Below are 283,394 nucleotides of genomic sequence, written 5' to 3'. Positions count from 1 at the left end.
GATAACATCAGGTATATATAGGCTGGCGACGCAGGCGGTAAAATTAAAAATGCAGTCATGGGTAGAAAGTAATAGAATACTCGGAGAACTTCAGAACGGGTTCAGAAGTGGTAGGCGCTTAGATGATAGCCTGTTCGTGCTTACTCAGTGCATAGAAGTAGCTAAGGCGGAAAATATACCTCTGTATTTAGCCTTCCTGGACATAAGCGGTGCATACGACAATGTGAACAGGGAACTCCTGTGGAATTTATTAAAAGATCAAGGTATCGGACATGAGGTAATTGATTTTCTACAGGAAATATATCGAGAAAATAATGTTGAAATAGCATGGGAAGGAATTAAGAGTACGACAACTGTCGAGGTACACAAAGGAGTAAGGCAAGGTTGTCCTCTATCACCGCTGCTCAGGGGCGTAGCCAGGGCGGGGGGGGGGGTCTTATGGGGCTTCAGCCCCCCCAGAAATTTTTTCGTGCTGTCATGCGCCGCCGACCAAAACAACCCCCGGCGCCGGAAATCATGCTCGATTTTATCGAGAATGTCATTTTCACGCTGGAAAAGACATTGCGAACTCGCGCTGGATTTCGCGGCAACGCCCATGCACCGGGAGTCGCATATCGTAACGCAAGGAGCGTCATCCGAGTCTCAAAGGCGTTTGGATGGCGAGTGGGCTGGTCGCGGCATCTCGCGGAGGCCGTGGTATCTAGGGAGCGCTTGGATTTCAATTCTGAAGCTTTATGGGCATAAAGTTCTCGCAAACTTTTGATGCGAAAGGTGCATTGACCGTTCCAAAGTCGTGCTTTAGATTTTTAATTCCGGAATCTTGTGGGTTTAATGCTGTTATAAACATTTCACGCCAAAGGTGCATTGACTTTTCTAAAGTCGTACATCGGACCATACAAAGAGACAAGCCAAATCAACACACTATCAGACAAGTTGACAAAGAACACAGTGAGGTCCGACGAGACGAAGCGTTGTGGTGGTTGATTTGTGCTGTCTTCTTTTTTTTTTTCAGCTGCACCAAATAAACCATGTCAAGGCACTGATGCCAGAAAAGGCAACTACGTTCTTTTTTATTTTTTTGCTTTGGATTTTAATGGCGAGTGCACATTGAGCTTCTTCAGTTTTCTTGTTCTCCTACCCGCGGGCTGCCAGAGCCAGCCAGAGCGCATGTGTTTTTCTCGTGTTGCCCCGAGCTGCCCCGAGCAACGCACGGCGCACTTCGGCGTGCTTCCGTTTTTCTCTGGTGGAGTGGATTTTGGCCTGGCTAAGTTTTGGACTCCTTCTGGCTAGCAGACGAGAAAAAGAAACAATGGTCGCTCGCCCCCATCACTGTGGGGACTCGACGTGTTGCAACGCGTTCGCTTGAGCGCAACCTCTGCAGAAAGCCTTGTCTCGCCGGTGTAGGATACCGAGCAGTATGAGTACGGTTCTCTGTGGACCAATCGTCTCACGTTTTCTTCTATATTCCTTCGGTAGCCCCTCTAGGTGCCCAAAGTAGGCATTCGATTGTAGCCAACATGCTTTCCTTTCCGTTGTTTCATTTCGGTGCCCCCCCAGCACAAAAGAAAAAAAAAACATTGTTGCGGCGCAGCGAATTGTCGCATGGGGAAAGTTCGATTTTGTCACTTCTTTTGCGGAAAGTAATGGGCCACGGGACGTTTCAGTTGCCGGATATTCTTATTACATTATTGCGACAACAATTATACGGACACTCCAGGCGCATTGCTGTCGTCGCCGTCGCGTTCATGTTCCGTATAAAAGTCCAAGGGCGGTAACATCGTGACCGCGCGCCGCATGCTGTTTGTGCGAGGGAAAGGGGGTTGGGGGGGGGGTGGAATGGGTGAGCCGTTTAGTGAGCCGTCGATGGTGGCTCAGTCTTGTGTGCGCAAGGAAGAAAAACAGGGAGTAAGCGCGCCGCCTCCCGTCACACGCGATACATCAGATGGAGTGGAGGGAGGGGGGCTGTGATCTGTTAATCTGTGGTTGCGCAAGATGTTTATTTGCCTTGTTTGACGCATCATATATAGTGACTTTTTCTTAGATACGCAGATTTATCGGAGACTTAGACGTATATTTAAATATCTTGTTGCGAGGTTTTGTGTATATGTGCAGGAAACTTTGTTTCCAGTGACACTTTTTTGCCCTTTATCAAGCTGTATCTTCGCATTTGTATATTCCATTGTATCTTCGCACTTCTAATGTACGAATGCGAGTCAAATGAAAGTGAGCCAACCCACCCTGCGCAATAATGGTTCGGGTCATTATCTGTGAGTCATGCGCGTGGCACAGAGGCATCTCACATTTACAAAGTGACACGCAGGTGTGAGGATCAAGGTTTTTTTAATGCCTTGATGCACTGGGCTGGACATGGTTGCGTGACATAATGGACACTCCAAAAATTGAACAGCGTCATGTCGTGAGGTTTTTGACAGATGAAGATGTTTTCGAAAAAAGAAATTAGTCGCCGTAGGCTGCCGTGTACGTTGAACATTGCATTTCATTGGTCACTGTGAAACATTGGAGCAAACGGTCCAAAGAAGGACGCGAAAGTTGCAAAGACGATCCAAGACCGGGTCAAAGCCACCGTGCAATCACCCCCGACACAATTGCAAAGGCTGATTAGAAAATAACGGAGGATAAGCATCAATGAATTGGCAGGTTGTGTGAACATCAGTCACGGTTCGGCTCACGCCATAATTCATGAACATCTTGGTTATCGGCTCTTGTGTGCGCAATGAATGCCCAAGATTTTGAACCACCGCCAGAAGATGGAGAGGTTCGGCGCTGCCTTGACTCATCTAGTCCGGTATCAGGATGAGGGTGACGACTTTATGTCTGCATTTGTGACCGGGGACGAATCATGATGCCACTACTATGATCCTGAAGCACGATGACAAGGCTTACAGTGAAAACATTTAAATTAAACACGGCCAAGAAAAGTAAAGGCCGTCATTTCTGCCGGAAAGGTGTTGTTGACTTTCTTTTTCGATTGTCAGGGGCTATAATTGACTGAATTCGCCAAGCCTGGAGAAACTATCAATCGTTTCCGATATTGTGAAACGTCAGATCGGCTGCATGTCGCAATCAAGAACAAACAACGTGGAAAATTGAGGAATGGTGTCATCTTTCTCCACGATAATGGCCGTCCCCACGTCGCTGATATGGTCAATAAAAAACTGGCAACGTCCAAGTGGGAAACACTGCAACAACCTCAATACAGCCCAGACCTGTCGCCTTGCGACTTCCACTTTTAGGAGAACTTAAAAAAAAAGCTCAAGTGAACCAGATTCTTGTCGCACAATGACGGGAAAAAGTCAGTTGCAGACTTTTTGAGACAGCAACCGAAGGAGTTTTATGGGACGGGAATCACACGAGTCGTTAGTCAGTGGGACAAACGCCTAAATGCTCATGGAGACTACTTTTAAATAAAGTACCCCGTTCGTCATATATTCACATTGGCTCACTTTCATTTGACTCACCCTCGTATACTTTGCAGAATTCCTTCTTTTTATATGTTGCTCTCTGTAGCGACTTTTTTGGAATTTCGGAGCAATTACTCAAAATACACCACCAGTAACGGCTGCTCCTACGCAATACATTCTAACAAAGGACAGCGTCATTGAGGTTTTTCCCTGGTCGTTGCATGTGTACAAAAATGCAAGCAATGCTCTTGAATGACAGAGAGATGCAAATGAGAGAAAGGCAGGGAGGCTTACAAAGTTTTATTAAAATATTTCTCCTCAACTTGCTCATTTCGTGACCAGCGGCATGCACTGCTTTGCTGGTTTCAAACTGATATAATTCCAAAGTTCGTGTGATATTTGCTTTACTCATTAAATATACAGAAAACATGGAGGCACTGATGTCAGTTATTTCGGGCACAATTTTTTAGACATACGAGTATATTGTTTTATGAAACTTAGATATTTTATTTGTCTTGACAGTGCGTAGCGTTCAAGAATTCGTTTGCAGCATGTTTGTCAATGGCAACGCAGTTATTATTAATGTTTAATGTATTTGATCCCTTGACAATTTCTGTAAGGAGGAGGTCGAGCTGCAAAGTGCCCCCCCCCCCCGAACGAAATTTCTGGCTACGCCAGTGCTGCTGCTGTTCATGTTTTATGCGATAAGTATGGAAAGAAGGCTACAGGGAAGCAATCTAGAGAGAGTATAATCTGTCGTAAAGATTATGGAATCGGCGATGGGTAGAGTGAAAACTAAATACACTATGCTAATGGGCGACTTTAATGCCAAGGTAGGCAAGAAGCAGGCTGGAGACAAGGCAGTGGGGGAATATGGCATAGGCACTAGGAATATCAGGGGAGAGTTATTAGTAGAGTTTGCGGAACAGAATAATATGAGGATAATGAATACGTTCTTCCGCAAGCGGGATAGCCGAAAGTGGACGTGGAGGAGCCCGAGCGGTGGGACTAGAAATGAAATAGACTTCATACTCTGCGCTAACCCTGGCATCATACAAGATGTGGACGTGCTCGGCAAGGTGCGCTGCAGTGACCACAGGATGGTAAGAACTCGAATTAGCCTAGACTTGAGAAGGGAACGGAAGAAATTGGTACATAAGAAGCCGATCAATGAGTTAGCGGTAAGAGGAAAAATATAGGAATTCCAGATCAAGCTACAGAACAGGTATTGGGCTTTAACTCAGGAAGAGGACCTTAGTGTTGAAGCAATGAACGACAATCTTGTGGGCATCATTAAGGAGTGTGCAAAGGAAGTCGGTGGTAACTCCGTTAGGCAGGATACCAGTAAACTATCGCAGGAGACGAAAGATCTGATCAAGAAACGCCAATGTATGAAAGCCTCTAACCCTACAGCTAGAATAGAACTGGCAGAACTTTCAAAGTTAATCAACAAGCGTAAGACAGCTGACATAAGGAAGTATAATATGGATAAAATTGAACATGCTCTCAGGAACGGAGGAAGCCTAAAAACAGTGAAGAAGAAACTAGGAATAGGCAAGAATCAGATGTGTGCGTTAAGAGACAAAGCCGGCAATATCATTACTAATATGGATGAGATAGTTCAATTGGCTGAGGAGTTCTATAGAGATTTATACAGTACCAGTGGCACCCACGACGACAGTGGAAGAGAAAATAGTCTAGAGGAATTCCAAATCCCACAGGTAACGCCGGAAGAAGTAAAGAAAGCCTCGGGAGCTATGCAAAGGGGGAAGGCAGCGGGAGAGGATCAGGTAACAGCAGATTTGTTGAAGGATGGTGGGCAAATTGTTCTAGAGAAACTGGCCACCCTGTATACGCAATGCCTCATAACATCGAGCGTACCGGAATCTTGGAAAAACGCTAACATAATCCTAATCCATATGAAGGGGGACGCCAAAGACCTGAAAAATTATAGACCGATCAGCTTACTGTCCGTTGCCTACAAACTATTTACTAAGGTAATCGCAAATACAATCAGGAACACCTTAGACTTCTGTCAAGCAAAGGACCAGACAGGATTCCGTAAAGGCTACTCAACAATAGGTCATATTCACACTATCAATCAGGTGATAGAGAAATGTGCGGAATATAACCAACCCTTATATGTAGCTTTCATTGATTACGAGAAAGCATTTGATTCTGTCGAAACCTCAGCAGTCATGGAGGCATTACGGAATCAGGGTGTAGACGAGCCGTATGTAAAAATACTGAAAGATATCTATAGCGGCTCCACAGCCACCGTAGTCCTCCATAAAGAAAGCAACAAAATCCCAATAAAGAAAGGCGTCAGGCAGGGAGATACGATCTCTCCAATGCTATTCACAGCGTGTTTACAGGAGGTATTCAGAGACCTGGATAGGGAAGAAATGGGGATAAATTTAATGGAGAATACCTTAGTAACTTGCGATTCGCTGATGATATTGCCTTGCTTAGTAACTCAGGGGACCAACTGCAATGCATGCTCACTGACCTGGAGAGGCAAAGCAGAAGAGTGGGTCTGAACGTTAATCTACAGAAAACTAAAGTAATGTTTAACAGTCTTGGAAGAGAACAGCAATTTACAATAGGCAGCGAGGCACTGGAAGTCGTATTGGAATACATATACTTAGGGCAGGTAGTCACTGCGGATCCGGATCATGAGACGGAAATAATCAGAAGAATAAGAATGGGCTGGGGTGCGTTTGGCCGGCGTTCTCAGATCATGAACAGCAGGTTGCCATTATCCCTCAAGAGAAAAGTGTATAATAGCTGTGTCTTACCAGTACTCACCTACGGGGCAGAAACCTGGAGGCTTACGAAAAGGGTTCTACTCAAATTGAGGACGACGCAACGAGCTATGGAAAGAAGAATGATAGGTGTAACGTTAAGGGATAAGAAAAGAGCAGATTGGGCGAGGGAACAAACGCGAGTTAATGACATCTTAGTTGAAATCAAGAAAAAGAAATGGGCATGGGCAGGACATGTAATGAGGAGGGAAGATAACCGATGGTCATTAAGGGTTACGGACTGGATTCCAAGGGAAGGGAAGCGTAGCAGGGGGCGCCAGAAAGTTAGGTGGGCGGATGAGATTAAGAAGTTTGCAGGGACGGCATGGCCACAATTAGTACATGACTGGGGTTGTTGGAGAAATATGGGAGAGGCCTTTGCCCTGCAATAGGCAGAGCTTTCCCTTCCCCCATCATAAGTTCAACAGATCACAAGCTTAGAATGACAGAAAGCTGAGCTAGTTGGTAAGGATTCATTATGCAAAAAAGGTGAGGCGTGCAGACAGGACACAAGAGTAGAGAAGTGGACAACACGGACGCCGACTATCAACTGAAGGGAGCAATGAGGCGAAAAAAGAAAGAAGACACAAAACTCATCTTAAGCGATGGCCGTGAGAATGTCGCACTTACGGATTTCGGAAATGAATTCCAACACATTGCACAAGGAACAGCTATTGCCTCTTCCCATGAGTTCTGTGTAGCGACCGAATTATGCAGCCTAACGACTACGTGAACTGCCCTGCCAGGAACCTGCAGTGCCGACAGATCAATTACCGTCAACCCGAGACTCCCGGAAGCCCAAAAGAAACAGATATATGCCCTGATAAAAGATTTTTCTGACTGCTTCTCCACTTCCTCGAAGGTACGGCGCACGTCTGTTGCAAAGCACAGAATCATAACAGAGGACGCCACAAGACCGGTATGCCAGCACCCGTATCGAGTTTCATCAAAAGAAAGGGAGATCATCAAGAAGCAAGTAGAGGAGACACTTTATTCAGCCTTGCAGCAGTCTGTGGGCGTCTCCAGTAGTGCTCGTTAAGAAAAAAAAATAAACTTCGATTCTGCGTCGACTACCGTAAATTGAACAGCGTAACTAAGCGGGATGTATACCCCCTTCCGAGTATCGAAGATACGTTAGATCGGCTCCGATGTGCAAAGTTTTTCTCCTCCCAGAATCTCAAGAGTCGATATTGGCAAATAGAGGTGGATGAGCGGGACCGTAAAAAGACAGCATTCGCAACCCCTAATGGCATCTACGAATTTAAAGCGCTTCCATTCGGCCTCTGTCCCGCGCCTGCAACGTTCCAGCGAATGATGGACACTGTGCTCGCACGATTGAAATGGCAGTCGTGCTTAGTGTATTTGGATGATGTGGTCATATTTTCCACCACATTTGATCATTATTTAGAGCGCCTGAGACTAGTACTAGGAGCTATTCGCGCAGCAGACTTGACAATTAGGCCGGCAAAATGTCGATTCGGCTTCGATGAACTTCGGTTTCTCGGACATATCATCAGTGCTGAAGGCGTTAGGCCAGATCCAGAAAAGACAGCAGCTGTTGCGAGGTTCCCGACATCCACAGACAAAAAGTCAGTGCGACGTTTTCTGGGTTTCTGCGCATACTACGGAAGATTTGTTGAAAAGTTTTCATAGACTGCTGAGCCTCTTACAATACTAACAAGAGAAGATCAACCTTTCATGTGGGAAAACGAACAATAAAACGCATTTGATGAGTTAAGGAAACGCCTGCAAGCTTCTCCAATCCTTTCCCATTTTGATGAGACAGCCGACACTGAAGCTCATACCGATGCGAGTAACGTCGGCCTTGGTGCCATACTAGTACAGTGGAAGAACGGCCAGGAGAAAGTAATAGCTTATGCCAGCTGTAAGCTCTCGAAAGCAGAGGCAAACTACTCAGCAACTGAGAAAGACTGTACTGCCGTCATTTCGGCACTATGTAAATTTCGGCCCTACCTCTATGGTCATTCAGAGCAGTCAGTGGTCACCATTCGCTTTGCTGGCTGGCGAATCTCAAGGTTCCATCCGGACGACTAGCAAGACGGAACCTTAGTCTTCGGTAGTATGATATTGCTGTCGTATACCGATCCGGGAGAAAACACAGCGATGCCGACTGCTTGAGCTGGAGGTATTGAAAGGAACCGGGCCATAGCCATGGCCATGGCCGGTCTGTGTATGGTAGGAAAGCTGGAAAAGGGGTTCCTTTGAAACTTCGTGTAACAGAACTATGTTTTCTCTTATAGTGAAATTATAATCCCAGAGCTATGATGTCTGTAGGTCGTGTGTAAGTCGTAGTTGACGTTTTTTCCATGTGTTTTTCCTTGAGAAGTTCAATTAGTTGAGTAAATTCCTTGCCTCATATGGAGGGCCTGGGTATAGGTGGTTCGAAAATATTTTTTGGTGAAACGACGTTCCACGCCGGACGCCGACGCCGGATTTTCGGTAATACGGGTTGCTCAACGCTAGCGCGTTAAAAGCCGATGCGCTTGACCCGCTGATCAGACTTTCCACGATCGCCGACTGTGTTCGCTGCTATCCTTGTGCTTTGAGTGTAGTCTGTTTTTCTTGGTACTGATTCTTCCAATAAACGGTTAGTTTCGCCATTTACAGTTTTGCTACTGTATTACTGACCATCAGTACCACGTGATATCGGCGGAGGTGCTTTGCGTTCATATGCCGGACGCCCCCAACAAGCCGTGATCGAAGACCGAACTCCGAAGACAACACCAACGTCGCCAAGGACCAGCGGGATAGCCTCAGGCAGCAAGGACTGGCCCGGGAGGACGGATTTTTGCCTGAAAAGACCAGGAAGATCTTGGCCAAGTCAACAACCATGATGGCAGCCCATGGAGGGTTCCTTAAGTTTGCAAGCCAACACAAGGAGTGGTGATCGCTTACGACTTTAAGGGGCCTACCATAAAGCTCAGGGCAAAATTTCATGGTATCCCAAATGATGGCAAGGCATTCCTTTTCCGTCGTAGAATATTTGGCTTCCGCTTTCGGCTGAACAAGGCCCTCGGCGACATACTTGCAATGTATGTCGACGCAGAGCACAAGACGTGGAATGCCATCCTGCCGTGCGTAAGCTTCGTTTACAACAGGCGCTGCAAGAAACAACGCAGATCGCGCCGCTCACGCCATGCTGCCGCATGTCACCGACGAAGAGAATCTCGACGTCGTCGAATATCTCCAGGGCACCGAAGAAGCCAGACAGCTCACCCGCCTGCGCATGAAGAACCAGCAGAGGATCGACGCCGCTACGTGGATTACTATACTGGCGACGGTGTTTAGCTCTGGACTGCGAAACTCCGACGAGGACTGAGCGAGAAAATGTTACGACACTATTTCGGACCCTGCAAGATCAGCCGACGTATTGGGACACTGCACTATGAAGTCGTTCCAGACGCCATTTTGCAATCACACTGGCTGCGCGCACGACCTGCAGAAGTCGTCCGCGTGGTACGTCTTAGCCTGTCTACGTTCGCTGACGAACTTGGAGTCATTCTTCGTTGTTGTTTTGTTTTCGTTATTATGCATGGTTTTGTTTTCACTTTCGTGTTTGTAGCATCGGGACGATGCTTTTTAGGGGGAGGTATTGACACGTGTACTTGTTTATCTTTCTCGGCTGACCGCTTTTCACCGACTAACAAATGTTATCGCTCAGCGCAGGATGCGGCCGCGTGTATCGGAAATTTCTCGAATGTTATCGATGGCGTTATCCGTTGCCTGTTGTCATCGAACCTTCTGTAATATGATTGTAATATGACATGCGGGCACCAGCGATTGCTCTGGAACATTCGATGACTCATGTATGAAAGCTGACGCGCTTGATCCGCTGATCAGATTTTCGACCATCGACGATTATGTTTGCCTCTATCATTGTGCTTTGAGTGTAGCCTGTTTCTCTGGGCACAGGTTCGTCAAGTAAGGAGTTAGTTTCGCCATTTAGTTTTGCTGCTGTGTTACTGGCCGTCACTACTACGTGACACTAAAGTAATTTAAAATTTGAGACATACACAAATATCTTTATATATTGACCTCCGTACTCCCTCCGAAATAAGACTGCCATAACTTGCATGATACAATGTAATTTAGAACACAGAAACGCAAATAACACCGATATAAATCTTATTTTCCGTGCGATCGTCATGCACATGCCATCTAGCCCGCAAGAACATCAACGAGCTGTGTTAGCATCGTAAACTTCATACTAAGCCAGGTGCACGCCCCAATCTCACGATAGTCGCCAATCAGACTAAAACTGGAGCTTATGTCTGTGACCGCGCAACTGGAGACCCGAAGCCACTCTGCTTCTCCACCACTCGCGCTGCACGGCTGCACCACTCGTTTCAAGAAGCACAGTACACAAAGCAAAGATTTCGCGTTGAACAGCGCGTGGTCGACGCAATCAGCGCTACATGGCCTAAAGGATGCAGCACCTCCCTCGAACTTCGTCAAACAATTGCACATAGTTACGTAAAGGACGGACACGGTGACGCCCAAGCTCTGGTTCGCTAACTCCATTGCCGAGGCGCTACGTCACTTGAATATTTCGATCATCAGCACCACTAAATTCTTCAGAAATACGGGTCTCACATCGCAAGAGTTCACCGAGACCAACAGCCACCTTGCCACACCACCACTACTGCACGAAATTTTGCCAAGAACAACTGAACCCACTGCTGAGACAACACACAACCGGATGCAACCAGCGCTGCACAACGCTCGGCGAGCGTACGCCACACATCCCACGCGCCTTCTCAAGTGTCCCTAAACAATACTGTCCCGAGGACTTCCGCTCGGCAAGATCGCTGCCTCGCGGCGTCTCCACGATTGCCATGACTACAAGTGTTACTTTCAGCAGTGCGCATCGTGCGCAGTGTTTTCTTGCTTTATGAAATCTTCCTTAACGTAACATACACCACAGTACACTTAGCTTCTCTCTGATTTTTTCAAAGCAGCGGAAGTCATGGGACTCGTCATTGCGAGCCGTGCCACGCGCCGCTGTACTCACTAGCAATTACAAAGTCGCGTCCTGGAAGTGGTCTGCACATCCGGCCCGGGTACGCACATCCTGCTCAAACGGCCGCAACAGGAACGATGAGAGAATTTCTTACCGAGCCGCGCACTCGTCCGGCGGGCCCCGTGCCTCCGCTGCTCGAATTCTTATACGCAAGTTCTCCAAATACTCTTTCTTTCTTATTTTCCAATCGAGCTCCCGAGTAATAGTAGTCTTAGTAGTAAGCTTTATTGAGAGAAAAAAAATAATATTGTGTGATGAACTTGCCCCCCCCCCGTCCAGAGGCCCACTGGTCACCTGCACCAATGCGAAGTTGATGTAGGCAGCCAGGATAGCTTCGTCGTAATGTGTGGTGGCTGCAGTCAGCCACTCAGCTGCAGGGGCTAGGGTGAAGATGGATACATTGGGATTTGTTGGGAATCGGTGCCCGGAGTGCCACAGTAAGTGCAGAGTGTTTAGCTGACCGCCACAGATCCCAAAATGCGGTGGAGGCTCTGTTACTTGCCCACACTCTAAGAAAAAAAAGGACTAAAAGGGGTAGGGAGGTTAGTCCTTTTGCGGACTACCTGATTTGCCACAACCATTAGCCCTTTTGGGGATTAACTGACATGGGAGGAACTGTTACTCCCCATGCGTTTGCTCCTTCGCGGACCAACAGTTGCCCTTTTCCGATGCTCCTCAAGGGAGTAACGGTGATTTTTTTCCGATGCTCCGCAAATGTGGAACTAATGAAATTAGGCATTTATACCCTGATAAAAAATTACTGAGCTTAAAAAAAGAAAAAAAAGTGCCTTAAAGCAAGATTCGATCTCTGGTCCTCTGGCTCAGAAGTCAGGTAATTCTACTTCGCCACGGTGCACTCTAAGAACAGTTTACACCCTTTGGCTTGCCCCTTCTGCCACACAAAAATAATCGTCATCTGCCTTGATGCGTTTCCTTTCTTTATCGCTGCGAGCCCGGAACTTTCCAGTAACGAACGGCACGCGCGTTATCAGCATAGAACAGTTCACACCCTTTGGAGTGCCTCTTCTGATAACGCGCGTGCCGTTCGTCACTGGAAAGTTCCGGGCTTGCAGCGATAAAGAAAGGAAACGCATCAAGGCAGATGACGATTATTTTTGTGTGGCAGAAGGGGCAAGCCAAAGGGTGTAAACTGTTCTTAGAGTGTGCGGCGTCCACGTAAAAGGTGTTAGGTTGCTCGTCCCATTTCTTCTGCAGGGCTTCCCCTCTTGCTTTTCTCCTTTCGATGTTATATGCGGGATGCATGTTCCGCGGAATGAGGTACACGTTGGTGCGTCTCCTCACATCACGTGGTACCTCTTCCCTTTGGTCTATCGTATAGGGCAGATTAATATTGATCTTTTCGAGCAGATCTCTGCCTGCTTTTGTGAGTGCCAGCCTATTGAGTTGTGACAGGCATTGTGCTTCGCAAATCTTTTATAGGGTATTATGTACTCCTAGAGCCATGAGCTTTGCCGTTGGCGTGGAGTTTGGTAGCCCCAGTGCCGTCTTGTAGGCTTTACTGATCAGTGTCTCCAACTTATCAATTTTCGACCTGGAGAGGTTAAAAAATGCCGTCCCGTAGATTATCCGAGAGTTCACGAAAGCTTGCACTAAGCGGATGGTGTCCCTTTCTTTCATGCCATGGTGCTTATTTCTGATACAATGTATGATCCGTAGGATTTTCTCGGTGGATGTTGTAAGCGTCTTCACAGTGATGGTGTTCTGTCGCCCCTGCGGGATACACAGCCCTAGGATCTTGATCTCCGTGGGTTTCGGTACTGAGTGGTTGTCTATATACACCGTGCTGTTCTGCGCCAGGGGTGTTCTCGGGTTCTTCAGGATGAGCAACTCGGACTTTTCCGGCGCACACTGGAGGCCTCTCTCCCTGGCGTAATGGTCCACCGTTCCGCTGCTGCTGGAAGACGCTCCTCGATCGCGGCGTCACTTCCCGAGTTGCACCAGACAGTGATACCCACATACAATGTGCGCTTGATACCCGGGATTTTGGAGAGAAGGCCTGGAAGATCTTTCATAGCCAAATTGAACAAAAGGGGTGACAGTACCGCCCCTTGCGGAGTTTCTCTCGGGCCTACAGTGATAGGATCTCATTTAATTCCACCGAAGTTTATAGTGTCTTGCCTTGCTGATAAGAAGTTTTTGATGTAATTGTAGGTTCTTGGGCCACAGTTGGTGTCAGCGAGGCTTTGCAGAATATTTTATGCAGAACGTTATCAAACGCTCCTTTCAAATCAAGTGCCAGGATGGCCCTTGTCTGTGACTTGGGAGGTATCTCAAGAAGGTCTTTGTACAGGTACAAGAGGGCGTCCTGCGTCGATAGGTGAGCGCGAAAACCGAATTGAGTGTTAGGTAGGAGGTTGTTTTCTTCTGAGTATCTACTGAGTCTCGTGTTGATGACCCGCTCTATGAGCTTCCCCAAACACGAGGTCAGCGATATCGGTCTTAGATTATCCAGTTTAAGGGGTTTGTTCGGCTTCGGAATGAACCGAACCTCGGCCGTCTTCCAGGATATTGGTAGCGTTCCTGTAGCCCAATGCTGCTCGTTGAAGCATTCCACCAGCGAGGTGATGGTGTCATCGCTGAGGTTAAATAAGAGCTTTGCTCTTATTTGATCTGGACCTGGAGCTGCATTTTTTCTCATGGCCGCGATTTCTGCTTTGATTTCTTATTTTGTGAGTGGGATGCCCAGCTTGGCATTCGGCAGCCCAGAATACTCATGTTGTTCCGCGACTTGGGCCATGCACATATACCTGGTCTTTAGCTTTTCTATCAGCTCTGTGTCCGTACCCGGGATGGTGTGTACAATCTTCGTGAGCCTTTCTTCAGTGGCCGAATTGCTGCTGCATGGGTCGATTAGGACATGCAGAAGCTTCCAAGTCTTTGACACACCTAGCTTCCCCTGAATACCATCGCAGAGCGTATTCCAGTTTTGTCTGGCCAAGGATATGGGGCAGGATTCCGCATTTTTGTTTATCTCCTCTATTCTTTTCTTGAGTTTGTGGTTAAGCCGGAGGAAACCACCAGGAGGAAACGAAGCCGGTCACAGGCATGCCCGAGCTCTTCTATACCGGGCATCTCCCCTTGATGACCTTGAAGGGTGCTGCGACCTAACTGCTTTAGCAGTGTATGCTGACAATCTTGCACCATACAGGACAGCCAGGAAGGAGTAGCTAACACCGCATAAATCCCTCAATAAGTTAGAACACCCTTAGGCGACTACAAACCAATACATACCCAACGCCAGCTAAGTTACACCAGTGGTACCCTACACTATACTCTCCGCAATGCCCACACTGTGGAGAGGTAGCTAACCTCTACCACATGGTGTGGGCATGCCAATTTAATCCCATAGGTGACCCCATTCCAAATCCCTCAGAAAAGCAGTGGTAGGCTATTCTGCTCAGCGATCATCCTGACCGTCGGCATTGGCTGGTGGGGAGGGCCAGTACAGCAGCAATCACCAGTGGACTACCGGACTAGCGGCCCACCCACGAGCTATACGATTATTCAGCAAATAAAGATGTTTTCAATCAATCAATAAATCAATCAATCAATCTTTGTTTCCAGCTCCGCTACAAGCCTCAAAAGAGTTTGTGATCATAGATCCCACTCGTTTTATATGTGTTAAAGTATCAAGCATTGACACCACAGCTTCATCACAGTCATTCGTCTTGTACATGTCACGAACCTTCAAAACCATTTCCACAAAATATTTATACACAGAAACATGTGTTTGGCGCATTATAGTCTGCACGGCTGCTGCGCCATAAAAATCCCAAATCATCATCATTATTTATACACAGATCGGCCTTTCACATCACAATGTCTATATGCCAACAGACTACGCCAGGCTGCGCGCTGCCCAAGTAAAAAAATAATATCCAGCTGTTCAAAAACGCGTTCAGGTGGTAAAAAAACGAATGCCACATGAACTCAGGGGTATGCCTATATTTAAGGTTCTCTGTCATCATCATCATCATCATCATCATCATCATCCTGGTTACGCCCGCTGCAGGCCAAAGGCCTCTCCCATACTTCTCCAATTACCCCGGTCATGTACTAAATGTACTAATTGCGGCCATGTTGTCCCTGCAAACTTCTTAATCTCATCCGCCCACCTAACTTTCTGCCGTCCCCTGCTACGCCTCCCTTCCCTTGGAATACAGTCCGTAACCCTTAATGACCATCGGTTATCTTCCCTCCTCATTACATGTCCTGCCCATGCCCATTTCTTTTTCTTGATTTCAGCTAAGATGTCATTAACCCGCGTTTGTTCCCTCACGCAATCTGCTCTTTTCTTATCCCTTAACGTTGCCCCTATCATTCTTCTTTCCATAGCTCGTTGCGTTGTCCTCAATTTAAGTAGAACCCTTTTCGTAAGCCTCCACGTTTCTGCCCCGTGCGTGAGCTCTATTATAACCGCTCTCCAAAGCTGAAGAAAGGTCATTGATCGGCTTCTTATGTGCCAGTTCCTTCCGTTCCCTTCTCAAGTCTAGGCCGATTCTAGTTCTTACCATCCTATGGTTACTGCAGCGCACTTTGCCGAGCACGCCCACATCCTGTATGATGCCAGGGTTAGCGCAGAATATAAGGTCTATTTCATTTCTATTCTCGCCATTCGAGCTCCTCCACGTCCATTTTCTGCTATTCTGCTTGCAGAAGAAGGTATTCATTATCCGCATATTATCTTGTTCGGCAAATCCTACTAATAACTCTCCCTGCTATTCCTATAGCCTTTGCCATATTCCCCAACTGACGTGTCTCCAGCCTGCTTCTTGCCTACCCTGGCATTGAGGTCGTCCATCAATATAGTGTATGCTGTTTTGTCTTTAGCAATCGCCGATTCCACGTCTTCAGAAAAGCTTTCCACTTCCTGGTCATCATGACTGGGTGTAGGGGCGTAGACCTGTACAACCTTAAATTTGTACCTCCTATTAGGTTTCACAAAAATACGTGCCTCTATCTCGTTAATGCTATAGAATTCCTGTATGTTACCAGCTATATCCTTATTAATCAGGAATCCGACTACTAGTTCTCGTCTCTCCGCTAAGCCCCGGTAGCACAGGACGTGCGGGCTTTTTAGCATTGTATATGCTGCTTTTGTCCTCCTAACTTCACTGAGCCCTATTATATCACATTTACTGCCCTCTAATTCCTCCATTAGCACTGCTGGACTCGCCTCACTAGATAACGTTCTAGCGTTCAACGTTGCCAGGTTCAGATTCCAATGGCGGCCTGTCCGGAACCAGGGATTCTGAGCACCCTCTGCTGCGTCGCAGGTCTGACCGCCGCCGTGGTCAGTTGCTTCGCAGCTGCTGGGGACTGAGGGCCGGGGTTTGATTGCTGTGTTCACATAGGAGGTTGTGGTCAAGTACTGCATCAGGGTGGCCAATCCTGCTCTGGTGAGGGGGTGCGTTACCGGTGCTGGTCACAGGGATCAGGCCACACATCAGGCATGTTTGTGCAATTTTATCAACACGCGGATTTTTTAAAATCCGGTGGCAAATTACGCGGCACCGGAATTCGAGCCACGGTCCTCTTGCACGTGAGGCGGATGCTCTACCTCTATGCCACCGCTGCACAGCTGTAATACATTCCAAAAGATTATGACATTCTTACAATCAATGAAAACGTGCTCGAATATTTCAGCTTTGTTGCACAGAAAGCATCTGCTTCCCCAGGCACATATATCCCTCCTTCCTCCAACCACGTTTTAACAGGCAAGGTTCCCGTGTGAAGCTTGAAGAAAAATGTTTTAACGTTTGCCAGTATCCACATATTTTTAACCCTTTTAAGTAAATTTTTCCCAGGCCCTTCTTGAAATATTAACCGATACAATCGAACACCGAACACACTCTCAGGGAGATCCTTCATAAGACATTTTATTTTTACATTGGAGAGGTACTCAAGGGAAAATCTTGGCCTATAAGGAAACAACAGGACGTTACAACTTCACGCATGAAACTTGATATTGTGTAATGAAGGCCAATGGCCGAAGAAACAAAAAAAAAAATCAGGCATAGAAACTGTTAACATGGTCTGGACTGCGCTGAATCATCCACATGGGGTGAATCTTCGACTGCGCGGCCACTTCGTGGTCTGCTGCTCGTATTGGCAAATTCACCGCTGGAGGTCGCTGCTATCGCGGCGCACCCTATAAGTAGGCCGACAGCGACGCCTGCTCTTCAATGGCAGCAGCGGCATTGCATGACCCACCTCTAAGCCTGGATCTTCTGCTTGCGCAGGTATTCCCAAGTTTTCCTTCTATACCTGTTTTTTCCTGCCATTGCTGCTGCTGCTGCTGCTGTCATCAGCCATTTGTTTTCTTCCTTTTTTTCTATATGAGTCTCTGTTTAATACCCATACCATGCCGACGAATGCTGAACTATCGAAAAAAAGTGAGGAGCTGGAAGTTAAGATTAACAACATGGCTAAAAGCACGCATGAACTCGTCTTTGGGAAGATCTTGCTAAGAATGAAGGAGTGTGGGATTGATGTTGTCGACCTAAAAAAAGAATTTGATTCCTTGAATACAAGTGCCGAGCACTTGAACGGACTTGTAGAACTACGTAGCCAAAATGCTACCTTAATTGTCGAGAACGAACAATTGAAATCTCAGAACCAGTCATTGACTCGGAAGATGGAGGAGCTTGAACAGTACTCTCGTCTTGGTAATGTCGAGATCAAGGGCGTCCCTGTTCTCAAGGAGAGGAATGCGTTGCAGTTATGAAAACGGTAGGGGAGAGAATTGGCTGCGCGTATCACCTAGCGATCTGGACATTGTTCATCGCGTTCCCACCAGATCTAATGACAAGAAAAATATCATTGCTCGTTTCTGCGCTAGAACAAAGAAAGCGGACTTTGTTAGTAAAGCGCGTAAGGCGAAACGTTGCCTTAGCGACATTGGATTCTCCGGCTTTTCTAGCGCTTCCGTCTTTGTAAAAAGACTAAAGCGCTAGCACTAAAAAAAATTAATCGACGAATTATTTCTCGCCGCCTCAGTTTTTATCGATCTAACGCAAGCATTTGATAGCATAAATCATGACATACTTTTCTCTAAGCTCGAAGCAATTGGCATTTGTGGGCCTGCCCTCTCACTTCTAAAAAGGTGCTATAAAAAGCTGCTTAGGGCTCTATCCTGGGGCTACTTCTGTTTTCGGTTCATATTAATGATTTACGTAACTGTCTTTCTTCCACAAAATGCATTCTGTACGCAGGTGACACCACTATATTCAGGTTTCATAAAGATATCTCATTTCTCGTTAATAAGTTAAATGCTGGCTTAGAAAATATCCTAAGGTGGTGTAATGTTAACATGTTATCTATTAATGCAACTAAGACTAAAATCATTGTATTCTCTTCCCATCAGCGAGACATACCATCAATTCCACCTATCACTTTTGGTCCTCACCGCCTTGCTCCAAGTTCATGTTCATCTTTCCTTGGTATTCTACTTGATTGTAACTTGAAATATCACAATTATATTGCTCACATAAAAAAAGGAAAATAGCCAATGGTATACGCATCTTAATCAAAACACACGCTTACTTCATGTGTACCACATATTACTCTCACTTTACCACTCATTTGTCCACTCTCACATTACTTACGGATGTTGGGGAAACACCTATAACACTCATATTGCGTCTCTCCAGACAGTTCAGGACCGAGCCAAAATAATACTTGTCGTCTACGCTTTTCTAATGCCACTTCCCTACTACACGAGAATAACATCCTTACCAATTCTGGACTCACTAAATACAACCTAGGTATTTTCTTCTACAGATTTGTGAATAATGATCTACCATTGATCCCATTTTCACCATCTAACCTGATGATTCATACTACTACCAGATTTGCGTTGAATAACAATTTTCTTTTACCAAGAATCCGCACTAACTATGGTAAACAGACTAGAATTCACATCCATATCAATATGGAACAGTCCTACTTTCACAATGAAAAACGCAAGATCTCTATGGCAATTTAAAAGAGAAATAAAAATGCATTTATTATTGACAGATTAACGACAAGGATTGCTGTATTCGGTCTTTGATCGCTTTTTTTCTTTCTCTTTTGTTGTAAATAACCTGTTGGTATTTTGTTCCCGCACAATTTTTTCCTGCTACCATGAGATATAAATAAATAAATAAATAAATAAATAAATAAATAAATAAATAAATTTGCTAAACCTTGTTATTACTTGTAATCAATTCTGTATTTTGTTCAGTAACCGTTCTTTTTTGTTGCTTGTATAATTCCTTATTATATGCTATAGCTACTGTTGCTTTGAGATGTTAACTATAATAACTGTTCTTCTACAGGAGGTCTCGATAGTCTTTGACCATGGGACGTCCTTCTGCATAATAAATATTTGTAATGTGACCCTAGTTGTAACAATAAATTCTGATTCTGATTCTGAGAAAAAAAAAGCAATACAGAAAGGGGTCTCTTTTGTCCCTTATCAATAGGAAACGCGATACAACTTGCTGAAGAAACAAGTGGCACACCGACAGACCGCCCTTCTTCAATCGACGAAACAAATTTGTCGATAATGTTCGCTCCCACGTAGGAAGCCTGATGAACGATGCAAAGATTCTGTGAAATTTTTGAATGTGCTGCAGAAGATACATAATTTTCGCAGCGAGAAAAACGTTACAAATAGTGGCACGTGCAAAAATCGACAATTCACGGCCACCCCATGCTTCGGCCATCGCACGCATTTCATCCGCTTTTTCGAGCCAGAGTGACTCGTTCTCACGATACCCATCCAAAGGGAACCCCAGGTACGTGCTAGGTGTCGTGAGCCACCGGATATTTTAGAAAACACCGGGCGTGGCATTCCAATGGGCATGTCAGAGACCAATTTTCTTTTGCTTATTGATTTCACTGCCGCTTTTCTCACAAAACCTTTCAGTAATTCTTAATAATGAGCTAACACTCTCCCTATCTGCAGCAAATAGGGGAACGTCATCGGCATAAGCTAGAACACGTACTTAACAGGATTGTATCTTAAACCCCCTGATTTCTGTACGATTACCTATTTTTCCACGGAGCGGCTCCGAAAATAAAGCAAAAAGTAAAAGACTTAACGGACAACATTGTCGAACGGAAGAGAGTAGTTGTATGCGTTGTGAAAGTTCACCATTAACAATTAAATTTGTACGTGAGCTTTGATATGCCATTATGATACCTTTAAACATTACGCGACCAAGTCCTACATAATTAATAAAAAGAGAACACTATGTGGTGCCATGTCAAAAGCCTTAGCTATATCTATTTGCAGCATAAAATTGTGCGATGAACTTGGCCCCTCGGTCTAGAGGCCCACTGGTCACCTGCACCAATGCGAAGTTGATGTAGGCAGCCACGATAGCTTCGTCGTGATGTGTGGTGGCTGCAGTCAGCCCCTCAGCTGTAGGGGCTAGGGTGAGGATGGATCCATTGGGAATTGTTCGGAATGGGTGCCCGCAGTGCCACCGTAAGTGCGGAGTGTTTAGCTGACCGCCACAGATCCCAAAATGCGGCGTACGCTCTGTTACTTGACCCATATAAGGTGTTGTCTATAGCTTCTGTATCCAGAATATTTGTACTTGGCGAATGAGTGCACCCTGTCTTCTGGTGAGGTGTGGGCTTAGAGTTAAAATTGTCTTCTGTCTTCCCTGTATGGTGCTAGGGTGGGCATTACGGGAGCCTTGTGAGAGGATCGACCTGGGCAGGGGATGGAGCGTGCCCGGCGCAGTGCTTCTCGGGCGAGCAGGTTCATTACGCTCCATTCCCGCTTGCGCCAGTATCCAGATCACCCCAGTGGACAGGTGTCTGCAGGTAGCCTCACAATAATACTTGGGAAGTTGTTTGCCCTGAAGTATCCGACAGGCTTTCGTCGAATCTGTAAATATTATCGTAAGTGTTAACAGAACACACAGACAGGATAAAGTGAGGAACAACTGGACAAAGCGCTAATTTATACAATATTACACATTTATTCGCGGTGGTTGGGGCAAGTTCAATTATCTTAGTTATGGCAGCTCCGACTTTTCCGGGAAGCACTCCAAGCAAATTCTTGCAGCTGCCACTTGTGCTGCACCTAGTGCGCGTTGCAAGGTGACCTGTATTTTTCCCGGAGAGCCTTTGTTAATCTATGTGGTTATGTCATCGGCGTGCAGTGTGTAAAATATGTCTGGTATCGGGAGTGGAGCTCTGTGTATGGGATACATTAGTAAGTTGAACAGTATTGGGGAGAGCACTGCTCCTTGCGGTATGCCCCTTTGTGGGTGTGAGTAGGGATTCGATGTCATATCACCAGTTTCGAGGGTGCGCTCCCAAACCTCCTGCCCCCAGCTCGTCTTCTTCGCTTCGGTATCCAATTTCTTCAATCTTCCAAATCCACTCAGTCCATAAATCGTGGCTAGAAGCAAAAAGAAAAAAGTATTATAAAAAGGACTATTGTGTACTTTCACCAAAACCGTGTATCCTCCTCAAGCCAGTAACATTGCCCATCTATTTTCATTCCTCGTTCGGACATCAAAGGACGGGGATGACCTTCCCGCGGCTGCTGTACTTCATTCGAACTCTGTTCATTTCAAATACATCGTTGCTGAAATCATTTACAACCGTACGCACCCACCCCTCATGTAAAACACCTTCGAGTGCCTTTGACGTTTCAGAAATAAGGATAAATAAATGTGACTCCCGACATGCGGGATTCGCGCGCGGATCAATACAGTATGTAAAATTAACACAGGGCGTCAGGTGAATTCTGCAGTGTCGCGTACTGCAGGAATAAACGAAAGATGAATCGGTACATAGTGGGGAATGAAAAGTAACAGCAAAAGAAAAACACAATACCTTCTGAACTTAGCAAGGAGAAAGAGTTTCCTAAAGCTCATTTATTCTAAACGAAAGGCATCTTTCGCAGTCTATAATTCAATGAAGGCAAAGGCGACTTAGAAAAAGCAGTTTCACACGCGCTAAGTGCTTTCGATTGAAGTTTAAGTTGAAATTTAAGGCGTGGTAAGTGATGGCGCGCAAGAGGGTGACTGTCACTGGCCTTAAATTTTAAAAATCAGTGTGGTCTGAGGCTTCTCGTAAACGGATCCAGGCGCAGTAGCACTGACGTTCTGCTCAGCAAACACATCCGCAGGCCCAGTGAGTGCCGTTAGAGCTGTAATGTCGTAATCTTCGGTGTCCAGGGAAAGGATCGACGTGGGAGCATCTGTGGTGCGACTCTTCCTGCTGGCTGGATGCAGGTACAGCGGCCAGTCGTGGGCCGAGGGGACGAGGATGAGCAGCAGCAGTGACATCACCAGTGTGAACACCATAAACGTGCAGCACAAGCAAGGCGTGATACTTGGAAGTTCGTGTTGCGCCTCCTCCTGCAGCCGCTCCAGCTGAGCCCTGCGCCAACACCGCATTGGAAGAGGCCGAAGGGTCGTCATAATGTCCACCGACTGTCTGTAGTCGTTAGTATGGTGCACCTAATCCTAACAGCGGTGACAAATAATCAAACAAATTATTAAAAAACATATCAGTCACAATACATATTTTCAAGCATTGAAAGGTTGTGCAACGCTTGTGTCCATGTTTACTTGCTATGCAATAATTATATTTGACCGAGGGCATGACCCAAGAACTGAAAGTCCCGCTAATTAATGTTGAATAATTAAAACCTCCAACACGACAGGAAGACAACGGACAGGAACGAAGTGAGCACACGAAGTGCCGATGTTTGAACAAACGAAAAAAGAGAAGAAAAAAAGACGCATGAGTAAACTTGCACGTTTAGGAATACCGTCCCTGCGCTCAAGCGGCACCCTTAATGCAAAAATTCCTGTTGTCATCGCCTTCCCCTTTCGTGCTCTTTCGTAACGCTGTCTTCCCCGGACAACAGCGAGCAAGCGTTGTCTTTGGATTCATTATAGAATATAAAGACGCCAAAAAAGGGACACACACAAGCGAAGAGAAGGGGACTGGGCGCCACTCACAAATGATTTATTCACCGAATGCAGGCACACATATACCGTCGGTCAACACATGCGCACAGAGCAAACTTTCATTCATGCATCTAATCAAACATTCATGATACACAACACTCAAGAAACCTCTTCTCGGCTTACTAGATTACTAACGAAGTTTGGCAAACGCACAAGCTGCCTTTCTTGCCTATGTGATAGGCTTCAACCAGTTCCTTTGCTCTAATATCAGATCTTCGGGCAAGAATCCGGGAATCTGAAAAACGTGGTTCACAACAGCATGAGGGACAGGTCCCGATGTAGTTAGGCAACTTTGGACCCTCTTTCATTTGCTCAACATTTCCTTCATGCTCCCTGACACGCTCATTAACACAGTCTGACCTATATAGGAACGACCGCACGAGAGGTGAATGTCGTACACAACCCCTTGTTTGATTAGATGCATGAGTGAAAGTTTTGTCTGTGCGCATGTGTTGACCGACATTATATATGTGCCTGCGTTCTGTGAATAAAGGAGTTGTGAGTGGCGCCCTGTCCCGTTCTTTTCTCTTGTGTGTTTCCGTTTTTTTGGCGTCTTTAAATTTTATAGTGAACAGCTACCAACTAGTCCAACAGGAAGTGCTTTAAGTCTTTGGATTCATTTACACTACTGCCCTGGAAACCATCTCCATTGGCCAAATCCCGGAGGAAGGAGGTCCTCCATAAGATTCATTACGACCGAATGCTGCTGGGGCTCAACATCGCTGTCGACATGTGCTCACCTATCATTTTTGCACAGGTACATTACGCAACCCTGGTGTTTTCGAGCCCCAGCGACAGCTTCCGCAGTTCCGACTGGAGCTTAATATCAACTTGAACGAATTCGTGCTTGACCGTAGCGGGTGACACCGAAGGAACGTTGTTTTGCCCAGACCACAGGGAGAGAGCGCTCTCTTCGAATTCAAACTACTGGCCTGCCAACCACCTGCGTTGGCTGAATCCGGGACGGTGCAGTCCATACATAAGTTCATTACCACCAAATGCTGCTGGGGCGTGAGATGGCAGTCAACATACGCTCACCTCGCATTTTTGCACAGGGTCTCTTTAGAACCCTGCTGTTTTCGTGTCCAGTCGATGGCTTCAGCAGTTTGGACTGGGTCTCAATTACAACTTCAACGAATTCGTGCCTGACTGTCGCGGGTGGCAACGAACGAACGTGGTTTTCCCCGGACAACAGCGAGCAAGCGCTGTCTTTCGATTCATTCAAAATACTGGCCTGGCAACCACCTACGTTGGTTGAATCCCGGAGGGCAGAGGCCCTCCATTAGCTTTATTACGACTGAATGCTGCTGGGGCTCGACATCGCTGTCGACGTGTGCTCGCCTTGCATTCTTCCACAGGTACTCCTTGGAACCCTGCCGTTGTCGTGTCCAATCGACGATGTCCGCAGTTCGGACAGGGGCTCCAGATAAACTTCAACGAATTCGTGATTTACAGTCCCGGATGACACTGAAAGTACGTTGCTTCCCCCGGACAACAGTGAGCAAGCGCTGTTTTCGGATTCATTAAAACTACTTGCCTGCCAAACACCTGCGTTGGCTGAATCCAGGAAGGCGGAGTCCGTACACATAAGCTTCAGTACGATCGAAGGCTGCTGGGGCGCGACGTCGCTGTCTATGTTTGCTCACGTCGCATTTTTTCACACGTACTCAAGGGAACCGTGCTGTTTTCGTGTCAAATCGACGGCTCCAGCAGTTCGAGCTAGGCCTCAATATCAATTTCAACGAATTCGTGCCTGGCGGTCACGGGTGACACTGAATAAAGGCTGTTTTCCCCGGACAACAGCGAGCAAGCGTTGTCTTTTGATTGAATGGAATTTGAATTGAATTTTTATTCTCCTTGAAACAATAAACAAGGAAGGAGTAGCCACAAAAAGCTAGTGAGATTAGTAGCTTGACTACGTGGCTGCCCCTTTACACCAGCAGCAGCAGCAGCAGTTATTAAATAATTTTCATACAAATGACTGCTTTCATACATATGGAAGGACAATGATTGCACTAGGGAACATAAGCATTTTGCAAAATACAAAGGAATGCTTCACATTAATGAGCAAAATATAAGAAAAATAGATAAATAAATCCATCATAGTTCACAGGAACTGATCTCTAATTGTTTTTTGGACAACTGTGACACATCTACAGATTTGTTGGCAAGATTATTGAGCAGAGCTGGAAGAGTAAAAGCGATTGATTGTTTCGCATAGTTGTTTTGAGGAGTAGGTATGTGCCAAATATTGTGGTGACGCGTAGTGTATACGGCAATATTTTCTCTTAATTCTGAAATCTCGCTGTAAAAAGAGTTGTTCTTTTTTGTGGCCGAGCAGTATGTCTGGAGTAAACGATAATTATAAAAATCAAGGACATTTATGACCTTAAATTGTTTAAAAGGTTGCTGCGTGTGAAAATCATATGGGACGTTACCAATTATTCGCATAAACTTCTTTTGAATTACGAACAGTCGGTTTAGATTTGTTTTTGTTGTGCCCCATACTAGGTGGGCGTAGGATAACTCAAAAATGGCTAACGAGTTATATAGTAGTAGTTTTATACGTTGAGGAATGATATGTCTACATTTGTTTAGCATACCCGCAGTTTTGCACAATTTTTTTTAGTTTCACGGATATGGTCATCCCAAGTTAAAGTACTTGAAAAATATACGCCCAGTACTTTCATGCATTCTACTATTTCAATCACATTGTGACCAAGTGTAATCAACGGCAAGTTTACAACCTCATTTTTTGGTCTGAAGAGTATTGGTTTTGTTTTTGCGGTATTAATAAGTAAGGAATTACACTTTGTCCATTCCATTAACAGCGGCATTGTATCATCAGAGATCTTTTGTATATCGTCAGTTATTTTACCGGTGATTAATAATGTAGTGTCATCAGCATAGCAAATTGATGTTACATGTGGATTAAAGGTAAAGGAGTGTAGGTCGTTAACGTAAACACAAAATAAATGTGGCCCCAATATGCTACCCTGAGGTACTCCCATCTTTACGCATTTAATATCTGAAGGAGATGTTCCTATTGATACTTATTGCTTACGATGCCTTAAGTAAGAAGCTAGGAGGATGCCGTCCTGCCATACGTAACCTTCGATTACAACACGGCATTGCAAGAAACAGCACAGCTCACACCGTTTAAGCTGGTTTATGGCAGGAACCCGACGACGACGCTCGACGCCATGCTGCCGCACGTCACTGATGAGGAGAATCTTGACGTCGCTACCTATCTCCATCGCGCCGAAAAAGCCCGACAGCTAGCCCGCCTATGGATCAAGAACCAGCAGCGTACCGACAGCCGACACTACAACCTCCGACGACGCTTCGTCGAGTACCAGCCCGGATACCGTGTTTGTGTTCGGATAACAATACGTCGACGAGGACTCAGTGAGAAACTATTGCGACGCTATTTCGGACACTACAAGATCATCCGACGTGTTGGCGAACTGGACTATGAGGTCGTGCCAGACGGCATTTCGCAGCCAGAGCGGCACCGGGCACGATCTGAAGTGGTCCACGCAGTGCGTCTGAAGCCCTTTTACGCACGCTGACGAACTTCCTTATTTTGTTTTCTTTGCTACGAGTGCATTTTTTATTACATTCGTTTGTTTGCAGCATTGGGTCGATGCTTTTTAAGAGGGGGGTATTCACACGTGTACTTGTCTTTATCGGGCGACACGTTTCACCGCCTAACAAATGTTATCGCACAGCGCAGGACGCACCTGCATGTATCGGAAGTTTCTGGAATGTTATCGATGCTTCCATCCGCTGTCTGTGACCGAACCTTGTGAAAACTAATTGCACGTGTGCGTGACGCGAATAATGTAGAACTTTGTAGAAGACACGCGAGTCCCATCGATTACTCTGGAACATTCGACGATTGATGTATAAAGCCGACGCGTTTGACCCGTTGATCAGATTTTCGACGATCGCCGACCGTGTTCGCCGCTATCGTTGTGCTATAAGTGGAGCGTGCTTTTGTGGGCACAGGTTCGCCCAATAAAGGCTAGTTTTGTCTTTCACAGTATTGCTACTGCGTTCTTCATTCGTCACTCCACGTGACAATATGGTGAATTGATTCTTCTATTCCGATAACAGCTTTTCTTAGCGATAATAGTTCCTCTAGCTTTTCTCCTATCATCGCTTGCTGTAAGGAAACATCGATTGCTTCTGATGTTGAACTGGAACTTTTTGCCAATACGCTAGCGAATTTCGCTCCCCAAGAATATTCGCACTTCCATGTTTTCCGGTAAGTATCCCTTTCGAGCGGAGTACCTTTCGTGTTACCTCGCAACAGCTTCCAGCATGAAAAATGTTGTTGCACCCAATACAAGCAAGAATCAATTCATCGCGTGTGGTAGGCTTTTCACAGCCAGAGCACTCTGCACTAGACATAACCGCACAAGTTCAATGGCAGCTGCGGCAGGCGAGAGATTACGGGCACGAATAGTACAAAGCTATGGTTAACTGACCTGCGTAAAGCAGCAAGCAGATTTACGATGCACTTTGGTCACCGCCGCTGCTGCCAGTGGAAGGCCAGGCAGACATCGCTGGGTTTATATCGGGGGAAGCAGTGTCCAGATGTCGCTGAAGTGCCGTGACGCTGCGCCGAAGTACGATGCAGTTAAAGCCCCTGCATCTAGGCGCCACCGCCGGCCAGCGGCGGTGGCGCGTAGATGCAGGGGCTTTAGATGCAGTGGTTCAGCTTGTAGATATGGTCCTAGTGGTCGGCGTTCCGGGGTGAGATAACAGCAACTTTTCTTCTTTTTTCCCTTCGTAAAGCAGCAAGCAGATTTACGATGCGCTCTGGTCACCGCCGCTGCTGCCAGTCACTCAGACTACTGGCCTGCCAACCACCTGCGTTTTCTACATCAAGGAGGGCGGAGGCCCTCCGTAAGCTTTATAACAACTGAATGCTGCTGCGGTTCGGCATCGCTGTCGACATGTAGTTGCCTCGCATTTCTGCATGGCTACTTTTTGTACCATTTTCCTGTCTAAGCGACAGCCTCCGGAGTTCCGACTAGGGCTCAAAATCAAATTGAACGAATTCGTGCCTGACGTTCGCGGGAAACAACGAAGTAGCATTGTTTTCCCCGGACAACAGCGAGCAAGCGCTGTGTTTGAATTCATTCACACTACTGGCGTGGCAACCACCTACGTTGGCTAAATCCAGGAAGGCGGATGTTCTACATAATCTTCATTATCGCCGAATGCTGCTGGGGCACGACATCGCTGTCAACATGTGCCCACCTCACATTTTTCCAGAGGCACTCTTTGGGACCCTGCTGCTTTCGTGTCCAATCGACGGCTTCTGCAGTTTGGACTGGGGCTAAATATCAACTTCAACGAATTCGTGCCTGACGGTATCGGGTGGCAACGAACGAACGTGGTTTTCCCCGGACAACATTAAGCAAGCGCTGTCTTTGGATTCATTCACACTACTGGCCTGGCAACCACCTACGTTGGCTGAATCCCGGAAGGCGAAAGCCCTCCAAAAGCTTCATTACGACCGAATGCTGCTGGGGCTCGACATCCCTGTCGGTATGTTCTCAACTCTCATATTTGCACAGGTACTCCTTGTAACCCTGCTGTTTTCTTGTCCAAGCGATGGCTTCCGCAGTTCGGACTGGGGTTCAATATCAACTAATTCGTGCCTGACCGTCGCAGGTGACATGGAAGGAACGCTGTTGTCCCCGGACAACAGCGAGCAAGCGCTGTCTTTGGATTTCTTCGCACTACTGTCCTGGCAACCACCTGCGTTGCCTGTATCCAGGAGAGTGAAGACCCATATAAGCTCAATTACGACCGAAAGCTGCTGGGGCTCAACATCGCTGTTGACATGTGCTCACCTCGCAGTTTTGTACAGGTGCTCTTTGGAAACCTGCTGTTTTCGCGTCCACTCAACGGCTTCCGCAGCTCGAAGAGGGGATCAATATCAACTTCAACGAATTCATGCTTGATGGTCGCGGGTGACACCGAAGAAACGTTGTTTTCGCCGGAAAACAGCAAGCAAGCGCTGTATTTGGATTCATTCAAACTGCTGGCCAGGCAACCGCTTACGTTACCCGCCATGGTTGCTCAGTGGCTATGGTGTTGGGCTGCTGAGCACGAGGTCGCGGGATCGAATCCCGGCCACGGCGGCCGCATTTCGATGGGGGCGAAATGCGAAAACACCAGTGTGCTTAGATTTAGGTGCACGTTAAAGAACCCCAGGTGGTCGAAATTTCCGGAGTCCTCCACTACGGCGTGCCTCACAATCAGAAAGTGGTTTTGGCACGTTAAACCCCATAATTTAATTTTTTAATTAACCACCTACGTTGGCTCAATTCCGGAGGGCGAAGGCCCTCCATTAGCCCCATTGCGACTGAATGCTGTCGGGCACGACATCGCTGTCGACGTGCGCTCATGTCGCACAGGTACTCGTTGGAACCCTGTTGTTGTGTGCAATTGACAGCTGCTGCAGTTCGGACCGGGGTTCAATATCAAATTCATCGAATTCGTGCCTGACTGTCGCGGGTAACACCGAAGGCACATTGGTTTCCCCGGACAACAGCAAGCAAGCATTGTCTTCAAATTCAGTCACGCTACTGGCCTGGCAATTACCTACGTTCGCTTAATCCCTGATGGCGGAGGCCCTACATAAGCTTTATTACGACCGAATGCTGCTGGGGCGCGACAACGCTGTCAACATGTGCTCACATCGCATTTTTGCGCAGGTACTCTTTCGAACCCTGCTGTTTTCGTGTCTCAACAACGGCTTCCGCAGTTGAGACTGGGGTTCATTATCAAGTTCAACGAAATCGTACCTTACCGTCACGGGTGAGACCGAAAGAACGCTGTTTTCGCCGGACAACAGCGAACAAGCACTGTCTTTGGATTCATTTTCTCTACTGGCCTGGCAACCGCCTGCGTTGGCTGAATCCAGGAGGGCGGAGTTCCTACATAAGCTTCATTACGACGGAATGCTGCTGGGGCGCGACATCGCTGTCGACATGTGCTCGCCTCGCATTTTTGCACAGGCACACTTTGGAACCCTGCTGTTTTCGTGTCACATCGACGGCTTCCGCAGGTCGGACCAGTGTTCATTATCAACTTCAACGAATTCGCGCCTTACCGTCGCGGGCTACACTAAAGGAACGTCGTTTTCGCCGGACAACAGCAAGCAAGCGCTGTATTTGGATTCATTCATACTACTGGCCTTCCAACCCCCTGGGTAGGCTGAATCCAGGAGGGCCGAGTCTCTACAAAAGCTTCATTACGACCGAATGCTGCTGGGGCGCAACACCGGTGTGAATGTGTGTTCACCTCGCGTTCTTGAACAGGGGCTCTTTAGAACCCTGCTGTTTTCGTGTCACATCGACGGCTTCCGCAGGTCATGACTGGAGCTAAATCTCAACTTCAACTAATTCGTGCCTGACGGTTTCGGGTGGCAACAAACGAACGTGGTTTTCCCCGCACAACATCGAGCAAGCGCTGTCTTTGGATTCATTGACACTACTGGCCTGGCAATTGGCAATATATGCGAACCTTATTATGCTCAAATGCAGGACGTCCACCAACCTTGCACCAGTGCCCCCATCGAGTGAGGAGGGAAGCACTGTGGACATCTTAACGTAGATGCGCCAGTTTTCTGATCTGGCAACGCTTGAAGTGCCGTCGCTGTGAGGTGAAGAGTCACCAGCGCCAGCATCGACTTTGTCTTCAGCGTCGCACGATTCTGTGGGGTTTCGAGACATTTTTGAATCTCTTGAATCACCGATGCTTCAAGAAGTGCTGGTGCCTGAGGCTTCCGAGGCACACCACAGCAGGCCAATGCCACAGCACGCTGGACACGTTGGGAAGCATTGCTTCTGAAGCGACAACGTCAAGAAGGATTAAAAGGAAAAAGAGAGATGAGACTCAGTTAATATTGGAGGAATCAGGCAACGTTTCAAGTGCAATAAAAAGATGCAAACCACAGGACGACTTCGAACTTATGCGGTCTCTCTCCTCAAACACGAGAGGGAGGTAAGTTAGGATAAGCATCTCGGTATGAAAATTAAATTGATGCAAGTAGTAAAGTAATTTAAAGATTAATGTTTTAATGTATACCTTTTTCATAAAAAACCAAGAGACAATGAAACAAAGGAAATCATTGAGGAATTTAATTACCTTATATTGAAATGGAGAAATAAGGAGGAAAATGAAATTTGATGGAAAGATAACTTCCCATTGATGGTAGACGAACCCAGAACCTTTGAATTATGCTTGCATTACTTTACCAATAGAGCTGCAGCAATGGCTATCCCTCTGCAAACTTTCTTGAGCATATACGTGCATGTACTAGATCTCGTTCTGGTAGTGTTAGCCTTGTGCAACCTTGTTTGTTACCTGTGCAACAACACTACAACACTCCCTGAGCCTAATCTAGTACACGTAAACATTTTAGGAAATTGATGGTGAAATGACCTCCACTGTAGGTCAACTTGCTTTGGGTTTAGCTCCCACCAGTGGTAAGTTATATTTTGTACACTTTAATTTCCCTTCTTTTTGTGACCTCGACATTAGAAATAAAACGACAGTTATTTTCCTCTATGCTTTACGACGTTCCCTTGTCTGTTGGTGTCATATCATAGCCCCTCAGTTCATCTTTTTTGTTCATTTTGCATTGTGTTGTATTTGTATTGTTGTGCGTAATTATTTAAGAATTTCATAATGTTGATATCTGTGGGACTGGTTGGTTGGCCATTGCTGCTGTAGAGATGTGTGAACATGTTTTAGCAACACACCTATCAGAGAGAAACAAGCACTGACTTGCAACTAAATGTTTGTTGTTACAAGACAGGTGTACATCGCTTTCATCTGTCCTTACTCATTGAACCTGTCTTGCAGCAATGAAGCTTTTGAGTTCACCACCTGTGCATCTAGAATTTGTGCATGCATTTACGGGTGTCTGTACATGCCCGTAAAAAAAAGAAATGTAATGGACCTTCAAACAATCCCCATCAGAAATTTTGGTTATATGCTACAAGTTGTAAAGCATTGTCTCGGGGAGTTCTAGCACCGCAAGCATCTTTTAAATTGTTTTATTAAATGAAGAGATAGCAGAAAGTAAAAAGTCTTACCACCACCTCGCCAGGAGGTGAGATTCCCTGCCAACAACAGACAACCACAAGCCACACTTCTTGTTCTTTATTATTATTATTATGTTTTTTTTTGCTGTAGCATGGCTCACTTCTAAAGTTGGTTTAGCATGTTCTTCATTGGATGTTTGGCCAAAGTATTTGTACGTGATCAGTAACATTGAATGCAATGCGTAAATGAGGCATTTCTACGTATGACCTTGCTTCACTGGCAGGAAGCAGGGCTACCTAACAGGAGCCGTGAAGAGCATGTGAGCTTTAAAAAAATTCTTAAGCTTAAAAAAATGTAAGAAATTTCTGCTGCTGTCATGCTGTGCATCAGTTTAATACTTTGCAGACACAATCGTCACAATACGACTTGCACACCACTGCAGAGTCTAGCCGTCTCAATTCCCACACGGTAAGCAAAGGCAACGTCTTTTATGTCTTGCCTTGATGCCAAGTAGCTGTAACGCAAGTTGAAAAAAAATTAGTACCCGTGTCTCAATTGTTGCTTGCACATTAATTATGATGACATGACTTTTCCTGACAATGATTTCCATGGCTGCGGGGGCATTTCTTGGGTGACATACGATGAAAATTATTTTACGTAGGTTAGCTACCACCTTTATTTAATGCGACAAGTGCAAAGATTCCTGAATGCCTGTTTTACAAGTTGCGCAAGGTCAAAAGCGCTGAGGTAGCTTTTGTGCGATGCCAGTCGATGGCAAAGTTTTTCGATTAATTTAGCGAGAACAGCTACACTGGCGATGCACTAAGCGCAAACTTTCAGTCTCTCTTATCATGTGATAATTTTTTTCAGGTATTTCTTTCACGCGCATTGTCAGTAGCTTCATTACTATTTTTCTTGTTTTGTATCAGTGTTTTGTGTCCCATCCATTATGTTTTTATGAGTCAATAAATATTTAGTTGTGTATAATGAACTAGATTATGTATTAGTATTTTATGCATGCTCATTGTCAGTTGCTCCGTTCTTTCTTTTGTTTTGCTTCAATATTTTGTGACCCCTCCCTTCTTTGGCTGCCAAAAGGAGGCGGGCAGTATTATGTAAATAAATAAAATAAAATAAATGGTACATTAAACGACAAAAAACGGTGTTCTTGTATTCCTCCAATCGCACATCATTACTTTAGGGGCAACTATCCCTTACAAATCTCAATGTTATAGCAATGAGCAAAACGAGAACAAGGTGAAAGCAGGAGCCAACGTTTCGACAAGTGGACTTGTCTCCTTAGTTCTCCCTCGCAACTATTTCGAATTCGTTCTATTCACTACCTGCAAACTTTCGGCACTAGCGTAGGTACGCCATTCGCTCTCACGTATGCGAACATTTTCATGGGACAGCTTGAAGCGGACCTGTTGAAATCCTACCCTTTAAAACCCCACACCTATCTTCGTCACATTGAGGACATACTTATAATATGGGAACATGGCACAAGCGCCTTAACCGAATTAATTAGCTATTTCAATCGCTTTCACCAGAGTATTAAGTTTACTGCTGATCACTCTCCTAGTCCGATCAGCTTCCTGGACACGACGGCCTACATAAAAAACGGAAAACTGAGAACGACACTTTATCGGAAGCCTACGGATAGCCAGCATTATTTAGACTACAACAGTCATCACCCGCGACATTGCAAGCAAGAAATTTTTGTCGGAGAAGCGAAACGAATAAGAAGAATCAGCAGCGAAGACCAGGATTATATCCACCACCTAAATGACCTTAAAACAACGCTAGCAGAAAGGAACGATCCCCAAGTTGCTCTCGACAGAGCTTATGAAGCCGAGTCAAGATTAGAGAGACAGTCGAAATTGGCGAAGAAACAGCCCACGCTAGAACCTGACAGACCGCCGGCCTATATAAACAAAATATTCTAGTGCACTCCCAAACATAAACAACATCCTACGAAAATGCCACCCAATATTATCAAGTAACGAGCGTCTGAGAAAAGCGTTCCCGGATGTACCTAGGTTTACCTATCACCGAAACAGGAACTTTAAAGACATGTTAGTGCACGCAACAGTCAGCCAACAGCATTCCCTCGTAAAGAAAGCATGTTGTCGCCCCAGGAGCAACACCTGCAGGCACCTTGAAAGTGACATTAAAATTAAAAGCACCGCAAATAGTTATACACATGAAGTCAAATCTAGCTTCACTTGCACAAGTTCGGATGTGATTTATATGCTTGAATGTTCCTTCTGTAAGAAACATTATATCGGTGAGACAGGACAGTCAATGAACGTCAGATTAAACGGATATCGTGCAGACACAGCTAAAAAGCTTCCCAAAGCCGTCGCCGAGCATTTCAACCAACCAGGTCATAACTTTGATGAACTTGAACTCTAAATCTTACAGTCAAATTTCCGTTCTGAACGAGAAAGAAAATACAGAGAATCATACCTTATCCATAAGTTCAAGACATTGCAACCAATAGGCATAGACGTTTCAAAGAGAGCTTTAGAATCTCTTCGCTATGCTAAATTTCAAGCTATAGGCAACAACACGTAGTTTGGTTTCTTGGCGTACCTCCCCCCTTTCTTTTCCTTTTTTTCCCTTTCTTTTTCTTTTTTTTCAGCCTACGTGTCAGACGCCGTTCACACGGCAGCTAACACGCGTGTATTGACATGTGGTTGACAGACGGGGGTGGGTGGCCCTGGCTTTGGCCTTGAGCACCAGCATTCCTTTATTCTCGATTCGACACGCTAAACACACTTTCCCTCGTTGCCGTACCCACCCGCATTACGTCCTCTCCCCTTTAGAAGAACCCCGCCTATATATACTGTGGCGAGGAAAGCATACGTCGCCTTGAAGAAGACAAGTCCACTTGTCGAAACGTTGGCTCCTGCTTTCACCTTGTTCTCGTTTTGCTCATCGTCTTGAATTTCCATCTCCCTCATTCCCCGTGTTTTCCCTGAATGTTATAGCATGTCGTTCTCCAGGCTCCAGGGGTTTCTCGGATGTGGTGCTGCTTGTGAGTCCCTATGCGACAAAGCTCAATAGCTTGCCAAAGAGCTGCGGCGTCATGCGAAAGAACTTGTAGAAAAATCTGTGGTCATCCTGGCGCATCCGTTGCATCTGTAAAAAATGGTGCATTATTACTTGACACAAGGCCCGGGCCCAACCCACAAACACGCGCAGGTATCAGGAGCCGTACACTTTTCACTGACGCACACGCATAGCCACTTGCCATGATTAACTTTACCCCTGCTTTGTTTATATGCTTGAATACAAACACTGTGTCGGCAGAACAGGAAAGGCAGTCAACGTTATATTAAACAAAAACCGTGCAGCCACTGCCAAGAAACTTCCGAAAGCAGTCACACAGCATTTTAACCTGCCAGGTCACAATTTAATTACATCACACTTCCGAGTGCAAGAAAATATAGGAAGTCGTATCTCGTCCACAAGCTTCATATATGACAACCAACACGTATAAAAAGGTGTTCTTGAATCCATGTGTTATACTAATGGCACAAACATAACTAGCAGTCCTTAACTTTTTCGTAGGGGTGTGCTAATACCGAGTAGTAGATTTATAATCGAATATCGAATCAAATGAAGAAAAAATAAGCTGGATATCGAATAAAATATTGAATACAGCAGAATATTTATTACAAAACATAATTCTTACAAATTTTGTGCAAGAGAGTGCTACACAAGCTCTGTATAAACAGTATGGTCTACTGTTAATAATGAAGCGAGCTCCAAATTAGTATTCCAGCAGTGCTTACACCTCTGTTCTAGTATATGAAGGCCTGGAAAATACTTCTTTTATTAACAGATTATCTGTCGAATGGAATGAAGTGCTTCTTCCCCTCTGAAACTGAAGAATTAGTCGCGGTATGCTGTACTGCCTACGCGGGCTAGACAGACGGCTGTTGAAACGGCGTGAAGTATCGTCACCGCGTATCCAATATACGATCTGCGTACCTCCAGCGGCTAATCAGCCCGATCTTCGCATATGCTTTCGCGCTTTCCGAAGTACACCTCGCTCTCATCGTTCCCTCTGTTGGCGTACGTCACGTGATCGTTTCGATCGATGCTGTCAACTTGGACTAATCTTGTACCGACGACGCGGTGCCGTTCTGCTAATTGTGGCGTTCGCGCGCTGAGAGTACTATCCCACATTACTATTTTAACCCTTTCACTTATGTGTCGTATACGTCCGCACTTAAAAACGCTGATAAGTAATTGCTGTCCCGACGAAGATAAGTCCCCATGTCCAAACACTGGCTCCTAGTTCTACCGCTGTAGATCACCAAAAGAAGCTACTCACAGCCGTAAAGTCCTCTACGCCGTTGAAAGACGGGCCGGATCCACCACCGTCACCGCAGACGCTTTCTTCACTCCCACCGTCTTCGCAAGAGCAGCAGCAGCAAAAGCTTCTTTCTCGCGTGGTCCATTGCGGGCAGAGAACGCTGAAGCCGGCGAAGCAAACGGCTAAGCGAAAGCTCGACCGCAGTGTCGTGCGAGGTCGCGCGCAGTTGTCAACTGCAGTCGTGGGCAAGCAGACGCTATCGCGCGTGATGTTGATCATTGATGTATCTCTGCTTGCCATAAGGATGTGTAGATACAAACGGCGCACATTTCTCAACTTAAAAAACAATATACTAGCTTCAACATTGCTAAATAAATAGAAAAGGCTAGCCATAATGAAATTAAGGATAAACTTTTCTCAAAGCCAAAGACGAACGTTTCCTCCATCACTCGGCCGCTGGTCTGTCAGCCCTGTGCTACGCGCAGCGAAGCGCGCACGTGTGCGTGTATCGTGCGGCTCACCGCCCTTCCCTTTGTCACCCACGTATGCGCTCTCAGACGCGTACGCTTACGTGTACGCGTAGCGAGACACGTATCCCGTGCTACGTGTGGTTGGGCTCCGAGGAGGCACATGACATTACACCACGTTCCTCGTCATTGCGTTCGCCTCCGCTCGCTTCGCCAGCTGCGTCGCATGCCTGATAACTAGGGGTGTGCGAATATTGAAATTTTCGAAAACGAATCGAATACGAATAAGACAAAAAACCGACTTCGAATATCGAATACATGTGTAGTATTACAAAGTTGCAAAACGAGGTAACAATAGCTTTATTACCCTTTTAGAATTAATATTGCATTTTACAAGGCTAATTCCGGTTAAAGAAGCACTCATTATAAGTAATGCACTCAAGTAATGTCAGGTAATGCTCTCAGTAAAGTAAGGCTCTTGTTACAGATTATCGCGAAGGAAAATTAACTGCTCGACATGTTCAGAAAGTAAGTGCTCTTTACGCACTGTGATAACGCTTCTACCGCTAGAAAAGACTCTTTCACTAAGAACTGAGGTGGCAGGGATGGGCAAGTACTTATGGGCGAGTGCACTTAAAAGCAAGTACTTGAAGCGGCCACTGCACTGCCACCAATAACAAGGATCCTTGCCCCTTTCCAGGAACGGCTTTTCCGCATAGTGTGTAACTTCCCTCTCAGGGCCAGATGCCAAATGTGTCTTCCCTTTGTTCATCACTAGATCGTCAAAAGCATCCCATACACTGGATGCCATCAGTGGACACGAAGTCGACGCTGGGATGGCAGTGTTTTCACTGGCTTTCACGTCAGCTGCCTGGGGCTCCCTTGTCACTAGGTCTTCCAGCCAGATCACCTCACCAGAGCCTGATAAATTGTGGCCTGTCAGAATTGTCGGACGATCCCACCGCTGCCAACCAGATGTAGGAGTCGTAAGACGATCTCGCCGCTGCCACCATTTGAAGGAGTTGAAGGTCGTAGAGAGGAACTCGGTGAACAGGATTTATTTAGATTATTTACATCTTGGACAAGACATACATCGACAGTCTAGTGTGACTACCATATGGAGCCCGCAAGACTAACATACAGCAAACAGCTTACGAGCTCACAGCTCACTAGTACATCTCTAGCACGGCAACGAGCACACACTAGCAGCCGACAATCGCTGCTTATATCCTCTCCGCTCGACGTCATAGTTCGACGTCATTGAAGATGACCCGCCCTTTTGGAGGAGGCGGGCTCACATACACGTGTTGCACAGGTATCAGTGCCGCACACACCCACTGGTGTAAAGGTCCGGAGCCGACGTCAGAGGGGCTTCGTAGAACTCTGCTCCGTCCCGGGTGGCACGCCGGGTAGCACATTCCTGAGCTGACCCCGCGCCACGTGGCTGCCGGTTATTCGCAGTTCTCTGAAGTGCGCCCCGTCTGGTTGGATTGGAACATGTGCAGCGGGCTGAAATAGCTGGCACGTTGTCACCCCGTACGGCCATTCCTAACAGGCCTTAAAGCGCGGATCAAGAAACATGGCCAGGCTTGCCACTTCGTCAAATTCGCACTCCACAAAACGAGTCTTGATAAATTTTGAAAGATTGTTAGCAAACTCTGAGTTGCCTTTGCAACCCTCGAGGCAATGCAGTATCACAAAAATAGTTGGAATTTGACATGACAAGGAGGGGTACTTCTCAGCACTTAAGATCATAGTTGCGGCAAACAAAGGCTTCAGTGCCTCCACAAACGCCACTGCATCTCTCCATTCTGCAGAGTTGAGGGTATCTATGCTCGTGTTCGAAATGGTGAGCTCAAGTGTGATGGACATTTTGAGTTCAAGGAGCCTCGAGAGCATGAGGTAGTGACTCTTCCATCTTGTGTCAACATCCTGCACAACATGGAGCACGTCTTTGTTCAACTGTCTCTGCAGATCGTTCAGTTTTTTTTGCGCACTAGGGCTTTGTTTGCAGAGTCCAATCGCTTTCGCCTTCTTGCAGAGTCTGTTGAATACTGGAGTACACGACATCGCATCGCTGATCGCCAGCTGCAGAGTGCGCGCAAATCAGGCTCATTGGAGCCATGGCAGTCTCCTGGCAGCCGCTCGGATATTGCGGCCATTGTCCGTCACGATGTACTTTACGCTGTCGATTAGTATCCGCCAGTCGGTGCATAGGGGCTCCAATGAGGCAGCTACGTTCACAACCGTGTGACTCCCCGGCCTATGTCGCGTGTTCAAAGTAAAGTTTTTCATTTCGAACTTCACGTAAGAAAATGACACGGGAGGCTTAAAAAGCTCTCGTTGGCACGTGACGTCCATATATCGTTCGTAAAACCGAGAGTGCTTGTTCCTTGTTCAAGTGCTTTTCGCACCTCCTGTCGTACCTTTGCTCTTGTTTCGTCGTATAGGCGCGGGACGAGCACACACGACAGTTTTGTACGAGATGGCAGACTGTATCACGGTGCAGCTGCTTTCATCAGTGCTTTGAACCCCCGCTTTTCTACAAAGCTGTAAGGGAGAAGATCTAAGGCGACCATTTCGGACACTTTCTGGTTAAGTGCGTTTTCCTTCTTCTTAGACAATGGCTGCTGTTTCTATTGTAGTATATCGTCCAGTGTCGGTTGATTCTTCAACGGCGCGTTTGCATTGGCGTCTTTTTTGTACTCTTTCATCAACAAATGGTGCTGTTTCACGTAATTTCGAAGAATAGTAGTCGTTCCCGTTGGCGTCTGAAGAACACGTTCATACAACTTGCACCGAGCTGTCGACGGCGAGAGTCTTGTGTAGTACAGCCAAAGACTTCTTCCGGTTTTCTTTTCTTGCTTGCTCGGTGGCTCGTCTTTCGCAGTTGATGCCATTCTTGGAGAATACGCATGAGCGAGGGCTCTATAAGCAATGAGATAGTTGCCAATAACGCAGTGGCAAATTTAGCGTGGACTGCGTTTGCCTCACAGAGCAGCAGCGCAGCATGTAGCGAAGAGCCGGCGATCACCTTATAAAAGCGGGAACACAAGGCGGGAGTCGTCGATGCCGATGCAATGTTCTCCTCGAACGTGTATATATATATATATATACACACACATATATATATATGTATATATATATATATATATATATATATATATATATATATATATATATATATATATATATATATATATATATATATGTATATATATATATATATATATATATATATATATATATATATACATATATATATATATACATATATATATATGTATATATATATATATATATATATATATTGTTTTTAATTTCCAAACATCTAAAAATTGTCCAGGTAACACTTTCGAAATACATATTTTATTGCGCATACTTTCAGAGCCCGAAAGTACATCATATATCGTTATGAAAGAGCCCCGGAATAAAGCTTGGTAAAAAAACCAAACTAATCATGTCTCACGGGCCAGATGCAGATAGACTGAAACAGAGGATACAGATAATGAGCGGATCATGCCAAGTTCTCAGTGAATAAACATGTACTTAGGAGAACGCGGAGCAAGCACATAATTCGTTAATTGCTCAATTATTCGCAGTCTGTCCAAATATTCGCGGTTTCTACTGTTGTTCGGCCGTCTTCGAATATTCGAGAATTTCCGAATATGCAATTCTCGAATCGAATACGCTTCGAATAAGGAAAATATTCGATTCGTATTCGACATTCCCAATATTCGCACACCCCTACTGATAACATGTCGCAGGATTGAAAAGCAGAGCTCGCGTGCGCCGCAACCACAGTTGAGGTGGCAGTATGGATGGCGACAATTCTGATAAACAGGAGGAGGCCTGGAATCGACATCGGAACGAGATGGAGAGGAAACGAATCGCCCAGGAAACAGACGAACAGCGCGCCGAACGAGTGGCTAAACGCCTCAGCATAGCTAGACAACCAGACTAACCTGGACTTGGAATCAAGATTAACCAAGGCTAACCATGCTATCCTGTAGCTTTCGCTACCTATATCCTGGCATAACCGAGCTAAGCCACTGCTAATTTGTCTCTCTCTCGCTCCCTAGTCACTACTGCGTATGTGCCACTAGTAGCACCGAGTCACAGGCAGCGCTGGATTAAGGCGGGCGCTAAGGGGGCTGCAGCCCAGGGCCTCACCTCGGGCAGTAGGAGAAGGGGGCCCATTTATCCTAACCTGCTTAGTATATGGAATAGTGTAAAGCACTGATTTGGGCTTGTTGGTAAGACATCGGGAGGCTTATAGCGCCTTAAAAAAACAAGGACGAAAGTGAGACGTGACGCACACAGGCGCTAACTTGCAACACTCTTTATTTCGAGCAAGGGACCCATACATATATACAACTTTTTCGCGTACATCATACATGCGCTGTTTGCAAAAAAGCCCTTACACATTATTGCGAAGGTACGATAACGTTTTGCGGGAAAGGGCAATTGATGGTTTAGACACACAGTTATCCCCAAGCCTATCAATAATTTCAGCTTCTATAATTTCGCGAGTTATCCTACCTCGGGCTTTTCCCACAATAGAGCAGTCTCTGCTGGAGCACACGTCGAGTGGTCACCATCATCCACCCTGGCAACAGTGCGGCTGCAATGCCTGCAGTGAGCGTCAAGAAATACCACCCCACAGTATATGGAACCATGGGCAACGGAACTTCGAGCGACATGTATGAAGCGAGAAAACCAGAACGAGCAGACGCCCGGGGCCTCCACCTAATGTAACAGCATGCGTTTAGCCTGATCATTTGGGGAGAGCTTGTCGAACTGCAAAAACAGGAATCCACCGCCACCCCTGTGGGGCCCCCTTTCTTGCGAAGCGAGGAGCGTTTGCTTGGAAGAGTTTTCGCGGTTTCCTGTCAGTCCGTCTGTCCAGTACTGTCTGGAGAGGAAGGGCAAGGGGGAAACACCTAAAACATGTAATGTGGGATGAGGACCTAAATCTCCCTTGCCCCTCGTCACCAACAAGCCACCCTCCACCTCTCAAATAATTCCGCCGCTGTCCTTCTCATAGAAAGGATGTGCTGCAGTACCCAACAGTGCCTACCATTCGACGTTTCTTTACCGTGATGGTAATTTGGGCGGTGGAGGATGAGTCCGATAGCAGATGATGATGATGAGTCTGATGGCAGAGTCTAGGCAGGGAAGGAAAGAAGACGTCACACGTGCTTTTGTCCTTGTGCCGTGGGGCATGGAATGTTCACTATTCGGGCTTGGATTTTGGAAGAGTGAAGGGGGAAGTTGAAGAGCTGAACACAAAGGGCCCATTCCTGCCCAGTGGCTGCGCACCCTCGCGCGCTCGACGGAGAAAGTAGGTCAGACTGCCCGCCGAACCATCCAGAAAGTAGTAGAAAAAGATGACTCAGAGGGCGACGGAGGGCGCGTAACTTCGCCCACGCTAGGAGTCGCCCTCTCCCCTTCGTTCTTGCACTCGGCGTCGACGGGGCGAAAGAATAATTAAGAGCCTTCCAGAACGGACAATTCGTCCTAGCCAACAGGAAGACGAGACCGGAAGGGGAGAAGGAGTGAGTTTGTACGGAGAAGGAGAGAATTTGTACAAGGAACACTAAGCGTATGTGAACGCCTGCTTTGGCGCTAGTAACTGACCGACGCGGCGCGCGTCTATAAAAGGAAATTGATCGCGGGCTGCGATTCAGCCCCGAGCTGCCGGTTAAGCTTGCGTAAACCCGCCCGCTGAGGAGCTCCCGGGGGACGCACCACTCTAGGCCAGCCACATACCAACCAGGCAGCGAGCGCCAGTCATCGGGACGGCCACCGTTGGACACCTGCGGTCGCATCGGACTGACGAAGTGCACGGTGAACAATTAGCATCCATTCATGCGAAAATGCTCGTACGGAAGCATCAAAGTGGTGCGTCTAAACGAAAGGCGAAGTTAGAAAGAGAAGAGCGTGAAAAGAAGCTACCAAAGATGACAAAGTACTTACTGAATGCAGCTTCTGCGGAGCAGTATGATCGCTCTACCCAGAGTCCGTGTCAAACTCCCCATAGTACCTACTGTGCTTCTGTGGAGGACTTGCCAACTCCATCTCCACGATTCCCTGGCAAGAAGCAAAGTTTGACTCATCTTGGTTGTCTGGATCCTGCGAAAATGGTGCCGACCTCGGTCGTCTATATTTCTGAGCAACCGATGCTAACCGAGCCCTGTCCTGTTCCTGAGTCAGCAACGTCTATGCTACTCGGCCGGACTCCTGCCACAGAGCTCCATGTGTCCGGTCCGCCAGGCCCGATTTCTACTAGTGCTGATCAACAGGTGCCAAACCTCCCGGATGAGCCTCATTCTACTGACCAGCGCCAAGAAACAACACTCCAAGAAGTGACTCACTTGTTTCCTGTTAGTTTGTCTTCAAATAGTCAAGTTCCCACCCACAAAGTATGCCTCGAGAGGGCGAATGCGACGGCTTCTCGCTGCGGCAACAGAGAAGTACAGACACCCCCGCAGCAAGAGGTACCTTGCGAGATTCTCCGAAGTGACCCTGATAAGTGGCCGGACGTTATTACTGACATCTTTCGAAGTGTATGCCCTGAGAAAGGGCCGTTGTATTTTCAAAATCGGGCAGAAAATTTTCTGTCTTCTGAAAGGCAATACAAAACTCAGAATCGCTATATGTCACCTCATCTTGTTGTGCGAAAAGCTGTAAATGGGGAGGAGTACGAGCGACACTGGTTAGTATACTCGGAGTCCAAAGGTTCCGTTTACTGTTTCGTGTGCAAACTATTTTCGATTTCAAGCAACCCTAGTGCTTTCACCACGCACGGCTTTTCTGATGGGAAAAGAGAGAAAAAAATAATGGCTGTGGCTTAGCTAAGGTTAAGCCCAGGATGCGAAGCATACTAGCGTTTATTTTAACGCGACAGCGTTAAGGAGCTCGTGTCGCAGAAAAGCCGGTGTCGTCGGCGTCGGCTAAGGCGTGCGTCGCTTGCTCAGGCACACATTTCGTTGTCGCGCCGAACGCTGCGTTGCTGGACGCTCACCGCGTCGGATGCGGGGCGCGTAGTCGCTGCGCCGTAGCCCATTGTCTTACACCCCTTGGCGGGTCGACGGGAATGCCGTCGCGTTCCACTCTTAATTGCGAAGCTTAAGCGTCCGCTTTGCAGCTGTTATGACGTCATTTGGTAGCTACGCGGCCGCGCGCGGCGCAGCAAGGAAGAGCGTGGTTGTGCGGCTGGTATGCTTCGCATAAAAACAAAACAGCCTTGAAGGCGACGCCGCGAGCAACGGCGCGAGTTGGAGCCCCGTTTCTCCTCTGTCGTGACGTCACGGTGTCACGTGGTATTGAAGGCGACACCGCCGCGCCTGAGGAGCTGGGTTGAGCTCTAGTAATATGCTTCGCATAAAAAACTTGGAGGATGCTTAAGCTTCGCTTTCAAGAGTGGAAGGCGATAGCGTTATTGCAACCCCGTTCGCACCGCCCACTCATTCGCTCGGCATGCTCTTGAGTCACACAAAGACGAAACGTGCGCCTGAGCAAGCGGAACGAACCAAAGGACTCGGTGTCTCGGAGGAAGAAACAATCTACGCGAGCCAAACGTCATGATCGGCACGGGCAGCCGGGCCGCGACGCGCCATGATGGCGGACGCGATCATGGGGCTGACGCCTCGATGGCATCGTCCTCTATCTCGCTTGGGAGCACCACGCAGACGCATGACTCCTCGCCAGCAGCACGGCACACATCGCAGGGGACGCTTTCCCACCAGACGCGCTACGGCGCAGTGATGACGTCAGAGGCGTCCCGCATCAGACGCTGCACCTAGGAATCGCGGTGTGAGCGCAACAGGAGCCGCGTCGCCTAAACACGAGGGGTTCGAGTTAAGCACGCTGGAAGTTAAAGGGGAGAGAGCGAGAAAACTTATTAAACGCAAGGTTATTGGGTCATGCTTGCACCGGTCCCCGCACGGCCCCAGTGCGTTCAAACAAGAGAAAGCGGAGAAGCGGGCGAGTGGCGCGCCACCTGTCGGGGCAGCGCCGTACATTGCGAGGACGGGGTCTTCTGTGTTGTCCGCAGGATGGCTCTGCGTGTGCGCCAAGCGCAGAAGAAATGTAGCGGAAACGTACTTTGCTACTCGTTTAACTGCGAATTCTGTAATTTACATGCTCATAATTACCGATATACATCGCAGTATAACTTTCTACAGCACGTTTCTGAGGCGACACCGCATTCACTAGAGGCGCGCCCCGCTTTGAACTATCGAACTCGTGGCTGAGTAGATTCTGCTTCTGGACGCCGTGCAGTACGGACGCAGAATGGAGGGCTCCTCGAGAGCTGCGAAAGCGACCGACTTTGGCCGTGGTTCCCCGTGTTCTGCGTTGCCCAAGGATTACCGTGTCATCTTGCCTCCGTTACCAACAGGTGAAGGACAAAGGCGCGCAGTTGCATTGCAATGCGACGTCACTGGATGGCCTTATAGACTTGACGACTTCCGGAAGCCCTTGAAGGATGCTGGAGGAATTCAGCAAGTAGGTGGAATTGGTGCATACCAAATGTCGCACATGTGGCTGCTGAACATGAAGACAGATGAGGCAAAGCAGACGCTGCTAGACGCCGGACCGCTACCGGTGAAGAACCGGCCATGCCTCTTTCTGATCCAGCGCGGCAAGAACTCAGGATTAAGTTACATTGGGTCGCGTTCGACGTCACCTCTGAGACCATTCGACGAGCCTTCCGAGAGTATGGCGAGATAAAGGAAGTCATCAGTGATCGGTGAAAGGCCGAGCGCTTTGAGGGCGCCGAGTCAACGACTCATCTTGTGCGCCTTTTGCTGCGCGATGGTGTCACACCAGATCGCATCCCACATCAGATGCGCCTTGGTAGAGGCACTGCGCTAGTGGTTGTGCCTGGACGTGCCCCGTTATGCCTTCCTTGTCACAACACTGGACTCATCCGACGTGAATGCCGAGTGCCCAGGCGCGCTGCTTGTTGAGCGTTCGGGCACGAGCAGGCTAATTCGTACGCCAGAGTTGCAAGCGTAGGCGGTGAAGCAGACCGGAGCGAGATGCTCATGGACGAAGCGGAAGCGGAGAGCGTGGCTGGGACGGTGGCGTCTATCTGCGACGCTGCCGCAGTCCACCAGCTCTGCAGGTATACGCAAGAAGGCTGCAGACGCTCCGGCAGGAGACGCCACTGCGGAAGACGCTTCGACAGGAAAGCACGAAGAAGGTTCGGCAGAGCGCCCTTCTGAAACCCACTTTTTAGGAAAGCAGCTGCCACTAAGTGCGTGCGGGAGTGGTGAGAAAACAGCTGAACTCAAGACCGCAGTAAGCGGGGCCGTTGCGACGCTCGAAGACAGTGATTCGATGGACGAGGCTACAATCGACGCCGAGGCAACACCTACGAAGCGCCGACTCAACAAAGCAAGCACGGCTTCTCAAGACACCCGGCTACGAGCAACGGAGAGGCGTGGGACCGAGCCTGGAACCAAAAAGCCTCGGGTGGCCACCAGCGATCAGCGGTCGGCGTCGCTTACACGCGGCGGCGGCAAGTCGACGCCCTGAGCGTCGACTGGACTGTGGGTTGACACAAGGCAAGGTCTGTGAGGGGAGCGCCGTAGGCTCGGTCTGGTGTCACTCGCCAATATGGAGTTCTTAGAGAGGTCGATAAATATTGCAACACTTAACGTCCGAGGGCTTAGCGCCAAGAGGCGGCAAAACCAACTTTACCGCCTCGTAACGGAGCACGATTTTGATATTGTAGCCATTCAGGAGACCAAAGTAAAGAGAGAGGATCAGACAAATTGTATGGTGTGTCGTTTCGCGAGACGCTATAACGTGTGTGCTGCCCATGCGGAGGGAAGGTCTTCGGGGTGCATTTTGTTAATTCGGCAGAGTCTTGGTGCAGTCGGTGACTACCTGTGAATCAGGCCGTTTCATTGTATCTCACTTTTCCCTGTTAACAGAACATTGGCGAGTAATTTGTCTTTACGCACCAACTCAGGCTCAAGAGCGAAAGCTTTTTTTTTTTGAAGAAATTGAGACGTACTTGAAATGCGAGCGTAGACTTATCCTGGCAGAAGATTTCAATTGTGTCTGTACGGAACGTGACAAAACCAGTGGGAAACACAATGATGAGAGTACTACTGTTTTGAAAGACTTGATTGCAGAATTTCATCTAGAAGACGTGGGTGGATGTCTTTGCGGCGGAAAAGTGGTCACCTTTACCCACTTTCAGGGTGCGAGCCATGCTAGACTTGACAGAGTGTACGTGTCGGCTGAACTAATTCAGTCGTGTCGAGATTATCGAGCCACACCTGTTGCATTTAGTGATCATTGTTTGGTTTCTTTCCGTGCTAGAAAGGAAAAAAACAAATAACAAAGAAATTTCCTGGGATCTCTGAAAATTTAATGCAAACTTGCTGAAAGACAACGAGTTTTGTGAGCAGTTTCTCAAGGCTATAGATAAAACAACAACTCAAAACTTAGATAGTTGGCAACATAAATGGAAAGTTTGTAAGCAAACAATTAAATTGAAAGCACTTGAAAGGGCCAGTGTTTTAAGTCACGCGAAAAAGGAACTCGAGTCCCGTCTTAGACGGAATCTGAAGCAATTATTGGAAGCGGAAAGTACACAACCCGGTTACTTCTTAGAAGACATAAAAAGCATAAAGCAAAAACGTGAGCTGATAGACCAAGAGGGATGTAATGGAGCATTGATTCGAGCCAGAGCTGAAAAACGGTGCACAGGAGAAATGCCAACAAAACGTGCCTTGGGAGTTGAAAAGAAATATGCTTCCCAAAATGCAATAACAGAAATAGAACATAATGGGTCACTGTCTACCAACAAAGAAACAGTAGCAAGTTCTTTTTTTGGAATATTACAAAGTATTGTTGTCTCGTAGCCAAGTTGACACTGATAGATTTGAAAAAGACTTCATGTCATTGATGCCAACATTAGATGATGAAACTAAGGAAATATTAGAAGTGCCCATAATAGTGGAGGAAGTTAAAAATGCGATTGACCATTTAATTAATGGCAAATCACCGGGACCGGATGGCTTAAGCGCTATATTGTACAAGGCGTTTAAGGGTGTTATCGCGCCTGTTTTGACTGAAGTATACAACGAGGCTTACGCGAACAAACATCTACCGCCATCCTTTTTGTCAGCACACATGGTCCTAATATGAAAAACTCTAGACCCAATCAAATTACGTAACGTCACATCGTATAAGCCGATTAGCCTTACAAATATAGACTATAATATAATAATGAAAGTATTGGCTAAGAAGTTGCAGACAGTAATGGAAGGTTAAGCTGGTCCACATAAAACGTGCGGAATAAAAGGAAGGACAATTGAGACAAATATACACATAGCACGATCAATCCTTGAATGCTTGACGCAATGCAACTCAGTGTCGCTATGCTGCAAGTTGACCTTGAGAGGGCAATCGACCACGTGCCGCACGATCTGCTTCTATCTATACTTGAATATGTTAATGCAGGCAATGCGATCAGCGAAGATGTGCGCATGGCTTACGCCGGATGTACGACGAGATTGATAATAAACAAATCAGTAGGTGAATACATACCAGTAAAGCACTCAGTCAGACAAGGGTGCCCATTATCACCGCTTCTTTTTTGCATATATATATTGAGCCCTTTTGTCTAAGCGTAATTAAAAACAACGCGATACGAGGATTTCAATTACATCAAGCCGAGGTAAGCCTTCTTGCTTACGCTGATGACATTGCAGTTTTCTGTGTTCATCATGAAAGTATAATGCATACTGTCAATGCTGTTAAAAGTCTGTCAGGCAAGTGGTAGCGCAGTAAACTGGGACAAGTGCGTTGGGTTCTGGCATGGGGAATGGTACGTCGCACCAAGGATGTTTTTGCACATTAAATGGCAAGAAACACCGACAAAATACTTAGGAGTACCTATGCAGTACTACTCTGATAACGAGCCTTATTGGAAAAGACAAACAGAGGTGTGACGTGAAAATGCACAAAAGTGGAAAGGATAGGATAAGTCGATTTTCGCACGGGCCACGACGTGCAACCTATTTTTTTAAGCAAGCTATGGTATTGTTACGTCCAAGGGCGTAAAAGGGACGCGGGGATCAAGAAGGGAAGAGGAGAACGAAGACTGTGCAGCGGCCATTCCTGTTGTTCGTAGCCTGCCGTTCCTGCTCTCGCACGCCTAAATAAACTCCTTTTCCCCGTGCTTGTAACAAATTGGTGGCTGTTTTCTCCTTGTCTGCCGGGTGTATTGGAATTTGCCAATATCCTGAGCGCAGGTCCACTGAAGAAAAATAAGAGGCCGAATGAAGGCAATCAATTGCATCATCAATCGGGGCAGCGGGTAGACATCCTTCTTAGTCAGGGCGTTTAATCTTCGATAATCGACGCAATGTCTCCAGTTACCGTCTTTATTTCTGACGAGTATGACCGGAGCTGCCCAAGGACTCGAGGACTCTTGTATTATCCCGTTTTTCATCATGTCACTCACTTGTTCCCCGATTATCTTGCGCTCGTTAGGCGACAAGCGATAAGGCTTTTGCCTGATCGGGCTCGCAGATCTCGTATCGATAGTATGGCGCGTTCGTGACTCGGGAATCGAGAACGCTTTGTCCGGCTGCGCAAAGTCAAACACTCACAGATGCTTAGAAAGCATATCCACCAAGGTATGGCGCTCCCTTGTGCTGAGCGACTTGCTTATCTTCGACAGAAGCTTTTTGTCTGAGACGTGGCGAAGGTCAGCAGGTTCACACGACGGGTAAGCTGTTAGTACGGCTACGGACGAAGACGTGTATTCTGTAAAGTAGGCGAGTTTCAAGCCGTCTGGAAGCAGGACGGGTTCTGCCGAGCAGTTGGCCGTCCACAAGCCAGCACGCCCGTTGCCGATGGATATCACACAATGAGGAGGAGGAGGAGGAAAGAACTTTATTGTGTGCCCTGCGAGTTGGTGGGGAGGGCCAAAGGGCCCGCCTAGGTGACGGCCAGGAGTTCTTGGGTCCTGGCGGCATCCTCGGCCCGCTGGACGGCCCATAATTGATCTTCGAGGGCGGGGCTGAGCAGCGCGGCTTCCCAGCGCGTGCGAAGGCTGCTGCTAGAGACCGCGTTTTCTTTATTGCTATTTAGCCCTCGGCATTCCCATAATATATGCTCCAGAGTGGCTCTGGATTCACATGTTCTGCATTTGTCCGTAGGATATACATCCGGATATATCATGTGCGAGAGCGCAGGATTCGGGTACGTCCTAGTTTGTAACTGCCGCCATGCGACAGACTGCTTTTTTGTCAATTTTGCGTGAGGTCGCGGGAATATGCACCTCTGTAACCTATAATGTTTCGTAATGTCATTATATGTTGTCATTCTGTCCTCCCACTCCCACTCATTTACCGCACCGTCACGTCCGGAGGGTGTCGGGGCGTCACTTGCGACTGCGGCTCGGTCCGTAAGCCCTCGAGCCGCGTCGTGTGCCGCCTCGTTGTTGCCGTCCTCCGCGAGGGTGTGAGCGGGTGTCCAGGTGATATATATCTTTCTTTTGTAATTTCGCCCTCCTGCAAGAAGAATTCGTAGTGCCTCCGGGGAGATTCGGCCGTTGGCAAAGTTTCTTATTGCCGTCTGAGAGTCGCTGACTATCACGGTTGCGTTAGTCTGAGCTGCTGCGAGCGCTATGGCTACTTCTTCAGCTATCTCGTTACTTGCGGTGCGTATCGTCGCGCATGTCTTGCACCGTTTATCCCTATCGATTACGGCTGCCGTAAATCCCCGTCTGCGACTGTATCGAGCCGCGTCTACGAACACTGCGTCCTTGTCGCTGCCGAATTTCTTCTGTATTTGCATCGCTCTGTTCTTTCTTTTGTCATTGTGTTCTGGGTGCATGTTCTTTGGTAAGGGAGGTATTACCAATCTTTCCTTTGTATCTCTCGGGATGTTCACCTTGACTCCATGCTGTGTGTGGTAACCTATGTCTAATCTCTCTAGGATGTGTCTGCCTGCTCTAGTCTTAGAGAGGCGTTCATATTGTGCCGTACATTGCGCTTCAATGAGCTCGTCTATAGTGTTGTGTAGGCCTAATTGCAGCAACTTGTCCGTGCTGGTGCTGATCGGTAGTCCTATGGCTAGTCTGTATATTTTCCGAATGAGGCATTCTAGTTTGATCTTTTCCGCGACCTGCCATTTTAAGTACGGCGCTACGTACACTATTCTACTTATTACGAAGGCCTGTATTAACCTGATCGTGTTTTCCTCTTTCATCCCGCTATGTTTATTTGTTATCCTTCTGATTAGCCTCATGATTTGCGCTACAGTTCCCTCCAGTCTTCTGAGGGTTTCTCCGTTGTTGCCCTTGGCTTCAATGAGGAGCCCCAATGCCCTGATCCTATCGACCTTGGGTATGGGTTTCCCATCGGCCGTCTTTAACTGTATCTCCTCTCTATGAGTGAGCTCTTCCCTGTAGTTGCCTGGTTTGCGACCTCTGCGAGTCGGTCTGTACAGTAACAGCTCCGATTTCTCTGCCGAGCATGTTAGCCCTGTCCCCTCTAGATATTTTTCGATTGTTTCGACCGCTGTTTGAAGCGTTTGTTCTATCTGCCCGTCACTTCCGTTTCTCACCCATAGGGTAATATCGTTTGCGTATAAGGTATGATTTAGACCCTCGATTTCTTGTAGCTTGGCTGGCAGCCCGATAAGCGCCAGATTGAATAGCATCGGTGATAAGACCGAGCCCTGTGGCGTACCTGCGCTGCCTATCTCGATATCCTCCGAAACTAGGTCCGCTATCGTGATCTTTGCCTTTCTGCCCGTTAGAAAATTGCGTACAGTCGACCAAAAAAGTTTACGGACCACTGGATCTCAGAAAATTCAAAATATACGAGCAGCCTTTAAAAGCAGCCAGTAAAATTGTGCATCACAATGTTGTTCGTATATGCCACAAAAGGCTGGAAATGGGAATAACAGTCTGTGTTTTGAGACTGAGGAGATATTCAGCTTTTTGTCAGATCTCTTGGTCCGTAAACTTTTTTGGTCGACTGTACATAATCGTACGTGCGTTTTCCCAGTCCTAGTTCGCCTACTCTATCCAGTATCGTTGCATGTGTTACGTTATCGAAGGCCTTTTTTAGGTCCAACCCGAGAATTGCCTTTGTCGATCTGCCCGAATCGTCTATGATCTGATGTTTTAGTTGTAACAGAGCGTCCTGCGCTGAGAGGTTTCTCCTGAATCCTATCATCGTGGGCGGGAGCGCGTCGCAGTCTTCGAGGTAGGTGGTCATCCTAGCTAGGACCACGTGCTCCATGAGTTTCCCCACGCAAGAAGTGAGAGATATGGGTCTCAAGTTCTCAATTTGCAGTCGCTTGCCCGGTTTAGGTATTAACACGATTTGTGCCGTCTTCCATTGCTGCGGAATCTGCCCTGCCTCCCAGCATTCGTTAATATATTCGGTTAACTTAGCTATAGACTCATCGTCCAAGTTCCTTAGCGTTTTATTCGTTACACCGTCTAGTCCGGGTGCCGACTTGGTATTGAGTTTCTGCAGGGCTGCCCTGACCTCTGACTCGCCGATTTTGCTGTCTAATTCGTCATTTACCTGCCCTGTGTAGTCAGGGTGTACGACGGGCAGCACTTGCGAGATGTATCTTTTCTCGATTTCCTTGAGGAAGTCCTGCTCTGTCCCTCGGTACGTTTGTATTAGCCGATTTATATTTTGCCTATGTGCCGACTTTGTCCCGTCCGGGTCTAACAAATATCGAAGGATGTTCCACGTTTTTGCCATTCCTATCTGACTGTCCAAGTTGTTGCATTTTTCCTCCCACTGTTGTTTGCATAGCTGCTGGGCGTACTTTTCTATGTCCCTGTTCAATTTGGCTATCTTTCTACGAAGCGTCCGGTTGTGTTTTTGTTTTTTTCCATCTCCGTTGCAACCCTGCCTTAGCTTCCCACATGTGTAGAATCTTACTGTCTACGTTCTCTAGATGCGCCTCCGGCGGGACCATTTTCGTAGCTGCCGCCACATCTCCCTTTAGTTTTTCGGTCCATTCCTCAATACCTCGTGTCGTGTCGTCGGCCTCCTCCCTTATTTTCCTGAATTTGTCCCAGTCGACAATCTGAAGTGGTCTACCCTTTGTCTTGCGCGGTCCTGCCCTTACCGTTATTTCTAGTATATTGTGATCGCTCCCAAAGTCGTGTTGCGTATTTGTCCACTGCGCGTCCCGTATGTTCTTGGTGATCTGGCGTAGTATCCACGCAAACGCTGGTACCTATTCTCGTGGGAACAGATGGGTCGGTCACGAGGGTCAGACCTTCCTGCTGCGCGTCTAGCCATAGGTTCCTGCCTTTTTGAGTTTCGATTTTGTAACCCCACGCCGCGTGTTGGGCGTTAAAATCGCCTCCGATCACTACCGCTCGGTTGTCCGCTATGGCTAGGGTTTTTTTAAAGAGCGATCGAAATTTATGGTGTCTGCACTTTGGACTGCTATAAATATTTAATACAAAGAGGCTGTCCTTCGTTCTCCGCATGGGTATGAGTTCTAATAAAATGTGATCGATTGACTTAACTTCCGTATCGTGTTGAACGACCGAGTAATTTCGCTTTACCAACGTCGTTAGCACCTTCGTCTCCCCTTCGGCTCTACCAAAGGACTTGTAACCCGACAATTTTGCCAGCCCATTTGTTTCCTGCATCATTATAATATCCGGGTTTTCTTTGTCTTTAAGGTGTCGTTGCAAAATGTATCGTTTTCGATCGTATCCTCTACAATTCCATTGCCAAATGGTGTATCTAGTTCGTCTGTCCATGGCGGCGTTACAGGTTCTCCAATCCTTCGGCGGGTACGGGCGGCCTAGTGTACGGCTTAATGGCCGTCTTAACCGGTCCCCCCCTACTTGTTTGCGGTCCCCATATTGCTAGTTTGGCTTCGAAGTCAGCCATCATTTGTTGCACTTGCTGTAGTATCGCCTTTCCTAGCGCCTCCATCTTTGCCTCTATCTTCGCCTCAAGCCTCACTTCCAGTTGTTCTAGTTTAGTTTCAAATTTTGTTTCGTTCTGTTTGATGCTGGTTTCGATTTTCTGTTCAAATTCCTCCTGTCTTCCTTGGAGCGTCGTGGCTGGCTTGGGTTTCTTTACTCCGGTTTCAATCGGAGCGTTCTCGGTCTTACGTTTAATGGCGGTGAGGGCTACGTCCTCCTCCATTGCTGTCTCTTTTTCCTGCCTTATAACTCGCGAGCTTTCCTCGTTGCGTGGCACTTTCCCGCTCCTCAAACGGTCGTTCTCTTGCCTGAGTTTTTTAATTTCATCCATGAACGCAACATTGCTCTGCCTGATTTGCGCCAATTCTTTCTCTAGCGTCTTAACTCTATTTTGAAAAGCAGCCTGTGCCTCCGCACGCGCCCCGGAAGCCGCGTCCGCCCAGCTCACCTGTAAGGGTCCTGCGGCGTCGTTGACGTTGCTCTTTCCTTTTGGGCTCTGCGATCTTCCTCCCCCCTGTGCTCTGGTAGATTCGGTATTACTGGTCTCGGGTCTGGATCTCGATCTGGACCGCGATCTCGATCTGGTTCTATTCGACGTCGAGCGGCCCCTTTCCCTTGCCTGGAGCTTGGGGAAATCTTCTAGTCCAGATCCGTCCTTTGTCCGATATTCCGACCGCTGTCTCCAGTCTTCCCGTCCTGGCCTGTACAGTCTTTCAGCTTCCCTTTCGTGGTACATCGTTTCTTCTTCCTCTCGTCTGACTCGCTCCCAGCGGCGCCTCTTTACCAAATACGGTAACTTGTATCTGGCATTACATCGGCGATCCGCCGTAGGATGGTCTTTGCCGCAGAGCTGGCACTTCGCTTCGCACTCGTGGTCCTGTGGCGGGTTCTCCAAGCCGCAGCCTCTGCATATCCTGCTGTTCGGGTTCGGGGAGACATCGGCTCTGTGACCAAGGCGTCCGCACTGGTAGCATATGTCTATTTGCTTCCGGTATAGTGAACACTTGACCAGTGCTCTTCCGTATCTCACGTAGTTTGGGACGTGATGCCCGTCGAAAAGGATGATGAAATTCGTGGTGTTTCCCATCCTTTTGGCCATGAGGACCGTCGGATTCTTTGGTGTTACAAGCATCTCCACTATTTCTCTAGGAGACACCTCGTGCGTTACTCCTCTTATCACTCCCTTAGATGTATCCTCCGGAGCCGACTCGTACGCGTTGGCTTCGAACTCCTTGTCTCCCATCCTCAGTCGAGTGATAGTCCTGTATTTTTCGGCGCGCTCCTCCGATGGCGTGCTGATCACTAGAATGTTCTGTTTGTAGTTGGCACACACCGTGTCATCTTCCGATTCCTTTCTGGGGATTCCCGCGGCGTTGGCGACGCAGCATTCTAGGCGATTGACCCCATAGTCGGTGACGTTGAAGCTGTCACGTGGGCGCACTATTATCTTGTACTCCGCCTTCGGCAAACTGGGCATCCTGCTTGCCGCCATGATTTGTCTTGCTTTTTGTCCCTTGTTCCACCTATTATCTTGTACTCCGCCTTCGGCAAACTGGGCATCCTGCTTGCCGCCATGATTTGTCTTGCTTTTTGTCCCTTGTTCCACCTATTACTGAATGCGTTCTCGCTGGAGAAGCGCGCTGCCTGATCCTGGGTTCCGTGAGATTTTGTCCGCTCACTGGCACATCCTCCTCTCTTCACAACACGCCAACCTGCTTCGTCCTCATACTCTTCTCTCGGTATATCATCCCCTTCGACGCTCACCGTTGCCATCTTGCAGCTCTAACCCGAAAAGAGGCGGGGCTCCAGCCACCGGGGCTCCAGCCACCAGCTTCGTTGGGTCAGGCTTAGCGGCCGTGTCGGCGTGGCGCTATATAAAGTGGTCGTTGTGCCGAAAATAAACGGTCCACCTACTTGAGAATGATATCAGGGTGGTCCGTGGAACTTGCACTTCCTTCTCGATAATAAGGCGTCGGTGAATTCTTCGAATGTACGCCGAGAATCATTCAAAATCTGCGGAGCCGACGCGACACAGATCCGCACTTTGCGTCTTCTTCTTCTTCCTCCCACACAATGAGGGACAAAAACATTCTTCTTCACACAATTTAGATGCATTGGCTCTACGGAGGCATCGAAACTGTCTGGAACTTCACCGCGACATACAACCGGCACGCACACAGAAGTGGACGCAAGCACAATAGGATCTGCAGACACACAAAGTTCTCCTTGACTGCAAGTCTCCTCTAAGAGCCCGGACGAAACATGGCCATCGACGTAAACTTCCCCCGTGCAACAATCAACGGTCGCACCACACTGCCTCAAAACGTCGATGCCCAAAATCACTTCGTGCGTAGATCGGGGAACAACTACAAACTCCGTCGCTAAAACTCCACCAGCCAAGGATATTTCAGCAGTGCACACACAAACAGGACGCAACGACTCGCCGCTCACTCCACAAAACATTGCAGCCTGGTCCCACGGAAATACAACTTTGCGCCCCCACCGACCTTTAAAACCGAGACTCATTACGGATACAGTTGCTCCGGTATCCACTAAAGCCATTGTAGAAACACCATCAACAAGCACATGCACTTTGTTCTTAATCATAGCAACTGCAGGGGGCATTTTTGTCGATAGCACGTGTCAAGCGACCTCAGCCCCATCGGCCGCGCTAGCTAGTTTTCCAGTTGTGAAGGCGAGGTGAAGCGGCGCACTGGCGATGGAGATTGACGTAAACGCGGTGCACGAGAAGTTGGCGGTGGCGTCAAACCCCTGTCAGATGCCGGCGAGCGGCTCCGGAAGCTTCTCTGCCAGTAATTGTTGTCAGGAGGGGCGCCAGCTGACCAAGAGGTGGTGTATGGCTGTTGAGTTGTCCTCGTAGGTGCTGTGGTCCTTGTTAAAGACCCCGATCGACCATTCCACGTTGTTGGGCGACGATTGCAAAACCTCGCTATGTGGCCTGCGACACCGCATTTGAAACACACCGGCAGATGCCGCAAATTTCGATGCTCTTCCACGTAGTCATGCATGTTGCTGTCGACTGCATAGCCAGCAGGTGGGTCACATTCATGTCTAGGCACCAGCCGCCGGGAGGCGTGCGTTGTAGGAGTTGTCGGACGATCCCACTGCTGTCAACCAGATGTAGGAGTCGTCGGACGATCTCGCCACTGCCACCATTTGAAGGAGTTGAAGGTCGTAGAGAGGAACTCGGTGAACAGGATTTATTTACATTATTTACATCTTAGACAACACATATATCGACAGTCTAGCGTGACTCCCACATGGAGCCCGCAAGACTAACCTACAGCAAACAGCTTACGAGCACACAGCTCACGAGTACATTTCGAGCATGACAACGAGCACTTAGCTCACTAGTACATCTCGAGAACGACAAGGAGCACTCAGCTCACTAGTACATCTCGAGCACGACAACGAGCACCATCTAGCAGCCGACAATCGCTGCTTATAAGCTCTCTGCTCGACGTCATAGTTCGACGCCATTCAAGATGACCCGCCCTTTTGGAGGAGGATGAGGGCTGTCGACTTGGAGGAGGATGAGGACTCGCATACACGTGCCGCACACACACACACATGTGTAATGGTCTGGAGCCGACGTCAGAGGGGCTTCGTAGAACTCTGAGCCGTTCCGGGTAGCACATTGTTTTGCGTCTTGGTCGGAACGCGGGAAGGAGCCGCTGTCGGCGTTCCCGCGGCAACTCCCCCACTCATAGCAGAACAGGGCGGTGTTGTCGTGTTGCGCACAAAGCCTGCTTCGTCGAACACGGAGCCGTCCCAGGTGGCGCTTCCGGTTAAAACATTGTCTGGTGTCTCGCAAAGCTCATGGGGAGGTTCCACCAATTACCTCCCCTCGAGAACTCCCCTGAGCTGACCCCGCGCCACGTGGCTGCCGGTTATCCGCAGTTCTCTCAAGTGCGCCCCTTCCCGGTTGATTTGGAACACATGCAGCTGGCTGAAATAGCTGCAGGCCGATCCTAACAGCGTGCGGCGACAACAGGGCGTTGGTCGTAGTCATGATCTTGATAGCTTATGGTCCCTCTCGTTTGTTGGGTAGACCTATACTCGACGGTCGTTGAGTGAACCGTGGGTTGCCATGCGCTCGAAACGGCCATGTTCCTCATCTCGTGTGGCAAGTACGCACCAGTAATGCCGGGTGTGCAACGGTACATCTCTTCCCGATGGAGCAACTCTTCGCGAACAATCTGCCGTATTGTAGATGGAAGGTCAGCACACGAGCTCGGGTCTACACTTGCCACCGTTGTGACATCAGCCAGGCGACCAAACTTCGGTATTATCCGTCGCATCTTCACCATCTCAAAGGTCCTGCAGTGGCGAATGACGTCAGACACGGAATCCAAGCTTTCCTTGCCGATCAAAAAATTGTAAACATCTTCGGCTATTCCTTTCAACAAATGTCCAACTTTGTCATCTTTACACATTTGAGAGTTGACTATTTTACACAGTTTCAGCACTTCTTCGATATAAGTCGTACAGGTCTCACCGGGAATCTGAGCTATTTGCGAAAGCGTCTGTTCAGCGAGTTTCTTTTTTGCGCTGGAGTCTCCAAAATACGTTCTGAGCTCCTGGACGAAAAGCTCCCATGAAGTGAGCGTGTCTTCGTGATTCTCATACCAGACGAGCGCTGTGTCGGTAAGGGAAAACACAACATGGGACAACTGTGCGGTCGAGTTCCAACCGTTAGACCGTCTCACCCTTCGGTAGTTCGTGAGTCACTCGTCGACATCTTCTCCGGCTTTTCCTCCGAATGTGAGTGGTAGTATGTAATGCAAGTTTTGCATTGCAGCAGGTTAAATGTACAAAAAATGCACAGAGTCGTCGCGGTCTTCATCTGGAACTCTCTGTGGAAAAAAAAACGAGCCGCACAAATTTGTCTAAAAGAGGGAGTGATGGTGGGCTTGGCTCAGTGCATCTGTATGTGAGACAACTCGTCAGTCGATTTATTTTTCTCAGAGATGTAGATGATACCTTTCTCAGAACTATGATTCAACTGAGGCTGGGTAAAGTGCAACCAGAGTTTGTTGTGTCTTCGGTGTGTCAGCAAGGACCAGTACGGGGACATGTAAAAGAAGTGGTGTCATCTTTCCGCTTATCAGTGCGTTTTTCTTTGCAATACTTGACTGATGTGTCAGGTAAAAAACTGTACAGGGACCTTGGGGATGTTATTTCCTGTGCCATTGTACCGTGAATTATACTGTGCAGGCAAAGGAAAAGTTGTTTTGAAACGCGTTAAAAAATGGTAGTTGCGCCAGGGGTTAAAACCTTTTTCTTCTTTAAGCTGGACACAGGAACCTTACCTGTTAAAACATGGTTAGAAGAAAAGGGTTTATTTGTTCCGTTGGGTACTCATTGTTTGTTATGCAAAAAACCAGAGACAATTGAGCATGTGTTTTTAGATTGCTGGGGTGGACTGTTCTTCTGGGACATCTTGCAGAGAAGCTTGAAAAAAGGAGTTGCCATTAAGTCCGCATAGAATCCGTTATCTCACGGTCGAAAACGACGATGGTGTGCCTTTCGATCTGGTTATGCTCCTGGGCCTGCGCAGTATATGGCGAACTCGGACTGCTGTACACAATGCGGATATTGACGCTAGACCAGTTCGCGAATATTTTTGCGAATCGGTGTCCCATTTTGTCGAAGGGAGGAAGGAGCAGTGGTATGTACCAGAGTGGGTTCCAAGATTAGAAATGTTGTTGCAGATGCCGAAATACTGATGACTTGTAGTCAGAAAACAGCTGACGGTTCTCGATACTATGATCTTGTTCATCTGTTCTTCTGATTTCGTAAACACTGTGAAAAGCGAGGCAATAAAGCAAAAAAACTCATGGCTGAGTGGTAGCATCTCCGTCTCACACTCCAGAGACCATAGTTCGATTCCCACCTTGCCCATCTTGCAAGTTTTTATTTATGAATTGCCTTCCGTCATTTTTCGCTCACGGCCAACGCCGCACACGTCGACAACACCGGCTTTTCGGCGACATGAGCTCCTTAACGCTGTCGCGTTAAAAGGTTTGCACACATGAAAATAGCGTCGAGCACCGGAACTATACGTGGCAGCACGGTTCGCCCGCTCTAACTCGAGCCCCACAATTGACAAGGAGCTGGTTAAGCATCTTGTCACTGAGACCGCTTACTGGACAGAGGTGTTCAAGCACGTAGTCGTTGTAGTTAAGCTTCTAGCTGAGCGCAACCTAGCGTTTAGGGGCAGTGAGAAAATTATTGGTTCACCGAGAAATGGCAATTATATGGGAGTGCTTGAGGCCATTACCAAGTTTGATCCCTTTCTAGAGGAGCACATCAAACGCTATGGGAACAAACGAAAAGGTCACCTATTGTATCTCCCAAAAACCATTTGTGATGAATTTGTAGAGCATATGGCAAAGGCTGTCAAGGAACGTCTCGTTGACGAAGTGAAACGCGCAAGATACTTCTCTTCAATTGTTCATTCGACTGAGTAATACTTGTGGGAGGGCTTCCAGAAGAGCGCTACAACCCTCTCTTCTGGAAGTTGATTCGACCCCAGACCTTACTCACGTTGATCAGCTGTCAATTGCTTTACGATACTATTTAAATGGGAAGGTGTACGAACGCTTTCTTGGATTTGTTCCAATTGAATCGCATACCGGCTATCTTTTCGATACCGTGACGTCCCTCTTGACGACCTATGGCATCTCAATTGATGATTGTAGGGGCCAAGCTTATGATAATGCGAGTAATATGTCAGGAAAATACAAAGGACTGCAAGCTCAAATCAAACACCTGAACGAATTGGCAGACTGCGTCCCGTGTGCTGGTCATTCACTGAACCTAGTTGGCGTGTGTAGCGTTGACAGTAGCCTTAAGGCACTCAAATTTTTCACTGTAATTCAGAGACTGTATGTGTTCTTTGCTGCCTCACCTCAGCGATGGAGGTATCTTTTGGACAGCATGGGCGGAACTGGCCAGCAGCTTGTTTTGAAACGTCTCTATGAGACCAGGTGGTCAAGAAACGCTGAATCATGTAAGGCCATTCTGAAAAAATTTGAATGCTGTCTTGTGTTGCCTTGAAGCTATATCAAAGAACGAGGAAGAAAACGGTGACACTAGGAACGAAGCGCACTCTCTCTTCAAGAAAATCGCAAAACTATAGACTTCATTCATGGCGATTTTCTGGGGTGAAATCTTGGAGCGCTTTGATGAAACCAGCGCAGCACTTCAGAAACCAGAGCTAAACATTTCAACTGGTGCAGACCTGCTGAGCACTCTAGAAGGCTTTGTTAATTCTTTGCGACCTCTCTTCGAAGAGAGAACACGCACGCCAAGTACCAATCAATGATATCAGGATGAGGGCAAACGCATCGTTTCGAGTAAGCACCCGGACGGAAAAAGCGATAGTGCGCTACAAGGTAGGAAAAAGTTTATCGTAGAGATCTACAATGTTGTACTTGACAGCCTAGGCTCTGCTTTGCGAGTGCGAAAGGCTGCCTACACTGAACTCTGCGAAAGGTTCAGATTCTTAAAATTGCTGACAGAAGTTGGGAGCGAGGCCTCTCTGCCACAGCAGGCTGAGAAGTTGGTGAAAACCTACACAAATGATTAGGAGCCAGCATTTCCCGCTGAAATCGTTCAGTTTGCGAACTTTCTGCACAACTCTGTGTGCCAGGACACGAGTCCCCTGGGAATAATGAAGTTGCTGCACGAAAGAAAGCTTATTGATGTGCTTCCGAACCTTCTTATTGCTTTTCGAATGTACTTAAGCATACCCGTGGCAAACTGTGAGAACGAACGATCGTTTTCCAAGTTGTCGCTGATAAAAAATCGCCATCGTTCGAGCCTCCTTGATGACAAAGTTGAACTCACTTGCTATCATGTCCGTTGGAAGTGATCTCCGCGTACTATCCTTCGAACAGACTATATCTGATTTCGCCAAAGCGGAGAAGCGAAAGATGCCATTGTAAAATACGACTGTTTGCGCTATACATGAATAGTTCCAATAAGTTCTTTGTGTCGCCTCCCAGCCTCCACGTTGCCAATGAAACGCTGAGCAGTGTAATTCAGGATATGCAAATCTTCGTTGTTCGTCTCTTGTTTGTTCATGTGACATTTAGCGTGCTTATAAAGAACTGCAGTTTTGTTGTTTTTGATAGTGCCACGTTTATTTGGTGTCGCCCTTGCTTGTCTTACCTTTAACGAAAATATTTTGGAATGATGTTTGTAAAAACAGTTGGTAATTTTCATCTGTATTCTAGTGCATTTTTATGGTGCTTGTGTTGCCTTAAGTATTGTATATATCTTTTGCATATTTATAGAACAACGTGTATAACGATTACTCCAGTCTGATGCTTGAATTTTAATAAAGAATGTTTTGGATACAACCATGCGTCTCCTTACGGGATTAAACTTAGTGATGCAAACAAAGCCTAGCTTCACAAGGATCGACATCTGAGCTGTGCTGTCTTTTCTACGTTCTTGTTCGCCTTGAGCGCACTAAACTTTTCGTTAAAGCCTAGCTTTTGCTGAAAATAGAATGCAGATTAATCCCTCAGTGAGAGAGAGAGAGAAACTTTTATTTATAAACGATTGACGCGCAGTGGTCGGATTGACGCGCAGTGGCCGCTTTACCTGTGGTATGAAGGACTGTTGTCCCGCCAGGTCTGAGCTGGTTAGCTGTGCCTCCCATTGCTCCATTGTGTGGTGTGTTTTATCAAACGGGTGTGAATCACAATCCCAAGTAATGTGTTGTAGTGTTGGTATGCCTCCGCACCACGGGCAGTCGGGCCTGTAGCGAGTGGGGAACATGGCATTCTGTAATTTAAGGTGGGGGAATAACCCAGTCTGAATTTTGCGCCAGCTGGCGGCTTCCTCTCCACTGAGTTGTGGATGAGGGGGAGGGTACTTTTTTCTGGTTGCACGCTGATGAGCGAGAATCTCCCGGGCATTCGTTGGATTGGGGTCATTATACAGTGGCTACCTGGGACCGTCCCAGTCGAGTCGGCCCGGTTAATAATACCTCGGGCTAGCGAATCGGCCAGTTCGTTCCCCTCAAGGCCTGTATGACCTGGACACCATAGGATCCGGTGATGATGGGCGAATTTCGTCGGTATTATTGAGTGACATGTTTTGGTCACGTGGCCCTTGAGAAAAAGGCGACATGCTTCTTGTGAATCTGTTATTATGGTGACGCTCTTTTGCGTGCGTTCCGCGTGAGCGAGGGCCATTGCCACGGCGAAAGTTTCGGCAGCCGCAGGAGTACCTGCCCTAACGGAAGCCGTAAATTGTTGCCGTGCTTTCGTGTCGATGATTGCCACTGCGTACCTCCTGATGTTCATTTGGGCATCACTGGCGTTCGAGTGCACGTTCGAATACGCGGCTGCGTCTGTGTATATTGTGTTGTACGTGGTATTATTTTCATACATTGTTCTAATATGTTGTACACGTGCTTTTCGCCTTGCTTTATTGTATTCAGGGTGCATGTTTTTGGGTATGGGTGCCACTGTTATTCGAGCTCGTGTTGAGGGTGGTAGTGGTAATAACTGTTCGCTGATAAATTGTGGGTGTGGGGAAATACGTACCCTTGTCAGTGAACATATGTGTTGCTGTTTACAACAGCACGCGTTTCAAGCAAGTTTTGTTGTTTTCCTCAAAATATTAACAATAATAATAATACTGTTGATCGCACTTCGTTCTTTTCAATTTGGTGGAATTAATATGAAACATGGCATATTTCCAGTAGCGTAGCAGGCGGCCGGGGGGGGGGGGGGTGTCAGTATAGGGAAAGGGGGCCTGCATGCGCATTAGCCCAGGGCCCCCATTTTTCTTAATCCGGCCCTGACTACAGGTGTTCCGCCCCTACACAGAGCCGCGCCTTTCCGCCGTCACAGTTTGGTATGACGTCACACGCGTTCCTCGTCGTTGCGCTCGCCTCCGCTCGTTTCACCAGCTGCGTTGGATGCCTGATAACATGGAGGATTGAAAAGCAGAGCTAGCGTGCACCCGAACCACAGTTGAGGCGGCAGTATGGACGGTGACAATTCTGATAAGCAGGAGGCGGACTGGAATCAACATCGGAACGAGATGGAGAGGAAACGAATCGCCCAGGAAACAGACGAACAGCGCGCCGAACGAGTGGCTAAACGCCGCAACATAGCTAGACAACCAGACTAACCTGGACTTGGAATCAAGATTAACCTAAGCTAACCATGCTATGCCTTAGCTTTCGCTACGTATATTCCGGCATAGCCGAGCTACGCCACTGCCAATTTTTTTCTACTTTCAAGTTTGCCGGTATTCCCCTAGCATAACCATATGCCAACTAGCCCAACAAGCCGCTCTCATGAACTTTAGGCGAAGGCAAAGCACGAACCGAACTCGGAGGCAAGTGTTTTCCAATAATTAGCCAGTTAAATATCACACCACCTTATTGGTTGTGACGTCATTAGCGACTTTATTATTTCCGCTGTCTACTTCCGGGTTTCCATGCAGGAATATTGCCGAAGTCGTGCTCACATGGCGGGTCTTTAAAATCTATAATTATGTGCTTTGGTGCCCGGTAATCAGTGATTTCTAATTATTTCTATTTCAGACAGTTCATCAACTCAACTTGAAACTAAACTTGTGCTCTTATATGCATAAAGAATCCCACGAATTTTGTACTGTACTATTTTTCTACTTTTCCTGATTTCTTTTCAATTTCGTTCCCAGTCGTCGCAGTGATTTCTAATTCTAATTATTCCAGACAATTGAGTAACTCAACTTGTGACTAAACCTGTGCTCTGATGTCATATCTATAGTGAAACCCATGAATATTGTACTTTACTATTTTATTGCGATAACAGTTATATGGACACTCAAGGCGCGTTTCTGCCGTCAGTGTCGCCGTTGCCGCCGTCGTCGCAGTGAGGTTCGGTATGAGTGAAAGCGTATGAGTGCAAGTCTGCGAACGCCGTTCAATCTCGCGTGCTCGAACGAGGAACGCGGCCGAGATACGTGCCTTCTCTTGTCAGGCCCGAGGCAAGGGGGTCAGGCGAGAGAAGTGGGGCGTTCTTCGGCGGCTGCTAGGGTGCCTCAATGTCCTCCTCGCCTGCCGCTCCGTACAGATTGGAGACAACCGCGGCGTCTACTATGGCGTTGGCCGCGCGAATTGCGGACGCCGTAGCAAACGCCTTTGGAGGACGCCGTAGGGACGCGTTGCCGGCGCTCGTGTGTCTTGCCAATGTGCGCGACCGCGCGGGTCCCAACTTCAAAGCTTTCAACATGTTTTCAGAGTCCGCGTAGTGTCGGTAGCTTCGTATGCGTTGTGCTTTCAACGTTTCGCTCGTGTTGAAGCAAAATATGCGTAAAGGTCAATTCGCTTGCTGCTGCCGCGATTCCTCACGCCAGAATTTTTACAGCGAGTTTCAGCGCTCATCGAGCGACATGTGTTCATATTTACCTGAACCGCCGTGGTTGCTCAGTGGCTATGGTGTTGGGCTGCTGAGCACGAGGTTGCGGGATCGAATCCCGGCCACGGCGGCCGCATTTCGATGGGGCCGAAATGCGAAAACACCCGTGTACTTAGATTTAGGTGCACGTTAAAGAACCCCAGGTGGTCGAAATTTCCGGAGTCCTCCACTACGGCATGCCTCATAATCAGCAAGTGGTTTTCGCACGTTAAACCCCATAATTTAATTTTTTTTTAAATATTTACCTATGCGCGCGTGACACCGTGCTGGTTAAGTTAGTTAAAACACGTTGGCGGGCTAGTTGCTTTGATTAAATGATAGAATGTGTAAGCGTGACTGAGCAAGGACGTAGAAAGAAGGAGACGCAAAGAGAGCGCTGTCTCTGTGTATCTGGTTCTTTCTGCGTCCTCGTTCACTTACACATTATATTGTCATGTGGTAGTGACCGTTAAGAAGGCAGCAAAACTGTGATTAACGAAACGAGCGTTTTATTGGGCGAACTTGTGCCCTGAAAAACAGGCTACACACAAAGAACAACGGTAGCGGCGAACACGATCAGCGGTCGTCAAAATCTGATCAGCGGGTGAAGCGTGTCGGCTTTTATAGATCAGTCGTCGAATGTTCCAGAGTAATCGCTGGGATCCACGTGTCTTCCACAAAGTTCTACGCCATTCGCATTGCGCATGCATGCAATCAGATTACACAAGGTTCGGCGGCAACAGACAGCGGATAGAAGCATTCATTTCCACAAAGTTCTACGCCATTCGCATTGCGCATGCATGCAATCAGATTACACAAGGTTCGGCGGCAACAGACAGTGGATAGAAGAATTCATAACATTCCAGAAACTTCCAACATATGCAAGCGCGTCCTGCGCTGTGCGATAACATTTGTTAGACGGTGAAACGTGTCGCACGATAAAGACAAGTATACGTGTCAATACCCCCCTCTTAAAAAGCATCGACGCGATGCTGCAAACAAACGAAAGTCAAAAAGAAACGCGCTCCTAGCAAAGAAAACAACAAAATAAGGAAGTTCGTCAGCGTCCGTAAAAGGGTTTAAGACGCACCACGTGAACCACTTCAGATCGTGCGCGGCGCCGCAGTGAACGCGAAATGCCGTCTGGCCCGACCTCATAGTACATTGCGCCAATACGTCGGATGACCTTGTAGGGTCCGAAATAGCGTCGCAGTAGTTTGAATGAATGTGTGTTGTTTAGTGGCGCAAGGGCCAGGTGTGGCCAAAGAGCGCCATGACTTATAATGTTGGGTTAAGCGCTGATTTGTGAGTGGCGATGGTGGGATGTAGCATGGCTCTAAAGTGGCCTAAAATCAATCCGTATCATAGAAGCGTAAAATGATATATGGAATAAAATTATTATAGTGATACATGTAGTTGTCTATGGAGATAGTATGCATGATAAATGAACATGGTGCTAAAATGCAAGAACATGGAAATAGCACCAGTGCCTCCGGGAGGCCTTTGAGCCCAAAGGCTGGGAGGCAGGTGCTTTCTCTTAATGCAGTTACCGCAGCCGAGACCTCAGGTAAGAGGCCGTGGTACGGACTTCCTGGTGATATAACATGAAAATTTTGCACATCTTTTAAAAATTTTAACAAGGATTGATATTTAAAGAGCGGTTCTATGCCTATGATCATAAGAGGATGAAGTGGAATTTGTTGCCGGTGTGGTAATGGAAAATGCTTTTTCCAATTGCGTCTAATTCAGTACATTGCAGCAGGATGTGAAGCACGGTAAGTGGCTCACCACATTTATCACACATGGGTGGATCGCCACCGTACAAGAGGTATGTGTGTGTGCTGTATGTGTGTCCTATCCTGAGTCTGCAAAGTGTCACTTCTGTATGGCGATTCTTTGATACCGGCGGCCAGTTACCAAGATACGGCTTGATAACATGTAGTTTATTTTCTGTTTGTTTGTCCCGCAAGCGCTGCCAGAAAGCCCTTAACTTTTTTCTTATTGAGGGCTTGAGGTCCATTACAGGGACAGTCGTGGAAGTGTTGGAAGCGTTCGCGTGGATGGATGTGGCTAGCTGATCAGCCAACACGTTTCCCTCTATCTCTCGGTGCCCCGGCACCCAGCATACCACGACTTGCTGCTTGGACGTATAGGTGGTTAGTAATGCTGAGTAAAGAGATACAATGATAGGGTTTTGATATTTTTTGACAGTTTTCAAAGCGTTTACGACGCTCAGTGAATCTGTGTATATAACTGCCTTTGGGATATTATTTTCTTTAATGTGTTTAACGGCGCCCAATATCGCGTAGGCCTCTGCTGTGAAAATACTTGTGCTAGGATGCAGAACACCGTAATCCGAAAAGGATGGGCCGACGGCTGCGTAAGACACGCTAGAATAACACTTCGATGCGTCAGTAAAAAATTCAGGAGAGGAATATTTGTGCTGTAATTCGAGGAAGTGCATTCGGATATGCGCGACAGGCGCGCGCTTTGTAACAGCTACGAAAGATGTATCACAGTGTATAGGCTGCCACTGCCAGGGCGGCGGCCGTATAACAGGGGGCATAAGGTGGTATTCAAGCAGTGGAACCCTTGTTTCTTCAGCCATGTCTCTAACACGCAGTGAGAAAGGCTTTGCCACTGTGGGCCGGTTGCGGAAAAGTTGAGAACTGAACAAATCATTAATAGTGGAATACGCTGGGTGGTCACTGTTTGCATTCACTCTCAGAAAATACATGAACGACGAATATGTTCTCTGCAGATGAAGTGACCACTCATCCGATTCAACGTAAAGGCTTTCCACTGGGCTTGTTCTAAAAGCCCCTGTTGATAGGCGAATTCCTAAGTGGTGTACAGGGTCTAGCATCTTCAGAGCAGTTGGAGTAGCCGACTGGTAAACTATGGCTCCATAGTCTAGCCGTGTGCGTATGAGGCTTTTATATAGGTTCATGAGACATTTTCTATCACTGCCCCAGGTTGTGCGTGACAGCACCTTTAAGATATTCATTGTTTTCATACATTTGTTTTTGAGCTACTTTATGTGCTGTATAAAGGTTAATTTCGCGTCTAAGATTACGCCGAAGAATTTATGTTCCCTGTTTACGGGCAGACGCTCACCATGCAACACAATTTCAGGATCAGTGCGCAGGCCTCTTTTTCTAGAGAAAACGACACATGTGCTTTTTTGTGGGTTAAGTCTGAACCCATTCTCATCAGCCCATTTGGAGACATTGTTAAGACCAAGCTGGACCTGTCGCTCACAGATTGCGAGGGAACTTGATTGAAAACCTATCTGCACATCATCAACATATGTTGAATAGAAGATGTTACCTGGTATGTGTAGACGAAGAGAATTCATTTTTACTATAAAGAGCGTGCAGCTGAGCACCCCGCCCTGCGGCACTCCAGTTTCCTGTACAAATTTCCGTGACAGAACGTTGCCCACTCGAACACGGAATGTGCGATTAGACAGATAACTTTCGATAATATTGAACATATTACCGTGTATACCTAACTGTGAGATGTCTCTCAGTATCCCAAACCGCCACGTAGTGTCACATGCTTTCTCCATATCTAGGAATACTGATACGAAAAACTGCTTATGAACAAAAGCTTCACGGATACGTGCCTCGATACGTATGAGATGGTCATTGGTGGATCGACCCTCCCGAAACCCACACTGGTATGGGTCGAGTAATTTGTTTGATTCGAGGAAGTGTAGTAGGCGACAGTTAATCATTTTTTTCGAAAACTTTGCAGAGGCAACTTGTTAATGCTATTGGTCTGTAACTTGATACAGAGGAAGGATCCTTTCCGTGTTTTAGAATTGGAATTACAGTAGCCTCCTTCCAAACAGAGGGGATCTCGCCCGAAAACCATATAACATTGTAAAGGTAAAGGAGGGTTTTTTGTGTTTCGGAGGGTAGTTGTTTCAACACCTCATATATTACGCGGTCTGAGCCTGGGGTGGATGTATTACAATCATTCAGTGCTGCCTGCAGTTCTGCTATGGAGAATGGTTTGTTATACGCCACACTTTTATCACATTTTCTTTGTAACTTTCGCTGTTCTATACGCGTTTTGTACTTTAGGAAGGTTTCGGAGTAGTGCGAGGAGCTTGATATGTATTCAAAATGTGCACCAAGAGAGTTGGCTTGATCTTGCAGGCTTTCTTCGTGGCTATTTACTAAAGGCAGGGAATACGTTTGTTGTCCATTAACTTTTTTCACTCTATACCATACTTTTCTCTCATCTGTGTACGAGTTGATGCTTGATATATACTTCGCCCAACTCTCTTGTCTTGCTTGTCGACGCGTTCTCCTTGCCTGGGATTTGACATGTTTAAAGTTTTGCAGGTTTTCTGCTGTTGGAGAATCGCAAAGCATCGCCCACGCTTTGTTCTGGTCCCTCCGTGCTTGCCTACATGCATCGTTCCACCAGGGAACACGCCGTTTGCAACCCATGCCGCTCGCTTGAGTAATACATTTACATGCGGCATCAAGTATAAAAGCTGTAAAATATGCAACAGCGTCACCTAAGGTTATACCGGACATCTCAGACCAGGTCATATGTGTAAGAGTGCGGTACTGCTCCCAATCGGCTGAGTCAACCTTCCACCGCGGTACCTGCGGGGGAAGTTGAGCTTGTTTCGGCGTAGTTAGGATTATTGGGAAGTGGTCACTCCCATACGGGTTGTTAAGCACATGCCATTTAAAATAGGGCAAAAGTGTCGGCGATAAAATGCTAAGATCTATGGCAGAAAATGACTTGTTAGCCAGGTTAAAATACGTAGGCTCCTTTGTATTCAAGAGGCATGCTCCAGAAGAGAAAAGCATCTGTTCAATGACGCGACCTCGCGCATCACAGCGTGGATCGCCCCACAAACTACTGTGTGCATTAAAATCACCGAGAATCATATAGGATTCTGGGAGCTCATCTATGAATGATTCTAAATCGCGTCTGTGAAGCTGATAATGTGGTGGTATGTACAAAGAGCAGATGGTAATGAGTTTATTTAAAAGTATGGCTCGAACGGCCACGGCCTCAAGGGCCATTTGGAGCTTTAAAAGCTGACACGCTACACTTCTTCAGCAATAACGGCTACAGCGCCAGATGATGCGACAGCATCCTCGCGGTCTTTGCGAAATGTAACATACTTTCGGAGAAAGTGTGTGTGTATAGATTTTAAATGTTTCCTGTAAACACAGCACTTTTGGATTGTGTTTGTGGATGAGTTCTTGTACATCATCAAGGTTTCGAAGGAGACCTCTGACGTTCCATTGAATTATCTGTGTATCCATGTTGATAGTAAATAGGTGCTGTGTGTACAGAAACAGAAGTAGTGATTGTGGAAATTACTGAGATTAAATTGCAGAGCCCTTTCGAGGCCCTGTAATCGGGGTTTTGCCCTTTCTGGAGCGTTCGAGGGAGCCTCGCCGCTCCTTAGGTGTTTGGTGTGCCTTCAGGACAGGTGTAGTGTCCATTGCCTCTAGTGAGGCTCCGGACACGTGCTCTTGCGAGCGAGAGGTTGTCAGGGAGGGTCCCGCCTTGGAGGGCAAGACCCCTGCGCCCACCAGCCCGGAGGTCGATGGGGCTCCCTGAGGAATTTGGCTGCGCCGGCTGTTGCCAGCGCTGGAAGGGGCCGGGGATGCCGGGCAGCCTCGGCTGCGCCAACCTTCGGGGTCGATGATCCCTCATTCTGGGTTGACGGAGCAGCGCTAGCTGCAACCGCCGCGGGAGCAAATGGCATAGCTGCCGACTCACTGCTTGTGGGTCGGACAGCCACCGGAGACCGTTGTGGCACTGCCCCCTGACGCGCCACATCGGCAAAGGTGTGCTTTGGCAAGAAAGATACCCGCCTGCGTGCCTCTTTAAAACTTACGTTTTCCTTGACTTTGTAACAATTTCCTTTTCTTTTTTTCCAGGATGGGCACGACCGTGAGTACGCGGCGTGCTCGCCTTCACAGTTTACGCAGTGGAGAGAGTCTTCACAAGATTCAGAAGTGGGCTCATGAGCCCTGCATTTCGCGCAGGTTTGGCGGCCTCGGCAGCTCTGTGAACTGTGACCGAAACGCTGGCATTTGAAGCAACGCAGGGGATTAGAGATGTATGGCCGAACACGGAGCTTGATATACCCGGCCTCGATTGACTCGGGCAGGACACTTGTGCCAAAAGTAAGTATCAGATGTTTCGTCTGTATTTCCTTGTTGTCACGCCTCATCGTAATTCGCTTAACGTTGATGACGTTCTGCTCACTAAAGCCCTCCAAGAGCTCAGCCTCATTCAGCTCCAAGAGATCATCATCGGAGACTACGCCACGGGTGGTATTCATAGTACGATGCGGAGTTACTGTCACTTTGGCGTCACCAAATGAAACTAGATTGGGTAGGTTTTCATATTGCTTCAGGTTGCGGAGCTCCAAAAGGAGATCACCGCTTGTCATTCTGGATGCTTTGTAACCTGTACCAAGAACTTGGGTGAGAGACTTGGACACGAGGAATGGTGATATTGTTCGTACGGGTTTGTTTGGTGTTTCGGAGTGGACAACGTGGAAGCGAGGAAAAGTTTCTTTTTGACGAGCGAAAAATTCTAAAACATCATCGGCGCGTCCCCTCTTCAGGGAGCGATCAGGTAGTGGAGGAAAGGAAGTAGCCATAGGAGATTGTAATTTCGGCAGTAACGCCAGCCACCCACCGTGGAGTCCTACAAGGGGACGCTGCAGTACACGCGAAACACGGCCTGCAAACGCCAGCTGTACGTTACCACTATAACCAAATATGAAGTAACCTAGGTTGGCTATTCACACAAGGTTAATCCTTGCTGCCTGGAAAATTTGGAAGTAAGCGGAAGGAAGGAGAAGACAGGAAAGATGAAAAGTGAGAGAAAGACGAAGGCTGGAGGAAGAGAGAGACAGGAAAAGGCAACTACCGACTTCCCTCGAGTGGGTCAGTCCGGGGGTGCCGTCTACGTGAAGCAGAGGCCAAAGAGGTGTGTTGCCTCCGCCGGGGGGCCTTGAAGGTCCGAGCACCCGGCATCGGCTCAACCTCCAGGATCCCCCTTTCCCCGGACACGGCTAAGCCGCACACGGCTACACGCGGGAGGGTCCAACCCTCATGTGCTCGGGTCCGTGGTGTCGCAACGCACCAAACGCCTGCTGAAGCAGACGCCCCTGCGGGGCGTCGCAGTAGCTTCTCACTCAGTCCTCGTCGGCGTATCGGGGTCCATACCCAAACACGGTCGCCGGGCTGGTACTCGGCGAAGCGTCGTCGGAGGTTGTGGTGTCGGCTGTCGGTATGCTGCTGATTCTTGATCCGTAGGCTGGCGAGCTGTCGGGCTTCTTCGGCGCGCTGGAGATAGGTAGCGACGTCAAAATTCTCCTCGTCAGTGACATGCGGCAGCATGGCGTCAAGCGTCGTCGTCTGGTTCCTGCCATAAACCAGCTTAAACGGCGTGATCTGCGTTGTTTCTTGCACCGCCGTGTTGTGGGCGAAGGTTACGTACGGCAGGACGGCACCCCAGGTCTTGTGTTCGACGTCGACGTACATTGCTAGCATGTCAGCGAGGGTCTTATTCAGGCACTCCGTAAGACCATTCGTCTGTGGGTGGTAGGTAGTTGTCCTGTGCCTTGTCTGACTGTACTGCAGAATGGCTTGGGTGAGCTCTGCTATAAAGGCCGTTCCTCTGTCGGTGTTGAGGACTTCTGGGGCGCCATGTCGCAGCAGGATGTTTTCAACAAAGAATTTCGTCACTTCGGTGGCGCTACCTTTCGGCAGTGCTTTAGTTTCAGTGAAGCGGGTGAGGTAGTCCGTCGCCACGACGATCCACTTATTTCCGATTGTTGACGTCGGTAAGGGTCCCAACAAATCCATCCCGATCTGCTGAAATGGTCGGCAAGGAGGCTCGATTGGCTGTAGTAATCCCGCTGGCCTTGTCGGTGGTGTCTTGCGTCGCTGACAGTCTCGGCATGTTCTGACGTAACGGGCGACGTCGGTAGTCAGGCATGACCAATACCTTTCCTGTATCCTCAATAGTGTCCGGGAAAATTCGAGGTGTCCAGCGGTTGGATCGTCATGTAGGGCGTGCAATCTCACTCCTGACGGTACTACAAGAAGGTAGTTGGCGGGCACTAGTGAGAAGTTCTTTACCAGTAGGTTGTTTTGAAGCGAGAACGAAGACAATCCTCGCTTAAATGCCCTAGGGACAACTTCGGTGTGCCCTTCCAAATACTTGACGAGTTTTTTTAACTCCGCGTCTGCTCGCTGCTGTTCAGCGAAGTCTCTCGCGCTTAAAATGCCAAGGAAGGCATCGTCATCTTCGTCATCTTGCGACAGCAAGTCGATGGGGGCGCGTGATAGGCAATCGGCATCACAGTGTTTTCGTCCGAACTTATAGGTTACAGTGATATGATATTCTTGCAGTGTTAGGCTCCACCGCGCCAGCCGTCCTGAAGGATCCTTTAAGTTCGCTAGCCAACATAAGGCGCGATGGTCGCTGACGACTTTAAATGGCCTGTCATATAGGTAAGGGCGAAATTTCGCTGTAGCCCAAACGATGGCGAGGCATTCCTTTTCGGTTGTAGAATAATTGCCTTCCGCTTTTGACAACGACCGGCTAGCGTGAGCTATCTCGCGTTCATGTCCATCTTTTCTTTGGACTAGAACGGCACCGAGGCCTAGTCTACTGGCGTCAGTGTGGATTTCGGTATCGGCGTCCTCGTCGAAGTGCGCAAGTACGGGCGTCGACTGCATGCGTCGTTTGAGTTCTTGAAATGCGTCGGCCTGCGACATTTCCCGCTTGAACTCGACGTCACATTTAGTTAGCTGTGTCAGTGGCTCAGCGATGCGTGAAAAATCCTTGAGAAAGCGCCTGTAGTAGGTCCACATCCCATGCAAGGAATCGACGCACTGCCTTCTTGTCGACGGGCTGTGGGAACTTTGCGATGGCAGCAGCCTTCTGCGGGTAGGGGCGGTATCCAAACTTGCTGATGACATGGCCTAGGAACAGAAGCTCATCGTAAGCGAAGCGGCACTTTTCTGGCTTCAGAGTGAGCCCTGATGACTTGATGGCCTCTAGTACTGTCGCAAGCCACCTAAGGTAATCGTCGAAATTTCCGGCGAAGACGACGACGTCATCCAAGTACACAAGACAGGTCTGCCACTCCAATACTCCTATCACCGTGTCCATGATACGCTGGAACGTTGCAGGAGCCGAGCACACTCCGAATTGCCAATACTTGAGGTCCTTGAGCGATACTTGAGCGATACTTGAGGTCCATCGACGAGAAGTATTTAGCGTTGGAGAGCCGATCCAACGTGTCGTCTATCCGTGGGAGGTATATCCGTGGTGGTATACGTCCTTCTTTGTGATCTTGTTCAGACGATGATAATCGACGGAGGAACGTAGGCTTCCATCCTTTTTCTTCACCAAGACTACAGGAGATGCCCACGGGCTTTTTGACGGCTGGATGGTGCCATCGCGCAGCATTTCGTAGCATTTCGTCGACTTGGTGCCTTATAGCTTCACGTTCTCACGTAGAAACTCTATAAGGGCTCTGGCGGAGTGGTCGAGCACACTCTTCGGTTATTATGCGATGCTTTGCGATTGGTGTTTGTGGAATCCTTCATGACGTCGAAAAGCACTCTTTGGATCGTCGAAGTAGACTTCTGAGCTGTTGTTGCTTAATCGTGGGGAGACATTGATTTATGTTGAAGTCTGGTTCGAGAACTACGGTCGTCGGGGTAGATGCGGCAGAATCCGAGAGGACAAATGCATTCCTGTTCTCCAGAATTTCCTCGATGTATGCGATCGTCATGCCCTTGTTAATGTGCTTGAACTCCTGGCTGAAGTTTGTCAGCAACACTTCAGTTTTTCCTCCGTGCAGTTGAGCGATCCCTCTTGCGACGCAAATTCCATGGTCTAGCAGTAGACGTCGGTAACCCTCAATGGCGCCTTCTACGTCGGCAGGTCTCTTGGTGCCATCGGAAATGACAATGCTTGAGCGAGGCGGAATGCTGACTTGACTTGCGAGCATGCTTAAGGCATGGTGACGAGAGCTCTCCGGTGGTATCGCTCGATATTCCGACAGCGTTATCGACTTCCATTTCAGGTAGAGGATTGCGCCATGTTGGTTCAGGAAGTCCATGCCGAGAATGACGTTTCGTGAACACTGTCGGAGGATATTGAAGGTGGCAGGGTAAGGCCGGTCATGAACGGTAATTCTTGCCGTGCAGATTCCAGTTGGCGTGATGAGGTGTCCTCCAGCGGTCCGTATTTGAGGCCCTTCCAATGCAGTCTTAACTTTCTTCCACTAGGTGGCAATGGGTCCACTCACGACGGAGTAATCGGCTCCTGTGCCTAATAAGGCGGTGACTGCGTGGCTATCGAGAAGCACGTCGATGTTGGTGGTTCTTTGTCTTGCGTTACAGTTAGCTCTTGGCGTCGGATCACGGCTGCGTCGCGTTGGCCTGTGGCATATACGTGGCGTCGTCAGGTCGTCTTTCGTCGGCGTATTCTTTGCTTCCAGACTTCGTCGGGACGGCGGCGTGTCGTTATGTTGTCGAAGTATTTTCTTTGGCGTCTTCGTCGGCGGCGGAGGATCTTTGTCAGTTCGACGAACAGCAACCGCGCCTCCATCGGTTGCTGCTTTTAGTTTTCCGAATATGGGCTCGCAGACCGGCCCCGGGCTGGGCCAGTGTATGGTCGGCGCTGCGGCGACGGGTAGCGGCCTGGTGACGGCGAACGGGACGGTCATCGAGGGCGCCCATCTTCCCTCGGGCACGCTGCGTTCACGGCGAAGCCTCGCAATCCCAGGTAACGGTATGTGCCTCGGTGGTACACATGGCCGGCTTCGCCGCAATAGTAGCAGAGCAAGCTGTGGTCACGGCACGTTCACAGCAAACCCTCGCAGTCCCATCTGCCGGTATGGGCATCGGCGATAGACGTGACCCGCTTCTCCGCAGTGGTAACAGAGCGGGCGGTGGTCAGGAGCGCGCCAAACGTCTGTCTTCCTCGGGTAGCTGTGCTGGGCGACGGGTGGGCGTGCTGGCGGCGGCGGCGGTGGTCGACGGAATTGCGGCGTTAAACAGGGCCGTGGCGTGGTCGTGGTGGGGGACCTTGACGGCGGGCGACGGCGGCGTAGGTCATCGCTTCCGGCTGGGGCTGCGGTGATTCTGGTTGCAGCTCAGGAACTCCAAGCGATCGCTCAAGCTCATCTTTGACGATTTCGGCGATTGAGGCTACTTGAGGCTCTGACCTGGGGTACAACCTCTGCAGCTCTTCCCATACGACCACTCTGATAGTCTCGCGCAGATCGTCAGTGGCCAGTGATTGAATCCCTGCGTAATTGGTAGAGGTCGTGCGGCGGTTGAATTGCCGGTTCCGCATTTCGAGTGTCCTCTCGATGCTGGTGGCCTCGCGAAGGAACTCTTTTACGGTCTTCGGTGGGCTTCGTATCATTGCGCCGAAAAGTTCTTCCTTCACACCCCGCATGAGAAGGCGGATTTTCTTCTCCTCGGGTATATCCGGGTCGGCGTGGCAGAATAGAGGGTTCATTTTTTCCGTGAACCTGGCAACGTTTTCATTAGGCAGCTGCACTTGGGCGTCCAGCATGGCTTCGGCCCTTTCCTTGTGCACGATGCTCGTAAAGGTGCGCAGGAAGCCGCTACGGAACAGGCCCCATTTTGTGAAGGTCGACTCCCAACTCTCAAACCACGTTCTGGCGGCGTCTCCTAAGGCAAAGTATACATGCCGCAGCTTGTCGTCGGAATCCCAGTTGTTGAAAGTCGCAATTCGTTCGAAGGTCGACAGCAAGGATTCCGGGTCTTCAGTCGCTGCTCCATGGAAGGTCGGTAGGTCCCGAGGTTGTTGTAGGATAACGGGGGACGCTGGGGCAGCCATTGGGGCTGTTTTGACCACGATCTTCCTTGTAGTCTCAGGTAGAAGTCCGTGCTCTGGGGGCAGTCCTTGCAGCCTGCGGCTAGCGCGCTGGACTTGAGCGATGTTGGTTTTGTCCTCGGGCTTCGGGCTTGGATCGCGGCGTTGCAGGGGCATTCGGTACATGAACGCACTAGCACCTCCACCAGATGTCACGTGGTAGTGACGGTTAAGAAGGCAGCTGAACTAACGCAGAAGAGCGACAACGGTCCAGGAGCAGAAAGGCAACTAACTTTATTGCCAAGAACGGCTTGTTCTTATACAGAATATGTTATGACGTCACAGGGTCGTGTGGCGTTACTGTATCAGACCATAGCTAGATATCACAAGACGTCACACACAAAGCTCGTGCTAAGGCAGCAGCAAAACTGTGATTAACGAAACGAGCGTTTTATTGGGCGAATTTGTGCCCTCAAAAACAGGGTACAGTCAAAGAACAACGGTAGCGGAGAACACGATCGGTGGTCATCGAAATCTGATCAGCGGGTGAAGCGTGTCGGTTTTTACAAATAAGTCGTCGAATGTTCCAGAGTAATCGCTGGGACCCGCATGCCTTCCACACAGGTTCTTCGCCATTCGCGTCGCGCATGCATGCAATCAGGGGCGCTATTTTGTAGGAATGCCTTTTTTATGCCAATGCCTTCTCGCCTGACGTCACCGATTTTGGAATGGTGGTTGCGTACGCACGACGTTTTTTGGATAGTCCATTCAGAAGCTCCCTTCATTGGCCGGAAGTTTCTTTCATGTTCTCTTCTCTTTCTCCGGGGCTGTATAGCAAATTTGTTTTGTAAAACAACACTTAATAAAAGCGGACTTCCATGCTGCGTAAAGCAAATTCATTTTGTAACCTTACAACGTAAAAGCTGCCGCAGCTTAAAGAAATGCAAACGCAAGTACTCCTATTTTTGAAGCCATAGCCACATATTGGTCGGATGTGCATCCAAGCCATGCCGTTGAGCGCACGCAAAATGGCGGCCTCTGTTTACCCAACAGCTGACAGCCGCTATCGTGTCCGTAACGCAGCGCAACTAATTGCGGCCCACAGCGGTATACATGAATCTGAGAGAGAGAGAGACAACTTCATGTAGTCGCCTGCAGAACGACACCATGACTAAATGGCGCCGTGACGCGGGCCCTGACGTCTTCTCAGCGGGTGGTCTCTACTCAACTCCAGCGCGTGTTACTCCCGCCGTTGGTCGCCCTGTGGGGCAACGTTCCGTCGGTTTCGCTCGGCCTTTGTCTTTCAAGAGCCGCCGAGACCTGCTGGACGGCCCAGGTTTGGCTTTCGTGGTCGTAGCATTCCGCCGCAGCCGCGAGTCGCGGAGGAATCGTTGTACTTGTCGAAGCCTCATTGGGGAACTTGGTGCAATCCCATAGTATGTGCGTCAGGGTGGCCCTCTCCCGCTGGCACACGCGGCACACATCACTCACATAGAATCTGAGAAGAATCTGCGCTTCTAGCAGGAGCCGTGAGATACAGCAGGAGTGAGGTGAGTAAACATTGCTCGTGTAGTGCTTACGCTGTCGTGTGGTTTTCGGCGCATCATGTATGACGTGTGATAATTTCTTCTTCACGAAGGGCCAACAAGAATTAACCGTAACACCCGAGGACAAACTTTGCAACATAGTGGATCGAGAAATGTCAAGGCACTTAGCACCTCTCAATAGAGCACTGCCACGACAGAACAATAGCCTCATCAATGTGATCGCAGCAACGGTAATACTTCCTGGGCCTGGCGCCCCTGTACTGATGGTTACGCTCCGAGAAAGAAGCTGCTATAACGGTAAATGTGAGTAGAGACTTTACCTTTTTCATATTAGTGGCATAAAAAGGCAAAAAATAATCAATTCGTAGTGAGTACTTTATGCAGGCGCTTAGCTTAGATAGATTGTTTGCCTGTAAATTTCTTACTATGTTGCGGGCCGGCTGAAATTCCCAAGTTTGAAAATTGAAAATGGCGGCAGCAAAAGGGCCCAGAGTTTCGAAAGGACAAACCGTTATTTTGGTGCAGTTCATCGAGCAGCACCCATACCTGGCGAGAGCTTCTGCAGAGTTCTCGCCACGTATGACTGCTGCTAGAAAGAACGAGCTATGGGAGGAGGTGGCGGCAGTCTTAAACAGACAGGGCCCAGCGGTGAAGTCAACTAGCCGTTGGCGGAACCACTGGGACAAAATGGCTCATAAGGCCAAAAAAGAAGCGGCCAGGGCCGCGAGCGAGAAAAAGCGAGCTTTCTAATGATGCTGACAGTAACGTCGTTTCACGTAGTTGTCGTTGTTGTGTTTGCAGGGCCACTGGAGGCGGCAGAGTAGGTGGGGTGGACGGCCGCGTCCTCGACATTCTTGGGAGGACAGGCGACCTCCTTGTTTCCGCCCCAAGTTCTTCGCCGATAGCGAGGTGCGTACATTGGGTTTTATTTATTTATTTATAGATACTGCCATCTGAAATCATATCATAGCAGGGTGGGTACACATAGAAATATACAAGCATGTAAACACATACAAATTCACCCGCCGCGGTTGCTCAGTGGCTATGGTGTTGGGCTGCTGAGCACGAGGTCGCGGGATCGAATCCCGGCCACGGCGGCCGCATTTCGATGGGGGCGAAATGCGAAAACACCCGTGTGCTTAGATTTAGGTGCACGTTAAAGAGCCCCAGGTGGTCTAAATTTCCGGAGTCCTCCACTACAGCGTGCCTCATAATCAGAAAGTGGTTTTGGCACGTAAAACCCCAAATATTATGTATTACATACAAATTCATCACATATGCAGGCATTTTCAGACATTGGTGAAGGATACATAACATACAAGCAAAAAACATACAAGCAGATAACGCACACGAATTCATAACATTTGCAAGCAGTTTTCAAACATTGATAAGGAATTCTGGGTAACAATATGAGAATTAAGATTGTTCCAGTCTGTTATTGTCCTAGGAAAAAAAGAATGCTTGAAACAGTTATTCCGTGCGTTGATGGGGGTTACCTATGAAGCATGCCTTCGTCTCGTGTTATAACCTGATGAGTAAGTAAAGAACTTGGAAGTGTTAACCTTATAATTGCCGTTTACAAGTTGAAAGAGGAACTTTAATCGACAGATACGGTTGCGCACAGACACCGTGGGTAATCCACTGCGCCTTACGAGCTCACCAACACACGCACGGCCGTATGAATTAAAAACAAGCCTAACTACCTTATGCTGTACACGTTCCAGTTTTTTAATATTGCTTAAAGTGAATGGGTCCCAAATAATTACGGCATATTCCAACAACGGACGAATGTAGGAATTGTACGCCAGTAAACGAACACCAGACGTAGATGATTTCAGTGAGCGCCTCAAGAAAAACAGTTTACGCAAAGAATTCGCAACAACAGTATCTATGTGCTTCAGCCAGGAAAGCTCATTGGTTATCCAAAGGCCCAAATAGTTGTACTCTTTCACCTCTGATAGAGATAGGCTGTCAACATTATATGCAAATTGAAGAGGTTCTTTCTTATGTGTGATTGTCATAAAAACAGTTTATTTTTCAAAATTAATAGACATTTGGCATTGTTCGCACCAAGCAGTGACCTTTGCCAGGTCATTATTTAGACGCACCTGATCACCAACAGAAGATATGTTTTCATACAAAATACAGTCATCTGCGTAAAGTTTCACGGAAACTGAAAGTTCTGCGACTATGTCATTTATAAATAATAGAAATAAAAGTGATCCCAAAACTGATCCCTGGGGGACTCCAGACGCAACCTCTGTATTGTTAGAAGTATTGTTTAAGGCGACAAATTGGTGTCTGTTAGTAAGATAGGCTCTGACCCATGTAAGTATCCGTCCATTTTTTACATAATACCATAATTTATGGAATAATTTGTTATGTGATACCTTGTGAAATGCTTTGCGAAAATCCATGAACACAATATCTGTTTGCTTCCCTTCATTAATTGCCTGTGCGAGCTCGTGAACAGTCTCAACTAATTGAGTACATGTACAAAACCTATGCCTGAAACCATGTTGGACATCTGTAAGTACCTTGTGCTCTTCTAAGAAACCTAATATATGTTTATGAATTATATGCTCTAAAATTTTGCATGATGTAGATGTAAGAGATACTGGTCGGTAATTGTCTATGTGTGTTTTTTTTCCCGGATTTATGTAAAGGTTTGATTTCGGTCGTCATCCAGTCATCCGGTAGGGAACCATCGCGTAAAGATCTGGTGAATACGACATGCAGGTACTTAGCACACCATTCCGCATAACGCTTTAAAAACGCGTTTGGTATTTTATCTGATCCTGGTGACTTTTTAGTATCAATGTTCAATAGCAAATTAAAAACGCCGCTCTCAGAAATGACCACGTCAGATATAACAGGAAGCGATATAGAAAAGTTGGGAAGGCTACCATTGCGATTTTTTCTTATTTATTTTGAATTCCCTCCCCAGTCGTCTCAGGAGGTGAACCAAAAGTGCTGCGCACTAAACGAGTGCCACTCGACGCTCCTTACACTAAAACATTTAACTAAAAGGACTATATTGCTTTCGCATTACCACACGTAAGCAGTCTTAATAGTCTCTGCCGATTTTTTCTTTTCTCCTCATGCTGAAGAAGTTAATGCATTGTTGAACAAATGCATTATTATAATTAGCCACATAAATTTACAAATTACTATTTCAGGAAGAAAAAGGCTTGTGAAAATACAGCCTCGAGGACTTACGACGAGTGACTACGTTCATTTTTGCGCGGTTTCTTATCATTTTAAGTTCACGGATCACAAGCCACAATCATTTTTGGGAACCGCTCCCATTATTTAACTTTCCCTGAGCGCCTACGTCGATAGAGCAGAATAGGTAAGAGTGATGTGCTCCCTTCCACTCTTGTCATACCCGACCTAGCAGCCGAGCGTCAATGCCGGGTGCTACAAAAACACAGGCAAACTTACTTTCGTTGACGGCCAGATGGTGTAGCTTGCTGCGTTTACCTAGGGTCCCTAGATAAACACGCTTACCATGTTTACCTGCGCATAAGAATAAGCTCCTCTTGCGTCGGCACAGCTCGCTGCGACGGCGCGGGCTGTGCAATGCGGCGTTCGATCTCCTCTTGGCTGCACCATTGCACAGTTTCTGCTGCCAAGTGAGCGGCCTCGGTCAGATTGCTCATTGTATTACAGATTACAGGCACAGGATTTTGTTATTGTTGTAAACTCATGGCATTTATCCACTACGGGAGATTCGATAACGAAGAAAGAGGTAAAAGATATTTCTGGGATAAAAACTGTAACGCACAATTCTCAGCCTATATCTCTTATAATTATTTTAGTTTTACATTATTTTTAAGTCTTGCGTTGTGCGTTACCCGTTGAAAAAAGAATGCCCGGCAGAACCCATCTCACAATGACTGTCTACGACAATGCGATAAGCATCAAAACTGACAGCTGGGTGAGTTGGTGTAGTTCCACCTTAATGAAAAAGTGAGCGAGAAAGACGTAGATGACAAAGAGAAAAATGAACAACACGGGCTCTAAAGCGCTCGTGTTAGTCGTTTTTCTCTTTCTCGTCTGTCTTCTAGGCGCACTTTTTCGTTGAGATGGAATGCGATGAGGAATCATGTATCTATTTACTTATGTTATTTCTTTATTCAGATACGTACAGCGCACTGATATGCGCACTATTGCAGGGGGGAAAACATCGAAAGTTAGTTCAGGTAGTACAACACAACAGTAAAAAAAACGGAACGTTATGATTAAAAATAACGCATCTTCACTACGCATTTACACTAACAAGAACGATACAAAACCTACTCTTGGGAAGACAAAGCTAGATGTCACCTAATGTAACGCGACGTCTAATTAAACAAAGATTCACCAAGAGCACTGTCAAATCAAGTGGGCGACGCGGATACATTTTCCTCCAGCAGACCATTCCAATCATGAATGCTTTTTGGGGAAAAAAACAGTGTTGGAAAATGTTCATTGAACACTTAAGTTCTCGGACCTTTAGCGAGTGATCAAAGCGAGCAGACCTGCAGGTAGGATCAAGTACATATGTTTCTTTGCTTAAACCTGTTGAGCCTCTAAATATTTTGTGGGATAGTTTATGCGCATAAATTTCTGTCTCTCTTGCAAAAGGGGCCATCCTAAGTTGATTGTTATGTCAGAAGTTCTTTGGGTGAGTCATAGTTCGGTGAGACAAATCGTGCTGCACGCTTTCCGATGCCCTCTAATTCGGCAATACATAATTTTGGCCCACAGACCCAAGTGGAACATCCGTATTCGAATATAGCGCGCACGTGTTTGAGAAGTAAAGAGTTCCTTTTAATCCAGCAGGAGCTTGCTTAAAAAAATTGTTTTAGAAAGTTAAGGACATGGCCAGCCTCGGCTGCTATATAGTCGATACGGTCATTCTAGGAAAACCCATTCTTATACAAAACACGCAAGTAAATGAAAGTTGATACTATGGATAGGTTTTCGCCATCGAGAGTCTGTAGTATTTAGAATGTGACGTTTATTAGTAAACTGGATAGCTTTGCATTTAGAAATATTCAGTGCAATATTACACATATTGCGCCATAGTAATATAGTCAGGGTACCTTGTAATTGAACTCCATCACTTAAGCCATCAATGCCACAGTGGAGACAACAGTCAACAGCATACAGTCTCAGAAAGCTATGAAAAATATCAAGAACCGAAGAGGTCCGAGGCAGATCACTGGGGAATGCCTGACAAGACTGCTTTATGTGATGAATTTATTTCGTTAAGAACAACACATTGTTTTCGGCCAGCAAGGTAGGCCTCAATTCAAAGCAACAGAACAGCGGCAATATTGAGTGTAGTCTACTCCATAAGAAATTATGTGCAACAGAGTCAAATGCCTTCTGGAAATCTAAAAAGACACAATTAACCTGCTTACCATTATTAGTTGACAGAGCTATTAAGGCAGAGCTATTGACTCAACTAATTCGGTCCCTCATGAAAGTCCCCTTCAAAAACCGTGCTGTGTAGTGCTGAAAAAATGGTTTTCTTGGAGATGAGCCATCGAGATGTTGAAGTAAATATTGTGCTCTACTGCCTTGCATGAAACACAGGTGACAGATATAGGTCTATAGTTTCTAGTTTTTGTCCTGTCGCCACTTTTGAAAATTGGGAATCACATTTGTGGTTCTTCAGTCATCTGGTAAGGCACCGAAGTCAAATGACTACCGAAAAAGAATTGTCGTGAATGGGGCAATTGATGCAGCAGAGTTTTTTCTATTGTGTGTTGAGACATTATCGCAGCTTGGTACGGAGTTTATGTTCACATTTTTCAGTAGAGTGATTATTGCCTGTTCCGAAAAGGATACTTCGTTCATCTGTGAGAAAATCTTGACGATTCGTACGCCACTAGCCTGGGGATAGCTTTGAAAATACAGATTCGAGATAGCTATTGAGCTGTTCAGCATTATCTTTGAGAACTTCGGCATAACTATTGTCATCTATAATATCTAGGATAGCATGCTCTGCACTTCGTTTGCTTTTAACTTAAATTAAATCATGGGTTTTTACGTGCCAAAACCACGATATGATTATGAGGCATGCCGTAGTGGGGGTCTCCGGAAATTTAGACCAGCCGGGATTCTTTAACATGCACCTCGGCCCACGGCTTATCAATGAGAGTTGGATCGGCGCAAAACAATAAATCTAACATATTTGCGCTATTGGAGGCTATTCTTATAAGACTTTGTACAAAATTAAACAGGAAATGTGTATTAATCATATTACGACATGCAAAGTAAATAAGTGATGAAGTCCAGATTTGCGGCTGAAGACAGAGCCAGTTTATGTTCGGTAAGTTGGTGTCTCCTCTGAGAACAATGTACGCAGGGGCCTAGGATTTCAAGTGGATTAAGGATTGGGGAGTGCTGGAACAAGGCGGCCTTTAGATGACATATGATCCAGTTGTCATCATTGTGCCATTTATTAAGAAGATCTTATACCAGACTGTCTCACATGACTTCCTTTCTACACTAATATGTATGCTACTAAAGCTGCTGTGCATAATGACAAAAACACCACAACCGTGTACGCCACCGTGCTTTAAGTTAATGTTTTAACATTTAAGTTAATGTTCATCATCATCCTCGTCAGCCTAATTATCTGTCCACTGCAGGACGAAAGCGACACCCTGCGTTGTTACTTATAGCGCTGTGTACCAATTAGATTTAGTACCAATTACGATATTTGGGTTGACCAAGTCTAAGAGTGAAGCAAATTTTTTTTTGTTTTTTAGACGGCCACAATTGATTACAATGAGCTTGAAGTCATTTGTATGCTGCAATCAATTTTTAGGAGCATTCAATTATGACTACTGACCCAGTCTGGTTACTGTATGATTCTTACTCTCATAAATGAACACTTTGCTGTGTCATCCCCCCTTAGATAGAACGTGTAGTGGCACTTTGACGTCACTGAGGTCTTGAATTGTTGTATCTGAGATAGAACGCACGTGCCTGTATGTGTGTGTGATGTCACTGATTAGTAGCTCTGTATAGGTCTATAAGACGGCCGCGTAAGTGCCTTGTGATTCTTTTCCCTTGTATTACAAGTGGCAATAAACATGTTTTCTGGCAAGTAGGCTACTGCGTACTTGAAGACACAGCAGACTTCATTTCCCATACTAAGCCTATTACAGTTCTTATTATTAGAACTGTGCTCACGAGCGATTCTGTCATTTTTTTAGTAATCTTGACAGATAACAAAATTGGTTATTTTTTTTAGTTTCAGAGCAGGGGCAAGTACTCGTTGTTTTTCTTTAAATGACAAAGCTTGGCAATCAGTGGCTGCATGCCCTCTGCCGTTCCAGTCGGTGCGCTCTTTCGGTAGATGTCGGAGAAAGCAGAATATTTAGGTTTGCAAAAAGAAATGGACCAACTCTGTCTTCTGACTCCGCCCATTTCATTCGTTGCACTCGTGAGGCCATAGATTATTAAATTGCTCCTTCGCGATCCGTTATCCAAGTCATCTGCCGCAAGGGAAGAAATGGCTGTTTCAACACGCGTGGAAATCTTTTCTGCTGCGACATTTAAGGGCGGTATAGACGAGGCTCACATTTCTACGCCTAACGTCTTGACGGCTATGTCAGTTACCTTTTTCCCGATCGCCTGCTGGTCAGACCAAATCGAGCGAATTTCGCTAAGAATATCTGCCTGTGTTCGTACCAACAACGGTATCTGCAGGATAACCTCAAACATTTCCGTTTTCTGCTCAGCTAAAAGAGGCCTAGGATTTTTCTCGATATCCGCAGAGCGAAGAGAACACCTTCTGCCAATGATAGCGACGCCTTCCCATCAATTACAAAGAAAAGTAAGCAAGTCGTGAGCAAACGTATACAGACGTGCAGTGGGATTTGACATCAGTTTTCTGAACACTTTACCATTTCAGTTTCACTTTCAGTTTATTGTTCTTCAAATACAAGGAATGGGTGAGAGACTATAAAGACGAGGGTCCCAAAGTGAAAGACTGCAACGGGAAGTTCGGTTAAGGATAACGTTACAAGAACAATCAATCTGCATAAAAGATTAGGCAGAAGCCACGCACTATGGGAATGGATATAAGCGAAGCTTTATGTACTGTTTGCTTTAATTGACGCTAATTAGCGGCGATGTTGACGGCGAATGTTTAATTTTTTGAACGTTTTGTCAACACGAGAGTATTGAGTTGACGTTAAACATTACCTTGCCTGCACCACTGCTGTTTGTCTGTGTAGTACACAAAACACAAAGGGAGAGGTTTTTGCTTGAGGCGTTGTTGTGCGCCATATTTCATAACCTCTGAGAGGGTTGAGCATTGTCATTGCCTGACATGACACATCACATCGTGGCAGAAGCATTAAACTTGAGTTGGATTATTGGGCTGTAGGTGCAAAACCACACTTAGATTATGAGACAGGCCGTAGTGGCGCATTCCGGATTAATTTTAGCACCAGGATGTTCTTCAACGCGTCCCTAAATCAAAGTGCGTGAACATTGTTTTATTTCGCCCCCGTCAAACTGTGCCTGTCTTGGTCAAATCCCATAGCCGCAAAGCTATCGCCAATGATCGTGTGCTCTAGTGCCCTAATTAACTCTACATTAACTAACTATACCTTAATCAGCTTAGCCATAATTAACACAAAAGATCGGGGGTTCGAGTGCCTTAATTCAGTCTATATTAATTACCTCTGGCTTAATCAACTTCGCTCTAATTAACAAAAGGGGCGTGCGTTCACCTCCCAGCAAAGGTTCAGGGTACTACTACCACCAAAGTTCGTGGGTTCGAGTCCCTAAATAACTTGTAGTGGACAGTACTCATAGAGCCCCGAGGTGGAAGACTGTATTAGCGCCGTCAGGCATTTAGGCTTGACAGTGGTAGCCACGACATCAACGCAGTCACCTGATAAATAAATGGCAATTCTTTGTGCGCCTTCTGTTCCTACAAGTTGGGGAGCCGGACGTTATACCACATCATAACTGTGTACGTCTACAAAGTTTCTTCTCGATGCCATGGAACCGGCCACCGAACAACGACATCTAGAACAAAACGGAACGTCTTCCGTCACCACATTGAAACTTCCCGATTTCTGGCCCTCGGACTGTGAACTCTGGTTCGTCCACATCGTGGCGCAGTTTCACCGTCACCGAGTCACATCACAGGCGGCCAAGTACGACAACGTCGTGAATGCGCTTAACCGGACGACTGCAGCTTTGATCCACATTTTGCTAGCTCCTCCGCCCGATGATCAGTACGGCACCCTGAAGCGGGAGTTACTATAGTAACTCCTGCTTAGTAACACCGACCCTGAGTCGCGACGGATTCAACAGCTCCTCTCATCGAAAGAACTTGGTGACAGAAGGCCGACTGAGCTGCTTCGCCGCATGACACAACTCCTGGGAACTAGTCCATCATCAGGAGACTCGAAAATCTTTCGGGAGCTATTCTTCCAGCGTCTACCGAACCAGGTACGCATGAATTTATGTCCCTCACTTACTACGACATCTGTCGAGGCCTTAGCGACGACGGCAGACGAGGTTATGAGTTCTTTGTATCCTGTGATATCCGCTGTTGATCGTTGTAATGCACCCGTGGTGACACGACCCCCGTCACTGCAGCACTTTCACGAACCCCACAGTTCAAGCACGCACCTTGCTGCGCAAGTAGATGAACTAACTCACCAGTTGGTTGCCTTATGCTTTCGTACGAATAACCATCAGCAGCGGCACCGCTCGCATGACCCAAACGTGCTACGCCCTGCGTCTCCATTTTTTTGTTAGTATCAGACCAGATATGGCACTCACGCACGTCAGTGCCGTCCGCCTTGCAACTTTCCGGGAAACAGTCGAGTCAGTCACTGAGGAGGGCTAGTGCTACTGACTCTACATCAAGCGCTCTCTTCTACATCATCGACCGTGTCACGAAAGACCGCAGAAGACATAGCCATGACACGTCCTTTCTCAGTGCCGTCAATGGTTCCAGCATTAAAACGTATGGCCAAACGTCTGTCGCTCTTGACTTTGGTCTGCGACGCCCTTTTCGATGGCTATTCGCCGACGTCCGCGGGTTGATCATCGGCGCTGACTTTCTGTGAAAGTTTAACCTTCTCGTCGACCTTCACCGTAGCCGCCTTCTTGATTTCTCATCAAACCTGTCCGTACAAGGTATCACCATGTCTGCACCACCTTTTCCTCTCGTACAAGGCCACAACCAGGTACTGAAACAATGGTACATACATGGTGCACAAGAAGATGGCTTATTAGCAGCTGTGTTGCGATTACCGCGCCTTAAACAAAGTAAGGATTTCCGATAGGTACGCTATACCCCACATCCAGAATTTCACCGCATCGCTTCATGGTTGGTGCATATTTAGCAAGCTGAATCTAGTAAAAGCATACCACCAGATTCCTGTCGAGCCTTCCGACCTTCCTAAAACCGCCATCAACACCCCTTTTGGCATGTTTGAATACGTCCGCATGCCATTGGGCCTCCATCATCATCATCATAATCATCACCACCACCATCATCATCATAATCATCCTGGTTGCGCCCACTGCAGGGCAAAGGCCTCTCCCATACTTCTCCAACTACCCCGGTCATGTACCAATTGTGGCCATGTTGTCCCTGCAAACTTCTTAATCTCATCCGCCCACCTAACTTTCTGCCGCCCTCTGCTACGCTTCCCTTCTCTTGGAATCCATTCTGTAACTCTTAATGGCCATCGGTTATCTTCCCTCCTCATTACGTGTCCTGCCCACGCCCATTTCTTTTTCTTGATTTCAACTAAGATATCATTAACTCGCGCTTGTTCCCTCACCCAATCAGCTCTTTTCTTATCAGTTAACGTTACACCTATCATACTTCTTTCCATAGCTCGTTGCGTCGTCCTCAATTTAAGTAGAACCCTTTTCGTAAGCCTCCAGGTTTCTGCCCCGTACGTGAGTACTGGTAAGACACAGCTGTTATAAACTTTTCTCTTGAGGGATAATGGCAACCTGCTGTTCATGATCTGAGAATGCCTGCCAAACGAACCCCAGCCCATTCTTATTCTTCTGATTATTTCAGTCTCATGATCCGGATCCGTAGTCGCTACCTGTCCTAAGTAGATGTATTCCTTTACCACTTCCAGTGCCTCACTACCTATCGTAAACTGCTGTTCTCTTCCAAGACTGTTAAACATTAGTTGTCTGCACATTAATTTTTTGGCCCACCCTTCGGCTTTGTCTCTCCAGGTCAGTGAACATGCATTGCAGTTGGTCCCCTGGGTTACTAAGGAAGCCAATATCATCAGCGAATCGCAAGTTACTAAGGTATTCTCCATTAACTCTTATCCCCAATTCTTCCCATAGTACCTTGCGTTGTGGGCCTCCCTAATGCCACTCAAACATTTCAGCGATTCGTCGATCAAGTACTCGGTGTCCTGACTTGCTGCTTCGTCTATTTAGAGTAGATTCTTGTTTTCAGTCGCTCTGCTGTGGAACGCGAATCTGACCTACCTAAGGTGTTTGAACGCCTCCGTCAATATTACCTGGCTGTAAACACCTCGAAGAGTGAGTTTGGCGTTGCTTCTCTTGATTTCCTGGGTCATAGAGTAGAAAAAACCCGTCCCATCCCGTGCCCAAGCCATTAAAGATCTTCCACGCCCGTCTTCCACCAAGCAATTACGGGCATTTCTGGGCCTCATTAATTACTATCGCCGTTTCATACCTCTTCGTGCTACAATTTTGCAGCCTCTGCACATTATACTTTCTGACACAACACGAGCTCATGATACAACACCCCTGTATCATGGACAAATGCTGCTGAATCTGCTTTTATCTCTGCCAAGAACGCCTTTGCTACCACTACTCTACTGGTGGTGGTAGCCCCGTCGTGGAAGAAAAGACTGTACTAGCGCCATCAGGCATAGAGGCTCGACTATGGTAGCCGCGACATCAACGAAGTCACCTAATAAATAAATGGCAATTATTTGTGGGCTTTCTGTTCCTAGAAACTCTTATCTCAAGAACCTGTACCTTAATCAACTTCGCCTTAATTAACATAAACATCGTGGGTACGACTCCCACCAAAGGCGGAGGGTTCGACTCCCACTAAAGCTCATGGGTTCGAGTGTCTTAATTCACGCTATATTAATTTCCCTTCCCTTAATGAACTTCGCCCTAATTATTACCAAAGGTCGCGGGTTCGACTACTACCAACGATCGAGGGTATGACTCCCACCAAGGTTCGTGGGGACGAATGCCTTAATTAACAGTGACGCATTAATCCAGCCTTAATCAACTTCGCAGTATTTAACACAAAAGTTCGTGGGTTCGACTCCCGTCAGAGGTCGATGGCTCGACTCGCACCAATGTTCGTGGGATCGTGGCTCAATTTAACTCTATATTACCCTCCCTCAATCAACTTCGCCATAATTAAAACCAAAAGCCGTGGGTTCGATTCCCACCAAAGCTCGGGGGTTTGAGTGCCTAAATAAGTGTATATTAGATCATCATCATTATCATCATCATCAACAGCCTATTTAAAGTCAACCGCAGGACGAAGGCCTCTCATGCCTCGGCTGCCGCACGAGGCATGAGAAGCACTTTGTTGTGTGCTCCAGAGGGGTTGTATATGCAATTCCCTTGCACCCTTGTGGGCAGCTCTACATTGGACAAACCGAGCGTTGTGTGAATGACCGTTTAAGGTAACCGTTTGTGTCGCGAACAGCCGCAAAGAAGTGTGCGTCTTTCACCTTCGACAAGCAACAACCAAAGAACCTTTATTATCAGAAAGCAGCGGCTTTTTATAGACCGCATCACAAGTGCCCCAGCGGCGCCGTAACTGATGACGCTGCCCAAGCTGGCGAGCTATCTTATCACACACACCTTCCTCTCTCTCTCTCTCTCTTTTTTTTTTAAATGAAGCCACTTTTGTTACGAAACTTGAAATCGTTCTCGAGGAACCACACACCTTCCGCTTCGTGTGCGATTGTGACAGGGATCGTTACACTGTCGCGCGCTACTTCTTTCATCATCGCCTATTTCTGGTGATTCCGCTGTCAGTTGCGTTGTTTCTCGGCTGTCTTCTAAACTAGTCGGAGGCAGCGGGACAAGATGAGTGTGATTTCTGCGTAGAGAAGTTTCCCCGGAGTCGACCCAGTACGATCTGGGCTCGTCGGTGCTTCCTCGAACTCCTTCTCTTTGGAGGTCTACTATCCATACGTCTGTTCCTTCGGACAGTACGGCCAGATCGCGCACTCCGTGGCGTCGGTCGTAGTCTCTCTTCTGGCGCTGACACTGCGACCTCTCGAAAGCTGACATTTCTTGGAAGTCTGGTGTCCGAGGCTGGAGGCTTTCACTGGACGTGGGCAGGGCCGTGCGCAGTCGTCTCCCCATGAGCAGCTCGGCGGGGCTGTATCCGTTTTTCAGTGGGCTTGCTCTGTAGGCCAGACGAGCTTTATAAGCGTCAGCAGTTTTCTTTAAGGAGCCCTTGATAATTTTCACGGCGGACTCTGCCATTCCGTTGCTCTGATGATAATGAGGGCTAGATGTCATGTGTTGAAAGTTGTACTCTGATGCAAACTTTGAAAATTCAGCGCCGAAGGCTCTTGAGAATTGTGGCCCATTATCAGAAACAACTACTTCCGGAATCCCGTGTCTGACGAAAATGGATTTGCAGTGGTTTATTACTGCTGAGGAAGTCAGGTTATTCAGTGCTACGAGCTCTGGGTATCGTGAAAAAATAAACCGTGATGATCAGCTACCATTTTCCCTCAAGAAAGACTAAATTCATCGCAATGCGCTGCCATGGCCTATCTGGAAACTTAGTCTGTTGCAGAGGCATCTTTCGGTTGGTGCTCTACTTGAGGCAGCTGTGGCAGTTTTTAACAAGTCGTTCAATGTCCGCGTCGATACTTGGCCACCAAACTGAGCTCTTGGAATGTGCCCGGCACTTCTCAATGCCGAAGTGTCCCTCGTGAATTGTTTTAAGAACGGGCTGCCGTAGTGTCGATGGGATCACTATCCGAGAGCCGCACATGAGCAGCTTTTCAACAAGGGCAATGTTTTGCCTCACATTCCAGTAAGGCTTCAGGTCAAACCCAACGTCTCGACGGCTTGGCCAGCCTTTTGTACACAGGTTGATAAGAGCTTGACATACCGGGCCTTGCTCTTGCTCCTGGGCGATAAGCTGTAAACTCGACGCTGTTACGAAATCACCAATCGCAGATAGCCCTGGATCTCGTCCTCCAGTTCCAGGGATTCTGTTTGTGGTAGAGGTGACCGAGAAAGCGCGTCCGCCACCGTCAAGTCCCGGCCTGGAACATACACAATGTCATACGTGTAGCGCATCAGACGCATGCGCATTCTTTGCAACCTCGGTGTTCATCATTTCCTTGTGACCCAAACAAAGATACGAGTGGTTTGTGGTCTGTCTCGAGGCTAAATCGCTTTCCTACGAGATAATCACGGAACTTTTCACTAGCCCACACGAGGGCAAGTCCTTTTTGAATTTGGGTGTATCACCGCTCGGTGGTTGTAAGAGTTCTGGAAGCATAAGAAATCACTTTGGATTGACCGTCTTTTTGCCTTTGGCGCAGGACAGCTCCAAGACCGTATGATGAGGCGTCTGCTGTGACCACTGTTTCCATGTTTGAATCATAGATTCCCAGAACAGGGTCCGATGAAAAAAGAGTCTTCCACTTGTTGAAGGCGGCTTCCTGCGGGGGACCCCACACAATATCCTGTCTTGAGCTCATCATGGACGAAAGAGGCTGAAGGACTTCCGTCATGCGAGGCACAAAGCGGGCCAGATAATTCGCCATTCCCATCACGCGCCGCAACTCTGTCTTAGACGTCGGGTGTGGCATTTCTGTCACCGCTTCAAGCTTTTGCTTATCGGGACGCACTGCGTTGTTCCCGATTGTATGTCCCCAAAATGAAATCTGCGTGACACTGAATTCGCACTTATCTCTGTTCAAGGTAATGCCCACTGTGCGGAGGCGACCCATCACTGCCCGAAGCCGCTCGTCATGCTGCGCCTGCGTGGCACCCCAAATAAGCACATCGTCCATGTGGCAGACGACTCCCTCCTGTCCTGAAAGAACCTGTCCCATTCGTCTTTGAAAATCTTCGGGATGGATGGATGGATGTGTGTTGTTTAGTGGCGCAAGGGCCAGGTATGGCCAAAGAGCGCCATGACTGATAATGTGTTAAGCGCTGATTTGTGAGTGGCGATGGTGGGATGTAACATGGCTGTAAAGTGGCCTAAAATCAATCAGTGTCATGGAAGCGTAAAATAGTATATAGCATAAAATTATGATAGTGATACATGTAGTGGTCTGTGGATATAATACGCGTGATAAGTGGTCATGGAGCTAAAATGCAGGATTATGTAAATAGCACTTATGCCTCCGGGGAGCCTCTGAGCCCAAAAACTGGGAGGCAGGTGCTTTCTTTTATTGCACCTACCGCAGCAGAAACCTCTGTTAGAGCCTGTGCTACGGATTTCCTGGGGCTATAATATGAAAACTATGTATATATTTTAAAAATCGAAACAGGGATTCATGTTTAAAGAGAGGTTCTATACCTATAATCATTTGAGGATGGAGTGGAATTAGCTGCCGATGTGGTAATGGAAAATGCTTTTTCCTATTAGCGTCTAATTGAATGCATTGCAGCCGGATGTGAAGCACGGTAAGTGGCTCACCACATTTATCACACGTGGGTGGATCGCCACCGGACAAGAGGTATGCGTATGTGCTGTATGTGTGTCCTATCCTGAGTCTGCAAAGTGTTACTTCTGTGTGGCGATTCTTTGATACCGGCGGCCAGTTGCCAAGATACGGCTTGATAGCATGTAATTTATTTTCTGTCTCTTTATCCCACAAGCGCTGCCAGAAAGCCCTTACCTTTTTTCTTATTGAGGGCTTGAGGTCCACTACAGGGACAGTCGTGCAAGTGTTGGAAGCGTTCGCGTGGACGGATGTGGCTAGCTGGTCAGCCAACACGTTTCCCTCTATCTCTCGGTGCCCCGGCACCCAGCATACGACGATATGCTGCTTGGACTCATAGGTTGTGCATAATGCTGAGTAAAGAGATAGAATTACAGGGTTTTTATATTTCCCGACAGTTTTCAAAGTATTTACGACACTCAAAGAGTTTGTGTATATAACTGCCCTTGGGATATTAAATTCTTTAATGTGTTTAACGGCAGCCAATATGGCGTAGGCCTCTGCTGTGAAAATACTTGTGTTAGGGTGCAGAACACTGGCATCTGAAAAGGATGGACCGACCGCTGTCTAAGATACGCCAGAATGACACTTCTATGCGTCTTTAAAGAATTCAGGAGAGGCGTATTTGTGCTGTAACTCGAGGAAGTACATTCGTATATGTGCGACAGGCGCGTGCTTTGTAACAGCTACGAAAGATGTATCATAGTCTATTGGTTGCCACTGCCATGGCGGGGGCCGTATAGCAGGGGACATAAGGTGGTATTCAAGCAGTGGAACCCTTGTTTCTTCAGCCATGTCTCTAACACGCATGGAGAAAGGCTGTGCCACTGTGGGCCAGTTGCGGAAAAGTTGACAACTGGACAAATCGTTTATGGTATAATACGCGGGATGCTGACTGTTTCCGTTCACTCTAAGAAAATACATGAAAGACGAATATGTTCTCTGCAGATGCAGTGACCACTCATCAGATTCAACGTACAGGCTTTCCACTGGGCTTGTTTTAAAGGCGCCTGTGGACAGGCGAATTCCTAAGTGGTGGACAGGGTGTGGCATCTTTAGAGCAGTTGGAGTAGCCGACTGGTAAACTATGGCTCCATAGTCTAGTCGTGTGCGTATGAGGCTTTTGTACAAGTTCATGAGACATTTTCTATCACTGCCCCAGGTTGTGCGTGAGAGAACCTTTAAGATATTCATTGTTTTCATACATTTGTTTTTAAGATACTTTATGTGCTGTGTAAAAGTTGATTTCGCGTCTAAAGTTATGCCCAAAAATTTATGTTCGCTGTTTACAGGTAGACGTTCGTCATGCAACAAAATTTCAGGATCAGGATGCAGGCCTCTTTTTCTAGAGAAAACGACACAGGTGCTTTTTTGTGGGTTCAGTCTGAACCCGTTCTCATCAGCCCATTTGGAGACCTTGTCAAGACCAAGCTGGACCTGTCGCTGACAGATTGCGAGAGAACTTGATTGAAATCCTATCTGCACATCGTCAACATATGTTGAATAAAAGATGTTATGTGGTATGTGTAGACAGAGAGAATTCATTTTTACTATAAAGAGCGTGCAGCTGAGCACCGCGCCCTGCGGCACTCCTGTTTCCTGTACAAATTTCCGTGACAAAACATTGCCCACTCGAACACGGAATGTCCGATTTGACAGATAACTTTCGATAACATTGAACATATTTCCGTGTATACCTAAGTGTGAGAGGTCTCTCAATATCCCGAGCCGCCACGTAGTGTCATAAGCTTTCTCCATATCAAGGAATACAGATAAGAAAAACTGCTTATGGACAAAAGCTTCACGGTTACGTGCCTCGATACGTATGAGATGGTCAGTGGTGGATCGACCCTCCCGAAACCCGCATTGGTATGGGTCCAGCAATTTGTTTGATTCTAGGAAGTGTAGTAGGCGACAGTTAATCATTTTTTCGAAAACTTTGCAGAGGCAACTTGTTAATGCTATGGGTCTGTAGCTTGATACAGAGGACGGATCCTTTCCTTGCTTTAGAATTGGGATTACAATAGCCTCTTTCCAAACAGAGGGGATCTCGCCGGAAAACCATATAATGTTGTAAAGGTAAAGGAGGGTTTTTTGTCTTTCGGGGGTTAGTTGTTTCGAAATCTTATATATTATGCGATCTGAACCGGGGGCGGATGTATTACAACGGTGCAGTGCTGCCTGCAGTTCTGCTATAGAGAATGGTTCGTTGTACGCCACACTTTTAGCAGATTGTCTTTGTAACTTTTGCTGTTCTATTCGCGTTTTGTACTTTAGGAAGGTTTCGGAGTAGTGCGAGGAGCTCGATATGTATTCAAAATGTGCACCAAGAGAGTTGCTTGATCTTCCAGGCTTTCTCCGTGGCTGTTTACTAAAAGTAAGGAATACGTTTGTTGCCCGTTAACTTTCTTCACTCTATTCCAGACTTTTCTCTCATCTGTGTAAGAGTTAATGCTTGAGATAAACTTTGCCCAACTCTCTCGTCTTGCTTGTCGACGCGTTCTCCTCACCTGGGATTTGATATCTTTAAAGTTTTCCAGGTTTTCTGCTGTTGAAGAATCGCGAAGCATCGCCCACGCTTTGTTCTGGTTCCTCTGCGCTTGCCTACATGCATCGGTCCACCAAGGAACACGCCGCTTAGAACCAGTGCCGCTCACTTGTGTAATACACTTAGAGGCGGCATCTAGTATAAAAGCTGTAAAATATGTGACAGCATCATCTATGGTTATACCGGACATCTCAGTCCACGTCATATGAGTAAGAGCTCGGTACCGTTCCCAATCGGCTGATTCAACTTTCCACCGGAGAACCTGCGGGAGAAGTTGATCTTGTTCCGTCGTACTTAAAGGGACCCTGAAACGATTTTGGCGATTTTCTACAAACGTACTGAGTCGTTAGAGTAGGTTCTTCTGATCATTAATTGATGCATCTAAGTGCTCTGCGTAAAGCGTGTAATTTATTATAAGGTTTTAAAAATACACATCGCTGCCGATCGCAGCGCATTGCTCGGCGGAATTTTAAGCCGCCCCTACCCATATGATGCAAATAACCCATATTACGTCACATGGGCGAGCTATCTGATTGGCTGACCAGGGTGCGTGGTCGATAATTTTTCCAACTTTATGGTGAACAAATGATGCTCGTAATAGTTGGAATGTTAGTTACTTTGTTTTTGTAAAAAGAAAATAACTTAAAGAGAATACACAAGAATAGTTTTTTAGTACACTTCAGCACTTCCGGCACACAGCAAGTGTCGTCTGCTTGTGTTACAACGTACTCCATTTTGACGAGAGCTTCGCGGTCAGAGTCGGTCTCAGTCTTTTCGCGAGCACTATGATTCGACTTTGTTGCCTTGTGGACTGCAAACCTAGCGACCTGCAAACCGCGAGTCCAGTATTAGGGCAAACGCAAGCGCAAGGGGACAGGGTCTGGCCGCTCGACTCTGCCGGGATGAGCCACGAGATGAGCAGAAGGGCAAATGTGAATGGTCTGCATGGTGCAGCCACCTGGTGGCACAGAGCTCAACCATACACAGTAGCAGCAACGAAGTGTATTCTTTGCTGCTGGTGTGTATTTTTCGCAGGAGTGTAATCATCAACACGTTGATTTATAAATGTTTAAAATGCTTTACACTTGGTTAGAACAATATTAGCGCTTTGTTTGACTGGTTAAGCGCTGCGCCAGCAAGTGTCTGGACCGTGCAGACCGATCAGGCTGCTCACGTACGTCTACGCTAAAGTTCCTTCATCAGCTTGAGTTTATGCCTGCAGTCATTTGCCGAAATGACCAGCTTGCCTGTTTTTAGCGCAGTACCGGACACGTTCGGCGCTAGGACAGAATGCTCGCAACGCACGCTGCTTCGATAGCTCTCGGTCGACGGCCAAGCGGCTAGCGGAGAGGTCTCGCGCGGGAGGGGGCGTGCTCCTAAACAACCGGAAGTGAGCGATGTGACGTCGCATCGTGACGCTGAACCAGTGAAGGCGGAGCTTAGCGCCGCTCGCTCGGCGAGCGAGTTGAGGAGGAAAAGCATAGCTAGGGAGGAGGGTAACTTCTAATCGCTTGCAGCTCCATTAATACGTAACGCTTCACTTAAATTGTGGTGCGAATGTTCTACTTAAGCTGTACCCTACGCGCCTACAAAATTTGTCCGAACCATTTCAGGGGCCCTTTAAGATTATTGGAAAGTGGTCACTGCCCTACGGGTTATTAAGCACACTCCATTTAAAATAAGGTAAAAGCGTCGGCGATAAAATGCTAAGATCTATGGAAGAATATGACTTGTTAGCCAGGTTAAAATACGTAAGCTCCTTTGTATTCAAGAGACATGCTCCAGAAAAAAAAAGCAGCTGTTCAATGACGCGACCTCGCGCATCACAGCGTGAATCTCCCCACAAACTACTGTGTGCATTAAAATCACCAAGAATCAAATAGGGCTCCGGGAGCTCATCTATTAATGATTCTATGTCTCGTCTGTGAAGGTGATAATGTGGTGGTATATACAAGGAGCAGATGGTTATGAGTTTATTTGAAAGTACGGCTCGAACGGCCACTGCCTCAAGGGCCGTTTGGAGCTTTAAATGCTGACAGGCTACACTTCTGTCAGCAATAATGGCTGCACCGAAAGATGATGCGACAGCATCCTCGCGGTCTTTGCGAAACGTAACATACTTTCGGAGAAAGTTTGTGTATATAGATTTTAGGTGTGTTTCCTGTAAACACAGCACTTTTGGATTGTGTTTGTGGATGAGTTCGTGCACATCATCAAGGTTTCTGAGAAGACCTCTGACGTTCCATTGAATTATTTATGTATCCATATTGGAAGTTAATAGGTGCTGTGTGTACAGAAACAGAAGTAGTTATTATGGAAATTACAGAGATTAAATTACAGAGCCCTTTCGAGGCCCTGTAACGGGAGTTCTGCCCTTTCTGGAGCGTTCGAGGGAGCCTCGCCGCTCCTTAGGCGTTTGGTGCGCCTTGAGGACAGGTGTAGTGTCCATTGCCTCTTGTGAGGCGCCGGACACATGCTCTTGCGAGCGAGAAGTTCCAAGAGAGAGTCCTGCCTTAGATGGCAAGACCCCTGCGCCCACCAGCCCAGAGTTCGATGGGGCACCCTGCGGGATTTGGCTGCGCCGGCTGTTGCCAGCGCTGGAAGGGGCCGGAGAGGTTGGGGCAGCCTCGGCTGCGCCCACCTTCGGGGTCGATGGTCCCCTCGGCTGTGTTGACGGAGCAGCACTAGCTGCAACCGCCGCGGGGGCAGATGGCGTAACTGCCGACTCACTGCCTGTGGGTCGGACAGCCGCCGGAGGCCGTTGTGACGCTGCCCCCTTACGCGCCACATCGGCAAAGCTGCTCCTAGACAGGTATGACACCCACCTACGTGCCTCTTTGAAAGATGTTTTCTTTGACTTTGATTGTCACAATCTCCTTTTCTCTTTTCCAGGACGGGCAGGACCGCGAGTATGCGGCATGCTCGCCATCACAGTTGACACAATGTGGAGCGTTCTGGCATGTTTCGGAGGAATGTTCATTGTCACTGCACTTGGCACATGTAAGCCGGCCTCGACAGTTCTGTGAACTGTGGCCTAACCTTTGGCACTTAAAGCATCTAAGAGGATTGGGCACGTATGGCCTAACACGAAGTTTGATATAACCGGCCTCGATGGACTCGGGGAGGACACTTGAACCGAAAGTGAGTATCAGGTGTTTCGTCTTGATCTCTTTACCATCTCGCCTTATCTTAATTCGCTTAACATTTATGACATTCTGTTCACTGAAGCCCTCTAAGAGTTCAGCTTCAGTGACCTCTAGCATGTCATCGTCCGAGACAACGCCGCGGGTGGTGTTATGGTACGGTGCGGGGTTACTGTTACTTGGGTCTCCCCAGATGACACAAGTTTCAGCAGTTTCTCGCACTGCTTCTTATCGTGGAGCTCCAAGAGAAGATCGCCACTTGTCCTTCTCGACGCCTTATATCCTGTTCCAAAAACTTCAGTTAAAGACTTCGAAACAAGGAACGGTGAAATGTTACGCACTAGTTTGTCTGGGTTTTCTGAGTGAATCACATGGTATCTAGGAAAGTTCTGGAGTTGTCGTCCGAAAAACTGAAAGAGATCTTCGGTGCGCCCTCGTTTCTGAGGTCGATCAGGTAGTTTAGGTAAAGCGTTTTCCATGAGTAGAGTTGGGTTTTCGGCCGCGATGCCGACCACCCACCACGGAGCCCAACAGGGGGACGTGACAGAAGTTCCTGCAAGGGAAATCCTGCCAACGCCAGCCGTACATCGCTGCTATAACCAAATACAGCATAACCAAGGCTGGCTAGCTACACAAGGTTAACCCTTGCCGCCGGGAAACTTGGAAGTGAGGAGAAGTGATGAGAAGACAGGAAAGATGAAAAAGGCGAGAGAGAAAGACGAAGATTGGAGAGGAAGACAGGAAAAGGCGACTGCCGATTTCCCCCGGGTGGGTCAGTCCGGGGGTGCCGTCTACGTGAAGCAGAGGCCAAAGAGGTGTGTTGCCTCCGCCGAGGGGCCTTAAAGGTCCGAACACCCGGCATCGGCTCAACCTCCAGAATCCCCCTTTCCCCGGACACGGCTAAGCCGCGCACGGCTACACGCGGGAGGGTCCGACCCTCGTGTGCTTGGGTACGTGGTGTCGCAACACACCAAACGCCTGCTGGCGCAGACGCCCCTGCGGGGGAAAATCTTCGGGGGCCGACGAGATTCCGAACGGAAGTCGGTTGAAATAAAATCGTCCGAACGGCGTGATAAAAGTTGTGTATTCTTTGCTCCCTTCACTCAGCGGTATCTGCCAGAAAGTCGAGTTCGCGTCGAGTTTTGAAAATGTGCTGGCTCCCCATCGCATTCCGATGGTGTACTCGACGGCCGGGATGGGATGCCATTCTTGTTTAACGTATCTGTTGAGTTCCGTGAAGTCAACACAGATTCGAACAGCACCCGACGGTTTAAGAACAACCATAGGTGCGCACCCTGTAGTAGGCTAGGTGACAAGAGAAATGACGCCTAGTGCTTGCATCCGCTCGAGCTCTTGTCTTGTTTTTTCCATCAAAGGGAGGAGGACTCTACGCGGGGACGACAGCGCGAAAGGCTTTGCTCCCGGATTCAACTTGAGGTCGTACTCTTCTTTGAAGGTCCCCAGTCCCTGGAACACTTGCGGAAAATCAGATTCGGGGTCCAGTTTCTTCACTACGTTGATTTGTGGTATTACGCAGAGCCTTTCTATCGCTGGTTTCCCAAGAAGAGGGGTTCGGAGGCCTTGAAGTACGTACACGTCCTCGCGGCTGCTCGTTCCTGCAAACGTCATTTTCACAGCAGCCATACCAGATATGGCAAGGCATTTACCATATGGCCCCTGAACCCGGCGCTTTGCTGGTTGAAGTTTCATCGTGGGAAAGGTGCGAGTGAAGAGCTCCACCGGAATGACCGTTTCGTCCGCTCCAGTACCTATTTTAAATACCACATTCGAGGATTCAACAAGAATGGGAACTTCCCACCTGTAAGCGGATGAATGGGACGCGACTCCGAGGAAGCCTGGTTCCTCGGTCCGGTTTTGGACGTTCCTGACAGCTCTGGTTGATCGGCAAATCGCCTCGAATTGTCCACTTTTGTCGCACTTTCTGCAGACTGCATCTTTCGCTGGACAGGACGCTCGACTGTGCCTGTTTCTTCCGCACCGGCCGCATGGTTTGGGAACGTTGTTTCCACTTTCAGGCGGAGGCGCGTTCTTCCCAACTTTTCGCGTACTCCTCTGGGACTGTATTGGGTGAACTTCCTGTTCTCCCACGCGGTGAATATCTGCCTGCTGTTGGTTGACGGTCTCGCGCTATCGTGCCACCGACAATGCTTTCTGTAGTTTTAGCTCCGGATTGAGTTGCAGAGCTCTCGAGATCTTACGGTATTGGAGACCCACCACGAGACGATCTCGAATTAAATCCTGCCGCAGCTCCCCGTAGTCACACGTGGAAGCAAGCGCGTGCAGTGCAGTAACAAAATCCTCGACGGATTCGCCGTCTTGTTGCGTTCGGGTGCTAAACTTCACCCTTTCATAAATGATGTTCCGTCGAGGAACAAAGTAGGCCTCGTACTTTTGCAGTACGACCTCAAACTTCTGGTCGCCGGGTTCAAGCTTGAACGTTTTGAAGATATCCTTGGCTTGAGGTCCCATTAGATACACCAATGCATCTACTTGACTGTTTTCTGGCTTCCCGTCTAGTCCAGATGCAGTTCGGAAGCGAAGAAATCGATGTTTCCAGGGAGGCCAGTCGTTGGGCGTTGCGAAGCTGAAGGGCTCGGGTGGAGCAATTTGAAACAAAGCCATCTTACTTGGTCTTTCCTTGTAAGGCACTCGTTGGCGTGTCCGGCGTCTGGCACTGTTTAGTGGGCCCGCGGCATCCTCGTTTCAGAGCTAATCTGACGTCCGAGAGCCGTGGTGCCTCACATCGGCGGGTGCCACTTCTGACACCATGTTTGCGTCACGAACAGACGCAAGGAAGTGTGCGTCTTTCACCTTCGACAAGCAACAACCAAAGAACCTTTATTATCAGAAAGCAGCGGCGTTTATAGACCGCATCACGAGTGCCCCAGCGGCGCTGTAACTGCTGACGCTGCCCAAGCTGGCGAGCTATCGACCCAAGCTTGGGCAGCTTGGGCAAACCCAAGCTGGCGAGTTATCTTATCACACAGGAACATGCGCAAAAGTTAAAGAAAAAGGAGGATAAGGGCGCACATTTCGTGGCTCATGTTTATTCCAGTTTTTAAAAAAGGTGACAGCACATTAATACATAACTACCGCCCGATTTGTATTTTACATTTTTTCGGCATAGTCCTGGAGAAATTATTCGCATTGCGTCTAACAAAATATCTCGCTAAATTTAATATTCTAGCTTCATGCCAATTTGGCTTTCGTAATGGATACTACACAAATTTGGCGCTCATACATCTAACTGACCAATTAGAACAATAATTGACGATGGTCTATTTACAGGTTCAGTTTTCATTGATCTAACAAAAGCGTTCGGCTGCTTAAACCATATTATCTTTTTTGCTAAACTTGAGGCTATCGGTGTTGGTGGTCCTGCGCTCTCAGTATTAAAAAGATATCAAACATAGTTCAGATAGTTTCTGTGTCTAATGTCTATTCCAGAGAACAAACCACTAACTAACATTGGTGTCCCTCAAGGATCCATCTTAGGACCACTACTGTTTTTTATTTATATCAATGACCTACCTAACTGTTTGTCGTCTACTAAGTGTATTCTGTACGCTGATGATACTACCATATTTGCATCTGATAAAAACATGTCACTTCTTATTAATAAGCTAAATGCTGATCTAGAAACTGTTTTAAGTTGGTGTAATGCTAAGCTATTATCTATTAATGCCACCAAGACTAAATTTGTTGTGGTGTCCTCACATCAACAACATTCGGCAGCCTCCCCTTCTTTAACTTTTGGCTCACACTCTATCTCTCCCAGTCCATGCTCATCTTTTCTTTGGATTTCTCTTGACTGCAGCTGGAAATATAAAGACCACATTTCTGACATCAAAAATAAAATAGCATACGGTATTCGCCTTCTTATTAAAACTCGTCCCTACTTTACACATAATACATTAACCTAGCTATACCGCTCATTCATTCACTCTCATATTAACTACGGCATAATATGCTGGGGTAACACTTATAACACTCACTTGGCATCCCTCCAGGTAATCCAGAACCAATCCGTAAGAATTATTACAAGCAGTTCACGCTTTGCAAATGGAGAATCCCTACTACATAAAACCAACATCCTAACCCTTTCAGAACTATCAAATATAATCTACGTATTTTATTCTACAAATATATGACTAAGGAACTACCATCAATCTGCTTCTCACCTTGTGACCTGATAGCTCATAGTCACACTAGATTTGCACTCAATATTAATTTCCGTCTACCTAAAGTGCGAACTAACTATGGTGAACAGACTGCGTAATTTTCCTCAATATCGCTTTGGAATACTCTACCACCTATAATACAAAAAGGCAAAAAATTTATACCAATTTAAAAAAGAACTAAAACCATTTATAATAAATACTGATATTGTCCATTTTTAAATTTTATTTTTTTTCTATTGTCATGCCGTTAACAAGTGTTTTATTACTCATATGCTATAAACATGTTTTGACATTACTCTCAGGTCTCATCTGTACTACTGTTGTTTTAAACATTGTATAACATCATAAGTGTCTTTAACAGGAGGTCCCGATACAGTCTTTGACTATGGGACCTCCTTATGTATACTACGCCCATGTAATTATCTGTATCTCTAGTAATAAATAAATACTGAAATTATGAAATTATGTTAGCTCGTGTGGTTGTGACGCTCGATCTTCTGCGACTAGTATTCTGGGTAGGCAGGGCAAAGCCTCTTGCAAGCTCGCTCCTGTGGTCTTCTTTATAAGAAAGAATAGAGATAGGTGTATAAGTGAGCCTTCTATCTCATTACTAGACGTCGGATTTGACTTCTTGAGCAACCGCCTTTGATGTGCATGTGCCTGTTCTCTTCGGCTTGGTATGCGCATGCGTGACAAGAGATTTGATATATATGTACTATCCTTTCTTCCATTAAACCGCTGTGGGTAGCGCTTGTCCTGGTCCATCTTTCTTATTTTCTTATGTTTATCGCGCTAAGTTGCAACTTCCATTATGGACGACCAACAAGCCCAACAATCAACTCTTCTTGGATAAGAGCGCAAACGGGTGTAGACGAATTGACATTAAGAGGAAAAACATGGAACTGGGCAGGTCACGTAATGAGCCGGATAGATAACCTTTGGACCATTAGTGTTACAGAATGGGTACAAAGAGAAGGAAAACGCATTCGAGGACGGCAGATGACTAGGTGGAGCGATGAAATTAGGAAATTCGTGGGGGCGCTAGTTGGAAACGGTTGGTGGACGACAGGGGCAATTGGAGATCGCCGTCCTGCAGTGGGTATGAAACATGATGATGATGATGATGATGATATCACATGCTTAAAAAGTTACCCGTATTTATATGACTGTTTCATTTGAAAGCTTGCCCGCATTGAATGATTTCGAACACTTATTGCTGTAAAACCTTAAAAAGCCCGTTATTGATCAATGCGAGTATTACTTCGCCATAACATTTCTCAAGGTGTACCCTCCCACCCTGCGCTCCACTTCCACTCAATGTCCGCTAGATTTGATATCGGTTGATTTCATAGTTCTCTGAGGGCAGCAGGATAAATTATTTGTTCGCAAAACACATTCATGAAGCTCTGGATTGCTTGCATGCGTAATTTGCTGCAAATGCCATAATAAGTCCCCTGCCTTTGAAGTTTGCCTATATAATACCCATAAGGAGTCCTTTATGTTCACCAGACAAAAACAAAATGTCTTGTTTCATCGCTGAAGCCAAGTCGGAACGTAGTATGACGCCTGAAAACAGAGAAAGAAAAACGATGGCTCAGTAGTTATTTCCAACGTTTCTAACTAGACCAGGAACGTAAAGTTCTGTCGCACATTCCAGTTACCATGCCCCCTTTCCTTTCCACAATATATAAACCTGTTGTAACCTACAGCTATGCCGAGACACTGGGACGCATGATAGCGGCCATACCACGCACCGTAACACTTCAATAAAAATTTTCTTTACAAAGGCTATGTTTCGTCCAACCACTTTTAACTTCGCACAGAAAGTTTCCATTACCTACAAGCAATTTTCGCTAAATTTGGTATTGGTGGCTTTTACAGTTTGCCAGGGCAGCGGGCTCAGTTGTTCTCCACTCGTTAGACACGCCCGCAACACTCTAGCCTGGTTGCATATGTAATGTATTGCGAAAGCCCCAACTAGACGTCAATTTTGAATTTTACCTACACTGTAAAAAATTTCCGTCATTATACGATGGAAGGGACACTGGGAAGCAGTGTCGTCACCCACATCACATGGTCTTCATGCCGCGCCAGACACATCTCGTTTTGCCTCAAGAAGGGACTGATCCATGGGGAAATTTCCGCCCTCTTCGGTGCCATTCAGCCTTCCTACGGGCACGCAAAGCAGGTGTGTAGGATTGTACGTTCGGAATTGTGGAGGCAAGTGCAGCTCTTTTTTTGACTATTTGCGCGTGACATGTCACATCAATTATCCTAAGTGGGTTGCCGAGAAGAAATTCCGGGAACACACGAAACTTGCGGCTCAAACGGTGGAATTCTGGTGGCGACATATGCTAAGCAACACACCCAAGCCGCCAGACAAGCAGAAGGCCAGTGGTGCCGTAAAAATCCTGGGACAAGTACAAGTCACGGAGGATGTAAAAAACGTGCTGGCGAAGGGACCGAAGTTCAGCCTCGAACCTAAAACTGCAGCGCACGAGCTACTTTCTTTGCATAGGCGTGTTGCCGAGAAGGCGTCACCTGAAGACCAGGAAAGGCGCCTACTGCAAGGAGTAGACGCTCTGTTAAGAACAGTTACGAAGAAATCTTCGAGCAACCGATCTGGGATTAACAAAGTTGTCTCATTCTTCAAGGACAATGGCCTGCTGCTTTTACAGGCTGACAAGGAAGGAGGCTTCGTTGTGGTCCCACAAGGAATTTACAAGGAGAAGGCCTGCCGAGCTGTAGAAAATAATTTCGCCACGTCAAGCCTCAAGCCGGCTAGGGTGAAATCTCAGGCTGTGTCCCTCTGCAAGGAACTGGAACTAGGAAAAATAGCAAATGCCATAAGTAAGTGCAAAAATAAGACTTTGGGCATGTTTTTTACCGCCAAGACCCACAAAGAAGAAGTTCCGTTCCGGTGTATCGTGAGCGAAAGAGAATCTTGGCAACGTCATGTTAGCCAGTTTCTGTTAAAGCATTTGAGTTCACTTAACATAGAAGATCCTTTCGAAACAAGTAACTCCTATGAAGTGGTAGGATTTTTACAGTCCTGCGGTACCGTAGGTGGTTTTTTCTCGGTCAATTTTAAGGATCTTTTCTATTCTATCCCACACAAGGAACTGTTTTTAGCTGTCCAGGCATGTATTGAAAAGAAAGGCACCATTCCGTTTCAGAATTCTGTGGGCATGTCAGCTGAAAATTTCATTAGGCTTCTGAGCTTTTATCTTAGTTCCACGCTTGTTCAGTTTGATGATAGGGTTTATGTTCAGAAGAAGGGCATCTATATAGGGTCCTGTGTAGCCCCTATCTTAAGCAACATTTTTCTTTCGGCCGTTGATAGCGTTTTTGACAGCATGCTTGACAAACAGAAGGTTTTGAAAGTACTTAGATATGTAGATGATTTCCTAATTGTGTTAAACAGACAGGATTCACCAGGCCACCAAGAATCTGTCAAAGATATGCTAGATGTTTTTATGAAATATAGCCATGGCTTAGAATACACCTTTGAACTACCAAAGAACAATAAGTTACAGTTTTTAGACCTCGAGCTCAGCCTGGGAGCTGAAGTGCACTGGAAGTACCAACCCCGAGCGCAAAAAGAGCTCTTGTCTTATGAGTCAGCCCACTCTAAGATCGTAAAAAGAGCGATAGCCACAGGGGCATTGGAATCGGCTGCCAGGAAGTCATGCAAGTATGCCATACGAAGCAGCTTCCATCAGCAGATTGAAAGGCTAAAGGAGGCGGGGTTTCCACAGACAGTTCTAAGTTCTATAGTAGAGTGCCTGCTCCAGAAAATAAAAGGGAAAGCAAGAAAAAACACGCAAGAACAAACCAGGAGATTAAGACCTGTAGTCGTACCGTACTCTCACCACGTAGCCCACAACCTGAAGAAGGTCGCGAGTAAATTCAAAGTCCGGTTGTTTGCGCAGCCCCTTCAAAACTTGCTACATTGTGCGCCCGCGTTAACAATCAAGAAACAGAACGCGCGACCTGCGGAACGCAGCATACCAATCCACTCATCAGTTGCAAGGAAGAGGTAGGTTATCAAATTCCGCTCTCATGCAAAAAGGTTTACATTGGACAAACGGGGCGGTGTCTAAACGAAAGGCTATAAGAACACGAAAGGTCAGAGGAGGAAGGAACTGGTTCCAATATGGTCATCCATTGCAAAGAGTGCGGGTGCAAGCCTCGCCTAAGAGTGACCATCGTTCTGGACAGAAGTCGAGACAGCGTTGCCCGTGAGTTGAAGGAAGCCTTCCACATTAAAAGGAAGGGCCTTGAATGCGTAAGCGAGCCATCAAAAATTCTGTATAAAAGTGAGATGTAATTTTTCGAAGCCCTTAGGTAGAACTGAGCATGTTGCTGCGCCGCCTGCGCCTGGTGAATATTCCTAATCTATTTAGTTTTTATGGGTACTCTCTTACGGCGGTGCTTGTGTATCGCGTAACCATTATCATTTATAGTCATTTGGGCCTGTACACCACGTGTCATTTTCACGAACGTCACCTTCACAATCGTTTTACCGCCTTTTGCCTAGTTACCATGTGATGTTTTGACAATGCGAGAGTTGCGCCGCCAAATTTGGGTATATATATTGTGTGTTTCCGTCAATAAAGCATCAGTTGTTAGTAAGCGCTCATCCGTGTCTCTTCTTCTTGTGTCGTCGGTTTGGCGCTATAGTACTTCAGTAATATGCACCAACTAGCCCAACAAAACGTTCTGCATTATACGATGGATTTCCGTCATTATACGGAGAATTGCAGGTAAAAATACGGAAAGTATGTCATATTTCAAAAATACAGCAACATCTGCCGTTAATATACGAAAGTGCTCTCCGTTTTAAGCTTTACGGACATTTAACTGTAATCATATAGCGGCTATACACTGTTTTGCACGAATCAGACAGAATTCCGTATTTTTGTTATGCGAATATCCGTATTATTGTGAGAAAATTTAAGCTGTCTGAATGAGCGCTCGTACTCACAAAGGCTCAGCTAACAATATTTTATTGAACACGCAAACTGTACGCATTATGAAGATACGTACAAAATGTGAGAGCTAGCCTTCTACCAAAACCTGCGATAATAGATCGTAGAAATATATATACGCATCTTCTATTCCGGTCGCAGTTTGCCGCGCATATGGGCCTTGTAACGCTGATCATATGCGCAAATATATGCGTGTACTTGCAATGTTCTCAAATTAAGCGATTTGTAGTTAATTGTACAGCATATATGTTTAAGTGAACGAAGAGCCGTGGGCGTGCGTGCATATGTAAACAAGCTTGCGGCACTCAGGTGCACGCTGGTGCACTGGGAATGACATTGGTGCTCTACGCCAAAAATTGTGCGCCCTAAAAATCAGCACCGAAACGCAGGGAGTGGTATAATGACCGTAACTACGTTTGCATTTAGCAACAAATGGTCTCGAAGGGAACTGGCGGCCTATAGATCCAAGTACCATGGTCGGATGAAATTTTCGAATGCGGCAAGCAATTAACCCAAAGGTGAAAGGGCTTTGCTGAACTGCAATGTAGTTGGTTTAACTCATTCCCATAATATTTACAAAATATCTCGTCTCTGTCAATAACTGCCCATTCATTGAGACAAATCGATTACGCATAATCTTCACTGTTCATGTGTTAATTCTTGCGATAAGATGTAAGCGCAAACATTTGGCGCTTCATCTTGAAACAAGACCGGTAAGCGCGCTCGTTCTTGTCCGGCAGAATACAGAACGCGAACATGCACCGACAGTTGTGCAAACTACTGGAAGGTGACTGAAGAGGAAGGACCTAGTACCATGCTAGTACTGTGTGTACTGTCAAAAAGAAGAAAAAAAAAGACGGAAAGAAAGAATGCCCAGTGCCGAGACGTAGCGATTCAAGCTCTATTTCTTTTTGACCCAGAATGCAACACCATTAGTTTCATGCGCTTTATACATGGGTAAATGTTATGACAGAACTCATTATTTACCCGTTCATTACATGCACCAACCAGCCCAAATTATCGCTATACTAGAGCTTATTGACGCATCGCAGTGCACTGCTTTGCACTTCATTGCAGCACAGCACAGCACATCCCCAGTAGCGAACGATTTTGTTGACATCCCTGCCTTTCTGCTTTTTGCATTCTCTCTCCCTTTGTATAAAACGCACTAACTTGTGCAAGAGAAAGCATTCTCCTATTATAAGATTCAATTATTTGTCAACCAATTATTTTGCAGTTCCAGTAAATAGAGCACAAATGCGTAAGCGAAACCGATTCTGTTCTGTTCTCCGCGCTCACAGAGTGCGGCACCAGGGCGCAGCGTGCGCTGCGCTTCCGTTGAAATGTTTGTTTAGACTTTGTGGCAAATGGACGTGCTTTTCGGGGCTCCGTGGCGGCGACGAAATCGTAAATTTTTGTGCATGCTTTGAGCTTGCTTCTGTTTTTCTATTTGCTGGTTGTTTGCGTTTAAATAGTAATTGGGGGGGTTTTGTTTTTCTTTCATTTTTTTGTATCTCGTATTTCGGGTGCGCGGGTGTGCCTCGTGTACATTTGTTTTGCAGGATGATTAGAGCGTCCTTTCGTGCCACGTGTTCCAACACGTGCAGCCGGGTGGGACGTTGAGTGTTTGTAGTCTTTCAATTGTAGCTTGGAAGTGACAAGGCAAATAGCTATTAGTGGTTTTACTGTGTGTGTTTGGTAGAAAAGTCAGAGCGTGGCCGCATGGTTGAGCGCATGCGAGAGCGTGCCATACCTTCGGTCTCCGCGGCATTGATTGTTTTTGAAACAGGGGTGAGAGTTGCTTTGCGGCATTTTGAGGATTTGGATCCTGTGCGTATCAGTTTTTGCTAAAAGGCACGTGCTCTACATTGATATAGTATTGTAGTATTTGCAAAAAGCCGTGCAATACATGGCGAGAAAGCCGGTAAAGCAGGAAGTAAGGGGGGGTGTCCTCAAGGCAGATCAGGAGACGGATGAGAATGGAGAGGATGTCGAATCAACCGGCACACAATGTGATGTCGATACTAGGCTGTAGGAAATGGAGGCTTTCCAGGAAGAGCTTCTCAAACAGGTGCAAGAGCTCAAAAACTAGCTAAACAGGGAGCGTGACGCACGGAAGGTAGTTGAAAAGAGGAAAAGCTGAACAAGGCCGCCATTGTGACCGAGAATGTGCGTGACAATGGAACGCAGACCCCCGACGTGACAGGCGAGGGAGGGTCAGCGAAATACGTGGAACGCAGGCAGGGTGATGAAGGGTTAGCTGGAAAGAACAGCACCTACCTTCAGGCCACTACGCAGAAAAATCAGGAGCCCAGGGGCCAATGCCCCTTGTCGAGTCCGAATCACGCGGAAAAGGACAAAAGTAAGCAGGGATAGGTAGGAGAGAGTGAAAGGGTGATTATCGCTGGCGAATCAAACCTGACTGGGTGCTCAAAAGCATTTGTGGAGAGGGTGAAAGGTGACAAAAGAGTGGCGGTAGGGACATTTCCAGGGCGCACACTGGGTTCTGTCATGGAGCGAGCAAAAGAAAAGCTCATGGAAAATGCCCACGTGCACCACCTCGTCATAGTAGCAGGTGGGCTAAATGACGTCCTAAACAGGAACAGCCCAGCGCTTGGCGAAGGGGGTGCACGACTTGCGTGAGCTATCCCCTCAGGTGCAGATCGTGGTGTGCACGGTGCCGGAGGTGCGTGTGCGCGGCAGTCAAGTACAAAGAGTCGTAGTGGCTGCTAATGAGGCAATATGGAAAATGAGCCGAAAGAAAGGCTTCGAGGTTGTCGAAGTAAGTACACAGGGAAGTGAGAAGTTGTGGTGGTTTTAAACGAGACGGGATCCACTTCAATTACAGGTTAGCACGAGAAGTGGGCTGGCGACTTGGTGGTCGCGCTGTTGCTTTTTTAGGGGGACATCAGAAGATCATCACCGTCGATAACAGAAAAAGGAGGAAAGCAAGAAAAAGAGCTCACCATGCAATAGGCTACATAAACATGAAGCGCGGCAGAAGAAAGGAAAAGTGGGCAGAGATTGAGGAGCAGTTACACAGAGGACAAATAGGGGTGTATGCGGTCACAGAAACGCACCTTAGAGACTCAGAAGAGCCGCCAGTCATTGAGAATTATGTTTGGGAAGGGTGCGACAGAACTAAGTCGGAAAGAAAGGGAGGGGGAGTCGGAACGCTCATCCATCAGGGAGCCAAATGCAAAAAAGTAAATTCACAATGTCAAGAGCATCTTTGGTTATCAGGTACAATGAGTGGGAAAGAAACTTGGCTGGGCGTTACGTATTTGTGGACCGGAAAAAAATGCACAGAAAAGAATAAAGAGTTAGTGGAATGCATAAGTGCTGATATTAAGGGTTTCGGGAATGGTGCTGAAATTGTACTATTAGGTGACATGAATGCCCACATACAGGATTTAGGTGGCTATACTGACAATAACGGGAAGTCAATGCTGGACCTTTGTGAGCAACATAACCTCATGATCGTGAATACAGGGCCTAAGTGTGAAGGACAGATCACGTGGGACGTGGGAAACCGGCAATCGACCATTGATTACTGTGTGATGACAGAAGGAATTTATGATAAATTGAGAGAAGTGGTCATTGATGAGGAAGGGTTTATCAGCATAAGGAGTGACCATAAAACTCACCAGAGCAGAATTGGCCACCCTGGTGCAGTACTTGGCCACAACCTCCTATAGGAACACAACAATCAAACCCAGGCCCTCAGTCCCCAGCAGCTGCGCAGCAACTGACCACGGCGGCGGTCAGACCTGCGACGCAGCAGAGGGTGCTAAGAATCACTGGCTCCGGACAGGCCGCCATTCGAATATGAACCTGGCAACGTTTAACGCTAGAACGTTATCGAGTGAGGCGAGTCTAGCAGTGCTATTGGAGGAATTAGAGGGCAGCAAATGGGATATAATAGCGCTCAGTGAAGTTAGGAGGCCAAAAGAAGCACATACAGTGCTGAAAAGCGGGCACGTCCTGTGCTACCGAGGCTTAGCGGAGAAACAAGAACTAGGAGTCGGATTCCTGATTAATAAGAATATAGCTGGTAACATACAGGAATTCTATAGCATTAACGAGAGGGTGGCAGTTCTTGTTGTGAAACTTAATAAGAGGTACAAAATGAAGATTGTACAGCTCTACGCCCCTTGTGAGCCCCTGGTGAGCCTGGAGCAATAATGAGCCTGGTGACCAAACTTGGTCACCAGGCTCATTATTGCATCTGTACACCGCTGCTGTCTTATGTGAACACGGGCCAGTTGACGTGCTTCCTCTGCATGCTGAATGTACTCTTCGACGTCAGGAGCTAACTGGTCGAGCAGATTGATGTCTTCATACGGAATCATGGCGCCTAGCATTGTTTGAACATCTCGACCATAAACGAGGTGAAACGGCGTGAATCGTGTAGTTTCCTGCGTGGCAGTGTTGTACGCAAACGTTACGTACGGCAGGATTTCGTCCCATGTTTTGTGTTGCACATCCACGTACATGGAGAGCATGTCTGCCAATGTTTTGTTTAGTCTTTCTGTCAAGCCGTTAGTTTGAGGGTGGTATGCAGTGGTCTTTCGATGACTCGTGTTACTCAACTTGAATATGTCGTCCAGAAGCTTCGCTGTAAATGCCGTCCCTCGGTCAGTGATGATGAATGATGGTGCGCCATGCCGAAGCACAATGTGATGCATAAAAAACTGGGCAACTTCAGATGCTGTCCCGCGTGGAAGTGCCTTCGTCTCAGCGTAACGCGTCAAGTAATAAGTTGCGACAATTATCCACTTATTGCCGGAGGAAGACAAGAGAAATGGTCCAAGAAGTTCCATTCCAACCTGATCAAACGGCGTACGCGGAGGGTCGATTGGTTGTAGAAGGCCTGCAGGCTGGAAGGGTGCTGACTTTCGGCGCTGGCATTCACGGCATCCTTTCACGTAGCATTTGACGCAAGCAGTCAGTCTAGGCCAGTAGTACAGTTGACGTACCCTGTCCAGAGTCCTTGAGTAGCCCAAGTGACCAGATGTCGGCTCGTAGTGGCAGGCTAAGAGGATGTCGTCGGGAAGGGCTTCAGGCACTACTAGAAGATGTGGTTTGTCGCCAGCTCCTGCGTTCCTTTTGCATAAGATGCCCTCTCGTTGGCAAAATGACGACAACCGTCGCGAAAGTGGGCGAGGAATGGACGCGATGCCACCTTCTAAGTGATCGATGATGGGCATTAACTCAGCGTCCGATCGTTGTTTAGCGAGCAGGTCCGGTCTGCTGAGGGCTCCCAGGAAGGCACTGTCATCTTCCTCGTCAGGATTCTGAGATTCAACAGGTGCCCTTGATAGCGTGTCAGCATCTTCATGCTTCCTACCTGACTTGTATACGATGGTGATGTTAAATTCCTAGAGTCGCAGACTCCAACGTGCCAATCATCCAGAAGGGTCTCGGAGGTTGGTCAACCAGCACAAAGCGTGATGATCGGTCACAACTTTAAATGGCCGCCCGTAGAGATACGGCCGAAACTTTGTAGTAGCCCAAATAACCGCGAGGCACTCCTTCTTTGTGGTGGAATAATTGGACTCTGCGCGTGACAGAGCGTGGCTCGCGTAGGCGATAACTCGTTCAGTCCCGTCTTGGTGTTGCACCAGGATAGCTCCGAGACCGATATTGCTGGCGTCAGTGCGTACTTCTGTGTCAGCATCCTCATCAAAATGACCGAGCACGGGAGGAGAAGACAATCGACGTAGCTCCGCAAAGGCAGTCTGTTCTTCATCAGTCCAGAGGAATGGCACGTCGTCACGTTTAAGGCGAAATAGCGGCTCTGCAATCTTCGAAAAATTCGCAATGAAGTGTCGATAACACGCACACTACCCCAAAAACCGTCGGACACTTTTCTTGTCGGTTCGAGTGGGAAAAGGAGCTACGGCAGCAGCCTTCTCGGGATCGGGCCGAACGCCTGCCGCGCTCACGGCGTGACCAAGGAACTTCAGTTCCTCGTAACCGCAATAGCATGTCTCTGGCTTGAGTGTAAGGTCAGCCGATCGAATGGCTTCGAGTACATTCCGAAGGCGTCAAAGGTGTTCGTCAAAAGTTTCTGAAAAAATAACGACATCATCTAGATAGACGAGGCAGCTTTTCCATTTGAGGTCAGCGAGAACTGTATTCATCATTCGCTGGAATGTGGCTGGCACGGAACAGAGGCCGAAAGGGAGTACTCTAATTTCGTAAAGGCCGTCCGGAGTCACAAACGCAGTTTTCTCGCGGTCTCGCTCATCTAATTCAATTTGCCACTTTTAAGATCGATAGACGAGAAATACTTCGCACGCCTCAGCCTATCCAGAGAATCGTCGACACGAGGCAACGGGTACAGGTCTTTGTGACGTTGTTTAGCTTCCGGTAGTCAACACAAAACCGAAGCGTGCCATCTTTCTTTTTAACAAGAACGACTGGCGATGACCACGGACTGCATGAAGGCTGTGTCACGCCGTCTTGAAGCATTTCCTTCACCTGCGTTTGAATCGCGTGTCGTTCGGTCGGGGAAACACGATAAGGGTGTTGCCGTATGGGGTGCACGTCGTCATAGGTGATGATACGGTGTTTCATAATCGACGTTTGACGTACACTCGTTCACAAAATATTGCGGGGCGCGCGAGCGCGTGGCGAAACGACCCTCCTCCCCTACTAGCGGGGAACCCCTGGTGTCGAGACCGGCGCCTGCACGCATGCGCGTCCCTCCGAGACTGCAAGCGCGCATGTTTCCGCGCTTCTTCCTTGCGCGCCGGCGATATCCGAATGCAGCCGCGAGGTGCCGTTCTTGCGTTTGGCGCTGTGGCGGCTTCGACGGGCAAAACTTCGTTTGCACAACAGAAATCAAGAGCTCATTTTCGTCTTGTCTGTCGCCTTCCATGGAGCGCCTTTCCTGCCACGCTCTTCTGCAGGAGAACGCCCCGTTCGTAACAAGAAATAAACGACGAAGATTGGCCACGAAAAGGTGCAGCGTAGAAAAAAAAATGACTTGTTGCGTTCGCCACCTATGCGTCAGCGATTATGACTGGACAAAAAGCGGCCGCAGCAGCGCGCGCAAGCTCACGCTTCTGAACACGCTTCACATCGAAGCCGCCACAGCGCCAATCGCAAGAGAGCTACCTCGCGGCTACATTCGTATACCGCCGGCGCGCAGGGAAGAAGCGCGGAAACATGCACGCTTGCCGTCTCGGAGGGACGCGCATGCGTTCAGGCGTCGGTCTCGACACCAGGGTTTCCCGCTAGCAGGGGAGGAGGATCGTTCCGCCACGCGCTCGCGCGCCCCGCAATATTTTGTGAGCGAGTGTACAGTACTCACGGATTGAAATAGGACACTCGGAGCGCGTGGCCGTCGCTACATGCAGCGCCCCCCGTGGATGCTCATGGAACCAAGGTGCTGCATTGTGGTATAGCGTGAGGGGGAGAACATCTACGGAGCAGAATTACTCCTTCCGGTCGCCAAAGAGCCGGCCTGTGGTTTAACATACTGCCAGTGTGGCGCTGCAAGGCTTGCGCGCTTTCGTGTGCTGATCGAAATGGCTCGACGGTGCACACCTGCGCGAGCAGACGACGCTCTCATTGCACGCGCTTTGGCGATGCGGCACGCATGCTGTGCAAGCAAGACACGGGATCCAGCTGCGAGATTGCGCCTTGTGTGCGTTCGTAGATATGATAAACATCTCCACAAAAGAATAGCTTATTTCGTGCGAACACCTGTGTAGTAGCCGACGAGAAACTGCCTTCTTTATTCAGCCTCGAAATGATAACACCCGGCATTGTTCGTCGTACTGACGTCAGCAGAAGCGCCTGTCAGCAGAGCGCACGCCAAAAAACTTTTCATGAGCGCCTTGTTTCGTGGGTTGGACACAAGCAGTTCGTAGAAATGGTCACTAAAGCAGTGCATTCTGCCAACATTCAAGAGCCGGACCCCTATTGTCGCGGTTATCAATCGCAGTGAAGTAAAATAATGTCTTGTGTTCTTTCCGCTTCCTTCGGCCAGGTTCGACACCCCAAATCTGCATCGTGTTGCAAGCAGCGGTCGATGTAGCGTGAACGTGTGGGGGTGTATTTGCAAAGACAGCTTGGGTCCGCTTGTACGCCCGGACAGCCGCTTTGATGCCGCAGCATACTTAGACCTCCTCGACACTGTCCTTATGCCGTACGCCCTGGTTGGCCCATCTAAGGACGGCTTGTTTTACTTCCAGCACGACCGGAGCCCAGTTCACACCGTAGCATCCGTGACTCGCCTGCTGGAAGACAAGTGTGTGATGGTGCTGAACTGGCCTCCGCAAGGTGCGGACGTTAATATTATTGAGAATGTATGGGCTGAAATAAAGAAGGCCCTGTCTCGTCGGCCATTCCACAGGTGTTCTTCGGACAACCTGTACGCGGCTCTTCAAGAAGAATGGGAGAAGCTAGCGCCTTCTTCCTTAGGCGATAGCCTCTACGAAAGCTTGCCACGCAGAATTGCCTCCGTATTCGCTGCTAGTGGCGAACCAACAAAATACTAAGACTTCGTTTAAATGTTGCACGAGGACAGGCCTGTGACTGCTTCTTATCTTTTTTGTCGTTACAAAACGGACAAAATAAACTTTCTTTTCTTTTGTGCACGTGTTGATCATGTCAATGAAGGCACGTACGGCGCTATCACGTAGCTGAATCCTGTGTCTTAACTGCACAGCATGCGTGCCGCATGGCCAAAACGCGCAAGCAAGATCCGCAAGTAGACGCCGCCGCAAAACGGGCAATGCGCACCGCCGAACCATTTCGGTCGGCACACGAACGCGCAAGCCTTGCAGCGCCACGCAGGCAGTGTGGTAAATCACAGGCCGGCCCGTTGGCGACCGGAAGGAGTAATTCTGCGCCATAGATGTTCTCCCCCTCGCGCTATACCACAATGCAGCACCTTGGTTCTATGAGCATCCACGGGGGGCGCTGCATGTAGCGACGGCCACGCGCTCCGAATGTCCTATTTCAATCCGTGAGTACTGTACATTCCACGACCGTGCAAAGCAAGAGTGGAACTCAAGCAACAGCTCGCGTAGGGGTTTGTTCTCTTCAGGAAGCGTTGAACTAATGTCGACGTTGCGTATAGGTGCTTCAACAGTGTCGATTGCCTCGGAAACAAAACACTCAGTGACATCGGCGATAGGGTTGGCGTAGGCGATGACAGTACCAGGGAAAAGGTGCCGGTGTTCGTAGCTGAAGTTCGTGACGAGAACCTCACAGTGGCCATCATGGAGATCAATAAGGCTTCTTGCTACGCAAACATCTTGAGAAAGCAGGAGAGAGCGATTGCTTTCTGCGACCGCTTCACAGTGTAAGACTCTGTCACATGCCACCTGAACCATGACACTTGCACGTGGTGGTAACGTGACAGCGTCGTCGATGACACGAAATATGCTCGAGGGTGGATGGTGTTGGTCATCGCTGCGGCGCTCTTTGTCGAGAAAGTTACGAGGCGTTGTCGAATGTCGATGATAGCTCCGTGCTCCCTGAGAAAGTCCATGCCGATGATTAGGTCTCGAGAACACTGAAGGAGAATGCTCAAGCAGCTGGCAACAAACGTACAGCCGCGAATGAGTATTCTTGCCGTGCACATGCCTAATGATGTGACGATGTGCCCGCCAGCTGTACGAACTGGCGTTTGATTCCAAGGCGTCGTCACTTTCTTCAGAAGGGTGGCCAGTTTTTCGCTGATTATAGAATAATCCGCTCCAGTGTCCACTAAAGCAGTCAATTCGCGACCATCGAGAAGTACAGGAATGTCCAAGGAAACTTTTCTTCTGTAATCAGCAGGTACTGTCGTCGTCGATGTATCGTCGGTCAGCGTACGCGTCAGTAGGGGTCCTTGAGCACGTACAACCTAACGACAGCGGCCTCGCCCCCGAAGGCCGCTGTGGTTAGTTTTCCCGGCGCGGGCTGGGTGACCGACCCCGCACCACGCTCGAATACGTACGGCGAGCCGGAGAAAACCGCCGCGGTGAAGGGGAGCGTGACTGGTGTCGAGTTGATGGGGATCCGCACTGCTGAGCAACCAATTCTTCAATTTCTGGAGGACGCTGGCCGAACCTAGGTCGTGGCGAGTTTGCTGAAAAGCCGCGTAGTCCGAGCTCTCGATAGGAGCACTGTCGGTAGATGTGCCCAGCTTCGCCACAGCGAAAGCAAAGGGGACGGCGATCAGGTTCCCGCCACACGTCTGATTTTCTTGGGGCCTGTCGGTGGTCCTGGTAAAACGAGGTCGCTTGGACGGGCTGTAGCATGGCCGGGCACGCGGTGCGAAGCGGGGAGGGAGGTGGGGCAGGTTGCCTCAAAGCTTGCGAATATGACATACGGGAGCTATCAGTTCTTAACGGTCGAGCTTCTGTGTTGAAGGTTGGTTCTCTTAGCGCTTGCTGGACATCGTCACGGAGAACGGTGGACAAGGAGTTGAGTGTCGGCTGTGAGGGTACCGACACTTTCTGGAGTTCTTCGCGGATTACCAAACGAATGAGCTGTCGAAAGAAATCGACGTGGCCCGCGAGAGCTCCGAAAAAGTCTGTAGGTGAGGCAGCGTTCACTTGGCATTCGTATGATGGTGCCCGCTGCCGAAGCGTCTGTTCCATGGTGACGGCCTCGGAAAGAAATTCTCACACAGTCTTGGGATGACTGCGCACGAGACCGCCAAATAGCTGCTCTTTCACTCCACGCATCAGGCAACGCACCTTCTTTTCTTCCGACATGCTGGGGTCGGCTCGTCGAAACAGACGCGCCATGTCCTCGACATACATTGCGACACCTTCGTTCGGCATTTGTATACGGGAGTGGAGATCACGCTCAGCTCGCTCTCGGCGATCAGGGCTTGCATAGGTCTCAAGAATCCGGCGTTTGCATTCTGCCCATGAATTTAGGGCATCTACACGGTTTTCATACCGAAGACGTGCACCATCGTTAAGGCTGAAATATACGTTTTTCAGTTTCTCAGCGTCATCCCACTTGATGAACACGGCAACGCGTTCATAGTGCACCAGCCAATCTTCAACATCCTCATGTATGGCGCCGTGAAAGGGACTCGGCGTTCGCAGATTGAGTAGCGTACGTACAATGAATCGGCGTTGTGCCTTCCATACCAGTTGGGGTGGTCGGAGCTGCCATTTTCTCTTGGAGGAGTCCGAACTCAGGGGATTGTCCAGGGATCCTTCTGCTGGCGCGGTGTACAGGCGTAGCCCCCGGTACGGGGCTGGAGCTCCTGCTGCTCGGAGGGGTTTGATGCATAGATTAGATTACCCCGCACCTCCACCAGTTTGTCACGCGCTAAGGCAAGAGTCATTAACAGTACGAGCAGCCAGACACGTAAAATGCCAGACCCTAAGCGACGGTTCTCCAGCTGGCGCGGGATCTTTGACTTCGTCATCTTCTTCGCCGTTTTGCTGGGCACGCAATGTTGACTGTTCGCTGGCTCCAAACACCACATGCTCTGGGACGACGCCTGCCCGTCCTGCGGCCAGACCTCCACTCTACCCCACATGCTCTGGGAGTGCGGGTCGACATACCCCAAGTTCATCAAGGAGGAGTGGGACTCGCTTCTGCGTAGCCCCGCTCTAGAAAAGCAAATCCTGGCTGTCCGGCGTGCCCGCGACCGGGCCGGTGGGCTAGACCTGCCGGTCCCGACGTGGGACTAGCCGGGTGCGCGACGAGTTCGCGTCCTCGCCGGACCTACAATAAAGTTTATTCACTCACTCACTCACTCACTCCAAACACCAGATGGCAATATATATATATATATATATATATATATATATATATATATATATATATATTGAAGCGGTCTGCGCTGGACGCATGAAAGAAGACGAAGGAAGGTGCTAGGGGAGAAGTGAGAAGGAAGAAGTTGGAATAAAATGGCGGACGACACCCGTCTCACTTAGATGATGTCATTTCTGTTGCCGTTCTAGTTAGGAACGCTACATTTTGGCGCAGCCGACAGTTTTCGAAGACCAGCGATGCGGGTGACGTTTTTCGTCGACCAGGCGTCATCAGAGTCTGTTGTGTTCACCCGATACCAAGTGCACGGTGAGCCAGCGACGGACCTTCCTCTTGAAGTTAGTTCTACCGCGCTGATCAACGTGGTACTGCAACAAGCTGCAATCAGCCGCCAAGCCCTCGTGCAAACAGGATCGGTGACAGTGAATCTACAACTGCAGACACTGAGCGAACTCGTTCTGGAACCCATACGACGTGGCACCCTCAAAGAGGAAACGCCTGCCGGGAAGGTGAGCCTAGACTTGAGTGTTATGGAACTGCAAAGGAACATTATACAACAGATCGAAATAATGAGAACTTTCGTCCAAGCGCTTAGTCGAGAGCAGTCAGCACGAAGTATTGTTGAACCAGATGTTTTTGAAGGAAAATCGCAAAATGCACACTACTGGCTGTGTTTTTTCGAGTACGCCTGTGACAAGAATCTGTGGCACTCCGACGACACAAAGATTTTGCATATGCGCCGCTATTTGGGCGGTATAGCCAGAAAATGGTATGACGTGCAACTCATGGATTATGGAACAACATGTTGGGAACTGTGGAAAAGCAACTTTTTAGGGGCTTTAGAAGGCAACTCAGTAGAAAGATGGGATGCGGCACTGCGGTTCATTTATACAGGTGGCTCTCTGCTTGAGTACTGTCTTGAGAAGCGTCGCCTGTTGTATTCTGCAGAACCGAAGCTGTCGTCTTCTGCTGTTGTTGCTTTGATAACGCAAGGGTTGTGTATCGAGATCCGTAGTCATGTCCAGCTCAAAGGTCCAAGAACGTTTGATGACCTTCTGAACTTTCTACAGACCTCAGTGCCAAGATTTACATCGAGAAGACAGCCAGATGGTAGAACAGAGCAACTTGATTCCAATCTAGAGTCGTTGCCGTCAACTGAATGTGAACACAGCTTCATAAACAAATCTCTGGGAAGCGTAAATCATGACTGTGAGGATGGTGAAGAACCAATTACCGCAGTTCACGGCAACCTACTTCCACATAATCTGTCTACCGTGCATCACAAACCCCAGAAAAAGAGCTTCAGTGAGACAGTATATTTGGTGTCATCAAGCTTATTGTACGCCCCCATTAAGGTAGATGGCATTGAAGTGAAGGCTCTCGTTGACAGTGGAGCTTCGGTATCTATTATCAACAAGACTCGAGTGGATGCCAGTCGTCTGCACGCTGGTAGAACATTGCGTGTCCAAGCCTACGATGGGTCAGTGACCATGCATAGCGAATGGGTAACCCTGGCTATTGAATTTCAAGGAAATGCTATTACCAGTGACGTATTGGCCATTCCCAATGTCACCTACGATTTTCTTTTGTCCCGTCCAGACATGAAAAAACTTAAGATGAACCTCTATTGGGATGACAAGGTAATGGCCGAAGACACGATAAGAACAGAAGACCCTGGTGAATAACCTAGTGTATCAAGGCTAATTTTTCACCACGAAGACATCAAGACTAAGTACCCAGAGCTTATATGCATAGGAAGCTACCCTCCAGCAATGAAATCCCATGTCGTTCCTTTCGAGCTCGCAGATAAAACAGTGGTTCGTAGAACCCCCTATAATATGTCCAGAGATAAAAAGGTGTGGCTGAAAAAGGAGTTGCAAGAAATGTTAGACGCAGGTATCATCCGGCCTTCTGTATCCCCATTTGCTTCTCCTATCACTATTGCACCTAAAGAAGACGGGACATTCCGCCTCTGCACAGACTACCGGGCTCTCAATCGTCAAACTGAATTGATACCTTATCCAATGCCGAGAATCGACGACATCATTGACGAAACCGGTGGTTGCCATTGGTTTTCACGAATAGATCTCTGCAAGGGCTTTTGGCAGATTCCACTAAGTGAAGAAACGAAGAAGTACACCGCGTTCATAACCCCATTTGACTTGTTTGAGTACAACCGCCTACCATTTGGTTGGAAAAACTCCCCTGCGTGGTTTCAGAAGATTATGACGGACATTCTGAAACCTTACCTGGGCACATTTTGCAATGTGTACATCGACGACATCATCATCTACTCAAAGACAAAGGATGAACACCGTAGTCATCTTTCAAAAGTTCTTCATGCCCTCAGTCTTGCCCAACTCAAAGTCAATTTCAAGAAAAGTGCGTTCTTTCAAGATACCGTAGTATTTCTTGGCAGGGTGTTTGATGGACAGACTAAAAGCACCAAGCAAGAATCGGTAGAGAGAATCTCCAAGCTGGTAAAGCCTTATGATGTGCACTCCCTGCGCGTTTTTCTTGGCCTTGCAGGACACTTCCGGGCGTTTATCAAAGACTACGCACTGAGAACAAGGTGCCTCACACGTTTAACTCAGAAAGACGTGCCTTTTCATTGGGACGAGAAGTGCGAAGCTGTCTATCGTGAGCTTGTAAAACTAATATCGTCGGACCCCATCTTGCGAATACCGGATTTTTCCTTGCCTTTCGTGCTGAACACAGACGCATCACATTATGCTACCGGTGCAGTTCTATACCAGAAGCCATCCAAACAAGCTGATCAAACCAAACACTACGTCGTGGGGTACTACAGCTATACCCTGAAACCCGCCGAAATCAATTACTGTACCACAGAAAAGGAAGCTCTGGCCGTCTTAAAAGCTGTGCAGTACTTTCGTACTTACCTGGAAGGTGCCAAATTCATACTTTTCACGGACCATCAAGCATTGACTCAACTTCTGAGCATGGCCCAGCCAAGAGGCCGCATTGCTAGATGGGTGAACTATCTGCAACAATTTGATTTCGTAATTTCGCACCGTCCTGGCCCACTCCTCACTGACGCTGACGCACTATCAAGATTACTTGTACAGGAATCAAGCAATAATCCAGATACAATCAATCATATTAAGCTATGGGAAGGTACAGAAGAGCTCCAGTTTATCAATGGAAGGTATCACGTACCACCAACTATGATTCCAAGGATTCTTCATCTATACCACGACACCCCTGAATCGGGTGGACATGATGGCTTCTGGCGCACTTATAAGAAATTGCTCATGAGATTCACATGGCCGGGCATGAAAAACGACATCAGCCATTACATCCGCACATGCCACCTCTGCCAGGTGAACAAAGTTAAATTCAAGCAATCGACAGACGTTATGACAAACCCTGAATATTCAAGCATCCCGTTCGAAGTAATTCATTTGGACTTCGCGGAGCTCAAAAAGAAGGGGGAAGGAGTCAAGCGAACGCAAGCTTTCTTGCTCTCCATAGATGAGTGCACACGGACGATTGCGGCTAAAGCTGGCAAAGAAGACGCAAACAGCGTAATAGACCTCCTCAAAGCTGAGTGTTTTAAACACACAAAGACGCTCGTCTGCGACAACGGGCCGGCTTTTCGGAGTGCCAAATTATCAAAGTGGGCCCAGGAGCACGGCATCATGATAAAGTATTCTTCTCCATACCACCCGGCAGCAAACGGCCTAGCGGAACGTGCCATACGAGACATCAAACAGTATCTGAAGATGTATCCAGACTTTGCCGGTGGCTGGAAGTGCTGTCTCGAGGCCGCTGTGAAGCATCACAACAGATCATACACCACGAGTTTAGGCTGCAGCCCTCATTTTGTAACTTCAGGTACAGCGCCCATACTTCCTGCAGATCGTGAGCTAGGTCTCCTAGAGAACCTCGAACTTGCGGAAGTAAGGAAAACTGTCAAAGAACAGGAGATCTACAAGCGCCGCATGAAGCGAAACTTTGATAAAAGGCACAGTAGCGAGATACCGGACATACAGCCTGGAGACTATGTCCTTGTAAGGAAAGGAGCTGTGCCCTCAAATTCAAAATATTGCGGACCATTTCAAGTTATTAAGACTGCATGCCAGCATGGAATATTGAAGAATGTCTGGTACGCCGGAGCCTCGGGCCAAACGGAGTGCGCCGCTATTGGAAACGTATTCAAGTATTACCCCAGGAGGTGTAATTAAAAGAAATCCGGAAGAGTGAAGCGGTCTGCGCTGGACGCATGAAAGAAGACGAAGGAAGGTGCTAGGGGAGAAGTGAGAAGGAAGAAGTTGGAATAAAATGGCGGACGACACCCGTCTCACTTAGATGATGTCATTTCTGTTGCCGTTCTAGTTAGGAACGCTACATATATATATATATATATATATATATATATATATATATATATATATATATATATTGTTACGTGAAGCTGAAGCCGAATGCTATTTAAAATTTATGTACAGGTAAGCTCACGGAGCTAAAATAGCGACGCTATATCAAACCGGCACACACGTCGGCTTCGTCCTCCTCAGTGCAGCCACACTGTGGCGGCTGTTCCGTAGCATCATCCCCGGCTGTAGAAGCACCGTCCCGGTGCTTAATCTACACATCTGCGGTGAAAGGTGTGTGGTATGGTTTTAGTCTTGCCACGTGAACGATGTCACTTGCAGCTGATGACGCTGAGAGGTCGGAGGAGATGATTTCATACGTGACATCGGTCACTTGTCATACCACACGGTAAGGGTCAGTGTAGCGCGACAGCAGCTTTTCAGAAAGGCCCACACGGCGAACGGGTGGCCAGAGAAGCACCGGAGAACCCGGAGAAAAGTGCAGGTCACGATGGTGGCAATCATAGAGGCATCTCGGATGCTCCTGTGAGGCCTCGAGACGGGAGCGGGCGAGCTGGCGCGCGTGGTCGGCGTGTGCGATAGCGTCGCGAGCGTATTCAGTGGCGGAACGTGTGGCCGGGGGCAGCGAAGTGTCCAAGGGCAATACGGGTTCTCGGCCATATAGGAGATAGAATGGTGAATAGCCGGCGGTGTCGTGACGTGATGAATTATACGCGAACGTCACATATGGTAAGTGAAGATCCCAGTCGTGGTGGTCGGTCGCAACGTACTTGGAAAGCATGTCGGTGATGGTCTGGTTGAGGCGCTCCGTGAGGCCGTTGGTCTGTGGGTGGTAGGACGTGCTGAACTTGTGCTTTGTCGAGCAGGAGCGGAGGGTGTCCTCGACGACTGCCGACAAAAAGCTGCGGCCATAGTCAGTGAGTAATTGGCGCGGAGCACCGTGTACTAAAATGATGTCATAGAGCAGAAAGTCAGCAACGTCAGTAGCGCAACTTTTCGGGAGGGCTCTGGTGATTGCGTACCGCGTAGCATGATCGGTAGCGACGGCGACCCATTTATTTCCGGAGCCCGAGAGAGGAAATGGTCCAGGAAGGTCTTGACCAACACAGAAAAAGGGTTCGGGTGGGATGTCGATCAGCTGGAGACATCCAGCTGAAGGTGTGGAGGGCTGCTTCCGGCGCTGGCAGGGCTCACAAGCGGCAATGTAGCGCCGCACGGAGCGGGCGAGACCCGGCCAAAAGAATCGACGGCGTACACGGTCGTATGTGCGCGAGACGCCCAAGTGTCCAGCCAAGGGAGCATCGTGAAGTTGCTGGAGGACAGTCGAACGCAGGTGCGGTGGAATGACGAACAGAAGGTCAAGGCCGTGTGGATCAAAATTGCGGCGGTATAATGCCCCCTCCTTAAGGAGAAACATCCGGAGAGAGGCGTCGCCAGGAGTTGACTCCAGACGGTCGATGAGGGCACGTAATGAAGGATCGCGCCGTTGCTCGTTGGCGATTTGAAGCAACTGGGACACAAAGAAAACGCAAGCGATGGCGTCCGCATCAGCCGGTTTGTCGACGGGGTAGCGGGACAAACAATCGGCATCCTGGTGCAAGCGTCCCGTCTCATATATACCACGGAGAAGGTATATTCTTGCAGGCGTAACGCCCAGCGAGCGAGTCGTCCCGTGGAGTCCTTGAGCGAGGATAGGCAGCAGAGAGCGTGGTAATCAGTGATGACACAGAAGAGGCGTCCGTACAAGTATGGACGAAATTTCGCAGCAGCCCACACAAGAGAGAGGCAATCGCGCTCTGTGATTGAATAATTGCGCTCGGCGGGTGATAGAAGTCGGCTGGCATAGGCTATAAGGCGATCATGTCCACGCTGGCGCTGTACTAACACTGCTCCTATGCCGTGACCACTGGCATCAGTTCGAACTTCCGTTGAGGCAGACGGGTCAAAGTGGGCCAAAATTGGAGGCGTGGTAAAGAGAGTAGTCAGCTGCGAGAAAGATGCGACATGGTCGGGACCCCAAGAAAAAGGGGCGTCTTTCTTCAAGAGGTTGGTAAGGGGACGTGCGATGGTCGCAAAATCCTTCACAAAGCGTCGGAAATAAGAGCACAGCCCTTCGGAACTACGAACGTCCTTGGTAGACTTCGGAACAGGAAAATTCGTAACGGCGCGAATTTTGTCCGGATCGGGTCGCACGCCTCTGGCGTCTACGAGGTGTCCAAGGACGGCGATTTGGCGGCGAGAGAAATGACATTTTGACGAGTTCAACTGGAGACCGGCGCGGCGGAACACGTCAGTAATCCCTGAAAGACGGTCTAGATGCGCGTCAAATGTGGGCGAATGAACGATGATGTCGTCAGATAGCACAAACTCGTGGACCACTTGAACCCCTGAAGCAAAAAGTCCATCATTCGTTCGAAGGTGGAGGGCGTGTTACAGAGACCGAAAGGCATCACCTTGAACTGATAAAGGCCGTCAGGGGTAACAACTGCAGTCTTCTCTCGGTCCATGTCGTCGACGGATATCTGCCAGCAGCCGGACCGTAAGTCGATAGTGTTGTGTCTTCAAGTACGCAGTAGCCTACTCGCAAGAACACGTTTATTGCCACTTGCAATACAACGGAAAAGAACCACAAGGCACTTACGTGGCCGTCTTATATAGCTATACCGTGCCACAAATCAGTGACATCACAGACGCACACACACAAGCACGTGCGCTCTATCTAAGATACACAATTCAAGACTTCAGTGACATCAGAGTGCCACTACAGGTTCTATCTAAGAGGTGATGACACAACACTCCCTTCCCCCCTGAAGTGTTCTTAGTAGCGGTCAGGCGGTCGTCTTTGCCTGGTGCTGCGTCGAAGCTCCTGTTGGGAAGATGGCGATGCGCCACCACTGGACTCCCTGCCTGCAGGCGATGGGTCCGGAGGGGTGGCCTGTTTGTCGGTAGCTACTGCCTTCTCACCTACTTGATCGGTGTCAGGCGTCTTTTGCGCACCTTCGTCGTTTACAGGGTGTGCACCTAGAGACCTGCGAGAGACAATGTCTTGGCTACATGCTGGCGGTTCGGTGTTTGGAGACGGCGCTTGAACCATCTCTCGCGCTTCGCCATCGTTTACAGGGTGTGCAGCTTGAGACGTGCGAGACACAATGTCTTGGCTACATGCTGGCGTGTTTGGAGATGGTGCATGAACCGATTGCGGGAAGCAGTCCTGAAATGTTCGCGGTCGCAGATTATCAACATGAACGTACCGCTCTTCATTCCCTATCCACACCACAGAAGTGCTTGAACTCACACGTTTATTTACCTTGCCGCTCAACCACTCCCCTTCCCCGGGTCGTAGACCCTGTACAAGGACGCCTTCTCCTTCCTCGAAGTCCCTCCACGCACCTCGTCACTGATTTGCCGACTGATTTGTTCGCTTAAATTTTTCTTTCATCCTTTGCTCGATATCCGGATGGAGAAGGCTCAACTTTGTCCTAGGTTTCCACGATAAGAATAGCTGGGCTGGTGTGTCTTCAGTGACCCCTGTTGGCGTGTTCCTATAATTGAATAGGAACTGGTCGATCCGGTGCTGGAGAAACTTCATCTGCCCATTTCTTTGTTCGTCCATGACCTGCTTAAGAAGATTTTTTTAAGTCTGTACACAACGTTCCGCGCTGCCATTCGATGGTGGGTGATAAGGAGGCGATTTAGTGTGCCGAATGCCATTCCGTCTCATGAATGTCTCGAAAAGTGCTGATGTAAACTGCGGGCCATTGTCTGTGACCACTTCTTCCGGTAACCCGTACGCGGCAAATACTGTGCGCAGCTTCTCTATTGTCTTTTCACTACTAGTTGACTTCATGACAAACACTTCAACCCACTTTGAATAGGAGTCAACTAGCACTAGAAGCCAATGTTGGTCACGATGAGCAAAATCTAAGTGCACACGCTCCCACCGGCGCCTAGACACTCCCCGGGACATTACAGGAACTTTGGGTGCCACATTTTCAGTCAACTGGCATGTGACACATTCTTTCACTGTTTGTTCGACGTCTTGCGTAAGGCGGGGCCACCACACGTGGCCTCTAGACAGCATTTTCATACGTTCCATTCCAGGATGGCCTTCATGCAACAACGATAGCACTTTTCCTCGAAAAGACATTGGCACTATCACTCGATTTCCCCACGTCACGCATTTTCTGTCAACAGAAAGCTCACTTCGTCGCACAAAATATGGCGCCAAAGCGTCATCAGACACTTTTGAAGGCCAGCCGACCTGCGTGTAAAACAACACCTTTGATAACAGCTTGTCTCTGCTTGTTTCCCCTCTAATGTCTTCTGCCGAAAGTGGGAGCTCGTCCAGCGTAGAAGAACCTATGTACACGTCACACACGTCATCTGTGCACCCGCCAGCTGTGTTCGGAAGCGGCAGGCGTCAAAGTGCGTCAGCGTTGCCGATATCCCGCGATTTTCGATAAACCCATTTGTAGTCATAAGCAGCAATCTGCAAGGCCCAACGCTGCACGCGTGCCGCCGACATAGCCGGAATTGGCTTACCGTGTCCTAATAGCCCCATTAAGGGTTGCTGGTCGGAGTAGATCCCAAATTTCCGCCCGAAAAGGTACTTGTGAAACTTCTTTAGCCCGTACACGACAGCCAGGGCTTCTTTTTCGATATGGGCGTACGCCTGCTCCATTTTAGTCAGAGTCTTAGACGCAAAAACGATTGGTCTTTCTTCAGATCCTTCCTTGTGAAAAAAGGACTGCGCCTAAACCATACGAAGAGGCGTCACAAACCAACCCTAGCTCCTTGGAAGGGTCATAGTAGGTGAGTACGGATGCACTGAGCAGCCAGCCCTTGGATTCTTTGAAGGTTTTTTCTGCGGCAGCCGTCCATTTCCACTTCACATTCTCAGCTAGCAAGTCATATAATGGTTTAAGCTGTGCTGACATGTTCGGCACGAATTTCCCATAGAAATTTCCCATTGAAATCACTGCTTGGAAAATAGACGGATCACTTGTTATTCCGTACGGCATACGAGTGTATCGAAAAATGCCTAGGTGGGTGTTCACAGTGACCAAAGGTTGCGAATCAGGGTGCAGTTGCAACTGTTGGTACGCTGTAGTAAGGTCAAGAACAGTAAAACATTTGCATCCATGCAGCGTGGCAAAAACATCTTCCAACGTTGGCAAAGGGTAATAATCGGTTCTCAGACAACGGTTTAGTCACTTTGTAATCTCGGCATATGCGAACTTTGTTGTTAGCCTTGGGTACGACTTCTAGGGGCGTAGCCCAAACGCTTTGCTGTACAGGCACCAGTACTCCCGATTCCACTAGTGAATGTAATTCCTGTGCTACGGCGTCCCTGAGTGCAAATGGCACAGGTCGATGCTTACAAAAAATAGGTGTACTGCTGTCTTTTAGCACTAAGTTCACCGATGTGTCAGCTATCAGTCCTAGTGCCGGCTCAAACACTTCCGAAAATTTTTCGATGACAGCGGCTGATTTATCAAGACCGATATTACACACGCTCGTCCAATCCAGCTTCAAAGCCTCTAGCCAATTACGTCCCAACAACAAAGTGTCACACATTTGGGGTGTTTGGACTACAATTAAAGGCAAGGTCGCTGTTTGGCCATTGTGCTCTACGCGCACCGTCAACTTGCCTGTAATTGCAAGCGGGACACCTCCGTACGTTTTTAGCCGTAAACTACAACTTTCTAGAGATAAATCAGACCAATATTGCCGGTACATCTTTTCTGTTACGATAGACACAGATGGTCCTGTGTCAACTTGCATTTTCACATTCCTACCTGCCACCCTAACTTTCACAATGTAGCTACCGTCATTACTGTTACATGAAAAAATATGGCTCAGCAAAATATCGTCCTCACCACTTATACTGTGCGAGTCACAGGAGCCTTCTAAACCAGTGCTCTTTTCAAGGGCGTGTACCGAACGTTACGTCGTTCTGCAGACCCGTGCCAGGTGCCCCACCTTTTTGCAGGCCCGGCATCGATATTTGCGAAACGGGCAGGTTGCGGCGGTATGCGTTGATCCGCAACGGAAACAGTCAGTTGATTCGGCTTGCCGCTCCGTGTTCTTGCTCGCTGCCCATCTTGTCCATGCGGTGGCCTCGGGTTTTCTTTGTTGGGGTTGCTGGACCAAGTTCACCTCGCTGAGGTCTTTAGGATGAATCTTCCTTGTTTCGGTGCGAGCGAGTTCCCCACTTTTGGCAAGGTCATAGCAGCTTGGAACGTCAGGGTACTCTTCTTGAGGAGCTCAGCTTGTGCTGTTTCGTTTGTCAGACCGGCCACGAACCGATCCCGCAAAGCGTCATCCCGAAATTGCCCGAACTCACAGGATGCAGCCAACCTTTTCAGTTCTAATGCAAACGTAGCAACTGGTTCGTTTTCTTGCTGCGACCTACGGTTCAACCGGAACCTTTCAGCTATCACCAAGGGCTTCGGTGAATAGTGCCCTTTGAGAGTCCTGACCAGTTCGTCGTATGTTTTGGCTTCGAGATTCACTAGGGCCAACAAATTCTTCAACGTGCGGTAGGTCTGTTTTCCAATAGCCGTCACAAAAGCGGATACCTTCAAGTCGTCGCTGACCTGGGTGGCACGGATGTAGTGTTCAAAGCGTTCCACATAAGATTCGAAGTCTTCGTCTCCCTCCTCCGTGAACGGCACGAAGCGGCCGAAGGAAGCCATGCTGTGCCTAGACGCCTGCTGTTCCCAAACTGCTGGAGCCGCAAGCAGCGCTTCAGCCGTGGCCTGGTTATCATCCGCTATGAGAGTCCCATCCTCGTTGCCACCGCTGTGTCTTCAAGTACGGAGCAGCCTACTCGCAAGAACACATGTTTATTGCCACTTGCAATACAACGGAAAAGAACCACAAGGCACTTACGTGGCCATCTTATATAGCTATACAGTGCCACTAATCAGCGACATCACAGACACACACACACAAGCACGTGCGCTCTATCTAAGATACACAATTCAAGACTTCAGTGACGTCAGAGTGCCACTGCAGGTTCTATCTAAGAGGTGATGACACAACAGATAGAAGAAAAATAGGTGGCACCGTACAGGCAGTCTAGAGCGTCATCAATACGTGGCAAAGGGTACACGACCTTTTTTGTGATTTTGTTCAGGTGGCGATAATCTACACAAAAGCGCCACGTTCCATCCTTCTTCTTGACAAGTACGTCGGGAGATGCCCAGGGACTACAGGAAGGCTTGATAAGGTCCTTTGCAAGCATATCTTTGTGACTTCCTGTTGGATAACAGCTCGTTCAGACGCAGAAACACGGTATGGACGTCGGTGAATAGGGTTCGCATCGCAAGTATTTATGCGATGGGTCACGACGGACGTTTGACCTAAGCGTCTATTGTGAAAGTCTAAAATGTCGCGATAGCCTTCAAGAACGCGGCAAAGAGCTTCAGCTTGAGCAGGTGTGAGGTCAGAGGAGACCATCTTCTTAATGGCGACGTCAGTACCGTGCGATGACGTCATGGTATGGGCTGAGCTGTAACGATCTTCCACTGTGAATGGCTCGACCTCATCATCCTGCAAAGCGCGAATTATAGCCAAAGAGACGCCCTGAGGCAGAACTTGCGCGGTTAGCGCGAAATTGACAAGCGGAAGGCAGGTGCGGTTGCCAGTAATTTTCAGCACAGTGTGCGGCACGGTAACACCATGTGTAAGCATAACGGCCGGAATTGGTGCGGCCACGTAATTGCCGTCGGGTACAGCTGCTGAGGACAACAGGTCGACGTTTGTCACAGAGTGAGGTGGTAGGCGAATAAAATCTATGCAGCTCAGATGGCTTGGAGGCGGGTCCACAGGGTCGGCAAGAAGAGGCAAGTCAAGGCGAAGTGAGCCGGCCGAACAGTCAATGAGGGCAGAATGATGCGCAAGAAAATCCAGACCGAGAATGAGTTCTTGAGGGCAATGCTCGATGACGGTGAAGAGAACGACGGTGTGTCTCTCAGCAATGGTGAGTCGGGCAGAGCACACGCCAACAATAGCGACAGTCCCTCCGTCGGTGACTTGTACAACTCGGTTCGGGGCAGGCATCAGAACTTTCTTGAGCCGACGGCGAAGAGCAGCACTCATAATTGACACATGCGGCCCGGTGTCAATCGTCGCGCACACAGGAACATTGTCGACGAGAACGTCCAAAAGATTCTTGTTCGTGGGTAAGGTGAAGCGAGGATTTCGTGCCAATGTCGTCAATGCAGCTTCACCTCCAGAAGCTGCACTGTCTAGTTTACCGTTCGGGGGTGCGGCGAGTAGGTCGTAGAAGGAGCACGGCGTGAGGGGGGCGAGCGAGATTAGCGGCGGGAGGGAGAAGGCGAGCGGGAGTAGCGGGATCGTGTCAAAGGTGTCGCAGGGTCAGATGATGGACCGGGCATAGAGGAACGAATGGATTGCACGCTGACGTTGGACAAATCTTGACGGACGACGGCCTGGATCAAGGAGATTGTCACCGGCGTTGGGATTGAGGCTCCGAGCGTTGCGCTCGGAGCCTCAATGCTCAGTCGAAGTTTCCTCTGTAGACGGAGACGACGCGCGCAGACTAGTTGCTTTGTAAGTACATTGCACTGTTTGTGGTATATATTATCTGATGTCACCGTGTCACGCTGCCTGTTTTCACGCCCGCACACATATTCAAGCTCTCTGCTTCTCTCAGGATTCATTCCACATTTGCAATGCTAGTCGCAGCTCGAAATAGCCTCTTGTGAATTTTGCTGTAGCCGTTTATGCAGCAAGTACCATCCTCTTCAAGTACAACAGTTTTCATTGCTCGCAGATGCCTGGCTACCAGTTGCCTCATATAAAATATTCCGCATCGCTTCTGTGTAGCGTCGTCCTGAGCAATTTCGAACTTCCAGAGCGTAGAAGGCAGTGTCACGTTCGTGAGCTCGTTGAGCACCAAGTGTGTAGCGCAGATTTCTCAAGTTCCTTCTTCCAAGCCCAACAGCAGGTTTGGATTAAGTTGAAGCGCTATCACTACAAGCTTCGCCCGGTGTACCTGCCGGCACTTGCGCTCGTTCTTTTGGTGGACGTCGCTTTCGCTTCACATTTTTTGGCTTTGAGATTTGCTCAGGCAGCCCAGGAAAGAGCCGAAGAAGTGGGCCGAGAACAAGCATCCATTTCCCGCGAGGTATCAATATTTCTTTGTTACCGCTGTTGGGCTTGGAAGAAGGAACTTGAGAAATCTGCGCTACACACTTGGTGCTCAACGAGCTCACGAACGTGACACTGCCTTCTACGCTCTGGAAGTTCGAAATTGTTGAGGACGACGCTACACAGAAGCGATGCGGAATATTGTATTATTACACAGTGAAATATTTACTTATTTTGGGAATATTTGGTATCTGATTTTCGAGTTTTTAATTTCTGCTAACGCTGTCGGCGCCTTAAGGGCAGAAAAACATAGCCTTTGAGATTACTGTAAATGCATGGCGGCTCTGATGCAGTATAGCTTTCGTAATCGCTTTCAACGCACGCAGCCACCAAAAGGGTAGCCTTCGAGATTTGTTTTTGTTACCTAAAATGATATAATTGTACGCAAATTTGAACACTGTAGACTACTTCCTGTTTTAAGAAAGCAGCCAAAAACAGACGCACACAGGAAACATACGAGAAGACAGGAAAGAGGCTGGAAGAGGCCTGTCTTGTGCATGTTTCCTGTGTCCGTCTTTTTTTTTGCTGTTTTTTTCTTAATACAATGAACCAACTAGCCCAACAACGTGCTTTACTTCCTGTTTCAATGATAAACCTGAACATACATAACATAAGTCCCAGTTACATGTTCGGAGGTCAGGACCAAAACTCTATGATCAGGACCTTTTCATAATGAGGGATAACTTGAGTGCTTGGCTCTAGGTCGAACAAGTGGCTTCAAATGGGCGCTTATATATTCTGCTAGTCATCCACAAGCATTTTTTTTAAAGCAAACTACAAATTGTTTGTATGACCCCCCGATAGAAAAAAAACGAATTTAATACTATGATGTTAAAGTGGGCAGAATTTATATCAAGTTGGAAATATATTTATTTTGCTTTGAAAAAATAATGAACTGTGTCCGATAGAGAACAAAAATAAAGAAATATAATATGAACAGACTAAAATTTCCGGCAATATTTTTATGTTAGTTTATAAATAACTCACTAGCCTGGACATGCCTATTTATGGACAGCTAGCGGACGTTCAAAACGGGATGTCCTATGGACATCCCATGGGGATATCCTTCGGACATCCAAACAGGATATGGATTTCTCCTGTACGTCCCATGGACGTCCGTGTTGGATATCCGGATGGATGGACGTTGGGACTTGTGGTGGACGTCCCACGGATATCCGTGGTTACTTGGGCTACGGCGATCACCATAGCACCATGTTTATGCAATTGCATTACATCTTGCAACACCAGCTCTGCTAAAATCCTGCCAGGCGCAGCACCTTTCGTGGCAAAGCTAGGTGGCAATCGGTTGCACCCAGCTCTCCAGAAGTGGTACGAACATCAGCACGAGCGCATGATCTGCAAGTTGGTCAGTTCCTTCATTTGAAATACCACAGTAGACCACAAAACCATCACGTTTGAAGGTTGACTTGTTGAAATTGTACGCCTGGCGCAACTTAATTTCATCCAAAATCAGTGTGCTGAATTTCTTCCGATCTTCTGTTGCCCAGCTGTTTTCCAACAGCTTCCACGCAGAGGATTGAAACCATACTTGCATGGATAGAATTCCTTTCAGAATTTGTGTAGACGGCTCACGGAGGGCAAGGGCAGCATATTCATGTCTTAAGCTTACATGCTCGAGGGCTCAGAAGCCAGTCCGCATTGTACCGCGCGCCACACGGAGACTTTGCTTTCAACAGTTTAAACGATGTCATAAATGCAAGGAAGTTCGGCCAACGCTTCCTCGATTCTGTTATCGGGCATTTCAGATGCTTGTAGTATTTCAAAATGTCGTCGTCCTCAAAGTGGAGTTAACACACTTTTGATTTGTTTGTGAGGCGTTTGTCTTTTCGCTGTAGCATGCGTTGCCAACTTTTAAACTCTCCAGCGTCTTGCGGCGGGTCGAAAACATGGTGACCAGCGGCATCGTGTCTTAGGCTGCTGGTGCAGCTGGGGCAAAACAGCACGGCATAGGGAACTTCTTACTGTCATGAGACGCGGAAACGCTTCTTCAAGAAGCTTTTCAAGAGAACAAATCACGACGCATCACACAACACCTACAAAACAGACGATTCAGCGCAACCAACATGAAACCAGAAGTGAAAGCAGAAGTCATGTTTCAAGTTCATTACCAGAAACTCATTTACAATACCTAGCTCAGATATGACAAATTTTCACAAAGAGGTTCAAAATTAAGAACTGTGAAATAACTACTTCTCAAAATTGAAACCAGAAATCTACCAGAAATGGAGCAACTTCTATCAAAAACGAAACAAAAAGTGGCGAAAGACGCGATCGCAGAGGCGCTAGCTCGCGTTAAAGCCCCTACATCCACGCGCCACCGCCGACCAAGCTAAGTACCGCCAACCTACCCTCCTCCTCCACGCTCCTCTCCCACTCACTCCCTCAGCTTCCGGCGTCAAGCGGAACTTACGTAGCTTCAGCTTCCTGTTCCGAGTGGAAGTGACGCTATGTTTTTAGCGTTGTTTACTTTCGCGTCTACGGAGAGGCTTTAATTGCACCAGCTGCGGTTGAAACTGTTAATGCGATTCCATCCAAGAACCACCGCCTATTGTAATCGGCGATCTGGTCGTGTTCGCTGCTTCGCGTCAACCTGCGACGGGTTGTGCCTCGAGAGACAATGTACAGTGGAATGCAGTGCCTGGGTGCTTGGAGACCGCTCCCGTTTTTCGTGCATTTGGAAAACAGCGACCGCAAACTACTACTTCAGCGGAATACAACAGCTTCTCCCCTTTGAATTCTTCTTGTTTTGAAGCATACATCCCCTTCAGCCAGCACGTATGGAGGGACTTTAGTGAAGGAGTTCGCGACGCCAATTTGTACGGCAGACGCATAGAGTTTATGCTGTTGATTCTGAGGTTGAACTTGTCTCGTACGGCAGATCGAAGGTAACGAACGTCCCAAGTGCGTGCACTGTGTGAAAAACTGCAATGACGTGAAGCTATGAAATATAACAAGTTCAAATTTGCGTCGAAGGCATTCAGTGACATGGTGAAAGCAAGTGTGCTTTTCTTGTGCGATATGCGCGGAGGTGTGCAGTGAATTGGTGCGTGCGCGCGTGTTGTAACGCGTGCAAAGGTGTACGGCGAATTGTGTTAGTGTTGTGACGCGAGCAGATGTGTACGGCGAATTATGTTCATGTGTTGTGCCCCAGCCCATGGCTCTCCGCACTTTGTCAGAGAAAGGGGACGACAGGCAAAGCGCGCAGGCGCAGCGTACGCAAACAAGCACGTAGATGCACACGAATGACGCTTGGTGGAATGGCTAGAGCGAGCTACTCAAATTAGCACCGGTTCCTAAGCACCGGCGTCTCACCATCGTCTGCAATCACAGTGGAAATTCTCGCAGCGCAACTCCGGGAAGCGTAAACGCCGGAACCGGAAATCTTAAAACCGGACATGCCGGAACCGGAAACGCCGGAAGCGGAAATGCCGGAACCGGATTTGGTGTGAGGGAAAAAGGCGGTTGGCGGTACAGAGCGGCGGTGGCGCGCGGATGGAGGGGCTTTAGCTCGCGTGACCACCACTTCGGCCATCTCCCAAGCTGAGGTGAAGTACGTCTAAACGTTGGGCGACGCGGGATGAGGCCGGATGTAGACACATGATAGATCACTTCGGGTGCGCCGCTGATCAGTTTTGCGACCAGGGTCGCGCGACTGAAAAATCGCGCAGAGAACGACTGGCCCAAAATGGTCGCTTTTCAAGAAAGGCGACCGTTTGCGACCATTTGCAACTAGTCGCTTTGCGACCAACTTGGTCGCGCGACCACTGTCAGTCGCCGGTGTGAATGAGCCCTTATATGTTTAACGCCCTGCAACACGCGGCAAACGTCCCTGGCCGGCTGCTTTCTACAGTTGCCGGCAGGTGGCGAGACAAGTTTATGCTAGCTCGCCACTACAACATCTAGCATCCCGTGAAAAAAAAAAAAATCGCACGTTTTTGTTCAAAACCAGGCAAAGAACTATAATAAGCTAAACGACGCAATCTCCCAAAGGCGATCTCTCTACAAAATTTGGGGAAGAATAGTGCAACGGTTAGCGCAAAACATTTCTTTTTCTCAAACATACGCAGCAAAATATGCAGCACTCTGTACATCAGCAGACGCTAAAACTAAATTATATTTTTATAACAAACTGTTAATGTGAATGCCCCATAGTTACTACAAATACAGCGCTTACATAAATTTTTCAACTGAAAACACGGCTCTCACAGCGAGAGAACGGTGAACCAATTCACCCAATCGTAACAGCGCGAGTGTTAACGTAACGATCACGTGACAAGGCGCGTCTAACAACGGTGGCAGAATTTAAAAGTGCATGGGTTCGTGTTGTCAGCTCCGAATTCTGTTGAGTTTCGTGTGACTCACAAAATTCGTTGTTTTGGCTGTGTGCCCCGCAACATTCTCTGTTTTTATGAATAGACGTCGTTGGTCTGCAGCGAAATGAGCCAGCGTGAGTGTTTCTTCTCGTGTTGTCTTTTTCAAACCTAGGGCATCCTAGGTCTTGCGTCCGGCGAAAAGCATGCTCGCACTCATATGTGCTTTGCGTTATTTAACCAATTTTCGTACGTTACACTTATCTTCCGAAGGCTGTTTGTCCACCGCCTATAGTGATATTTTGGTTCCTGTTGTTACAGCCTAAGATTACACTGAAGCAGGGTTTGGGTACGGGCTAGTTGGTATTCCAACTAGCCCGTTGGTAGTCTGCGCTTGTCATCGTTGCTCTTTTGGTCCCTGTCTATGTATGCGCTGTAAGTGATGTTTGAAACTAAGATTACAAGCTTAAGTGTCCCAAACGCAACCCTGTCGTTCATGCAAAGCGAGCAGGCATTGCGCTTGTTTGAGCAGTCAAATTTTGAATTGGCCCGTGTGTTGAAGTTTTTTTTTTTCGATTTGCCACCGAAATTTTGACATTCTGTTGTTTCCGCCCCCTGCGTCATTCCTTACGGTTTAGCGTGGATCATGCAGCTTCATAGCCCGAATGTTATTTCATACGCCGCGCCTATTTTGCCGGCAAAAAATTGAGCCCTTCTTTGCCGGCAACTAGCAGGGTGGGCAAGGCGAAAGTCACCGGCAGTTTCTTCCCGTGGTGGCTGTGCGTCACGACGTGAGTTGTACGCCGGCGCATTTCCGCGGGGGCGCGAAGGGGGCTTCTGCCTCCAAAAGGCAGAGGCTGTTTTCATTGTGGCTGCGGTAATCAGTTCACCGTGGCTAGTCACCGCGCATATGGTGTAACAGTCTGTCGCCTGTCTAGCAGCGTCAACATACTCTTCCGTTGGGCGGTCTTGAAAGGTGCGTGCAAGTTTTTTCTGCCCTTTAGCCGTGTTCTGGAACGAGAGTTTCCGAGGAATTCAGTTTGGCGGTGGCGTCACATTTGGGCGGTCCGCCGACGTAATGAAAATGAGAGGAAGGACAGAGGCCAATCGGCGCGCAGTTTCTTTTTCTGGAAGTGAATGTCACAAACCAAGCGAAATTATAGCAAATTAGGAATGCTTCTTGATTACAATTCCTACAAATAATTTGTTGACTATGTTGATGAGGTTTTCCTTTCATTATAAAACGTTTGTGTGACATACTGGCGGCGAATGATTTAACGCATTTTGTTTACTGCCATTGACTCATTTATGCCGCTCGGTGGTACGTCGTACGTTAGCATGGCGTGCAGAAACTCGCCTGTAGTTAAAGTATCATACCCCCAAGTTTTACGTTGAATTTAAGTTGGCCCACCCCTACTATAAGCCTCCCCATACCATTTTGCCCTGAACGCTGATCTTGCCCACGCACAGGCTCTGCACATGGCACCTTTGGATCACACCGAAGCACCTTGAGCCACTTCGCTTCGTATCAGACAACAAATTTGGTTTCCGCATGATATGTTTGTGGCGCCAATATAATTTGAGTGCCAGCCCCGACGCGATGGCATCACCCAAGCGGTGACCAATCTCTGCTCGCAAAGCGAATTCTTCTGAAACCGAATTGTTGCAGAATACAGCTCCTGGCCTTTCGTCTTTTGTCGTGTATCCCAGCCAGCATATTTTTGGGCAGGGGCTGCGGCTGGCCTTCTCAGCCCAGGCAACTAAATCTTGAGCACTTGCAAATTTCATGATGGGCTGTACAGGGTCGATTGCGGCCAAAATTCTAAAAAAAAAAGTAGCAAATGTAGCAAGATACAACTTGTATGGGTACTTGCTCACGCGGGGAGTCCAGGGGATGGGGCGGCAGACCGAGGTATAATCAACTGGGAGGTGGACCCCCTCAACCCTGGACTTCCCGCAGGAAGAGATTACAACATATAATGAAAGTACTGCCTATTATAGAGAGAATCGCAAGACATAAGCAAACCCACATACAGAACTAAAAAGAGAACAGGCTACGGTCTGGAGACAAATCCAAACCGATTCTATCCCCATCCCCCATCGCCTATCCAAAATCCACCCGGATGAAATCCAACTAAACTGCGAACATTGCAACTGCATGAAGGTTACCCAAAATTGCATTATTTGGGAATGTGAGGGGAAACCCTGCTCCGCAGTCAATTCTGCCAACTCCCTCCCATGAGACATGGGAATTGCTTCTGTCGACGACTGACTACTAGATTTCAGCAGAAGTAACTAACTTGGCCGAAACGGTCGTGACAAGTAATTAGGCACCACCTTTTGCACCAGTGGCAAGCTAATTTAATGACCTCGTTATACTGTAAATTTGTTTCTCTTTCTCTCTGCGGGGGCGATTCTTTGCCAGCACAACTACTGGCGGAATAGCACCAGCGGTAATTTGCTGGCAGAATAGACAACAGCTGTGCGTCCTTCTGTGTGCAGTATGCCTGCTCTATTATCAACCTGTGGCCACTATTATCTATGAGCCTATGGATTGAAACTTCAGGAAGAGAAAAACTTTAATGGTACAAAATAGCACTGGGGTGCTCCCCTCCGAAAGCCCTCAGTCGTGGCTGGAGACCTCAGTTCAGGACCCCTTGTACTGTAGCACAAGGCATCTGTTTGGCTGCTTTTTATTCCTACCGTGTTCCTCTCCCAGCCCATCACCCTCACCACCCCTTTGCATTGTGCATTGGCAATTGAGCACTAAAAGTGCCCATCGTGAAATTTTTTCTCAACTAATCACTCTCTTTTTGTGCCTGGGTGGCAGGCATGATGCTTGCTGGCATTAAAATTTGGAAACAAAAATAGGCTTTGTTATCAGTGCGCTTACTTGTCTGCTTTTCTGCAGGTGAGACAATGGACTGACCAAAAATGACGTGCAAGGGCTAATCCAGCATTCATCAGAATGCACACAAATATGGTACATTAGCAAATTCCCTGTATATTCTCAATCAAAGAGCAACAAAAGGGGCCAGTTCTTAAAACACTAATCAAATGCACTAAGTTGGACAGATGATAGCCAAGTGAACATGGCAAGGGTTTGTTAAAATAAACACATTGAATTGAGTCATATGACCATTAACCCTTTAATGACAGCAGGTGTAAACACCGAAAGAAATGCATATTTTCTATCAAAATGTGCAAAAAACATAAAGAATAAGCATAATCAAGGAAAGGAAAATTATTTTGCAGCGCCTTTTCCAGCATTAGGATCCACCATGGTTGCTTAGTGGCTGTGGTGTTGGACTGCTAAACACAAGGTTGCAGGATCGAATCCCAGCCATGGCGGCTCCATTTCGATGGGGGCTAAATGCGAAAGCACTCATGTACTTAAATTCAGGTGCACATTAAAGAATTCCAGGTAATCCAAAATATTGCAAAGCCTCCCACTATGGCGTTCCTAATAATTAAATCGTGGTTTTGGCACGTAAAACCCCATAATTGAATTCCTTTTTCCCCAGCAATAGAGTGGAAGTCAGGCAGCAAACTAGAAGTGGGCTTCACCCCAGCCACCCATGGCTTTGTTTTGGAATTTGTTCAGGCAGTTTTCACATGTGAACCAAAGGTGCACTTTTTGTTGCTTTACATCATGTGTGTAACACCACTTCAGGCAGAGATCTTGCATTGGTATGTCTTCTCTGACCATGCTGTCAAAGGAAAGCAAGTCTTGTGCCAAACTTCTTTTTTTTGTATTGTTCCTGCTCAAAACCTACAAATAGCACCTGCTGCCTGTCAGTCAGCATTGGCTGAAGACATTAGCTAAAAACTTCACCCTCAATACCAAAGCTTGGCAAGAAAAAATAAATTTGTTCTGGTGTGTTGCCCGTAGGCAACTCCTCATTGAAGGGTTAATGTCTTCCCTTGCAGCCGGTATGTATTTGATTAGTCCAAGGTTTCTTGCTAAGTCTACTTACTCTGGTATGAAGACTGCTACTTCTTCGATGACTTAGTCTGCTATGTAACTTTTTTTTCACACAAAAAGCCACTAAATTTTTCTTGCACTTAAAATTTAATGTAAAACCACATGATTCATTCATTGCAATTTCTTTTGCAGAATGTCAGGCCAATTCAAAAAGTAAAAAGAAATGATAAACCCACATATGAACAAGGTTATGTGCCTAGAATTTAAGCGTGTGTATTTCACTATTCAATAGTGGAATTAAAATTCCAAAAATGAATTTGACTGAATGCAAAACTTCCACATTGCAACAGTTCTTTCCACGCATGTGCACATCTGCAAGGAAGGTGGACACACTTAAAAGAATGTTTTTATTGAACTCTCGGCACATGCACGCCAAACTTGAAAACGGTGTCCTATGCACAACCACTACATCGCCAAAGTTTATCTCTTGGCTGCTTGCTGAGATACATACACGGCAAGTGATATCACAACAAACACCAATCGCACAGGATGGAGTCATGTGTGTGCTATCATCAGTCTTGCACATGTTGCATTCCCACTGCTGCAATTTTTGCTTACATTTCATCACACTTGTCACTGCCAACCAAGCATCTTCTGGAAAGTAGTTGCGCCCTGCGTTCACATCATTTTCATCCAGAATGCCACAGTGCACATGTTCGGATCCTTGTTGAATGTCACTTTCGTTGAGCTGCTTGCCTTGAACTGTGGGTGTTGGGGCGTTCTCAACCACAAGCCAGGCCTAAATTCTTGTTCTTTTTTCTCGTATGGAGAGAGGCTTAAAAAGAGCTTTCTCCTTGGGGCCAAGCTTTCGCTGTTGGACTACCCGATATAGTCAATGGGTGGGCTTTTGGCCTCGCAACACTTCCACGTTGCTGGTACCAATTTTATATTCCTTAGGCCAAGAGCAGATGAAGTTACAGCTGCTTTATTGACCTTGGAATTGGGTATGACAGCAGCAGTCATCGGCCATTGGCACGTCATCATTTTCTGCTCTCTAAGCAGCATTGTCGTCTGGGTTGCACTAAAGAAAACAGGATATTGGCTTAGTCCGCTTTGCTTATAGCGACAGGGCAGCAGTGATTCTCCATGAGCAAATTGTTGTCCGTCAAGTTTACCAGGGATTGAACCACTTCCATCAGAAACTGAGCTACCAGTAATACTTCTGTTCACAGCAGCTTCGTTACCTTCAGGTGACTGATTATTGAGCCCATATTCATCAACAGAGTCCTCCTCAGAATGGCTCATGCCTGTGCCCTCAGATAATTCGGACTTTTTGTTGGCTCTACATGATTATTCATCCAATGGGAAAGGAGGTCCAGCAACAGCACTGTTCTTTTAAAAAATTTTGCCACAGAACTATCACATGCTATGCTGGCAAGTTTTTGAGTGAGAACGCATGCCTTTCTGCATTTCTGGTAGCTTGACAAGTTTCTTATCTTTCTGCCTGTCTACTTACACAACCTTTGCTTCGATATGGTCATTGGTGAATGTGCCTTGTCATTTTCTGACTAGTTTTGCAGACCACCCATCACTGTACAGGTTTTGGTCATACTTGTTTAGGCCACAGTTTTCTGGCTGCAAAGATGTGATGACGGGGCAGAAGCATTGAATTGCTGAAACCACAGGAGCAGTCACTCATAGACACAGTGTGGCTTGTCATTTGGCCACCATCACCTTCCACACTTGCTTCACTTGCCAGATGAAGCTGCTGCTCTACATGCTTCTCATGGCCTCAAAAGGGCACAGTGAAGGTCATATGCCTCAGCGTTACTCGATGTTGCAAGTGTTTCTGCAGCATGGTTGCTGCCTTGTGCATGACCTCCTTTCTCGTGGAGTGCACAATTGAAAGAAAAATTCAGTTTTCAAGGGAGCTATGCCTGTTGATAATGGTCTTAAGCTTCCCGTTGATGCTTTCTGCGCGATTGTTTGTTGACTTCATGAAATTCCTACATGACCCCTTGATTGCCATAATCCATTCGGCTTCAATATTGTCGCAATGTCCAAAATAGGGGGCACAGCACAGCACAGCGGCAGGTCCCCTCTTTAATTCTGAGCGCAATTGCGACTTCTTCAGTGCGCTTTGATAAAAACTCTTGTATCTGCCTTCAGCAAGACCAAGATGCAGAACTATACGATATTTAACACAGGTCCGTTTTCTACACTCCCGGCGACAAGGTATGGGCCTGGATACGCCATTGTGGACTTTCCAAAAAAACTGCCAAGACGGTACTTTGGGTCGTACAGTGTGATCCGCCACCTGAGCGACATGAGTTACAAGGTCATTCCTGACAGTGACAATAGCTCCAGTCACCGCATGCACTTACCTTAAGTGGTGCATGGGGTAAGGATAAAGCCGTACCCATCGAACGACACTTTTTTTAGGCTTTCTTTTTTTTTGTGTTACTCAGTGCTGTTCTACACCGCCCTCATATTCCTAAACTGTGCATCGGGACGATTTTTCTTCGTAGGGACGCAAATGCCACGCCTCTTCTCTGATGAAGAGGACAACGCGATTATGCGTGAACATTCCTTACAAGGTGCAGTGAAGAAGCCACGGTTGCGCTTGGTATTAAAAAGGCAACCTGCCGATCTGCCTCTTGACTACTGCTCTACGACCCATGTTTTTGACGTGACAATATCGTGCCAGTTTGAGTTGAGGCAGTTCACAACAGCCGGTGGTGATGACTTAAGTGTCTGTACAAAAGGTCATGCTCCTCCTCACTTTGTGCATATACCATTCGCTTGAAGCAGTTCAAGAGCTGTCTCCTGAACCGGCTTTGATATGCTACATCTCTGGATGCTGACTTCTTTTGGAAACACTTGAATCATTTGAGGAAGGAGCTCATTCAGAACCTGTCGTTCTACGAGGTCTTTGTCAGCTATAATTACACGAACTGAGGGCCAGCTCTTGTTAAGCTCTTTGAATGTATTAAAAAAAAAAACAGCGAAGAGTTTGCCATTTTCAGTCGCCAACAGGCCAGCAGCCACAATTTCACTCTGCTCATTGCCTCTTCTATGATGACAAGAAAGCAGGACATTATATCCAAGAGTTTGCATGCAGTATCTATATAAATGACTTCGGAGTAGTTTTTAAATGGCGTCCTCATGGCTTCATCCTGGAAATACATGGCTCTCAGTTCATCCTTTTCATCAACGAGGAGGCGGACTGAAGCGCCATACTTGTTTTGAAGCAACTGAGACTGTTCCTCCCAGGTGGCATGCATCATTCTTGGCCTTTGTTGCAAGGTTGTCGCAATATTTCAGCGTAACTGTCTTATGACTTTCTTTTTTGAGCTGCTCTCTGACAAGCTTTTTGTTTACCTTGAGTTGGAGCTTCAACTTTGCTTTTTCCTCTAAATCGGGTGGAAGCTTTCTTTGTTAGTGTAAGTGTCCAAAAAGAGCTACTGACATATTGTGGTTATGGCTAAGAGAAAGGCTCCTGACATCCAGGTGTGTGCTATCCTTGGTAGCTGCTAAGTAGGTTTTGAATGCACAGTCCTTCTTGAAGGTCCGGCACTAAAAGCAATTTTAAAATAAAACAATTCAAAACAATGCTCCAACAAGTTGGCTACTCAAGAAAACTACTTGTTCATACATTTCGCATGCACAGTGAGCGAGTTTACCATTGTTGTGACCTTTGTCCCCTTAGCCTAGGTATTGAGCAACTTGTCTACCCAATAGCAATAACAAATGAACAGCTGTGTAAAATCAGCGAAGCGTCAGCCAGCCTACATAACACAAAATACAGTCGAAGTCCCTTTCAGACTGATTTCAATGCCCTAAATAAGTGCTAGCAGTTTACTTACGGAGATGACCATTCAGTTGCCTTCGTCTTGAATTTCTTCCCTCCTTGAACGCAACAGAATTTCACTGTCTGGTACTTAAGGATGACGGACATGCCTGCTACAATTTTGCCAACCAGTTTTTTACAGCCTTAACTGTCCTGGCATCTCTTTTCCATAAGTAGATGTAAATGGCAGCTCTCTACTGAGCAATCTTCTCCTCCACGTCCATGAATGTGGAAAGCTCGTGTCCAACGTTGAAGTTCAAGTCTTCAGTTGCGGGAAGCTGGTGAACTTGACAAGTAAACGGACGGTCGAGGATGACGTCTCCGTGATCCGGAGGCTGGCCGTCCAGCTGATCCAACGGGTCATCGAGGTGATCCAATGTGGGCTTCTGGTAGGCAGCCTTGAGCAGGTTGTCATGCTTGCACATGCAGCACGCGACACGACGGAAAAAACGTGTTTCTTGTATGGGCAGTCGCCTATGAGCAGGGAAGAAGCAGCACTTCACTACACGGACCCACAACAGGAGTGCGTTGCGGCTGTAAACAAAAATTAATAAAAATAAATGGAAACAGGGGATCGGATGTTTTGTGACTGCTGGCAACCATTCACCTGGGCTACTGTGCCAGCTGCTGGCAATATAGCCACTGCCTATTTCATGTGGAGTGAATATTCTGCAGGCACAGTCACTGAAAAGAAGTTTCGCCGGCATTTCGTTTCCCATGGCTGGCTTCAGTCAGACTGCAAGGGCAGTGAGAATATGTGCAAATACTCCATGTAAACAACATTTCATTATTTAATATCAATTAGCGGTACCAGGGCACCAAAGTCTGGTTTGTGGATAAGTGACTCGCCGAAGCGTGAACCTCTCCTGCCTCCATGTAAACTACACTTCATTATTTAATATCAGTTAGCGGTACCAGGGCACCAAAGTCTGGTTTGTGGATAAGTGACTCGCCGAAGCAAGCACATGCTGGGTGTATATAAGATCTTCTACAAAGTACACGTAAACTGGTAGTCAATAAAGGATCTTGTGCAAATTATTCTGTAAACTGGTAGTGAAGCTTCCATAGAAGCCCACATGTCTGAAGTGATGGCATGTTGCAGCCGTCGCCATCTGCGTGTCGTGGGGACTTCTGTCTAAAAATAAAAAAAAAAATAAATCGAAGTATGATGTCGCATCCGGAAGTGGTGTCAGTACATTATGCTGATAGAAGTTTGAAAATCCACTCCACTTTTATTCGCCTTGAATTATTCACCCGGTATACATGACCAAGCAAAAAGCATATCTCAATGGATAAAAAGTGGTACGGCCAACACTCGCAGCATGGCAATATACTCGGGACATGTTCGCAGAATCCTTCAATTGCTTGCAATTCTGGGTGACACCATGAATCTATATACAAGAATTATTAGGCAACCCATCTTTGCTCCATATTTACTCAATGATGTGTGGCTTCCACACCACAGGAAGGCACGAGCAAAGGTCGGCACCATGAAAGACGAAGCGCACTGGCTGCACATTCTTCTTCTGGTCCGCCATTAAAGAGACAGCATCTATTTTACCAGCCTCCGTCTAACTTACGTTACAGTATTATCATTTAGAAAGCATTTTGACCTGTGAATTTGGTGCCAGTTGTGCACTTGGAGACTTATGTAGAGTGAACGAACATAGTGTGAAGTTGCTTCGCATAGTCGTCTGCATTTATTATCATTGCAGGATGCAGCATGTGGGATATAGCAGCATGAACATGCACGATAATAGTATGCACTCGCATTTTTTGCCAATAAATGCTGTGCTCTAGCTCAGGGGAAATTTGAAGCAAAGGGCACATCATGCCTTGAACAAAAATGAAAAAACTCTCACCAAACTGCCGTGCTCAATTGAGCAACACTACTCTGCACGACATGATAGCTCTATAAGAGGCTTGTATTGGATGGTCTTCTCTTACACCAGTAGCAATGGTCGGCAGGGGTAACCAAGAAGCTACGAATACATTTTGAACTCTAAAAAAAAATGAACATTTGCTGTTTCAGTGCACCGAAGTTGTCCAAAATGGAATGTTTACTTTATTTGATGCATTCTTGCACACTTTTTATGTATGTTTGTCCCTCCTCGCACCTAGTCGCGCTTCATTTGTGCTGCACATGTCTCTACCAATAAGTTTGGCATGCTTTTTTTCCAAGCTTCATTACCTATGTTGATCGACCTTGTCTTGCTTGCGAACACGCAATTGCACGCCCTCAACCTACAGACCACCTTGGTTCCAGCATTGATTCCCCATTCTGCCCTGTGGATGTCCTGGAGATCCTGACATCTTTATTTTATGGTATATTCAACTATGCCGGCATTACTGTAGTAATGAAGCACGCCAGCGATCCATACAGCCCGCCACTTAAATTAAAAATAAAACAATGATGCTGTAAGAAAACGGCACAATGCTGTGAGTGTTTGCTATATCCGGCACGTCCTGTGGCAATTAAGGCACGGTGTCAATTTAAATAAGTACATAGACTGGTTGAAATGCTTGGGACTTGAAAAACTAGTTGAAAAACTTTAGATGCGAAGTTGTTTGGTGCTTCTGTGACAACCACTGTTTCTTGTCGTGAGTTTTTGCTAAGTGCTGTTAACAATAGTTGTTGAACTTTCAGCGAATTCCCTGCCTGGTGTTTCAAGCCGCACGGTAAGTCACATTTTGGAGTCTTTCTTTCACTGTCATGCACATGAAATCTGCAGGCATTCCAGCATGTAAAATGTCTTGCATTTTACAGCATCCCTTACAAACTCTTGCCAAATGCCACGACAAGATCATTAGCTCTGAGGGCAAATCCTACTGATACTTTTATGGCGCTTCTTTTGTGAGTCTCGAATAAGTTTACTCTTGCTGCCCTTAAATAGTTCATTGTATGAACATGGAGCATGTGAGAGGAATTAATTTCGTTGCCAACATGCACTTGTTCATTTGACTTCAGTCATGGAAATAGCAGTTCCCGTTTTCAACAAGACCGCTGCCGCAGCAGAACAAACAAGTCAAATTACTATAAGCAGTCATATTTAGTATCTGTTTGTGAACATGGCTTCTGTAGGATTTCGCGGAAATATAGAAGGCATTTGGAAGAAGAAGATTGTCTTTTCAGCTCTTGGCTAAGATCACTCTATTTGTCATCAAAGGGAATAAAATACATGAAGGCTATAAACAGTAACAGGCATTGAATGCTTAAAAATAACGAGATGAACATTAGCACTCATATTGTGTCCTCTCGCTTTGTCCTCATTGTCTGAAGTGTTTTATGTCTCACTATATGCCAATAAAGCCAAACCAATATCAATAAGGCCAAATGCTAACTTTTGTCAGCACTACGAACTTGGGACCCAAGCACTCTGTGCATATATCAGTCTTATACTGGATGTTCTTAATATTAAAGTTTTTAAAGAGCTCGTCACCAGTTTCGACTCGCGCAGCATATACATTACACTCTGACAATTGTGTCTGCTAAGTTCTACAGCACCGCGCATCCACAAAAACAGCTGATTCCAAACCAGACGTCTCACGCCCTGCCTCTTGAGGAGGCTCCGTGTCCAGCCAGAGAGTCGGGTCACACACGCAAATGGCCTGATGTAAGACGACTGCTAACGAGGTCACTCGCCATTAATCGTGACTTCGAGTAATCATCCCCTGCTGAAGGCACAACGCTGCCGTGCATCAAACTGGGAAGAGAAAAAGGAATGTGGGGGGAGGCAGGGCTCGACGCGTGAACATACCCGCGGCTCCAGTATAGGAGAAGGCAGGGAAGAAGGAGCACCGCTTCCATACGCTACCTGAAGCAAATAGAGTCTGTGTCTCCATTAGCAGTGACACTTGCCTCTTGGTGGCGTGCTAAAAGGACAGGCAATTTCTTCTCTCCTGCAATAATGAACTAATTTGAAAAATTTCGTTAGAACCCTTCTCAGATGGCGTTTTATAACTTCCAGTGTATATCCAAATTTTCAATGTAAGGGGTTCATTAAAAACTGTTTGCAGCATATAGCACGGATCTAATTATCGCGCTGTAAGTTGCAAAGCCAGCCCTTACTTACACTGGTAATGAAAATCCATAAGCTTGTAGAACTTCAGCATGCGTATTTCAATACATGAATTGAAGGCAGTGATTTCACTAGACACATCCACTCGGGACAAACTAGCACCAGTTTTGAGGTAAGCGCATTCGAGCTTGCGGTAACAATGCACTCTCATTTCACCTACTATTTTGCCAAAATGTCTTTTTATGTATTGAATAACTGGATCATCGATCCATTTCATCACCATCTTTGGAACACACATCTAAATGAGTGTCATTAGTTGTTCCAAGTGGATGTGACTGAAATATGTGCCATTAAGAAATTGGTTTAAAAGTTCGTTAACAAAAGAGTAAGTCGAATATTCGCTTAGATTTCTCATGCAAGTGATGTCTGCATCCGATAGTAATATAATTCAAGAAATGAAAGGCTGTTACATACCAGTGGTATTATTAAATATGTTAATGATCAAAGAACAGCCCCTACAAAGAGTTCATGTAACAAGACCTATCAAAATTGCGGTTTCAGATACCTGCAGATTATCCAGTAGCCAGAAAATCCTTGTTCAGAATGTATTGAAATAAATGAATATGAATGTGTTAAGCTAGACGTAGGTAGTTTACATGCGTTCTTGGTACAGCACACAATATGCTGATGGTGGAGCTGCTCTGATGGACATTGTTGGTCCGCCTTGCTTGCTAGCTCCAGCTGATTATGGCAAGCTAGAGCAGTCCATATGGTGTATTCTTTAGAAACTTTTTTTTAAAATAAACTTCACTCTCTACAGCTGTTGTCCTCGTAATTTATCTCAGTAACCTGATTCTTGTTGCTGTGGTTACACAATAAGGACTTAAAAGCAAGATTGTTAGAGCAGCGAGCTGTCTAGTGGCTTAGCAGCTTGGATCTTTTGTTCAAATTCGGCGTGGGCCTTGACATTGCAATTTGATGTAGGCAGATTAACTGCCGTTTAGTTAAATTAAATTGTGGGGTTTTACGTACAAAAACCACAACCTTATTATGAGGCATGCCATAGTGGGGGACTGTGGAAAAACTTGGACCACCTGGGGTTCTTTAACGTATACCTAAATTTAAGTATATGGGTGTTTTTTGCATTTTACGCCCATCTAAATGCTGTAGCCATGGCTGGGATTTGACACCGTGACCTCATGCTTAGGAGTGCAACACCATAACCACTAAGCAACATGGTAGGTTTGTTGTTTTGTTCTCGCTAGCTTGTAAATTTTCATGACCCCGAGATAAAATGAACTAGCATAAAAAAATGGGCTGTTCAGTGTGTGAAGAACTTAGAGAATTGGGCAAGCTGTTATTGGTTCATGGCTCGCTGAAAAGAATGAAGGAAGGCATAGACGTAACACAACTGTGTATGCTGTGCCTGCGCCTTCCTTTGTCTCAGTTTTCAGTGTGCTCTTATAGCCACATTCAATATGTTGTAGTGCATCCAGAAGACCCTCTAATCCTTCAGAATTGAGTGCATAGAGTTAATTGCTTGGAGGACTGTAATGGAGCTTTTAAAAAAGAAAGGCCAGAATGTAGATGTTAATACAGGAATTCTAACCTTTCCCTAGCTTTGTGATCTGCTACAGCTATATCACAGGCGGTATATTAACTAATACCACAGTGCATCCAGTTACAGCAGATCACATGTCAGCATCTGTTGCACCAATTGCATACAGACACCACCATTTAGTCAGTGTGGAAACCAAATGGCAGTTGGACACACAGTATGTGCAACTACAAAAGTCTGCTCAATTGAGGCATACTCATTCAATTGATGTGTGCATGATGTTCAGTTGTTGTCCCTGCAGATCATGCTTGACATGCAATGCATTGACAGTGGGGCAGAATGAAAACTGGTCCAATTATATTCCAACATTTTCTGGTTCTTTTTGGTGGGTACTTGGTGAGCTAATCGCTTTTTATGTGAAAGCGTCGAACGGCTCATCGAGCGAAAAAGCTGGCGTACCGAGTCAGTAGCAGCTCCTAAATTCCCATTGGCTGCGATGCCACTGCATGTGTGCACCAGGTGTTGCGCGAGGGGAGAAGGTATCATTGCAACAGCGCTTGTCTGTGGTATTTGTTTTCTTGTGTCTTTGTTTTATTCACGCTGTTTAACCTCGGTTCTAAATATGAACCAACTAGCCCTCATCAAGATCTTACTAAAGCCAAATCGCCCTCGTTCTTGGAAGCCAGTGTTATCTGCACATTCCTTGTCTACACGCGAACTCCTGCCTGCATTGTGACTGTGCATTGGCAAGGCCAAATCGAAATGCGCCAAGCGTCAAAACATGCTCGCTTGCCCACGAGGAGTCCATAACTCGAAGCACTGCCCAGTGACAGTTCAGTGGTTGTAGGCTACTGGTGGGATTAGCCTTGCAGTTGCTGCCGGCAATTGCTCCACTGTAGCGACACTTAAAATACATAAATCATATAAATCAGACAGACCTCACAACTACACAGTCACTCCTAAGGTCACCATGTGGAGGCCAAATCCATGTCCTACAGTAATTTAAAAGAAGGCGAGAAACCTCCTTCGTATCTAACTGGTTCCCGCGCTGGAAAACAATGTCCTGAAGAGAACTGTAAGGAATTCCTGTCTTCTTGAGGGACCCGAATAACGCACTCCTTTCCGCATTATACCGAGTACAGCATATAAGGTAATGTTCTATGTCACCGCACACACCACACGTTGAACATAATGGAGACAACGCCAGGCCAGTCTTATACATCCACGCAGAGGTACGAGCAGAGCCTGTGCGAATGCGGAGCAGTAAAGTGGCTTGGTTTCTTTTGAGACCCTTGGTTACACATGGCTTGTGAGGTGAGCTCCACAGAAGTAACACGACACCGCTTCTCTGAAGAGTCTCTTGTCCTCTTGAGGCACCTTTCTCAATGGATTCCCAGACAGCGCTCTATGGGCGAGGCTGTCCGCCGTCTCGTTGCCTATGATACCCGTGTGCGAGGGCACCCATTGGAATCGTATGGAGAAGGCTTTGATATGGAGATTTTGCACCGAGCGTAGGGAGCTTAGACATAAGGCATCAGTAGGAAACCCGTGCTCTAACCTTTGAAGGGCGGATTTTGAATCTGTAAGAATGACAACAGACTGAGGCGTACAAAACCGTAGGTTCTTTAGAGCTGCCTCAATGGCAATGCTTTCGGCCATTGTGGAGGACACGACTGCAGTGAAGCGAACCGACCAATCATACTTCAAAGAGGGAATGTGAAAAGCAGCTGCACTAGGTCCTCTGACCTTGTCCACAGGGCCATCAGTAAAAATTTGAAGATGACGTGCATATTCAGTCTCAAGATGTTCCAGTACGAGCGAACGCGTTGCCGCCAAAGGAGAACTCCGCTTAGCACGAACGTGAGGAATTGTCAACGAACAATCGAGGCTTGCGAAAGACCAAGGTGGTGTCAACCTCTTAGTTCGACCTCTAGCATCAAGACCCAGGTAACCAAGAGTATTAAGGCCCAAGTACGCTGGGCACTCAGATCTTTTTCGAAGGCTCTGTAGAAGGGCTTGCGCGGCTATCGTCTGTTTGAGGCGGGCAATTTGCATCAATAACCTTTGTGAAGCGACTAGGCTAAGAGGTCTCGATAGAGACTCGTAAAGTACTGCATTGTTAGGAGCAGTCTGTGGAACGCAAAGAGCCCTCCTTAGGCCCTTTCTGTGCAAAACCTCAAGTTGTTCCAGCTGTGATAGTGTGGGGGAAATTAAAGGGAGCTGGTACGTTATTCAACTTGTCACTAGTGTATCGTGCGGCCTGATCATTGAAGAAGGGTGATTTCCTCATTGCTCACTTGCAACTCTACGGATTGCATTGAGACGCAGAGATAGCTATGTCACAATAGTCCACAGCTCGTCGCCACTGTAGACGGTAGTCAATAATGACGCCCAAAAAGCACTTGTGCTTCAATTGATGAAGGCAAGATTGATCAAGGTCTATCTTCAGCCGCGCATACTGTCTTCTTCTACCTGGAAACATGATGAAGTCAGGTTTTTCCACCGAGAGTCAACCCAACACCTTGAAGGTAATTTTGAACTGAAAGTAATGCCTGTCGAGCTATCGGAGCTAAGCACTTGTGTTGGTATCCGCTTAACCAAATACAAATGTCGTCCGCATAATTTGACATATGGATATGCCTGCAATGTTTTTGCACTTCAGCGGGAAGACCAGCCATTGCAACATTAAACAGCATCGAGGAAAGAACACTTCCCTGAGGTACTCCTTGCGATACCGCCCTTTCGGTGCTTATGGTACTTCCTAACCGCACTTGAATTTTATGATCACTGATAAGTGAGTGAATGAATTGCAGAAGATAGCCCTGTACGCCTATGACCTGCAAGCTATTTAGTACTGAGCTCTGAAGGATGCCATCATAAGCCTTTGATACGCCTAGGAAAATAGCTAGTGTTGAGAGGCCGAAAGCTCTTTGATGTTCAATGTGGCTTATCAAGTCCAAGACGCTATCTTGTGCGCTTAAACCTGTGCGGAATCCAGTCATGCATGTCGGCAGAGCCCTTCTATCTTCGAGCCACCATGATAAATGCTTACTTGCCAGCTTCTCCATGAGCTTCGCCACACACAACGTCAGTGATATAGAATGATATGAGGCCAAGTTGGTTATTTCTTTGCTGGGCTTCAGCACTGCGACAACACAAGCCACCTTCCATGAAGGAGGAACGTCACCAGTCTCCCATACTCGGTTGAGATAGCTTAGGAGCATCTTCTGGTGTTCTAAAGGTAGGTTCTGCATCATCTGGTTGGTAATGCCGTCAGGACCTGGTGCACATCGACGCCGCAAGCTGCTGAGTGCTGTCTGTAGCTCTCGAAGTGTGAACGGGGCATCCATAACAGACGTAGATGTTGCAGGCAGAGCACATGGATGAATTCCTTAACTTGCATGTACAAATGCATCTGCAGATTTCTCTACCAAGCACGCGAGAGGTTTCTACTTGCACAGTGCTAGCGCTTCAAAAGGCTCCATGATTACCGCCTTCGCAGTGAACTTTGCCTTATAATATGGCTAGTTTTCTTCAACCTCGTGCAACTAAAAATCACCGAAAAGTGCCGTTTATTATGCAATGGAACTGCGGTGGGATTATAAGTCGATTGGCAGAACTGAAATTATTTTTGAAACTTGTGTTCCAGTATTGGCCCTCTCAGAGGCTCGCCTACCAAGGGGGAGATCATTGACTGGATATGTCGCACACAGGAATTGCAGCATAAAGTCATTTCCCGCAGGAAGTGCCGCCCTTTACATACGAAGAGAGATTCCTCATGTGGCTTTGAACGTCAACGATCTTAGCACCTATAGCATTGAGGTAGCAGCTGTGAGGATACGGCTTGACTTCGGAACTCTTTCTGTTGCATCCGTATACGTGTCTCCGTGGAAGAAAGTAGCGATGGATTTGTTTCTCCAGCAGCTTTTTGACCGTTGCCCAGCGCCCCGAATTATCTGCGGTGACTTCAACGCCCATGACTCTGTCTGGGGTGACAGGAACAAACTCCCACGGGCGCAAACTTGTAGAAGTTATCGACAGTTTGGACCTGTGCGTGGCCAATGACGGAAGTCCCACTTTCTTCCGGCCTCCAGCCTCAGTCACATCTATAGACGTAACCTTGTATTCACCTGACGTCTGTTAGAAGTGGTCAATGGCACCTGACCACACGGGAAGTGATCACTATCCAATTTTAGTGTTTACTGCCGACTCCCATATGCGCGGCGCTAAAATGAGCCATGTTGTTAATTGGGACAAATACAGGGAGCAACTTGCAAGTGTTTCTGGTGATGTGATAGACAAAATGATTTATGGTAAGATGACTGCTACCATGGCGGTCAAGTTGCCTAATCATTTTCCGACTCCGGATTTAAAACTCGGGAACCTTTGCGCAGCGTGCAGAAGGGCGGAGCGACAACTGATGCGGAAGAAGGACGAAAGATCCTTGAAGACTACCTTCAACAGGCTTAACTCTGCCATTCGACGTCGTACGAACAAGCTCTGTAGGTCGCAGTGGGCGTCCTTCTGCGCTAGCTTTACTGTTTTTTCACCGATGAAGAGAATTTGGCGAGTCAGTGGTAGCCTTGCTGCCCAGCGACATTCACTTGGGACGTTAACGCTTTCGCATTCACAACTCGTAAATACTTAGGTGTCCTCGTATTTTGCCATTCAGTACCTTCCACGCGTTTCTATCTTTTAAACAGCAAGTTCCTTCTAGCTTTAGAGAATTATTCGTGAGGGTATTATGAAGTCCTTAAAAACCTTTTTTTTTTTCGCTTTTTCATGAGACTTGCTTCGGGTCATAGCTACAGATTGTTGTTCAAGGAAAATAGCACTTGATGGCCGCACTTCAGTTGATACTAAAGTACATTTGAAATTGTGTAAAACTTGTGTTGTTTACCGTTGTCATATTAACACCAATGATTGTCATTTAGTTCTATTTAGTTCAGAACACGTTGCCTCAAAAGAATACAAATACAGCCGGCACAGATTGTTAGAGCGCGATTTTTTATACTTACTCGGTCATTAAGGCCTTCTCACAGCAGAGCAAGCTTCACCAAACTACGCATAATGGCAAGTGAAATTTTGCATGCTGTAAATATTTTATAGAAATTTAATATTTTTGTTTATCTCTGGTGCATATAATTCCTTCTGCGAAAATGGAGCAGGGTGCCTGTTCACGGGTTGCATACTGGACGAAATCTGCAAATACTTTTAAGCAGTCAACAATTTGAGTCCTTTGAGGGCCTTTGAGCCCTTCAGCATCTTATTCGCTTTGAATCCAGTGTTATTTAATGTAGGCAGGTGTGAGTGCACGTCGTAAAATATGCCAGCAGGTCCTCATTGGTTTTTGGTGTTCGATGATGTGAAGGAACCACAAGACGGGAAGAAGTGTCTATTCTTTGATCCTGTTAGAATAAGCGTGCATATTGGCAGTTTCATGTCTTTTGTTACCAGCTCCAATTTTAGTGCATGAATGTGTTTGTGCATAACTGAACCTTCATTTAAAGGATGCTCTTGCCTCTCCTGTCTTTGAATCTTGCACACAATAATGAGTAGGAATCAAATAGTCCAGCAACAAGAACAAGGGATGTTTTACTGGTTCTGCAGGCAGGATCAACACGCAAGCTGCGCTCGCCCACCAAGCGGCCAGCTGTGCCGGGCTTCGGTGGGCTTCGAAGAAGTGTCAGCACTACTGCCATCAAAGAAAACCAGGTGAGCTTATTGCATTTTAATTACATCCAGAGGTGACCTTGCCTACAATACTGTTATGTACTGACAGTGAAGAACCTGTCAATGCAAAAGCTGTGAGTTACGAATATAGCTCTTATTGGGTGAACTTGTGGCCAGAAATACAAGTAACACTCAAAACACAATAGCGGCCAGCATAACTGTCGGAACGTCAAAATTCAATCTATGGGTGAACTGCATTGGCTATTTATGACTCCTATATGCCAGTGCAGTTATTTGTGCCTGCATACATTCCAGAATGTACTCCACTATTTGCTTTGTGCGCACAACCTGGTTCAACTTTCTTTCACTATAGGTCTGGGACAACCCAGAAAGTTTTGATACGTGAAGCTACATCGAGACAGCATTATGGATGTGTTGGCAGTCATCAACAAGAGCAGCATTGGCGGTGTTGGTTGTGGTGAACGTTAACCGTGAAGTTGATCGGTTTTTACGTCGTCACACAAATGCATTTCTACAACTGCAGTTAGGTCGATTATAAATGGCTGTGGCGCCATAAATGCATGCTGCCATTCTTGTGCCTATTCTAATGCACTGTGTTAATTGTTTAATTAATGTGCAAATAAGAAACTGTTTTTGAACATTGTGAATAAATAACGTGCTTTTCTTCCCTTGTCGGATCACTGCATGCTGGGAGAAATGGGAAACAAGATGTGTACAGTAAAGTGTTGTATTTCTTCAATGCCACCCATTAACCCAAGGAAGCGTGAGCTCCCAAAACATTCGAATAGTGTATTGGCAAAAGTAATTATGTATTCAAAACTAGTCTATGTTGCATCTGTGACAAGTTGTCATATCAGGGCAGCGGTGACAGCAAAGTAGCAGCGGGTAAAAGTTGGCAGAGAAAGAGTGATCATGTAATCGCTGCCTACTCGGTATAAAGTGAGCTGCAGTTTTTAACATGTGGACATGTAAATTTAAAGCGATGCTAAGGTTTTTTTTGGCGGATACTGTTTTTCATGTCAGCCTGGCCAGTTGCGTGCACGGAACTGCTGAAATAAAGGAATGGTACAGTGTGCACATATTCACTTGTTTTGCGCAGAGAACAGAAACCGCGAGAAAAAGAATGGGTGTAAGGAAATTTGATAAAATGTCTGATGCGTGCACAGCAATGACCACCTGGCCACTCATACGTAATATACCTCCGAGCGCGCTCACAAGTAGATATTGTACTGATTACTGTAACAGCTCCATTTGCTTATAGCACTGAAGTAATCAGCCAAGCTGTTTTAAATATAGTTCAGGTACCTCCCATCAACAAGCGCATCCATGTGGATACGCTTTCCTTGTGAACAGCTGAACAACTACAGCTGCAGTACAATGAACTCCCTAAACCAAAGCGCCCCGTTTTTGTTCCTAGCTTTGTACTGATGCATGGGACATACCAGCATTTCTTCGTTCTGTGTGCGTATGTGAAAGTTCTTTTGTTTCCTTCCGAAGTCCTGGCTAGCAAGTTTCTCGTAAGAAACCCTATTTAATATAATGCTGTGCTGCTGCAGGCTGGTTGCAGGCTGCAAGAGTGGTTGATGCCAGCACCGCTACATCATTCCACGCGGAAAGGCCCACTCCCAGGAAACCGCTCGCACTACTAAAAAGCTTCTAGTTCACTGTACCTCCGTTGCTGGTAACACTTGTCTGAGCAGAGCATGTGCTTGCAAAACCTGATGCGTCATTCCCTTTGGCGCCGTCTCTGGTTTTCCGAACCCATGTGCTGCAGCGTCCGCTTTTTACACCTTGTCTGGTAGCCTACTGTTCAGACTGCCATAAAGGGTACCTGGAAATCCAAGACTCTCCAGATTTCAGAATATTAGTTTGCAGTACTCGTTAATGGGAGATGCGGCAGTTGAAGTGTTCAAATTGTCATAATTTTCGATTTTACGATTTATTTTTTTTTGTGATTCGCAGACTTTTATTTACCACGTGGTGAAATATTATAACAAAATATGCGGTAGAAATCGAGGAAACACCACTTTCCTCAAGTGCTGTCATAAAGAAATTGTGAAAAAATCGAGCTTCGGAAGGCCCCGTCGCACTGCGGATCACCTGGCTATTCGTTGACGCAGCGCTGCCATCTTGGTATCATCGTAAAGAGGATAGATCAGAGCTAAAAATAGCTGGAGAACCGTATTTCTCCACCGAAAAGTAAACCAGCAAACACAAGCAAAAAAAAGCAAATGCAGCATTGCGATTGGGCGCAGTAGTCACATGGGGCACAGGGTGCGCTCCTATTGGCTGTTGTAGATTTGAATTGCTGACGGACCTCTTTCGCACGCATTTGCACAGCAACGAGCTGCACATTCCGATCAACGTGATTGTCGACCGTGGCAGCTTACGCACCTTTTCTGTGATGAGCCCCAAATGAATCAAGTTCTGAACGCGCCTTGCGTACGGATGACCACGAAAGGCGTGGAAAAGAGGGAGAAAAATATTTGTAGAAGTGGATGTTGCTGAGCTTGTTGACAAGGCATGACCGGCGTACGTGGGTCAACGGGAAAGCACGTCCACGAGCGATGGTGAAGGTGTCTGCGAGCGATGGTGAAGGCGCGTCCGCACGGGGTCATGACGGTAACGCAACATCGGCGGAGCAGAAGTTTTTGCATCAAATATTCAAACTGCGGATTTCAGCTCCAACTCTCACTAATGAAGTGTTTGCGCAATGCAAGACAAGAGCGGATGTTTTGAATGCGCTGTCATCTACCTCTGCAGGACCGATGGATGCACGATGATCAAAAAGGCAACTAAGGTGCACGAAACTGCTGCAAGAAAGCGAAAAACTAAATCAAAATGTAAAGCAAATGTGTCCTCCCAGGCAAAGGACTACATCCCAGATGGGTTTTAGATGCTCAAAGTAAAGATTTAAATGTTTCTAACAAATGAAACTTTGAGCTCAGTTTTCTCAGCTTTCATTTTTGTGCAGTTGCTTTGTCATCCCAGTACCATTTCGCAATGAATGAAGACAAAATCTTTCTCTTTTGCACTTAGATCCTGAAACATTGCTGAGTGCAATAAAGCTGTCCATTTTTAACTGCATCTCATTAAAAAATTTATAATGGGCTTTTTGCAAGTCATTAGTAAGACAACGTGCATAAGAAAATTTAAAAAATATTTTAATGCTCATTTCGGCACTTAAAAAATAAACCAATAGCTTTATTGCACAGAAGTGGCCTTCGAGAACATGCGGATGGGAAAATTTTGGCGAACTTATGTGTAATTTGGGGGCGACCATTATAGGCTGTCAATTGTTGTCGAAACTATAATAGGTAGCACAAAAAAGTTTTCATTGCCATGTCCCCCCTTAACATGACACGGAAACTTAATAATCCTTATTTTGAAAAGCCATAACTGCCTGAAGATCGCCTGGACGCTGTAGGATTGCGTTTCTCCAGTATAGCCGGAAGTCGGGCAATCGCATGATGTGCTGCTGCTTGTCAGTCTGAATACCATCTATGTATGTGAATGTACATTCGCGATAGCATAGTTAACAGCGCTGTAGTGGCTAGTATTATGGCCTGCAATGTCACTGGTACCAGTACCTGCACCTGAACAGTTAAAAGCAGTAATAAACAAAATTACTGCCTGTGGACTCTAAGCAAACGTTGGAAGTGGCAGGATGTGCCATTCAATCTTTACAGGTTTTCTTTGGCTGACTTTGCCTCCAAGCTCACCATACATTACCGCTTCCTCTGTGTAAAGTGATTCGAGCAAACATAGTCATGAGATGTGAGCAGCCGACCTGTCTTTGGAATGGTATGAGCTCGTGCTTGCAATCGTACCGGATCGCTAGGAACTTTAAGGGTATTAATTTATTCTTTAGCAGCACGTGTACACGCCGCTATAGTTCGGTACAACGCATTCGCGTACCATCCTTGAATTGTGTGGATGGGAGGTGCTTGCCTTTTCAGTCGTGGAGATGCCAATCCCTTGGTCACATGGCTGAGAAAGCACGTTGGAAGTTCACGGAATGTAATAGGAGAGCAACTGCTAAAGCCCTTTAAAACTAGCGAGGCTGAAAGCTACAAAAAAAGCGTCGGTCAGTGTGAATTGCGAGAGATTGCACAGTTGGTCACACTCTGCCTAGATCAAACCAGACATAGCATTGTTTCCCAAGGACAAACTATCCTTGTAAATGAAGTGCATGAGTCTGCAACTTTGTAGCATCAGCAGGCGCGTTGCTGCTAGCAGTTCTTCTGAGAGGCTTTGCAGCATGTAATTGGGGCAGTATCTAGCAATATCTGCCTCTAAATGATCCATCAGGCTTGCTTCTATGCATTATGCACAAAATTATCCTAATTTTGCTAAATAGTAAACACTAGTGTAGTTTATTCGAGCCACGACCTTTGAAAAGCATTTAAAGAATGGGAGCATGCCTGAAGTGCCATCTGTTCTGATTTGCCAGAAAGCACAGGTGTCCTTCTCACCTGGCATGACGTTATGGCATTACTTGAGCGCACTGGCGCAAGGCAAGGAGTTTCCCGTCCCATATAATTCCTGCTCTGTCACTGCCACTAAGCCATGATATCTGTTCATAATGAACAAGTACTCGGTACAGACTGTCCCATATCAGCAGACTTGCCAACTCATTCAAATTTGTGTGAAGTTTATGAATTTGGGTTTGTTACTATACTTAGGCATGTTGTGTCATGTTTTATGCAAAAGAGAGGTCAGCGAAAAACTTCTAAAGGTGTTGAATATCGCAGTGGTGCAAGATTGCAATAAGCAAATGTATACAAGAAATTGTAGCAGCAGATGCCAATATGCCAGTTTTGTGCTTTCTTCGAATAAGTTGGTTCAGACAAGTTCCTGAAAGGGGGCCTGAAAGACTTTTTGAACATAGTAAGAAAACGTCTATCTGTTAACGAGGCTCTTGTGAACATGTGCGCCAAATATTGCTGCATTCAGCAGCGAATCGCTGTCTCTTATCAATACAGCGAAAAGTTGCTTGCTCTCTCCTTTGCAATGTCGTCATGCAGTATCATCGCAAGCAGTTGGGCCCACCAACACCTATGGGCTGATGTGATTGCTAGAATATTCTCAGTAATACAATCATTACTCATTCGATTTAAATAAATGAGATATATGTATCTACGATTTGAGAACGGCAGAAAGAATCATTTCATCTTGCCACCGCCAGTCTACACATGACAGTTCTGCGTCTGCTGCGCATGGCATCGCATGTGAAAAGCATAGTGTAGATAAGGTGGCCGCCATGGGGTACCGTCATGAGCTGGCTCGCTGCTGAGGCGTTCAACTTTTGGGTGTGGCAAGCGGGGCATTGCTTCCTTGTGCCCCCGTGCCTCCTGTGTAAATTCCAGTGGAAATGAAACAAGAAAGTCACTCATCAGTTTGATAACTTTGCTTGTGCTTAAACAATTAAAAAAGTTTTTGTGGCATAAGATTCATAAAGTAATGTCATTTTATAGTAATGTCATTCTATGATTGGTTAGAAGTCTTTCAGGGCACCTTGAAGTAGGTGGAATTGGCAACAGCTAATCTCGTGGCATTAGTCGCTGAAGGCCAGTGTTGTGTTGGTCAGTGATTTCCTTGGTTTACTGCTGCCTGTGAACAGCGTCTAAAAGTAAAGATAAACCATTGCAGATAAATGGGCATACGCATATATTCAACAATAGGGGTGTGCTTGCGCTATTCCCCTCTCCCCACCCACTTATGTTTGAGGTATATTTACGAATTTTAATGTTCACAGGTTGGCAGGTATGCATCTGTAGTTGGTGCCGACTTGACAAGGTTCTAATCAACGATTAGACCTTGTCGTACCTCTGCTCACATCTTTGTTTCACATCCATTGCACGTTTCCACAGCGGGTCGGTGTTGCTGACCAACCCAAGAGGGCACGTCCTGGTGCAGCCATGCCAGCGCCACTCGGCAGGTTGCATCGGAATGTCGCTAACTCTGCTCTCAACCTGGCAAGTGGAACCGCCAATGGTGCACGGCCAAAAGGCAAGTCCCACTCGCTGCATCTACTCAGTTTGCATTGAGCATTTACTGTTTGGATGCGTTGCGATACCTTCTATGCTTCATGCTAAGATTACTTCAGCCAGCAGGTGGCTTGACACAATTCTGAGCAATAGTAAGAGGATTTGTACGGCTTGATTTTAATGCGTTCAGCATTCTCCGGGAGCTTTACACACTTTGTGGCATGTTTATCTATCTTTCTGTGGCCTAGCTCTTTCACATATCAAGCAATTCAAGTTTTGTACTAGCTTGGGCCACGGGGTGTGTACCACTGTGTATAACAAAGACAGGAGGTCCATCTGTTCAAATGTTGCAGGAGCATTGCATAGGCCAAAGGGCATGACTTTGAACCTATATAAACCACTGGGTGTGATGAAGGCCGTCTTCTCACGGTCACCCGCTGTGGTTGCTCAGTGGCTATGGTGTTGGGCTGCTGAGCACGAGGTCGCGGGATCGAATCCCGGCCACGGCGGCTGCATTTCGATGGGGGCGAAATGCGAAAACACCCGTGTGCTTAGATTTAGGTGCACGTTAAAGAACCCCAGGTGGTCAAAATTTCCGGAGTCCTCCACTACGGCGTGCCTCATAATCAGAAAGTGGTTTTGGCACGTAAAACCCCAAATATTATTATTATTTATTGTCACGGTCCATTTCATCAACTGATATCTGCCAGTAGCTGGATGGAAGATCAATGGATGAGAAGTATTTAGCTTTGTGCAAGCACTCCAAAGCATCATCGATGCGTGGTAGTGGGTAGACGTCTTTTTGGGTGATCTTGTTTAAAAGACGATAATCGACGCAAAAACACCAGGTACCATCTTTTTTTTTTCACAAGGCCGACAGGCAAAGCCCAAGGGCTCGCTGATGGTTCGATGACCCCTTTGCAGAGCATTTTGTCCACTTCTGATTGGGTAACTCTACGTTCAGCATGCAATACATGATAGGGACGCCGACGAATAGGATTCATGTCTCCAGTGTTGATACAGTAGTGAACAACAGATGTTTGTCCTAAAGGCCTGTCGCTGAAATCAAAGATGTCACGGTACGATTCGAGGAGCAATTGTATGTCCATGGCCTGTGCAGAGGTGAGATCAGGTGCAATAATTTTCGCAAAGTCATCCGTTAGGGAACCAGAGCTGTGAGCTGCAATTGGTGCTAAGAAACCACCCTCGGTATTCAGACTTTCAAGGTAAAATTTGGAAGTATTAGAAATGCTGGTCAAGAACATGCCGGCTGGAAGCACTTGAGGGCACAAGCTGAAATTCAGAAGCGGAAGAATGACACTGTTATTAGTAATAGTCACCAGTGTATGCGGAAGAGCAATGTTCCGGTTCAAAGGCACGTTGATGGTGGGCGAAGGACATATTCATCATCAGGAATCTGTGTCTGTGCGGTCAAAGTGGCGTAAGTGACTGCCTCGGGTGATAGACGCACATCGTGAAGCAAACACAAATGTGGTGGAGCAGTTCTCGGAACATCGGTGACTTGAGGCAGTTCCAACTGAAGAACGCTGGTCGCGCAGTCGATGAGAGCAGAATGAGTGGATAAAAAGTCCAATCCAAGGATAACGTCGTGCGGGGACTTGTCGATCACAGCTAAGAGAACACAAGTAGGGCCGCCGGCTATAAGGGGTAGCATCAGGGCTACACGAACAGAAAACTGTGGGGCCATCGCATCCAGTTCATGTCGAACGATTTGCACGACGTCCTCTGATGGCGACGCATGCTGCTGTGCGGGCTGATCTTCGCACATCGACGTTTGCTGCAGTATTGGGAAGTTAGGTAAATGGTTGCAGGACGCATCGGCTTTTGGCCTGCTCGAATTGTCGGCACTCTTTGATGATGCCATCAACTCTAGAGCAGCTTTTGCACATTAGCAGATTAAAGGCGTCATTAGCAATGCCCTTCAGCTCATGCCTGACCTTGTCAGCTTCTGTCATGTCATGATCAGCTTTACAACAAAGCGCCAGCACGTCCTGGATGTACGAAACATAGGACTCTGCGGGGAGGATTGGGCACAGGAGGCCAGTTCCTGTTTGTGGCAATTTTATGGCTAGCTGGTTTGCCAAACTTTGTTAACTTCTCTTTGCATTGGTCCCAGCTGGCCAGCTCCTCATAGTTTTCGAACCGCACCTTTGCCGTGCCTCTTAGATATAACAACAGGTTAGCTAGCATAAGCGTAGGGTTCCATCTGTTGACTCCACTCACGCGTTCGTACATAGCCACCCACTCTTCAGTGTCGGTGCCATCAGCCCCGAAGAAAGTTCCGGGATCCTTGGGTTGCACAACCACAACCGAAGGGGACAGTGATGTAGCTGGCAATGTTGACGTTGGAGGTGGCAACGACCCTGATTCCGCTTGCTCACCGTTGTTCATGGTGAGACGGTGATGCGATGTCCACTGCAGAACTGTTTCCAGCCGTGGTACTCCGCACCTCCACCAATATGTTACGGGGATGTATTTACTGTACACTGTTATTTACAATGTATAACAAGTAGAGTCAATGGGTTTAAGATGGCGGACTAGCAACAACACGCAGCAGCCAGCGTCTCGCAATCTTCCTCTCCTTTCATCCCTCCGTAACAATATGTATGTACATATCTACAATTAAAGCATGTCAAGTTCTTTACTAAACACTCTGCACTTATACATATTGTCACATTTTAGTGAAAATGACGAATGCAGTAGCAAAGCTGAATCGCGACTCTTTATTGGGTGCCCACAAAAGAGACACTCAAAGTGCAATGATAATGGTTAGCACAGTCAGCGATCGTTGAAATCTGATCTGCCAGTCAAGTGCATTGGTATTTGTGCGTGACTCGTAGAAGGTTCCAGCATAATTGCTGGTGCTCGCACACCTTCTAGAATGTACAATACTATTCACGCATGCATACAATCCAATTACCCAAGGTTTTCCAAACACATAGAAAACAGATAGTCGATAATAGCATTCGAGTAAGTTTCAAATCATGCAGTCACATCTTGCGCTGAGCTATCACTTTGAGTTGTAAGCTGGAGAAATGCGGCCCGGGGAAAAAGGATAAACAAGTGCACATGTCAATACGGTAACTCTCTTCGTCTTGTTACTTTCATCAACCTAATCATACAAATGATTATCACAACATATAAAACATATCTTCAGTTACACACTTATAGGGAAGATTGATAATTCGAATAACTTTGCCAATAATTTCCAAAGAATGGATGTGCCAACAATTTTTGTTAGCCACAGCCTTGCGAAGAAACAATGAAGCCAGTGGAAGCATTGGGAAAATGAATTGCTATGTCAGGTTGAAACTTGAAAGAAGGTGAAGGGAACACAATGTAGACCGAAAGAAAACTTGCTGTACGTAGGAGCCAAGCATCTTTTGCTTTACACATGCAGCACTTTACCGATTAAGCAGTCGTGGTGGCCATCATCCAATCTGGTTCTGTGGGTGTTTGTGTGTATGTGCAAGATTAGCCGTGGGAGTGTTGGCGCAGCTCACGGCCGAGGCAGTGGATATGGACGCAATTTCGCACTGTTTGCCGCTTATTTTCTTACTTGGCATGCGTTTGACTCGTGCTGACCGTTAGCCAGGCTGCTCCTGAACAATTGCTTCAGCAATTTTGCTTCTTCCAAAGCTGCTACAAAACTCCAGACGACTTCCTTCCCTAGTTAATCCCAAAGATTTCCCTAAAACTGGGGACCTTTTCTAGAACAGTGTCAGGGTGTCTACCAACTGGGAAAACAGGGAAAACCTGGAATTCTCAGGGATTTTGAGCAGTCTGGGCAAACTCGGAGAAAACTCGGGAAATTTGTGCCTCTATCAGGAAAAATTAGCTGCAATTTTATTGAAAGGGTTGAAAGCCGCAGTAATGCTGGCTTGAGTACCAAACGGGAATCGTAATGAATCGTCTTTGACGCCCTGTCGTCGGCTGGAGGAGTTGCCAGTGTACAGTCAACGACCGACTTTGTGGATTCCCGATAATTTGGACGGCTTCGCGGCACCACCACGTATGCCATAGTCAATGTATCAGAACGTCTGAAATTTCGGACGCAAGAACTCTTCGCCGTCCGATTTTCGGGACGTTTCACCGTGACCGTAGGTCTGAAACAGCATTAATCAAAGCCACCATCGCTGCCATTTGGATGACCTCACCGCCTGGAACCGGCACTCTCGCACGCAGATCCGCTGGCAGCCGTAGCCACCACTGCAGCAACGCTAGGCTTAGCTGCTTCGATGTTCGCTATAAAGCTTCTTGCCATTGGGTGCCGTGTTCTTTATTGAAAGAATTTGCCTCTGTCAGCAATGGCACGGACTCTGCCTTTGTAGTCCTCGCGATTGGCTTATAAGCTTGGAAAGCACATAGCGATGCATAATGCCTGTTCCCGAAAGTCAGTTTCCTCTCTGTACAGAACTGTTACTTGAAGCATACGCAAAAGTATTGCAGTGAAGCATAACAAGTATGGGCAAGGGGCTATGCCACGGGACACAATATGTATTCCTTAATTATACACGCATGCACCCGGTATTTCCTGACACAGTACGAGCACCGATATGCTTAATACGTGTACCGACAGGCCTTCAGAGCGTTTTCGAATGTGCCTGTGGCGGTTTGAGCCCTTAAGGGCAGTAAATGACACGCATTTTTTTTTCCAACTGGCCGATTTTTTGGACGTTTTCGCGGCCCCTGGAGTTTGAAAAATCAGTCGTGGACTGTGCAACTGACCAAGAAGATGCTTCAAATGGTCTGTGGGGCAAACGAGTGGAGGAAAGAGGACAAGAACAGAAAGAACCTACGCACTGAGGAATGAGCGGGAAAGGAAGTGTGCTGCCGCCGTTTTTAAGGAGCTTGAGCTCAAAAAAGTGTTGGCTGATGCCGAGATGCAGGTGTCCCTCATCCAAACCAAAATAAACTTCTTGAAGCAGTGAAACACAACACTGAGGTGTCGTGCGCGGGCTGAGAGTATGTCAGGGCAGTTGAGGTTGATTTACGAGCTGTTGAGAATCTCAATTGTGACAAAGTTCGGGCCTCATACCACTGAGCTTGCTATCAATTGATAGAAATAGCTCACATTCGAAAATACTTGCTTCTGTATGCATCTCCTTTTTGTTCGTATTTGAGAATGTCCGACTCTATATTCATACTAGAGTGACAGCATCGGGCGATATGGTTTCAGCCTGTCTTGACATAAAACATAGTTCTGCATCACTCAGGGAATTTTGCAAAGGCACTCGGGGAAAACCTGGAAAACTCAGGGAATTTGGAAATGTCAACTTAGTAGACAGCCTGAGCACTAACACTTAAATCATCGTGTCTGATTACATGCCTTGAACGTCATTATTGGCCTTATTTTAGGCAAACACCAGTGAAAGTTGTCTAAATTGGTTATAAGTGAGTAGTGTTACACTGTTGATGTAATTGTGGCATGGCTTCTGTTTGTCTTGTTTTATTATGAACCTCAACTCTTTCCTTACCATGGTGAAACTGTTTTTTTGTAGCCTTATGCCAAATTTTTTTCTGGAGGTACTACGCCACTGAATATTTTTTCTGATACATAAATAAAAAGCAGAATGAATGTATTTTTCTTGCATAAGAATTTTATTAACAAGATGTATGTCATAAAAAGATAAATTGCCAGAATCAAAATTGTTGGATAAAATTGAAGAAAGTTTGTCAAGACACGCTTGCATCTAGTAGAAAAAAACTCACAAAAATGATGAGATACTACACAAGATGTATTGCTGTCTAATAGGCGCTACCTTCGAAAACGTCAAAATTTGTAATTGATGGGTATTCCACTACAAAAATTTAAGGCACCACAGTTGTGTGTGGTGGGCTGCAGGCTGCTTTGCGTCATCGGTCGTAGAGTCAAAGCCAGACGAAAAGGCTCCATGTTCACTCGCTGCTGCTCAATCCCTCGATAAAATCAGTTGCAGAGTCAGTGGAATCGCGAGCTCTGTGATCTTTCCAAGTGTGTGCGCCGCTCCCGGAGGCAGCTTTCAACTCAGACAATCGTGAAACTTCGGAGTGCATTAAAAAATGACCGCCCGGTGGGGAAAAAAGTGAACTGCTTAGAAAACAAAAGAATAGTTCTCCTCCTTCACATCCGTGAGCGGCGCGGAGTGTCCAGAACTGGTAAACGTTATGCAGCAGGAAATAAGATGGACGTGGCAAAAAAATTTTCGGATTGGAAAGAGGAAACCACGTAAGTGGTGGAACAAGGAAATGAAACAAGCTGTAGAAGAGCATAAGCCAGTGTCTAGGGATCATCGAGAAGCTAAAAAGTTGGGATTACACAAAGAGGTGCTCCTGGAACAAATACTGAGAGAAGAAAAGGGTGGTGAGTCAGCTCGGGCAAGAAAAAATAAATGTGCAAGTGAACATTGGCGCATAACATTCGCAAAAGAGATGCTCATTGAAAAAATTCTGGAACCATGTAACAGCACTTTGAGCTCCAACTAAACCTTCACAAATGGCTATATGGGATGAACACGGTAACATCTACGGAAGAGATGCGCTGCTGTACATTAGACATTATTAGGGATAACTTCAGCATGACAGGAAGCATAGTTCAGACTCGAACCGATCCAGCAAGACAAGTCAGAGATCAAACTTTAGCATAGAAAGCTTTCATTGGAAAGAAGCAGGAGATGTCCTTAATAACATGGCAACAGGACCTGATGAAATCCCAATACAAATAATAAAAAACCTCTGTTCAAAGAGCAAGGCACCTCATCTACAAAGGCAAAGGTGATAAAGTTAAGACGAGTTGGTGCAGGCCAGTTACCTTAACGTCGGTAATACATAGAATGGCAATGCAATCCATAAAATTTGAACTGTCGAAGTGGGTGGAAAACAATGTACTGGGGTTCAGGTGAGGCAGGCATATAGAGGATACATTTGTACCAACTAAATGCATAGGGATTTCAGTAGCTCAGAATGGAACTTTATCGGTAGCATTTCTAGATATCAGGTGAGCCTTTGACAGCGTAGACAGGTAATTTTTATGGGATATTCTAAAGCACGAAGGCATAGAGGAAGAACTTGTGGAGCTGCCACGAGAGCTATATAGACCGTTTTTTTGTAGGCGCCGCCATATTGTGAGCGCAGTGGCGCCGCCTATGAGCAGCGCCATACTGGCTTGGGTGAAAGCGGTCTTTCGCATGGCAGGTATACGCTCGGCGGCAGGTTCTGGCGTTTGTTTTCGCCGTCGTGCGGCCTGTTTAGTATTACGTGTGTCTTCTACGTGGTAAACTGTTCTGTGAGACGTGCTGAAGTGGTTTAAGGCGTCATGCCGGAATTTCTGCTGGCATTGAGGTGGACGGAACACGCAGCGCGATGTGTGCGCGCATATTCGAGTCTACAATCAGCCTCGGAGATTAATTGTGTAGTTCTGAATGTTCCAGTCATAATGTGACCTTATTGCAGTATCGTCCTCTATTTCTAAGCTGTGGTTTAGGAGCCATGAAACATACGTGACGATCGTAACAGCGTGAGCGTGGGTACCGTTCTGCTACGATAGGAGCTGTGATGTTATACTTTGACAAGCGTTCAGACTGTTCGCTGCAGGTTACATTGCCTGACTACTTGGTTCGAAGGATGAGGTTTCCGCCCCTGAATAAAATAGTTTTGACAAGTGATAGCAGCATACCTTACTGTCTGAATGACGCTTGTCCAACAAAGGGACTGTTTACGAACTGCGCGAGCGTCCTAAGCAGTGGTAGGTGCTGGATTACATATGGATGGATGGAAACAACTTTATTCTGAATCCGGCAAATTTGACGACCCGGGCTCAGGTCTCCCATGAGGGGACTTCGAGGCCTTGCCTCGTCGCCGCCTCTCGGGCTTGCTGGACAGCCCACTCTTGTGTCTTGAGGTTGGAGCTGCGCAGAGCGGCGGCCCACTTCGACGCAAGAGCCTCCGGAGCTACTGCCATTGTAGCTGATGTAACCCGACACTCCCACAACATGTGTGACAGCGTCGCTCTAGTTGCCTGACATAATTTGCAAAGAGCAGTCGGGTATTGCGCGGGGAAAATGTGCTGCAATCGCACTGGACTGGGGAAGGTTTGTGTTTGCAATTGTCGCCAGATGACTGCCTGGCGACGTTTCAGCATGGGGTGAGGTGGGGGCAGCAACCGCCTGCCTAGCTGGTAGTGCTTGGTGATGTCATTGTACCTGACCAGGCGTTCTCGCGTGTTTTGAGCCAGCAGTTCTGAACTCGAAGAGGCGGTCTCCGATTCTGCGCGGCGGGTCAGTTCTCGCGCAGAGCGGTGTGCTACCTCGTTCAAGTTAATGAGGCCCTCATCGGTGGGGGTGGCGACGTGCGCTGGAAACCATATGATGGCGGTGTTATCTAAGTGCTGTCGACCAGCTTTCCTTAGAATCTGGAGAGCTTCGGAGGAAATGCGCCCCCGCGCGTAGTTGCGAACTGCGGATTGTGAGTCGCTAAAAACTACCTCGCAGAGGGGGTCGGTAAGCGCAAGTGCAATTGCTACCTCTTCTGCTGTTTCGGGGTATTCTGTTGCGACACTACACGCGTGCGTAAGCCGGGAGCTAACGTCTACGACTACCGCCGTGAACCGGTGTTCTCGTGTGTATTCTGCGGCGTCTACAAAGCGCGTAGTCCTCTTTCCACCCAAGGAGCGCAGCAGTGCCTTGGCACGGGCCTGGCGTCGGCCCCGATTAAATTCGGGGTGCATGTTTCGAGGTATAGGGGCGACAATCAGCGTGTCGCTGAGGTCAGGTGGAATGACCTGTTTCTGACCGTGTTGGACGTGGTAGTTGAAGCCGAGTTTCTGCAGGATGTAGCGGCCCGTGGCTGTCAGAGACATGCGTTCGAGTTGAGAGGTTCTTTGCGCATCCACAATTTCCTCAAGCGTGTTGTATACCCCCAGCTGTAGCAGACGAGCAGTGCTTGTGGACTCCGGTAGGCCAAGGGCGATCTTGTAAGTCTTGCGTATAAGGGTGTTGATTTTCTCCCTTTCAGTGACATTCCAGTTGTGGAAGGCAGCCACATAAGTGATGTGACTGATTGCGAAAGAGTGTATGAGGCGCATGACACTGTCCTCCTTCATGCCCGTGTGCTTGTTTGTAATGCGTTTGATCAGGCGGGTAGCCGCTGTAACCTTGCCTTCGATTTTGCGAATAGCTTCTATGTTTGACCCGTTGGCTGTTATATGCATGCCTAGGATGCGTATCTTCGGGACTCGGGGAATGCAGGAGCCGTCTTGCGTATAGAGGATTATGTCGTCACATTGGCGCGATTTGGCTGTAGGCTTGGGCCGGCGGCGCGAGCGGTAGACGAGCAGCTCCGATTTCAGTGGAGATAGTCGGAGACCTGTGTCTTGGAGGTAGGTTTCGACTGCAGAGACCGCTGCTTGTAAGGTGCATTCTATCTGACCATCACTGCCCTTGTTGACCCACAGGGTGATGTCATCTGCGTACAAGGCGTGATGGAGGCCATCGATCTGGTCGAGGTAGGCCGGGAGACCCAGCATAACGAGGTTGAAAAGGAGCGGGGATATGACCGATCCTTGAGGAGTGCCGGTGCTTCCTACTGTATGTTCGTCGGATGTCATGCTGCCGACCGCGAGGGTGACTGTGCGGCGCGACAGGAAGTCTCTGACGTAGTTGTAGCTTCGCTCACCCAAGTTGAGCTTGTTTATGCGGCTCAGGATTGCTGCATGTGCTACATTGTCAAATGCCTTTTCCAAATCTAGACCGAGGATGGCCCGGTTGCCACTAGTTGGGTCATTGATAATCTGGTGGTAGAGCTGGAGCATGACGTCTTGAGTGGAGAGGTGTGACCGAAAGCCCACCATAGTGGGTGGGTAGGCTCCAGTGTCCTCGAGGTGGTGGTTGATGCGGGAGAGGAACGCGTGCTCCATCACCTTGCCAACGCAGGATGTGAGGGAAATGGGCCGCAAGTGATCGAGGCTGGACGGCTTGCCTGGCTTCGGTATCAGGACTGCTTTAGAGCGTTTCCACGCCTCTGGGATGCAACCTGCTTGCCAGCATTTGTTGATGTATGCCGTAAGAGCGGTTATCGAGGCATCATCGAGGTTTCTTAGTCTTGTTCGTAACCTTGTCGGGACCAGGTGCTGATTTGCCATTAAGGTCATGGAGAGCTGCGCGGATCTCTGACTCGTGAAATTCTTCATCGAGTGTCACATTTGTCTCTCCACTGTAATCTCCGTGTTGAACATCGGGCAGTTGAGGGAAGTACTTGGCTAGCAGGCGTGTCACGAGCTGGTGATCACTCGTGGTAGCCTGTTCCTTGTGCAAAAGGCGTTGCAGGTTTGCTTGATGAGCCGACTTGCTCTGCGTTTCCCCCAAGAGGTGACGAAGGAGGCGCCACGTACTGCCATTGTGGAGCTGCCCATCGACCGCGTTGCAGATGTCATACCACTGTTGGCGGCTTAAGGTCCGGCAATGTTCTTCCAGCTGGCGATTGATATGTGCGATCTTCTTACGAAGCTTTCGGTTGTGCCTTTGCTTTTTCCATCTTGCGGTTAGTGACGTCTTGGCTTCCCAGAGGTGGGCTAGTCGGCTGTCGATCTTGTCAACCTGGACTTCGGGTGCGAGCGTCTGCGTCGCCTTGTTCATGTCGTCGTTGAGCGTCTCCATCCATGCCTCGATGTCGTCGATGTTCTGCTCACCTCTCTGTTCAGCTCGCTGCTTTCGGAATTTGTCCCAGTCCGTCCATTTGAATAGCTTAGGAAAAGGGGGTGTACCCGCTTGAGGAATTCGTGTTTCTATGATCATGTGGTCACTACCGAGATCTTCAAAGGTATTGCGCCACATTGCTTGAGGGATGTTACGGACCGCCGTCAGGTCTGGTGTCGTGTCCCGTGCCGTAGAGGTGCCCGTGCGGGTCGGCGCCGTGGGATCGGTAATAAGAGTTAACTCGGCATCATGTAGGTCCTGCCACAGGCGTCGACCTTTGGCGGTAGTGTAGCCATAGCCCCAGGCCTCGTTCGGGGCGTTAAAATCTCCCCCGACCAGAAACGGGTTTGCGCCCGCCAAGGCAAGCGCCCCTCGGAACAGAGAGAGGAAACGAGCCCGTGAGTGAGCCGGATTACTATATACGTTGAGGAGAAATACACTGTGGTTGCGTGTTCTATTGGGAAGGAGCTCTACAAGCATGTTTTCCGCATGTGTGCCGCTTACGCTGTGTTCTTGCTGGATTACATATATCTTTGTTCTATATACTGCTTGGTCCAAGCATACCGCATCAGCGGTTATATATTTATAAACGTTGTGCGGCGTGACTATGCGAGGCCCTGTTGCGGTGTTAGCCCGTTTTCTCTTGCGTTTTCTAGAAAGAGGATGATAACCGAATTTCTTTTTCGGTTGTGTTCGTTCCGTTCTCTACGACGCACTCACACGTGTTACGGAAATTTTGTCCACAAAAATAGGCATCGCATTCTTTTTATGCGATCCCTCATATATTATGGCTGTATGCAGGCCAAAAAGCAATGCCGAAGCGCACAGCTTACATATGTAACGTGCTGGATCACCAACCGCAGTGATCGCTGTGTTGAGCAGCGCCATCGGCCTCATGCAGGAAGGCTAGCGTAGACATATGGTAATTTCAAGCCTACTAGACTTGAAATGCGCGAGAACGATGCCGGTGCATCACAAATATTTGATTGCGCCTGCCGCTTAGATGTTTCGCGGTTGCCGTAGGTTGGCCGTGCACGAGCATGCGCTCTTATGCTTTATGTTTTACTCCCTATGCCAAGCGATCAGATATTGAGCAGATTTACCATTTCATGCTGCTAATAAAGGGAGACCGGTTTTCTTTGCCGAGTTAAAACCGATATAAGCAAAATAGTTCACAACACATACACACACCGCGACTGATAATGTGCGTACACCGCGGCTGATAAAACGCGTCGCATTTTCGCGCCCCCAAAAGATATTTCCGCCTATTGTAGTTACCGATGCACCGAAAGGCTTCCCTGACGACCTTATATGAACGGACACGGCGTAAGTTTCACAGAGTACGACCTAAAACATCAAGAAATCGTTCCGCAGCACGCGACAGCAATACTTTCAAGCTGCGCCGCGCCGGATCTCCCAAGCCAGAGAGGAGGAAAGGCTCTCCGCGCGCCCTATCCTCCTCGCCCGATGAAACGGTCTATAGACAACAGAGTAGGAGTTGTAGGAGAAGGTCAAAAAGGTAATAAGGTAGTGGGAATTCACCAATGACTTCAGCAAGGATCTCCTCTCTCTCCATTGTCATTCATGCTTTATGTTAAGGACGTAGAAAGACAGCTGGAAGACACTGAGTTAGGGTTTGATTTATCCTACATGTGTAATGGACAAATGGTACAGCAGAAGCTCCCTGAACTGATGTATGTGGACGACATAGCGCTACTAGCGGATGATACAAGTTTACAGATGCTTGTTAATATGTGACAACACAGCAACAAGTCTAGGCCTCAGGTGTAACAGAGAAGTCAGGAATTATGATCTCTCATGAAAAGACGAGTAATTACGTGGTGTCAATTCAACAGCAAGTCATACCCATAGCGTCAAGCGATATAAATACCTCGTTGTATACATAGACAAAGGAAAGACTTACTGAAGCAACCACCAAAAAAATCTGAAAGTAAAGGGCAAGCTGAATGCTGCAATAAAACGCAGAGCACTGTGTGGCCACAATAAGTATGATTTGGTATGTGGAATCTGTAAAGGAGTAATGATGCCAGTGCTAACATTTGCAAAGGCCATTTTGTGTCTAAAATTGGATATCTCGTCGTGTTTGGAAATGAACCAAAGATCGGTAGACCAGTTGGCTTTGGGAGCCCATGGTAAAACTACAAGTTTGGTAGTGCAGGATGAGACGGGTTGGACCTCCTTTGAAGTCAAAGAAGCACAGAGCAAAATGAGTTTTGAAGAAGGTTCGGGAATATGAATGAAAATGAATGGATGGCTAATGTGCACAAGTATCTGTACCTGAAAAGCGTGGACACAGGATGAAGGAAGAGGTCAAGCTAGCAACCAAGTACAGAGTAATTGAAACTGTAAATGACAACGAGGAATGATCAGAAAATGAGAAACGGACAGTTAATTGGATGCAAAGAATGGAAAGAAAAAGGACCATGGAGGTTTACAAGAATAAGAAAAATTACTAGAAGGGAATACCTATATGTATAACACAAAGGGTGGTATCTTGCTATTTGAGGCTCGAGCTGGTTGTTTAAGATAAAATTATACTGGACCAAATATTCGGAACTAGATGCGGCATGTGTTTGCTGCAGCAAAAATCCGGAGACCACTCGGCATATCCTAATGGAATGCGAAGGGCTTCACCCAGTGAGAACCATAGGTAATGTACACCTTCCAGAAGCGCTTGGGTTTAAAGCGGACGGAAGAGTCAGCTGGTCAGCAGTCAAAATAAGCAAGAGACGTTTAGAGTATTGGTGGGGGAAAAAAGCAGGGAAAAGATTGTTACGACTGGATCTCTTACAGTTATGTATTGCTAGCAGTAAATGGTAGATTTTGAAAGAAAAAAAAAATTAAGGAGATGTATACAAAAATGCTAGATAAAAAAACATATAGCATACTTAATAAAATGAAGCAGGCTAGGTGACCATTTGTCACTGCCCCATTCCAAAGGGGATCCCATTAAATTATCAGCATGGAAGGTCTCAAAAGTGGCGTTTCAAATCATCAATAGCGAGCTAACGATGCCCAATGGGCACAGTAGGCAGAGTTAAATAGCACCTCAGTGGCTGGCAAATGCACCTGCTGGAGTGGGTATGACATGTCCCAGCACATGGCCTCCGAGGTTCTCAGTGTGCTGTGACCACCGCCCGATTTCAAGGGTTCTCAACATTCTGGGTCCTGCGTCATCCTTGGCGAGTGGTAATGCCACTGTCTTTTATCTTTTTGTTTCAGTATTCAAAATGTATTTTTTGCAAGCCTATCATGAAGCATGCACTGGTAAATAACATGTAATACTTTGCACAGACGCTTTCTTTTGCAGTCCAGTTTCATTGCAGCTGGCTTTAAGTGTGTATTTGCTTGAGCCCACTGTATATGACAGCTCCACTTTCCATTACTGATCGTCTCCTGCTTGCTGGGACAGCAAAGCAGCCTGCATTGTTACACTTCGGCGCTGTTTCCTTAAAGCAGCCTTCTTTGCTGTTTGTCTGTGCTTGAACCGGAGTTGGTTGCATCATGTGAAAGTAGCTGTCTAAACTGATAACTTGGGTGTGTGAATACCAATTGAAATTAGGATATTTAGCTTCGAATATCAAATTGAATAATGATATGCAGATGCATTTATTAGCAAGTTGGATTAATTTGTTGCTTTGGAACATTGCAATTGCATTTTCAATGTTACAAAGCTAGACTAGTAAGTCATATACTAAGACATTGCGATTTCGCTCGTGTTATCTTAGAAAATTCAGTAATTCCTACTAGTTGTCCTCGCCAGTCTGTGCCTTATAATACCGCATCAAATGCCCATAAACTCGGACGCACTTGACCCTGTGCCAGTCGTCGTTCATCACTCTTTCCGTCAAGCAATAAGCTCCGAATTTGGGGTGGCGCTACGAAAAAACAAAGTGTGCTTTCACTGCCTGCAAACCTGTGCCCCTTGCTACTGAAACGCTGGCTTTCCTGCAAAGTTTAGATGTTTAGTCTCTAGAGACGGAGAAGCAAATTTCGCTAGCAGCACGAGACCATCGCAAAATTCAGTACAACATCGCCCCAATATTGTTAAATTAGATAAAAACGAATGCCAAGAACCATGCTTGCTCCTGCACAGCCAGCAGTATATTTGATTTGATTCAAACATTCATTTTTCATTATCTTTTCAATTGAATACGAATAAGAAAAGTACAATATTCAAACTTTTCGAAGATTCGCACACCCTTGCTTGTAACGCAAGCGTAATCGGGGGTGGGATGTGCAGGCGCAGCCACCAGTGGGGCACTGGCACCGTCCGCAGCAGGCAAGCGTAAGCCCTGGGATCTGCAGGGCCGTCTACACGACCTTGAGGAGCGTATGAAGAGCGTGACGGGCGAGAAGGAGCAGCTCAGCCAGCAGAGCACCAGCCGGGTGAGAGCAGTCTACCTCCCTGCTTCCCTCGCCGTTTTGTTCACTTGCTCAGTTTCATGATTAAGTCCACAAGCCTACCAAATAGGCTTTGAGAATGTGGCCACTGGATCGCATGTGTAGCTTACTTTGTGCTTCCTTTACTTATTCCCCACATGCCGGGTAAACAAATATAATTACTGGGAGAGGTCTGCTAATTTATTTGTGTTAGCATGGCTGCACATTGAGCATGACCCTGTTGCTGAAGGGAAAGGACGAGGCAGTAATTTGCTGACAGCAGGCATATTGCGCATCAGTTGCAGAGTCATACTTAGTGTCTATGTGCCTCTCACGTGTCTAATCAGGCAAAATTATTGGTCAAGCACTCGGTTATACTTAGTGTAGGTGGTAGTCCGGAAGAACTTGACGTTATGAAGTCTGCCACGGTCGTGGTGGGTTCTTCCCAAGTTCTTTCGGACTGTCACCCACACTAAGTATAACTGAGTGCCTGAGTGATAATTTTGCCTGATTAGACGTGTGCAAGGCACATACACTAATTATGACTTTGCACCTGATTAATGATTTTGCCTTATTGGAAATTAGGCTTCTCTGAGGCACATAAAACATGAAATGTTTCAAAGGAGAGGCTTCAAGAACCAGTGCCAATACTTGGGCATAACATGTGACCGCGAGTAAAATTTGTACGTGTTCTTGTTGCAGCTGCAAGAGCTCGAGAAAATCAATGTTGAGCTTCAGGCCGAGCGGAACAAGAATGCACAGCTGACCACAAGGGTCTGCGAACTCGAGTCTGCGCTCAGGTGGGTCACACTTTCTGCCCGAGTGTGTCCTGCTGTTAAAAACAGCAAACCTTCGTTATGGGATGCACGCAAGCATTCACTGTTTGCACACAGTGTAGACACCATTCTTGACAACAGGTCTTTGGCTGAATGCATTATACTTGACCTTTTTAAAGCCTTCAACAGAGTGTATCATACACTGCTTGTTCATAAATTATGACTATTAAAGCTTGATCCCCGCAATTTAACCTGGACCGAACGTTTTCTTGCTAACCGCTCTTTTTTAGCTTAACAGCATAATTGCCGCAGAGTGCATCGTCCATTGTGGCGTACCGCAGGGCTCAGTCTTCTTTTACTCATTTATATGAACCGTTTACCATCTTGTGCTTCCTCATCTGTTTGTTTGCCGATGATGGCACAATTTTCCGAGAAGTAACAGGACCTAACGATGCCACTCTTCAATCTCGCATTAACACTGTCTTTGACTTGTGTAATACATGGCTTATGGAACTGGTAATGCACACTTAGACAGCATACCTTCATACAAGTACCTCGCAGTTCACATTTGTAGCAACCTGACATGATACTCATACCTCCTGTTGTCTGTGACGTTAATTGCATGCTTGGATGCCTTCCTCGTAACTTCGCAATGTCACCTTTGTCTCCAAAACTAATGTTATATAAAACACTCATTTGCCCTAAGTTGGAATATGCTGCATTAATTTGGGATCCATATCTTGTGTTACTTCCAGTGAATGTACTGAATAATTCTGTGTTTTGCACCCTTCAATTACAACTGAATTGCGAGCGTCTGGTTAATGAAAGCTCACCTTAAACTATCCACGCTTGCTTCTCGTCGTGCAATGCTCCAATTAAGCCCTTTTCACAACCTTTATCATCATCCCTACTTGCATGAATTAGTAATATTTCCTCCCCATTACATTTTGCGCAAACTGGACCATGCTCATAAGGTGGGCATTCCAGTGTGTAAAACAGTTGTAACTAGAGTCCTACATACCATGCAGATGAAATGATTGGAATTGCTTTCCGATATTGCTACTAACAATTCGAGACAATGAAAAATGTGCCTTTATTAACCAATGCGTTGTAAAATGTCCCTTCTGAAATGTCTGTTGACCCCAAGGGCATGAGGGTATACCCCTCATGCTGTCTTTACCGCTAATTACATGCTCGGATACTTTTGTCGGAACTTCACAAAATCGCCATCATCTCTTAAACTAATGTCATATAGAACAGTGATCATTCAAATAATTCAATTTGCAAATTGAATGTCTAGTATAATCAATTTCTCGAATATTCGTTTTTTCCAAATACAGTCCTTGCCTGTTAGAACAGATTGGTATACAATATACTCCTAGATATAATAGCCTATTATTTTCACTTAGTTTAGTCAGCCCTTATTGTCAATTTAACGAATTCCGCTTTTAACAGACCTGACTATAAATTTCTATTGCTGCGAAGGACAAATTTTTTGGCAAGTTTTGTCTAGATGGGGTAAACACGACATGCTTTGTGGCGGCCATGCGTGCGTGCGGTAGTGCTCCGCATATGACTATCTCCGGCCGCTTGCGGAAGCTGCGAGACTGCACTTTTCCTTAGAGAACGAATACACCAGCAGGGTGTCTACCAACCACGAATTCTCAAGGATTTTGAGTAGTCTGGAAATACTCGGGGAATTTGTGCTTCTATCGAACAAAATTAGCTGTACTTCTATTGAAAAGGAACGAAAGTCGCAGTAATGCTGGCTCGAGTGACAGGGAGGAATCGTAACGAATGGTCTTTGAGCAGTGTCGTCAGCTGGAGGAGTTGCCTGTGTACAGTCAACGACTGACTTTCCGGGTACCCGATAATTTAGACGGCTAATTTAGACCTGAAGATTGGAATTTTCCAATTTTCAGGTAGGTCTGACGTCTAAAGTGACTTGCGGTAAATAAGGCCAAGATATTTACTGTTGCATTCAGCATATCTGTTCAAGAACTCGTTGGGAATGTTATCGAGACTGTTTGCTTTCGTCGCGTCTAACTCAAATAACTGCTTCAATATTCCAGAGTCGTTTATTGTTAATGTGTCAATAGTGGGGCATGATGACTGTGGCAAATATGGAATTGTATCATTATCTTTAGTGAAGACTGAGTGAAAGTGTTGGTTAAATTTATCAGCAAGTGCCAATTTTTGCATGCGGGGACAATCTGGTGCTGCGGGGCGTGCGCGCAAAAAGTTCTAAAAGCGTTTAGGGTTGTAATCGATAAGGTTAGGCAATGTTTCATTGAAATATATATATGCTTCGCGAGCTTAGTCTTTAACTTGGTAGCGTTGGTTAGTGTTAGTGTTGCGTTAGTTCGTTGGTAGTGCAAAGTAGTTGCGATATTTTTTTGTGTACTTTCATCTTTATTTTTCATGTTACGCCGCAAGCGTCTTATTCTGCACTTGACGTGAATTGTGTGTTATCCAAGGATTGTTTTTTTTTCATTTTTTGCTTTTTTCGGGATGTACCGTAAAAACCGGACTGTAGGTCGGACCGGAATACAGTAAAAGCTCGTTAATTCGAACCGCAAGGGGAAGCCGCTTCAGTTCGAATTAACGAAAGTGCGAACTAACGAAAGTGAAGGAGAGCAACAGTACACTGCGATTTGAAAGCAGTAGGGCACGTCAGAAATTTGGCGCGTCAGAAAGTGATGGCGAGTGCCCGCGGCACACGCCATCTTCAAGTCGAAGCTCTGGGTCCGACTGTGCCACACCACCGATGTCCACCGAAACGAACGTTAACCGAGCCTTAACACCATCACAATGAATCGCGACGGCCGATACCTCCTAAGCTGAAAACAGAGGTGCACAACCGAAGAAGACTGCCGAGACAAAAACGCTGAACATGTGAAGGTGGCGAAGGCCCTGATTCGTTGGTTCTTGATTGTCAGCGCAGCTGCGACGTACTTGATTCGCTGTGTTTTAGCGCTTGCCGTGCCATCTCCGCACAACATTAGCAGCTGTACAATATTTGCAAAGCCTCCGAGATTCGCAACGACCAAGAAGTCTCGCAGGTTATGTAGAACGGAGAGGCGGCAGCCGCCGCTGCCTTCTGGCTGACCCCGTGTCGGTTAGATTTTTTTCCGATTTTGCCTTCTCTCGCCGTTCTCTCCGTTTTGGAGGCAATACAGCCTTGTGTGTAGGCAGTAGGCGCGTTTCTCTGGCCGTGTGCCAGGCGAGCGTAGTTCGAATTATCCGTGAGGGAACCTTCTGGCGTTCGAATTAACGGACTTTTTTATACATAGACTTCTGTGGAGCTTGGCCGGACCAAATCGTACAGTTCGAATTATCCATAAATTCGAATTATTGAAGTTCGAATTAACGAGCTTTCACTGTATAGGTCGACGCTCCAACTAACGAATTCTAAAAATGAAAAATTCTTTTTCAATGGCAAAAGTACCGAAAGACACCCTTACCTTGAAACAAATGCGACTCAGCCGGTTGCACAATGGTGACAGTATTTATTTAAACGCTGCTCGCATGTACACCTGGCCAAGTTTTTAACAGTATCGCGCGACCATCGACCCGTGTGCTTGTCAGCACCTTATCAGTGGCGTTGAGCGGCGAAACAAACGAGATACGCGCATGTGTACACGTGCACTTACTTTCGCTGTTTCGCCGCTCCGTGCCGTGATAAGGCGCTGACAAATGTGTGGGTGAACGGTCGCGCGATACTGCTAAAATTGGCTGGGTGTACAGTACACAGAAGGGCATGAAGTGTGCAAGCGCTACTCCAAATCAGAGCAAAGCCTTTGATCAGAGTCGTCCGAACTGGAGTTGGATGTCGAATGCTTCTCGCTGCCCAGTCCAGAGGCGCGCGCGATCTCTACCGCTTTTCAAACGGATGCATTCGGCAGTCACAGCCAGCGATCTTACACGCAGCTCCCGGACGAACTCCGCAACCTTGCCTTCCAGTTCTGCGGTCCGCCCACGAAATGACGTTTTCTTTTGGTTACTGCAAGTTGTAACACGTTGCTTCTGCCTCCGCCACTACCGAATGCTCTTTTCGGATACTCCAAATTCGCGCTGTGCCGCCAGGTTGCCGTGGGCTTCCGCGTACTCAATAGCTTTTTTCTTGAAGGCGACGGTGAATTGCCGTCGGCTTCCGCTCATTTTGAACCAAAATGTGAAAAAGCAACCTTTAATTAATATAACTGTGACAACGGAAACGCAAAATGCCGGTGATGTCGCCATAGGGTGCCACGCCACACTGCTGCTGATGGCGATGGCGGCTGTTTACTTCATCCGCCCATTGTTGCAACACTTTCGTAGTTTTTCCACCAGTGTCCAGTATATAAGACGAGGGTTGGCTTTTCGCAATGGTTTTTTGAAAAAAGGTTTGACCTATATTCCAGTTTTTACGGTAATGACGCATGCAGTGCGAGGCTATATACTGGAAATGAAGCCAGAGATCATTGACGGGAACAGAACTGTCATTAACCATTTCGCAACATTCTTGGTATTCGTGCACTAAATAGGTTAGTGTAGCGGAATCATCTGCTTTTCAAAAATTAGGGACAATAACTTCAGCAGTTTTGGCTGTTGCAGTGCATCCGAGGGCCAGCTGGCACTTTGGTATGTTGGGATCTGAGATACCGTTTCTGATCTCAGAGTGGAGTAGATCTAGGGGGAAGTTGTCGCTAATCAATATTAAGTCTAGCATGTTATCGCTTGTTCCTTGTGTTCGCATAGTAGAGGTTACAACTTGATGAAGCTTGAAATTTAACATCAAATCAATGAGTGACATTGATGAGAGTGAAGTGTGATGCATGGTATCCCAGTCAATATCAGGTAAACTGGTCTCCCATAAGAATAGCTTGGTTGCTAGCATGCTTCTGCATAAACTTCTGTACAGCATTAACACTTTTGTGACCAGAAAGAGGAGTTCTGTAAATGCAACCATTAAGTATTGCAAAATCATCGCACATAATCCTGCAGAACACAGCCTCAACATCTGGAACGTCAGGCATCAATTCAAAGGGTAAGGGCTTCTTAATAAGCAGAACTACGTCACCGCCTCGAGTTGGTCGATCTTTATGGATAACTGAGTAATTTGGGGGCGCTATATCATGGCAGTATATTTCTGGTGAAAGCCATGTTTCAGTAATAGCAACTATGTCAGGGCTGTGCTTGAGTAAAAGGTTTTCTAATGCTTCAGTTTCATTGTCAATACTTGTTGCGTTCACATTTAGCAATGTTATTTCTGTGAATTTTTGTGCCTTCGAGTGACTGGTCGACTACCTTTGGCATTTTTTTTAACTGTGGCTCATGCTTCTTTCATCATCCCAGACAAATATGCTGTCATTTCTGTGCAGTCTACCAAAAAATATATACTTTTTCTTCTCTCTCACGGTTTGATTAGTACTTTCCCAGAGTTTTCTTCTCTTTTCCCGCACTTTACCACTGAAGTCTTCACCTGTAGAGTAGTTAGTGTTCTTGAGTTCATAGCGTTTCTTCGATATCGTTGATTTGTTATTGAGTCAAGTAGCTTTAGGAGGACCAGTCTGCTTTTATCTTTATTTGTCCCATGGCAACTGGCTCCAAGCCAAGGGTATCGTTGATGATCGTTTGATTGACTCTGTTTCAGTGTAGAGCTGTTTTCGCCCTCAACCTCGGGTAGTCCGTAAATAAGATTTGATCTTCTGCTGTGGTTTTCCAGATCATCAACCCTGCTTTTTCCAACTCTTTCCAACTGCGACATGTTGTTTTTGCGGGAGACTACTTTTTCTTTGTTTGGAGAGGGCAGCTATCTTCAATTTCGGTTAGCCGATGTTCTTTGATATCTTTTATATCTGTTGCGATATCCTTTGCTTGTTTAGCAATCTGGTTTAACTTGGGGCCTGGATTGTCTTCTATATCCCCAGCTACTAAAAGAAGTTTCCACAAAAACAAAACATTGGCAACTGCAACAAGCCACGGGCACGGTAGCATCAACAAGAAGGGGTTACTAGATCTAAAACATTTACCGTGTCTCCTCCTCATTTGCATGAAGGAGAGCGGGTTAGACGTCTGCATTCTTGTGGTACTGTCGTGCCCAATACTCCCGGCAGTGAAGGAAGACCATATATAGCCAGTAGTGTAGGTGGCGCTCGATGCTGGTCATATGTCCAACAGGGCGCGTAGGTCGCCGAACCACGTGTCAATAGAAGGGATCATCTGGCACGTGGAAACCGCTGTTGTTGATATGCGTTATGCTGATCAACTCCGGCAGCAGCCTGGTGCGCGCATCCCCACCTATAAGGAGTATGCTGACGGCAAGCTGCATGAAGGACAGCGGGTTAGACGTCTGCATTCTTGTGGTACTGCCATGCCCAATTAAGGGGGAGACTGCTTTTTAGAGCTGAAAATTGGGCCAAAGAATCTTTTCGCCTTTCTTTGCTACAGGTTGATGTGGAACATTTCTTTTTGCTAGCATGCAAATTGTTTTTCCTCCTTTTCTCAAAGCAGCATTTCTGATGGTCTCAGTTTCTGAGTGGTGATATGCCTGGTTCTATTTGTCACAATAAATTTTTTTGGTCAAAGGTAGACAATTCGGACTTTCCTGCCTGCTGGAGAATCGGCAGTTTTTGTGTAGTCTAGTGAATGTCTTCCTATCGGAAAGTATGCTTATGCTTTATACTACGAAAGTGTATAGCACCAAATTTAAGAAGAAATTCTGATACTAGTCCCAAACATGTTTATTAAAATTTTTTTTAAATGTTATATAAGAATGTCAATGTTGCTTCACACAGAGAGAGCGTGAAAAATTCTAGGCTATAAGTTTTCAATGCAAGGGACCTGTGCAGTATTCCAGCAACGGTCAGCTTTCTATGTAAAGAATTTCTTGATTTATAAAAAAACATTAAACTGCTGAGGTCAGCTCCCAGTCGTCTTCTCGTGCGAAACTCTACTCCTTGCATGGCCCCCAGTAGATGATCCCAACCGAACGGTGCTACACCCTGCAGATAAGGACGGCAACCCTCAGACCATGCGGGATATCTTATATAAGCACAGAGCAACTTTCAAATGATTCATTGAAGAAAGCGAAACTCCGTTATGAAATCTGACACACTGAAGTTGCCGCCTGAGTCAGTGCTGCTTCAAAAAAACCAAAAACTCGCATACAGGTGCATTAGAATTCATTGAAATGCGACCTTTCCATGGATGAAGGGTGCATGATGCCATCTTGGGAACTACAAGTGCTCATTGCTCTGACCATGCCCATTCTCCGGATGTGCTTTAAAGATTCAAATCTGATAGGAAAAGAAATTCTAAAAATGAAACTAAGTAGTACAGTGGAACCCCGTTCATACGTTTTTCACCGGACTGGGGGAAAAAAACGTAACAGCTGGGAAAACGCAACAGTGAGGAAAGCTCCGAAAATGAATGAAAAAAGTGCAGCTTCCACTACAGACAATTTATTTCCACAGAATGCGCTTAGAACTTTAAAAAGTCTGGAATGGTGGCTTGCCGTTTCTTTCGCTCGCTAGAAATCGCCACACATTTCTCAATAGCCTGGAAGGCCGCATTGCTGTCAGCGTCGCTGTGAGGTGCGGTGTACCTGCGGAGGAACTCCAGAGCCGCGACGGCTTCTCCAAAGCTAGGATTTGGCAACTCCCCAGCATCATGCGGCTCGTGCTCCTCGTCATCACCGCGCCTCGGCAATGGCAACGGATGAAGGAAAATGCGCGGGAAATTTTGCCCTCTTTGGCGTAATCATGCTAACGTGCTAGCAACTGTTTAGTATTGCTGCGGAGTGCGCGCGTCCGAGCAGCCCGATTGCACGCGGCGCGGCGTGGTTTCGCGAGAAATGTAAACAAGAGAGGAGAGCTGGCCCGATAGGCGCAGCAACGCCGTGAGCAACGCCAACTTCCGGCTTCACAAAAAAGAGTGACGTCAGGGCCTCTCCCGAGTTTCCGTCCTCCGTGAGTCAACCCGTCCAACTCTATGCGTCCAAAAACCATGCGGTGACCGTAATAACAGTGATTATAGTGAGAGCATTTTTCACGAATGGCCACTTAGTGGCGGCCTCTCGAACTGGCGTGCGGCTTCTTGCAGCCAGTTCTATAGCCAAGCCCGGCCAAGCCTCGTCAAAAGCCAAAATGGCGGTTGGCGCACGTTGCCTGCTTTAGTCCAGGCGGGTTCGGGGTGCCAAGTTGCGACGTATCACGCGGGAACGTTTTCACAGCTACTACGTAACAACGGGGTTCCTTATACATTGGATCCTATGGAAGCTATGCCGGGACTGGATGAAAACGACGTAGCAGCCGGGAAAACGGAGCAGTGAGGAACGTAACAGCGGGGTTCTACTGTACCTAAATAACACTATAGATGGTGCTTGCTGTCCAAGAGTGCTCGAAAAGGGGCAAAATAAAAAATGTACAACCATAGATAGCGGGTGGTGTAAGCAGGAAAGTGCCAGAGGGCAGTAGGACTGTAATTTGAACAAATATTGCAATAATTTTCAGAAAGGAAGATTTTCGTCTTGTGTATTAATACAGTAAAAGCTCCTTAATTCGAAATTTCGGATAATTCGAAGTAGCTGCCATGGTCCATCCAACAATGCATTGTGAGCAATATGTAACGAATACCCCTAATTCACACTGAAATCTGCACTGCTGCTGATAATTCGAACTCTGCGTTATCGGGAATGGGGAAAGTGCTAGTGCATGGGAGCACGTTGGCGGCGATTGTCACCACAAGGCTTTGCTCTTTTCGTGTGCGGCCATCTGTTGGAGGTCGGTTCTCTCCCTCTCTCAAGACCTTCCAGGTGAAAATTTGGATGTGGCGCTGCGTGCTTTTATTTATTTATTTATTTATTTATTTATTTATTTATTTATTTATTTATTTATTGCGATGGCAATTATATGGACACTACAAGCGCATTTCTGCTGTCGGCGTGGGTGTCTGCGTCACCTTGAAGTTCCGTATGAAGTCCTAGGGCGATAACACCGTCACCGTGTGCCCTACGCTGTATGTGCAAGTGAAGGCGTGCGAGGGGAGCCGAGTAGAGTGGCAAGTTGGCTGGAAGTTCATATTATAATAAGGAGGTTACTAGAGCTTACGATCGCGGCTCGATCTCGCCCGCGCGATAAGGATAAATGCGAAGGAGCACGCCATCTTCTCTCGTGAGCGAGGCACCTAACGTTGCGAGGGGCGCGTTCTCCCCGGCAGCAACTGCGTATGTGGCGGCTGCATGCGGTCGCGCAGTCGTATCTTGGGAGCGATCTACGTTGGGGACAGTCTAGTAGCGTCAGTGGCTTGTAGCTTTCTGCGTGGGGTGTGTTCTCTGCGTTCGCTTTTCATTGAAGTGATGGATAGCACGAATGTCACTTTGCTCGCTGCTGTTGCCATGTTTCCTAAGGCCAGCGTTTTGACAACGAGTGTCCGTACTCATTAGGTGGGGTGTGTTCATGTTTGATGTGCGCGCTGACACCATGCTTAGTATTTTAGTTAGCAAGCGAATGTTTACAAGTTGATGCGGATGATAAAAGTACTATCCTTACTTCATATGGCTGTCTAATTTGCTATCGAAATTGATGCTTCGTCTTTTGGGCGAAACTCTTTTTTTCTTGCTTTTTTTCATGTCACATCTTGGAGGTTATGCTCTTTAACTACGAGGTTTTCTGCCGAGAAGCGGCACCTGGTAGTGTTTGATTCAGAAAAAGGTGCAAGGCACCACAAACTAAAAGGTATAGGGGGTGCCAGTTATGGTGTAGCGGGCTACACCCACCTGCTACGCGGTTCAAGGGTGCACTGCAACGCAGCGGCACCTTGCCTTGCACCATGTTCAATCGAGCACGGAGGAGTTCAGCAGAAAATGCATGACTATGGAGGATGGTAACTTGTAATCGTTCGTAGCTCTTTTAATGTGAGATGCTTCACACAAATTGTGGTGCGAATGATTAACTTTAGCTGTATCCTATGCATCTACAAAATTTGTGTGAGCCGTTTCAGGGGCCCTTTAAGTGGAGTGTCCCCCATGAAGCCGACTGTTGGCTGTGTTGTGCCATCTCATTGCTTTATTGCACACTCCTGCAATGTTTGCTTCTTGTTATTGCTCTCCAAAGAAAATGAAAAGTGCTTTTGTTGATCTAAACAAATTTAGCACTTCTATGTTTATTGGCTCTGTGCAGCTCGTCGGAGGCCGGAAAGCAGTCGGCCTGTGCGGAGAGGGACTCCTTGTCCCTGCAGCTGCGTTCAGCTACGCAGCAGGTGGCCACTCTGGAGCGATCTCTCGCCGATGCCACAGGAGCGCTCGCTGGTCTTCGATGCGAGCGTACTGCCCTCATGGTACGAGAGATTCAACTCTTAAAGTAGTACTTATTGCCCGCCGCAGTTGCTCAGTGGCTATGGTGTTAGGCTGCTGAGCACGAGGTCGCGGGATCACATCCCGGCCATGGCGGCCGCATTTCAATGGGGCAAAATGCGAAAACACCCATGTACTTAGATTTAGGTGCCCATTAAAGAACCCCAGGTGAACGAAATTTCCGGAGTCCTCCACTACGGCGTGGCTCATAATCAGAAAGTGGCTTTGGCACATAGAACCCCATAATTTAATTTTAAAGTAGTACTTACGCCTCTGTTAGTTTGACCCTGATTGCGGTTTCGTGTCAGTCAGCATGACGGCAACTTTCGTTCAGGCCATTGTGTTTGTGGCATTGCACCTGCGATTTATGTCCGAAACATTTTTCAGCATCCGAAATTTCGTTTATTATTTTAGTGCTGGGGTAGGTGGCGGTGCTGCGTGGAAGGCCGAATAATGGCGCAAGTCTGAAAAATTTGGTCTAAAAAATTTATCAACGACTGTATTTTGCATTCTTGTTACAAAAATGTATATTTAGCCCTTTGACGGTTTTAGCCGTACATGTACGGCGGCGGTTTTCTGTCCTGCAAGGTCTTCGCCGTACGGGTACGGTTTCGACCCTTCGTTTAAAATTTCGCGCCCTAATGACGATGCACGCTTACTGGGAGGTGCTGCCACCTCTTAGGACTTACAAGAAGCGTTTGAAATTTGTGCTACCTTCTTGGGGAGATAAACAGAACTGACTTCAAGCTTCAGCGCGTCGCGCAGACTGTGGCCACACCCCTTTTGCGGTTTCGGTTTCGCCGCTTGATCGCAATGGAGGCGCGCGAAACTTCATTTTTATCTTTGTCGGCACTCTCTTGCAGATGCTGTGGAAGTTGATTTCTATCTTGATTGGCGCTGCTCTTAGCTTGTTTATAACCGCCGCTCGCAAGGTATTCTCGCTCTCAGCGGCAACGCGCTTTCACGGTTTCGGTTCCGCCGCAACGGAGCGCGCAAAACGTGATTTTTATCTTTGTCGGCACGCTATCGCAGGGGCGGCGGAAGTTGATTTCTATCTTGATTAGCACTGCTCTTAGCTCGTTTATCACCGCCGCTCATGAGGTATTCTCGCTCTCTGCGGCTGTGCGGAGACTCGTGTTTCGAGGAGTACCACACTCTAAAATACTATTGAACATATTGCAGTTCTGAGTGATGCCGACATCAAAATACTGTTCCTAATTTTTTATTTTTTTTTACTATTTATTCCTGACTTTATACATCTTGTACATTCAAGATCCGCAATAAAGTAATTTGACCACCCGGGAAAGTTTTCTTCAAAATAATTCGACCCTCAAAGGGTTAAGGCACCTGCAAGCAAACATTTGCTTCACTATAGCCGCTACTAAGTTGGACACCACATTTTCGATTTCACTATAAGAGTAGAGCAGCCCATTGAAATAAAGCATGGGCAACCAAATTTTTTATTTGCTTCGTTATATCTGGTAATTAGTTATATTGGTGTTAGTTTTATGAAGGTTCGACCAATTCGACCACCATGAGCTGCCATTTTTGCTTTGAAATCTTCCTGGGGCAGGCACAAAATAAGCGTATTCGAGCGGAAATGTGTGTTCGACGCATTCGTGGTACCCCAAGCACTGTCAAGGCGCGTGTTCCTGCTATTGAAGTCACCGTTAGAGTTGGCGCATTCGTGATTACCAGCCAAGCTCAAATCGTGTGGTGAAGGCTAATTTCAGAATCGAAATAACAAAGGTTTGGTCCCGTAGAAGCCTACATGCACCGACCAAGATCATTGGTCAGGATTGAATTAGCCAAACAGTAAAATTCGCTGCAGTCAAATAATAAGTCCACTGTAAAACATGTTGGTTTTTCATTATTTTGTGTGGAGAGAAAGATCAGACCCTGCTTACCTTGGGAAAAATATTGCAACTGTCAAAATGGCATAAATAATTTACTGTACTTGTCTTCATTAACCAGTTTTGGCATCAATGTCTACTTGGTACATGTGTCACGATGTCACGATTCATTGCTTGCTTTGTTCCCATTAAAGCTGTGGCTGCCACACAGCCAAAGAAATCGGCGCATTGCTGCAAATTTTTTACCTGCAATGGCATCATATTTAGCCTGTTACATGTCAGCAAATTCCTCTGTCATGTTGTTGCGGTAATTTTCACATTTCTAGCCTTTCAAGACCAAATTGATTATCAGATTGGAACATATAAGTGTTTCCCAGCCTTCACACATGCTAGTGTGCTCCTTTTTTTTTTCCTTTTGGGCCAGAAGTGTGTGTGGTTAAGTTTCTAAAACTTAGAAAAGTGCATCAAGGCCTCTTTATTAGGTCATCCAGTTTGGTGACATTGCAACTTGCTGTAACTTTTGAACATAGGTGAAAGCCAGTGTGTGCAGACAAGCTGTTGCAGAGCGTGACACTGCTAAAATCCTTGTGGGCAAAAAAAAAAAAAAAATTGCTGGCCTTCATTTTCTTGGAACACAAGATTAACATTTGGCCAGATTTTTGTTAGGAGAATCAACAACTTTTGGTGTTTCCAATTCACTCCAAGCATAACTGAAGACGTCTTCTTTTAGTCAGTCTGCGTATTGCAACATGAACAAACCATGACATCTACTTAGAGCAGGAGTGGGACTCTTGTGCCAATTACGACATTTTTATACAAATGCAAATTCTTGCGCCAAATGCAGAAAATTGACCGAAATTACACCACACTGTCAAAACGGCTTCGGCATGTGTGCTCCGGCCGTGGCCGCCGCGAACAGTGAGCAGATTCGTTCTTCGAAAAAAAAGTGCAGTCAGCCACAATCCGCACATACACGACGGCGCCTCCTGCACAGTTTCTCATAATTTTCGTGCTTATAACACTTCTCGGCGCACGCGCGGCCACTCCCGGCTGATGTCGCTGCTGTTGGAATGGATAGGAGAGGTATTCTGTAAGAGTCCACCGAGTGGACATGTCCATTTTGTATGCTGTTGAAGTTCTTATTGGCTGGGCTGTGCGTCCGCTGCAGCAAGGCACCACGGCGAATCCACACTTCAGCAGCAGACGAAATGGATATGTCCACTAGGTGGACTCTTACAGAATACCTCCCCAGGGTGGCTGTATTTAGAGTGTACTAGAATACGGTTCAGCGGGCTAAGTGGTGCAGTGCTCCCTAGCTGAGGCGCAAAACAACGAAAAGTGGGCTGATGGTGCTGTGAGCGAACTAGATTTTAGCGAGGCGGAGACTGGCAGTGGGTTCAGCGGGTGGGCATCTGTGTCCCCAGGCCGATAAAATGCAAAACTAGTCCAGTCTGTTTTAATGCCCATATGGGTGCAGTCTGAGCCATTTTGACCTATCGTGAAGGGCTAATGGCATTATTTAAAAACTTTTTGTGCGCAAACAGACGGGGACAAAGAAGAGGAGCAATACTAGGACGAGCGCTTGTCTTTGCGTTTCTCCTCCTCTTCTTTGTCCCCGTCTGTTTGCGCACAAAAAGTTTTTAAATAATGAATCTGTTCTAACTAGGCCGACTCGCAGTTAGGCAAATGGTAGATTTGGAATAAAAATAGATTAGAATGATTTGATGTTATACCGGAAAGTTAAGCATTAGGTACTTTGCAATCGCCCTGGTTTATTACGTAAAGATGGCTTTATAAAAAACTATTGTCTCATGAAAGGTGAAGGATCGATTGCGATTGCAAATTAGTAGACTACTACACCAAGTAAGGATAGTAGTTTTATCAGTCATATTAACTTGTAATCATTTGCTTGCTAAATTGACAAGCACTGTCACGTGTCCACAAGAAAACGTGAATGCATCTCACTCGATCACCATGCACACTTGCTGTGAAAACACGGAAATGAGAGAGCACGGTAGCAGCAGCAAACGAATTTACTTTCGTGCTGGCTCTCGCTTAAATGTGAATTAAGCAGCGAAAACAGCAAACACTAAGCTATCAGTACTCGGTGCTTGCATCGTGTCCCCATCACAGATTGCTATCAAGATAGGGCCCATGAAGCCGTGCAGCCGCATCATATGCAGTAGTTACCGGAGTAGCAGCTGCCTGTGCGCGACGAGATTGAGCCACCATCGGCGGCTAACCCTGGCATGCTCTCAGTCGCATATACAGCGTAGGGCGCACGGCAATGATATTATCGCCCTTGAACTTTATACGTAACATCATGGCAATGCCACCGCCGGCTTAAGTGCGCCTCGAGTGTCCACATAATTGCTATCGCAATAATAAACTACAGTAGTTCATAACTCTGGCCTCTTGTTGCGATCTGTTGGTGATGCACATTTACAAGCACTTCACCCCGTGCTGTCAACCAGATTAAAAAAAATTTATTTATAAAAAATTTCTTTGGCTAGACTTTGAACTTTCACTCACTGTTGCAGAATGCATGTTTTTGTGCTTGCTATCACTAATTAAAAATCTACAGGCACTATTACCGCAATTTTCATGAAGTAGACAGTTACAGTACAGTGCTCGTGTTGGTTTATTCTGTCTCTTCATGGTTTCGAAGTGCGCTGCCATATTCCATTTATTCACCAAAATTCAGTCTGGCCTGCTCCAAATTGCTTCAAAATGAAATTTTAGGTGCTCCAATTTGCTCCAAAATGCAATTTTCCTCCAAAATGACTTTAGGCAGTCTCACCTATGTTAGTGGTATCCAGTTTTAACAGCAAAGCAAACTGGAAGGTTCTGAAAGTAAAGTGATATTCAAGACTGACAGTGCAACTTCCGGTGCCTGCAGTTGCTTCCAGCATGAGCACTGCTCAAAATCAAGGCCTTTGAGATTGCTTTCCAGTATCCTGGGAGCCATTGCTGGTGGTGCAATGTAGTCGACACCTACTATCTACACGTGAAGGAAGGAAATACTAGGGTGAGCATCACGTAACAACCTTGAACTCACAATCAAGTGATGGAAAGTGGTGTTTTCTAGATGGTTTGTGCGACTCTGAACAAGTGGAACAGCAAACAGATGAATTGGCAATCACGTAGAAGTTGTAACTTTTGAATTCATTTTCTTAGTCATGCTCATGCCACTGTAATCATTTCGTCATCCCAATGCTCTCGTGCTGTTGTCACGCGATCGTTGTCATTCTGGCATTGTCAGCCTTTGTCAGGATACCGTTGTCTTAGTGCCATCATGCCATAATTTCAGCAACTTCATTCCAAGATAATCATTCCGTGGTCATCCTTCATGGTCATCATACTGTGGTCGTCACTGCATCATCTTCATACAGTCACTTTGTCTTCATGCCATGTTCTTTTTGCTGGCCGTCTTCATGCCATCGTCGTTTTGACGTCTCCATAGTCTTGATCACGGCATCATGGGATCATGATCATTCTATCACTGTTAATCCATTGTTTAAGACTGCATCCAGCTGATTTGGTGTTTGTTTTGGCACAGCTTGCGTGATGTGTTGTTTATGAACAGAAAAATTGCAGTATATTCATCTGGTAACTTTTGTTGTGGATAAATATAAAGGTTACAGGAGATTACATGTTGTTCAGAATTGTGCATATTGTTACATTGTAGTGACATTGAAGAACACAGTAGCTAAACTGTGAATCGTGAAACTAACTTTTTATTGGGCAAACTTTTGCCCCTGAAAGCGACACTCGAAGCATGATATTGGTGAGCACAGTTGCCGATCCATGAAATATGAGCCGCTGGTCAAACGCGTAGGACACATGACTTGTCAAACGTTCCAGCATAATTGCCGGTGCCCACGTGCCTTCCAAAAAGTACTACACAATTCTTGTCGCGCGTACAGTTAGATTACACAAGGTTTGGTGACAATGTGGTGATGGCAGCTTAGTCAAGCTACAGTATCTGCAGCTTTTTCGCCGTCTCCCCCTTTTCACAGATGTTTTTGTTTCGTGGAAATAAAACATTGACTGAATAGACAATGGATAGCACCATCGATAACATTCGCCATATTTCTGAGTCTTACAGGTGTGTCCAGTGCTGAGTGATGTTTAACATTTAACAAAAGCGGTGACAAGAGAAGGATGAACGAGTACATGTGTCAATATAGCATTCAATCAACCACTTTACTAAAGCTTTTGCTTCGCATAGATTCCAACGTGCAGGTTGGAAAAGCATAATTTTGGTTATTTATTTACTATATACGGTAGAACTCCTCTGATATGCTTTTCAAGAAACTACAGAAAAAAATGTAACAGCCAGGAAAACATAACAGTGAAGAAGGCTGCAAATCGCCACAGGAACACTAGTGAAAACTCGCTGTCAGCACAATTATTAGGTTCCTCGGCATACATACTGTCGCCAAGGGCAGTGTGTGTGCGCATGTGCGACTAATGGACACTTGCTATGTTCTGCGACAGCAGCCCCTTCCAATATAGATGTGCTTCACCACAATATTTTATTTGCTTCACTGCATAACCCAGCTTTATTGTGGGGAAGCCGACTAAAGCGAACCGGTGATTATGCAATGGCAGCAAGACCCTTGCTGGCCCCAAAATAAATGTAGCCCTGCGCTGAGTTGATTTGGCCCAGTGTGCGTGGTTCCAGATAGATTTTAACTGATGCCCAATTGTTTGGGTGCTTCATCACCTTCTCAGTGCATGTTATCTCCTGTTATGCTTGTTTAGCATGTTGTCTGGCAACTTTGGCTGCTCATTGGAACGTATCTTGAGTCATCCATGACTTCCTGTTCCAGGAGTACATTGCGGAAATACTGTTGCAGTTGGGTATGCACCTCGGCAATCAGAACTTCCTTATCATAAGAGACTGCAGCTTTGTGCTACCATCCATATTCGCAGCCAGCAGACCTGTTATACAAACCTTGCTTTGCTTGTTGCGGGTGGTGCGAAGAGTGTTGCGCAAAAGCCTGCCACTGGTCACCGGAGTGCATATGGTCAAATGGTGCTTCTTGCGCGATAAATATTGTGCCTGTGGCCTAGTGTAGCAGTTGGAAACACCTACTGCACCAGTGCTATGTTCAAATGTGTTGCAGGAAAGCCTACTGCCTATTCTGAGAGCATGCAGTTTGGGGCCACGGAGTTCAATTTATCCATTTTAGATCCGGCAACATTTGATACAGAGAGTTGAAAATGCATGTAATTTTTTATCTAATATGGGAAAAGTTCTGTAGAAGCAACAAAAATATATCCGTATTCGATATATCGAGCTTCTACTGTATTTATTTGTTGATACGGTTGCCTCAATAGTGGTTTTATGGTCAGTTGAAGATATACAGTGAATACAAATAAAAAACATTCATCTGAGGAGGCGATTCTCACCACGTTAACAAATGCCAATCACAAACTGATAGTCATGAAAGCCACACAAATGCGCAGAATATTGCATTCTAGTCAAAAGTGGGATCGCAGATTGCAGGTAAGTCACATATGCAACTGAGTAAGACGAAATTGTTGACACATAATGGCATTCATTTTCCCCCTTGGCAAGAATGTTCACGCAATACAGAAATGTTTATAAACACATTGGGGTTGAACTAAGTGCCGCAAGGGGCTGCTGTCTATGCAGTCTCTGGTGCTCCAGTGTAGTCAAAACCATTTATAACACCCACCGTGGTTGCTCAGTGGCTATGGTGTTAGGCTGCTGAACGCGAGGTCACGGGATCGAATCCCGGCCATGGCTGTATCGTAATCTGTATCTAATCTGCTCAGCATGCAGCGCGCTCTGTGTTCATGGCACGATACGCCCCCATGTGATAAGGGCGTTACCCGCCTGTTCACAACGTGTATAAAACCAGTGCTGAATAAACGCTGGGGCTCACTTTTGCCCAGCAAGTGACACACGACGTGTCGTCGTCTGCTCCACTCGATGCAATGGCAGCCGCATTTCAATGGAGGCGAAATGGGAAAACACCCATGTATTTAGATTTAGGTGCACGTTAAAGATCCCGGGGTGGTCGAAATTTCCAGAGTCCATCACTACGGCGTCTCATAATCAGAAAATGATTTTGTCACGTAAAACCCCACAATTAAAAAAAAAACATTTATAATGAACTCTGTTGTTTCGCATTAAGTGGTCATTATGTCAGTAGTTCGTTGTATATGGACTCTTCCTTAAAAATGCTAAAAGATTGATGGCTCTGAAGCTGGCGTCGGCAGTAATGATTCAGCAGCACTAACTGCTAATTTCCGTTAGAAATGTGTCTAAAGGTGGATACACACGCGAGGGCAAAATCCCGCCTGCTCCGCGGACAAAATAGTGACGTCATCACTTGAATCCGGCGCAGCCGCGTTAGGTCGCATTCCCACAGCCGGAGCGCCGTTTGCGGAATCCGCGTGCTTACTCTCCACGCCAACGCCACGCACGCTGCCAAATTGCTGGGTACGAGTGCACATTCCAAGATAGACAGCTATCGGAGGCGGCGTTGGCGGCGTTTGTCCGCGTTGGCTGTTCTACTCGAAGTGAGTGAAGACGACTAGGTGTAGGCTGTAAAAAGAAAACGATTATGCTGGAAGAAACCACGGATGTCGAAGAATACGCTTTGTGGTTAGAGCTTGCTTTGTGAAGATCCGCTCGAGTGTGATCCGGACGAATACAAGCGCCTACTGAGCGTCAGCAGCAAGCAGTTTTTCGAACTTCTGGCCCGCGTTCAACATACAATCGAGCGGCAAGAAACCATCGTGAGACCATCTGTGCCAGCGAAGACACGGCTTCAAATCACTCTTCGCTTTCTCGCCGCAGGTAAGCACTAGCGTTTGCTTCAATTTGAAGTATGAGGTGTCACTTTTCATGAGGCGCGCTGACTTTTAAAGCGAAGGCATCCCCCAGCTTTCTAGACTGTGACTGCTGTCGCTCTCTTGGGAAGTGCGCACTTTACGTCGCGTGTAATGTGCGGGTGCACTTATTTCCGTTAGCCCGTGGACGCAGGAATGGAACGAAAAAAAAAAAACTAAACACTCTTTAGCGTCCTACATCTCTGTGCAGTGTGTACAATGACAGACACATCTTCGTTGTGACATGACTGCCCTTACCTCTCGCAATGAACAGTTCGTGTATTTCGGCGTAGATATAGCGAATGCTACGGCGCATCAACATTATAGTACTAAATTGTTTTGACCGGCACGGCGCATGAACATCGTATAAACATGTTGCATAAGAATGTTTGAAATATGGTGAAATAAAGACAACTGTGTGTATGGAATTTAGTTTCATAGCATGAAAATAGCCGCTTTATAAGAGATTCACTTTACACAGATTCCAGTGTGAATATCAGGTGTGCATATTTTATTCGAATGCGGAGTTCTGTCTTTCTTTGTTAATTTTTAGTGTAACCAGCAATTTCTTGCTTTTCTTTTTTTAATAGAAGAAACGCACTACTCCTTAAGCTGACAGTTCAGGGAGGACACTCAACTGTCAACCAGCTCATAAAAGAGACATGTGTGGCAATCTACCTGGAGCTGAAAGACGAATTCTTGAAGACCCCCAAGACTGACGGAGAGTGGTCTAGAGCCATGTAAGACATCAAAGAAAAGTGGCAGTTCCCCAATTGTATTGGTGCGATAGATGGAAAGCATCTGTGCATCAAGCCAAAGATTCAGGCTCTTTGTATTTCAACTACAATAAAACCTTCAGCATAGTGCTATTTGCGCTTGTTGATGCGAACTATAGGTTTCGCTATTTGGACATTGGCGGTCCTGGTTCACAAGGTGATGGCGGCATTTGGCAGTCAACACCTCTACGAAAAGCAATTGATGAAATAAAATGCAGGACTGCCCAAAACCATAAAAGTGGAAAGTTCGCCGGATCTTCAAATGCCCTCGGTTATTGTAGGAGATGATGCTATTCCTCTGGGTGAAAATTCCTGAAGGTGAGGCGTTTGTTCGTGAAAACCGTTTTTAAAAACTCTGCAGAGGTTCAATCAGATGAAGAAAACATAATGGTACAAATCTAGAAGAGCATTCCCAAAAATGAAGTAAATGTTCTGGCTGTATGGTTCATATTGAACTGCTGCTGACCACAAAAGAAAAAAAGAGAGGCAGGGCTGAGCGCAGAAATGACAGAGCACCCTGCCCTCTCTCTTTCTTAATTTTTTGGTTACGCAGCACCTCATTATCCCAGAATGAAGTTATAGCTAATAATACACACCGACAGAGTAAGGCGCTGATTCTGCATGCCTCTGAGCCATTTCGAGAGCGATCTCTTGCCATAGCCTGTTACGCAGCTGCGCGCTTGCATAATCTGCGAGCTCTATATTCAATAGCGCTGCGAATCCATCAAAAAGAGCAATAAAAGTACCGGTTGCTTCGTCACTTAGCATTTTCTTGTCCACCTCACTCATGTTGAGGTCACGCAGGCTGCGCGGTCTAAATAGAAATGCGCGCGCAACCACGACTCGCCCTTCCCGCTGCACCACAACAAAAGCACATGCGGTCACTCCTGCACACTCCTGCACAACAAAAACACACGTGGCATCAAGCCACGCGTGCATCAAGCCGACAACACGCCATCGTAGACACGCCAACCCGTCCAATGTTGGCAGATTTGACGCTGACTACGTTAAATTGAGGCCAGACGACCGCCAAACGGACGGATGGAAATACCGGCGAGCATTTTCAATCCGGACCGCGAGCGCAGGAGGCCGGACAAGGCGAGGGCGGCAAGTTTTGATGACGCGCGCGTCACGTGATGCGCCATCCGCTGCGAAAATTCCTTCTCCGTCCTGTCGTGTGAATGCACCTTAAAGAACAAGATGTGGCATCATGGTAGCTCTTCTAAAAGGGCGCCCAGTTACAATCTCCCATCATTGCGACACTGCGAGCACAGGTGCCATTTTTTATTTGAGAGCTTGTGATATATTCTACTAGCAAAAGGACATGGTTGTATTCTGAACACGAAAGCAAAGTATTCTAGTTTGCTAGAAGCGTAAACTACAGAAACCACTTCGGCATGCTGCCATTCTGCGAAGGTTTCGACATTACAGCTTCGTGTCAGTTGCACAAGAGCCGTGAAATTATGTTATCTACGTCGCTTCGGGCAAAGAAAGTGCAATGTGCGGAAGGTCAAGTGCTACCACAAACCGTTAGCAATTAGCAACATGTAAACGAAGTGCTGCCGGAACGTGATCTCCTGATAATGCCGTAGTAACTGTCGATCCTTGCCAGTGCATGCCCCACGCCATGCTATTCTTGCTGTATGCCTCCTCCCTGGAAACTCGCCTTGAAAGCGCGGGACCTTCGGGGCTTTTGAAATCTGCCAGTGGTCTCTTGCTGATCTCGAATGCCGTATCATCATTGCCATTGGACTGGAACAAGGCACGCGTTGCTCTGTGCATGGTTCGGTGGCACTTCCATCCTTTGGTACTTTGCGTGCATCCTCCTTTTACCGTGACAGGGTTTGAAGCATTTGTTGTAACAATACGGCAATTTAATGAATATACATTATATATGGAAGCAATTTAAGTAAAATCGTAAGTGCATTGAAACGTGGTTGTTATAACCGGTAAATTATCTGGGATGGTTATAAGTGGATTCAGCTGGATTTTGAAGCAGCTATTGATGGGCCATAACACAGTCTTTCAACTAGTTGTAACAGTTTGTCGTAACTGACAGTTGAATGGAGTGGGGAACAAACAAAGAAACTGGGCTCTTGCTTGCTTTTATTTCAAAATTTCTATTTGAAATTGCTGCCTTTAAGCTTCTCCCACCGAAAGCGACAGCCATTTTCGTGTGGCTTGTGTGACATCAAGTGCAGGGCCACTGCTTTGTCGTTTGCTTCAAAAAATTTGGAAATCGTGGTGTAGCAAGGACATTGCCATTACATTGGGCATGCAATTTCTCCGCTGGTGCAATACAAACGGCACAAACCAGAGAGCACTTTCAGAAACTATCTCTGGGTTATTGCCGTGATGCACATATGAAAACAGAACTGTGTTTATACTGCACACATTTGACCACACAAAATGCACTTCAATCTGTCAGTGTTGCCAAACTGCTGTACGGTTCAATTGAGATATAAAAAAATGCTAATTTTGGAAAACGCCAACTGTATCACCAGCTAGCTGTAGGATGCATGCCATTTAACATGCGATGATGAAGCTAGACAACTGTTTCATGGCCCCTCTAAACACAACAAAAGACTTCCGCAATGTGCTACCTTTGGGTGTCTGAAAGCACAGCTGTGTTTGTTTGGCAGGCACAGCTGGAGTCCCTCGAGTCCCAGCGATCAACGCTGGAAGCCGAGAGGGCACGGCTGGAGTCGTCCGTTCATGAGCTCCGTGCCAGAGTGGCAGAGCAGGAGGAGCAGATCAACGCCGCGGAGCTGGACCGCCGCAAGTTACACAACACCCTGCAGGAGCTCAAGGTGCGTCCTGTAACAGGGGCCATATTGACAACCACTTTTATCTTGTGACTTTTGCCCTCTAAACTTTGAAAATGCTGCCAAATGCTAGAGTGCTCTCAATAAATTACGGCTTTGGTCAAGTACTTCCAGTCAAGCACTTTTTTAATGTAATAAGAAAATGCTCCTGATTTGTCATAGTGGCTTCAGTGAACTTGTGAGCCAAATATTACTGCACTGCATGCAGCAGGGACTTTACAATCTCGTGTCAAACGCAGCAAAAATTCACTTGCTTACAGTTCCACAATGCCATTATTCCGCATCGTCTAAAGCAGCTGGACCCACCAATGCTATTGGCTGATTTCGTGATAGCGAAAGCATTCTCACTAGTACATAATTGCTAACTTTTAGGTAAATGAAAAATACTTATCTCTGCCACCTCAAAAAAAAAAGAAAAGGGAAAATCATTTCATTTTTGCACTGCACATAGCTGTGCCTGCTTTGTGAGGCCTTTGAGATGGCAGCAGGATGCTGCGACACTAATCTTTTGGCCGGGGCTCGCCCTCTCGGTTTTTCTGCTGTCTAGCTTCCAGCGCGCTAGTGGAGACGAAACGAGAAATGGGGTGTCGATGCAGTAACTCCACTCATGGTTCAAGGATTCAAAAAATATTTGCACCATGAGATTCGCTAGACGAAGTCCTTTAACAGTGAGATCATTCTATCAGCAGTCAGATAAGTGTTTCAAGGCCCCTTTAATTTGACCCTGACGACACTGACAAAATTGATCAAGTTATCTGGTGGGTCAAATTAAAGAAGATATAGAAAAAATACCAAAAAAGCTGATTCATTTGGCAAAATTTGACACGCCTCTGAATCAGACGTACGCATGCTTTCTGTGTCCAAAGCAGAAAGAATGTAGTAATGACATTAAAGCTCCTAAACAAAGTAAAAATGTAACTACACCCGATTTTCTGGCGAGCGAAATAGGCAAGTCTAATATGTTGCACAATAACGGCTGCTTTCCTAAAGTCGGCTTTGCCGCAAGGTTTATGGTCGGCTTTGCCGTGATACACTTTTGTTATGCTGTATAGCATAGAAATGTTGCAAAGGTGGTTTTGATTTTCTATTTCACCGCGCAAGAAATTTTTAGCCCAATTGAAAAAGGGAAAGGCAAGCATTAGAAGCGGTTAATTACTACAGTCAGAGATTACGGGCTGCAGTTATTGCCTGGAAATCTTCCTAGGGCAGGCCGGAAGTAGGTGTTTTTGATAGATTTGACATGTGTTCAGTGCATTCACTGCCTCCAAGCTTCATTAAGACAAGCGTTGCCACTAAAGGGGTCGCTATTGGAGTCACCATAGGGTACAGGCACATGCACGCCAACTGGGGAAGTTCGAATTATCTGGGGAAGGCCATCTTTAGGATCTAGTTTTGTCCCTAACATTCAGTTATTTAATAAAAGTAATTGTATAACTTTTTAATTGTTCTACTTGTCAAGATGTCAATTAAGCAGTTGAAGAAAATCTTAGATCAAAAGGAGGTATTTCTAGGAAGGCACACACCATGTTTATTTCTTCGAGCAAATACAGGCTCAGTAGCAATTATTTTTGTTAGAATCAAACCTAGTGGGCTAGAATTTGGTTTAAAATTCGATTAAAAAAATACTTGTTACACCATAACTGCACTGTAAAGGGGGCTTGAACTTCTTCAATCAATGAGATTTCCATTTTGCTTTGAGACTCTTTCTAGCTCTTTTGTGGATAATAAAAAAAATGCCTCTTCGTCATCTGTGGTAGGGCAACATCAGAGTCTTCTGCCGCCTTCGTCCGCTGCTGCCGTCGGAGGCTGCTCCGCAGCAGCCATTTTTGTTGCTGCCAGATGACCGGACTGTCGAGGTGATGCGGACAGACCCGGAGGTGAGTGGGAACCGTCGCTGCCTGACAGTGTTACCTTGTGACATTGATGAAGGGTAGCGCAATCATTAGTGCTAGCAGTTGGGTTGCAGTCAAGAGTGGCCATTATCCTGGTCGTATTTGGTAAACCCAGCTATCTGTAGCAAGTTTACGAAATGTTGCATTGATAAGGCAGCCAGGTACACATAGCACTTCCTGTGCTGAAAGGCTGGATCATTTGTGCTCAAGTTTTTATGGAAGATGGGCTTTTATAATGCATTTTATTGATACATTTGAGGGAGTGTTCGCTTCAAAATAACTTCGGTTTGGCCTAGTTGGTGTTTACTGCATATCACATTGACCGCAAATAAAGATGCCGTCCGTGTCATTTTTGCGTTCTATTCTGCTGTCCCAGTCTTTATTTGCGGTCAATATGATATGGAGTGTTTCCTGCTTTTTCCCATAATAAAATGGAACCATTGAAAGTATGTGGTGTCTAAATTGATGCTTCTTGAAAACTGCCTGCTTTTAATTGAAGCCACAATATGGTGATACCATTCACCATTGTTATGGCAGAACGTGTGAGCACTGCATGTAGTTGTGCCACAGCGCGTGCTCCAGATTTATTCTAGAGTAGACTTCTGTTAGTTTGACTCTGGCTAATTCTATTTTTCGGATAATTCAAACCTGGGCAGAGTTTCCTGGCTGGTGCCCGTGCATATGAGCCCACACTTTCATTACTTTAATCCTAAAATTGGCCTGCCCCGGATATTCGAACTTCACCACTTGGCATGCATGCACCTGACCTCTAGAGTGGTGCCAATGAGACCCCTTTAGGTGGGAGTGTCTACCTTTGCGGAGCTTCGGGGATGATGAATGCGTGCTCAACACATTCATTGTCATCTCCTGTCAAAAATGCCCATTTTCAATCTACTCTATTAATGTTTTCAAGTATTAACTGTAGCTCACAATGTCTTATTACATTATTTGTGCAATTTTAATGTGCAATATTTTTTTTTTCTTTCTTTACCTGAAAATTTGGCGAAATTGCCTGTGCAGTGCAATCGGGCACTATCCTAAAGCTAGCATAAAACTCACTTTTCTTCAATTTCGGTTTTTCTTCTGGTTCATTGAAAGCAGTTCAGTTCTTGTTCAACTCCGGAGTGACAAATAATGGTTCAAAGAACTGATTCAACTTTATTTGCCTAAATGGAGAATAGTTAATGCAAACGAAAGAATATGCAGATCCAATGCCAGTGCTGTAATATATTTGAAGCGACACTTTATTGGAGGAGGGAGAGAATACATGATGGAAATGCAGTCTTCCAGCTTGCTACCCTGCTCAGAGGGAAACAGAAGAGGATAAAGTAAGGAACTGAGCAGTAATTATGAGGACAGGCAGTAGGATTCGATTATATACACGTTTGTGTATGAAGAACACATTCAGAGTCTTAAGTGTAGGCCTTCTTAAACATTCAGAGAGCCTTGATGTTTCGCTTTAGGGGAGATGTGGCTTCCAAAACCAATTTTGTTAATTTTTGTGTGAACTGGATGATATTTAACAGTATTGCTCAGTTTATTTTCTGCTGATTGCAAATATCTAATTAGATTTTGTATATCTGCATTAGAACTTCTGGGGAGCAGACGCGCCCATCTTCCCCCGTGCCGTCGCGTCGAGAGCCAGCATTGACGGGGGAGAGGCACACTGTGCCCTCTCCCGATTCTCTCTCGCGACGCGCGCATGCGCCCTTCCTCCCCGACTCGCCGGCAGGTAGCTGACGGGCGAGGAGGACATTCCCCTCGCCCAGGTAAAATGTACAAAACAGCGCGACCGGGGGAGACCCTCTCTCTCTGAGGCCGGACCCCTAACCTGCCGGACTGGGGTACGAGCCGCAACCCGTAAGTGACTACGTTGCCTGACTATCCCCGGCAACGAGGCCATCCTATTTATTACTATTACAGAGAGGGCGTCCCTCTGCCAGTGTTCTTTATTGACGGTAGCAATGAACGTTCTTACAGTTGACGCCACTGGTTGCCTTATTCGTTCGAACCCGACGTAGCCGCGATTCCTGCGCTACGGATTGGGGAGTAACACAAAGCGACTGTGTGGGGCTAGATCTGGAGCTCGCCTTCAGCCCTAGCCGCACGCAGAGTGGAACCCCCACATTTGGTTCGCACGGCCGCAAATGGTCGCACAGCCGCGCATCCTTCAGAAATGACGCGATAGCGTCGGTTCCTCCTTGCCTACGCCATTTTGAACTGGCACAAAATACGCACAAAAAAGGCAGCTTCCAAACAAGCTCAATATGCCGCCCGCCGGCCACCGCGTTCACAAATGATGACGGCGTGAATTTCGAACATTTTTGGCGAATTTTGCTAATTCCGCAGCCACCCTGGCCTGTATAAGTGTTTTTCTTTTACTATTATTTTCCGATTAAATTTAGGTTGTGAAACATTGTCGCATTGTGTAAGCTAGGACTTGCATAATGCCAAAGCTCGGATAAAAATCTCTGAGTGCTCAGCATAAAAGGAAAATTGGACATTGTTTGTGCGATCAAACGCGGCACGAAAATGTGGGCGCTGCCACACAAGGATCTGCTATTGACCATGGTGTGTGGCATTCGGATTGTGAAGAAGTTGCTCGGCAGTGCTGCTGCGACTGCAAACAGATTTCGGCTACGAGGTTCAAATTTTCGCCATCATTGCCTCTGTGGTTGCCAAAGAGTCGCTTAACGACACTGATGAGTACAGCATGGAACGCGACAGCAAGGGCGATTCAGGCCCAGCAGTGGCAGAAGCTACGCGTTACTTCATCCTCATGAATGCAATCACCCGCCGTGGTTGCTCAGTGGCTATGGTGTTGGGCTGCTGAGCACGAGGTTGCGGGATCGAATCCCGGCCACGGCGGCCGCATTTCGATGGGGGCGAAATGCGAAAACACCCATGTGCTTAGATTTGGATGCACGTTAAAGAACCCCAGGTGGTCAAAATTTCCGGAGTCCTCCACTACGGCATGCCTCATAATCAGAAAGTGGTTTTGGCACGTAAAACCCCAAATATTATTATTATGAATGCAATCGTCGCGAATAGAACACCCTGCAATTAAAAAAAAAAAATGCCCAGGACTTCTGCGGCACATCGCACCCATGCACAGAGAATATGCAGCGCCAACGAGAAATCTGCCATGTCGGTGCCAAGAAGAGGGGGCAGGCTGAAAAGCTGGCTTAGAGATTCAGTAAGTTGGAGGCCCCTGTCATCGCTGCTAGGCCGCTGGAGCATCAAACGAAAATAACACTTGTCGCACGAAATGAATAAATACCGCATGTTTTTGTGCTTTCATCGCAGTCTCTACGAGTTCTGTTTTTGACAGGTAAGTGGGCGGTCTTGTGCTATTTCGGTTAAGCAGCACTACCATTTACTACATATTTTTTCTGAGCTCCAGCCAACTACGGTTTGAGGTTTAGCTGTATTTGTACACCCCCCGTAGAAACCTTACACCTACTCCGAACACAAGAGTAGGTGCTGCAAAAAAGTAGATTTTGCCTGCTCTAGTTCCTGCTCCAAAATGCCAGAGGGCATTTGCACCACTGTCTTAAGCTCTGGCGTTTGTTGCTTCTGTCTCGTGCGCAGACGCAGCGGCAGACGGCTCTGACGTTTAGCTTTGATCGAGTCTTCCCCGGTGTGGCCAGCCAGGGCGAGGTGTTCGCCGAGGTGTCGCAGCTGGTGCAGAGTGCCCTGGATGGCTACCATGTGTGCATATTCGCATACGGCCAGACGGGGGCCGGGAAGACACACACCATGGAGGGTCCCGCGGGCGAGCTTGCGCTCGAGGACGAACGGCGAGGCCTGATTCCTCGTGCCCTTCACCAGGTCTTCGAGGAGACGTTGAAGCAGCCACACTGGACGGTCAGTGGCATGCGTTCGTCTCGCAAATTCATGGTGCAACGAGTGGGTGCTTCTAGGCTGAAGCTGGCCTGGAAATGAAAACATCCCTCTTGGGATGCAATAACAGTCTTCTATTGCAGTCGTACTCAATGCAGTAGAGTGGCTTACAGTCGCTGTTCAACTCCCACCCATGGCGGCCACATTTCAATGGGAGCCTAATACGAAGAATGTTTGTGTTAGGTTTAAATTGCATGTTAAAGGAACAATAAGAATCTTGAGCTTTAGTAGTAAATTATGCTTCTAATAAAAGCCACTCTTACTGCGAGTATGGAAGGCAAGCCAGAAAATACCCTAAAATGAAGACGGGCATCGATGCTGCCATTGAAGGAACGCTAAATAGAAAGTATATTTGAGCCATTGGGAGTGAACTCCACCACTGGAAAAACTGGCGCCACCATCAGCGTGACGTGGCATGAGGGATCACGGGGACACAGCGGCCGCGTCGTCTGCTTCGGAAGCATCGAAGCGAGCTGAAAACGAAAGTTTAAAGTCCTACCTGCGCTGCGGTTTTGATTAAGTGGTGAGGCTTTCCTGCCTTGGGTGTCTGCTTGACAGCATTTGAAATCGCCATAATAAGTAGTGGCTGCCTTTGGAGGCGTGCAGCAGGGTAGGCTACTGCTTGGTGCCGCAGTGCCGGACGTACGCAACGGAGCCCGGTGTCAGCCTTATTCACACGTAGCCGCAGGACAAGAACCTCTGCGAAGCATGGCTCGCGAAACTTAGAACTGGCAGGCAGCCATCGGCTACAACTCGGGTATGCAGCAAGCACAGATGCGAGGAATATTTCTGCTACGGCGCCGGGACTGCGCGATGTTCGGTGAGTAGCAGAAAACGTGCACTCAGATGTTTGCCCGCGCTCCCTGCCCGGCTAATGTCACGGCGGTTTGGTCTGTGAACTTGTTGATGCTAGGTACTGGCAAGTTCACTGAAATGGAAAGAGAGTGGTAAGAAGCACATTAACCCCTTCACCGTTTTTTTATATCAACGAATTTCTCCACAAAACTGCTTATTTTTTTTATTCCTGATTTCGATTATTATTGCAATAAAAAGCATGTATTCGATCTTAAAAAAATATTTAAAGCAAACACGAAGTCAAAGTAGCATATTCAAGTTTATTGTTTCTCAGAAAAAAGAAAAGGAACTTTCTGCTGGTAATGAACAATAAAAATTAAAGAATGACCACAGCCACCGATTTCTTAACTCTTTCACTGAGTTGTGGTGACAAAAAGTTGATTGCTTCACCGAGGAAGCATTGGGACGGTGTGGTAAATCTCAAAACAAGGGATCACGCATAGCGGTTTGTTGCAGCTCTTGCACCAAAATCGTGTTTCCTTCCTAATTTTCCGGCCTTTGTCTCCTTGCTTTTTGCAGCAAATGAAGCATTTCCTGGTTGGAGTTGCCTTGTTTTCGGTTGGAGGGATGTAAGCTGGAAAGTGCCTCTCTTGAAGTCGTATGGGATGGGTTTGGATGAGTCGTATGGGTTTGTAGAGCATAAGGCTTTCATCAATGGATATGTCTCGCTCCGGTACGTAGGCTGAGCGATAGTTCTTCAACAACCGAACCAGAAACGGCCATATCTTGTGCAGCTTCGGCTGCGGGTGACTGCTAAGGTCGCTGATACTGGAATTATCAGCAAAGTGCAGCATCCGCATCAGGAGCTGAAACCGGTTGCCACTCATCACCTCTCCGAAAATAGGTGTGAATAAGAGCTTGTTCCTGGACCAATACCAATCCTGTCGTGGCTTCTGCACAATTCCTTGCAACAGCAAGAGACCAAGAAACACCCACATCTCCTCCTCAGTCACCGGCACCCATTTTTTGACGCGGCTATGCTCACACGGACCGCAGCCCTTCACCTTCTCAGCAGCATTGCGGTTAGTTTCTTCGACCACCATTGAAATGAGTTCATCATCGAGGAAACGCTGAATATATTCAAGCAAGTCACCAGGCGAGCTTATAGTGAACGTCTTACCGGGAACTGCCAGAAAAGGAAACCGAGGAGGTCGTGTAGGAATGTTCGTGACGTCGATCTTCATCCACTGACGCGCGCTCGCAAAGTTCGCTTCCGAGCAATCATCTTCTTCATCAGAAGAGCTGCTGAGTACAACATCATCACTGTCATCCTCGCTCCCTGAAACAATGTACACATCAGTGTCTGAATCACCATCGTCTGACGAAGATGACGACGAAGAAAAGCGCCGTTTCCGAGAAGACGGGCCAGCAATACACGTGTCGCCTCCACTGGATGCCATTTTAAAACCAAGGTTGCCCTACGAAAAAAAAAGTTTACGCGGTTGAAGAAAAAGAAATTAAGCGGTCAGTGCTGCCATCTGTCGAGTAAAAATGCAAGCTACGCCACAAACGTGCGCCGCTCGTCCGAAACGCTGGAGGGAAGAACGTATTCAGCGCGGACGAGCTACACTCGTCCAAAACGGTTTGGGGACGGCCTGGCAAGGACGAGCACAGCTCGTCCAAAACGGTTAAGGGGTTAAATAAAGGCATGGCATATGGTCACGTTTGTGTTATGAATTAATGCACTAGATTACGAAAAAGAATCAGCAGTAAATCGCACGCTGAGAAGACCGATAAACATACAGTGCGATGCAAATTAGAAATAATATTGAAATGTCCAAGAATTTAGAAGAAAAAAAAGATTGAATTGTTGCGACGGCACGTCACAGTCGCCATAGGCGTTCAAATTTCGTCAAAACGAAATTATCTTTGAACAGCTCTGATAACTTCCACGCAACAGTGGTTGCTTGTGAATTGTCAAATGCTCATATGCTGCGGCCTAAGGCTCACAGCATGGTGCAAAAAAAACTCGGTGAAAGCGAAACATTGTGCGCGGACATGCATGCAGACGTGCAGTCGGTTGCTGCGAAGCCGTACAATTGCTGCATGCATTGAGGCTTTGTTCTGTTATGCGCCATTTGGCTAAACAGACCGCCCACCATAAGAACATATTTCACATAGTTTGCACTTGGCAATTGCCGACCTTTCACGCAAGAAGCCGGTTCGGGAGACTTCATCGCGGTGACCGCGCGCAGTGGCTTTCGCTGTACTTATTCGGCAAAGAGATGATCCATGTCTGTAAACGATTCTATGCTTTGTTTGCCCAAGATTATTTCGACAGTAAAAATTTCCTCATTTTGAGAGTACTTACAGAAATGTCCAGGAGGGCTGCTGCGTGGTGTTTTTATTAAGTGCCGTAAGCCAGACCTATGAGGAGCGCACTGCGTGATCCCTCATACTACCCAAGAGAGGCGCTTCCTACAGATTTCGACTCTGTAAGTCCTTGCCCCCAATACGAGTAAATTGCATTCGCTGACTGTTTATTCAGGCTTACGGGGACTGCGGAAATGTCCGAACAAACAGGTGTCTGAAATAGCAGATTAAGAAAAAAAAGTCCTTTATTTCCACGCACTTATTCGGGCTCGGCAGTAGGCTTGAAGGAATCATGAATGCGCCGTTGCACGCTGTTCCATTTACACGCAATCAGATAAGCCTGATCTCGGAGAGGTTCGTACGGTCACTATAGGCAGCTGAAAGCACAGTCGGTGCTTGTACACGCTCCGCATGCGACGGCAGCGTAGCACATCGCGTGTCATCTTCCGACTCGGAGTCATCGTCCGGCGGCGCAGCAGAAACCTGACGAATGATCTCGCTGTTGTCGAGTTCTGCACGTGTCAGTACAGCAGTGTCAGCACCTGTGAAACTGTCAAAAGAGATGGTGTCCGGAATTGCAATGCAACCACTGCGCAGGTCTCGGCAGAACAATTTCGGCGTCGGTAGGGAGCACATTGGAAGGCGACAAATCCTAGGCCTCCCGGCACCCGCTTGCCAGCATTCTCCAGCGCAGTCTGCGCGGTTTCTCTTCTAGAAACCAGTATGGCCCTGCATAACTAGCCATAATGTAGTTTTCAGTGTACGCTTTTCGTAAAGTCATTGTTTCCTTTTATTGTTCCTTTAACAAGCATACATGATAAAGACCCGCCGCAGTGCCATAGTTGCTTTTGCGTTGCGGTACTATGCCCAAGGGTGTGGAATCAAATCCTACTGCGATGGGGGCAAAATGCAAAAACACCCATGTACCGAGCATTGGGTGCACGTTAAAGAACCTGAGGTGGTCAAAATTAATCAGAAGTACCCCTCTACGGTGGGCCTCATAATGATATCCTGGTTCTAGCACATGAAGCACCAGAATTTAATTTATTTAAGTGCCTGATCGAGATGTGCCGTATTTACTTGCATAATGATCGAACCCCTTAATTTTGTTGTCAAGATTAAATTTTTTTCCTTTCCCGTGTAATGATCGCACCCCCAACTTGCCACAGCGATATGTCGTGTGCCAAGTCTTGCTAATGATGATTGCGCTTACCATCTGTCGAATGCTGTTGAATACTATGCGAACGACTCTCCAAGATATACCAAGTGGCCTGCACGCACAAAACATTCTTAAGCAGATGCCCCATTTCATTCCTTTCATCACTTTCCGCACTGCCATGAAAAAGAAGCTACAACCAAACTTGCCTTGGCTTTATTATTTGTAGTCTTTATGATGGTTGTGGTCAACAACAATAAAACAAGCGCTTTTCGATTCTTCTCGTCTGCACTCATGGGCACGTAACAAATTGCGAACAGCAACGTTAGTAACCACGTTTACACTGATACATTAGAAGTGTACCCTATTCATACGCCGACGCTTGTAACACAGCTAAGATATTCGCCCTCCCATCGTGGAAGCTTGCCGTATTAAGGTAGCAGTGGAGACAAATCTCTCAGTTTCCGCAGCACACCCGCCATGCGTTTTTATGTCACTGGCAGCTAAGCACGCCCATCTCTGTTTCCGTCCCCTCAAAGTGGTCATGATTGCGTTATTGCCGCAAACTTGCCAATAGTGACAATATTATTCATTACTGATACGGAAGAAACTGTTTCAATGTGCGTAATGTACTCATGAGAAGAAAAAAAAATCGCGTTCGGGTTGCTGCCCCAGCCGCTATTTTTGTTTTGGTGTCCCACACTGTTACAGCAGCAGCCGCCTATTTGTTGACCTGTTGTCATCCCACAGCAAATGTGGGATGAAAAAAAAAGTTCTTTTCACAGGAAATTTAACCCGCATAATGATCGCACCCTTGAATTTGCGTCAATTTTTTTTACAGAAGAGCGCGATCATTATGCGAGTAAATACGATACTGTGAAGCCTCAGTGGTTCAGGCTGTGTTGTATTTGAGTGCCAAATCTAGATTCACGCTACCAAAGCTCTGCTCCCTTCGCGTCCATACCTTGCAGTACACAATGGTGGCCAGCTTCATTGAAGTGTACAATGAGACCCTGCGGGACCTGTTGGTGCCTCCATCCCAGCTGCAGGCATCTACACCGCTGCAGCTCAAGATGGTACGCAAGGATGGCCCCGTCGCTGTTGCTAACCTCACCGAGGTCGCCGTCACATCAGCTGAGCAGGTTTGCATAATTTATTAATCTGCTTGCAGTACAGCTGAACTCACAAAAAAAGAATGCCGTCACTTGTAAGCAAATTGTAAATCTGGCGCATTTACTTTTACCAGAAAATGGAGATTAGTTGTCAGCAGAGATAGACTTGTTAACGTTTGACACATACCGTAGTATAGTATTGCTTAATGAACGCACCTTCTTTTTTTGCAAACCTGAAGCAAAGTTAAGGGTTGCATGCAGGGTAAATTTTATGGAAACTTCTTTGAAACATCAAAAATGAGATGTTATTGATTCGATATACAGTGAAACCTCGTTAAACCGTAGTTGGCAGGTGTCCGGAAAAATAAGTACAAAACAGTAGTACTGTTCAACCAAAATTGCATGAGATCACCCACTTACCTGTCGAAAACGGAACTCGGAGAGAGTGCGATGAAAGGGAAAAAACATGCAGTATTTATTCACTTCGCGCGACAAAAGTGCTATTTTCGTTTGATGCCGCGGCAGGCTAGCACGACGACGACAGCGGCCTCAAACTTACTGAAGCTGCGTGCCAGCTTTTCAGCCAGCTCCTTCTTCTCCACAAACACTTGCATGGCAGATTCCTCTTCGGCATTACGTATTCTCCGTGCACGTACTCAGTAGTGCTGCAGAAGTCCCGGGGGTGCCTTTTTCATTGCTGGGTGCCGGAGTTTGGAATACTTTTCATTTGGAATAGAGTTACGTTATCGCACCCCTGTTCTCGTCGCAACGATTGCATTCATGAGGCTGATGTAACACGCAGCTTATGCCACTGTCGGGCCTGAATCGCCCATGCTGTCACTTTCTGTGTCGTCCTCATCACTGTCGCTAGTCGACACTTCAGCAACAACACAGGCAACGATGGCGAAAAGTCGAACCTCGTAGCCGACATGTCATCGCGGTCGCAGCAGCGCTCCCAAGCAACTTCTTCGCATTCCAAATGCCACTCACCGTAGTCAACAGCAGATCCCTGTTGTGTGCCAGCGCCGACTTCTTCGTGTCACGTTCGATAGCACGGACGATGTCTAATTTTTCTTCTATGCTGAGCACCCGGCGTCTTTTTTATCCGAGCTTCGGAACGACGCGAGTCCTCGCTTTCACGACACCATAACACTCTCTGGCACGGCGTTGAAATGATGTTGATGTTTATGTGGCTTCACACGCAAACGCACAGGGCGCTTGGAGGCCGTTGTTCCAATCTCTGAGGCTTGTTGTCCTGCCGGTCTGCCCGATGGAGATGGCGCACCGCCGTGTTTGTGCGACGAAAAGTTGAAACGCTACGTTTTAACTGATGCGTACACAATAAGCTGGTACAGTTTATGCGGATACCAAACACATTATGTTCAATGGCCGCTGAGTCGGGGATTTGACTTTATTACGTTTAAAGTGAAACTACTGTTCAAGCGTGTACGGTTTAACAAGGTTTTACTGTACATTTGAAAACTTAATGTATTTACTTGATTCTAACACTCCCTCAATTGTAACGTGCACCTGTTTTCCGTGACCAAGAAAATAAAAGATAACCCGCCCTCGATTGAAACTCGCACCTGTTTTGCAATGACCTAAAAAAAGAAAAGTCCTTTACAGTACCGCGCACCTCATTATTTCATATAGAAATGCCACTTTCTCTCGTTTGGAAGTGCACTAAAGTTGCGATAAATAAAAGAGTCGCAGTTTCGCCCTAAAAGTAAAGCATCGATTGCGATAGCAAATTAGCAGACAGCTATTCAAAAAGTACGGATAGTAGTTTTATCAGCCGTCTAAACTTTTAAAGATTTGCTTACTAAATAAATTAACAAGCATGGTGTCGCGTGCACACAAGCAAACATGGACATAAGCAAACAGGTGATGTAAGAAGGCAAGGAAAACCTACTGCTAGACAGGACAGCAGTTGTGGACAAACTGGATAAATTTAAGTTCAACGTACAGTACAGTACATTTCTATTTCTGAAAAAATAATGGCCATGAAAATTTGTCACGTAAGCAACTGATGTAGAGCATGCGGACGCAAACTCTCATTGAAGCACTAGCATCTAGACGGCACTACAGAGGCAGTCGCACGTCAAATCAATGCCTCTGTGCCTACCGCAGTAGCTTTGTGGCTGTACTACTGCCTGAGGTCACATTTTGACAGGGTCGAAATACAGGAACACTTGTGTACTTAGATTTAGGTGCGCGTTAAAAAACCTCGGGGAGTCAAAATTGTTCTGTCGTCTGCCAATACAACATGCCTCATAATGTGATGGAGGTTTCGGCACGTTGTGGAGATCTGGTACCTCGCAGGAGTACCAACCACCGCGAGTTCGAGCTTAGCGAGCGGACCGCGCCAGCCATCGCCTCTGATAGTCAAGTGTATCGCTGCATGCGTTCTCAGGCCACAAAAGGGGGGCACCGAGAACTAAGCATGCAAGAAAACACAGTAAAGTTGAAACCCGTGATAATGAAATCCTGTGACTTTGCAATTCTGGCGACAGCGAAATATTTTCGTATCCTCGGCGAACGCCTGTAGGATCTAATGCATTTCGTACCTCTCGACAGCGAAATGTCGCTGCACTACAATCCTGCATCAACGAAATTTGCTGGTACATAACCCCTCATATTACCTACTCGCACAAGGCTAGCAATCCCCAAGATGTGCTCAAATGCAATTGCTTTGCACTAAAATTTCGTGAAATACCCCCACATCACAATTGCGTGGGTACTGCCATTTTTGTTTACAAAAGCAACCAAGCGGCAGAAGCGACCGCACCAGAAACACGTCATAGCCACCATCTTGTTTGTTGATCGCCCATTTGAAGCAGCAGCATGTTGCTACCGACATGTGACAACGGTTTTTGCTCACCTAGTGCAATGCATAATGTGCGCCTCTGTGAGAAAAATGCAGCAAGAACAAGGAAACCCACATCCCACAGACAAAGAATTTGGAGTGGAGTTCTCTTGCGAGTGATGTCATGGCCAGGACGCCGCTTGCTCCGGCTGGCTCGGCTGCTGTGCGTGCTCGTTCCCTTAATGTATGCTTGGGGTATAAGTGGCTCGAGCCGTACTTGTTGTACGATATGTCGACTTCTTTATGCTGCCATGCCTGAACCACAGAATTCCTTCTTCAAAAGCGCACGAGTCGAGAAAATTTGTGGTTTGGATATTGCAAGCTATGCAAGGTTGAAGAGGTCTACTGGCTTTGCAATGCATATATGCGCTGTATCTGTGCTTAAATTTTGCGTAAAAATAATGTCTACAAATTGAACATGCGAAGTTGTGTATGATGCTCCACTAAACAGTTAACATTGCCTTAGTACTTAGCTGTGAGAGACATTGCACTTCATGCGGAAGAAAAATCTTGGTATTTGGTGTCAACATGTTATCCGTGTTGAAGAGACAATGTCCAGCGAAACTGTCATCATGATTCATATTACTTTGGTGAGTTGTTCTATTCAAATATGACCACTTTGTTATTGCATAAAAGGAACAGTTAGGCGCTCATTTCGCATGAAAAGTTAGCTGCTACTTTCACCGTTTTCTGAAACAGGCCCCCATAAAACGAATTGCTCATGGCTGCTAATACGAGGGCGCGTCATATATAGACTATCCACATATATAAATAATTCACAAATACCATAGTAGCAATCACCTGAAAGAAAAGTTTCGTGGTTAAGATCGAGAGCCAATCAACTGAAAGTGATCAAATGTTCCATGGTGGCCCTCGGTAGGCTTTATCGAAAATATGGCTCACCCCTCAAGCAACGGTACCAAAGGGTTCTCGTTATGGCAAGTCACGCATTGTTTGCGACACCCATCAATTGACTACAACTTCGAATTGAAACCATGAAGCAGTTTTTTACAGCACCAATTGTAATGCCTAAAGTATACTTGAGGTACTACAGCTCAGCTTAGGGTGCCTAGAAAAGGAAAACTCAAGCACCTTCTTTCCTCACCTTGTCTCAATCCAGCATTGTTTAATTATAAACGGAGAACTATTCGCTTCATCAGTACATAAGAGAACATGCTGAACCGTCATTAGGAAGACATCACAAGCCTTACATATTTCATTTGATTTTTGACCCTCCAGCAGCGAAGTATATCTTCAATATGTCCCATACTACTAATGAATGATGCTTTGGCTTCTTTCTGGCTGCAGCCATACAGGCCATAAGGCATATCTCACTAAAAAATTTGGGCCAAGCAAACAGTTCGCCAAATAGATTCGTCATGTGTATTCCTCAAGCAACAAACACCAGTAAATTGCTCAAGTGAGCTGAATGTGTAGCACGGAAAAGGGAATACCGTATAAACGCGTGTAAGGGCCGCACCCGTGTATGGGCCGCACCCCCAACTTCCCGAAGCAAATATTTAAAAAAAAAATATCCGTGTAAGGGCCGCACCCCGAACTTTCCACGACCCACGTGTGATTAGCCTTCAAAATGCGCGCGCACGGAAGCTTCCAGATGCCGCCCACGGATGGCGCCGATGTCGCGGGTCATCATCATCATCATATTTTCTTTCTGCCGCGAGCTTCCGCAATCCATATCGTCATCGGTATCATCAGCCCTGGCCACCATGCTGGCCACCCCGGCTTTGTTTTGCGACTGTCGAAGGCACGCGAGTTGTAGCAGCGTTGTTGGCGTGGGCGCACGCTGTTGTTGCGGCTCTCGTGTGTGCTCTGCTTTATTTTTCACGAATTGCCATCGAGCGTTGCCATTCTAGCACGATGGGCAAACATATCAATAGCTACACGGCAGGCTTTAAATTGAAGGTAGTGGAGTTTGCCCTCGACCATGGCAAGCGTGCGGCGGGTAGAAAATTTGACGTGGACGAGAAGTGCGTCCGAAGGTGGTGCAACCAGAAGGATGCGTTGAAGACCACCAGCTCCAAAAGGCGTGCTTTTCGAGGCAAGCCATGCAAATATCCTGAGCTCGAAGAAGAGCTGTTCCGCTACGCAATGGAAGTGCGGAACAATGGATATGCGCTGACGACGGACATGCTGCGCGTGAAGACGCAAGCTTTGGCGCGTGCGAGAAGCATACCCCGCGAGGAGTTCAAAGGTAGCGTCGGCTGGTTGCGGAGATTTTTAAAGAGGAAGGGCCTATCCTTTCGGCGAAGGACCAACGATTTGGACGGAACTGAAGACGACGACTTGTGGGGTGATGAGCCAGAAGAATGCAGCACCAGCTCGGAGTCTGAGGACTCCGCGAGTGATGATGACTGATTGTAAATAGTGATGATTGATGAGGATTATTGTAAATAAACGCGCATTCACTTATTGGTCTGTTTTTACTTGAAAAAAAAAAATTTTTTTTCGTATGTCGCGTGTATGGGCCGCACCCCGAAAATAGGCCCTCGAATTTGTAAAAAAAAGTGCGGCCCTTACACGCGTTTATACGGTATATATTACTACATTCCTTTTCATATTCTGCAAACAGCTGTAAGCCTCCATTAGCTTTACTTCAAACTACCGCCACTTAAACATGTAAAGAACTGCCTAATTTTGATGAGCAGATAAAGGAGCAAGTGGTGCTGGTAGAATCTAAACTGCAGTGTTAAGTACTCGTGTTACAATGCAAAAATTCGATATATCATGAACTACTCGTCAGCAAACCCGTTTTAGCGGATTAAAATTAAAGTAACCGTTGTAGAAGTCATTTATAACCAGCGTTTGTGACATACTTGTCGCACCGCGGCAGGTATAGTATCGTAACTTGATTCTTATATGCTTTGTTTTTGCGGTTGTCGATCCTCTCATGAAAAACCCGCAATGGGCTTGTCTGCGCTACTTCGGCTGGCACTGTAGCGTTGCCTTTGAGAGCTGTATTGTCATCTAAAAGGTAAGCTCTGTGAATAAGTTTTCACGAATGAAGACTTCTCTTAAAAATATATTTGAAAACGACTGCCTTAAGTATACAAGCAGAGGGAGTGAGAGCGAACAAACGAAAACACTGCAGAAGGGAGCCCGGACACCACCCGAACTGCAGCAGACGACAGGCGCGAGTTCGTGCCCTGACGTCATGAGAGCGCCGCTCGCAGTGCCCCTCTAGTTCATTCTCGGGGCTTATGGCGCTTGAGATGGCGCAGCATGGAGTGCCACGTATCGGGCAGTGATTAAGTGATCATCTGAGAATATGCATTCCTTGCTTCAAGAATGCTGGTTTTGGTGCCACCCAACAGGCATTGTGTGGGGATTTGGTGCTGGACGTAGATTTACGCAAAGGTGCGATAATTTTGATCGTCTGCCTTCGGGTATACAAGATACGATCACTTCTGCACTCTTGGGCGACAGCGTGTGCTGAAGAAATGCTGCTGCATATGTGGAGCGCTGTTCTGTGTCCGGTGCCGAGTTACGCAAAATCTTGCAAAAGTGATCGTATCTCCGAAAGCAACTGACCGAGAATACTGCTCCATGGCAGTGCTGCCTCTGTTAATCGACGCATACGGTGCACTTTGTACTGTTGTCAATGCGGTTCTATATCCTCGTAAGCTTGCCAAAGTAGGCTAACGGAATCGCGACAGGTAATGTGTTGCAGAATAAAACTTTATTATCTGTGCTGTCTCATTTCGCAACAGTTTTCACAAAAGCATCTTTTCATGTCCCCCGCCAATTTCATTATTGCGAGGTTCAACTGTATTGCCCTAAGTTAAAGGAAGCTGTTTATTTGTCTCTCGCAACACCCATCACTGCAACGTCCAGTCCCGGGCCAGCGCGGTAATCAAAGGCCTACCTCGCCAAAGGCAAAAAATACATAAAGGGGCACCACTAGCACATTGCTGCAGGAGGATGGCTGCCTGTGACACGCCGCTAGGAAAAGTCCCTGCGGCTATGCTGCTTGCTTTTGCGTCAACCAGTGGGCCCACTTACGAGAGCCTGGGCAATTTCTGTCGGCTTGGGCTTCCGATAAGTGCGGCTAGATGTATTAGGACTGCATGCTAGCTCTAGGCACCGCTCTTCGGCTTAGTGTTCTGAAAAAGATGAACACGGGGCAAGTTCTCGCCGTAGGTTCCAAGGCACTGTAGACGAGCTCAAGTCCAGGACCCTAACAGAGGGGCTGGAGGACAAGAGAAAATTGCGAAACTAGTGGTGTCCTTGATCTCTCGCGCTCGCTCTGGCCATTGTGTTGGCTGTGCCACCATAGTGCCAAAGCAACCACGGTTGATCGTGCAAAGCATTGCTGCTGCAAACCGGCTCGTGGCAAAGGCAAGCACCGGTTGTCAGTGGTAGCCTTGTCAGTGGTGGCCTCCGCAACGAACCGTCGCGAGTGGAAAGGGGAGGCACGACAGAATATGTGAATGCCTGCACTGAGGTGCCGTGGCCTACCTCCATGCCCACAACGTGCAGCCCCGTGATTCAATTAACGTTTAACGCTTCTGCCAGAATGCAATGTGCTGTGTAAGGCAATAACAATGCTAACTTTCTTGGAGGTTATGAACAATGCTGCACAACAACACATCAAGAAAACGCTGTTTGTGCTATGCAGACCACCAGCCGTGATGTGCACAAGGTAACGTTTGACATCTATTCACCACTCTTGTATTGGGTTTAACTCTGAAGAAATCAAACATTTGCTGTAGCATCACCACTAGTTATTGTCAAAGTAAAGAGCATAGAAGCTTGGCTTACATAGGCTCCCACAGTGCACCCAGTTGATCATGGCGTATTTGCGGTCACTGTTACCGCCGGCGTATTGAGTTTATTGTGTTAACAGCCAACCTGATTAGTTTATTTTACACTTAAAATATTTTACTATCACATGGCGCAAGGAAGTAAATAGAATTCCTTCTTCTGTGCCGTGAGGCCCATCGTTATATGTCGTCGTAGCCCAAGCAGGGGTTGTCAGTTATAATGGAGCAGCTGTCGAGAAAGCATGTCGGGGAACACTGGGAAGGTGGCAAGCATCTGGTAAAAACGGGCTGCGCATTATCGCGGTCGCTGTTTCTGCCAGGTCCTGAGTGTCTGCGATAATGCTTGGCTTGTTCTTGCCACGTGCTTGCTGCCACTGTGTTCCGTCGGGTTGGTTTTGCTGCCGGCTGCTCCGTTGCCAAACTCGGAGTCCCTGCTTGGGCTGTGCCGAAACAGCGACGGGTATCAAGGTTGTGCGCTTGCTCTAAATGTTTGCGGGATATGAAATGATTTTAGCCTCCCCAAAAAACTGCAGCACTGCTGTTAGATCGCAAGAGTGCAACGATGAGAGTGTGTTCATTGCACGAGTATACACGGCAGTTTGAAAACTTGTGTAGATGGCAGGTAGTGTTATTGAAACAGTTGCACAGTGTTTGTGATCCATGTTTCATCATTCATAGAGACCAAACAAAAAAAGCTTGCACGAGGACAGGTAAAAATGACGTAGCGTACAGAAAAATTTCATGTATGTGTCGTCATTGCTCTGTCATAGTGCAAATCGTTCAGCGGTGACAGAGGGCATACGTGAAGTGTACTTGAAGTTCAGAAAGTCTAGTCTGTCTGATAGATAGCGCTTGTTCTGTCTCCTATCTTTTGAGTCGGTGCCTGTTGTGCACTGAATTTTTACTGCTAAAAGCCCAAGCTTACCCGTTGTCTGTTTTTCCATCCCTCAGATCAGCCAGCTGCTACGGCGTGCACGAAAGAACCGTGCAGTGGCGGCTACCAAGTGTAACGAGCGGTCATCTAGGTCGCACTCAGTGTTCCGGCTCGACATCGTCGGCCACAATAGCCACAGTGGCCTGGGTTGCCGGGGTGAGCATTGACGTCACTGCATGTGTCACTTAGCAAGGCCAAGCCTTCAGCCGCGAGGACAACGTGTCCAGAGGGTTTGCAGGGAGGACGACCGCCCTGTTTGTTAAAGGGCCTTCATTCTACAATTAATGGAAAGCGGGGCAAACTCTGACTTCCCTGCTGGAATGCATGCAGAAGAGCTCTCATAAGGGAACCATCGAACTGATTGAATATCAATTCTAAAATTAATAAAGGGGAAATCAGATATTCACCTGTTTGCAGTAATTGCTGCAAAGGAAACGGGTTCCTTGAAAAAAAAAAGCCTCAGAATTAAAGAAAAATTTGTCCTGGTCTGGGACTCGAACCCGGGACCACTGCCTCTCAGCGGCAGTCGCTCTACCATCTGACCTGGAACCATCTGGGCCCCGGCTTCCCAGATGGTAGAGCGGCTGCCCTGGAAAGGCGGTAGTCCCGGGTTCTAGTCCTGGACCAGGGCAAGTTTTTCTGCAATTGAGAGGCTTTCTCTGGGTCCCGGGTTCCCAGATGGTTCCGGGTCAGATGGTAGAGCGGCTGCCCCGGTAAGGCGGTGGTCCCGGGTTTTAGTCCCGAACCAGGACGAATTTTTCTTCAATTGCAAGCTTTTCCTTTCGAGGAACCCGTATGGGTTTCCTTTGTAGCAATTGCTGCAAACAGGTGGATGTCTGATTTTTCCCTTTATTCTTTCCGCCTTGCGGGTTTTCGCAGGACTATTACGTCAATTTCTAAAATTGTAGCTTAATTCCAGCATTTCTCTTCAATATAACATTTTAATTTAGGGTGGTCAATTATAATTTGCCAGAAGTCGATAATACAAAAAGACATTTGTTTATTTAAATCAACACTAAATACAAATATTAAGTGCAGCCAAAGCTAAAGTAACACAGTCGAACCTCAATATAACGAACCTCAATTTAACAAAATTCTCGAAATAACGCACTTTTTATTTTTCCCAATCTCTGCCCCATTGAAAACCATGTATTTTTTTGTTTCGCGATTTAACGAGGTCACTTTATACTATACTTCCGATTTAGCGAAGTCCTCGCGCATCGCACGCACGTACCAGAGCCTCCATGACAGGCAGACGAAAACTTTAGCTGGGCATACAGCGATTTGCATGCGCGTTTTAGTGCTCAAATTTTCGCGGCGTGCTTCAATACGTGGAGCAGAACGTGCCGCTGCGCCATCTATCGTGTACGTATGAAACCCGCAGCGGACGCGCTCCTGTAGTGCTAGCTGGAGTGCGTCAGAAGTTCAGGAACACGTCACCGGCCGGTTGGAACTGGAAAGCGCCAACCGGAAGTAAGTTTACGAACAGCGGTCGTTGGGCACGTTTTCTCAGTTGGTTACCGTATTTACATGATTGTAAGTCGACCACTTTTTTTAAATTTGGAAGTCTGAAGTTGGGGGGTCGACTTACAATCGAAACCAAAACATGGCCCCGCCAAAAAAGCGAGACCAGCGGGAGGTACACCGTAGTTACAATTTTATGTTTGCTCTATGGCCCTACCCGTATCTTTTTGCTATCCCGCGTGTTTGTTCGCTTTTCGGAAGGGTTTTTCTACATTTTTTAGAGTTTTGCAGTGCATGCAACACTCATGGGGGGAGTTGTGTGTCGATAGTTGATGGAAGCGCCGCTGTTCCCATTTGCAGTGGCACCCTCAGAACAGCGGCGCTTGCGGGGAGTATGAATAGTTTGTGGAAGAGCAGACACCGCTCGCGGGTTTCTTTCTCTGGGCCTCTTTGATTTTCGGAGTTCTGGCAGCCCGCTGGCAGCCAGATGGCAGCCAGCTAGTTCCAGTTGTGACAGGAGGTCACGTGGGCTGGGATCCCAAGACAACCCGAACCTGCCCGAAGTTTGCAAAATCGAACGCAGGTCAGTTGGCCGAATGTAAACATGCTACCGGCATGGCAGCGCCCGGCGAGGCCGGCGCGCGCTCGGCGTAGTCGGCCCATTTATGCGTTGCCAGCTTGAAAATGTATAGTTGCATTCAAGAATACGATCACTCCCGCGCGATCTTGCGCGACTCGGCGCAGGACGCATACTGGGCCAACCTCGCCTTGCGCAGCGCAACAGATGGCCTCCAACGCGGCGGATGACAAGACACGAAATCGTGATTGTATACTCGAAAGCGATAGCTGGAGGATCCCTGCTTGCAGCGATCACGTCGCCCACTGGTGACATTGATTTGATGAGTTGGCGCTGTGTCATCACAGGACATGAAAAAGCAGGTTATCGGGTACGTCTCATATGCACAAAATTTCGCGCAGACCTGCTTGGCCTTCGATTTCAGAAATTTTGTTGTGGCTGATGGTGCTTGTCATTTTGACCCTTAGGAGCTGGGGACGCGGCTGTCTCATGAAAATGCACTTCGCCTGTGATCAGCGAAGTGCACGAAGAACATTGGTCGCAATCATGAGAGCAATAAGCCAATGTACGTGTGTCTAATGTACAGAGTGCAATCAGTGTATTCTTAGATCAACGGCCTGCAGTTCGAACCCATCGGTTTCGAGCCGCCACCTAAGCATACGATGGAGAGATGGAGTGAACACGGGCTAGCTGCAAAGCCTTCGCTAAGTGCAGAGAAAGGAGAGATATACATGTGCAAGATATGTGAAAAGGAATGCCACCAGTGAAAGACGAATCCAAAATGTGTAAATGAGCATCTACAACTTGCGTGGAACACGATGCAGATAACATGCACGCATGAGAGCGCGGCGCGCTGTTCACCGCCGCGAAGAAGCAATCAGGGGACACACACACATGTGCACACACACAAAAGGTTTGAATGGTTCACCAAGGCTCGTATCATTCCGCTTCGCCATGCGGAACGGGGCGTTAGCATTTAAAGAGATAATGCTAGGAGTAAGGAAATCTGTAGATGACCGTAGACAGTTGGCTGAGCGAGGTAAATGCAAGTCCTCAAGCGCCCGCGTTGCAACCGTGAAGTCCTCGCAAAGATGGCGGCGAGCGCCCATTGCCTCTTTTAGTCGTCTGCTAGCCAGAGAACTTCCAGAGAGCAGCCAGACCAAAATTGTCCTGGCAGGTTCTCGCAGCCCGCGGGTAGCCAGAAGTGGAAAATTGAAGAAGCCCTCTGTTGAAAGGCATTGGCATTGGTTTGACGCATTCCCCTTGACTGCTGGCTACGTGCTATTTCTATGCTTCCCCAGTCGTCATGAGTGCTCCAGGCCCACTAATCGTTCGGCACTCGTTCACAGCAGCGTTCAAGGGGGCTGCCATCCTTTACCCCGAAGAAACAAATCACAAACGGGTGGTCCGAGAGTGGCGACTGCAGCGAAGCGAAATTTTCACCTGTGACGGCAAGTGAGAGATTTCCCACGTGCCGAAGTCTGGACGCTTTCCGGAGCTGTAGGCTAAGCTTGCTGCGTACGTTGCTGAAATGCGTGATCAGTCCCTGCCAGTGAAGTGCGAAATGGTCATGAAACAAGCCCGGATCTTCGCCTTAATTTTAAGGCCCTGCTCCGCCATGAGTACAATGACTGTGACGAAAGTGTGGCGTACACAACAGATGTCGTTGACTTGTGGCAGCTGCTCTGCGATCAGGGAGGTGCTCCAAGTGACGTGACACTCGAGGACTTGTCTTCAGCGATGCTTGCGCTGTGACAACTGAAGAGCTGTACGATGACGCAATAATCGAGAGCATCACAGATACAGAAATCCAGGACGACGACTCGGACGAAGAACTCCAGGCGGCAAGCAGTATAGCTACACCGAAGCAAGTCATGGCTGCACTGGATCTCTTGCGCACGTATGCGGGCGCGCACTCGCTCTTGCGAGTGCACTCCCGCATACATGCGTAAGAGATCCAAACAAGCCTTAGCAGCCCTGTCAACTTACGAGCGCCTTATAACCCCGACGCTTATTAAAAAGTGGCAGATGAAGCTGACGGAGTTCTTCGCTTCCACCTGAGTTGCATAGAATTGCTCTGCGGGAAGTTAAATAAAATATTCCAGTGTTAATGAATCAACGTCGTCACTGCTTTACTGAGGGCGGTGTCATCCGATGGCTGCGAGCGTTAAGCGCTCTAATGGTAAGTGGTGGCCTCATGGATCCACCAAGTTAATACTACTTCCAATTTTCTTCGAAATGATATTCAAATTGATAGCTCTGGTATGTGCATGATTTTTTTTTTTTTTGCGCCACGGGTTGCCATGTCTTCATGAAAGGAAATTTTCTTTAGTGATGACAAATCATGATGATGATGGCACTGATGGCCACATCTAGTGGCAGCTATGAGCACTAGGTGCGGCGCTTGCTGCAGACCTGCTCTTCACCGTACACGTAATGGAGAAAAATGCGTTGGTACCCGCTGGCTATCGGGCATCACGCTCTTGGTTGTGTTATTAGTTCCGGGGTTTATTGGTTATCTTTGTAATTTTGCTATCTGCAAGGTGCCATATACCAGGAGTGTTCCAAGAACCTGCATCTTTATTTGGACTGCTTAAACATACGAACCTCGACTTAATGAGACTCGCGATTTAACAAAATTTTTGGCTGCAAATTGGACTTCGTTATATCGAGGTTCGACTGTACAATAGTGCTCGAGAATGTCTGAGGGGTCAATATTGTCGCGAACAGAGCTTTAGTAATGAAGAAATTGAGGTAGATGCAGGAAGCGATTAGAGACATTTATGTACAGTCAACGCTCGTTACAACTGACCCTGATAATCCAACAAGAAGTCTCTTTTATCAAAAATCGTGATTTAGTCGAACCCGGTTATATTGAACTCTCAAAAAAATGTATTACAGTCGAACCCGACTATATCGAACCCGTTTACATCGAATTATTCCATATATCGAACAATTTCTGGACACGGTATAGTTACAATGAGTATATATAGCAAAAATTACGCATACATCGAACAAAACTAGTAGCGACTCCCTATATATCGAACGTCAAACGGCGAAAAGTGCCCCCGGAAGTTGGCTTTCCCTCGCGGTGAAGGGAAAACCCGGCGGCGCGGCTCCATCCAACCGCTCTCCCTACGTGACTGCGCTACCTCGGAGCCGCCGACACCACCCTACAAAAAAATGATCCTGGCCCGTCCGCCCGCAGCGCTTGCTCCGACAGCCAATCAGAGGCTCTTGTGCCCTCGTCGTGCAAGGTGGCGAAAGTGCTAGTTGTCTCGCTGCTTATCTGATTCATTGTGTGCGCGTTCTCCCGCAGTGTTGGCGTGATGAGGCGGCAGAATTCGCCTTTCATCGTGAAGCTCGAAATAATAAACCGGGTCGAACGCGGTGACAAGTCGGATGTCCCCGCAGCGTGCAAGATTTCGAGGAGCACTCTCAGCACGATCTTGAAGAATAAGGGGGAGATTAGGGCTAAAGCGGCTGAACTCACGACCCGGTGCCTGTGGCGCCCAACGCGTACGCGCGGCCGTGTACGAGTGGTTCATCCGAAATTGCTTAAGCCGTACCGACTTCCGCGTGCTCGGTGATGACTGTAAATTCTGATTAATGCGATGAAGCCGTTGTCGTTGCCGAAGTTTGGAGCGAGGTGTCAGAATTTCCGGAAGCTGTTGACAAATCAACGGTGGACGAGTTTGTGAGCGCAAATGATGGTGTTGCGACCACAGGAGAGCCCGGAAACAAAGACTACATTGCCGGCATCGTGCCGAGCACAAGTGAAAATGGGCACAACGAGGAAAGCAACGACCGTCTTTGGCCCACATCCTCCGAAGCGATTGGTGCGCTCGCACTAGTCCGGTGCTTCTGCGCGAAGGCGGAATGTTGCGGCCTCAGCTGCTCCGACTCCTTAGACAACGTGGGGAAGTGCGTGCCTCGCACGCAGCGAAATTGCCCAAGCAGAAGAAAATGCAGGTCTATTTCGTGCGAAACGAAGCTAGTTTCATCAATAAAGTGATTTCATAAATGGTATGTGCTTTTATGGCATCCAATTATTTAGCAGGCTTATATCGAATTATGCTCTATATCGAACTGATAGGCGTTTTTTTGCGAGTTCGATATAGCCGGGTTCGACTGTAGTTCAATGTAGGGCGTAATTTGATAGAAGCCAGTTAAAGAATTCGGCGTCGTAAAAGCATATACCATTTATAAAAACACTTTAGCTTAGTTTTGCATGAAATAGTCCTGCATTTTCTTCTGCTTGGGAAATTTCGCTGCCTGCGACGCACTCGCTTCTCCACATTGTCTGAAGAGTTGGAGCTGCTGAGGCCGCAACCTTCCACATTCGCGCAGAAGCGCCGGACTAGTGCACGTGAACCAGTCACCTGGGATGTCTGCAAAGGATTGCCATTGCTTTCCTCATTGGGCCCACTATCATTTGTGCTCGGTACAATGTCAGCAATGTAGTGTTCATTTTCACTACACCATCCGCACTCCCAAACTCGTCGACTGTTTATTCATCAGCGGCTTCCGTAAATTCTGACTGCTCGCTCCCAACTTCAGCGACACTGGCAACGGTTTTGTCGCACTCATCGGAATTTTCAGTCACCACCGGGCACACGGAAGCTGGCGGCACGTCTGAAGCAATTTCGGATAAAGTGCTTGCACACAGCCGCCTCGACATTGCCGTGCGTACGCGTCAGGTGCCACTGGCACCGGGTCATGAGTTTGTACGCTTTAGTCCTAATCTTCCCCTTACTCTTCCCTCAAGATCGTGCCGAGAGTGCTCCTCCTGTAATCTCGCATGCTGCGGCAACATCGCACTTCTCGCCGCGTTCGACTTGATTCACGATTTCGAGCTTCATGGCGAAAGGCGAATTTTATCGCTTTGTGCTAGCCATAACGGCAGCACATGTGGGAGAAGGCCCACAAGGCACAAACACAATGAACCAGAAAAGCAGTGAGACGACTCGCACTTCCACCATCCTGCACGACAAGGGCACAAGAGCCTCTGATTGGCTGTGTGAGCAAGCGCTGCGGGCAGGCCAGGATCATTCTTTACAACATTCCAACTTTTCGAAGAAAGGAAATGGTAATAATGAATGATGAAAATAATGAATCTAACAGGACACTATTCAATTCATCATTTGAAAGTTTAGAATATTTGCATGTCCCTACGTCTTAATGTGTTTGGACGTTGCGAGCACATTGTCAGTGGTAAAAAATTAGGGTATTAAGCCGTTATACAAAAGCTTGTGTATTTTGCTTATGTGAGCTTGGAAAATTGAGCAATTCCTACTAGTGGTCTGTTCTTGCCAACCTGTGCCTTATTATACAACATAAAGCACAACAACATTGTTTTCGATGGGAGTGAAATGTAAAATTACCCATCTACCAAGCTTTGGGTGCATTTGAACCTTTTGAAGGTCAAATTATTTTGAAAAAAACTTTCCCAGGTGGTCAAATTACTTTATTGCGGATCTTGAATGTACAAGCTGTATAAAGTCGGGAATAAATAGTAAAAAAAACTTAGGAACAGTATTTTGGTGTCGGCATCACTCAGAACTGCAAAATGTTCAACAGTATTTCAGAGTGTGGTACTCCTTGAAACACGGGTCTCCGCACAGCGCCTTATCGCAGTCTGCACACCTAAAATGCGTGTATGTTCTTCTCTTGGAGTGATGAATTGTATTGGCGCACACATGACATCTCTGCATGCGGCTGCCTTGGGCAGAGGTCTGAGGCACCCTCTCGCATAAGCGCGTTGCCGCAGAGAGCGAGAATACCTCGTGAACGGCAGTGATAAACAAGCTAAGAGCAGCGCCAATCAAGATAGAAATCGACTTCCGCCACCTCTGCAAGAGAGTGCCGACAAAGAGGAAAATGACGTTTTGCACGCCTCCGTTACGATCACGCGGCGAAACTGAAACCGCAAAAGGGGTGTCGCCGCAGTCTGCACGACGCGCTGAAAATAGAAATCGGTTCTGTTTGTCTCCCCAAGAAGGTAGCAGAAATTTTAAACGCTTCTTGTAAGTCCTAACAGGTGGCAGCACTTCCCAGTGAGCACGCATCGTCATTATGGCGCGAAATTTCAAACGGAGGGTCGAAACCGTACTTATACGGCAAAGCCCTTGCGGGACAGAAAACCGCCGCCGTACATGTACGTCAAAAACCTTCAAAGGGTTAGAAAAGTCCCATGTGGTCATGTTTATTCCAGAACCCCCACTACAACATGCCTTATAATCAGATCGTGGTCTTGGCATGCAAAACCCCAGAATTCAACTTTTAGCATTGTTATACCACAAATTCCCATAAACTTGGGGGAGCACTGAAAGGGACACTAAGGGCAAATACTAAGTCAATATGGACTGTTTAAATACCATTCCAGAAACCTCTCGTTTGTTTCGTGCCAAGAAAAGACTTGGTTTACATGAAAATTGCATCTGAAGGGCCTGAATACTGTTTTCAAAATTCATATCTCCCGCCACCGAACCAGGCGAATAGTAACATTGAATATGCCATCACCACCTTTTGCTACCATCGGTCAATAAAACGGCAATGCTGAGGCAAGACAGACGGCGGATTCGCCGCTGCAGCTGCTTTTTGGTCAAGTGGCGTAGGCTGTTAGGGCAACCCGTGGCATCACATGAAAGTTTAATTCTTTGGTACTTGCAGTTTGTGTGAGTTTCGCGAGTCTGCACAACCAACGCAGCACTATGCGATCAGGAAAGTACTGAAATGCGAAGGCTTGGGCGGTGCAGAGTTCAGGAAACGAAACCTTTCGACTGTCCGCATCGTTGTCGGGGTTATTTCAATGAATTCTTTTTTCTAAAAGTGAAATAGAACTGGACTAGTAGCATTTTATTTTGCCTTGAACTACAATGATGTTTTCTGCAATGAGTGGTTCAGTACTAGTGGCAGAATTTAACTGAGAAGGGCTTTTGTCATCGGGAAGTACTGGAATGTTGAGAGGGATCCTCTAATCATGTCCTGCATTTACCTCAATTTCTTTATTATTAAGGCTCTGTTCGCGATAATGTTGATGCCTTGGAAATTTTCAAGCGCTGATCTATCACTTTAGCTTGACCTAAATTTTGCCTTTAGTGTCGCTTTAATCCTGTGCCAACAGTCACTTCATTATATTTGCAGTCAAGCTGAGCATCGGGGTTGGCACTGCAGAAGTAACAAATAAACAAGGCAAAAGCTGTGCTCACTCCCAACCAAAACAAAGTGGTGCTGTACTGTTTGTTACAGCCATTGCTTAGAAGGGAACCGGAAGAACAATGTCTTTTCTTTTTTCTTTGTCTTATGCCACATGCAAGCAGGGCTTGTGCAGCACAGTTGTGCAAGGCCCTTCTGTTGTTTTCCTTCAGTTTCGGACATCTGACCAACTCGCCCTTGTTTAGGTACTGCATCTGTAAAAAAAAAATAAGAAAAATGAAAAACTTCAGTATAATGCGAGGTATATACCGCATTATACAGCAGTGATTGTTAATATGGTGCTAGAGGGCTAATCAGGTGACTGTTGCCTTTTGCCCAAAGCGTCACGACAAACAGGTGCCTTTTACTGCTACCTGGCAAAGAATGGCCAAATAAGTGCCACGTCATTTCAATCTGGACAGCTTCTAAATACGTGGTGCGGGCACGCTTAAGCAGAGTCGCACATCTGCAGCTACATTCAACCTGTCTCTGTGTTTGCTTTTCTTTTAAAGTATGCAAGCCCACAGAAAGCATGCTTGCATATGTTGTAGAAAACTGCAACAAAATCTTTACAACCATCTCATGGAAAAGGGGAAACATTTCTGCAGTCCCCAACCAGAATGCCTCAAGGCTTGCAGTAGCCACGGCAAAAAAAAAAAAAAAAAAAAACTTTTTGGGGGCGTGGGTTTTACGGACCCCCCAAAATGGCTTTGTGCGTCGCCACCCCCCCCCCCCTTCCCCATTCGAGAACCAGTCGTGGGGGATCAGTCGTCGCTCTATGCTGAAATGTAGTGACAGGCATGCAACAACTTGCAGATAGATTTCGAGGGGCATGCGGCATGGAGCTGGCTTATTTGCATAGTGAGGCAATGTGGACAGGAATTGCTGCTGATTAGCTCATTGGACCTATACTCCCAGAAAGAACATTAATGCTGTTGGATCCTTTGTGCAATAATGTTCATGCCCTTTCATTTCGTTCTAAGGGCACCCTCGCTGACCGTGAATCTGTGCCCCTTGCTACTGAGAGACTGGTTTTTCTGTGAAGCTTAGACGTCCATTGGCTGAGCACGCTTTACCAGCAGCACGAAATTGTAACTAAATTCAGCACAAGATTGTACGCATATGCTTAGATTATATAGAAACAAGCGACAAGAACCCTACTTGCTCCCGTACAGTCAGAAATATGACTTGTTTCAAATATTCGTACCCAACCGACTATTTGAAAATGTTCGACTACCAAGTCTAAATTGAATACAAATATTAAGAGTGTAATATTCAATAGCATTCGAAATTTTCTAATATTTGCACACACCTGTTTAAAGTGTCACATACATCTTCATTATTTCTGATTGGACCCTTGCTGCAAATAGGGCTGTGCAAAGTGGTTTATTGAAACGAGCTGGAAGCTAGACAGCCGAATGTTGGCTCCTTGCATCGCTATGTTGTCATGGTAAGGATTAAGCTCCTTCATTGTTTCGGAAAATGTTTAGACATATTTTTCAAGTGGCTGGATTAGGGCTTCCCAAGTGTGCTGGGCAAGAGAGAGTTGAACTTAGTTTTAACGAACTTGCATCCACCATATAAATACCTTTGTTACAGTTGCTAGCTAATAATTCGGACATGACTGAGTGCTAAGAAGTCCAAATATTTGGGAGTCCCAAATACCAGATTTACCAGAAGAATGAGTGCTTTTATTCCAGGAGTGGCCAAAAAAGGTGTGCTGTACTCTTGGATTGTCACTTTCGGTGATATATGCCTACTTTAATTCTGCATGAGTTTAGTGCAAGATGTATCAATGTCTACCAGTGGTGGCTGCGACAGCATTCTTGGCACAATGCGAAGCTTGCTGTCTTATCACACAGCCGGAAATGTTGTTGGCTGTTGACGTATGTGGTGTTAATCACCAAAAATATTGCTGAGGTGAAGTTATTTTGACATACGATCATCCGAGAATACTGCCCACGTTTATCAATGCGTTGGCTTGGGTATTTAAGTGGTGGTTTTGGTAACCAATCTTGTGCGTCTGAGTGCAATGGTTAGTGTTGTCATTGCTTGTTTTTTATTGCCAGTGGGTTTTCGGATGTAAATGATGCACATATAGCAAAGTCAGACCTCACTGCATAATAGTCACATGCACCACTAAATTAGGTAAAAAAATTGTGAGGTTTAACATCCTGAAGCTGCACAATAGATCATGAGGGACACTGTTGCGGACGCCTGTGGATATGTACCACCAGGGGTTCGTCAACATGCACTTGATGGACGGCACGTAAGCACTTTTGCACTTTGTTTTCTTTGCAATGTGGTCGCTGCGGCTTGGATGGCACTTGTGACTTTGTGCTCAGCAGGGAAATGCCACAGCCACTGAGCCACCTTGGTGGGCCTCAACAAAAAACAAGTTATGATCAAGTGTGTGTGAAAAAAGTGCAAGACCCTGGTAGGTCAGCAGGAGTGTCTCCCGTCTACTTGCCAAGCGGCAAGGTGCATGATGCACCGCTTTCCACATAGCAGCCCTCTCTCTGTTGAGCATTGTGACCGTGCCATCTGTGCAACACCATGCGACAGCACTGGCAATGGCTCCGCTGGTGTGACCACGCAGGATCAGCACGAGCCGGCACGGCCCAAGCTGAGCAGCTGACCAAAGTGCATGTGCACATTCTGCGTATGCACTTTCACATGTCGGGTTTATTGAACATGCGGGAAACTGAAATGGTGTTCCTGCACGATCACCTTTGGTGATATTTTCACTTTTGAAAGATTTTGTGCAACTAGTGCCAAACTTGCTGGTGTCTATTGGCAATAGTTTAGCTGGCAGTACCAAGCACGCCGTCTTAGTACACTTTCAGAAATACTGCCACCCATAGACGCCAGTGCATCCAGCACTGGTCCCTTCGACAGTACCGTCGAAAGTGATTGCATGAAAATATTGCCCCCTCCCCACTGTTGTAAGTTGCCCTTTTTGAGAATTAACGTTTTTGCTACCAGAATACATAATTTAAGCTGTTGGCGAACACATTTTTGCTTTGTTGCATTGTGTTAAATCTGGCATTTCTGATTTCGTTATAATAAACTCAGAAAATCCAAACTGATATATAAAATGTACTTAATTGTATTCAATAATTCATAATATTTCTGTTCATTATGATGTGTTTCAACTAAGTAGGCATGTGCCCTGTCTAAAGGCTGCCATCACTAGTATTCTGGTTGATACTAGCTAAGATTAGGTAGTCGTGAAGTGACGCTATAGTGTTTCGTACATACAGGTCAACTTTGTAATGGCTATAATTTTCTAATTGCTTGTGTTTAACCAAAAAACCAAGAAATATAGTGTCTCGTATGAAAGATATGAGTACTATACATTGTGAAATTCAATGCAACAATAATTGTCAGATTTGCTTTGCAAAATATGTAGTAAATATTTCGTTGAAGGTATTGCAAATCTGAACCTATCTACCACCGAATAAGCGAAGCGACTCGTTTCTGCAAGCAGCTGCTACGGCGCTCCGCTTGCGTTTGCAGCTGAAGAGGCGCACGAGTGTATTATTTTAGGCAACTTTACATCTAAAAGTTGCAGTGGTAACATGTCAAGTTTTTATTTTGTGTGTAGTGTAGCAGATCAATAACTGCAGTGCAAAACGTGCAGTGAGACTTCTGTGACCGCTCTACTTCCATAGGTTTTGCTGTGCTGCCTGCCAAGTATCAAATGGAGTGCAGTTGATATCAGTTAGATTTCCAGATGACGACAATCATTTGGAGGGTGCGTGTTTGATTCATTGTTTGGCTGTCCATGCAGGGCGGCTGAACTTGGTGGACTTGGCTGGCAGTGAGCGTCTGTCTGAGTCCCAGTCAGAAGGGGCGCGCCTACGAGAGGCGCAAAACATAAATCGATCACTTGCCAACCTCGGCAATGTCATCCTGGCCTTGTCGAACCGGGTTAGTAAATTTTTAAAATTCTTTTCTCGGGTTTTTCAGATTGCAAAAATGCATGCAGTTGCTGATTGAGCACCTTTTACAGTTTTATATGGAATAACTGCTCTTGTATTGGCAAACGCATGCAATGTTTACAAGAGCAGCGTCTGTCTAGACCACATACAGAAAATAGCTTTGTTGTTTGCTCCAACTTTGTAGCAGGCAGGGGCGTGGAAATATTAAGCACAGCATAGACGATTTATAATGCAAGTGGCCGGAGTATCTGCACTAATAGCAGTACCACGCCACAACCAAAACATTTTTCAAAGGCTGCACATGTGCAAAACAAAGACACTTATCAGAGGATCGCAGCATGTGACCAGGATGTGTGCATCTGTGTAAATTTACGAACGTCAAAATATTATTGTCGAGCAACCACTGTCTTTCCATGAAGCAAAGTAATAAAGGAAATGGAACACTATAAAGGAAAGTACGTCGCTGACAAATTTTTGAGACCTGCTCGGTTATTTTGAATTCCCTGCAACATCACTACCAACTCGACAGTAAGTGTAAAATGGCGAGCAAGATAGTTTCGAGTAGAACTTGTTGCTGGGCAAGTAGGTTGAGATCTAATGAACACATTGTTGCGCTAACAGGAAAAAAAGACATAGGAGGGCAAGTAAGAAATGATAGGTTCAGCACTCAACCTATCGTTTCTTACTTGCCCTCCTAAGTCTTTTTTTTTTTTTTTTCCTGTTAGCACAACAGTGCATTCATTTGAAATAGTATCGCACACTGTATGGTGCCTGGTTCGATTTCTTGCACGGATCTGCGTTTGCGATGTCAAAAACGTGGTGACCGCAACCCAAGTTGTGACGGTTCAAACGTTGCACATGCCAACCGTACGCTCATTTTTGTTGTCTGAGTGGTTTCACCAGTTTTCAAGAGCCATAGAGCAGCTGTGAAACATTTAGTTGACTTGGCACAAAACCGAAACTTTGGTTGCATTCTACTGACAAGGCAGCGCTGTTAGGCCTAGCCAGCATGAATGTCGGGCAGCATGCTGTGTGAGCAGCTTTCCCTTGATATGTTTGTATCAGGGGCATAACAAGGTGGGGGGGGACGGCTTATGGAGCATCAGCCCCCTCCCCCCCCAAATTTTTTCGTGCTGTCATACACCGCAGACCAAAACAACCCCTGGGGCTGGAAATCATTCTGGAATTTGTCTAAAATGTATTTTTCATGCTCAAAAAGACTGTCTCTTTAAGCATGAAAAATACATTCTGACCTTTCAGTGCGAACATTGCGAACTCTGGTTGGATTTCGCGGCAATGCCCATGCACCTGGAGTCGTTAAATGCAAGGAGCCCCACATAGAATAACGAACCATCTTTAAAGATAGGAAACTACCTTCCGCAGTGGTACGAGAATAAGCAGCGGCAGTGCATGGAACTTACGCAGCTGGACGCCGGATGACGTTGCTCAACCAGGAAGTGGAATTGCGTTTTCATTATTTTAGAGCGAAATCCAATATGGCAGCTCTTCAGCGGTAGCATACGCTGGTATGCGCCGTGCTTGCCCTGCCGGCTATGCGGCAAGCCTCAATGCTTTGGCTGCCACGTACCTAGTGCATTCTAATTGCCAGGAGACCAAAGAGCCTCTACTGATGCCCATGCAAATAAGCCACAAGTGAGTGAACTGAACGTGCGATTTTATTGGCAGAAGAGGAGCAGTGTACATTCTCGTGCAAGAGCAGAAATAAAATTTGCATGTCGAGATATGCTGGAATGATTGACGTGAGCTTGTAAACGACTCACCGTCGTCGTCGCACATCGCAATCTGGTAACGAGCGACAACCAGCGGCGCAAGCAGATTGGACAGAGTGTCCCACCTGTTTGCAGCGACAGTCACCGTTAAAGATGAGCAACTTTCATTGCTAAGCAATTGGATGACGCAGGCATCTGCTGCTGCAGCCTACACAGTGACATGGGCTACCTGGCATTTTAGTATTGACTCCTTTCCAACCTGCACGTTTTTCCTTCAGGGGCCGCTAATGTGTAGCTCACACTTGGTGTCCCACTTTGTCTTAATATGGACAGGTCGCTTTCGTAGGCATTGCCTTCATCAGCCACTTTTGTGGGCCTTTCCACCCATGTGGCCATCAACTTCATACACATCGTACCACGTAAGCACATATGCTGGTCTCCGTTCATGCCTAATCGCGGCCGAGAAATGCCAGAGGCACAATTTGCCCATGGCTGCAGCAGGAAAGGGTGAACAAGTAGCATAAATCGTGGTGTATGTGAATTGGGAGTCTATGTTGCTGTGCAGATGGCAGGAGCAAATGCTTACTTCGAGAGACTGCTTCCCAATGCAACTGACCAGGCCGCCATATCCGCGAAGCATAACACGGCGACCATAACCAAGTGAGATAACAGCGAAATTAAACAGCAATCAATCACCACATAGGGTTTAGATAATACATTATACATTGGCTATGAGCCATATGGCAACAGTGAGCATTCACAGGCACAGGCCTCTTACAGTACATTCAGCCGCCTACCTACAGGCATAGTGCTTGCCTTCGTCACACGTGGTGCTCTGATAATGAGTGACAACCAGCAGGGGAAACAGATTGGACAGAGTGTCCCACCTGTTTACAGCGACAGTCGCCATTACAGATGAGCAACTTGCATTGCGAAGCAATCGGGTGACGCAGGCATCTGCTGCCACAGCTTACACAGTGACATGGACTGCCCGGCATTTTAAGATTGAAGGGACACTAAAGGTTATTATGAAGTTAAAATAAAGTGATAAAGCAATGCTCTAGAATGTCTAAGGCATCAATATAATCGCGAACAGAGCTTTCGTAACCGAGAAATTGAGGTAAATGCATGACACGATTTGAGACCCCCCAGCGACACTCCGGTACTAGCCCGATGATGAAGGTACTCCTCATCATAATTTGTCACTAGTACTCAACTACTCGCATTAAAAAGATAATTTAATTAGGTTATCAGACGGAAGAAAATGCTACTTGTCTACTTCTGTTTGATTCTAAGAAAAAATAACATTTTGACGTTGCCCTTCAGTGGTATGGGTGGTTGAAAGGTTTCGTTTTCGCTCGACTCTGCGCTGCGCGCACTTTGAAGTTTGTTGTTTCGTTATCGTGTCATTCTGCGCTGCTTCTGCTGGCTCGCGGAACTTGCATTTGGAACAAGCAGCAAGAATGCCACATCCATGTGATGCTGTGGGATGTGCGAACGGTCTGTGGAACTTGGCCAAGGGCAGTTGCAGTGGCGAATCCAACATTACTTATCACTGTGTGCCAATGAGTGAACCTCTCTGTTTGAAGTGGTTAAGTGCCGTACCTCTGCCACAGCGCATTTGCAAAGAGTCGAGAAATTGCATAGTGTGCTCGCTGCACTTTCGTCCAGAGGATTACAAGTTCAACGCTGACTTTCTGAAGTCATTGGAATGCCTTTCAAAGCAATGCTTTCCCGTAGTGCTGTTCGTCGGTCTTGCCTGCATTCTCCGAAGCACAAGAACAACTGCAGGTCGAAGACGCTCCGGGGCGGTGAGTGCGGCATTTGGTTTTCACGAAGAAAAAGCTACAAATGTGCGAATATGTACAGGCATGACATACAGTTGCCATCGTAGTTGTACGCAACGACGCCGGCAGCGTGAGCCCTCAGCAGCAGGTCACGTTCATCAGTGCTTAAATCGCTGAAGTCGAGCCCAGCATTGTGAGCCAATGTGTCGTTGTCAGGGTCATACATTGCAATGAGCGTCAAAGTTGGCGTCATAAAATAAAGAACCAGCGTATCGTCGCGCGCCTTCCCTTCCGCTAGCCAGCATAGTTCCCCTTTCGCGCTGCTGTCGGTTCTGTCTTGGCTCTGTTTCTAGCCACGCATTTGCATTTTGCGCAGAAAAGCCTTAGTGCCGTCTGCGGGCGCTGTTTTACTCACCGATGGCGCAACGTCACTGAGACCAAGCCGTCACCACTCCTCGTTTGGAGGGCGGGCGATTTGAACTGCGCTATAGGTACGCGGACGCTTCAGAACGCATTTTCTCTTAAAATAAGTCTCTTCTTCGCATGAAACAAGCATTTAGAGGTTTCTGGGATGGTATTTCAACAGTCCACATTGACCTAATATTAACCTTTAGTGTCCCTTTAACTCCTTTCCAACCTGCACGTTTCTGTTCTTTCGGGGGCCGCTAACGTGTGGCTCGCGCTAGGTGCCCCACTTTGTCTCAATATGGACAAATCGGTTCCATGGTCATGACATTTGGCAGCCACTTATGCAGGCCTTTTCAAGCATGTGGCTATCAACTTCACACACTTCAAACCATGTAAGCACATATGCTTATCTCCATTCTCAGCAAATCATCGCCGAGCAAGACCGAAAGCACAATTTGCCCATAGCTGCAGCAGGAAAGAACAGGGAGCACCGTTTACTGTGCGTGTATACTGAGTCTTTGTCACTGTGCAAGACTGCAGGAGCAAATGCTTACCTCGAGAGACTGCTTACCGACGCAACTGACCAGGCCTCCCCCCCCACAACCAAGAAACGTAACAGGCGACCACAACCACATGGGGAACCAAAACCAGATTCTGCAATCGATCACTTCAGTGTAGCTTGCGCAAGCACCCATGCTACTGAGGAAGAGCAATCATCGAGACCAGGAATATGGAAAATGTGAAAGCTTGCATTCAAGAAAAAAGCCACTCTGCTCTGCAAGCATTGAAGGCTAAAAACATTAAGAAAAGTAAAATCGTGCATAGCACACGGTGTGTAGGTTAATGCAAGACCCATGCCGATGCTGCATCAGCTATTTCAGGAGAGGAATTGTGCATGACAACATACACTAGAAGATACTGCTACAGATATGTTAGGCTACCAGACAGTGACTGGCATTAAGTATCAGCGAATAATCGGTTGACCTTTATGTTTGGATGAAGATGAATGATCTCTAACGAGAACGGGCAGTGAAAAAGCTTGGATTTATAGAAAAAAAATTACACTTGGCACAAATGGAATTGATATGGCCAGGAAACTGATTAAGGGGAAACTAATGGAACTCTTTTGGCCAGTGCCGTCCGTGCTTGGTCAGCAGTTGCAGATGCATCTGAATACGAATAATTTCTAGTCTTTTTTGGGTTACCTGGATGACTCGGCCAAATGTCCGTGCTGGTGGCTGAAGCTCTTTTCAGTCTTGACACAGCCCTCTGCAGACTTGATATCTCATCCAAATTCTTCTGCGTGCGCTTCTTTGTTCGTAGTGTAAAAGCCTTGCAAATTCGCCTCCAGCCCCTTTCTGTTGGTGTAGATGGGAGCTCCTGTGATGACCAAGATGTGTTTGGCACAGACTCTGTTGGGGCAGAAAAGTGACACATGAGATACAGCACAGATTAGCCAAACTTGTGTAGCGTTTTCTTTCATGTTCGAAGCAATTATACTGTACCATAAATATGAACAAACATTCATATCTGCTCCTAACAAATGACATGTACCTCAAGACTAGCAAGCCAATACAGCATATATAAAGTGTATGTATTTCTTTACCAGGTGTCGCTTACCTTGTAGTAGCAGCCAAAATCCACACAACGGCCTTGTTATAGCAGGCAGCAGCTTCTGTTTAGTACATGGAGTGTGTTGCTTTATACTGGTGCTGTCCGCATTACTGCATGTCTGGAACAGAAATTTTGTCTGCATCAGAAATTGAAAAAGCACAATTTGGCAATATGAAATGCAGAAAGGTGTGACGTATATATTGTAATGGTTTGCGACTACAAAACACATCCAAATGTAGGAGTCCCAGACCAGGAAAAATTTTTTTTCAACTGCAAAGTTTTTTTGTTTTTTTTTTTTCGAGGAACCCGTATGGGTTTCCTTTGTAGCAATTACTACGAATGGGTAGATGTCTGATTTTCCCTTTAGTAATTACTCCTCTCCACCTTGCGGGTTTCCCCAGAACTATTATGTGAAACTGTTGCCTTTACTTCGTGTTGTCGACAACTTCGACTTCGCCCTGTCATCTGCTAGCCGCCTGGTTAGCTCAGATGGTAGAACGGCTGCTCCGGAAAGGTGGTGGTCCCGGGTTCAAGTCCCGGACGGGGACGAATTTTTGTTCAACTGCAAGGCTTTTCTTTCGAGGAACCCGTACGGATTTCCCTAGTAGCAATTGCTACGAATGGGTGGATGTCTGATTTTTCTTTTGTTAACGGTTTGTTCTAGGGTGCTTCAGCAGCATGGTAAATGAATATTGCCACTGTCCATAAAATTGACGTCTGCCTATCTGCAATGCATGTCAACAGCTTAAGTATTAACCCTTTGAGGGTCGATTTTTTTTCGCCATGTGCGACCGCCCAGGGTCGATTTTTTTTATTGCAGATTACAATTCTTCTGAGGAACCTATTAAAAAAAATTACTGATTTTTCTAGGGTGACCGTAAAGGGAAAAAAATATTGTGTTGGTATATATTGCCACCTGCAGTTGTGGGGGCAGTTGTGGGGACAGGAAGGCCAAGAAGGAAGAAGTGCACCTGCTACCACTGGCCCGCTTGATAGCCTGATTCTGTCGCCATTGTTTTTCAGACGCCAGCTGTCCGCATTAAACGTATCCAGTCCTTTTTGGAGACACGTGATAAACTGGTGGAGGTGCTGGGTGTTTCTCACTCGTGCCACAGACCCCTCCTGGGAGCGGGCCGGGGTTGCGTGCGCACTTCTTCCTTCTCGGCCTTCCCGTCTCTTCTTTTGCACTGTCCCCACTACCGTAGGTAGCATTTGCAGGTGGTACTGTTTATTCATGAATAATAACAATTAAAAAAGGAAATAAAAGAATAAAAAAAGTTGATGCATTATACACATAGTTCAAGGCTTAGAAATGCGCACTCGATTTTACACCTCTCAAATCATGTTTCTGCTACTACTGTAATATTTACGTCCATAGCGTAATCGAACTGCATAGGTGAGCACACTTAAGAAAACTGTGGGGTTGTGCGACTGTTTAAAAGCAAAATGTGTGACAAACTTCTAATCTTCATTGCCAACTCAGATTTAGGCGCACGTTAAAGAACACCAGGTGGTCTAAATTTCCGGAGTCCTCCACTATGGCGTGCCTCATAACCAGAAAGTGGTTTTGGCACGTAAAACCCCATAATTTAATTTTTTTTGAATCTTATTGCCAACCAGAGGCAATTAGTTTTCGTGCGTCTCCAAAAAGAAAAATAAGGAAAAGGAAACACATGCACGGCGGCATCCTTCCTATGCGCACCCCTGTGAGCACTAAACGAGCAAGAAACAGGCGGTCGCCCTTTGAGTGATTAGTAACGATGTGATAGACATCAGTTTTGCAAGCACAAGAAGTCTAAACCACCCGTGGAACAAAACCCAAACTATATACTACCACTCGCGCGCCAACGCGCGAGCGGTAGTGTATAGACACACCGGAGCAAACTAGCTCTAAAAGAAACCATGCAACGACAAGAGAGAGGGGGAGGTGTGACAAAAAAATTCCCTGTATTCCCACATAGTGGCAGCACATGCCAGAAAAGAAAAAGTTAGGAAATAGGTGCGCTTTTTTGATATACAGATGGCACTGTAAATATACAGCATCCACCATTCTGGGCTTTGTGCAGTGCTGTATAGTTGTCATTGACCCTCAAAGGGTTAAGATCACAAATGAGAACATTTGTGTCCTCATTTATGCACTAGAAGAGGTCACACTGCTGGTTCCACAAACAAATGCATAAAAGTCATGAAGCTATTAGAACTGATGCATTATTTTTCCGCACGAACGTGATGCACCGCTTCATTACTGCAAAGATAAATTCCCTACAGTGAACCAAACTGAACAGCAAGAACATTTGGAACCAACAACTACGGAATGTGGGTGAATTATCATGCTTGCAACTGTTTAATACATTTAATTTTGTACTTTCACTTCATTTTACCAAAGGATTATTCGGTTTTGTGGACGAAACAAGTTGCTGGCAGACTCAAATGTTTTATATATATAGTATTGATAAGGCTACTCAGTCACCTATGGCCACGGCTACAATAAAATGAAAAATGTGACTCTCATTCCGATATCGCTTTTCCTTTCCTGATTGTGCGTGTATAACGACGGCCTCGCAACGAAAGGTTTATTTAGGAAGCAGCAATGGAGGGTACTGACTGCCCCTATGTAATGCAAGATCTAGTTAGTTAACTTGCCTCCATCTGCAATTTAATGAGACAAATATTATACAACGATTCAAGCAGCGGTGTTAAATGATTCACCATTATTGCCGTTGTCAGCCGCAGCAGAATCCATCTCCTGTTTCGATGCAGACGTGTTCCGAACGGCTCACGACCGATACCCAACTTTCGGGCTTACATGTCCGCTCGCAAATGCGTCATTTCACCCCAAGTTAAATAATGCGAGACATTGAAGTGCAATGAAATAGTTTTAGCAACCAAGAAACAACCAGCCTAAGTGTACGAACGAATGAGTCCGTGCCGCCGTGCATTCGAAAATACCGGTAAAAATTTGAAATCCAGGCCAGAGGTCACATGGAAAATTGATGATGCTGAACGCTATTTACGTTTATAATGACAAAAGAACAATAACCTTACTAATAAAGAGTACAATATCTCATTAGAAATAATGACCTTGTGCCCTGCTCTGGTGCCCTTCGTAGCTAACTGTTTAGCATTGGGACGTTAAAAAAGAGCCCTACCGTATAATTGAGTGGACGTGAGATATCGGCAAGACTTGCGAGATGAGATATCACACAGCATGCTAAAGCGCTATTATCGAGTGATCACTTTTGGTATACAATTGCTTTCTAAAATCTCTGCTTTTGCGTAACTTCTCACCACACACGTCCAAGCATATACAGCCAACAGCGGCCTGAATTTTGTCGGTCATGTTAAAGTTGCTAAGGGAGGATGCGAGGCTGAAAAGTCAGCTTTTGAACCAACATGCCGAATTTTGTTAAAATGGCAGGAGGCTTTGTCTCCTAGTCATTAGAACGCGTAGCAAATTTGATTACCCTAGCACAAATAGAATGTCATGTATGTCCCATCGAATAAATTAGTGTTTAACCTTGAGAAAACTCTCATTTTAAAAATTATAACGTCAGATGAGGTTTTTCTGAATAACTTTCTTCTATATGCCCTATATTACAAGTTAGGGGCATCTTTTTCCAATTTCATGCCTCCTTCTTTAGAATCTGCGTTACTTGAAAACTATCTTCTTTTTTTTTGGTACTGTGATCCGGAATGTCTACCTTTTTCTTTATAGGAGCAGTTCAGAAATTCAAGGTGTCCATAGTCTTACTCCTTAGAAATTGTTGGCCTAGAAACAATTTTGGTGACAGCATTCGCCTTTAGTTTCGAAACGATAGTTTTCCCTAAAAGGGCCAATTAGCCCAAAAAGTGCAAGCTGATCAAAATTTATCAGCCATCCCAAAATTCTTGAATCTGCGGTTAAAAAGAAAGCTAATTTTCTTCTCTCCTGTCGCGCAGATAATAACCAAACTTGGCAAGGAGCTTCTTTATACGCTTAGAAATTCGAAACAAGCAAAATTAGAAAATGCATGTTTCTGACAAAAATTGTGATTTTAGCCCCATATCTCCCCTTAAAACAATATTGCCTCTTGTTTAAAGACGCAGTGTTGAACTGTTGAGACTCAGGTGTGGTGACCCTGACGGGTTCTTTTGCCTTTGACCTGCAGGCTGACCATGTGCCATACCGGAACTCTAAGCTGACGCACTTGCTGATGGACAGCCTGGGTGGCAATAGCAAGACATTGATGCTCCTCAACGTTTCGCCACGTGAAGAGAATATTAATGAGACAATCAACTCGCTCCGCTTTGCCACCAAGGTAAGTACTGGTGCCAACTGCGCCGACTATTCAACTATGGATGGTGTGGGATGCCAGCTGCAATATAGGGCCTAAAATATTGTGGCTGCAAGATGGTTGCGGGTAAACTACACCCTCAAATCTAATTCAACCGGTCCTTCCCCCGCAACTTCCATATATATATTTTGTGTTGTCTAAAAAAATGATTGGCCTACATTCGAGTAAGCATGATATACTAGTGATGATTTTAATTTAGCATGCTTAAAATTGAACTCTGTGGTTATTACACACAGCTACGCTGTTAAGGTTGTTTACCAACCAGGCAAAGTCGGGGAGTTTTTCATTTTATTGAGTAAAGTCATGGAGAATAATTGATTAAATTGCTGAAATTGGAAATTCTTGTAGCTTGGTTCTTCCACAAAGTTCTTAGGTTGTCTGCAGCACTGCGATTGAGCTTTCCTGCAGGATAATTCAGTTTTCAATCACTATATTGACATGCATAATTCTTTATCTGTATCCAGTGACCACATTTCACCGGCTAACAAATGCTAAACATTATGGCTCGGCACAGGATGAGCCTGTGTGTATTCGAAGTTTCGCGAATGTTATCGAGGATTCTATCCATCATCTGTTGTCAACGAACCTTGTATAATCTGACTGTAGGCGTGTCGAAAATTGTGTAGTAGTTTCTTGGAGGCATGTGGGCGTCAGCGAGTACGTATAAAGGCCAACACGCTTGACCCGCAGATCACATTTCGCTGATCGCCGACTATGCTCACCACTGTTGTGCTTTAGCTTAGCCTGCTTTTTGTGGGCACAGGTTTGCCCAATAAAGGGCTTGTTTTGTCATTCACAGTTTTGCTACTGTGTCCTTGACCGTCACTACTATGTGATGATATTAAAGAAATTGATTAGTAAATTATGTGTAGCAGTGGCTTCTGGCTCAACGTGAGTGCAAGCTTGCCCCGTAGGATGCAAGCCAGCATGACCTCCTACCACAATACAATTATTTATACACAGAGCTTGCCGTACATGAAACATCTTGTATGTTATGGTGAAATATGGTAGTGACAGGGTGAACCTGGCACATAGGATACATGCTAACGACAAACCAAAGGCCTTCGTTCATCGCAGATCAGTATTATTTTTATTTTGATGAGTTGATGCTGCACAGCACCTGTGTTGTAGCCAATTGAAACATGTGGTTTTTACAGACAGTTTTCATTTGTGTAACAAGACCAGTGGGTCACGCTATCACACACTTGGGCAACAACATTCAGAGGCCATAGATAGAGGAAGCTGCTGGACGTAGCTCAGTACAGCTCAGAGCTGCCATGGCTGTGGCACTAATGCATACTGTTACACTGTTAAAGCCCGGTTGTAATAATGCGTCTTCATTTGCTACTATAGGACAGCTATGCGGCATAAACCAAATCTGCAACTAAGAATGAAGCTCGTGTTGCACCACCGAAAAGGGACCATGCCCGTATGAATTTCTGCTCCACGTGTTCAGCACTTACGTGGAAAATGCAATAAGAGCTATGGGACAGTGCGGCGAAATCTAAATGTCCAGCACTCCTGCGTAGGAAAAGAAGCTGTCAGCACATCAATTACAGTCGAACCCACTTACAATGATCTCAGTTATGACGGCCACATTTCAGTGCAATTATGATTTTCTGGCCATCCCTATGGAAACTGCTTCCAGATATACCGAAATTTTTTTCGATCATTGTTCTCTACAGCAAACACTTCGAACCCGGTCGTGTTAAAATGAGGACGCATACGAAGTGCCAAAGCTCGGAAGCGCGACAAAACTGGGCACACAGCAGCATGCGCCTCGCTCCATTACAACTGCAACTATGAGCCTTTGAGATGAGTGAGGGAGCGCCTAGAGTGGATTTTGGAAGCCATGAAGGTCATGCATGAAGGTCATGCGTTTTCAAAGCACGCCTCCTGGTTGGAGGCACGCTGCGTAGAAGCTGGAAGAGTGGGTGGAGAGAGAGGTATTTATTGTGATAGAAAAGCTGAGAGGTCGGCCTGAATCAATGTTCTGACCTGCTGCTCGGCGTTTGAGGAAGGGGAAAGGGTGCAGACAGGAAGAATAGGGAAGACGTTGGGTATGAGGATGAAGATGGTGGTGAAAATCTTGCACGCTCCAAGACTCTTCAGTCTCTTGTCCAGTCTGCTATCATACAAAAATTTGTTGAGCTTTCAGACTATCACGCTGATGACGAGGGTCAGGCGAAGGTACCAATAAAATCTTTTCAGCTAATTGTGCTACGACAAATTTTGACAACATGCCTGTCAGCAGTTTTCTCTGTGCATCAAATCGCGGACAGATGCACAAGAGGTGTTCTGTCATCGCAGGAATACCGCATTCCTCACAATTAGGACTGTCTGCCGGGCCAATGAGATGTAGGTAGCGCCGGGTGAAGGCCACACCTAGTTGTAATCTATGCAGCAAGCTTGCATTACACCTTTTCATGTTTGGTGGTATCCGTATTTTAATCTCTGGGTCGAGTTTGTGAAGGGGGTGATGACAATGGACCTGGCGAAGCCCAATATACTGCAGTATTATCTCGCAGAAGTCTGTACACCAGGGCATTAGTGTCTGCTCATGAAAATGGGATGGACACTGGCGTGGCATTAATGTGGGCCATGTTTGCCTCCGCGTCAGCGAGCTCATTTGCATGTAAGCCACAATGTCCTGGAATCCACTGAAACTTTATGCAAAGAGCGGGTGGAGGTGCTAGTTGTGCGGGTGGTGCATATTCACGGTTTGGAGCAATGTCAGGTGGAGGGCGAGGACAGGGCAGAGTCTCGGGCAGAGGCGTTTAATGAGAACCGAGGGACAGGCACGAAAAGACGCCTAGAAGCCGTGGAACTGCAGATGGGAGCTGGCGGCAGCACGGGGCTCCACAACGCTGCAATGAAGTAATGCAGCAGGCTTCATGTGGGGCAGTGCAAGACGTAGTGGCAGTGGGCCTGTTTCTGCATGACAGTGGCATATAGCGGGGTGGAGGGCCAGCTAGCGTAAACTGGAGGCGAACGATTTCATTGAAGAAGGTGGTGGGAGACTCCAACAAGCTGAGGGTTGAGGAGGGCGTCTTAGCAAGAGTGAAAGCAGACTGGAGGCCCAGTCAGGGAGTGAATGGTGGATGCAATGGCCAAAGCGCAGGAGGTGGTAGGGGACAACTTGGAGGACAAAAACCTCATCATTATTCATGCTGGTCTCAACAATGTGCCGAAGGGAAGGAGCCAGAACCTCAAGAGACAGTTCGAGGTTCGGTTGCATAACCTTAGTGAGGCCACTTCAAAGGTGTATGTGACCATATGCACAATCCCAGAGGTCCAGGGACAGTCTAGCATGATGGAAAGGATTGTGGTTGATGCTAACCGTGTCATTAGGGCTCTGAGCCAACGACCTGGGTATGGAGTGATGGAAGTAAACTGGGACGCATACAAGCCTGGCTCCCACCCTTTAGCACAGGATAGGATTCAATACAGTCGTGCCACAGGCAGGAGGGTGGGTAGTAGGATGGGCCACCGAGCAGCAGATTTTTGGGGGGTGACACAAAGCCCGGAGGCCACCAGTGAATACAAAGCTGAACCCGGAGAGGCACTAAAATCAAGGAACGTAGTAGAGTTGGTAAGAGAAGAAATAGATGTAAGCATCAGTGCCAAGGTAATTCAGACATGGGACATATTAGCATGCAAAGTGGCAGGAAATAGGCTGAAGTCAAAGGAAATAGACGAGCAGCTAAAGCAGGAGTTGGTGGTATGCGGGCCTATGAAGATGCATCTTGGGGACATGGAGCAACTGCCCTGTGAACCTGACTATGCACAGGAGTATTGCAATAGAACAGAGGGCAGCAGAAAGGGGGTAATTGGGGTTTTCATTCATAAAAGTATGAATTGGCAAACAGGAATGCAAGGAACATTTATGGCTAAAAGGGAAAGTGGCAGGGGAGCAGACACTCCTTGGTTGTGTATATACCTGTAGACAGAAGCAAATGCCAAAGAGGAAAACGATAAAATGGTAGAATGCATAGCAAGTAACATTAATGAGCTGGGAGGAGGGTGCTAGATAATTACACTAGGAGACATGAATGCGCACATATGACATGGACGGGTATACAGGTTCAACAGGCAACATACTGCTGGATATTTGTGAAAAGCATGCCTTAGCTGTATGTAAAAGTACTGAGAAGAGTGAAGGGCACATAACATGGGAGGTCGGGAGCCTGCAGTCGATTGAATATGCGCTTATGTCGCATAGGATGTATGATAGGCTAGGGGTAATAAACATAGATGAATATGGCTCCAGAAGTATAGGTAGTGATCACAAGCATGTCAAGCTGAGTTTTGGAAGAGAAACAAATCTAGGAAAGACCGGAGGAACAACGAGATGGCATTTTTTTACTCGGTAAAGCAAAGGGAAATAGCAACCACACCAATTGAGGAAGCAATTTCTGAGGGTGCCAAAGCAGAGTGGACATACACAAATTTAACAGGACTATTTGAGGTAGAGTTTGTAAAGGTACGAGTCAGGCCCGAAGAGAAAGCAAGACTCTAACCCAAGAGCTAGTGGAATGTGGACGTTAAGAAAGGCGTAGAGAAATGTCGGGTAGCCTCCAGGAGCTGAGAGAGATGAACCAGAAGCTGGTGTAGATGGAAAATGGTATAACTTCTTAAACTGTAGAAGGGAAGCATCGCTTTAAATAATGAGAAGGTGAAGAGAAAGGGGACGCAATGTATGTCAGAAGTAAAGAAGGAATAGAAAAGCAGCTACAAAATTTTGGAAACAGCTGAACTCCTTGAGTAATAAGACTAGCTTAGAACAGACGTTTATAGTTTCAGCACAAGGTGGTTGGCTGGAAGGGGATGAGGCAATAGAACATACAGGGTCTTTCTTTTAAAGCTGCACCAAATTTTGAAAAATTGCCTGTGGCAGATTAGTTTTAATCCTTGATCTAAATTGCTGAATCAGGTGGCCATTACTTCTCAGAGAAATCAAAATACCTACATAATTAATTAGTATGTTACTTATCTTTTTAAATATCAACATTGTGGCCACTATTTCAATCTATGAATTATAGCTGGTGAATTTCGCGAGGCGTATTCACTTGGAACAAATTCTCAGGACTGCACCAGTTTCAAAATAATTTTCAAAGTGTGAGATGAAATGCATTAACGTTCCAGTTACATTTTTTTAAGGAAACACTTATATTCATTGAAGCACAAAAATAACTGGAACATCAATGCATTTCATCGGATACTTAGAAAATGAATACAGTTAAACCTCAATATAACGAAGTAGGTAAAATTGGCAATTTGCTTCGTTATACTGAAAATGCATTGTATTGAAATTCAGCCTTTTATGTAAATAAGTAGTCGCTAATCCTCTTTTGATTTCGGTGTCGGTGATGACTGTTTGGAAAATAGTGCGAGGTCTACATTTCATGGTGTCGTGGTGGTTTTTTTTTTTTTTGGCAGTAAAGTTTTCATGGGAAAATAAATGACGAAACTTGCTTTCGGAATGCCCCTCATATCTACAAAAGGCTTCTATGCTCTTCAAATTAGGCCAATTAAAAAAATGATTGCACATTCTTTTTTCATGCATTGTGAAACTTTAATGACACTGAAGTAGATAGGTAAACATTTTATTGTCTGTCAAATATTTTCTGGGTGCATTACACTAAGCGTGGTAGTTAACCACATTTTGAATATACCTAAATTGGACGTTTCGACTTCATGGCTTACGCATCTAGTATTAAACAACCAGTTTGCAATTTTGTTCAAAAGAAACAAGCAATATTTCATCTGGCATTGAAAAGTGTTTTCTTAACTATGGTCTTTTCAAAGAAGCCTCCGCAATTTAAATTGACGTTTTTGCTTGATTATTGTTTTTTTTTACACTCATTGCACTAATATGTTTGGATTTTATCCCAACATGAATAATAAGTGCCCCACAGAGCTTTGCCATAATGGTAATCAGTTTCAGGTGCCCTGCAAGATTTTGATTTGGTTGGAAAAACATACACCTGGTTGGATCTTTTTTATACCGAATCCACCATTAGCCCTTTCGATTGGTCAGAAAATTCTTTCATTGCTTGCAAAAGGCTTGGGATTGACTATTCACAGAGGGCTAATGGCAAATTCAGAATAAAAACAGACTGAACTAGTTTTACCTTATTCCAGTGTTCATGATGTTGGACACTATCTGCTCGTGTAACGTTGCAACCTAGCCAGATAATCTTAAGCACATTTGGCCACAGAAGTGTCAGAATTTAGAAATCAAAAGCTCTGTTTTTTGTGGTCTTGGTGCCCACCACAAGCATACAGGCTGAAAATAGGCATTTTTTTTTTTTTTATTGCGATGAAGGCTTGCCCTTAAGGCATAATTGTTGGAGCGTATATGTGTATTATATGTGTGCTGTGAGGCCTGTGTTGTGTATGAATTGAAGCAGTGTTTTGTGAAATTTGTTATCATGTATCCAGCGGTCATAGCTGGTTGTCACACTGTAGCGGAGGCCGGCTTGCAGTAGGTGACGCGAGCGTTCCGATTGTAAGCCCGTACATGTCCATATTAGGTGGTATGCATCTGATTCCACCACAGGAACGGAGCAGTATGGACACGTAGCACCCAGTGGTAAATGCGACCAGTTCCACCTTGAGACAACAGCCGGTGTAAGGGCCACCCCGGCCCGAAGCCTCCTAAGCACAACTTCCTCCGCCCTAGTAAGGTGAAGGGGGAGGGAGCAGACACACGGTGGGATAAGAGCGCGTGTGTCCTGCCGGAGAACATTTTTACGGGCTCGCAGCGAGTTACGGGGTTGGGGTGGGAGGGGAATAGGTGGAGGATCAGGATTAGGAGGGCAGTGTGCCTGCTGGTCAGCAGCAATGTTGTGAGGGTTCGCTGAATGGCCTTGAATCCAGTGTACCTTGACGCAAGTAGCTGTCTTACTATTCATAGTGTGTATTCTCTCGCAGATTTCCATCGCCTTATCGACCTTCTTGAGTTCCTGAATAGCCGCTAAAGAATCCGTGAAGATGTCTAGTTGCTTGATGGTAGGCAGCTTAGATGTCGCATCTTGCATAGCGTCGTGGATGGCTTGAAGTTCCATTACTAGAGCGCTGGCTTCCGTAGATAAATAGCGCTGGTGGCCGCTGATGAAATTATGCGTTGTACTCAGGAATGATGTCCTTCCGCCGTCTGGGAGAATGGCAGCATCCGTATAGACTTTGCAGGTGTTAACGCATGATGCATCGACGATGTTGTGTTCGTCAATAGTACCTGTTGCATCGCTGCGTCGTAACTTCGTTGGCCTATTAGTTGTGATGCTGGTGAATTCCCAGGGAGGCATTGGACAGGGCTGATTGTCAATCCGAGAGCCGCGGTGAAATTGAGCATGCAGCGCAGCGACAGCCGGAATAAGTTGCTTTTTTATTTCACGTGCTTTTTCACGTTGCAAAATTAGCTCTGCAATTGTGTTGAGCTGGGCATGTTCCTGTAGGGCTGGTATCGGAGTGATGCGGGGCAGTGCTGTGATTGTGCGCATAGCATCGCGATTAATCGTCTCCAACTGTGCTAGCTGTGCCAACGTCAGCCGTTGAAATTGTGCTTGATATAAAATTCGTGGCTGCAAGACTGCACGCACCAACCGTCGAGCTACGTCAGTACGAGCTCCAGCTGCTTTTGCTGCAATGCGACGAATAAGGTGAAGTGTTTTTGTCGAACTCTGTCTGGTTTTACGGAGCCAGTGTGCACCACTGCCGGATTGGTGAATATCGAGACCCAGTATGCGGACCTCAGAAGCCTCAGGGATTGTCACTGCGCCGAGTCTAAATGTAAAGGGGTGCTGCGTGATTCTTGTGCGTCCTTTCTTGTTGGCCACCACAACATAGCATGATTTTTGGGCGGAAATGTCCAATCCTGCTTTCCGAGCGTAGTTGTTCAGCACATCAAGGGCTTCTTGAAGCTGTTGAGTTTGTCTAGATATATCTTTATGCACGGACCACAAAGTGACGTCATCTGCATAGATTAAGAACCTCACATCTGGAATCCGATGTAGTTGCCAGGCTAGAGGTATTAGAGCAACGTTGAAGAGAAGAGGAGCCAGAACCGAACCTTGTGGGACTCCTCTGTTCGATGTGAAGTATCCTTCTTGCCTTCCATCTACTCTAATCGCAAATGTGCGATTCTGAAGGAATGAGTAGATGAATCTTATCACCCGCAGTGGAAGTCCCAGGTCGATGAGGTTGGATATAATGATTTCATGGTCTATATTGTCATAAGCTTTCGTTATGTCTGTTGCTACTACCGTGCGCACAGCGTGACTGTGTGGAGAAACCTGTAAAACATCGTCTGATAAGATAGAAAGTCCATCTTCAGTTCCCAAGTAAGAACGGAATCCAATTTGAGCAGGATGATATTTATCGTGGCGTTCAAGCCACCAGGAAACTCGTGTGGCCAGCATCTTTTCAGCGAGTTTGCAGACAGTTGAGGTTAGTGAAATTGGGCGTAAAGATTGCAGGCTATTTGGACACTTTCCTGGTTTCGGAATCGCGACAACAATTGAGTGCTTCCAATCAGGTGGAACGTTTCCAGTCTCCCATACTTTATTAATAGCCTGAAGAAGTGCGTCGAGAGCTGCTCCTTCCATGTTCTTGAAAACCTCATAAGGAATACCATCGGGACCAGGTGTTGTTCGTTTCTTCGAAGTTTCAATCGCCGCTATTAGTTCGGCCATGGTGAAAGGGCTGGATATATCGGATATGGAAGTTGTGTCACACTCATCAATTTCGGGGCAGTTTATAGGTGACGCTTGATCGTATTTCGGGAAAAACGCTCTAGCAGCGTGTTCTGCAAATTGATGCGGCGAACTCTGCATCGCTAACCTAACGCTCGCTGCAGGGTCAGGTTGCTTATGACCGCGTTCCATTGACCGGAACGTGCGCCAAAGTGCTCTGTTTCCAATGCCCGATCCAAGATTCTCGCACCACTCATACCATCGTCTTCGAGAAAGTTGCTTTTCGTGCTGACGCGCCTTCGCCGCTATATGGTTAGCACGTGCACGGCTACCTGGTGCATCGGGATTTCTCGACGCATACAATTCTGCCTGACGTCGCTTTGCCCAAAGTTGCAAAAGGGTGAGGTCCGGTTGAGGTTGTTCCTCGTCAACTGTGGTTACAGTGGTGTTCCTCCGTAGCAGTTCTTTCAAAGCGGGAAGAATTTCTGAGGGCTCTGAGGGTACTTTATCAGTCGATGATTCCCGAAACTTATCCCAATGCGTGACTGTTACTCGTCGTCGAATTTTCTTTATGCACGTTCTGTGCAAACCAATTATTATTGGCATATGATCACTGCCCCATGTATCTGGTTCCACCCGCCACTGCGGCATTCCAGGACCCAACCACCACGTGAGGTCTGGGGCGTTTGTTCTAGATACTGCGGGTACAGTACAGGTAGCCACAGCATGATGGTTCAGCAGTGTAAAAGTGGCATCGCTCATGATGTTTTTAACTTGGTATCCTCTTCGGGAGTTGTACTTGTACCCCCATTCTGTATGTGGGGCATTGAAGTCTCCACCCACGAGAATAGGAATTCCCGGGTACGTAGACCGGAGATGGGCTATCCACCCCAAGTTCAAATGTGTGCGCTGCGGTCTGGCGTAGAATGACACTAGAATGACAGGAGTCTTCACTGGTCGTGTCAGGACCCCGACAACTTCTTGATTACCACTACACCATGGCTCCAGGTCAATCACTGTGTGAGCAATTTGCGATGATATATAAACTGCAGCTTTTCCGGGAGCTGAAGCCATTGTAGTAGCACGTCTATCTCTAATAGATGGGTTATGGTACCCATTAAAATTGGTTAGGGAGCATAGCTTATTATGCTCTTGAATAAGCAGTGCCCACACATGTAGCTTATTGTATTGAAGCTTGGTTTTAATCTCTCCTAACTTGGAGTTTAGGCCCCGACAATTCCACTGAAGAATTCCATCCTGTGACAGCTGCTGCAGAGAATTAGCCATGATGCAGGCAATTCTGAATGAGTAACGTTAGCTGAGCAAGTTGATCTAAAACTGCTGTCCAAACAGCTTGGTTGACCTGTGGTGCCGGACGGGATCCAGGCGTAACGGTGGCATTAGCAGTGGTTGAAGCGTCACGTGTCGGTCCTATTTTCTGACGACGCAGAATTACCAATTCTTTATGTTTGCGTAGTCGCTCAATCTCTCTGGCCAGTGCGTCTATCCGAGCGTCAATGTCATCATGGTCATCATCTGACTGATGCAGAGGTTCCGGTAATTTCTGTTTCTTTGTCTGCGACTGCTTGCCACGTTTAAGAACAGAAGAATACAGTTGTGTTTCTGGGGCTTTTTCTTCTTCTGCCAGGAGCATCTCTGGCTCTTCTGCGAGAACCTCATAACGATTGTGTGTTGTTACTATAGTCGTTTTTGGTAAAGCCTTTCGTATCCGGATTGTGGCCTTCTGTTTAGTCGGACAATTTGTGCTTGTCAAATCGTGCTCATCAGATTTACATAAGCCACATCGATATCGTGGTTGGCCTTCTGGTGTGAGCTTTTCTGGATCAATAGTACGCTGTGGGCAAAATGCCTGCATGTGTCCACGTTGAAAGCAGCGGTAGCAGAATATTGCTCGAGGGAGGTATGGTTTAGGTCGCAATATGCAACCATAGTAATAAAACCGTTCTGGGATACATTGAGGGCCCTGTACCGTCACTAAGCATGTACGGCTTTTGCCCATGAATCTAGCTGCGAGCACCCTGTGTGTCGTGGAGGTCAATTCACGACATATTATCTCAGGGGTGTCTTCTGGGTCAATGCCATAGACAACACACCTCTGTATATTAGGGCCCGATGCAAAGTAGCACTGCACAGGCAGGTGTTGATCTTCTGACAGCGGGATAGATGTTAAAGTGCACATTTTCTGCACATCACTGAGAGATGCCAAGTGCACAGTGATCGAGTTGGTAGATTTATATGCTGCGAACCCTTTGTATCCGGTGGTTTCAAGAGATTGGTCGATGACCCTTTGGACATATTTTGTGGCTACTGAAGTTATGTCGTAGCATGAAAGGGGCCGTATGTGAACTCGATATGATTGAGAAGGGGTGGGCGTTGGGTAAGACTGAGAGGGAGCGGGCGTAGGGGAGGCCGTGGAGGAATAGTCTGGGGTGGCCCTTACCTTTTTTGCCGGTTGCTCCGATGCGATGGCGTCTTGTTGAAGCACGTTGATAGGAGGACCTCGCTTGGCTGCATTCGTCGAACCGCCAGAGGGCTGCACGTCTATAGGGTCACCAGTGTCCGTCGGCACGACTGCGGATAGGTTCACATTCACATCACGAAGAGGACTGTCCTTCGGTGTTTCATCTTGGGTATTCGAGCTATCGTATGCACACTTCGGCTGCATGGTTGGCATGGATGTTGTCACGCGCAGCAGTCCGGTGGAAGGTACAGATGAGGAGCTCACATCTGGCACAAACACTTCTTCTTCGTCGGGCGAGCGCGGCGGCTCGGCCGCACTAAGCCTAAGCGCCAGCCGTGCTTGTTTTGAGTCTATCAGACGAGCAGGATCAGTAGGACAAGGCAAAGAAGAGTCCTCACCAGAGTCCACAGGTCCCCATAGGCTTCCGATGAGCTTCGTATCCGGATAAGGGCGAGATTTTCTTTGCTGCCGAGCAATTTCCAAGGAACACAAGGAAACCACGTCTGCGTGGAAACGTCGTCGTCTTCCTCTCTCAATAGGCATTTTTGATGACATGCAATCAGCCTTTTTCATGGCACGACGGCGCATGCACCCTGCCCTAGCAGACTAGTCGCAAAACATCCTGGAAGGAATGCGGTTCTTGCGCGTGTGGCCGCGCGGGCAGATATCGGGGGAAAGTCCGAAAAAAAAAAGAAAGGGGCACGGATGCTCACTGCAGCAAACACTTGTGCCATGTACCGTGTTCAAACTCTACTGGTAGCTTGACACCGGTGCGGTGCCGAAAAAGTGCGTAGCGTAAGACTGCAACTCCACTTTGAAACAGAAAAGGGCCAGGGCTTTGTCTGAACTGCGCCGTGAACGACGTAGTTGCCGCCTTGCATTAACGGCTGTCAAATTTGCACTTGGGTGACACTTCAAAAACATGCTGCTGATGCAGTCTTCTTGCACCGTCGGCTCACTCTTGCTGGTGGTAGCAGCGCGTGCCTGACTTTACGTAATTGTTTAAGGCATGGTAACACTTGGTCGATACGAGACTGACAAAACGCTGACGCTGATCATTCAGCACTTTGTCACTGAGACCATTTGATCATAATATGCCGACAACGACGCAACCAACATTGCGAGTTGTTATTTAGCACGATGGGCTTTATTGTCGACGAAGGGACCGACAGAATCGGCGTGCCGACTGATCGCTAGACCGACCCCTGCGCGACAGCCATCGAACCGACAGCACGATAGCTGCAGCTCATTCACTTGTAAATAAAATTATTCGCATTCAAAATGGGTCGACATGCCTTCGAAGTTGAAATGCACGAGCTTCAGTCCTCTCAAGCCGTGCACGTGAAGTTTGAGCCAATGTTGATCCTGTTTAGCGAAGGTTGGGTTAGGCCTGACCTCGTAGAGTTCGTGCATCCGCTGCCGATGGACCTGAACTTTAACAATAAGCATTCAGGACGAAGCAAACCACTCTTATTGTTCAGTTGTGGCTCTATAGCGATTTTATAACTACTCTTCACTTCGCACGGCATGTACACAATAAGCAGCAAGCAGCAAAACAGTGCTGTGCCAAATCTTGTGCTTTGGTCCCCATTCCTGAGCGCTGCTGGTCACATTCCCGTAGATGGTGTTTCTGTGTGTCTTGGTGTGCTGACACATCTCTTAATTCAACAGAAGCACTGTTTACCTCTGTGTCAAACAGGAAAGGAGAGAGAGTGCATTCGGTACAGCAGCATAAACTCGCTCGGTAACCAACGGTGTCAGCGATGGCATCTGCGTTATCGTGAGAGAACTACATGGCCTATAAGTGGGGGCTTGTGCCGAGCACAGTTTTCTCTAATAATACTTTATGACACGCAAAAACTGTAAGTATGATGAAGTTAAAGAAAAGCGAGAATCAGTAGTAACAGCCCGTAATATATTTGTGTCTGGATCACAGTTGTTCAAGTGGCTCGGGCGCTCGTATTGACTCGTCTTGGGGAAGAACAACGCGGCTCATATGTGCAGATATGTATGTTTTTCTACGTTTTCAGATTATTTCACATCAGTGATTTGCTGTTTTTACAATATTCGAAGCTATAGCAGCGATATGAAGCTGTATATGTAGATGTAAACAAATGCACCACTTTGGCAAATCCAATGAGGAAGGCTGTGCTCAAAGGCTTCTTCAATATGCAAAATGTTTAGTGAATGTCTAAAAGGAATACAAAAAGCGATGTGGAATCACAGACATCAGCGACAACGAACTCCAATGCAGCGCGTCGGCAGACGGAACTCGGCTTGCCTTTATTGACCGCGCTGTTACCACAACAGCGCACCTGAACGGTGCGCCTGAACAGGTGAACGACATGCTGCCCCAGAGAAACCATCAATAATTAATCGCGATCCATGAAACGTGCAACCGACAAACACTCAACATGGGTGCAGGTACACAAATCAACCTGCGAAATCCCCAGCACCCTTCCAAAACATTTCCAGCAGCGTGCGTCAGAGGACAGCAGAGGAACATGAAAGAGGTGGATTGATGCATTGACTGTACCTTAAGTAACGCCAAGACAGATGCTGCCACTAATTGAGTCACCACTGGGAATATCATTGAGGCTAAGTGCGTGTGTAATCACCAGCGAAGTCGGAATTATCTAGCGAAGGCCAATTTCAGGATCAAGATGATCTTGGGCCCATGGAATTGTATTGGTGGGCAGCCTGGACCATCGTTCGGGATCGAATGGACGAAAAAAATTAACCAGTGTCTAATTACTAGAATTCTGTTCTACTTGGATATATCTTGCTGGAAGTTGCAAGTGTAAGCTAAATTTTCCCCCAAAGTTTTGTTTCTTCTGGATTGCCCAATTTATTGGACATCAAAAAATTGTGTTAAAAAACAGTTGCATTCCTTTTTTTTTTTAGTCCTGGAATTTTTACTGTGAGAGTTGTTGGAAAGTCTGGGAATTTTCAAATACAAGTTTGCTAGACATCTTCTGTGAGATGCTCCTTTTGCTTTCTGCAACTGTTTGTCATAGCATTGTATTTTGTAGGAGTTTGTGATTGGCATCTGTAAAAATTGTGCTCATCTAATAAAGATACATTTTGCATGACAAAAGAATTAATGCACTTTTTTTCTGCTTACAGGTAAACCAGTGTCACATCGGGACTGCAAGGAAAAACTTGTAAAAAGAAAGAACCAACAAGGCGGTCAAGATAAACATGAGCAAATTTCTGCTGCCCCAACCTTCATTACTTGCTTTTAAATTTTGTAACTTCATGCTCTGCATCATGAATTTTAACGGCCTTTCTAACTTTTATAACTTGATGCTCTGCATCATGAATTTTAATGATTGCATACTGGTTTTTAATGACAGTGCAATAATTTGCACATACTATAAAAAAAAAATGTGATGTGCACTGCCATGATTCAGAGATATGGCGCTAGAAATGGGGTGTGTGCACTTTGCATTTAATAGCTTCGTTCATATGAGATTTGTGTGTTCAGCATGGAAAGGAATACATTGCCTGCCACCTAGCGTGTGACATTGCTGAGCAGCTTGGCCGCACGCAATTTACCGTTAACTTGTAGCTCAAGACCATGGGGAAACTGTCTATAAATGATGGCTGCGTGAGGAGTAGATATATTGCAGTAATGGATAATACCCTGGTTAGCCGTTCATGGTGTCTTGCTATTACAGAACTATTGTGTACAGTTTGTCTTTGCTTTCCTTTTGCCCGCGTTTTATAGGCATGCAAGCATTCAAATTGCTGCTGTCTCACGGGCTGCAAGATATCTAGGCTTTTGCATTTCATGAGGGCATGAACAGCGACTTGTCATGTACAATGTAAAAATTCCTCGAAGTGTGTGTTTTAACATGGTATACATGTTATACTGACAATAACATAAAACCTTTTGCTGTGACACTGCACAATACCCTGAAAGTGGGTTGCAAAGTGGCACACCATACTAGCCTCTTCTTTGGGCACAACAGCCGGCAGTTTGTGTTCCATTTTGGTTGTCGGGCCACGTTGGCGATTTCCAACAAATGTGTCGGCGAACAACTTGTGTCATTTGTAGAAGCTTAGATCTGCCCTCCAATGGCACTGGGGCTGCTGCCCCTTTGTGAAGAATTTTTTACCTTTGTTTTATCGTGGAAAATTTTTAATGTGGACTGGATTAAAACTTCCTGGCCTAGTTCACCGCGTGGCTAATTATGCACTCCACATTATGCATCTCTGTGGGGCACATAATTAGCCACAGGGCGAACTAGGCCTGTAAGTTATCGACCGGATGAAAATTGTGCAGAAGATGGCGCGGTTACCACTTCATTTTAGGGACTGCACGTGGCATTGAAGTGCAAAAAAGGCAGACCAGCATGCATCAGCGCCAACTTCCTACAAAATTTCATTGAGCTAAGCAACGCAGTTGTATAGATTGCCACTACAAATGTGAAAAAAAAAGCAACTATCAAAACGTGCTCAACTTGACACTGCTGCGCGACGCATGAAGCATTCATACCCAAGAACACCAACTCATTTTGCAGTATTGGGGATAGTTGCCGTGCTAACGTGCATACAGTGCATACGTTGAATTCTTGTGGCCAGTTTGATTTCACTTGTGCATTTGAATGTCTTTTGCCTTAAACATTTGTGCTGTTGGTTGCTATTTATTTGCTTGTTTTGAGGAGTGCTTTTTAAAGATGCCATAAGTGGTTATTGTGGAGACTTCGAAGATGCACTTGTCACAAATTTTCGTTACTTCAAGTCGTAAAATAATTACTGTATTCCATCTGGATCGAAACCATGTAATACCATTCTTACTTGGTGCTGGCAGCATGGCTTCCAATTGCTACAGCACTGTACATTTTTTGCCTTGCTTAGTCTTCGTTTGTAAGCATCAGTGTTGGCATTTCCATGAATTTTTCTGCTGGAATGTTCAGAATACTATAGATTATCGTTTGAAAGCTGCATGCCACTGAATTTGTTCAGGAAACTTCTGCATTTTTGCTATTTAAATAAAATGTAAAGAAACTTTGAGCAAACGGAATGTGTGCAAATTCTTCATCTGCCAAACATTAAATGGCAATATAGTGACTTAACAACATTTAGGCATCCTTTTCATGTCACTGTTGTTGCGTTACTGCACAAACGATGGCAAAGTAGCTGTCTGTTTAAATACACTAGAATCTGGCAATTGAAACTCCCAGGAGACGAAGTTTGAATAAACCAAGAGATACTCTCGGGGCTATTCTTTTTCAGAAATACTACAGTTTCGTACTATATTGAATTACTTATTGAATACCACGTCTACAGTCGAACCTAGATATATTGAACACTGCAGTGATCGCGAAACAGTTCGAGATAGCTAGAATTTGATATCACCCAAAAGAACGGGTCAAGAACTTCTGCAAATCAATAAAGGCGCAGTAAATACTCACTCGAAGCTTTACACAAAGTATTTATTTGGCTGAAAGTACTGCAGCACTAGTCTGCTTCATATGGGCAGCACAAGCGATAGGCCGGTGCCCGCTATTGAGTCACAGTAGCGGCGGAGAAGGGCCACAGCTGAACGAGACGTTCATTTGAGGGATCTCCACTCGTTTGTGCGCAGGCGCGAGTAAGAGTGGGCGCGAGAGAGAAAATCTGGGGGCTTCTGCTCCTTCACTCTTAGAAAAGTTAACACCTTTTGGGGCGTATCTTGTCCCACAACGACAATCGTCATCTGTCTTGCCCGCGTTTCCTTTCTTTGACGCTGCGAGCCCGGTAGTTCCCAGTCACGAACGACCTGCGCGTTATCAGTGTAACGCAGCATTCTCGACAGGAAAGTAGCGAACACCGAGTTTTCAAGAAAGGAAACTCAAGCAAGGCAGATGACGATTATCGTTGTGGGACAAACACGCACCCCAGAGGGTGCAACCGTTTTAATTGTTGAATATTGGGGGCGAGCACCACCACTAGAAAAGTTGCCGCCACCGTCGGCGTGACGTGGCATGAGGGATCACATGGACACGGCAGCCGCGTCGTCTGCTTCGGAAGCGTCGAAGCGAGCTGAAAACGAAAGTTTAAAGTCCTACCTGCGCTGCGGTTCTGATTAAGTGGTGAAGCTTTCACGCCTTGGGTGACTGCTTGACAACATTTGAAATCACCATAATAGGTAGTGGCTGTCTTTGGAGGCGTGCAGCATGGTAGGCTACTGCTGCTCGGTGCCGCAGTGCCGGACGTACGCAACGGAGCCGCAGGACAAGAACCTCTGTGAAGCATGGCTCGCGAAACTTAGAAACGGCAAACAAACATCGGCTACAACTCGGGTATGCAGCAAGCACAGATGCGAGGAATATTTCTTACGGCGCCGGGACTACGATATTCGGTGAGTAGCAGAAAACGCGCACTGAGAGGTTTGCCCGCGCTCCCTGCACGGCTAATGTCACGACGGTTTGGTCTGTGAACTTGTTGATGCTAGACTCTGGCAAGTTCACTGGAATGACAAGGGAGTGGTAAGAAGTACATTGAATGAAGGCATGGCAAATGGTCATCTTTGTGTTATGAATTAAGGCACTGGATTGCGAAAAAGCAGTGCGAAATCGCCCGCTGACAGCATACAGTGCGACGCAACTTTAGAAATAATATTGAAACGTCCAAGAATTTAGAAGAAAAAAATCTGTTGATTAGGTGCGAGGGCACATCACAGTCGCCGTAGGCGTCGGAGTCCCTTGTTAAAATGAAATTGTGTTTGAACAGCTCTGATAACGTCCATGCAACAATGGTTACTTATGGACTGTTAAATCCTCGTGCTGCGGCCTAAAGCTCGCAGCACGGTGCGAAAGCGCTCTCGGTGAAATCTAAACATTGTGCGCGCACGTGCATGCAGACGCGCAGTCGGTCGCCGCAAACCCGTGTGATCGTTGCATGCATTGGGGCTTCGTTCTGTTATGCGTTATTTGGTTATACAGACCGCCCACTGTAAGAGCACGTTTCACATAGCTTGCGCTCAGCGTTTCCCGACCTTTCAGGCAAGAAGCCGGTTCGGGAGACTCCATCTCGGCGACCGCGCGCAGTGGCCGGCTTTCACTGTACGTATTCGGTAAAGATATAGCGTCTGTAAACGATTCTGTGCTTTCAGTCTGCCCAAGATTATTATTTCGACAGTAATAAAGTTCCCTCCTTTTGAGAAAGACTACATAAATGTCCAGGAGGGCTGCCGCGCGATGTTTTTATTAAGGGCCGTAAACCACACCTATGAGGAGCGCGCCGCGTAATCCCTCATACTACCCATGGCAGGCGCTTCCGACAGATGGCGACTCCGTAAAGCCTCGCCATCTACGATACGAGAAGCGATCGCCGAAAGACAGAAAGCATCTCGAGAGCACAGGCAGGCAAAGAAGGCGCAGTTGCCACAGGATGAAGTAACCGGTAAATGGGAAATATACCGGGAGAAAAAGTCTATGGTTCAAATACTGGTGCAAGCAAAATTAAAAGGTGAAAGTGAAAGTTGGTTGTCAGAAATACGTGAGAAAAAGAAGGCCGCACCTAGAATATTTTGGAATCACATAAAATTATTAGGCAGGAAATCAACAACAATACAACAACATATCCTAGACGAAGATGAAAACAGACTGGAAGGAGAAGCAGCAATAAATTACATCCAAAAAGTAACAGCCGAATCTTTCCAAGGCAAGGACGAGGTTGTATTTGAAGAAAAAAAGAGCATGAAAGAGACCCAAGGGGGAAAGGAGCTAGTGCTTACAAATTTAAACTGGAAGAAAGCGGAAGAGAAAATTCCTAAGCGCACAGCCACAGGGCTAGACGAGGTTCCCGTTAGGCTGATAAATGAACTGGGACCAAAAAGTAAGGAAGCTCTCGTGAAAGCAGTTGAAAAAACTTTAAAAGATAGACGAATACCAGACAGTTGGCGACAAAGTAGAATGAATTTAATTTATAAAGGTAAGGGGGAGAAAGACAGAATTCACTCGTATAGCCCGTTGACCATTACATCGGTAATATACAGGCTAGCAATGCAGGCAATCAAATTAAAGCTTCAAGCATGGGCAGAAAATAATGACATTTTGGGAGAGCTTCAGAATGGCTTTAGAATAGGTAGGCGTTTGGATGATAACTTGTTTGTTCTTACTCAGTGTATTGAAATATCCAAAGCAGAAAGCAGACCGTTGTATGTGGCCTTTTTGGACATTACAGGAGCATACGACAACGTAGACCGCAGCATTTTGTGGGATATTCTGGAAGGGGAAGGCTTAGGTAACGATTGTATACAGCTTTTGAGAGAGATTTACCTAGAAAATACTGTTTGCGTTGAATGGGAAGGGATGAGGAGCGCGGAGAAAGTTCATATCAACAAGGGACTGAGGCAGGGGTGCCCTTTATCCCCGCTGCTGTTTATGATGTACATGGTGAGGATGGAGAGGGCGCTAGAAGGAAGTAATATCGGGTTTAATCTCTCATACAAACAGGCAGGTACAGTAATAGAGCAGCAACTCCCAGGTTTATTTTATGCGGACGACATTGTGTTGCTCGCAAACAAGCAAAGTGATTTGCAACGTCTGGCTAATATCTGTGGACAGGAAGGCAACAATTTAGGTTTGAAATTTAGTGTTAGAAAATCAGGTGTTATTGTATTCAATGAAAACAGTGAACAGACAGTGGAGATACAGGGCCAAGAAATACCTCGGGTAACAGAATATAAATACCTTGGTATATGGATAAACGAAGGCAACGGATATATGGAAACACAGGAAAAAACCATAACAGTCAAGGGGAAGAGAAATGCAGCCATAATGAAGCACAGAGCGCTATGGGGATACAATAGGTACGAGGTCCTCCGAGGGGTGTGGAAAGGGGTAATGGTTCCAGGACTTACTTTTGCAAATGCGGTTGTTTGCTTTAAATCAGGGGTACAATCAGGACTCGACGGGAACCAAAGGTCAGTGGGTCGCCTCGCATTGGGCGCTCACGGGAAGACTACAAATGAAGCTGTGCAAGGGGATATGGGCTGGACTAGTTTTGAAGTGAGGGAAGCTCGCAGTAAAATTGAGTATGAAGAACGGCTGAGGAATATGGAGGAAAGTAAATGGGCTGGGAGAGTGTTCAGGTATCTGTACAGGCAAAACATTGATTCACAGTGGAGGAAAAGAACTAGGAAGCTTACCAGCAAGTATGCGGCCTGTGGGGTGGGCAACACAGCAACAAAGAAGGTCAAGCGGAAAGTCAGAGAGGCTGAATTAATCTCATGGGTGGCGGCAATGGAAAAGAAACCTGCCATGAGTAACTACTTAAGGGGAAAAAACGAAATTAGGAAAGAAACCATTTATGATAACTCAAAGGGAAGCTCATTACTTTTCGAAGCGAGATCGGGATGCCTTAGAACACGCACGTATAAAGCGAGATATAAGAAGGAAGAAGAAGCATGTGCTTGCTGCGGTAAAGCTAGGGAAACGACGGAGCATATTTTATTAGAATGTGAAGACATCTATCCAGCGGTCGATTTAGGCACCACTGGCCTCCTTGAAGCCCTAGGGTTCAGCGGGAGCAGTGGTAAAGCAAACAGGTCCGCAATAGACATCAGTAAGAGGCGATTGGAGGATTGGTGGAAGAAAAGTAGGGAAACGACAAAGGACGGAGACGTACAAAAGCACAGTTCACAATAGGGTATCAGAAAATTTGGATGTGGTAGTTCATAGTGTTTTTTTTTTTCGTTGGTTAACCTAGGTAGGATATTAGAGAGCATAGTAGCAAGAGCTTGGTGGCGCAAGCCACCGCCCCGTTCCAAAGGGGCGCTCATAACATCCATCCATCCATCCATCCATCCAGCCACCATAGAGTTTCCTAGGAAACTCTATGCTCGCCGCCAATAGACGTCATACTCTGGTGTTGGATGGATGGATGGAAGGTAGGAGCGTCCCCTTTGAAACGGGGCGATGGCAGTTGCCACCATGCTCAGATTTTTATTTTGCCTTTTATTTTTGGCGTAAACTGCTGACACGCACGTGGTAGGAGCGAAATGCCATACTAAAACGCTGCTGCCACGCACGGAAGTGACGTCACAGTTATGATGACGTTTTTAAACAAGTATGGCGTGTTCCGGTTTATAGTTTTGCGCGCGCTGCTGGAGCTGCTTCAGCTTTTCAGCTTAGCTAAAACAGAATTTTACGGCTTCTTACTGTGTTGTGTGATAGAATGTTGTTCTAGTTAGTTGCGCTGGAAGAACCGGATGGTGTTCGAGCTTGCGATCTCGAGCCACACTTGGGCGCAACGCTGGAGCAGCTCGTTTCTTTATGCCTTGGAGCGCGTTTATGGTTGGTAGTGTGGTCTTGTGCAGCTCCTGTTACGTTTTTCAGTGCTGTTGCTCTTGTTTGTTGAATTTACTGATGTGAATGGAGCATATGTGGGCTCTCAGTTTGGCAGAACTTTTTGCTCTTATGGTAAAAAACGTTTAAACTCGTTCCAAATGCTTGTTGCTGCAGTTGCCGCTTAGTGTTGTGCATCGATCGCGAAAAAAAAAAAAAAAAAGTTTCATCCTTCGTAGGATTGCTGTTGCAGATATTGCCTAAGTAAGTGAGCTGTTGCAATTTTTATATGGCACTCGATGTCGCATTTACCTGTACTGTTTCTTGTCTTGCATGTTCATACTGTTTATTTATCGGATTTTGGCGGCTAGCGAATCGCGACTTGCTTGAGCACCTGCTCGCCACAGTTCTAAAGGAACATGTTGAGCAACCCCAATGTAAACTATGAAGACAAATATTGCAGAACGTGGCCCAGCCGCTCATAGTTCTACTTTGGCTCAATTTTGTTCTAAAGCTTGGCTGTCTTGAAGACCAAGAAATTTTCTTAAATTTCTTCCAGCTAGTTTGCTAAGCTGCTATTTAGTATTGCTTCTTGTGATGGCGCTATGCGAGGTACCAGGTTTGCGCAAATGTTCCTCGCAACTTGTTTACAAACATGATGTAGGTTCATTGCAGGAACCTGCATTAGGTTATAGATGTGAGATGCATGCTAATATGACCGGTGTGGGTTTGCGGGTCCCTACATGCCACTCTCAAGCAAATGCCAAGTTTCCATTGTATGAATCTTCCTTGACTTCGCAGGGCTTGTTTGGTTAATCCCTTCATCTGTGCAATAGAATGCTCATTAGTCATGAGCCTTACCCTGATCCTCTTGTCCAACAAAAAAAAAAAAATCTTTTAGGCATTGCATTAGGGAATATATCTTAGTGCCAATGTGACAATTTTTGCCTCTGTAACCTTTTTTTTCTCCCATCTTATCAGCGAAGGCCTTGTTCGAACAGAGTGCCATGCAGTGACAGAAATTCTCATCACAGTAAGAAAATCTCTGAAGGAGATTTTTGAGTCTGACTAGGACTTCGTCTTGGGCAAATTGGTGAAGTCTGCTGCACATTGTTTTTGTGTGCGAAAATCTATTTACAGAGGAAGGACACATGAAAGTGCGAACTACTAACTGATTTAGTGATTCAAAGGATGAAACATAGTGTACAAATTTTGTGCACAGGCAAGAGGTGAATGTTGTGACAGTGCTAGTTTGTCTTTTAATGCTACAAATAGCCATTAAACAGGTGCACCTCTGGGGAATTAAGGCAATTGAAGTGCTACTAACATGTGCACTCTCTGATAAAATATACCTTCGTGAGCTCATGCGATGTTTTGTTGCTACTCCTGCACAGGATCATAATGTGCGAAAGCACGGCTCATATGAGCAGGCCTTGCAATGTGTGCTGCACCATCCGGTTTATTTAAATTGTTTGAATGCTCCCTCAAATAGTCATTCAGGCATTGGGCCGTTTGGTCCACGTAGAACTTGCCACAGCTGAGAGATATCTTATGACCAACCCACAGCACAATGCTCAATATGGTTGGCGTGATTTTTCATACACCCTTGTCTTTAGGTACGAGAACACAATTGGGCTAATTTGACAGGTGTATAAAGGAACAAATGGGACATTGCATCTAGCAGGCATGTTCTTGAAGCTGTGGGTAAATTTGTGCGCATATTTGTACATGAGGTGTACAATTTCTACACCTCAGGCCTAGTGGCGTCTGTTCCGCTTACATTTGATTAGCAAGTCCTTGTCGAGCTGCTCTTCAGCTTTCAGGAAATGGATTCGGCCATGGCACGCATGACCTAATTCCCCCACCTGTTCGCTAGTTGCGCTTCTGCTGTGACGGGTGTTGCGACGCTCGCCACCAAGGTGCTCTGTCAGGAGCATATACTAGATTGACAAGTAACCTTGTTTCCGCATTTCTTGTCAGCAATTTGGGCACACTTAGCTAAAACTTTCATGTTTAGTGCACTAGTAAGTAGTTACTCTAAGCACCTTTATGACAAGTTGACTGTCTTTGCTATGCGCTTAGCTGAAAACCTTCTATGTTTTTAAAGCTGATTCTGAACAGTATCCACAATTGCCGACCAAGTCACTTCCTTTGGCCTCCTCGGATGTTCTTATCTTCCAAGCTGAATTAGCCTTTATCGAGCTGAGCCATAATTGTTTGACCAGATGATGAAAATAGGTAATGAACTCGGAGAAAGCATAGGGTAAATTAAATATGCATTTTTGGAATTTATAGATAGTATGGATAAGGGAAATGAAAGTGGACGAAAAGATAGTTTGCTGTAGGTAGGAGCTGAATCCACACCACCTTCATTAGGCATGTAGTGCCTTACCAATTCAGCTACTGTGGCACTCACCCTCCCATCCCCTTGGCATAAGCCACTACCACTCACAGCCACAGCAGCAGACGTCTTAACTGCAGGCATCATAAAATACATCAGCAGGCAACTGTTCAAGGGCTCAGACTTCGGCTGCCCCTTGATGCCCTAAGACAGGGTATGATGGTTTATTGGCCATTTGCCCAATTGGGGCAAGTGGCCTGTTGATGTGATTTGATCAAATGAACAGGCATTTGAAATCCCACTTACTCAATTGGTTGTACATGCCGTTACCAAATCTGTTCTTTAAAAGGTGAAGCGTTCCTCACTAGGACACACCATCAGACATAAGAAGAACAGATATCACTAGATATGACTTCGTGCCATATGTGCTCAGAATTAGCCACAAATTGAAAAACTTGACTAGTAGATATGATGCCCCAATGGTTTCTCCCGCACCGAAGTGATTAGCCCAATTGTGTCTTTGTAACACGAGTACTGAGAGACAAGGATGTACAAAGAACCATGCCAAGCACTTTGTGTGTTGTGCTGTGGGGGTTATCAGCGCAATACCTCTCTGCTGTGGCAAGTCCTATGCAGGTCAGAGGGACTAGTGTCTAAAGGGACACTAAAGGCAATTATTAAGTCAAGCTAAAGTAATAGATTAGTGCTCGAAAACGTCGAAGGCATCACTGTTATTGCGAACAGAGCTTCAGTAATTGATGAACGGAAGTAACTGCAATACACAATTAGAGGCTGCCCCAGCACATTAAAGTACCAGCCCGATGATGAAGGCACTCCTCATTAAAGTTCTGTCGCTAGGACTTATCTACTAGTAATAAAAAGATTGCTGCATTGCATTATAAGATGAAAGAAAATGCTATTCGTCTAGTTCTATTTGATATTTAGAAAAAAGAACCCATTGAGGTTACCCTTGAAAGCATCGCCCACGCTTACATGTTTTAGTAGTTTCGTTATCACATAGTGCTGAGCTGGATTTTCTGGCTCGCGAAACTCGCCCAAACTGCAAGTTACAGAGAATTCGATGTTTATGTGATGTTGCGGGATTCCCGAACAGTCCGTGCTACTTGATCAAGAGCAGTTGCAGCGGCGAGTCCAACGTTCTGTCTTGGCTCGGTTGCTACATGGCCGGGCTTACGCATTTTGCACAGAAAACTGTAGCACCGTCTGTAGGGTACTGTTTTACTCACCAATGGAAGTGAAGGGCAGTGGTGGCACAACGTCGCCACTCTGTCCTCAGGAGCAGGCGAATTGAATTGCTCTCTAGGTATGCGAACCCTTCAGATGCAATTTTCTCGTAAACTATCTCTTCTTGGCATGGAAGAAGCACTGTGAGGTTTATGGAATGCTACTTTAATAGGCAACATCTACTTAGTATTTGCCTTTAGTGTCCCATTAAATGGCCATAATAGGAAGCACTCAAACAATTCAAATAAATTTCATGGTGTGCATCTTGGCACGCTTTGCAAGGCCTACTAATGTGAACTGTGCTTTTTGCGTGTTATGATCTTGGGCAGTGCATGAGTTCTTGGAGGCATATGTTATTAAAACAATCCTGCATGTGTTAGTTAATATAATTCATTTTAATTGCATGTGACCTTAGAAGCAGGCTAGTAGCCAATAAACTGTTGTATGCTACCCCAAGGCATTTAGGCGGTCAAAGTTAGGGCCGTCGACCATTTGCCTGCTCCTAAGACCGATTAATGGCAAATCAGTTCTGTGGAAGCCCGCAAAATCAAGGAGGGTTCACGAAAAGGAAAATTCTCATCAACCTGACTTTAGCACAATGTCCTGGGTTCCATCCCAGGACCTGGAGAAATTTTTTTTTCAGCTATGAAGCTTTTTTTTTTCGAAGAAATCCCTTATGGGTTTTTAAAAAACTGCTTTGGGCTGAGAAACCTATGAAGCCATCATTGTTTTAACATACATCACATGACATAGCCATAGGTACGTACGATTGTATAACACATAATCACTGATAACTTGACAATCCATGCTTCTCTTTCATATGCTCGTCCAGTACACATGTAGAACGCAACAGTCTGCATGTTGTAAGCTGACTTCAAATGGCCGGAGTAGAAATCATGCTGTCAGTGTCACACAATCATAGTCTCTTTTTGCTTTTGTTACACACATAGTTCATTTTACACAAACATGTTGGTCCGCCTAGCAACACTTCACGTTAATCATAACAATGTTGGGTTACCAGCAAAATGTTACCATAACATTGGTTCCCATAATGCATGGGAGTCACTCCATTTTGATTTCCGACTTGTGTAGTTGTTTAACCCTTTTGCTGGAATTCAAATTAACAAGTCCTCATTGTTAATTACATGAATGCAATAATGACTTGCAGGCTAAGGCAATGTTTTCAGACTTGCGACGGAAGCACTGTGAGCAGAGGTGTATGTACAAAGAAGTTGTGCGAAGGCTAGGTTTGGTCGTCCTGGTCACCAATTTATGGGAGGCAGCATGAAGAGGTAACTAGGCTTATTCAAGCCAGCCAGCCATGGTGTCACGGGATCTTGGGAGCAGCCGTTCAGGTCGCGTGCACTAGCATGTTCTATTCTTGCTCTGCCTGTGCGTGAGCCCATCTTCTTTGCCTATGTTGGAAGTGATAGCCGCGCGGCTACAGAGCCCATCTCCTAGTGCGAAGTGCAATTGAAATAAAGTCCAATGGTAAAGCCCCCAGGTAAAGTGTGCAGACGGTGTCGTCATTGGTAGTGTCGGGTTCTCGCAATCTGAGAGATATACACCAGGCAGCACCGGCAGCATAGGTTGTGAGTGAAGCGCAGCCACATATGATACCAAAGTGAGAAATCGCAACCTGCCACAGGCACTCGTAGATGCACGGGCCTGTAGAAGTCGGAGCTCCAAAAGTAGACCATCTGGCAGCTTGGGACTTGCGTGGAGATAGCGCAAGTGTTGGTCACTCATGTTGTTGACTTAGAAGTGATTCTCGAGCTGAAGAAACCAGATGGCAAAGTTGCTCCTGCAAAATTTCGGTAGGCCATGCATCTGCGAAAGATGTGAGCACAACATCGGAAAGCTTGCCTGCTGCTGCTTTCAGTGGAATCTCGAATGTCTATAGCATCAGGGTTGCAGTGGTCACTCAATGCATCACGAAGGTTGTGCTTGTGGCAACGCCGCGCCAGCGAGAGTGAAATTTGCGCCTTGTTGAGTCGGTGGCTGAGCCTCTGAATTGGCGATGAGTGAGTTGCCCCGAGTGGAAAGCGGAGACGCTTGTGGAGACGTCTAAGGAAGAACAGCGACGAGCTGTAAAGTAGCCGAAGGCACTTGCGTTTAGCCCAGTGTATTTCTTGGAAAGAATCGTCGAGCAGCTGCCTTTGAGCTGGGGGAGGAAGCTCATGGACCACGTAGAGGTTTGATGCTGGGGTCGGCGCATGCTGACGACCGGCACGGGTGGAAGCAGGTGATGTGGGACGACCATATTCAGAATGACACGATAGATGGCGAGAGCTGTTGTGATGGAGCACCAGCTGGAGGAGAGTGAGTGCTCGAGGTGACATAGTGAGCAAGGACGGCTGCCCACGAGTCCTTGTACAAGTCAGAGCAGGGGCTGAGAGCCGGAGCCTGGAACCTTGTTAAGAAGGAAATGGTTGTTTAGCGGGATGAACCAGATGTCCAGCATGTCTGTAGAATTCCCATGCCCCCTACAATCGCAAGACTTCTGCCAAACCGTGCGAGGCCACGTCACTACTCGCCTTGGTAAAGTCGGTGCGCTGATGCTGGCATGGCAGGGCTCAGTCGTCCTGGTCACCAAGTTGTGGGAAGGCTGGGCTCGGTCAGCTGTGTCATCACTTTGAGGGAGGCAGAGCGAAGAAGTAGCTGCCGTAGCCACTGTTTGTTTAAGCCAGCCATGGTGCCACGGGATCTCGGGGCAGGCTGACACCGCGGCCGCTTTGGTCAAGTGCGCTAGCGTGATCTATTCTCGCACTACCTGCATATGAGCTCATCTTTTTCGCCTGCGTTAGAGGTGACAGTCATGCCGCTACGAGGTACTAAACATGTTTACTGTTTGAGCATCTCTGAATTGCATGAGCTAATAAATACACCCATCACACAAGTGCAGAGCCCTTCCGCTAAGTCTATCTGGCAGGAGTCTTTTGTCCTGTAAATATTCACGTTTTCCCTGTCCATTGTACAGCTGTATCCTGCTACGTCTACTTGGTTAGATGCCGACGCCAAACTTGGAGGAAAAAGCGAAGCTAGATCCTTATTAAACGACTTCAATGTGATAGAATTTTTACAATTATCAGCATTCAAAATTAGCTCTCATTACAAACCACATTTAAATTTGCAAGAAACTCTCACTAAAAGGCAAAGCTTATACTTTCTGATGAGCCTACCTTGTGCATTTTCATTCCTTAAGAATTTGTGTACTTTTCCTTATAGCTTTTATTTTCAACATTAAGTGAACAGGGTTTTTCAACTTATGGTCAAAAGACATTTACACAAGAACTAAAATTCGTGCTATCTTGTGCTGTCAGGCCAAATTTAAGCTTTTCTGTGTTGTATGTCATCTTGCTTTTGTGTTCTACTTGGCGCTTAATAGACAATTTATGCACAAACAAACCATTTGTATTACAGACTCTTCAACTTTATATGCACAAAGTATTGCCATTGCAGACAGAAAACACTGAAATATAGTAATTCTGAGAATTGTTTTCCGCGCAAGAAATTTGGTTGGCTTTGGGCAAGGGTCTAAAAATGTTGCATAATTTGGTTTCCTAAAGTCAGTTTTTCCGTAATACAGCTGTAGTCACAGGACATGTGTGTTCCTTAATTACAGACGTGCGCACCACATGTGCTTACACATGTGCTTAAGATACCCCGATAGACATTTTACACACAAACAAACCATTTGTATTACAGACTCTTCAACTTTAAATCCAAAAAGTACTACCATTGCAGACATAAAATACTAAAATATGGTAAAAAATTCTGGGAATTGTTTTCTGCATAAGAAATTCGGTTGACTTTGGGCAAGGGTCCAAAAATGTTGTGGAAGTCGGTTTCCTAAAGTCAGATTTTCCGTAATACAGCTGTGTTACGCGGTGAAGCATGTCAAAAATGAAAAGAGGCTGTTGTCACAGGACATGCGTGTTCCTTAATTACACATGCACGCACCTGCTGTCTCCTGTCATACTACAAATACCGACACATGTAATAACTACTGGCAGCCATTCAAAGCTGTTTGTGTGGAGATTTAAGGCCCATGTTCTGGGGTGAAAAGTGCGGCCCTAGCTGTAAGAAAGTAACGTTTTGTTTATCAAGCCAAAGTTTATAGTGTTCATGTTTTTTAAGTGTTTAATATTTCTAGAATAATAGCTACATCCTTGCAAGGTAGTTGAAATAACAGCTCACATTGCCCCAGCCATGTCCAAAGTAGCTCTGATGGCCTGCTAGTACAATAAATAGGTGTATTGGTGCTTTTACTGACAGGAGACGGAGGGTGCACAGACGTATCATTAAGGGGACACTAAAGCAAAACAATAAATCAGTTTAGACTAATAAAGCATTGTTTTAGAACCCTGCAGGCAGTCATTTTAAAACAATAGTTTGGTTATTAGATGTGAAAATGAAGTTCGAAGTATCAGTATTTGAAATTCACGCCAAAACCTCGACACAGCTGCGTCAGTGTGACGTCGGGGATTTCAAAGTATATTTTTGCATTTGGGCAGCGTTGGCTGAGTAAAAATTCTAGAAACTTCATGTTTGGTTCCTTTAGAACACAATGTAGACAGTCTGTACCGCTATGTACTTAAGTAGGCCCTAGAAGATACCATCCAAATCCATGACGTCACAGCGACCAGGTCTGGGAACTTCAAGGAGGCGTCGCCACCCGTCTTTTGTTTTTGCACTTTTTCTGGTCTACCAAGCATCTTATACTGGTAAGAGTGGTGTTTTTGGTGTTGTAGAAAGGTAATTTACTAATGCAGAAGAAATAATTTTTCTCTTTATTGTCACTTTAAGGAACACATTATATGTCCCTGACAGTGGCCCCTTTCCACTTTTATAATATGCTTCGCCGTCGTACATTGCATATGCTTCACTGCATAACAAGACCGTACTGTGGCGAAGCTGATTTTAGGAAACTGAATTATGTAACATTTCTGGGAACCTTACATGGCTTCATTCTGTAGAGGTTCTAGGAAAAGGCACGCTGCTCTATATTCGCAGCAAACATAATCTGCGTCGTAGAAAAAGAAATGTTTGTGATGTTTATTCGCAAAATATTCATGTAACGTCAGCCAAAATATTACCTGCCGTTTTATTGTGGCACTGCTGCCAGTAAGCCTGAATACCTGAGTGGGTCTGAGTAGTCTGGCTCTGAAAATTGCCCATTGATAATATTTGCATTCCGTTAAGATCAGTTTTTGCCTTTACTAAGATACAAATGAAAAAATGTTACTGTGATGTAGCATTTAGCATGACCTTTAATACGTCCCGAAGACATGGTGGACCGATCACACTGAAGGCGCAGTTCAATCCTAAGCTGGGTCCCCACAAGAGATGAAGAACACGATGTGATGATGGTCATGTGCAGATGATGAAGTGCCTAAGAAATGCCCACATTATAATTATTTGTGTCAATAGAAGAATTATAAGCAACCTCTAAAAATCTGACTTGTTGTGATGAAATTGAAAAAGTTGGCAGGTATGTATTATGGCATTGATGCAGAAAACATTCATTTTGTCATTAAAGAAAGTCATGTATGCATTCACTTTTTCATCTTCCCTCTTGTGCTTGGGCCTTCATTGGTCTGCATTGTGCAACAGGTAAAATGATGAGAAATATAACTAAAGACAAATAAAATCCTAGCCTGCTAACATACGCCTGCTCAGTACACTATTGACATGCTCTGGTTTATTAAGCGTGCTCACCTGTCAATTCAGGCACAGAAGCAGGTCCTGTTCTTGAGCTGAAACATACACAGCCATGCTTACATAGGAAACAACTTTCAGGAGGCCAATTATTGACACGCATTGCAGATAGTACTATGGATCAAGCATGAAGCTGACCACAATGCCCTCGAACTCTTCCCAACATACATATATTTTCTAGCATCCTGGGCCAACCTTCTGGCCATGCTTTGAAGCTGATGTCAGGTTTCGAACCAAGCCCAATCTTTCTGGCTTTGTTGTCCTCCTCGTCGTACCATTTCCCCCCTCATTTATGTTTGTCTTATTGAGATAGATATTATGTGATGATTTTTCATTTGTGTGTAGTTTGGGCAAAATCAATTTCGAATAAAACAAGCCACCCAGCTATTTTTATGGCCTAATTATTTTTGCGCTCATTGATCATGGAGACCTATCTGCACGGCTGCATGTATATGGCAACTAAGTTCTCGTCAGATGTTATGTGAATATTTAATTAATAAACTTCATTTACATTTCTGCGCAGCACAGACCCATTGCGGCTGCAACTATACTGAGCTGCATGGCTGTTCGCAGCATCATTACGGAATAAAATCTGCCAGTCTTTATTTAATAAACAGTCAACATAGTGAATAACCGAATACTATTTTGTATATTCTAAATTTAAGTACTTTATGGCTTGCACTGTCGTGTTCTTATAACTTTGGCAGGCCTAAAAATCTCAACAGACCATCTAACTATGTGGAGTGATTTTTTAGCCATTACATATTCATTGCGTTTGCCTGTTTTCCACATGGCTACCAATAATCAGTAGATATCATGTCGGTTATTTATATTTGGAATTGGTGACTTTCCAAAAACGTCATAGTACCCCCCCCCCCCCAAAAAAAAAAAAAAAATCCATCGCATACATGCAATAAAAGTTTAATGCACCCATGGAAGGGGAAGTAAATCGTAAAGATTTAAGTTAGAAGCTGAGAGTAAGATGGTATTTCGACGTGAACAGCAGACTACAACAAATAAAGCAGTGGCACAAAACAAAGCGAATGAAAAAAGTATTGTTCAGCCAATAAAAACATTTCACTGTTGCTGCAAGGTGAGAAGAGGGAAGCAGCCCTGCACTCACCCCAACAACTACAGGCTTGACCGAAGGGTCCAAGACATCTCGAACATAATGTCCACACTTGGCCAAAGAAGCGGGAACCATATCGAGAAGCTTGTGTTCTGGCCACAGAAGCGGGAGCTCACAGGCCTTGTGTTAGAATTCTGTAGCCTGGTGAAGTTACAAACCGTACTCTTGTAGCGATGTGTTGGCCAGGTTTTGACTGGTTGCCCTGGTCCAGTGAAGTCTTGACTGCATGTCTTCAGCACAATCCATGGGCCAACCTTCCTATGTGGCTTTCATCCATGTTCCAGCTATTCCCTTCATTTTTGTCACCCGGGGCTTCGTGGTCCGCAGTGATTAGTCCCTTACTTAATATGTACAAATAGGTCCTTTAATTTTCCTGTTTTCTTGCCTTGAATGCCCTCATACCTATTGCAAACAGAAAAGGAAGATAGCACCACTCTTCTATCATGATCGTTCACATTAGAGTTCCATTAAAGGAGCAAGATCAGGGTATCCATGGCATCTGTCTCGATTCTTTACATTTTGTGCCATAATACCCAGGACTCGTACTGTGGCTGCAGGCGTCATCTGTAAGTTTGGGAGGTGGGAGCACCTTCTGCTTGCTTCAGCTCCTGTCTGACCTTGCCCTTCAGCACAACAGTCTAAAGTTCACAAAGCCAGGATGCCCCCGGAGGTGAATGACACAACCTGTCAGCCCAGCCCTTGGAGCAGCCAATGACCTGCCTATCGATGCGAAGGACAACTGCAATGACAACTGCAAAGCTTGCAAGGCTGGGACGATAAATTTCTTCAGTGACATCCATCTTGAAGGCCTAGTCCTTGAAGTGAATGGCGCATAGAGTGCAGACTTATCTTGCCACCACAACGATGACTGCTCCATAGCTCACAAGGCTGGGATAGCAAGTCTCATCGGAAGGCTGATCGTGCAGGCCTAGCCCTTGAAACCACCAGCTGTGTGTCTGCCAATAATCTGTGCCTTCATCGTGATGGGCTCTCCAAGGTCTGCAAGGCTGGAACGCTGAGGTCATCCCATCTGAAATTTGGAAGCTTTGCCCTTCAAGCATCCAGTACCACCATGGCAGTATTAAAAATGGGAGGAACTGCAAGGATCACTAGTGTTTACTAACAATTATGTAGCATCCTTGTCTGTGCACTCACAAGTGCCCTAGGGACCTAAAAGACTGAAATATGGGACATTGAGTGGCTGAGAATTATGGGAATATTCTTGCACACTGACATCAAAGAAAAGTAATAGAATACTTACATCTGTGTCACAAATAGTTGTTAAGTTCAACTTAGTTTGCTTTCAACGAGAGTGACGTAGAGGCTTGTGAATACTTTGAATTGGACATCTGCTGCAGTAAAGTGAAGCTCGAGGTCCGATTGACCAAATTAGACAAAAAAGCGCGTTAAACATCCGCCAAGCCAACAGGGATTTTAATAAGCAGGCCATAGAGCTGGGTTTGTTCACATGACTAGAGGATGCCCATTGATAAAGCTAAGTAACTCGGTCTAAAGAATGCTGCAAGAATTTAACACTACTTTAGTAGCGATATTCTCACAGCAAACAGATGCGTTGCAGAAGCAACAGTCGTAGCTCCAGAAACACAGAAACTCGGAGGCGAATCTGAATTTGTGCCACAAAAGCCATTCTGTTCTCTGTCAGCAGGTCTGCTATGCTGTGTCGGTGAATGGGTGCTGTGTCTGCCCTGAAGACGGCGACAGCTTACCTTTAACTGGGTCTGATAGCCCATCTAGCACCACTGCTAAAGTAATGTTAAACATTTATCCTAAAGACAAAAACGCAAAACAAAGCAAGAGGGAGGGGGGGATGAAGCTTGCAGAAAAACGAGACAAGGATTCTTTGAGATAAGGTGTGGCAGTCATGATCAGAACCAGAACGATAAGTCAAAGGAGAGTTTTTGCACTTTCGTGTGTGATCAAACGGACAGGCATCATACTGAAGGCGTCAGGAGGAGCACAAGGATGAAGCAAAGGCACTTGGCAGCTTGGAAAGACAGTCACGCAATTGAATGCAGAAAAATTGCGGGAAACAATTCAAGCACCCGAATGCAAGAAAAGAGTGAAAATAATACGTTATGTTAAAGAAAAAGGATTTCCTTTTGAACACAATATTAATATAACACTGCCCCACTGTACGATACATCAAACATTATACACAGCTTCAAAATTGCATAACTGTGCAAACTCAGCCTGAAATAAATGGAATAGAATTTGTTCCTTGTGAGCAAATCGGGATTTGTGGCTTGCATAAGCTGAATGTGTGCAGTTATTGCTTAGCAGAAAAGTTATTAATTAGTCAAACTTCTATAGTGGTGACCAAAATAGGAGTTCGGCAATGGGAAAGAAAAGAACATTAACATTTGTGTGCAGTAGTGTGAGAGTTAACGTGGGCAGAAGTGCAATGTGTAAATAGGGTCTATTTTGGGCAGATATACCGAGATATAAATTGCACTGGTATTGTACTGAATCAAGTTATCTTGACATGAAGCAATAGCCTGCCCTTTAATTTGCATAGATTTTGCCATACAGTCTTGCATGGCTGTTAGACTACTGCATACTTTGGCAAAGCCAAATAGCTGTCATGCTAAATGTCGTGTATAAGGCAGCCATGTATGTCTATCCACGAGAAGGCATATCTGTACTTTATGACTGTGCGCAAGTTTATTGTTGACAGATACCGTATGTTGTGCATAACATAAAGTATGTCCTTGCATTCATAATGGACGGCAATATTTTTCAATTCTACCCTGCCCCCTCACTCTAGGTCTTTGTCCAGAGAAGGAATGCCCACTGCTTGAGTGCCCGTGACACAGTCGATGCTGCTTCAAGCTTCAACAATTGTTGTGTCAGTTACAGCTATGCAAGCCAATATTTGCACCAAAAAGATGTTACTTAGCTCCTTCTGGTTTTTTAAATAAAGTACTTTACCAACAAAACTATGCCCGGGGGCTGTCCCCCTTCGACTTTTCTTTGGCATTTACAACACATCCTAAGACCATAAATGCTTATTCAAAGCACCCAATACACTTTAGGCCGAACATTGTCTGCAAGGTTCCATTTGAAGAGGTACAGACATGATATCTTCAAGTATTCCTTTTTTTCTCTCATTAAATTAAGGCTTTAGAGCTCTAAAAATAGAATAACAAGCCTTGGAGTGGCGTGATTTAGTATAATAGCTTTCCTGGAGCCGGTTTCAGTTTTGTTTTCTGAGAGGATACTATGTAGTGACATCACAACACAGTACGTGGTCATGTGAGAAAAGGACATTGCAATGTTTTGACACTCTCTTGAGGCCTCCGGCTAGCTCAGTCGACTTGTGCACTGCAAATTTTGAAGGTCAATGTAGCAGCACAGTGGACGACTGAATGAGCTAGAGCGAGTGTCATAACATCGTAATGTCTTGCTCCCACATGACCATATACTGTGTCGTGACATCAAGGCATAGTATCCTCCTGGAAAACAAAAGTGGCTGTAACGAAGCTACTATATTGAATTATTTACGGTATTTTGAGGCTTCACCCCTCAAACGCTGTCTGTCGTCTTCTCTCCGCCACTCTTCAGCACTGGTAAATTCAATTATAAACGTGCACTAACCAGCTCAGTTAAGCACACTCGTGCAGTATGTACTACCAAGCGCTTTTTTATCCTCTTCCATGTCGCACTGTTACCCCAATGGAGGCGAAATGAAAAGGCACCCATGTATTGTGCATTTGGCGCATATTAAGGAAACCCAGATGGTCATAATTAATGCGGAATCCCCCACTACGGTGTGCCTCGTAATCATATCATGGTTTTGGCATGTAAAACCCCATAATTCATTTCATTCTGATGAGAAGTGGCTAATGTATTTTTAAAACCTCAGTTGACAACGTGTTTTACCTGCTCAGAAAGAATAAATTTGCTTCTTCTTGTGCTGTCCCATGGATTATGCATTGCCTTCGATCAAAAGCCTGACTAAGCATTGAGAATGGCAATGCTAGAGAATGCGAAATAGTGTTTATGAGCTGAGCTTGTTTTTGGCCGTTTTTAGCAAAAAGCCACGGACGAACCTAGCTCGTCGAAGGCACGGAAAATGTTAAACATACCACTATGTGTACAAGTATTTCATTTCAGAATCAAGTAGGGGAACACAAGCTGCACACCTGGCAAGTATTGCTTGTACAATTGACGGAAAGCTAAGTCTACCAATCTTGCTAGAAAGCATGCCTGAAATGATGCACGTCAGCAATTCCAAAACTAGACAGCAAGGACAAAAGTCTAAGAATGCAAGGCATGCGGTGGAAGATGTTGGGTAGCTTTTGCAAAGAAACTGCGGGTAAATTATTAGGCTACTATGAAAATGACTTTGGCAGACCAGTTCTTTTTAATAAGCTTGATGACACAAATTTGCATTGCTTAGACAAAGGAATACTGTTAAGAGCTTGGGGTCATATGGCTTTCAGTGAAAGGCAGTAATGAAGAACAAGTCTTAGCACAGCCACTTACATGCTCTTTTTGTTTGGACAATGATTTAAAGCAAGGGGCCCGGCCCGGGTGGGGGGCTCAGAAGCGGATTAAGAATGATGTATGTAAGACATGCCCACACATCATTAACAATGGCAGATGAGATAGGTGATATTTCTGGCTCCTGTTCCAGACATTAAAATATGAACCAGATTCTCTCTACAATGACTGCTTTATCATCAGGTTTATAATATTACCCTTTTTTATACGCCTAAACTTATAAAAAGGAGCTGCAGACAGGCTTCACACAAATCAGGTAGCAATGTCTTTTGACAAATTGGCTTAATAGCATCAGCATTAGGCATATACTTCCACAATCCTGTTCATTAAGTACTACTTGGAACATATGCAGAGGAAAGGTCACTTATATTGATATTAATTAGAGCTGCATGAATCTCGGAACTTTCAAGCAACCAGAGGGGCTCCATGCTGTAACGTCTTCCTAGTTGTATTAGTATGTATGGAATACAGGTTTAGTCAGATAAGTACACTAAAGGCAAAACATTTTTCTTAGTGACCATGGTTCTTTCTTTTGTGTTTCTTTTTCAACTTGGAAGGAGAGAAATGAGTGCAAGATGATGGTTGTCAGTACATTTAGATTGCCACAACAGAGTGATTAATAAAAATGGAGTTGCCGTGAACCCGTTAAACGCATATCCAATATATAAAGAAGGGAACCTTAGCAAAGCTGCACAACCATTAGTCAAATCAGTTCAAGTGCATATACTAGTTAAAAAAAGAAGCTTAAAATATAATGTACCAAATATTAATTTAGCCGTCATGTATACCACTCATAGGTGCTAGCGTGGCTGAGTTAGTGATCAGATCAGAAATGATCCTACAAAAAAACCATTGTTGTAGAAAAAACAAAATCCGTGTTCCTGCTAGGGTTTGAGTTCATGACTTAATTTATAAGCCAGGTGTTCCATACATGACATGGCAGCAGTTTCATTCTTTTCTTTCTAATGTAGACACAATCCAATAATTGTAACCCAGTGTACTTGACCGCATTTGAATGTTTCAACAATTCAAATGCTGAACTCTTAAGAGTACTAAAAGTGAAATATTTTTATGTGGGTAGTTCCATCAGTCAATACAGTCATCCTTAGTCCACTATAACTGCTGTTGTCTTAAATATTAAATGGTGGGCAATATTGGGAGATGTTGAACAAGTAAGCACCATCGGAAGATAAATAATTTTCGTACACCACAGGTCTTAGAACAGTTACCCATTGACAAAAAACTAATAAAATTGATATTGTGCTTAAGAAGCCCTAGTATGTGAAAGTGAGCAAAGGCTTTGCAAGTTTAAGAGCTGTCCATCAAGAAAGATGTGTTTTCAGGTAACACTATATCATAGTAAATAGAAAG

The 283,394-nt window shown here is 46.5% G+C and overlaps 2 protein-coding genes, 1 long non-coding RNA gene and 2 pseudogenes across 6 annotated transcripts; 1 reads left to right on the top strand and 4 right to left on the bottom strand.

The window, feature by feature from the left end:
* Positions 1-22,142: 22,142 nt before the first annotated feature.
* LOC135913819 (uncharacterized) lies at positions 22,143-82,837 on the bottom strand. The gene is made up of 2 exons (XM_065446513.1): positions 82,477-82,837; positions 22,143-22,682 (listed from the first exon to the last, which is right to left on the bottom strand). Exons 1-2 carry the CDS (start codon positions 82,617-82,619, stop codon positions 22,337-22,339), a joined length of 489 nt encoding a protein of 162 aa, XP_065302585.1. The 5' UTR covers positions 82,620-82,837; the 3' UTR covers positions 22,143-22,336.
* Positions 82,838-91,490: 8,653 nt separating this feature from the next.
* On the bottom strand, positions 91,491-93,812 carry LOC135913851 (uncharacterized; annotated as a pseudogene).
* A 34,666-nt stretch (positions 93,813-128,478) lies between these two features.
* LOC139060265 (uncharacterized) lies at positions 128,479-132,358 on the bottom strand (annotated as a pseudogene).
* Positions 132,359-138,965: 6,607 nt separating this feature from the next.
* LOC135913831 (kinesin-like protein KIFC1) lies at positions 138,966-260,982 on the top strand. 4 transcript variants are annotated; one of them, XM_065446522.1, is made up of 16 exons: positions 138,969-139,308; positions 142,083-142,154; positions 149,594-149,625; positions 158,134-158,238; positions 164,091-164,229; positions 179,163-179,308; positions 180,005-180,102; positions 190,242-190,398; positions 202,556-202,723; positions 204,496-204,615; positions 208,222-208,497; positions 213,829-213,999; positions 222,568-222,706; positions 235,582-235,721; positions 245,420-245,569; positions 259,910-260,982. In XM_065446522.1, the coding sequence occupies exons 5-16, from the start codon at positions 164,139-164,141 to the stop codon at positions 259,949-259,951; spliced, it is 1,698 nt and encodes a 565-aa protein (XP_065302594.1). In that variant the 5' UTR covers positions 138,969-139,308; positions 142,083-142,154; positions 149,594-149,625; positions 158,134-158,238; positions 164,091-164,138; the 3' UTR covers positions 259,952-260,982. The 4 variants fall into 4 exon arrangements, with proteins under 4 accessions (XP_065302593.1, XP_065302594.1, XP_065302595.1 ...); XM_065446521.1 differs by lacking the exon at positions 142,083-142,154 and having other exon boundaries at positions 138,966-139,308; XM_065446525.1 differs by lacking the exons at positions 138,969-139,308; positions 142,083-142,154 and adding an exon at positions 139,988-140,147.
* LOC135913832 (uncharacterized) lies at positions 231,384-241,423 on the bottom strand. The gene is made up of 3 exons (XR_010568123.1): positions 241,278-241,423; positions 240,863-241,069; positions 231,384-232,003 (listed from the first exon to the last, which is right to left on the bottom strand). It is a non-coding gene; the product is annotated as an uncharacterized lncRNA (long non-coding RNA).
* Positions 260,983-283,394: the final 22,412 nt, after the last annotated feature.

The sequence above is a fragment of the Dermacentor albipictus genome, chromosome 5, assembly GCF_038994185.2.
Source record: "Dermacentor albipictus isolate Rhodes 1998 colony chromosome 5, USDA_Dalb.pri_finalv2, whole genome shotgun sequence".
NCBI classification, from domain to species: domain Eukaryota; kingdom Metazoa; phylum Arthropoda; class Arachnida; order Ixodida; family Ixodidae; genus Dermacentor; species Dermacentor albipictus.
The sequence above is the reverse complement of the archived record's forward strand: the minus strand, read 5'-3'. Positions and strand labels throughout refer to the sequence as shown.

Coding starts and splice junctions, on each gene's coding strand:
- LOC135913831 (XM_065446521.1), top strand. Junction 222,707..235,581: donor CAGTGGCCTGGGTTGCCGGG/GTGAGCATTGAC, acceptor CTGTCCATGCAG/GGCGGCTGAACTTGGTGGAC. Junction 245,570..259,909: donor CGCTCCGCTTTGCCACCAAG/GTAAGTACTGGT, acceptor TTCTGCTTACAG/GTAAACCAGTGTCACATCGG.
- LOC135913819 (XM_065446513.1), bottom strand. CDS start 82,619: ATGAGCAATCTGACCGAGGCCGCTCACTTGGCAGCAGAAACTGTGCAA. Junction 22,683..82,476: donor GAGCTTATTCTTATGCGCAG/GTAAACATGGTA, acceptor GTGTTGGCGCAG/GGCTCAGCTGGAGCGGCTGC.